The sequence below is a fragment of the Solenopsis invicta genome, chromosome 2, assembly GCF_016802725.1.
Source record: "Solenopsis invicta isolate M01_SB chromosome 2, UNIL_Sinv_3.0, whole genome shotgun sequence".
Taxonomy (NCBI): Eukaryota; Metazoa; Arthropoda; class Insecta; order Hymenoptera; family Formicidae; genus Solenopsis; species Solenopsis invicta.
Window position 1 is genome coordinate 19,507,948 of NC_052665.1, and position 288,358 is coordinate 19,796,305.

Here is a 288,358-nt window from a genome sequence, read left to right on the forward strand (position 1 = left end):
GGAGTGGGGAAGAGGCAAGGGGAGAAAATACCTCGATTTCTTCTTATGATTCTATATATAGATCTCACAGTTCGCCTTCTCCTCGTCGCCGTCTGACATTAATATCGCTTCTTTGCGTGATCCTTCATTATGATTACTCTCGGCGAGCTCGCCCGCGATTTTCTCCTTCACGGAAAACGCAGCTTCTACGAGTAACTCTGGCGATTTCTTGCTGCAACGATATGGTCCTGCTGAGTTGTGATCCCTTACCTATGTCTATGGACATGATCGAGACGAAAACTCGATTAAAGCTGTTTGCTGCACGGCGGCGCCTTCCGGATTTGCTCGCTCGTTGGGATTATCTGTAAGCTTGCGCATCCCACGCATCACGCAAACGTATCTTCTATTATGATTTAGATGAAATAAGACAGAAGCTTTAGGGAAAAATTATGTTTTGGTCATTTTAAAAGAATAATAAGGATATAAAATAAATAGAAAATAAAATAAAATTTTATCTCTCATGCTGTATATACGGAAAGAATGGTTTGCTGAAATATTTAAAAGTTTAGTTAAATATAGATTTAGGACGCTCAAGCATGCTGAGTGACCTAGTTCCGTAAAAAAGGTTATGATATTCCAGTAACCAGTATGAGCGTTGTAAATAATTATTTTGATGGTCCAATAAAATTTATTTTTATTTCAGACCTGTGATCTAATTAAATTGTTAGAATATGGGCTTTTAACTATGGCCGCCTCAATAAGGATATTTCACATCTATATTCATGCTACACACTTATATTTGAGAGTGCAGTATGAACATAGACGTGGAATATCCTTATTGAGGCGGTCATAGCTAAAATCCCATTATGTAAAAAATAATTAAGTAATAATAATAAAAATAATAAAATTTTATTTTTTAGACTTTATTATTACAAATATTGAAAAAATCATTACTAAAATTATAATAACAAATTACGTTAACACCGTAAATACATGTAACAAAACCATAAGTAAATCTACAGATGCACTAAACGAAGCGACAAATAGTTCGAGAGCCGATTGTTCTAATGCCGATTAATTTCTACCGTCTATGATTCTGTATCATTCGAAACGGCACTTTAACAACACTAATTAATCATTTGGCCGAACGACGGCTGTAGACATTGCTGAGGCAAATAGCTCGGTGCTACTTGGAATTAATTAGATTTTGCACGCTAGAGCTAACGTTGAAGGATATCTTAATCCGCCGTGTTTCCGGTCGAGCGTGTAGACGTATAGTGAAATCATCTATCTGCGTCGGCCAAGTTAGCTGATACGAGTATGATTGAACGATTGCACGGCATTGCGGAGTTTTAAGCGTCACCCGTTACGTTTGATTACGCTGTAATGAAGTTCCGCCGGAAGTCGCCGCTAAATTGAAACTTCCTTTCGCGAGATCTCTCTTAATTCTGCATTATGTTAAAATTTCAAATGCAAGCTATTTAAATATTATAATGTATTTTTATTTATAAATGTGTATTAAAATACAATTTTTATAAAAATTGAAAAGTTTCAAAAGATTCGCGATAATATTTAAAGCATCAAAAATGACAGAAAATTTGTCTCTTGTTCACAAATGAGAAAGCAAATACATCTTGGTTGCTTCATTTGACTCTTTTTCATTTCTATGTATGTAATATCTTTCGATTCACCGTGGATGCCGTAGGTTATCACTGGATGCATGCAATCGACACGATAATTCGACATGTAATCGACAGGTAGTAGTCGATTCATCATGGTGCATTGACAATATTTCAGGAAAATCCTTCCACCCACGGTCCCGCTAGAATTACGCCATGTTTCGTCCCGAGAGTGAAAAAAATGGCGGGACACTGGCAGAGGTAAAATAGGAAGCACTCAGAGGAATATATATTGTCGATTATTTTTCATGAATTTCTCGTTGTAAATGATTTATTTTATTTTTATTACTTATGATATAAATATAAAAATTCTAGTTCTAGTTCCACTATTATTTATCATTATGTGCATTAGTCATCTCATTGTTTTAGAGTGGTACTTCTAATTTGCATTAATTCAATACACTTTAGTTACTTGACCCAAATTGATGTTATTGATAATATTTGCAAATGATGTTTCAGTACGGCCAATATACGCATTATACAGTGTTTGCAACGTTGGTTTGTCATGCAATGTTGTTAACATGCAACATTATCAACACAAATATTTGTGCAAATATACATGATTAAATAGATTGTTGGTTATATGCTCAATAATAGTCGTAAATCGTACGACTGTATAATGTTCTTCAATGCGTCATGTAGAGCATCAAACTAGAAATGTACAAGATTGTAGCACAGATTATTTGAAGTTAGATAAAAATGTAATAATATCTTGGATCATCTATTTTATTTCCAAGATTTAGCTTCAGAAAATTTGTTAAATCTACTTTCGATTTTGCATATTAAATGGATCCATAATTAAGTTTTCAAACACTAGCAGAGAAGAATTATTAAGAATCATTTTTTCAAAATCTTATGAAGAGATTGCATCTTTCTACATTTTTCTCGTATCTTGTATATATTTAACATACGTTAATGCACACTAATAAAAATGAAAACTGATAGATAAAGAGAGAAAGAGAGAGATTTGAGCAGTAAACCTGATTTACCATATTATTTCTTGCTCGCAATTCAATCAACAATATTCAAGGAGATCATTTTTCTCATACAGAAACATAGTAGTTATCTCGAAGAACATTTATAGTCTTTTTGGAATAATTTTGTCATAATTAAATTAGAAGATTAATTATAGAAATGTTTAAAAATTAGTATCTACCAAGATAAAAGATTTCTTTCTTCAAGATAAAAGGTTTCTCCAAAGAAGAAAAAAGAAGAAAAATTATATCATAAAATTTTATTCTTAAAAGATTTCAGATCTGTAAGTACTTCATGAATGTATTATTAGAGAAGTTGCTAATATCGAGATCTCCTAAAGCAACATTTCTTTATTTATTGGAAACTAAACATTAAACTTTATTGGTACTAATAAAACCTAATAATGATCTGCTTAATTAAATGAACAAAAACCTATAATTCATATATATCCATAACTTAATTGTTTCTATATATGTATAATAAAATCATGTAAAAATAAATTCTTCAAATGCGAAAATAACATTTTCACGATTTTCTTTTGCGTAGTTTAAACAACAGTTTAAAGATTAAACAATAGTGAGTGTATACATTATAGGTAATACTACACCATTTTACACGTTTGTAGCGCACTAAAACTGTTTTATCTATTGTATATTTTTCTCTTTCTTATTTTTCTTATAATGCGGTCTTAAACATAAAATCGAGGTGCAACGTAAACTCGCAAACTGTCGATAAGACTATAAAATAGTAAAAATCATAGAATTTAAGATACAGCATTATGAGATTTATCTATTAAGTTAATAACCTAATCTAATCTTTATATATTGTCGCGCTATGTATTGCCTTTAGTGGAACAGTACAAGGTATTTATATAAATCGACAAAAAACTTTGAAGTGAAAAGCTTCTAAAAGAAACTGCTAGAATGTCAAAATTTCTGCAATATTACTCATCATACTTTAAAGTCCTTCATAATTATTTCAATTTAATGATCTAACAATATATTTTTATTTTTTATTTAGGAAATATAATACACAAATAAAGTGATATGTGTGTTTGTATAGGAAACCTATTAATCTAATTATTAGATTACATTGTTAATCCAATTTGCTTGACATAATAATTATATAGATGTATATATTCGCTTTGAAGATTAATGTAAGTTTATTATGAATCTTTGAAATGTTGCAATGAAAATTTACATTTAGAAACGTGAAAGAGATTGTTATTAGTTATATCTCCGTAAGAATCTGAGAATTCCAATTACATCGTTGTCTCGTTGCACATAGTACAATCTACTATCTTGAGGCTCTTTACAGTATGTTCGAGCTGCAATCTGCTTTCGGCCAATATACTCGTCTGACCTAGCAGAATTTCATCCCCATCCGTCGCGCTGAAGATGCGAGCTTGGAAACACGCTTATTGAAAATTTTATTCGGTTGAGTCGTGTCTATACCCAATCGACTTTTTTGCGAATTTTTGCCAAAGAATTTTGATGTATATACAATTTAATCACAATCACACGTTTGCGTGTACACGTCATGTAATACCGAAAATTGTGGAATTGAGAAAATTACTAAAAAAAAAAAAAAAAAAACGGTGCAATAAAATTTCTGCGGAATCAACCGCGGGAAAATCAACTCCAACTTTATCCATTTGCGCAATCTATTTGCCATATAATGAGAAAATCATTTTCACGCGCTGTTTCTCCTTTCCTTTCCTATTCATGGCTCTCTTAATGAAAAATTAATCGTTCAATTAATGTTTGAAATCATATATTTATACGCACATGTTTCTTTTACGATGTGGATATCGGTACCCGTCTAAATACCCTTCGTTCATATTCAATAAAGTTCACGAGTCGCTCGAAATTCGATTCGCTACGAAAGTTGCGGTAAGCGGGAATCGACCGCGCGTAAAGCGGAAGTATTAAAAAGAGGTACCGGAATCTGTGTCGACGGCGGATCTGCGGGAGACACGGACATTGATTAATCAATAGCGCAAGTGTTCGCTACGACGGAGATCAAAGAGAACGTCGGATGCTAATCGGGCAAACTTACCACTTTCATGTCTGCCGAAGAGTTGTCTGCCGAAGAGTTTGCCGAAGCTGCGCGCATCTTCGCGTTGAGAAAGCTTTCTACCTGACGCTTTCCGTCTTTCTGTCTGTCTCCCGGCTGAAGTGACATTCCTTCGCGTCGCTTTAATTTTGAAAGTGCGCGTCACGCGAGAATTTCTTTTTTGCATTTCAGAAATTAAGAATGAAGAGAGAAGTTTTAAAGACGCAAAGCAAATACGACAGTCAAATTAATAGAAAAGACTGCGCGTGTATAAGTGGCGTTTCTCGGGAATATAATTTAACGGAAAATTGAAACTCGCATCTACGCATCTCCGAGGGCCTCGGATTACGACATCGCCAGCTTTTATTTCGCTCTACATTTGCTCCCGCGTTGCAACAATTAAACGCATTCCGCGTATCGGCAGCTCTGCTCTTTTCATTTCGCTATATACGGTACATATTTCAGCTTTTAATGAAAAAACCCTCGCTTTCCCCTACCCTCTAGAACCTGGCAGCGGCTCGTAATTCTAATAATTTGTAATTCAATCGTAGCGTTTCCCAGATCGTAGTTTTCGTGGAGCATTCACGCCGATCGTTTTCGCCGATTTCGCTCATCACGGCCCATTACCTCTTCTCGTAAATATCGTCTTTCAAGTACTCACCGTGAAAGGGATCATCAGCGCTCGCGGCATTGCAGCCGATGCACTCAGCCGCGCGACTAATACCTGCCCGCTGCGCACGCGCCCGGCAAAAATTAATTTATTCTTCTCGATTCAGCACGTTCGATTCGCGTTTATCACTCACGGCAAAATTGTGAGCGTTCATGCGATGTCGCGGGACACACGTTTTTTTGTTCACGGAGCACACGCTTTGTTTACGGTGCGCGACGTTTTCACGCAAATCCGGCTAAACGAAACTATCCCTTGCCACCCACTCTATTCCCTTCGTAATTTTATTACTAAAATTAATTACGATTTACATGTTCCACGTTACGGTACAATTACACGCTGCAGCACATTTTTTCGTTCGACCGTTTTTTCGACACGGTGATTTGAAAAAAATATTTCGAAAAATTGTTGGGAATAAAACGGTTTGAAGTAAAAAAAAAAAAAGAAAACTGATGAGAGAAATAGAAAATCATTACTTATTTAGCGCACTGGGAATAATTTCCCTCAAGCGCAATTAAAGACAAGTACTGGTAGAGAGATAAAGAGAGAATTTCTTTTCAGGAATTTATATCTTTAAAATCTTATTCTTTTAATTTTTATATCGTTTGAATTTACAAATAAATTGCTTATATGCGATTAAAATGTAGACAATAGAAAATAATATTCTCAAACGGTTTGCATCATATGCATTCACCGCTTTAAAGTTCGTTACATTGTATCCAGAAAAATATGGAGCAGCTCGGAATGCAAAGATAACCGGGCAAAATCTGAACATTCTTCCCCGTCAAGAATTTATCATTGAAATTTATTGCATAGTCCATACATTGTTACGTGCAGTCGCATATTGCGCTGCAATTACGCTATTTATAAACAGATGAAACTTGGAAGATAAAGAGCGCCCATTTTCAAACAGATTGTAACGCACGGTCGTACTTAATTGTTAAATAACTACGAGATATTTATTTGTTTAATCTCTTGTTTTTTTTATTCACTTATTTATTGATTTTTATTTTGTATAAACTTTTACACCTTACTCAAGAATAGTCATTTGAGATGTTTTTTTACATTCATCGGAAAAACAAAGCACGTCACAACAAATTTTTTTTACTGATTCAAAAACCATATCTACTTTTCATTCAAAGAATCTAAGACCCAATTTGTGCAATAAAAACAAGTCGATGTTTTATATGTTTATAATATCAATGTGTTGAAACTAATTGAAGAGTAAAAGTCCACCCAAGTGATCATTTACGTTATGAAATCAATCAAGTAAGAGTTTATATTATAAATTTGAAATAATGAATTATTTGAATGAGGTTTAAGTTAAAAAATATTGAAAGCTATTAATATTTTTTGTTTTCCTTTGTTTCAAATATCTTTTGTTGTACTTAAAGTGGCAGTATAAAATAGAACAGTTGCCCTACTTTGGTTCTTTTCTGATAAATATTCTTTATGACCCTTTAAATATTAATCTTAATAAAAATTTTTAATTATATAAAAGCGCTTTGTTAATTTATTTCTTTATTTTTTAGAAAATAAACAAGTACGACAAAAGACGTACGGAGAAATCCCGGAACTGCCAGCATTTTTTTCATCGCGGAAAAGTCATACTAAACTGCTTAATGTGCTTTTTCCGTTTATTTTACGTTTGTAATATTTTCTTGAATTTTTCTTACTTAAAAAAAATTAACTTGTACACATAATATACTTAAATATTAATAAATTATAGAAAATATACAATAATATACAATAGTTAATAATGACTGGTTTTTAAATAGTGTAAATCATCTCAAGTGATTGTTACATAAGAAAAAAAACGGAGTGATTATTCTCAAGTTAATAAAGCGGATGTGACTACACACGTCTAAATAGTTTCGTAGTTTTAATTGCTACATGCCTATCTGAATAGAGTTCTGCTACTGTATCTCTGTAATCTAGCGCATCTCATCGTAAGGTTTCTCCGCTCAAGTTTGTTCGGCTATTGCGTCTTCTCGCTTGTCGATGCTAGACACCGAGTTCATTATCTGTAAGACAATGTTTGTCTAAAATTTGAAATCGATATCGCGAGTTCAGTTGGGTAGTGACTCGTAGCAACTTCCCGATACACCCGCGGATGTGTCCGGAAATTTGACTCGCTCTATACCAATGTTATCAATCGACGTTGAATAGTTTAGACGGGATACCAAAGCCAATGGGTAATTGGATTAGGTTGTACTCCCTCGGTTTGACGACTGGCCTTTAAATTAATAAACTGCAAGAGACGCATATCAGATTTTCGTTCGCAATCGTAAATTTTCGGTAAACGAATAATTTTATTACTCAATATTGGCGCGATGGTGCCTCTGCCTCTGTCGAATACGTCCTAGAGAGCATTGCAGATCCATCGGTACATTTTCACTTACAAGCTTGTTAATAACTTGAAATGAAGGATTAAGTTTGCGTGGTGGAGAATTGCGTGGCAAAAAGCCATAGCAAAAAGCGAACGTTCGATCGAAGCGTCATTCAGCGAAACTCGATTTCAGATTGCAGAGGCATCCGCGATGAAAGAAACGATGGTAGTTCCGGGACTTCCCCGTACATCTTCCGTCGTACTTTCCATCGGATACAAGTGCCGGTGACTTTCATCCATCGACGTACCTGTTCGCAAGTTTTGCGAAATGGATGGGCGAGAGGAGTTCCCAAGCGCTTTCATACAACTCGTATTTCACGTGACATACGGCTCAGTCTCTCTCCGCCACGGGTGTTCGCTCGAAAGGAATCTCCGCGAAAGGGTATTTGTCAATGAGTCTGAGCAAAAGGCACGCAGCAGGCAAATGGATTTTGCTGATGGAAATGCGATAAAAATATATCACATATTAATTCACGCCGATATGTTTAAGTCCCGTTAAAATGCATGAAGTGTAAATCTTGATCTTTTTGAAACGCAAATCCTTATTTATGTTGAATATTGAAGGAAAAATCTACATTTTCATGAATTATTTTTACACGCAATTCACAAACTTATAAAAAGTTTTTCATTAAAGATTGAAAGGCTAGGCCGGTTCAAAGCCATGGGGCAATGAGGGGGGCTGAGGGGCGAGGGGGGAATGTAGCCGCGGGGGGTACCTGCGGTACGTACCGCGGAGTGGGTGATGATCCGCGAGGTCTGACATGGGAGGTGGGTGGTGACCCGCGAGACCTAACTTGGGAGGTGGGGGTCAGCCCGCTGAACTGACCCGCGCGTGGGAGTCAGCCCGCGGTCCTACCCAGGTGGGAGGGAATGATACAGGGAGTGGGTGGTGATCCTCAAGATGCAGTGGGTGGTGTCACCCACTGATCTAGAGGTGGGATTGAAAGGTGGGGGTAAGTCGCGCGGCAGAGCGGTATGTACCACCGAGGATGATGTTGGGGAGAGAGAGGAATCCCATGGCTTTGAACCGGCGTGTATTTTTTAAAAAATACCATGGCGGTTCTCCGCGGCGATATCGGCGGCGATTTCCGCGGCGATTTCCGCGGCGGTTTTCCGCGGCGATTTCCGCGGGGCCCGCCGCAGCCCGCGCGCAATTTCCGCGGGTCCCGCCGCCACCCGCGGGCAATTTTCGCGGGGCCCGCCGCCGCCGCCGCCGCCGCCGCGCGCCGCCCGCGCCGCCGCCCGCGCCCGCTGCCGCTAGCGCGCGAATTCGGCGGACAGAGAAAAAATAAAAATTTCTTTAAAAAGAAACTTACCGCTGCAGCCGCCGTCGCCGCGGATATCGCCGCGGAGAACCGCCGCGGCCACCGCCACCGCCACCACCACCGCCACCACCACCACCACCACCACCACCACCACCACCACCACCGCCACACTGTTAGTGTATTTGTTCAATATTCGTTCGGTACTATGCGTACCGAACGATGCCCCGTTGTGGTGTCCACCACAACAATGTAGTTTCTGTAATAAACTACACGTTGTCCGCTTGTGGTGTCCACCACAACGATAAGCGGGACGAATTCCCGCTCTTCCTCCGCGCGACGATCCATTTTTTTTTTCGCGACACGATCGTACGCTTTTTAATTCCGCGACGGTATAATTGCGACTGACGAAGGGCTCGCTCAGCGAGAGCATCCTCCGTCGCATCGCGTATTTTGACGGCGGCTAATCACAAAGGTATACGATTACATCGAAGACAAACGATATATGATTACATTGTAGGTGAAGCAAACGCCGCTACTCTATGCTTGCAATTATATTATATTATATTATATTATATTAATTGTTTTATTTTTTTCTACCTAATTTTCGTTATTCTTCCTGCATCCACTTGGAAGACAGTATTCCACTACGTATAACTGTTCAAGTCTCGTAATTTTCTAGCCTTCCGTTCGAGAGATACAGAATATTCTTTATGCAAGTTATATTTGCCGATGCAGCTCTCAGGCCTTGCCGCGTATTTTGACGGCGGCTAATCGCAAAGGTATCAAATTACATCGAAGACGAATCGTACGATGTATCAGTAGCCTTGAACACGTATGAACAGGTTCGCACACGCCGCTGCAAATATGCGCGCAAGTCTCTCTCTGCTCGATCGAGATTTCTAATGTAGAGTGTCACACACTGATGCAAATGTATATGAATAATCTATGGGATCTTCTAGTGGTGGTGGGGGATAGATCTTTCATGCCCCCGCTAGATGATGCAATTTTTCGTCAGACAAAAGAACGTATAATAGATATGTAATTAGCGCTCGGACATCAGTAGATGTCTTTGAAGCGTATCGAATCTATCATCGGCGGCCAAAGAAATTTCGCTGGATCCAGTTGATCAGTGGCCGGAAATAATAATGCGCTTTTTGGAAGTTTACATCAAGAACGCGTTCTGCACATACTGTAATTCGTGTAAATAAAAAATTTGCGAGTGCTCCGAGACATCATATAGTACGTGCTAATAATTGAAAATGGAGAACATTGAACGCGAACTGCTCGAGCAATGCTCGCAGATCGCTACTCAAGAGGAGTGTCGTGCATGGGTGGAACGTTGCGAAGAGTGCCTCGCACATCTCGAAGAATGTTGTAGCAGTGCCAAACGTCCTCGACTCACCGTTGGCTCCAGACAATCTATAGTGGCGAGAATCGCGCGACTCGCGGGTGCAAAAGCGCAATTAGAAAGACGTTTCGTGCACGTTGGAGGTGGTGCGCACGCTAGCACCAGTGGTAAAAGATCGCTCATCTGGCGCGAGATCGAGACCGCGTTTGAGTCACGTATTCTTACGGGTGCTGTCATAAACGCCGATTATATTGAACCACGACATTTCCTGGAAGACGCTAGTGATTTGGTGATCGAACAAGTGCGAGACGCTATCGCGAAACATGGAAATGTGAAGGTGAATACCGTATTCAACGGTGAATTTGTAAACATTCGTGACGACCGCGATAATAAAAGTCTCGCGACGAAGAACTATGAACTATACAGAGCGTCAAATTTGCGCGAATGGTACGAGCAACGTGTAATCGAAGTGATATTAGCGATGCTCGACGAGTTTCAAGAACGCGATAGCGGCTGGGCGTTACACCGAATCCAAAACCTGATGGTGAATATAAACAAGCTTAATCCCATGCACGCAGGATGTTACTTCAAATTGCCGCTGTCGGTAAGTGACAAGCGTGCAATAATTAATGTACATTCGAAGGACAATGCTTGCTTCGCGTGGTCCATGGTTGCTGCCCTGTACCCCGCCGAAAATCATGCAAACCGAGTGTCATCGTACCCGCATTATTCGACTGTGTTAAAGTTTGAAGACATTCAATTTCCAATAAAAGTAAAAGACATTGGAAAATTTGAACGTTTAAACGACGTGTCTGTGAATGTGTACACAACCGAATTGGACAAAAAAGAAAAGATAGAATACGTTGTGCCGTTACGACTGACCGAAGATAAGAAGGAGAAACATGTCAATCTCTTCTATGTGGAAAATGAACACGACGTCACCCACGGCCACTTTGCGTGGATTAAGAACCTGTCGCGACTGGTCAGCTCACAGATAAACAAAAAGGAACACAAGAAATTTATTTGCGATCGGTAAGTGTAATAATATAAAAAAAAAAAAACTTTCACACTTTTAATTATTGTTTAGTAAAAAATAATTTGTTTATTACAGATGCCTGCATTACTTCCACTCAGAGGAAAAGTTGCAGTTGCACGAAACGGAGTGCAAGAAAATAAATGACTGCGCCATCATACTACCGAGAGAAGACCAGAAATGGCTAGAATTCGACTCATACAACAACAAGGAGCGCGTACCATTTGTAATTTACGCTGATTTGGAGTGCGTATTGAAGAAGATGGAGAAGAACGAAACAGAGAACACGTCGAGTTTCGCGTATCAACACCACGAGGTATACAGCATAGCTTACTATGTTAAATGCTCGTACGACGATGCGTTATCGATGTATCGTTTTCGCCGCGATAAGGACTGCGTCGCGTGGTTCGCGAAAGAGTTAGAAAATCTTGCGCACGATATGAAAGCCCGAATATCCGCCAATGTTCCAATGGAACAATTAACTGTACAGCAGAAAGAGGCATATTTAAACGCGACAAATTGTCATATATGTGAAAAACCGTTTATATCAGATACGGGCCTTACCCGTAACGAGTGGCTTGATAATCGGCGGGTGCGTGATCACTGTCATTTGACCGGCAAGTATCGCGGTCCCGCCCATAATAAATGTAATTTAAATTATAAGAATACGTACGTTATTCCAGTCGTTTTTCACAATTTGAGCGGTTACGACGCGCATTTTATAATAAAAGAAATTTCTACCGCGTTCGAAGGCAAGATCGACCTACTACCGATTAATAAAGAAAAATATATTTCGTTCACTAAACACATCGCAGCTACCGGTGTAGGAACAAAATCGGGCGAAGTACGAAATTGTATACGATTTCGATTCATCGACTCATATAAATTCCTAAGTGCGAGTCTCGAAAAATTGGCGTCGTTTCTAAGTATTGAACAATTAAACATTACTCGTTCCGAATTTTCCACGTTGTCAAACGAGGATTTCGAACTCCTCACGCGCAAAGGCGTTTTTCCGTACGAGTACGTTGATGATGCCGAAAAGCTTTTAGAAACGCGTTTACCACCGCGCGAATCTTTCTACAGTTCACTGAGCGGACAGACGGTATCAGAGCATGATTACGCTCATGCCGAGAACGTATGGCAACGGTTCGCAATTGAAACGCTGGGCGAATACAGCGATTTATATTTGAAAACAGATGTCTTATTATTAGCCGACATTTTCGAAAACTTTCGCGACAAAAGCATGCAGAGTTACGGTTTGGATCCCGCGCATTACTATACATTGCCAGGCTACACGTGGGATGCAATGTTGAAGAAAACGGGTATAAGATTCGAGTTGCTTACGGACATAGAAATGCTACTTTACGTGGAACGTGGAATTCGTGGCGGTTTAAGCCAGTGTTCGGGCAGATATGCGAAGGCTAATAATAAGTACATGAAATCGTACGATCCGTCAAAACCGTCGACTTATTTGATGTATAATGATGTGAATAATCTGTATGGGTGGGCAATGTGTCAACCGTTGCCATACGGTGAATTTAAATGGGTCGAAAACGTTGACAATTTCGATGTAAACGCGATCGCATTTGACTCGGACACCGGATATATACTGGAAGTCGACCTTGCATATGAGAATCAGCTGCACGATCGACACAGTGACTTACCGTTTTGTCCTTCAAGCGATAAGCCTCCAGGGTCAAGGCAGAAGAAATTACTAGCGACAGTGCATGATAAAAAGCGTTACGTCATCCACTACCGCAATCTTCAACAGTGCACGCGTCACGGACTTCGAATCGTAAAGATACATCGCGTACTTCAATTCGTTCAATCCACCTGGCTCCGTGATTATATAGAATTAAATACAGAGTTTCGAACGAACGCGAAAAATGATTTCGAGAAAAATTTATACAAATTAATGAATAATGCAGTTTTCGGTAAAACCATGGAAAATGTACGTAATCACGTTAATATAAAATTAGTAACGCAATGGGAAGGCCGTTACGGGGCAGAGGCCATGATTGCTGCTCCGAATTTTCATAGTCGCAGCGTTTTCGCAGAAAATCTGGTTGCCATAGAAATGCGTAAACTATCGGTAAAATTTAACAAACCAATATATGTCGGTATGTGTATTCTCGACATTTCGAAAATCTGCCTTTACGAATTTCACTATGATTATATGCTGCCATTGTATAAAGATAAATGTAAGATACTCTATACAGACACAGACAGCCTCATCTATGTCATTGAGTGTGACAATGTGTACATGGATATGAAACGTGATATCGCGAGATACGACACGAGCGATTATCCCGCCGACAATGAATATAATATGCCTCTTGCGAATAAGAAGGTTCCAGGGCTAATGAAAGACGAGAATTGCGGCAAGATTATGACCGAATTTGTAGGGCTAAGAGCAAAAATGTATGCGGTGAAAGTAGAAGGGAAAAAAGATACAAAAAAGGCGAAAGGTGTAAAGAATAGCGTTGTAGAACGAACTATAACGTTTGAAGATTATACGCGTTGCTTGCACGACGGGATAGAAATGACTCGTCAGCAAGCGTGTATACGTTCGAAGCTCCATGATGTACACACAATCAAAGAGAAAAAGATGCTCTCAGCCCGTTCGATGACAAGCGTTACATCTTGCCTGATTCTACTGAAACATTGCCTTGGGGACATTGGCGTATGACATCGTAACACAGTTTTTATACTCTTTAATACTTTATTTATAACATTGCGTATTACTATAAGACAATTAATGCGATGCTTATTACTAATTTTAAGTGATTCTGTACTCATTAAACCAATTATATAACAATGTCTAAGTGATAATACTTCGTGACTCAACTATTTTGTAACAATAAAGTATACTTTTGTGTGACTTATTGTAAAAAAAAAAAATAAAAAAAAAAAATGAAGGGTGACAATTTTGCGTGACTTATTATTGTAATAACATTTAATGTAGATTAATTTTTGCGTGACTTAGTACGAGTATATTCTTTCCGCTCTTTTGTATATGTTTGTGTATTTTTCTTACAAATATATGGGTGTATAAAATCAAACAACGTCTCTTTTATTTATCCACGAATTATGCAATCCATCGAATCCCAGCCATTTCACGTAGACTCTATCTCCTTTCTTCCTCCGAATTTTCTCGACAAGGAAAACGTCCGGTTACTTCGCTTGGATGTAATCATGTTCATAGAAAGCGCCCGCGATGCTTTTTTCCACGATAATCTCGAAGAGGTGAACAGTTAATGCGTTGCTTATGACTAATTTAATGTCGAATTTTGCAGGTACAATGTTATTACAAAATATGCGTGTGTATTACAAAATATATATGTATATAAATCAAATAACGTCTCTTTTATTTATCCACGAATTATGCGATCCATCAAATCCCAGCCATTTAACGTAGACTTTATTTCCTTTTTTCCTCAAAATTTTCTCGATAAGGAAAATGTCCGGATACTTCGCTTGCCATTGTACATAGTTCAAGAGCGATGCCAAAAACTGTTCAAACGAGCGACTGATGCAATACTGATCATTAAATGGTAATGTTTGCAGTTATTAATGTTGTATTGGAAACGTATAGATGGAGAGGGGAGGCTTCCCCCTCTTTTCAATAATTTCATCATCATCATCATCATCATCGTTATCGCTTGAACATGTGACTACACGTTTTTTGCGTTCCGAAAACATACAAGAACGTTAAACGAAATATGAACAACCTATATGAAACATGAAAAAAAAAACGTTGGAGAAACGTCTGACGTACGTGAAACATGTATAAGAACGTTAAACGAAATGTGAACAACCTATATGAAACATGAAAAAAACGTTGGAGAAACGTCTGACGTATGTGAAACATGTATAAGAACGTTAAACGAAATATGAACAACCTATATGAAACATGAAAAAAACGTTGGAGAAACGTCTGGACGTTACGTGAAAACATGTATAAGAACGTTTAACGAAATTGTGAACAACCTATATGAAACATGAAAAAAAACAGGTTGATTGTGTGTACATCGTGGAGCTTCGAACGTATACGCGTTCAAAATTTTCTCGATAAGGAAAACGTCCGGATACTTCGCTTGCCATTGTACATAGTTCAAGAGCGATGCCAAAAACTGTTCAAACGAGCGACAGATGCAATACTGATCGTTAAATGGTAATGTTTGCAGTTATTAATGTTGTATTGGAAACGTATAGATGGAGAGGGGAGGCTTCCCCTCTTTTCAATAATTGCATCATCATCATCATCGTTATCGCTTGAACATGTTACTACACGTTTTTGCGTTCCGAAAACATACAAGAACGTTAAACGAAATATGAACAACCTATATGAAACATGAAAAAAAAAACGTTGGAGAAACGTCTGACGTACGTGAAACATGTATAAGAACGTTAAACGAAATGTGAACAACCTATATGAAACATGAAAAAAAACAGGTTGATTGTGTGTACATCGTGGAGCTTCGAACGTATACTAGCCTACGAACGTTAAACGAAATATGAACAACCTATATGAAACATGAAAAAAAACGTTGGAGAAACGTCTGACGTACGTGAAACATGTATAAGAACGTTAAACGAAATGTGAACAACCTATATGAAACATTAAAAAAACATGTTGATTGTGTGTACATCGTGGAGCTTCGAACGTATACGCGTATCCTATCGTGCAAGCAACGCGTATACGTTCGAAGCTCCACGATGTACACACAATCAACATGTTTTTTTCATGTTTCATATAGGTTGTTCACATTTCGTTTAACGTTCTTATACATGTTTCATGTACGTCATGTACGTTAGACGTTTCTCCAACGTTTTTTTCATGTTTCATATAGGTTGTTCATATTTCGTTTAACGCGATAAATATATCCCGAGAAACATTAATACGTCTCTTTTATTTATCCACGAATTATGCATATAGGTTGTTCACATTTCGTTTAACGTTCTTATACATGTTTCACGTACGTCAGACGTTTCTCCAACGTTTTTTTTTTCATGTTTCATATAGGTTGTTCATATTTCGTTTAACGTTCTTGTATGTTTTCGGAACGCAAAAACGTGTAGTCACATGTTCAAGCGATAATGATGATGATGATGATGATGATGATGATGAAATTATTGAAAAGAGGGGGAAGCCTCCCCTCTCCATCTATACGTTTCCAATAATACAACATTAATAACTGCAAACATTACCATTTAATGATCAGTATTGCATCAGTCGCTCGTTTGAACAGTTTTTGGCATCGCTCTTGAACTATGTACAATTGCAAGCGAAGTATCCGGACATTTTCCTTATCGAGAAAATTTTGAGGAAAAAAGGAAATAAAGTCTACGTTAAATGGCTGGGATTTGATGGATCGCATAATTCGTGGATAAATAAAAGAGACGTTATTTGATTTATATACATATATATTTTGTAATACACGCATATATTTGTAATAAACATTGTAATGCAAAATCGACTTAAATTAGTAATAAGCATCGCATTAACTGTCACCTCTTCGAAGATTATCGTGGAAAAAGCATCGCGGGCGCTTTCTATGAACATGAATTACATCAAGCGAAGTAACCGGACGTTTTCCTTGTCGAGAAAATTCGGAGGAAGAAAGGAGATAGAGTCTACGTGAAATGGCTGGGATTCGATGGATTGCATAATTCGTGGATAAATAAAAGAGACGTTGTTTGATTTTATACACGCATATATTTGTAAGAAAAATACACAAACATATACAAAAGAGCAGAAAGAATATACTCGTACTAAGTCACGCAAAAATTAATCTACATTAAATGTTATTACAATAATAAGTCACGCAAAATTGTCACCCTTCATTTTTTTTTTTATTTTTGTTTTTACAATAAGTCACACAAAAGTATCACCTTTTATTGTTACAATAATATTGAGTCACGAAGTATTATCAACTTACATTGTTATATATTGTTTAATGAGTCACGCAGAATCAACTTAAATTAGTAATAAGCATCGCATTAATTGTCTTATAGTAATACGCAATGTTATAAATAAAGTATTAAAGAGTATAAAAACTGTGTTACGATGTTATACGCCAATGTCCCCAAGGCAATGTTTCAGTAGAATCAGGCAAGATGTAACGCTTGTCATCGTAACGCTTGTCATCGAACGGGCTGAGAGCAATCTTTTTCTCTTTGATTGTGTGTACATCATGGAGCTTCGAACGTATACACGCTTGCTGACGAATCATTTCTATCCCGTCGTGCAAGCAACGCGTATAATCTTCAAACGTTATAGTTCGTTCTACACGCTATTCTTTACACCTTTCGCCTTTTTTGTATCTTTTTTTCCTTCTACTTTTACCGCATACATTTTTGCTCTTAGCCTTACAAATTCGGTCATAATCTTGCCGCAATTCTCGTCTTTCATTAGCCCTGGAACCTTCTTATTCGCAAGAGGCATATTATATTCATTGTCGGCGGGATAATCGCTCGTGTCGTATCTCGCGATATCACGTTTCATATCCATGTACACATTTGTCACACTCAATGACATAGATGAGGCTGTCTGTGTCTGTATAGAGTATCTTACATTTATCTTTATACAATGGCAGCATATAATCATAGTGAAATTCGTAAAGGCAGATTTTCGAAATGTCGAGAATACACATACCGACATATATTGGTTTGTTAAATTTTACCGATAGTTTACGCATTTCTATGGCAACCAGATTTTCTGCGAAAACGCTGCGACTATGAAAATTCGGAGCAGCAATCATGGCCTCTGCCCCGTAACGGCCTTCCCATTGCGTTACTAATTTTATATTAACGTGATTACGTACATTTTCCATGGTTTTACCGAAAACTGCATTATTCATTAATTTGTATAAATTTTTCTCGAAATCATTTTTCGCGTTCGTTCGAAACTCTGTATTTAATTCTATATAATCACGGAGCCAGGTGGATTGAACGAATTGAAGTACGCGATGTATCTTTACGATTCGAAGTCCGTGACGCGTGCACTGTTGAAGATTGCGGTAGTGGATGACGTAACGCTTTTTATCATGCACTGTCGCTAGTAATTTCTTCTGCCTTGACCCTGGAGGCTTATCGCTTGAAGGACAAAACGGTAAGTCACTGTGTCGATCGTGCAGCTGATTCTCATATGCAAGGTCGACTTCCAGTATATATCCGGTGTCCGAGTCAAATGCGATCGCGTTTACATCGAAATTGTCAACGTTTTCGACCCATTTAAATTCACCGTATGGCAACGGTTGACACATTGCCCACCCATACAGATTATTCACATCATTATACATCAAATAAGTCGACGGTTTTGACGGATCGTACGATTTCATGTACTTATTATTAGCCTTCGCATATCTGCCCGAACACTGGCTTAAACCGCCACGAATTCCACGTTCCACGTAAAGTAGCATTTCTATGTCCGTAAGCAACTCGAATCTTATACCCGTTTTCTTCAACATTGCATCCCACGTGTAGCCTGGCAATGTATAGTAATGCGCGGGATCCAAACCGTAACTCTGCATGCTTTTGTCGCGAAAGTTTTCGAAAATGTCGGCTAATAATAAGACATCTGTTTTCAAATATAAATCGCTGTATTCGCCCAGCGTTTCAATTGCGAACCGTTGCCATACGTTCTCGGCATGAGCGTAATCATGCTCTGATACCGTCTGTCCGCTCAGTGAACTGTAGAAAGATTCGCGCGGTGGTAAACGCGTTTCTAAAAGCTTTTCGGCATCATCAACGTACTCGTACGGAAAAACGCCTTTGCGCGTGAGGAGTTCGAAATCCTCGTTTGACAACGTGGAAAATTCGGAACGAGTAATGTTTAATTGTTCAATACTTAGAAACGACGCCAATTTTTCGAGACTCGCACTTAGGAATTTATATGAGTCGATGAATCGAAATCGTATACAATTTCGTACTTCGCCCGATTTTGTTCCTACACCGGTAGCTGCGATGTGTTTAGTGAACGAAATATATTTTTCTTTATTAATCGGTAGTAGGTCGATCTTGCCTTCGAACGCGGTAGAAATTTCTTTTATTATAAAATGCGCGTCGTAACCGCTCAAATTGTGAAAAACGACTGGAATAACGTACGTATTCTTATAATTTAAATTACATTTATTATGGGCGGGACCGCGATACTTGCCGGTCAAATGACAGTGATCACGCACCCGCCGATTATCAAGCCACTCGTTACGGGTAAGGCCCGTATCTGATATAAACGGTTTTTCACATATATGACAATTTGTCGCGTTTAAATATGCCTCTTTCTGCTGTACAGTTAATTGTTCCATTGGAACATTGGCGGATATTCGGGCTTTCATATCGTGCGCAAGATTTTCTAACTCTTTCGCGAACCACGCGACGCAGTCCTTATCGCGGCGAAAACGATACATCGATAACGCATCGTCGTACGAGCATTTAACATAGTAAGCTATGCTGTATACCTCGTGGTGTTGATACGCGAAACTCGACGTGTTCTCTGTTTCGTTCTTCTCCATCTTCTTCAATACGCACTCCAAATCAGCGTAAATTACAAATGGTACGCGCTCCTTGTTGTTGTATGAGTCGAATTCTAGCCATTTCTGGTCTTCTCTCGGTAGTATGATGGCGCAGTCATTTAATTGCTGACAATCCACTTTGTGTGACTGCAACTTTTCCTCTGAGTGGAAGTAATGCAGGCATCTGTAATAAACAAATTATTTTTTACTAAACAATAATTAAAAGTGTGAAAGTTTTTTTTTTTTTATATTATTACACTTACCGATCGCAAATAAATTTCTTGTGTTCCTTTTTGTTTATCTGTGAGCTGACCAGTCGCGACAGGTTCTTAATCCACGCAAAGTGGCCGTGGGTGACGTCGTGTTCATTTTCCACATAGAAGAGATTGACATGTTTCTCCTTCTTATCTTCGGTCAGTCGTAACGGCACAACGTATTCTATCTTTTCTTTTTTGTCCAATTCGGTTGTGTACACATTCACAGACACGTCGTTTAAACGTTCAAATTTTCCAATGTCTTTTACTTTTATTGGAAATTGAATGTCTTCAAACTTTAACACAGTCGAATAATGCGGGTACGATGACACTCGGTTTGCATGATTTTCGGCGGGGTACAGGGCAGCAACCATGGACCACGCGAAGCAAGCATTGTCCTTCGAATGTACATTAATTATTGCACGCTTGTCACTTACCGACAGCGGCAATTTGAAGTAACATCCTGCGTGCATGGGATTAAGCTTGTTTATATTCACCATCAGGTTTTGGATTCGGTGTAACGCCCAGCCGCTATCGCGTTCTTGAAACTCGTCGAGCATCGCTAATATCACTTCGATTACACGTTGCTCGTACCATTCGCGCAAATTTGACGCTCTGTATAGTTCATAGTTCTTCGTCGCGAGACTTTTATTATCGCGGTCGTCACGAATGTTTACAAATTCACCGTTGAATACGGTATTCACCTTCACATTTCCATGTTTCGCGATAGCGTCTCGCACTTGTTCGATCACCAAATCACTAGCGTCTTCCAGGAAATGTCGTGGTTCAATATAATCGGCGTTTATGACAGCACCCGTAAGAATACGTGACTCAAACGCGGTCTCGATCTCGCGCCAGATGAGCGATCTTTTACCACTGGTGCTAGCGTGCGCACCACCTCCAACGTGCACGAAACGTCTTTCTAATTGCGCTTTTGCACCCGCGAGTCGCGCGATTCTCGCCACTATAGATTGTCTGGAGCCAACGGTGAGTCGAGGACGTTTGGCACTGCTACAACATTCTTCGAGATGTGCGAGGCACTCTTCGCAACGTTCCACCCATGCACGACACTCCTCTTGAGTAGCGATCTGCGAGCATTGCTCGAGCAGTTCGCGTTCAATGTTCTCCATTTTCAATTATTAGCACGTACTATATGATGTCTCGGAGCACTCGCAAATTTTTTATTTACACGAATTACAGTATGTGCAGAACGCGTTCTTGATGTAAACTTCCAAAAAGCGCATTATTATTTCCGGCCACTGATCAACTGGATCCAGCGAAATTTCTTTGGCCGCCGATGATAGATTCGATACGCTTCAAAGACATCTACTGATGTCCGAGCGCTAATTACATATCTATTATACGTTCTTTTGTCTGACGAAAAATTGCATCATCTAGCGGGGGCATGAAAGATCTATCCCCCACCACCACTAGAAGATCCCATAGATTATTCATATACATTTGCATCAGTGTGTGACACTCTACATTAGAAATCTCGATCGAGCAGAGAGAGACTTGCGCGCATATTTGCAGCGGCGTGTGCGAACCTGTTCATACGTGTTCAAGGCTACTGATACATCGTACGATTCGTCTTCGATGTAATTTGATACCTTTGCGATTAGCCGCCGTCAAAATACGCGGCAAGGCCTGAGAGCTGCATCGGCAAATATAACTTGCATAAAGAATATTCTGTATCTCTCGAACGGAAGGCTAGAAAATTACGAGACTTGAACAGTTATACGTAGTGGAATACTGTCTTCCAAGTGGATGCAGGAAGAATAACGAAAATTAGGTAGAAAAAAATAAAACAATTAATATAATATAATATAATATAATATAATTGCAAGCATAGAGTAGCGGCGTTTGCTTCACCTACAATGTAATCATATATCGTTTGTCTTCGATGTAATCGTATACCTTTGTGATTAGCCGCCGTCAAAATACGCGATGCGACGGAGGATGCTCTCGCTGAGCGAGCCCTTCGTCAGTCGCAATTATACCGTCGCGCAATTAAAAAGCGTACGATCGTGTCGCGAAAAAAAAAATGGATCGTCGCGCGGAGGAAGAGCGGGAATTCGTCCCGCTTATCGTTGTGGTGGACACCACAAGCGGACAACGTGTAGTTTATTACAGAAACTACATTGTTGTGGTGGACACCACAACGGGGCATCGTTCGGTACGCATAGTACCGAACGAATATTGAACAAATACACTAACAGTGTGGCGGTGGTGGTGGTGGTGGTGGTGGTGGTGGTGGTGGTGGTGGCGGTGGTGGTGGCGGTGGCGGTGGCGGCGGCGGTTCGCCGCGGCGATATCCGCGGCGACGGCGGCTGCAGCGGTAAGTTTCTTTTTAAAGAAATTTTTATTTTTTCTCTGTCCGCCGAATTTCGCGCGCTAGCGGCAGCGGGCGCGGGCGGCGGCGCGCGGCGGGCGCGGCGGCGGCGGCGGCGGCGGCGGCGGGCCCCGCGGAAATTGCCCGCGGGTGGCGGCGGGACCCGCGGAAATTGCGCGCGGGCTGCGGCGGGCCCCGCGGAAATCGCCGCGGAAAACCGCCGCGGAAATCGCCGCGGAAATCGCCGCCGATATCGCCGCGGAGAACCGCCATGGTATTTTTTAAAAAATACACGCCGGTTCAAAGCCATGGGATTCCTCTCTCTCCCCAACATCATCCTCGGTGGTACATACCGCTCTGCCGCGCGACTTACCCCCACCTTTCAATCCCACCTCTAGATCAGTGGGTGACACCACCCACTGCATCTTGAGGATCACCACCCACTCCCTGTATCATTCCCTCCCACCTGGGTAGGACCGCGGGCTGACTCCCACGCGCGGGTCAGTTCAGCGGGCTGACCCCCACCTCCCAAGTTAGGTCTCGCGGGTCACCACCCACCTCCCATGTCAGACCTCGCGGATCATCACCCACTCCGCGGTACGTACCGCAGGTACCCCCCGCGGCTACATTCCCCCCTCGCCCCTCAGCCCCCCTCATTGCCCCATGGCTTTGAACCGGCCTAGCCTTACTACTTTTTTCATTAAAGATTTTGAAAGTTTTGGTCGAAAAAAAAGTAAATAAATCTATGCTTATGCATATAAAGAATTTTTTAGCGCAAATATTAAAATTGTTAAATGTCATACCTACATTACATTAATTTTATATTACGTAATCATATTAATTTCATATTATATGTTCATATTAAATCTATATTAATTCTGTAGTTACATAATCGTATTAAATGTATACTAATTAAATATCAGATTTTACGCATATATTAGGTATTACATTAATGAATGTACACGGAAAGATTGATTTTGCTGAAACGTCTAAAAATATAGTCAGCTCTGAAAATAATTGTTGTTAGACTATCAAAATAATTATGTATGATGTTCACACTGATTGTTACAATGTCAAAACTTTTTACATTTCTTATCATGTTTGAACATCCTTCAAATTCTGATGATCCAAAAAAATTACATAAATTAAAAGAAATATGTCAAACGAACATAGATTGTAAAAAGCACCGAACATAGGTTGTAAAACATTTTTTTTTCTTAATTTAAGTAAATAATATTTTTCATTTTAGTAAACCATGTGTTGTATATGACTGTATATGAAACGCATTTTTTAATCAATTTTTTTCCCAGTGTGTGCTAAAAGGAATAAAGATTCTTTTTGGATCAGTTTTTGTTTAAAAGATAAAATTTTTGATTTGTCGATCGATAGTTCTTCGAACGGCACAGAATACGAGATCACAATGGTTCTTGCTTCTTGCGTGACGGCTGCAAATCGCATACTTTACAAGAACGTCGTAGTCTCCGCGCGTTGTTCTATATTTCCAATAAACTTATGCAAATACTGCTTCGCCCCACCGTCCGTTCGAGCCAAAGAAAGCTAAACAACCTGTCGTAAGCCAGTTCCAGTAGAAGAACGAAGAATCGAATTCCCTGGCGGAGCATTCGTGCCGCTTCACAATTTTCACGGCATTTATGTCCTTTGCCGTTTTCATCGGGAATTTCCATGACAGATGTCCGATTTCACCGAACGATGAATAAATCCCTTGCGTTCCGCGACGCAAACCGATTCTTCGACGTTCGCGATGATCGATGTTATTAGGCAGCCTGTTTAGCCTGGGCATGCAATACATGTCACCCAGCGGTAGGAACATGATTACGATCTTATCGGAGAACAGAATGACAAATTGTCCCTAACCCTTCAGGTCGGAGTTCGTCGTCTGAACTTGTATTGAAAAAAAAGGGCAAACACGATTGCTCCGTAACGTAACGTATTGCTCTCGCGAATCTGGTCGTGTTCGTGATTAATCTTGATTAATCTTTCTGCTAGCAAGGTACTTTACAGTCTGTTTTACAAGAACAGTTTCCAATGAAAAAAGGAAAAGAATGGATATAAAATCAATTCTAAGATCTATTTTGAAATTTTTACGAGAAAACATATAAGTGATTCAATAATATAATTTTCTGCGCGCGTTCAACATCTACTAAGGAGACTTAAAAGTTCAATAAAGAAATTATATCTGAAAGCAATTATTAATATGTTCATTGAATACATTCGTTGCTACAATGAAAATCGCTAACGTAACAAATTTTCTTCAGCTGCAAAGATATACGACATTTAACTATTTTGTTAAAAATTGTAATTCATATAATCGCAAAAAGTTGTCTTGATATATTAATTTGTTATGCTACTTTAACATATATGATTAGTATGTATTATAATCCTTATTAGATTATAGATTAGACTATAATCCCTATCTTTATTCAGCTATAAAACTTTGCTACTTTACAATACAAATAATCCTAATAATACGTTCAAAGTTCTTCTTAAAAATCTGTATTTTAAGTCCGGGCAAACAATTAGGTGTGCAATTTGAAGAATGTTTGTGAATGTTTGTAAATTCACCTAGAAAAATGTTGAGCACTGAGAACTGGTATGCCGTTTTCGACTGGTATGCCGTTTATCGCTAATTAAGTTATTTGCTATTTTAACATAAAGAACTGACTGTCCATACATTACAGCTGTAGAACTGCAGAATCAGTGAAGTTTTTCGTTGTTTCAACAAATCCTTTTTTGCGTGCACATATATGCGCCGGATAACACGGATGAAGCTTCTACGATATAATAAGTTACCGTAATATCGAAAATTCAGCTTTGGATTGGCTTTTACATCCGTGTGGTTAAAAAGGCGTTTGATAACGTTTTCGTTTAACAGAAGCGTATTTCGCTTGGCATGCATATAAATTATCTAAAAGCAAAATTGCTATGTAATTATCGAGTAAATGTTATGTTAATGGTTCCGCTAGTAAATATTCAGGATAAAGGATTGTATGCATGACCGCAAGCAACTTGGCACAAGGGCAAACGAAAAGCAGCAGCCGGAAATAATGCGAACCGATCGAAAGTTTCGCAAAGCGTAATACCGAACTCGACGACGCAAAAAGCTTCTAATGCGAAACTTCTACCAACGAGTTCCATCCGCTGTTTACCCCGTGACGTTTTATCAGACTCGGCGTGGCACGATAATTGCCAAAACGTTAACTACTTGTTGCATGATGACAAATTTCAATTTCAATTCATGCCGGATGGAATCTCGCTAGGTGAATATAATCGATATCGGCACGTTCAGATACGTCTCTCAAACGGAATTCATTTCACAAAAATTTATGATCTCCACTCACGAAGCGAAGTCAAGAAGAATTGATAGGCTACCATTTTAATGCGCCGGCTTAAATATAGATGCTCACCCAAAAGAGAACAGTTTTCGGAATAAAGTTCTGAACGATTGGGTGGAGAATTTCTTATCTTACAATTGAATTTTTTATCGCACCTAACGTGTGATTATATTCATATTCAATTTATATTCGATCATATTCATGTTCAAATTCAATCAATTCATAACTATTAATCCTTCAGGTACTACGTGCTATCATAACTTCTCATTATAGATTTTTTGGAACAAAAAGCTTTAGTCTTACAGTGGATTTTCTTCATAAACGATTTTCTAAGCAAAAATACCATTGTAGCTTTTCTGTACCTCTTTTCTGTACCTCGAAACCTGTTACTATCAGACAGGAATGCCTCAATTGTTTTGATCTGTTTGTTCGTTCAAAAGAACGTTTGTATTTTTTAGTCGCATTCCGCACCAGTAACAGCACAGCTTCACATTCAGCTCGGCCGTAGCCAAAGGATTAAACTTGAAAAATACATCACGCGTTAATCCTAAAATCGTACGTGTCCCTCCTATTCTACAAAAATCCGTAATTTTGCAATCCAGAACTGGTGCAAGAAACAAAACATAAGAAATAAAATCAGAATTGCGACATCAAGTAATATTTTATGCACGGTTACGTTCAACACAAGAAAAGATCGTATATTTGTATCCGGGGCGGTGGATGACTTCTTATCGATTTGTACTACCTCGGAATGCGTCAGACCCTCCTACCCTTACAGTACTTGCAGGAATGAGGCAGAGAATGGGGAAGTGAAAATACCGATCGCGCATAAAGTACGCGCGCCGGACAGCTCTCTTCCAGATTAAGCGCAATTTCAGAACGTAAGTTTCTGTTGATAATAATAAAATTCCTAAAGGGTGTCTCACATTTATAACATTTTTTTCTTAAAACAACTTTTTAATTGCTACTAAACAAAATTCAAGATGAAATGAGGCTGTAATACACAGAAGCTAGTTAAAAATTCGTTCAAATTATATTTTTGGATATGAAAACATCGGGTGTATTAACTTTCTCTTTGGAAGAAGACACTGGCTTCTTGTAATTTTTTTTTTCCTCGAAATTATTGTGTAGCGAAAGAAAGTGCTTTGAACATTTTATCTTTTATGATAACATGTTAACGCTAACATTCGCTTCGTAACGTTACTTATTACACCTTTGTGCTGCGCTAACAAACTTCTAACGAAGCAACGATGTTACACTTCCTGTTTATAATACATGAAACAACGCTCACTGTAAACGAGATGCAAGATCTAAAGTGCATTCTGTAAACTTAATCTACAATGTACACTAGAAGCCACAAATTCTTTATTAACACCCCATATGCCCATTTTTTATATACTCGGAATTTACGTGTTTCATTTATATACCTTGATTAGTTGGAAAAATGGTAGAATACAACGTAAAATGATTGATCTGTCAGTTTGGCAACTTTATCGTTTTACTAATCGATATAATATTATTTTTTATTAGTATCATAATTTATTTAAAAAGTAAGTAGTAAGTATATTATATAAATCGCGATATTAATAAAAAATAATAGTAGATTTAAAATAAATTTTAATACCTATTTAATGTTAATTTAATGCTAACTCTAAAAACTTAATCTATTTAAATATTTACGATCACTAATCATGATCAAATTATCCCACTGCCAAATGTGAACCATTCTTCACTTCAAATATCGTATGCGCATTTAAGTTTCTTCATGAATTATATCTAGAAAATATTTATTATAGGTAATAAAAATACATCAATGAATATTGAACGAATGATCATGTAGAAATAAATATTCTACATAGTATCTGGTGCATTTAATCGGAAATAAAAAGTGATAGCCGACAAATCGGGAACATTCGATTATTTTTTAAGCAGACCTCTTTTAGTCATCTTAAATAGATAATAGCTTTTCCAAATAACTAACGTTTCTCAAACATGCGCGAGGCAGTTTAATCGTCTAACAGCTTATAGCCTCGTAAAGTTCTGCCGCGGACATGTAACAGGATGCAATTCCTCCTCGTGAACTACGTGAGTTTCTAACGTGCCATTTCTAAAGTTTCTAAGCTAGTGCGCCACGATTTAATGTATCGCGGCGTTATTTGAAGATTGTTACATTAAGAAGATTGTTACACTAAAATGACATACTTTCATCGCCAATAGTCCTTCAAGAAGGTTGTTACTTCTATATTACGCTCTTCAGTAGTCGTAATGATTATCGTCTCTTATCAGACTCGACGCATTGCAGCTGTTGCTATTCACATTGAAATTGGAAGCGAGAAATCAGCAATTTCATTATATCACAGAGAAGATGAAACATCCATGGCAACAAAGCATTAATTTAAAAAAGAGAAGAATCAATCTTGATTTTGCGAACTGTGTCATGGACATGTCACAATCAATTTTGTAATTATATTGTCATTTAAATGTATTATTCAATTAATTAGCTTTTTCAATGTACAAATATTGATATTGTTAAGCACTCGCTTTTCCTTTAAACGTAATTAACAATGTTATTAGATATTTATCATTTGTAATTTAATTTATAATTGATTTATTTTAAAAAATTTTTTGTTATTTTTTATTAATATATGTTTGATAAATTTCCTACATTAAGCATTGTGAGAAATTTGTTTCAATCAATTAAAATAAATTTAATTAATTTTTTAAGTAATTTGTAAAAGCTAATTTTTTGGACCATATGATTTTATAACATAAATGAGCAACTTTTAATGTGCATCTCTTTATATTTCTGATGAACTTTAATATTTGTCCTACTGATATTTATTTTACAACTAACATTTGATATACATCATCCTTTTAATAAATACATTTTGTATCATATGTTACATTTAATGTCTTATAATGTTACAATTCATTTAATATACTTCATTCTGAAATTCTAAAGTAACGTTAAATAAATATCATAACAACTAATAAAATTACATTATTGTTATTTATGTTTAAATTTATGTTTATTAAAGCTACTGTATTGATTTATTGGAAATGTAAAATCTCTTTATAAGAATTAAAGTAAAATAATAAATTGAATCTCTCTAAAAATTCATATTTTGTCAGCACAGAAATGTTTTACTAGAAATGAAATTCCCTTTATTATCAAAATGTAATACGAAATCAATTGATTGCTTACATAATTATTGGATATATCATACGTATAACGATTATATAAACATTATGTTGTGACAAAATAAATTTAGAAAATCACTGATTTCCCGATCTTTTGACAGAAAAGTAATTCGAGTTGGAATTGAAAGAATTCACGGATAGATAGAAAAGTGAGAAACATGAGCCTACATAAAACGTGACCTCTACGTAAAGCTGAATCGATTGTCGCGCCCGTTTTATCTCCAGTTAACACCTGACATACCTGAGAAAGGAACTCTGACGTGAACTATCCATGGATGTTCCATCCGTTGTGCACTAGCAGATATCTGAAACTTCACAGATAGCTGTCTATAGGGCGCTTCTCCAACAACACCTAGGCCGTATTAGCGGAGGACCGCGAGAGATCTACGAGCGCTCGTGGTATGTTTGAGAGCAAATGAGTTATACACCACTTACGGAATAATGCCTGCACGTAATCATAATACGACGCTATGAGATTTATGATATCCCGCCATGGATTTATGTTGCGTTCACCGTCGGCCCTTCACACAATCGTATAGCGCGATAGAGAAAAGAATCAAGGTACTTTACCGTATAGCTATTGCGATCAAAATATATATGTGTTTGAGTATGTGTAAGATCTGAAACAGGTATAAAAAGATTATTTGTTTATTATTCCCTGAATTACGCGCACACTCGTATTTTATCGTGGCATCACGCAAACAGATTTATAGCTCTTTGCCTGTAAAGTTTGTCCTATAATGTCTAATTTCTTTCTTCGATCTGCTCGAAGTTCGAACAATCAAATAATAAAACACCTTGAAACGATAAGATATACGTAGTGATTAGGAATGTGCAAACTATTCAATTTGGATTTGAATCTCTATGATTCAAATCTGTACTATTCGAAAAAATTTTTTAGTCTAATAATTTAATTGATGACATCATTTTTCAAATTTGCGTTTTGCGTACACTACCATTTTCTTCACTATGATCGAAATGCGAAAAAAGAGGAAATATATAAAGTGAGAGGATAATTCGAGGACATTCACACATAGATGTTTTGTGGTTTCTTTTTTTTATGAAACAATAGTATACAGATATCTATAATAAATTACATTCGTAATAATTCGTGATGTTCTTTACAGAAATATATAGATCGGTGAAGTCGCGTATCGCGTTCTCTTGTCGTAATTTGGTCTCACGTGATCCATCGCACGATCGCTAGAATTCTATTTAAACATATGTCCCTCGAAATGTAAGCTCAGCTTGAATGCCTAACGATTTGAATGCCATGCGTCACATGTTCGCGATTAAACGTTTTAGATTATACGGTGCGTTGACACATTTTCATTTATTTGCCGATAAAATTAATCAAAAGTTGATGGTGGCAGACAATGTTACCAACTACGGAAAATTTATACGCTATAATTTATGTAATTTTATTTCGTAATAAATATATTAGCATCGTTATTCATCATGTATATTTAAACATTAACAAAACGCGAATTTCTGATATAAATATTAATGGAAATTGTTTTCCGCAAAAAAGGATTAACTTTGCGTCTAATATGTTGTTGTCGGACACCATCGAAATCTTATGCAACGTTATACGCAACTCGATATTAGAGTTTCTTTGCGGCATGACAACTTTTCGGTAAATACGATTCTACGTTGCTTTGATTTAAAGTTCGGATAAATAATTTGTAATTTTCAACTCACTTAAAACACACAGGCCAATTAAAACGTAGCACTTGTTAGTAATTTCCTGGATTAAACTTTATTCCAGTTTTAAACGACGCGAATGCGAGTTGGAGGAATGTAGAGTCGGATCGTGTACGGTGCGTTTAACAGGACGCAATGTAATTCACAAGTACCATCATCTCGTGTATCTTGTCTGCGAAACGTTCTATTTTTTCATTTTTATCACCGTTTTACTACTTGTATATTCAGTTTTACATGATGCGCCAGCGCAGTGGTTGGTAACATTTATCCATCAACGAGTCGTTGTTACTCGATATCTTGCATTCAAACTACAACAGTAAAGTATCTTAAGTTGCTAAAAATTAGGAAAGCTCAGCAATTACCATGTTCATTTTTTATTCATAACCAGTTAAAATGCTTGAGGTATGTGCGAAGGGAAAACCGTTTGTGTCGATAGCGAACGGTAAATAAATGATACAGCTTGTATACGTTTTAACAAATTTGCATAACAATGTATTTATACATTTAAATATTAAATAAAAATATAATATCTTTTTACATGTAAATAATCAATTTGTAGCGCGTTTAATACGAGAATTATTGATGTTTAACGTATACAAAATGTATGGCTATTTCTACTATTTCCACTATTATGACACAAATTAACAAATTTTGTTATTATATTTTATAATATTTTTTAATTATTAATATTTAAATTATCCAGATTATTAAAATTTTTAATTTTAAGTAGAGAAAGAATACACCGATATAAAAAGATTGATATAATAATTCACATTAAAATAATTAATAAAACAATTAATATATGTTTGTAAAAAACTCGATATTTGATGCGTAAAAATTGTTTTATATTACGCGCACAATAGCAATTTTACAAATTTAAATTAATCAATTTCATCATACACTTTTACATATTGCAATAATAATCATGAAAAATTTCAAAAGATGTTATAAATTTGATCAAAAAAATAAAAATCAGTCATTTTGACTGCTTTGTAATAATTCTAATGCTAATAATAAGAGTATTATATTAATGATCTTCCATCAAAAGTTGAAACAATTTCTCCTTTGCTAAAATATAGACATTAAATTTCCCGCAGCTGTTAGAAATTTAATATAAAACATCTTGACGACTGCGGTACAAATTAAGATTTTCATATTGCATAATTTGGCAAACTGAATAAAACTTTGAGAAAAATTATTTCTCCTTTGCCAAAATTATAGACACTATTCTGATAGTTGAAACTGGGATATGAAATATTTCCATGATTATGATAAAAAATCAAGACTTTTATATTATATAACGATCAACCGAGGAATAAGATTTCGTTATTTGTATTCTCGAGGTGTTCAGTTTATTAAAATTCTTTTCACCAGATGAGAGCTTAAGAAGTGCGTATTTTCATATTTCATAGATTAGCTCATTTTTCGACAAAGAATAATGTCGCGACATGCATCTTTTATAAAATAAATTGCAATAAAATATGTTAAAATATGTTAATAATGTAACATTTACATTCCTGATCCTGTCGAATAAGCAACTATGCAGTGTATATTCTCCAAATTAATTTCATCCGTTTTCTATTTCATCAAGATGTTCGTTTGGTTTGCCATAAAAAACTCGCGTTAAGCGTTAGGTAAGGAAACCGTGATTGCTGCGCGAATATCTCAATAATTAGCATTGGGATAATAATGACAATTAAGATAATAATCGGGATAATAATAAGTCGGCGGGATAATAATAAGTTCTGCTCTGGCCCTAACATATGCAGGGAAACACGCTCGGTCCCACTCGTTGTTCTTATAACTGTTTTACGGCGTCTATCTATAAACCGAGAGAATTTACGGTGCCCGTAGAACTTCGCACCACTTTTTACGTCGTGCGATCGTAAAGACGACGTCGTCCCGAGGATGAATTTACCCTACCAAAGCCTCCATCGTCGTTTAACTTCAGCCATCTCGAGGCTGTCATTTGTTAACATATACATATACGTGCGATATATTGCCTTACGTTCTGTACCTTTATTTTTCTCTACAAATTCGAGGTTGAATATTCCAGGAGGCAAGTTCTTACAAGTCAAAAACGAAATAAATATATTGCTCGACGTATGCACGTTTACGAGATATCTCCTGGTTTTCATACCCTGCATAAAATAAGGGCAATAGAAATAAGCCACTCTTAGCAAAAGAAATCGACCTTCATATCCTCGCCGCAAAATCCTTACTGAGTCAGCACGCCCAATGGATAAAAAAATAACGGTTCGTTGCATCTATCTTGCTAATGTCTCTGCCGACTGTGAGCACATTGAGAAGGCTGTAGATCTCCGAGACATTTCCCCGCGTGAGTAGAAATATCAAAAAAATATCATCACTATTCAAGAATACACACGTGATGCAGTGAAATTGGTAGCGAGATAAAAATATTGCTTGACGAATGTGCACACGTTTGCAAAGGTATTTCCCACTTCTCGAATTCAGCGTACGTATTATTCGTGAAAAGAAACAATTCTTTACCGACATTGTTTGTCTCTTCCTGCATGAAATTGCTAAATTCCATCGGCACAGATCTAATAGAAGGATTTAAGCTCGGCAAGTATTACACCAGAGATATTCGTAACAACAATCTGTTGCGATAATTTCACCAATATATTTGATGTTTAATAAAAAAAAAAAGACCGAGAGAGAGAAATGCTCAAAGCCAACAATTATTATTAAACGCAAAATTTTCAAGCTTTTCATAATCGCGAAAAATTAATAATAAATTTGAAGTAAAGTTCAAATATTTGTTTGTTTGCAAGATATCTTTTGCTTTTCACACTCGAGATAGATGATGCGTATTTTTATTATTCCACACGCAAATTTTATCTTCATTAAGTAGCGCTGCAAGTGAAAACAAAGCTAAAATAGCAATCTGTTGGCTCAATTATCAATCTGTTCGCCAATTTACCGAGGGGCTATAATTCAGAACTGCAATTCAACGCGTAAAAGGCAAATCAACTCTTAGAGAACGGCTTGCAAATACGCACGAAATGTTCTATAAAATTCACACGATCCCATCAAAACTAGAAATGGAAACACTCCTTCGTGAGAATGGATTCTGGAGAATTGAATGGCGAAGAAACTCTCGCAGCTGCAATTCCCTCGGTACTACACAAATACATGAGTGCGCCGCCGGTAAATCTCCAATTCCCATTCAGCGCGATATCGCGATACATTACGAATAAACTCGAAAAGACGGCGCGGGTGGATTATTCAGTAATAATCGCCCGATGCAGACGAATCTGGGAAATGGAGCGAGACGAACTGTCAGACTAATCGGCACAAAAGTGCACAACTAATCGCCGTCGTAACGAAGTCGCTTTCGAAGACTATCCTATGTTGCGAGAAGCATAGTCGAAATAAAAGTGACGTCATGATGTAAGCGATGTAGCGCGATATACGTAAAGTGCGGAGAATTTCACCTGTGAATTACTTTTCCTCTTAATCGCTCGGTGCAAAATAAATTCCGTGAGAAATTGTTGCACCCGCGTTATAAAATTAGTTCTGGTCCAATTTAAAATAATCCAAAAAAAGGTGCAAAGATTAAATGACGACCATAGGGATAGCGTGTCACCGTGCATTTAGAAGTCTGTCTCGATTCGGCAATTAAATCCTACCTGTAGTTTACATTCGATGTGTGATGACACGTGTCTCATATTTATACATTAAGTTTGCTTCATTTTTTAAATATATATTTACATTTTACTTACTTGAATTCTTACGACTCGAGCGCTGCTGTCCGTTGGACAGTTTGTTAGATCGGCGAGGCTGCGTTACATCGGTTCGTTGCAATATGCTACCATACGGCAAGAAATCGTAACATGCGTCCGAGAATTACGATAAGTCACACTCGAAAGACAGGCGAACGGATCTTCGGGGCATGCGGAATGTTTCAATAACATCGCCATTCTTGTTGCCCACGGATTCTTTGATTAATTAGAAAGCAAAGCTGATTTTCTTTCTTCCTTTTTATTACTCAACAGGAACTTTAAATAATATTTATAGACAATAAAAAGTGAAACTAGGTCAAATCCTTCGGGCTCCGGTTCAAATATTTATTGATTTTAAGCATTTGAAATCTATTTTAGATTCGATTTTGCTAAATATTTAATTCAAGTAAACTTCTTTAACAAAATTTTGACAAAATCTTCATCTTGATTGAAATAGTTTTCATTCTTAATTGATCAAGAGAAAGATAGCAATAGTGAAACATTTCGCAAAGTCGATCAATGTAATTAATCTTCTCATGCAAAAACTCAATTCCTTCAGAGAGACATGTGAGAGAGACATGTGAAAACATAATTATAAAGAAGTATTAAAGAAAAATTATAGGGAAATGCACTATACAAGATAACAATGGAAATATTAACAATACATTAGAGAGCGCTGTGAATTTTCATAACTTCTAAAATTTCTTGAAATAACGAGTAAGTATAAGAGAGATGCCTTCAATCTTCTCATTCAAGCTCTTTATTGAAAGAGCTTTAATCATTAGCGTAAAGTTTGTAGAGCCTTTGTGCGATCTCTCAACAAGAATGTATCAATTAAACTATTACATAAAGTAGAAATATTCGATTATATACCGAGACGTGATCAAAAACACACGAGAGAAGATCAACAGCGATACGCCGCGCGCGTCGTTTCATCTCATCGATATCGCGTGGCGTATCGTTTCACACGAGAAGATGCAGATACGCCTTTCTTTGAGGAGACCCTCGCGAGACGGATCCTTCCCATTAAGTCGCTCTCGAAACTCGTCCTTCCGAGAGCCCTCCGCGCTGTACCGTGACGTTGCTGGCAGCAACACTCAATGACCCTCGCAGCATATGGTTGCTGGGCAAACGATCCATTTAACGGTTCACCGAGAAACGCGCCGGGCGATCACTACTCGTTTGGAACGAGGCACTCTCGAAGGATCCCGCATCCTGTTAAATTTACACTGCGGTCGCTCCGTCGACCGTCATTACGCGTTCGCAACAGGATGCCGGTATTCCGATGGCTTCTCCGCGCTGTCGTGTATCTTCTCTCCGACGTCGCACAGAGGAGGCCGCTCTCCTCCTCGGACGCGGGAGAAATGAGCGCATTAACTCGTCCTTTCGAGGGGATACCGGGGAATGAGAAGAACGACGGGCATCAGAGGCATCAGCGGCGACAGCAATGGCAGCAATAGCATTAGCATCAACAGCAGCGAGGGGCTGCCGACCAACGAGCGGCAGGGACCGGCGATGGATTTCGGGGGTGGATTTCGCATACGGTCGTTCATCACGTCACTGGATATCGCCGCGCTGTTCGGCTCTGCCGAGGGACAGCTTATCGGCGCGGCGTTCATTGTGTCGCTGGCATTCGCGTTGTTTGTAGGATCCCGGGAGCAGCGGCTGGCGTGATGGGCCAGGCAGGCGGCGTAGGCGATCGCGTGCGGAATGTAGCTCTGGTCGACGCTACCGGAGAACAGGATGCTCGCGAGGGGCCCGACGGCGAACACCGGCACATCCTCTCCCCCATGCGTCGCCCACGCCCTCGGCACGCCCGACGTCTGTAATTATAGTCGTTACAGATGCAATTACTGCGCGCCTAAATCGGACGCGGAGAGATTGCACGGGGGCTTCCCAACGCATCTTGTTGGTAGAAAATTTAACGGGGTCGATAAGAACGCAAATGGATGAATTAACTCGGTAATAGATGACTAATGACAGTCGCAAATTCATACGCAACTAGGGTTAATTTGTGAAACAAAAACGGATTCAAATACTTGTGTAATTAATTACCGAGTTGTATTGAAATTAATCACTTGTAATTTAACGCTTGCAACGAGAAAGCTGAAGAAAAATTGAATTAGGTCTAGTTTAGATTTATAATCGTATTGTTTAGAATAGAATTCTATTTGTAATTTTGCGTACCATGTAGTAGAGAAAACATATGAAAATTCAAAAATACGATCTCGGCAAACATTATGACTTTTTGATCTGACAGACGTCATAAAATTTCGAAATCATTTTATGAAACATCTGTATGACGCTTTTAAGACATCTTGTGTCCCGATTTGTATGACATCTTTCAGATATTATTTAAAACGTCTTTCAAACGTCTGATTAGGAATCATTTTTAGACATTACATGGTGAAGTAAAAGTTACGCAGAGAAATGCACGTTAATAAGAAAACAAGAACGCAAAGAGGAAGTTCAGAAGAAAAAAAAAACGTAAAAAGGAAAATGCTTGATAAATCGATATATAAGTAATTATTTATATAATTTTGAGAACAATCTATCTTGCTATAAATAGAGATCAATTTTTGTCGTTAGCAAAGTTAAGTATTAAATCAATGATATATCGATTTATCAAGTAATTCCAGTTCTTGTCTTGTGTTTTTCTTTTAAGTAATTTAAGTAATGCGTTTCCGCAAAGTTTCATCTTAATTGTGTCAAAGTGATACCGAATAAGATTTCGGAGCGTCAGACTTTAATTAATAGTAAATATTTTTACAGTTATAAATTTATATAATATAATATTTAGATTGGTCATATCGTATCATATATATTTTAATCAACAAATAATGGCAGTAACATAAATAATTAAATAATCGAAAAAAATTCTGTCCAAAAAATGTTGAAGATTATTCATTGATCACGAGAATACTATTTCGCAGACTGTCGGGTAACGGAACATTATTTTTTAATAAATCGTCCGCTTTTATAACTGCGACTATGAATATAGTAATAAAACAACAGCAGTAGTAAAACAAACTTTTCATGGCGTTTAATATGTAAATTGAAAAATGTAATAGCGGGAAACATCGAATTGTTACAGATACGTATATATGTACGTACGCACGCATCTGTAAATCGCATATAAAAACAATTTATTTTCCAAGAGACTTACGTTTATGTCTCTTTACATGCAGAACTCTATATTACACAAATAAAATTTAACTTGTAAAATGCTCATTAAAAGAATATTTTTGAACTAATATATTATATAGCAAAAACAATAAAATTAATTTTAATAAAAATTTCATTCTATGCGATTTGCAAATCTAAAAGAGAAAACTTCTAGTTAATTAATTTTTATATTATGATCGCGTTCAAGTAAACTATGCATCACAGTTTTTTTATTATATTCATACTATTTTACTTTTTTTTTCATGATTTCTAATCAGTATAATCCAAGAATTGGCAAAAAATACTATTCTTTTTTATCTCATTGAAATTCGTATTGCTTTAAAATTGAACTTCTTCCGACAAAAACGGCGACGTACATTTTAGAATTAAAACGAGAATAAAATTAAAACAGCTGGTTCGAAAAGATATCGCAAGTTCTAACTACGACCCACTGTAGTTCACTCTGCATTTTATTTCGCCCGCGGCTACGCGGTGCGGTTTAAATGAGGCGCGCTGTTGCGGCGAAAAAGAGAATTCTCTGACAATATTTCTTTCTCGCCGAGACACCGTAGACTCTTTGCCGCGATCTCGCCGCGACGATCAGATGAAAGGCCACGGCACGTCCCGGAATAGCGCAATAGACTCGGGGAGAAATGGTTTTGTGAAATGAGAAGGTGGAACGAAGCTTTATGCTCGTAGTAGAGACAACAAGTGCCAGGCTGAGGTGGCAATGATGATGTGAAAATGCCTATTTTATCTTTCGCTTAGTTACCCTTTTTCCTACGAGTTACTTTTACGAGTCTCAACATCTCAACATGACCCTACATATATGAGCAAAGGTTGCAAAAGAAAAAATAATTTTGCATCGAATTATAATCAATTCAATAAAAATTTATTTGTGGCACATTAGTAAGCATCAAATGGTATAGGTTTTAGATTTATTTTTGTTTTCGCCAAGAAGATATGGACACGATTTCCTTCTTCTTCCTTCTCCCTTTGTGATAAATTGATAAATGTAGTTCTAAAAGCATTGGATATTGTTATCCTGACTGGACATACTCTGAATTTCATAATTCAAGTAGAGTCATTTAATATGTGTATATTCAATATCTCTTTGCAAACATCGAAGCGGATTTTGATTTAGTTGAGATTGAAAGCAAACTATTCATGCAAAAGATTCAGTAACGAAAATATCAATAATTCCAGTAAAGTATCTTGACATTGCAACGACACAAAAAGGATGCGCTGTATTCACTGAATGAGAATTATACAAAAAAACGAAGTTGTGCTTTTCCTAAGAATATGTGAAACTAAACAAAAATATTATTACGAATTTGTAAACAAAGAAACATAGATAGATAGATAGATAGATAGAAATTTTATTGCAAAGAATATAAAAAATAAAAACGCGATTTTCTTTAGTTTGGTTCATCTTTAAAAATATAAAATTGAATTAAAAGGTTCGGGATAACAAAAAAGTTGCTAAAGTGTCGGATATAATATAATATATAACTGTTATTTATCTAATTATTATATTATTAATATAATGAATTATTTTGTACTCTGAGGGCCGAAGAGAACGACGATTTGGCTAATTACAGTTAAACTTGTATAATAATTGTGACGTTTTCGAAAACTATTAAATACACATTCCAATATTAATAACTAGATATAATTGTCGTTTTTAAGAAGTTTAAATAAATTCTCTTTTTGAACAAATATCACACAGCCATGCAACTAGATGAATTTTCGGTTTCTTATAATTTACTTTTAATATATAACTTTTTAACATATAATATAAAAATCTACATTTACAATCTATATATAATTTACATATAAATATATACATATTTCCTATGCACTAACAAAAACAAGGTTTATTCTGCACAAAGTGTGTAATTTATTTCATTTTGCATTTGATTACATATACAAAGTAACAGCTATTTAATTTTAGCAATTTCCCGATTGCCACTCTGTGACAATGTACGTGAAAAATTTCGAGAGAACCTTTCCCACGGCAGACTACTTGCTCGGCAATAATCGCGTAACGAGAATAGTCGCGCTTGTTGAAAATACTCGAATAAAAATTCCGCCCGCGTTTTCGCGCATCCCCCGAATCCTGCCGGCGGCGTCCACGCGTCCCCTGAGAGAAATCCTGCCAGCAACGATGATCGCGTAAAACAACGTTGGGTTGCTAGGCGGGGAGCAGGGGCAGGAGGGTGTAAGTGGGAAAATGGTGTCTTAAGGAATTATGGTCCGTCGGGAGAGAGCGTTAAATATCGTAAGGGGTTAGCGTTATCCGCCATCAGTACATCTGGAGCTTGGTATGTTCTGGTATTGGGTAATGCGAAAGCTCGGAGATATCGCGGAACGAAACATACCTCGTGACTTTATTTCCGGCAACAAAATCTATGGAATGGACTGAGACACTGAGCGCTTACCGAGATAAACAAGAGAATTAGATACAAAAGCAATGTAATGGCTACAGCCATTAGATATATTAAAGGAACGTCTAACGCAACAGATTAGATTAAATTCTTAATTCGTCTATCTTGTACACATTTATCATAATATAGAATCCAGAGCTTCTATTTATATTTTTAGAGACAAATATATATTTGGAGAGAAATATTAAAGTTACGTTTAAAGTTCTTGAATTTTTATTCTTTCCGCGTTGCGTCTCTTTTTCTCTTTATTTTCTATAAAATAAACTTTGGTAAAAATAAAAAGAAGTATTTACCAGCGAGTTTTATACGAGACAAAAAATTCTGACTGCGCAAATAAAGAGCAAAGAGGGTTGCTTTAAGACTTCCACAAGAGGCGGATACTTCATGCAGGGTGAACACCTCTGCGAGCCAGCGGGATGAAGTCGACCGTGCGGGGCGGAACAGATTTGTACCAGTTTGCGCTTCGTGAATGCGGGAGAGTGCGCAGCATAATACGTGGACAAAAGAAACGGCGCGATGCAAAAGGCGAGTCATCAAAGCTGAAAAATTCTCGTTAATTTACGCGCTACATCGCGCGAACGAAGGGAGTCGACGTGTACTAAATATCTCGATATCAGCTCGGCACGATGTTTAATTCGTCCGGGATATCTAAAGCATTAACTCCCAACGTGTAATTGCAGGGATAAATCACCAAAGGTAATAACATATCTGCTTTTTATTGCGCCGTGTCGGTACATATGAATTGCGAGGGTAGATAAGTCGCGCGCAGTTCCAGCATAGAATATTTATATAAAGTAAACATATTTCGCGCCACTTGAATATCGATTATCATACGATAATTCCTATAATTGAGCAGTGGAAACACGGTACCATTTTTGTTAGTCAGAAATATGAAAATATTGAATATTATGATGTTGTCTCACCATAAACCACGAAAAAGAGTTCTTATATATGGGTTAAGCTGCGGAAACAGAAATAAATAATACGGGAAATATTGTTTACATCATAAATTATGTAAATATTTCTCGTTCATAAATTTTTAAACGTTTGATGTTACGTTATAGTATATATATATATATATATATATATATATATATATATATATATATATATATATATATATTTTTACAATTGAAATTTGTTTTTACAGTAAAACTTTTTGTTTTTTTTTAAATAATAAAATCAATTTCAAATTATAGTTTTATGGGTCACATTATTACACAAAAAGAACAATTTTGCTCGCGGTATCTAAAAATTTAGCTAGTTACAAGTCTGAAAATAACTTACAATTAGTTGAAGCCTCAAAATAAATTATGTAGAATATTTAAATTAGAATGTCGAAATTTTTTATGTAGCATTCATCATTATAGAACTTTCTTTATAATTATTTTATGATCTAATAAAATTATTTTCAGATGTATTATATATTTAACTAAATTTTTAGATACTTTAGCAAAACTGTTTTTTTCACATATAACAATACGATCCATAAAATTCTCAACATTAAATAATTTGAAATTAATTTTATTATTTCAAAAAAACGGAAAGATTAATTGTACTAAGAAAATTCAATAAATCCTCATAACATCACATAACTTTGCTATAGTTCAATAATTCGCTTTAAGATTAGGCGATAGACAGCAACTGCCGAATCATCATCTTTGCATTCTCGAGATAAACAATTTCAAGTGGAAATTAGGTTGCTGTTTATCTCGGCAGCACCATATGCACGTTTACTACATACTTCGTATTATGATTATGAGATTTGCTGCTAATACTGGCTGGGAGATCCAGATTTACGCGCTTAATGCATACCTGACATTTACCCTGTAAATCACATTCTCGTAAAACGACAGCAATCTACCCATGTAAAATACGGGCGCTTCTTGTTTCGCGTGATATCGATTTATGCGAATTTACGTTTACACGAGAGTAGACGACCGCGCGAACGGGGTTAAACGATACTATCGTAGCAATATTATGCGATACTATCCTAGCTTCTACTATATACTCATAGGCATTACCGTATGCATTGCAACAGGCATAACAGTAAAGCGTGCAATGTAACTAATTTCTCAAGTAGCTAAACGACATGTAGAATTGCCAAAAACACGATTTATATGAATAAAAATTTTCTAAACTCGTACAATGTATATATAGTATAATCTGCATCAATTTCTGTTTTATTTTCTAATTATACAAATCTTAAAACTAAACATTTTTAATAATTCCAAGCTTCATAATAATTCCAAAAAAATGTTGAAAATAAATCCTGTAATATTGTTATAATTCCCTTTTTGTTTAAATTTTGTTACAATTTATAATGGATTATGTCTTCTTATAGTTCTTCAAAGTATCTAAAAGGAATGAAAGGATGCAAAGTCGGATATGATTGATTCATGACTGAATTTAGACAGAAAGGTTTTATTAAAATATTTAAAAATTTAATTAAGCACAGATCTAAAAATAATTTTGCTAGACTACAAAAATAATCATGCTCAAAGCTGATGGTTAAAATGTAAAAAATTATTTGTGGCACTGTTCATCGTGCATGAGCGTCCTACATAATTAATTTGATGGTTGAGCAACATTATTTTTAGATTTATATTCAGCTAAATTTTTAAAGACATCAATACCCACAAAACTGTCCTTTTCGTGTAATAATATTGGAGCAAATTTAAGCAAGCATTAGATTTTATTTTAGATTGTTCTCAAAATAACGAAATTCTTCATCCGACACTTTTCTCTAATGTTTTCCATCAGACAGTCACTTGAATTCTGTTTAAAGGTAACGAAATGTCTCGTTCGGTTCCTTGCAACTTATAAGGATCACCGAGAAAGGACAAGCAGGTCAACGTAATTTATCGCTCCAATAGCCCAATCCAGATTTTAATCAGTTTCTTCCCACTTGCCGCTTATGACGATTCACTCTGAGCATTCCAAGGAATTGAATAATCATGCTCGAGAGTCACCGTCAAATGATACCTTTATAACTTTACGAACGAATTTTCTCAATGCATTCCGAGAGCGCCGCAAGCGAAAAGATTGTACGAATTATTACTTTGTGATGTCAACGAGCTGGATTTTTAATATCGCATATACGCAATATAAAGAACTTGACTGTGCAAAATTTATGAGAAAAATCAGCTTTTTAATTTTCAACATTAAATATCTTGACAATTAAAAAAAAAACTAAAATCGTTTTCAATTAAATCGAGATTTCGTAACTTCTTTGTCTCGACGTTTTATAATTTAGTGTAGTGGTACATACAACGAGGTGTTTCGTAAAAATGAAAATTCATACGGTTGGCAGAGACGTAAATTCGATATATAGGTAGGTATCATTATTTGTTAATCAAGATTAATTTATATTAATCTTGTAGAATGGCATAATAGTATGGCACATCATGTTTAAATAAGATAGTAAAATCGTAATTATATACGGCGTACCCAATTTCCGCGTAAAATTTGTTAATAGCCACGCCTGCCGTATCGGAGACTAAATTACTGTACGTACGTGTTTGGCATGATAATATAAAGCGAAGTACGAATAAAAGCGCGGGATGATCTACCACCCACGTTCCGCGATGTAGCTCGGCGACGTCAAATAATATCCGTAGCGTAAATATTCGGGGATGCAAATGTATCCGCTTGAAATGTTGTAAATATAAAATGATATAAAACGGTGAATACGTGAGAGATCGCGAATAGTTGTGAAGTATACGACAAAACATTTTTGTTTACAGATTAGTATAAATTCAAATCTCTATGTAAACGCATGATGTGTGAAAACCTGTAAAGCGGGAAATGCGCGTAACGTAACACGATCGGAAGATAAATACGAATTCTCGAAAAGCTATGTCAGCGAAGGAAATTAAATCAATACGCGACGAGTGCGAATAGAAGTGTCATAAATAAAATATATAAGGTATAAAGTATGACAAGATAAATAAAACAGTCAACGAATATATTGTATTATTTTGTTGCATTTTTCGTAAGCAATTGGACACGTATCGCATTCACAATTTCTCTTCATACATTATTGATTCGGTACACATTTGAATTTTGAAGAGTCATTTATCGGTGGAATTCGTATTAAAAAAAAAAAGAAAATTAATTTCACCGGAAAAAGATTAAACAAAATCAAACGCATTTTACTCCCAATATTTGTATATAAAAATATTTGTATATATAAATATTTGCGCGATACGTTCTAATCTATCAAGTGATTAAAATATAATTGTATAATAATATTATTTAAATTTTCTTTTCAGGACTATTTAATACGTAAAATCACGACATTACAAACAAATTTTCTAAGCAATTATTATTTTAGCAATGCAATTTTTAAGCATAAAAATCTCCACATTATCATAATGTGCATGCTCTGATTTCAAATTAAATTGGTGCCTCATGCTCGATCGCGTAGCTCTTTCATTAATTTTAACGGCAAAATTAAAAATTCCTAGCGCCCATCGAACGTGGTATTTCAGGAAATTTCACTCGAGGAAATGGTTGGAGCTAGGCAGTCGGAAGTGTTTGGTAGAATATTTCACGATGGAACAGCGATGGTACGTGATGGATTTTCGAGCGCGGTCTCGATTTCGCCACTCGATCATTCTCCGATCCAATAAACACTGGTGAACTACCACTCACGCGTACGGAAATGAGAATGGGCCTCTCTTACCTGAATGGAATCTTTCCCAGCCTCTCGCAGGATGTTTCGCGGATGCATGTAACCCGGGCCGTTGCTGTAGAGTAACGTCGAGTAGGGCTGTCCGTCAACGTCCGACACCTTGCTGTCGGAGCCTGAAGGGAAGAAAAATTAATGAAGCGATTTGTCGATGGAATTATTGATGAATAATCTTACGAACGGTCCGAGGCGAACGGAACTTGTTACATTATTGTATACATTCATCAACACGGTCTACCGAGAGTCAATGTCATCGTAAGATATCAGCCATCAAAACTGAATAATTAATTTCATGCTCGAGGCAATTCAAGTTTTCTTGCTTGTTAAGAAAGTTAAATGATCTTTCGCCTATACGCTAAGTACCAATGACTGCGGGATGACTCTCTTAGAGACTTGCCCCACTTTTGGACATTTCCTCGACCGCGACGACGGTAAACTTCATTCGAAGTTTCTCGGGTGCAACACGTTTACTTTATTACCATCAACGGGTCGCTATTACGCGACGGGTCGCCCGAATGACCTCGCCAAGGACGGGGGCGGGATGTTTAACGGTGGAGCGGATGAAAAAAGAGGAGGCGGAGAAGAAGATGTAGGGGGCGAAGGGATGAGTAGAGAAAGAGAAAGAGACTCCGGGACATGCCCGGTGGTAGATATGTTTTATTCAAGGCGCTTTCTTCTTTCTCTCCGCGCGCAGCCACCTTCAAAAATAGACCACCACCGCGCGCCGTTTCAGCCTGTCCGTCGTTTAACAATGTATAATTTAACCGTTTATTTGCCGGTGCGAACGCGCGGCGTTCACTCTAATCGAGGCGGTCGGTGCCGCTTCTCTTTAAACTTCCCCTCTCGCATTTTACGCCCGATAGACCGAAACACTTTCTTGTTTCTTCGAGTAATTGCACGCTTGTTGCCGCTGCACGTCATGACTCTTGACTGATGTGCATACACCTACCGTTTCGCGTGCTGCGGCACTCCGACTGGGAGTAACGAGAAATCCGGACGGAGGAAATCATTCATAGTGATCCGTCAATCTGTTTGTTAATTTTATGCAGGTCCTCGATGGAACAAGGTAATTGTATTTACCATTATATGCTTCCTCGCAGACAAACGCGAGGTTGTCACGAAATGAGAACAACTTGGAGGAAACTCGTTTTTCAAAAGCGTTGAAAGATCGATATCTTTTACGTTGAAAGCCACGGGAGCTACTTGAAAAATATCGCCACTGACGATGGGCGAAAGTCGACCAATTGTATAAGATCCTTAATCCTTAATCCTTAATTGGATTTCGATTGAATCGATCGAGTTAAATAACTCGTTGACGAGATAGTTGAATTATATGAGAAAAAGGACCATCGTTTCGGTAAACACAGCGCATCCCCGCCGATGCTAAGCACTTCGCGGGGAGTAGGTTGTAACACTTTAATTGCCCATCTGTAACGTCTGACCTGACGTGTAATACCGGCATCGGGATAGCGAAATGCGCCGCTACTTCAGGCTGCCCGACAGCGTCCGGAACGAAATGAGCCTTTGCGTTCCTTTCAAGCGCAGTTGGAACTCACGAATTACACGTTAAGAAGTGGGGTGAAGGGAGATCACCAAGTCAGCGAAGTAATATCCTGCAATCTGCCTCTAGAGACTCAGTGAGGTAAAGTCTCAGATAAATGGATATACGTGTGAGTGCGAAAACTATCGTTCGAAAAGCCAATAATCTTTTGTCGATACAAACGAGTCTTTCTGCAAAGTTACCGAGCCGAGGAACGATGTAAAGTGGCAATTACGTCAATAAAAACGTATATCCCTGTGAAAATCACTGCGTGATTCTCCGCAAAGTTAAATTATATTTATGCGGTTATTTAAATAAAATAAATATTTAAGTTCTGCATCTAAAATACTGTTGGGCACCAAGATCACAGTCTCAATCATAATTGGCGTTTCTTTATTTATTTGGGTGATTCACTGAAGCGATCTAGTCCAAATTTATTGTTGTTTTCCTATGTACTGATTAGTATAATAAATATTACCGTATGCCCAGATAATTAAATTGATGTAACGTTCGTTACGGAATGAAGGAGTTCCAGATTTGAACCATGGCTGGGGTAATATTTTTTGCAATAAGTTATTTATCATGCTTCAAAGTACTTGTAACATCATTATTAAAATTGATAATTTAATTTGTAATATTATTTTTAGTTTCTAATTGCGTTTAAAAACCGCCTGTGTTTGACGCGCCAGTTTATAAAAATAAAAATGTATTATATCTATATATTGTGTGATTCGATTAAGCGATCTTATTTAAAATTATTATTGAAAATTATTTAAATAAAACACTACTCAAAAAACTCACTGCGACACGAACAAAGAAGTTTTATAATAATAATTAAGCTTAAACAATAATTAACTTTGATAAAGTAATTTCCATTAAATGCTCATTTAATGATCAAATATTTAATAATTGTTAACCTTTAGTAACCGTTGATCATCGCCTAACCAATATTTTTACTATTGTTATGTTTATTTATTATTAATATTATTAATATAATTAATAAATATTACAAAATATTTAGTAATATTTTCCTATCCTAATTTTGTTCTTTTCTACGCTTATAAGATGGGATAATTGCGCATCAATGGACTTTTATTTTATTTTATTGATACATATTAATTTCACATGGTTTGCATAAAAGTATGACTGACTCTTAATCCATTGGAAACTTGTAATTGACAACATTACATCTTGACCATTGCACGCTCACTGTTTTGAAAAAAAAAAACTGTTTTGCTTACTTGAGTCACGACAGAAATAATTTGTACAAAACTTAATAATCACGTGTTATCGAAAATGACTTTTTAATAATTTGACTTGGATATAAATATCTCTTCGTTTTAAGCAGTTATTTCTAGCTAGAATCACAGTGCCCTTCTTGTCATTTTAGTTTATTGAAGCATTGTTCTTTTTTTTAATTTTAAATATTTTGTATTAATCAGACGTTTTTAATTAAAATTATTTCATCAAAGTTTGATTATTCCTATTAAACACTTTTTCAGTAGACAGCTTTCTTATATTTACGTTCATAAAAAGTATACCCTTTTCATGCGAGTAAAATAATATTAATGGAAACAATCACGTTTGAAAATCTTAGAACACAAACATAAGTTAGATTGAACTCTGAAAGTTATAATCCACAAGTTGAAACGTAATATACAAGCGTGGTCCATGGGCTAATCAATGCAATGCTAAGAACAAAGGTACAGGTAAGTTATTCGAACAATTTGAAGTCGTACATACAACCGTTAGTTTCCAGCTCCAAGTTAATCAAGCTCGAAAGAAAGCTTAGCGTCCATTATACTGTTTCGCTTGCGTTTAGCAAATAGCAAAGATATACAATATGATGATATATTCTCCTCGCGGTAAGATATAGCTCTTTACTCCGGTTGTTCACGTAGTACTTTGTACTCTAGCATGTCGTGCGTAATATTCGATGTGCTTCATTGCCTTGTGTTACATAAGGTACGTAATGTAAAATTAAGGACGACAGCTATGGAGCACGATTCAAACTCGTGAAGTGTAATATTGCGCGCGAGCAATTAAGGACGATCCTTTTGCTACCAAAGAAACGTTTCATGTCGAGTCCAACAGTTTCCCAACGATATTGAAACGTGACCATTAGGCCATGTTGCGACGGTTAATATCTCATACAATATTGCTGAGCCAATTATATGTCGATATTGTACTATTAGATATTAATTAATGCCACAAAGTATCTTCAGAGACTATTCTAAAACGTAAATTTTGGCTAGTTACACAATCTTGATTTCACTCTTATAATTAATAATTACAATGTGATATTTCAGAAAATATAAGGTAAGAAAATCATGTATACGTAATAATGCTTGGCAAAAGTAACTCTATGGTTTCAGAGACCCATAAATGTGTGTAAGACGATGTAACGTGCGTTAATATAAAACAATGTGTAAAAACAAATTAATAATTTCATATTTTAATTTTAACAAGAAACCCGCAAGGCAAATATGATTAATTTTAGAGTAATAAAAGTTTTAATTTTTAATGTATTTTTTTAAATATACTTATTATAAACATATATAAATGTTTAAATTATAATATATTATTATAAAATAATTACTGTTATATTTTAGATGCTCATACAATTATTCCTGTTATTTTAAATAAATAACAGTAAAAATAGTAATCTTTCAAGAATAAATGCTCGCACGATAATGAACGTTTAAAAAAGGCAATCAGTAAATAAACGGAATTTGTTACAAATATAACTGTACAACTCAGCTGAGAGAGCCATTACCTGTTATAAACTATGGTAAATAAAACACTTCAATGCAAACGCGTTCATGACGCATTTTGCGCATTGCGTCAAATGAACAAACGCAAAAGCATTCTCAACCGAATTTATAAAAAAACATCGGTAAAAATGCGCAATTTCGATAGGATTTTCACGAATGAATCTTTATACGGCTCGAATCTTCGTGATCGCAGTCCCAACTAGCAGTGATATCGCCGAGTCTTGTATTCGCACATAAAAGAATTCTCATTGAGGCTCGACATAAAAGTCAAGGATCCAGCGCGTAATTTAACTTCTCGACGGCGTATGCACCTTCGTGAGCGGCCACTATCGCATAACTTTCCGACTCCGTGATACGCTTCCGTGATCTTATATATTTCTAAGTTAATGGGTCGAGCCTCCCGTGGCGTGCTGCGATCTTCGTCGTCCTGGCACGATAGGTCCGACAGGACCGTACCCGAACTGATTTATGAACATTTCTCGAATTCCAGTTAAAGACTACCTAAAATATTCTTGCAGCAGCGGTACTGCAGTTCGATAAGTTTCGATAAGGGCAACATATTTAGTGTAAGCAATTTCTACTTAGGTGTACAAAATGTAAAAATTATTAGATTGGCAAGTTAATTGGAATTAATTTCTCTGATAGTTTCCCAGAGTAACATTAAAAAAAAATTTTAAACGTATGCTTAAATATTTCAATTTCTATAGTCGAAATAAAAAACAAAAAGTTTCCTTCCAAAGAATAATAATTTTTAATAATTTGCAAACTTCTATAGTTAACTTTAAATTTTATTCAAAATAAAAATATCTTTTCCTTCACATTTTAACTTTACTAGAATAATTCCGTTTTTCTTTGGTAGTGCTAAAATTCCTTCTGAGACTCGACACCCAATGCTAAATTCAATGTGATTCGTTTAGCAAATATTACATGATAATCATACGTTGCATGTACACACGGAAAGAACAATTTTATTGTGTCTAAAAAATTAGCTAAATACAGATCAGAAAATAATTTCATGTTAAACTATCAAAATTATTCTGTAAGACATTCAAGCACGATGATACTGCTGCAAACAATTTTGACATTCTGGCAACTAAAGTTAAATATCCGATACAATTTTTTCAACTGGTACAGATGTATATTTCAGCAAAATTGTTCTCTCCGTGCATTATATATGTAACAGGATGCAATCCATTTTCAATATCTCGCGCATCAATTTGTACCTGACGTGCCAGATGACTAATTCAAGGTATTCCAAGAAGTTCACGAAATTCGCTTAACTGAATTTTCCGCCATTCTAAAGTAAAGTGTACCACGGTGTCGCAAAAACGTCACGCTATCTCCTCGCACCCTCCTGAATTTATGGTGATAAATTATCACGATCGAGATAAACGCACTCTCCGGATTGCCGACCGTTGCTCTTCGGTCTGACCCATTTCTCCGGAATGCCAACAGTCAATGCCGATTGGCATAAGCAAGAAGCATTCTTCCGCTCGAGTGGCAAGCACAACCGTCGTAGCTCTTAGCGGATTAATCGCGCAACCTCCATCTTCTCTTGAGTGATCCCGCAAGCTCGTTCGCGCAAGACTTTTCTAGAATGTCTTTATGCAAATTTGTTGACTGCAGATGTAAATGTTACATAGTCGCATCAGTATTACGGATGTAGAGCTGATGTAGGCACATGGAAAAACATAAATAATAAGAAAATCGACCAATCATAATCAAGGAATAATGCAACAATGTAGCGAATACAAAAAAATATCCATATTACAACATAAATATTTTTTATATTGCACAAAAGCATGAAAAATGAAAAAGAAAATATATAAAATTGCCTTCAATATAAATATTGTTTACATTTTATGGCTTACGTAAATGTAAGAGCAGCTGTTTGGAATTAAAATCCGTCAATGTTTCTCTAACGAAATACGACGATATTTTTCATGCAAATTTTTACAAGTCTATACAAGTATAAATATACATTTTATGTCATTAAATACAGGTACCAATAGTCGCTTTCTGTTTACACACATTTAAACACACACATACGCACTTCTTGATATTTGGATTAATGACATTATTTTCAAAAAATCATATCGTGTAATTCTACCGCTTTTCTCAAATACGGGCACACCGACATCTCTTTGTAGTCAGTTAAATGTCATTCGTAAACCGAGTAAAGTTGTCTCATGCTGCCATGTTGCTGTCTGCACTGTGGCTACCTTTTGAACTTGTCCTCGTTTCGAGCTCTACATTTTGAATGACTGCATCTTACAACCGCAAATATATAAATTTGCCAGATTCAGCTTTATATACGTTATGTACTCATTAAGAACTTCACGTCGCGCTGCTCTTCATGAAAGCATTAAAACGTCAAGTGTTTCGTGAAAAGCTCAACGAGAAGCTTTGCGAAGAAAATGCTTTAACTATTCCTTGCGCACGTTTGCACGTACATTTTCAATATTTTTATTTTGCAATTTTCATATACACGAGATTAAAAGAAGGAAGACAGTTTTGTATTTTTTTTTTATTTTTTTTTTTCATGCTTTTGTTCAATATAAAATAATATTTAAGACGAAAAATTTTTCCAGTGTAAATACAAATAATTATCAATACCGTAACTCGCTTTTCATTAATTTCTATATTTATAAAAATATTATACATCGCTGACATCATCTTTTTACGCATAAAATCTTCTATTTGCCTTAACTAACTCCATGTTTATATTTATCATCGAGAAGATTATAACTTGGTTTATTTTGGAAAATGAAAGAAATAAATGGATCATATGAATAAATGGATAAATCTAAAGGTATATAAAGGATTCAATGGAATAATTGGTCTCAGTGCACATGGCCGCCCGCGTATTTTATGGTACTTATTAAGTTTTAATGAGACTACTTTTAACAGTACGCCAGCTGCAATGCATAGATCGCAGCTGCGAAGATCCTCAGATAAATGTGCATGACACGTGCTCAATATCCGGATTCCGAAAGGTTACAGATTTCATAAGAGATCAAATAGAAATTACATTACCCAAATCACAATTAATCGAATGCGAATACATCAGTTTTGTCAGTGAAAAAATTCGTATATAAAAACGCTCTAGTTAGTATGTATATTAAAGAAAGCTTTAGGCGTGAGCTGCTCCGAGCTGCTGTATTTGGTCTGCTCACTTTATTTCAAATCCAATTTATAGAGAATTCGATTGGATGCACTAGTGCGCACTGATGCATATTGAAGCCGTTGGATACAAATCGACATAAAGATATGTGTTTAATATAAATATATAAACGCGTTAAACCGTGAAATCTTCAATAAAACCTTATTGTACACTGAAAAAAAAGTTTAGTAATAATAACTAAACCTAGGTGATAAATATCAAGCTTTGGTAAAATAGTTTTAATTAAATTTTCAGTTGACCAAATATTTAGTAACATTTAGTAACCATTTGACATTCGATTAGTTACTATCAATATAAATACTAAATATTATTATACTAAATATTTGATTATACTAATCAAACATTTAATTGAAATTATTTCATCAACGCTTAATTATTATTATCAAACTCTTTTTTTCAGCTTTTATGCTATTAATAAAATATGTATTGTATCATATTCAAAGAATTTGTATGTTTCACTTTAAAGCTTAGATTAGATCACTGCACAAGAACTTTAATATGCACCAGTGTGTATTAATGTAATCTAATTATTTCGCTGTTAAATTTAATAATTTTCATTTATTTTTTTTTCGAATGTGGTCTAGCTTGACGTGATCAACGCAACGAACATAAATCTTATTCCTAGCTCTTTCTGTAGAAATCGTTTGGAAGAAGACATTCGTCATCCTTTGGTCATCTTCTATGGAACTCTAAAACTCGTGATACACATTCTTTGATATATATATATATATATATATATATATATATATATATATATATGCAAGTGGTGAGACGCTATTGTCGAACTTTGGATGACCGTGCTTCATTCAAGCCACGTTGAAGACATCTCGGAGCTCATATCTTCCCAGGATAATGGCTCTGACAACGACGTTTCAGTATGAAAGATTTTTGTCAAATTACAAAATTCCGAATAGATTATATAACGTGATGATAAATCGTTAATTTTTATTATAATAATAACGCTAAATTCCGAAAATTAAACGTTTTTTTAATACAATTTTTGTTTTATTGATTTTAAACAAAATGAGATAATTGTGACAATGAGGCAAATAAAATAGCATAATTACAACGAGAAAGAAGTTTATAGCCGCTATAAAATTATTTAAAAAAAAATAAATAAATGAGAATTAATTATACAATTTCGTAAGATATTTACATAATTTTTTTACATAATTCTCTTTCCTTTTTCTTAAATCGATTAATACCACAAAAACTACAAATAATTTCGTTGCATTTTCCGAGTATTTGAATGAAGACTGCTTCGCTTGCAGAAATGAGAAGCGAGAACTGGAGCTTTTCTTGCTCTAGTTGCTGTCCCACATAAACGAGCTTAGCCGTCTCGCTCGGGCACGAATACGCGTCCGGTGAGTTTTGCAAGTCCCGAAGAACTTACGTTTATTTCCTGCTTTGAAATACATTGGACACACCGGCCACTCTTCCGCCGAGCATTTCGTTTGTTCGATTACTCCGTCGAACCGCAATTCCGATTCAACTTGACCAGTGTCTCCCAAACGATATTCCGTAAAGTCAATAAGGAAGAATTATTGCAAGAAATGTTTTAAAAGTTGTAAATAAAATTGCGCTGAAGATAATCAAGATGGCAAATTATTAGCGATAAAAAACTGAAAGTACACAACTTGCAACGTGTAATGCAGCACGATACTTTCTTTGTTTCCTAATTATACCAATTTCGGTCTCTTACAATTGGATCTAACTAAAATGTCGCAATCTCTAACTTATTTGATTGTCATCGCAATCACTTGTTTCAGATGTAATTTGGCAACTTTACATAAAAGCGTAGAATTAGACCCTTCACAACTTTTCCTCGGATTCCAAAGAGGTTTGCAGCTAAATTAAATTGGGAGACACTGAGGTAGAAGGATTTCCTTTCCTCTCCCATCCCTAGTTGCACTCCGTTTCGTTACATTTCGGATACTCCACGGATACGCAAAAGTTGGATAAATCGACGGAAGCCAAGCTGCTTCACAGCGATGCGATCAAATTCGATTAGTGTTGGATAATTATAAACGCGTACTCGTTAGAAATGATATTTTTAATTTTATTTACAGTTTCCTTGATTAAAAGAAAAGTTAAATTTAATCGAGAGACTAAAAGAGAGGAATTAAAAATTCTCATTTGTTTTAATGATAACGATTAATAATGTTAACGATTAATTAGATGTGAATTTTCTGTGTAAATAGATTTAATTTATATTAAATGGAAAAGCGTTGGTATTGATTTCTCAGAGATATATTATAAATATTTTTTTAAATGTATTACATATGTATATATAAAGTTATAAATATGTCCACTTTTATTGTTCAACTCTGATGTCCTGTTTGAATTTCCTATACTATTAAATTGTATCATTTGGGTCAATATGATTAAAAAGCTTAAAAAAATAAAAAATTTTCACAGAAAAGAGATGTTACATTAACAGACAAGCTAAAAAATCAGAGAAAAAAGTTTTTAAATAAAATATTAATGAAGAAATAAAATATATTTTGAATTAAATAGACCGAAACGAAGCAGTAATGTTAAGCTATAAATAACAACTGTTAAACAATAATCTTAATCTTATTAAATCTGTAAATATTTTTAATTTTAATGGATCATTTTTAAATTATCCAAAAATCTAAAAAAACTATTACATTAATAACTGTTTAAAATACTTTCAAATATTACACACATGATACAATCAACACAATAAAAACGTTTATGTGCCATTTTTCTTTTGTTCTTTTTGTAACAATTTTCGCTGAGTTTCGTTTTTAGTTAAAAAAACGCGATATACTGGTTTTTGTTTCTAAATATGTTTTTTTCACGGTTGTGAAGTCGATGATAAAAATTGTCGAATACGCAAACGGAACGAGATCGTCATTTCGATAGCGCGAGTCACGCGTTTCAATTATTCGGCCAAATTGGTGACATTGTTGATCAGAATACGTTGCAACCGACTATGCATAGAAAACTGGTCGGTTAGAGTTTCAGCGTTTACGCAATATCGTTCAACCGTAATAGAGAACCGCTGGAATCGTCGAGGATACCTAACTGAAATCGTGTGGCGAACCTCTTTATAGCCTCGGTCACAATCGTCGTTGTAAAAAGGGGTTTTATATGAGCGCAGTTATGCGTACGCACTGATGTATGTTCAACAACAATCGTGCTTCACTTCGTGGAAACGCTCCGTTTTTACGGCAGCGAGAAACATTATTCTCGAAATGATGATGTGCGATTTACATGCGTCGATTTCGATCGCGGTTATTGCTTGTGATATGTATACAGAAGAGTACACAACCAGGACTCAGACTAAAGATATTAGTTCAACGGCATTACTCCAACATCTACGTATCGTATAAAAAGCGACGCTAAAATTTCTTTACCATAAAACGTTTTTTTTTTTCTACCATTTCAATGGGCACTTAAAAAAAATAGTTCCAAATTTTTGAAAACTGCTTTCACAAATAAGATAAAATTTTCATGCAGATAAAAATAGAGGACAGTAGCTGAATAAGTACTACTCGCCTAAATCGTACTTCATCAATACTTATATTTTTATTTAATATAAACATTAAATTTAGTGACAATAATAAGAAATAAATCAGAAATGAATAATAAGGACAAGAATTTTAAAAATTACTCGTTTTATGCATGCTAACAATGCTTTTAAAAAAGTCAGATATAATGTTCTATGGATACTCGGACGTTCATAGACATCCATAGAACGGTCTGTGCAATATGAGTTTATACGATATCGGTATATCCAATTCTAAAGTACCTATATCTCAGAAATGAGATAGCTCGCGCAAATTATTAAATTTTCCCGATTACAGCTATCCGAAGGATGCACCCCGAAGGAAAACACTAAGCAAGAGAGGTATCTCTTGCTTTATTAACGATCGCGATCATGGCCTTGTTGGAGAAAGCGGAAGAACTCGCTTTGCATACTCCAACAAAACGTGTACCGCCGCAGTATCCTCGGCCGTTGTCTCGCGCGTGGAAATCGAGGGTGAATGAGATAAAATCTCTAAGCGTAACATCATTTCTCTTTGCTCTACGAGCAAAACTAGTCGAAACTCTTTCGAACAAAAGCAAAAGCACTCTGTTGGCGTTGCACGTGCCTAAAAAGCGCGCTCAAAAGCACATTGCCGTGTAACGTGAACGAAATTCGGTTAGAACAGCACGATGCAAAAATAGGACTTGAGAGAAGTCTTTAATTAAACGTGAAATTCGAGCGTGTCTGTCGATGAAAGCGCGCGTTATCGTACATTAACAGGAAATAAAAAAACTTAAAAACAACGCTGCGTCAAAATAACGATATTTAAATTACCTCCCAGTACAACTTCTCAATTTGTTTAACTAAATCCCTTCAATCCGAAATGCTAAATAATTTGATAAATTAAAATCTTCTCCTTTATAAGTTTTTCTTTCTCATTATAAGTTTGCAAAAACAATAAAAATACAATTAAAATTAAGCTACATATGGAAAGAATGATTTTACTGAAGTATCTAAGTATATTTATCCGAGTACAGATCTGAAAAGAATTTTGTTAAATCACCATAATGTAAGACGTTCAAGAATGGTTGCCAGAATGTCAAAACATTTTATAACACTGCTCATCATGATTAAACATTCTAATTATTTTAACGGTCTAAAAATATTATTTTCAAATTTATATTTAATTAATTTTTTACTTCAACAAAACCGTTCATTCCGTGCAACTATTTCAATAATACTATTTCAATTTCAATAATCGAAATTCTTCCATACATCTTATCGAAAGGAATTTATAACGAGTATAGAATTCATGTAAAATGAGAATTTTTTTCAGGATTGCTCTGCATCACTCTTATTCGTCATAGAATGATTAAAGTGAAAATTTTCGCGATGTGATAGAAATACGTATCATATTATATCCGCTTGTTTAAAATTTTAAATAGCAAATAATAAAATAAATTAAGACTTACCTCCGTTTTATATAAATTTTCAAATAAAAAATTAAAACTAAACGGTAACATTTTCTATAATCAAATTCCATATCTCGAAAGAAAAGAGCACAGAACTCTCGTAAAAGGATGTGGATTTTTTTAGGTTTGCTCTTCATCGTTCTACATCACGTTCGTGGAACAATTAACTCGAGGATTCTCACGGATCGCGTTACATCGATTTGTAAGCGCTAACAACCGAACTGAAAATGTTGGCAAGAGCGATTCCAAATGGCTTGCAAACGATTCCTCGGCAATGTAATTTAGGAATGAACGAACTAATTGGAAAACTCTATTCCGATATTACCGTGAAGCAAACAAGTAACTGCGACAGGAAAAGCAATGTCAATTACGTCATTAACGGCGGCGAATTTGGTCTATTGAATTTATGTCAAAATAAATCTCCGCAATTCGCAATCTCTTAATTGCAAGTCGTACCCTAAGTCTGGAACTATTGTGTAGAGATAAATTTACACAAATCTCTTCATTTTTCAGCAAGAGACATAGCTCTTCGCGTTAATACAGCTCTCTCGTGAAAAATTGTGTTTCTTACCGAAGGAATGGACTGGCGTCACTTTACGCCGTGATACGCTCTATATCTCGAAGGCTCGAGAACGAAAGTACACACTTATAAGACGAAGTAAATAGTTCTCCGCGCGATACTTCATTCCATAACCGCGTAACTTAGGTTTGCAAGTTGATACTAAATTATTTTGCATCGATATCGACCTCAGTCAACGTGGCATAAACGCAATTAAGGTCTTAGCAGGCGCGATCGCGCGAGAGTACGCGTAACTTTATGTAACTCCGTGGCAAATAAATTATATCACGAATCGGCGCGTGCTTTAATTGCTTCATCCAATACGCTCACGTGAGCAAAGTAACTTGGCTTAATGAACAGCCAGCAATAAAAGCCGTTATAGGCACTATGTCGCGTGAATTGCTCGCACATTTTTCTCCGTTTTTTATTTGTGTCTTCTATTTTTTTTCTTTTTGCTGTTTTTTCTATCTCGTCTTTTTGTCGAAACCTTCATTCCTAAACGTCGATGGCATCTTCGCGACTGTTTCCTAGTTACAGTATTTTTATTTATTTCGAGGAAACGCTCCCAAGAATATCTTGATCATTGATAAATTATGCTATATTATGCGGGAAAGAGTTTACTTAAAATTTCGCGGAGCATTAAACTTCAGTAATTCTGACACTTTTTCTACGATTAAGTGTAATCTGGAGAGGAAACCATTTCGTGTATGCGATCCGGTTAAACATAAAATTTTAGGATTGTAATGGGGAAAAGTTAGGCGGAAAGTGCATTAGCGCATATTTAAAAATAGCACGTTGAAAAAAAACTTTTTCAACGAACATTACATACCTTTTCGCCTGAAACTACGGCATGATAAGTTGACTCACGACATTAAATGCACTGCTGCAAATGTAAAATGCTTGAAAGTCTAAGATATTCCAACCGGCTCGAACGGTTAAGTATCACATTAAGTATTCATACTCAATTTACTAATGAAAATATTTCCTCAACGTAACACACTGCAATAGCAAAATTAAAAGTAACGATATAAAACTAGATGAATTAATTTCATTGGCAAATCGTTCTCAACATTTGATTTTATTATTGAAGGAATGTATTCAATTTTTCAAATATTTTTTTTTTTGTGTTGTGTTATTCCGAGCAGTATGAAGGCAATTTATAGAGACCAAAAAAAGTCAATTACATCAAATTTCCTTTGGTGGCCGAGGATAATGAGGTGTACTTAGTATTTTAATTTACAATCCTAATTTTTACATGCCAGAAAGCTAGAAATCGATTACAAGTCTGTTTAATTTTACAAACTACAATTTGCTAATTAGAAAAGAAATACGTTACCGTACCACTATCATTATAGTAAAATTATTGACTTTTGTAGATCTTAAATTTATTTCTACACAGAGAGAATGCTTTTGCTATTAAAGCACCTAAACTTACAAAGTTGAATACAGATTTGAAAAGAATTTTGTAGTATGTAGATCAAAATAATTATATTAAAGCGCTCCAATTGTTTACTAGAATTTTTGTACAACATTGCTTATCATGCTTAAACGTCCTTCATAATTATTTTGATGGCTTATTAAAATTACTTTCAGATATGTGTCTGCTAAATTTTTAGCAAAACTCTTTTTTTCGTATATCGTTGCAGAGTAAAAAGAAATTATAAATTACATAAGATTTTAACGAAAAATGTAATACTGACTTCGGTGTAAAAGAAATTACGTTACCACAAGTGTAACACATTTACAAGTATGAATTATGTGACTCTTGCATTTATTGTGCTGATGTAATTTTTAATCAATTTTTTTTTACAATGAAGTCAATATCACAGTTATCGATAAAATACGTCGTTCATATCGTTCCATTGATTTAATCGGATTCTTTTTATCCAAACAGTCAAACGACGTTATCGCTGCGAGCGATGAGATAATCGTATTTATAAAATACAGTATATGTCTGACACTGTAGCGATAAATCTATTAAAATCTATAATTATTGTTGCTCGGTAACCAAATGTCTGAACAACGATGTTTATAGATCTGATTAGTGAAATAGCTATATTACTGGAGAAATGAAGATTAAAGGGCAAACGCAGCGTCACTTGACGCATGATAATTGACCGATTTGCCCAATAATGACATACATTATACCTGTTAATTTACATGTTTAATTATTTTCAAATTATATTAATTTGCGTTAATATTATTTCAAAAATAACAAGAGACAAGAAGATGACAGTATTCTTATACTGATTACATTTTGTTCTGTAGCTACAGAAAAAATTTAGTTATTAAGTTGTGTTAAAAATAAACTCATATATAAAAAATTTTTATAAATATGGAAAAAATTTTTCAATATTGTACTTTTAAGTAATGCAATTTATTTTATGCTTAAAATTTAATTTTTAAAAAATTTAATTTAAAAATTGAACCTCTTTATTTTCAGACAAAGACTATTAATGTTTCAACATCTCAATATAAGGTAAATTTCGCCAGGAATTTATTTCAAAAGCCTATCGATAATTGATAAAGTAGAAGTGTAGCGACTTGTTAAATAGACGTTACAACAGTCATTTAAATATTTTTAATTGAAAAAAAGGGAACATTATTTATGCACATTCGTGTCTGCGCAACTTAGCAACTTGTCGCGCCAACTAGTTTGGCAAAATTTACATTGCCCCAAATACGACATTGTCCGTCTCGTTAGTCTCACTTTAAATTCTCTCAGGTCTCGAGTCTCACCTGAAATACTTGTGATGCCGCAATTATAATGGTCAGAATATAAGAACGACTGCATATTCATTTTGGTTTACCTCAGTTGAACTCTGGCGACAATATAGACTGGCGGAACATTTTGCGGGGCAAAAACTCAATCCCTATGTATCAGATGTTTCCTCCAGGCCGTATTTCACGCGGCGCGTCAACCGCATGATTTAACGGTCCTGGTTGCGTTCATTACTTTTATTATGTGCGGAACTCTTGCGCGCGCGACCTCATTTCGGACTTTCGACGTAACAAATGCGTTCCGCCCAGATGATGCGAGACTACTGTTGCGACAAATCAAGAATTATATTACGACGGAGTTGAACCCTTTTTTCGAATCTTTTTTAGATCAGGTGAACAAATTTGAATTTTTTACGAAAATAAGAAATACGACCTTTTCTTCGTAATTCACGCGATGCAGATTTTTTTCGCCACCCGATAGCTTCCCCGTGGCGATATTGAGTGTGCAACTGTAAAGCACCGACGGAATTTCTGAGTGTTATATTTGATTCTCGAATTACTTGCGGTTTGAATCTGGAAACGGAATCGCACAATATCGAATCTAATTTGAGTCAAGTGCCAGTGCGCCCGGCATTGGCGTGCCGTACAGAATTGGGTGACACCGATACGTCCGTGTAGCGTCATCCGATTTTTTTTTCAATTACAAATGCAAACGAAATTTGACGTGTCAAAAATTTAAAGCGTCCAATACCGCGTTTTCGGTGCAGTGGGCAAATTGCGAAATTCGTCGGTTCGACAACCGCTATTTATTGATGGCAATCAACACGAACGCGAAAAGTGGAACTGGCGCGAACCTTTCTATGAGATGTATCGATTATATAACGACCAGCGCAGAGTATAAATTACTTCCCAAAATAATACAGATCGATATTGTTTCGTTTATCGGAACATATGATCTCCTGTTTAGTGGCGCAGGAGAACTGTTAAATGTTAAAATCACCATGCTCCTGTTTTCTTTACTAATACAAAAAATATTTTTTTTTTCACTGTATTATTAAAAACGCATACGGAAAGAATAAATTTGTTGAAATATAGATTTGAAAATAATTATGTTGAACTGTTTAAAAAATTGTATCAGATGTTTAGCTTGATTGCTAGAATATCAAAACTGTTTGCAGCAATATTATCGCGCTTAGACGTCCTATGTAATCATTTTGATGGATCAATATAAAATTATTTTTTGCTCTGTATCTAGTTACATTTTTAGATGCTGCAGTAAAATTGTTCTGTCCGTGCAGGCACAAATATACATACCGATCGTCAGTAATAAATTGAATATTGGATCGATAAGAGTATAACACACACGAAAAGAACAATTTTTCCACAGTATCTAAAAATTTAGCTAAATACAGATTAGAAAATAATTTTATGTTGAGTCATTAAAATAATTATATAAAACGTAATAATATTACAGTTTTGACATTCTAGTAACCAAGTTAAACATTCGATATAATTTTTTAAATAGTTCAAAATAATTATTTTCAGATTTGATTTTAACAAAATTGTTCTTTTTTTGTAAATATGAGAAGAAACATTTTGACATTTTTCGGTTGCAGTGGATCTTCATGCTTAATAATATTTCTGTTAGCAATTATTAAATACAATCAATTTAATTAGAGATGTTATTTCTAGCTTCAATTTCTGTGATTGCATTTCCAGTCCGACAACTTGTATCAACACGCAATTTATAGAATTAAAAAATATATTTAATAACTGATACAGAAATATTATTAAGCATTAAAATCCGCTTCGAAAAAAATGGCATTTATTCTCATAAAGTTTGATAAACTATCTTAAAAAATTGTTGAAAAAATTGATAAATATGAATTAATGCAATTTGATTAATATTAATCCTAATTTATTCTATAGAGTCATCTGTACTTTGCTTAATGTCAAATCTGAAGACAATGGAACTTCCTTTAATTCATTTTAAAAAGCTTTTTCCAATGAGTGGAGAAACAGTCTTGTCAGGTCACAATGTCAACTTGCATAGCAAGCGGACTGTTTAATTAACAAAGCTATCTGGTTCAGATTATGTCCGCTATCAAGCATATATATAAATTTCTATTAAATCATGTGGAATGTTGTTGAGTATAATCACGATGAGGGATTGCATTATTGGATATCTTCCACTCGAGTAATTTCAGTAAATTCATCGTGGATGGGTTGGAAAATTTATGAGATGCAAGCTTGCAATATCAATGGACTTAAAAATTATTGCACTGCTCGCATAAACGTGGCATCTCTTTGTTAAAATAGTCCCCCAATATCGAATATTACTATACGTAATAAATGATTTGCATGGTGACACGCTCTTCTCTTCAATTGGACATTCTTCTTCATCAAAATTTCGTCAAATATGTCTATTATATAAATATATTAGATTATATTATACATCAGATTACTGCAAAATAATTTGTGACTTTTTGTCAAACTATGAATTAAATAAATCCGAAATTGTTTGAAAAAAAGGATTGGAAAATTCATCTCCGAATATAAAAAAAAGAAAAAAAAAGAGTATATTGAAATTCGTGACGCGACAATTTTGCTTCGATTTTGCTGAAATTTAGTTTTCAACTTTATTCGCCAAATATGACAAACGTTTTCGCACTGATCTAAAAATAATTAAATTATTAGTGAAAATTAAAATGGAAATATAAATTCTAATTATTTCAGAAACCATTCGTGTTTTTCATATCATGCTAGTTTCCGTGATTTTAAGCGACGTTTATTTTATAAAAAAAAAAAAGAAAGACAAAATAAAAATCAACGCATGAAAGTATGTATATCAAATTTCAAACAGCACGCTCCGTAAAACAATGATCCTCCGTGATAAAACTTGCGAACTCATGCGAATCGACTGTAAACGGATTAATTTCTCAATGGGGCAACAGGATGTTCGACAAATTCCACAGGAATGAAATACAAAACGTACAATAAAATTCAGGATCGGCAATTTTCGGAAAACGGACGCGCGTCGGTCTGGAATTTTTTTTCGACTGGTTGCTATCAGACGGACGAGACGAGCGAGCCCTTTGCAACTCCACTTGTCGACCAAAAAAGCCATCCTTTACGTTTCCCGGCGATTCAATTTAACCGCGACTGAGTGAATCGTCGACGGACGGATGTCGTCATGAAGTTGTCCAAGTAGATTGGATCTTATTGAATCCAGAACTGTCCTGCCGGAAGGACAGAACTCCTCCACTTGACGAGAACGAACGCGCATTCTCATATAAAACAGTGTACTTCCGTCGCTTACTCGATATTGAATTGTGACATGGGCGTTAACGTCCGTTGCGAATCTTGGGTCAACACCTGGCACCACGAAAAATAGAAAGAGAGAGAGATAGACAATGGCTACACCAAAGTTAACTCGCAAAAAAGTTGTTACGGATGAGAAGAGTTCACTTTTGATTGCCGACAATCGAAACGAACGTTTCCACGTCGTTCGCCGCGGATCAGTGTACGCCGTCGTTACTTCATGGGTAGTAGTTCGACAAAACGAAGGAAACGAGTGATCGAAGGGAGCAAAAGGGATGGGCCGCCGTTCCGGGAGGACGATCTCCATAAAGCGCGGCTCACGCGGCGCACTTTCGTACGCCTCGGCACGTTTGCCCGAAAATATGTCGAAAGTCTAGCACAAATATTACATTAGAGGGGATATTGCCGGTTAAGAGCCTGATACAAAGTATTCGCTTTTATTGGGACGTCATGGAAAATTGGTTGTAGCCGGTTGTAACGGTAAATAATCCATCAAAGCGTAAGTTTTGATAGAATTTCAATAGACCGTTAGACGCTAAAACTAGATAACTGTGTGTGCTATGCATCATTTTTGGTGTCAGAACTTGTAGCACATATATAGTACGGCACTATCATTTTGCAAAGTGAAAATGTTTCTGCTTGACTGGCGGATCAGTTGGCAAAAATCTAAAAGTGCTCAATGTGTCTTTAATAGCCCGGTGTTTCCCGAAATTCTCCTGCCTTCCAATAAAGTTCTTCGACTTTTCTGCAACTTGCAACCGACGTGTTCTACATTCAAAAATCCCGACATTATACACGGCATTTCTGTTTAAAAAACGAATAGTTTTCGCTGCTCTTTTACTTACATAAAATTAATACGTAGCAGCTAATTTATTTAATTGTTATTTTTGTTAATTTCTGACCTACTTTTTTTCGTGGAAAAACGTGCAATTAACGACTTCAAAATTTTGCTGAGATTCCGCGGACAAATTAAATCATATAAATATACCGCGCTGTAGCTCGAGTTTCCTCTACTTGACTAATGGAAAAGCACGTCGTGTAAGCTGTGCTTAAGCTCTGCCGACCCGATATAGACCCATGGCGATTCATTCGATTAATTCGCGCGTGTGATCCAATAATGTTTCCTACGAGGCTGCTTTTCGGGGCAAAAGTCAGTTGCCGGCGCATCCCTTCCGGATATTGGAAGTCCAGACGCGGCAACAATGGAAGAACGCTTCCTTTTTCGACAGTTGGAAGTTACGGCAGTTGAAACTGCGCGTCTGAATCACATGGAGTTTGTTAACGCACACAGATACTATATTTGTGACAGTGTGTACGATTAAAAATCTGAGAGAAGCAGATTGAGCTAGACAGCATTATAAAACTTTGAAATATATTTCATGTTCGATTAAAGAATAAAAAACCCCAACTAGACCGTGCTGATGATTGTATACTTATTTGCATCTCTTTTATTTATTATCAATATTGTAATTTAATTCTGGAATAAAAATAAGATAGATGCAACAATGAGTCATTAATTATCATTGACACAGCTAATAAATCCACATTTGTTTTTGTAATCATAGAAAACGATATAATTATACACTTCAAAAGAAAAAATACATGACACTTTCAATACCTGATTGATATAAACTAAAACATTATTTAATAGACAAAACATTGTTTCACTCTAATTTTAAATAATGCATTTTTGAACAAATTCGATGTCATTTAAAAATATAAAATCTATTTGAAGCTGAAGACAAATTACAACTTTTTATTTAATTATTCTCTTTCTTTCTCTCATAATTTTAATCAGTTATTTATTAATTGATGCATCTATCTCGAGAAGAAGAAACTCTCCATTCATTTCGGACTCAAGGGCGGATATAGCGTGCTAAGAACAAAGTATATGTGGTGACTCACCGAATATGGGATTTCCACGATGCGTCGCCAGTCCGCCGAGGGTTAATACGTGCGAGTGATCCGCCGTTACCACGAGAAGCGTTTCCGTGAGATCGACCTCTTTCATAACTGCCTCGACGGCTTCCTCCAGTGCCAGCGTTTCATCCAGGGCGCGATAAGCGTTGTTGTAATGGTGAGCATGGTCGATTCTTCCACCTGGAACGCCAACAAATCTCACTCATGAGAGGCTCACGAGATGCTACCATTTATTAAAGTTATCTTCGACTATTTCATAAGACGACGCTACGCTTCGTCTTCTGGATATACTAACATTTAAAGATCTCTACCGCTCCTAGCTATTATATTCTTAGACATCTTTTTCATCTCTCTTACACACACCCATACACACATCAAATTCATTTAAATGCATCGACATTTTGTATTGTAACACTTTCTCTATCACGAGCATAAAAAATTCATTTTCCATAGACAATTTCGTTAAAATAATCTAAAATATAAATTCTATAGCACATATCAATTTCTATCATTATTGTGTTTATTTTAATAAAATTTTCGAGTTTTGTTGTAATATGATTGTTTTGTATCAAATAAAACAATTTAATTTTACAGATAAAAGAACAGGAGCCATATTCGATTAAAGTACCTATTAATATTTTTGCGTAAGTTTTTAGTTCATGAAAACTGTATACTGATTACTTGTCGGTCTTGAAACAGTCATAAATTGAAGTTGGAGGACATCACAAATTAAATTGACAAGCAAAAGCACAAATTAAATTGCTCGACAATTTAATTTGTGATATTACGTACTTCAGCTTTAGTTTAGAACTGTATTTCAAGACTGACAAACAATCGGAGCATAGTTTGCACACGCACAGCAAAATCTCATCGGTTAATTTCCGCTAATTATTAATTTAAAGCTATTATTATGTCTTTATCCATGCTATATATCCTATTTGTCTACGCAAGAAGAGGATTACATCCAAGTTCGCGTTTTGTTTACTTCTATGCGCATTTTCGCCTATACATATAATGTTTGTCATTTGATAGCTTCATTAATAGTTCTCAATTGGATTTTAATCAATGGTGTCAATCATGGGTGAGACGTTGTTCGTTGCCCATACAGTTACGGTCTGCATGAGAGCAGCGGTTCCCGTTATCGCATTAACAAAGTTACATGAATGGACTTAACTCGATCATCGTGATAATTCTATCATGGCAAAATGGCGCACGCGAGTGTTCGCATCGTAATAGCAATGATTAAAAAACAGCCGCACAATTTTCGCAGAGAGAGCTTCAGCGCCATATACAATTTTCAGTTGAATTGTTATAAATAACGAGAAAATTTTAAAAAAAGAACAGTGTAACACATCCAAATTTTAACTACATCTCGTTGAAAAGCCATACAAAATTTGATTATTAAACAATCAAGTGTTGAGAAAATGTATAAACATCTTTATTTAAATAAAGTATTAAAAATGTATACAAAAATTTATTTAAATTTAAAATATTCATTAATCACCGTTCGAGGAGAGTTTTAATCGGTTTCGGCGAAATTGCGGAATAATGTAATTTAAAGATATTAATTAAAAAGCAACGAAATGAAATAATATAGAACTAATGCAGAAATTACAGAATTATTTTACGTTATAGTCATCCTTTGGTTATTTGTACTCATTACGTACAAAATTACACATACAATGGAGATTTGGTCGATTCTGTTTCGATCTACATACGAGATACGGATCAATGCATAGAGTCCCCTTGTGATTCTGTCAACTGTTACATGGAATAATTCCTCTGGCTATTCCTCCAGTTATCCTTTCATTTATCAAACAGCATTATTATATAATATTTGGCCTGCCACTTCCACACATGTTCATTCAATAATCAGCTCATAATAATCAAAGATATTAATTTTATATCAACAGTTGCTTCTAAATGATTTTATCATTATTATAATAATGAAAAATTTGTATCATGCACGATAAGATATGTAAACTCGCTGGATAAATGACAGATTTTGTAATTTCAAGAATAAAGTTAATTTAACAAAAGTCGCATAAGAAATATATTATGCTCCCGTAAAACAAACTTGCTTTTGAAAGATGGATCAATCACGGGAAAAAGAATATCTTATAAATAATTATATTATCTACCAAAAATGTGCATCTCACAAGAAAATTTATGTAAAAATTTTAAAACATGTATGTTGAATGCAGCGACCTGTTCGTGACATAAAAAGCTGCACTACGTTTCTTCGCGATACCTCAACGCGCGCGCTTGATTCTCAGCGCTAGTGATGGTGAAATGCAAAAAAGGTGGGATCACCGACGGTACTATGTCGGTTTTATAATCATTAAGAGTCGCCGATAAAAGTGGATGTAAAAAAGCCACGAGAAAATAAACTATAATCGCGACTGGTGTGCTCTCTCTCTCTCTCTTTTTTTTACTCTCTCAATTGCCAGGCGATGCTTAAGAACTTACACCGCTTGCACGTCGCGAGCGAACGACATCGATCCACTCGTTACGCGCGTATCGTTTATGTGCAAGTGCAGATTCGCTCGATCGAGGCCCGACCAGCTCTTATCCAATTGCTGTGCACTGCTGGAACAAGAGCCGGCTTTATTATAGATATCATCCTAAAGGATTCATCCGGTACGATGCCACATTTTAGATAAACGTAGTTGTTGCACTTAATTCTCTGTTGCATTCGAGTCTCGTTTGAATTTACTTGATTCAAAAGCATACAAATATATATATTATTATGCGTACCTATATAGAACAATTTCATCTTGTGAATCGTTAGAAGTGCTTTAAGTCCCTATCAGACGTATTAAAGTCTGAAAATTACGAATTGAAGATTAAAATTCAATCAGTTAGGATAAAATGGATTAAAATTAATTCCATTTAATTTCAGAATAAAATCTAATTAATCAAATTCTAAACTTTAATTTGCAAATTTCAATCTCCAATGCACGATCTGATACGCAGTTGACGCTGTAACAGTCTATGAACATCACGACTTGATGAAATAAAAAAAAAATTGTAACGGAGAAAAGAACTGTTATGTCTGTAGAAATGTAAAATTTTTTGAAATTCTCAACTTTCCTTGTTGAGAAAGATAAATCGAAAGAAACGAGAACATTATGATTTCTTAATAATTCGTAAGTTCATTTTTTAATATAGTTTCTTTTAATTGAGATATAGATTACTTCTCTATCGAAACTTTGTTACCTGGATATAATGACCCAGAGTTTGAAGTTTCTCGTCTATTTGCCAGATAATTGGTAATAAAATAAAAGGTACATTTTTTTTTCATGGCGGACGCAATTACAATCATTAAATTCACACGATTCATTTCCCTAATTGCTTTCGTCGATATCTTGACAAATTGTATTCTATCGGATATATTATATTTTGAACATACGGCATCCTTTTGCGCACCGTAAATAACAAAGTAGCTTCGGCACGTACAAAGGAATCGAAAATAGCCTAGAATCGAGAACGCGGGCCTCTCAATACCCGGCTGTATGTCGCAAATTGTTCCCTTCGCAGGATTGCCTGTAGTACCGTCTGCAACGCGGAATCGTCATAAAATGAAAAACACCGAAATGTCACCGGGGAAATAAAACATCGCTAAAAACAAAGTGAACCCGACAAACTGCAAACTACAAGAACGACAACGAGATAGAACAGAGTCGCTGTTAGTCTTCGCCGAAGCGCGATTAAAGCGTAAACAATCGATAGCGCGTTCCAACATTGCCGTATAATAAACGGGAAACCGGTCTTGATTTCGATTCTATCTTTACGCCGTTCACTTGAAACAGACACCATTAAGACGTAAAACGACCGAGAAACGTTGAAAATAGGAAAGTATATTTCGGTTCGCTTCGTCCCCTTTGTCTCATTGTCAATGACATTACGTATTCTTTTGTAGTATCTCTCAGTAAATGAAATAACGCACGCAGCCGATCGTTTCGTGTACAAAACGTCTCCGAAATACGAGATTTTCCGGGATAAATTCATCAACGAGGCCGCGAATTTTTCTACGGTGAATACTTTCTGCAAAAAAAAAGGTTGCTCGCTTAGCGACTTTCGTCAGCATAATTTCTATTGCAGCGAACACATAAAAATCTGAGCGCAACGCTTACTTAGCTGCGTAAATGAAATTTATTATGGGTCATTTTTATTACAGCGATTGCGGCACACACACACGCGCGCGCGAAAGAGAGAGAGAGAGAGAGAGAGAGAGAGAGAGAGAGAGAGAGAGGAAGCTGTTATTTCTTCGTATTAGTATCGGACGATCTTGATCATCCCAGAACTGAACTCTCGATTGCCGCTATTCGATACAATGCCGCGCTATCTTAGTGATGACAGTTGGCGAACAGTCACTGCACTTCGATTATGACGACTGCTTATTACAAGTTATGATTATTACGAGCTCTCCACTATCTCTGATTGTCCCAGTTTCCCGTAATGGTCACTTAGCTGGCAACGGTAAAAGCGGAACTTATACCGAGAACAATACGAAACGCTAAGATAAAAAAACAATCTATATTCGCATGCTAAGTAATTATGTGAATCGCAGGTATAAATATCGATTTGTGCCGCAAAATATTATTCTATGCGTGAATTTCTGATTCTTCATGTGGCTTGTTTGTATAGAATCCTTCTTTTTGTGCCCTCCGGAAAAATCTTTTAATTAATTTATACTCCGGGGAAACGTTAATATTTGAATTTCTCTAATATAATTTCCTTATGATTTTAACGTTCGGTTCACTAAACTTTGTTGACGATTGCAAAATTTACAGCGTAAACGCATCCCGAATTTCATTTCTGTTTTCAAGTTTGTTTAAAGACTCTCAGTTATCGAAATGGCCGTTTGGAGATTTGTGGAAAGCCCAACAGCGAAGACCAGAATGTTGGTTACTTATTCCGTTTACGGACTTTAGATCTTAATCCGAACGGACAGCGAGTCGTCCGTTCGACAAATTACGTTCGTGCCGTTAATTTTAGGAAGCCGTTTTATAGGGACTATCGAGTCCCCGCTAGTTTAGTGGTCCGTATCTGCTTCTCTACATTGCGGCTGGCCTCCTAACTAAAACTCAAAGTAAATACCACGTAGCGCTTCAACGGCACTTACTACGAAATTAGTTCTGCTGTTTTCAAGTGAATGTGTAAAAGGATTAAATAATAAATTCAAGAATACGATTGAATAATTTGCGCTTGTAGTAATGTGATAGTTAGATTTAGTAATTAGTATTACATGAATTATGATTATTATTCACGTTACATGAATTACATTATTACTCGATAAACGTGTATGAAAAGATGATGCGCTAGTAAATTGCACGCCAAGCAATATACTATAATTTCCAACTAATTAATTTTGACATATAGCTTGCGGTACTGATGTAAATGGGAATTAATAAAATAGATACTAAAATGATTTTCGTGCTATGAATGACATTAGACGCGTCGCTTTATTGTTATTATTATTTTCGCATGAATATTAATTTATCAATATAATCAGGGTTGAGCAATAAAGGCGTCACTTGTAACATCGTTACTCTGTTACTTTTTTTTTTTAGTAATAATCGTTACTTTTTTCATTATTTTATAAATATATAATACATGCATGGACCATGTTGCGAATAATTAAAATCACTATAAATTTTATATTTGAACTGGTCAAATAGCGACATAAACAATTGAATGCTACTCTAAAAAAAAAGTCATCAAAATTTCATGTAAAAGTAAAAAAAAGTAACAAATTGTTTTCTAAGTAACGATGACGCAATATTTTTATAAAGTCTTCAACTCTGAATATAATTACTTGCATTTCTTTTCAATTATTTAAATTCTGCTAAGAGAATATAAAAGCTGTTCACAGTGTACATGATCACAAAAAAACAAATTCTTTATCGAATCTTTATCTTTATAATCATGGCCTTTCCGTCTGATTTTCCTGTTTTTAATATTATCATGACATTACCGCTGCTGCGGAAAGTGTTCTTCCGCCGGACTAAGAACAATGATAAGACATTAAGCTTAGCATTATCGCTCTTTTTACGAGCGACACGGACCAAACGTTAATTCGTAGAGATGACAATCTATCATGGAGTCATTTTTATTATTAAAAAAGGCATGAAATTATGCGAACAGATTTTTTCGCTTTGTTTTCATTTTATGTAAATAATTTTTATTATGGTCGTTTCATTATCCCGTATATTAAAATATTTTAATATACATAAACATATATATATATATATATTTTTTTTTTATTTATTTATTTATTTATTTATTTATTTTAATATATATAAACATATATTTATACAAAAATAATACCGGAGATAAAAATTGAAATTATTTCCTTGATATTAAAATTTTATAAAATACTTTAATAAATCTCATAATAAAAAAGACTTAAATGTAAGCATTTAACAAAACAAAATTTTGTTTCCTTTAAGTCGTAGAAACATATAAAGCGTAAATCATGGTCATCGATCGCCCATTATTTCATACGGAAGGTACATACAGAATTAACACTTGAGTCTTGCGAACGCTAACCTTACTGTTCCTTTCATAGGAAATTCATGGGCGATATTTGAGTCACTTAGACCGCGAAAATGGTTTCAAGGGGTAATAAAAATATTTTATCACGCGGTAATAATATATGTTCTTATTCGTTCAATGACGCAAAGCTTCGAGGATGAAAGAGATTATGAGCTGGTAACGCGTGAGCTTTAAGCATCGTAAGTGGGTTTCGCTTTTCTGTGATAAATTTTATGCAGAAACGTGAGTATACACGCCAGAGGAGTAAGATATCTGAGTCTCAAGCAATACCGTTCATTTTGTATTCTTAAAGAAATAATAAATAATAATAATTCCACGAGCATAACAAATTTTGTTCTTCTAATGAAAAACTTACAGACTCCATTATTAATTAGTTACAAAATTTTAATTGATATAAATAAATATATGAATTATTAATTCAGAGAGAGGGAAGCGAGAGAGTACGATTAAAGCAAGTAATGTTATGTATCATTAAAATAGAAAAATTGAATATTTCAAGGTATGAATATATACATAAGTACAATCATTTGAATTGTTTTATAATTAATTCAATTAATTTGCGTAATTATTCTAACGTTTCCTTTAATTCCGGTTAAGAATTATGACTATCACATTCATTTTCCGATGAAGATTTCTAATAACGATTGTACATTAGGCGCGTGTTAAAATAGCCGTCACTTCTGTAAGACATATCACTGGCAGCATCCACCGAGCCGCGACGTGTGCAACGTTCAGAATTAATATTCAGATGACCCATTTAGCTTCCGAGCTTGACATTCCCTGCCCTACCCAAAACCTGACCGCGTAACTATGCATCAGAGAATGTGACGTGTAAACACATCCATCGGCTACTGAAACTCAGCCGACAGCGACTCGACGTGCAAACGAGGCTCAGGTCGACTTGAGGTTTATCTCGGATAAAGGCTTAGCAGGAAGTCTGGATGTTATGTGTTTATCTTTGCGGACGACTGACGGGAAAATACGACTTCCGGCTTAGATTTGTTATTTCTTTTCGAATAATCAATGCAAAAGTCTGGAATTTAAGTAAAAAGTACAGTTATAAAGCTTTTAAGCGAAATCTCTGAATACTATTTATTCATTCAATCTCTCTCTGTCTCTCTCTCTCTCTCTCTCTCTCTCTCTTTCCTCCCTTTTTTTCTCTCCTTTCATTTCCCTTCTCTTTGTATGGAGAAAAAAAGAAAAACAGGTATTTTCTCTTAAAACTAGTATGTCATTTTTTAAATTCTTTGTTTTGCGCTTTATTGCGTCCGTCGCCAAAAAAGAAAAAAAAATTATCCTCTCATAGATTGATAGAAGAATATAGTTTTATCGTAAAGAGAAACACGGTTCAAACAGCGTTAATGAAAAGTTTGACGATTTATAACAGAAGCATTTTTATATTGTTAAGAAAGATTATGAAATTATCGCAAATACATTTTTCCTCTATTTGAATTTCATGTGAATAACTTTCATTATCGTCTCATATATTTAAAAGTTTATATATAGGAATAATACTAAAACAAAAATTGAAATTACTTTCTTGAGATTAAAATTTTCATATATTATACAAACTGCTTTAATAAATTTTTCAATAAAAAGAGACTTAACGTTCGCATTGACCGAGATAAAATTTTGTTTCCTCGTAATCGTAAAAACGTAAGGGTATTACATAATCATCGATAAAGTATTATTGTCACACGATAAAATATCTTTATTGCCCTTTAAAACCATATTTTTGCAGTCCACTGGATCGATATGCCTCAGATTAATGCGTTTGCCGCATTCGAATAGATGCTCCCATGATGCTTTCGATGATTCGTGAGCGGTAAATCGCGTCGAAATGTATTAAGGTGCTGCAAACTTTCCCAACTAGTAGCCGGGAGCAACAGTTGTCGCGCGCTGTGAAACTTTAGTCGCAAGCATCGCGATTTCGACGCTGATTGCAAGCAAAACGAGGAAAACGCGACCGCGGAACGAGGACAGGTCCTCTGATGAAGTTTCCCTGGAAGTGCTCGGATGATTTCAAACTCGGCAATCAGCGTTACCATGGCGTATTTTCACGCGCTTAGATGGCTCACGCCGATTCCTAGATAATATTGTGGTAATATTGATACATGAAATGCACATATCATGCGTGTGTCAATATTCTAAAAATCTCTCCCAATTTTTAATTTAGAATGAGCGATAATAACGCGATAAGAAACGCTATAAGTATATCGTAACATACATTTTTCACAATTAATTTTACGTAAATTGTAAATAAAAAAAAAATATAATTTGCAAAGTCTTAAAAGATATTTGTACCAAATCTGCAGATTCTTTCAAATTATGTGAAAAGTGTTTACTTGAAGTGTCTGCGTTAAATCAGAAATCAAATGCGCCGTGGTTATACGTACAGCACCTTCTCTTTGTTTGCAATCATATGGTACGAATATTTTATCCACAATATATTGCCGTATATTTCACGTACACAATAAAAAACCACAATACAGAACCGCAGACAAAGAATATTTATTACTTGAAAAGAAAGAGTTTTTTTTTTATTCACGACCATGTGACTCCCTTTTAACTTCAAAATGAGAAAAATATACGAATATGTGGAAATATGAAAACAATACGTTCTCATAGTTGAATCTATTTCAGAGGCCATTTGTGATCTTATTTGTGCGTATTATTAAATAACTGTAAATTGATTATTCTAAAAAATTATTCAGAGGAACGGCTAAAACAACACGTTATATTTGGGTATGTTTCTCTTTTGTGTTATTATTGTTATGGTTCCGTTCTAATTAACGAAATTCTCTATTTACGAACAAACTTGTTTTGCGTAAAAGTTTACCTAACGGATAATCAACCTACCACTTTTTGTTAATGAATGCAATGCGCAAAAAAATGTATTGCACAGTGCTGCACTTTAGATTGAAATGTAAACAAGATCTTAACGAAACGTTATTTTTATTCGTATTACAGACGCATTCAAGTGATCCCCTATTGTGTGTAAACATATGCAACATATTGTATATCAAAGAAAAGAGAAAACATCGTATATCAGGAAAATATGTAATGACGTAATTCAACTGTATTTTTTTTATCGTCCGCATAATTTTATCGTTTTGCGAACAAATAAAAAAGTAACTGATAAATTGAAAAGTTTCCGAAAAAATTTAACTAAAGTAAGAGAAATAAATATTTTAAGCAAATATTGATCTTGTCAAGTAATACTGCACGAAATTGATAAACATAAAATAAAGTATGCTGTAAAAATAAAATTTACTCTAAAATGACACAAATTTTATACAAAAAATATACCAATTTTATAACATAATTCCTTTCTCATTTTTAATTGAGCGACTCAAGCTTTCCAAGTGCATTAAAGAAAATTATTTACGATAAGAAGCTAATTATGTAAATTTACCTTATTTATCGTTTTACTCGCGCACGTACTACCTCTCATGCACGTAAACCTCTCATGCAAATCTTTTAAACGGGAAAGGATATAAAAAATGCTAGTGATAATGAAAATATTATACATTGACCTGTGATAAAAAAAATAGTTTGCTGCATTTTTTTATGCATTACGGTTTAATTCGCGAAAGAAAAAGTTGTAACATGTCATAAAAACTTTCTTACACAGTCAATAATACTAATCACTAATCACAATCAGAAATACTGAATCAATAATACTGACAGTATGTACTAATATTTTTATAATTTAAAGTTATTTTTGCGATTATATCTATGATTGAAAAAATATATTAATGGATATAATACGTTTCCTTTTCGCAATCATTATTACTGTCAATAAAAAGTAAAATAAAAAATCCAATAAAAACCAATAAAAACAACCAAACAAAAACAAAAGTAAGTGAATATAGCATAATAGTGATGAAATGATAAAAAAATAGTAATAAAAATATAACAAGTGATTTTATATATAACACAGATCTATAGGTATTTTGTAAGCGGAACGGAGGTCCGCAGTGTACCCCGCAAAGAGAATAAAGCACTACTACTACTACTACTATAACACAAATCTAAAATGTTATTTTTTCAGTTTTATATTGAACTGAAAAAAAATATATGTTGTAATAAATTCCTTGCTTTATTATTATTTTTCCATAAAATGTTTCAACTATGTTAGCTTAAACATATAAACAAACAACAATTTTTTATCATGTTAATCATGTTTTCATGTATGAAATCCTCTTTTGATAATTTTACTATGTTTAACGATTTAGCAGTTTGTTTGAATAGAATAATCATTTTATACTACAATCGTTCTTTGTGTTTTTAAAAACAAAACATACCAAAGGCATCTATGATGCCTACGATAAAATATTCAACATTTTACTTTGAAGCACAATATACGAACTTTAATTTAAGATCTTTTTGAAATCTCTAAAATATTTATCAACTATAAATTTTCAAAAAATCATCTAAAATGTATTTTTGGGGAGTTTTAATATGCTTTCTCTTTAAAAACTAAAGCGATACACTTCACTTATGGATTTGAATTCAGTGCATAAAAAATTTCAATAAAATTTTCTCTTTCCCATAAAAATTAAAATATACAAGTATAAACCTATGATATTTACATTTATATACATATATACATTACTCTTATATAAAATTCTTGGAAATAGATAAAATCCCTTAAAAATATATATATTCCCGCTTCAAAATTTTATAATTGCATTAGATTCAAAGTATAATATTAATAATATTATGAAAACTGAAATTAAATTGTTATTCGCCGTATATTAAATATTTTATATTGCATAAATAAAAGCTATTTAACAACTAAAGTAAACACAAAACTCCTTTTTCAAATTAATTTGTTTAGAGATAAAAAATATCACACTTGCAATACTTTCTCAAAATTCTTTTAATACTCAATTTTGAATATTTAGTTTCATTTAACGTATGGAACTTACGCAAGTAGTAACTTTAATTTACTTAAAATAGTTTATTTTAATAAATTTTTTTATTAGAAGTGAATTTTTTTCTAGATTTTTATGAATTTCGTACGCTTGTGTAATATGTCACTTTTAGTGATGGTAACATCTACCTACAAACCATCTACTCGGAAAGGGTTAATCAAATTATTGCAATCCCTAAGTATACGCAGATAGCTGCTTCACGTAAGCAGCTTCGGCGCAAAGTTCCCGAACTCATTTATATGTATGCACATGAGAGAAACTGCAGCGGAGTTTCAATCTAGCAACAAGGACACGTTGCTGATCAATGGTTTTCGATATAGCGCGCCATTTAAAAAGTGCTGGGGTATGTATCGATTCAGCAATTTTTATATAATGTCAAAATGTCATTTATATAGACAGAAAATAGAAAACAATAAATAAGTACACCATGCTAACTAAATTTTCATATAAAAAAAACTGTTTCTTATTCTTTTCTCTGTCCGTTAGAGCCATCATATATTTATAACATGTGACTGGAATATTACAAAAGTAAAATTGTAAAATTAAAATTAAATTTGTAAAAGATATTAATGAATTAAAATAAAAAGCATCTACAATATAAATATCGATTACGTTGGATTTGACCACAATTTAACTATTTATATATTAAGCCAATGCATTATATCAATAGCGGATCAAATTTTGTATTGTTAATTTTAAAAGTAAAAAAATAATTTTACATTTAATTAAAAACCCGATTTCAAGGTCTAAAAAAAATTTAAGCTTCAGAAAGAAAAATGTTTGTTTTAATTTTCAGTAAAAAAAAATCCGCTTTACGCAAAACATCCGTGAATAGTCATATAATTCCGGATGAAGTGGTCCACATTTTGACTTTGATATCCACTGTATGCTTGTTCATGATTCACTTCCATTATAAATCGTATGTTGTATGATTTTGAAAAACCATTGACGGGTCATCTTTGACCCGTCAATGGTTTTTCAAAATCGCTCAAATAACTCGTGCGTCCTCGATTTACAGAATCAAATAATCCGAACACGTAGAAAATGATTTATCATAATGCACGCACTCGACGCTCGTATATAACCGCGCTTTATTGTATTGCTGACTAAATCAAAATTTGGAATGTGCGAACGTGCATAAAAGCGCGTCGCTTTCACACGTTGGACAGCCGCATTGAATTGCAAATGCTTTTTTTTCCCAACACGTCATTTATTGCTTTTTTTTAATCTCTCCGCCATTTCGCACCTACGCGAACAATACTTGCGGCTCCTCGCGACGGTCGCGAGGTTAGATCGATGAAACAACCTGCGGTCGGATGTCATCATGAATTTTGATGTTACCGCACATTCATCGATCATCATCATTCATCTTCACACGCATAAATTATGTATTTTGTCACGCAGGTTGAAAACTAATTAATTCTCATGTTCTCCTTAGATTTTCTATGCCACATTAAGTATATATTAATCGCGTATTAGTATAACGGAAGATAGTCGTTTTTTTTGCAGATGAAGTAGAATTAAATGTATTAATAAAATAGAAAAACATTATTTTGAGAAAAATTTGAATAATACTCGAAGAGATTTGTCAGTACTCTTAGTAAAACTTCTGAAGTGTGTCACACGGCGTATTGTTTAAGAAATAATAATCTATGTGTCTCTTAAACGAACCATACTTCATTTTAGAGACACTGTATGTGCATGAAACACATGCGGAACGTAAATATGGAAATTAATCTTCTGAATTGCACACACATCGGAAACCGTAACCGCATTGAGGAAGAGGTCAACTCCTATAAAAGCCTGGAAGCCAATTTACGAACATAGTAGTTCAATAAACGTGAATCTGTTTGCTTCAAGGATTATATAATAAAACGTGATCATTAACAGCTCAGCATATTAAATTCTTGATTTTGTGATTAAATATCTTGCTATGATAACAGACGACTGTCTTATTTTGCTTTTGATCGCATTTCGAATGCAAAGTAATATACAATTGTGATGCAAAATAGTAAATTCTCTCAATTGTTATTAATTCTCAAGCAATCAAATAACTAAAAAGATCATACAAAAAAAAAAATACTTTGAGTTCAAGTTTTAAATGCAAAATCATTGTTGCTAGGTCTCTTTTCTCGAGAATTTTGTGTTTGGGAACAGTCACGCGAATGCGTTGTCGCATGTGCAGAGGCCGCAGCTCTCATTTTTCAATGTAATGTCTCAAACTGACTCTCTGTGTTGATATCTCGCTAGAGATGTATTTCGCGACTGTTACTCCTTTCGCCGCTGCAAACAAAGTTGTAAGTGGCTCTTTCGCTCTGATGTCGTAACTTCTGACTTACCTTCCACGAAGAGAAAGTATCCCTCGGGATTGTTCGCCAGTATCCGAAGCGCCTTAATCGCCATCTCGGCCAGAGAAGGATCGCCGGTGTCGTTCGTGTTCCGGTCGACATCGAAGTCCATGTGAGAATAGGCGAAAAGACCTGCGACAAAGAAAATAAGTCGCGGCAAGTAATCGGATCGTATTACGCGGAAACAAGTTTGGAACCTTATGGACAAATGTGAGGAAACATAGAGAACACAAAAACCAGAATATCGCACAAAATGTAAGTAAATAAATATATAAGGAACAAGAAATACAGAGAGGATCATTATAATCGTGGAACTTGTAAAAAATATGATAAATTATTTTAAGAAAAATAAAAAGGAAAAACCTGACTGATCATTCGTAGATGAATAGACCAAACACATATTTTATATTATATGCAGATTAGTATTTTATTATCTTTCGCAATTGCCATTATATTGGTCATTTGAAACAATCTTCTAAATAATTTACAATATTAAATTATTTTATTTTGCGTGTGTGCACGCTTGCTTTAACTACGTTAATGTGCTTTTCACAAATTACTTATTGCTGGTTGATATTAATTGATAGTACATGACGTAACAGTAACTCAAAATTCCACTCTATTGATCAATACATAACACTATCTTATTAACTAGATACACAGAGAGAAATAATCAATAGCAATCGATAGGCACGATGTAATCTCATATTCCGAATGCTGAATGTCTAATAATTAATACATTGATTACGGAACTGACAACAGCGTGCAATTAATACAACACAACGGCTAATCGCATCATACCCAAATCTAAAGCACGAATGCTCGATGAAATTAAATTCTTGTAAGTCATTGCGGCACTTGTGTATTTTGAGAATTTAAAATCTATAACTTGGATCTTTTTAATGCAAATTAAACTGTTAGCTAGAAAAATTTTACTGTGCTAGTAAAGATATTAAATATTAAAATTTGCTATGTTAAATTTAATGCGATAAATTTAATGCGAGTGTCATATTGTGTGGAAAAATATTTAAATTAAAAATACCTTAAATAAACAAAATAAGTAATAAAAAATTTGATAAAAAAGGATAAATAAACATTTAAAAATTTTTAGCTATAAAATTGTAATAAAGTTAAAGTTCTTAAATTTTTAAAATGAATAAAATATTACGCTAGAATATCCGTGAAAAATATTTTATAAAATCAAATTTTATAAAAATTCTCCCAGTTTTTTTTAGTATAGAATTCTGATAAATAGATATAAAATAACACTAGTTTATAACTAAAAGTTATTTTAAACCAGAGAAGAAATTTCTTACAAAATTTTGGATGCTGAAAACGCAAGTAAATCGCAAAAAAATTTTCACCAGCCCATTAAGTTTTCAAAATAATCGAGGGTTAAAACACAAAAAATTACTTTGTGTATTATTAGAAATATAAAAAAAATAATTTATAAAACTAATATAACTGTTCTATGAATTAAACTTATTATGCACTATTCAGTAAATAATTAATTTACGAAACACCGAATCTGAACTAAGCTAATACAGCTATACACCAACACGATTAAATTTCAACGTGATTAGCTAATCATGCATATATAAGTTTGTTAGGGTATTCTGAATTATATTGTTTGCCAGATCAAGTGGAGCAATCAATTAAGATCGATAAATGACAAGGTATAATTTTCCAATAGAATAATATTAATAATTATTATAAAATAATTAATAATATGCGACTATTTATTTAATAATAAATAAAATTGTTTAAAATATTTAAAAAATAATAATTGGTTACATCATTTAAAATCAATGATATTCTAAATTATACTGTTTGCCAGATCAAGTACAGCAATCAATTAAGATTGATAAACGACAAGGTATAATTTTACAATATAATAATAATTATGATAAAATAATTAATAATATGGGACTATTTATTTAATAATGAATGAAAATTGTTAAAAATATTTAAAAAATAACAATTGTTGGCTACATCATTTAAAATCATTGTGTGATTTATTCAATAAACTTAATCGTTTATTCTTGTAATGAATAATTGACAAATTTTTGTGTGTAATATAATGTGTCAATGACTAATAAAGCAATTATAGAAAGATACGAGTATAACTATATTATAATAAAACTTATTATTATTAGTTACCTAACAATCGGTTCACTCTTCGCGCGTCCACCTTTTCAAATTGCTCCTTATTGGCGACGTACTTTGCGGCTATGTTCCTTTTACGATGGTTCCTGGACCATTCTTCAATAAGATTTCGACCGTCTAATCGTCTGCCTTCCTTATCCGGCTCTTCGGGATCTAAAGTCACTTTCGGTACAAAGTGACGTCTGCCACCACCAAGTATCACCTATATTGATTAACATAAGATAAAAATAACGCAATTGCATAATGTATAATTTTTATATATAATTTTTATATGTAATTTTTAATTTGTGGCAAGATTTAACAAAACACATAGATCTTTAGTGCATAGATCTTTCTGGGCTCACATTCGCACCTTTGTGATAAGACACTTTCTATCGAATCGAGAGATTTAAATTTTTTACTAGAAACATTACACCTCTCAATTTCTAATTCCATCTTTTCTTGATGAGACACGCAGGACGGGCTTTAATGAGAAAGAAAGTTTTGCTTCAACTTTCTTAGGAAGCAGCGTACCAATGAAATCACCCGCGGAGTTCTTTGCTTCATTTAGACTTTGAAACAAAGACTATTTTTGAAACATATAGCACATTACAAGTTATTCCAAAAAGTAAGAATTGTTAATTAATTCTATTGCACTTACAATTAGTTTATACAACACAATATACTTTTTCTTCACACTTTTGATATGTAAACGTTTGGTCATTCAATACGGTCATTATTTTAAAACGTGGAACGTCCTTTCAGTCGTAATCGGTTTAGATTTCTAAATTTTTTCGGTAAAAAAAATTTCACGAAAAAATATCTTCAGATTATAAAAAAATGCAGATTTTTTTCTTACGTGAATGATACTTTTAGATTAGCAATTTCCGTTTGTTCCGTTAGTTTGACTGGGAGAAAAAGATGCAGAAAAGCGTCACATGATAAAAGACGTGAATAAACTGCGAGACGTATGTTTTATGTCTATCGATACAAGATAGAAAGTGCAATAAAGCGTGATAAAGGAGACGAACGAGCCTCCGATATGGGTTTTATGTCCACTCGTATGCAGAAACGAATCATAACTGTGAAAACCTCTATACGTCATCTGGCGAACGTAATCGTATCCGACAGGCTTTACATCTTCGATCGTTGCACCTTTCAACTTGTCGTGGAACGGGCAATAGATCTAAATACTCTATTTTTTAATTTTATCGAACGCGAGTTGTATTCGCTTCGTATGAAATGCGCTTGTTCACGAATTATCTTGTCATCCAATTTTACTGGAAAGATTCATAAACCGAAATTTTATTATTTGCGGTTTGCGTAGAAATAAAAATAATCGATCAAGTTTAATATTCGAACTATTGAAATATTCTTTAATAAAAAATCTCGTAAAATGTTATGAAATACAATAATAACCTAGCAATTTCATTCAGAAAGTACGCAAAACAATCAATTAATTAATTTGTTAACTAAAATAATAAACTAAAAATTATAAAAATATGTAATTGTAATTAATACATTGAGAGAAAAGTTTTTTAAATAAAAAAAAATACATTTTTTTGAAATTATATATTTTGATGCATTTATTTGTTCTGATTAAGTAAAAATATATACTTTTAAGTAAAAATCAACAATCAAAAATTAACGATTAATTATTATCCGTAATTAATTGTTTTCAATCAACCAAGAGAGATTTAATCACAATTACATACAACAATTAACTTTGATTCATTTTAATGAGTAAATATTTAATTGATTAATGCCTAAGATTTATTGAAATAAAAATAACTGAAAAATTTGATTGCGGTGTAAGAATGCATTTATTCTCTGTGCTAAAGATTCAAATTTATTCTGAACATATCACACTTTTAATTGATTATCACCTCTCAGAAGGCAATGGCAAACTATCTTTACCACGATAATCACTGTATGGAGCATGCATTAAATGGAAATCATGATCTTTAGTCATGAAGAATCGACTTGAGAGAGAGAAAGAGAGAAAGAGAAAAATTTAAATTACACTTTTCGAATATTGGAGCTTGCCAAGTATTAAAAAATATAGCTATTGAATTTATGTAAATACGTAAGGTGCAAAAAGTATCGAATATTCTAGCCATACACGAGCACCGGGATATTATTACGTACAGTGATGTTACAGCCGGGCTCGTCTTCGAGCAGCTGACGCGCGATGTCTTTGCAAGAGGTACGTGCAGCAGGTGGCACTTTGCCGTCGTCCTCCCAGTAACGGCTGGCCGCGTGTGCATAAAGAGCCGCCGGTGTCGCGTGTGTAACCCTGGTGGTTGTAACCAGCCCCGTCGATTTGCCTGCGATCAGAAAAATCGAATTATTGCTTTTTTGCGATGAAATTTTCTCCTTTTCTTCCCTGCTCTCTTTCTCACTCTATCTCTCTTTGTATTTCGATCTCCATCTCTTTTTCTTCTCCCTCCCTCTCTCTTTCCTTGTTCTCCACTGGTTTCCACGAAGTTTCCGGCGCGTACGTGCTTTCGTAAATCACCCCTTCGGATCCTCGCGGTCGTTCGTATCCGCGTCTGACTTTATCGCGTTTAAGCGGGCCAAGCGTGCACCGTCACTGACGCAGACCCGGAAGACAAATTCCCCGAGTAGCGACCTCCGAGGCGAATCAGCACGATTTATACTTCATTGGGGGCGAAGTGGATTTTAGAATGTCGAACCAAACCAGGTAGAGCCGTACAGGGATTATTACCGGCGAGGTCGGCCGATGTATTATTCAGAGGGCTCTCGAATTGACTGTAACTCTGTATCGTAAAGCCGCGATGCGGTTACATTAAACTCACTCTCAGGCTAAATTCTCGATGAGGACCTGAATCTTTCAAAATCCTGAAATTAATTTCTGCAACGACAAATACTTAATATTCTATTACGATTCTACACTATCGAGTGCATGACATTCCAATTCTTACAATTGCAATACACTCATTGTGTACACTTTCCGCGATTAAAGAGATATCTGTTCTCTTTTTAAAATCTAAATTCATGCGCTTGCACAATATTTCAAATGTAATTCCGTTTTTAGAGGAAAGAGAGAAAGGGAGAGAGGGAGAAAAAAAGAAAAAGACGACTGAATATAAAATATTTTTCATTAAGGCAGAAATTTGTGATCTTTTCCTGATATTCAAATCTAAATATACTTTATATCTAGGGGAGAATTACCGAATGCGTATTGTTTAAGTTATTTTTATTATATTTCCCATTTAGTATTAATTTGTACGCAAATAAACGTTGGAAATTGTAGCTTGATGCTTCAGGTACCCATTACTATAATATTTAACCTTTTATTGATAACAAATAAATTTTTTTATGAGCCTTGTTTGCAAGCTTGCTGCAAAAGACGATTTAAGCTATTGGTTGCCTATGCCTGTGTTTCCTAATAGTCTTTAAAACTATTGAATTTATGAATTAAAATAATTGAAAATATCAAGAATTATTTTAATTTCTTATTTTATAGTTTATCAAAAAAAAGAATAAAATATTCAATTATTAATAAATAAATTGGTTTAAATTAATTTTTGCATTTAACATATTTGTACTTATATCAATTATTAGTTTTAGCATTATCACTTATCGGTCTTACATTAATATTATTTATTGTAATGAAATTTGTAATAGTACAATCTAGAAAACTTGATAGATTTTATAAAAATATCGATTTAACCTTTATTTTACATTCTTTGCAAGTATACAATGAATGTTAGATATTCTATGATAAATATTTTTTTATAAAAATAATTCTGTATAAAATTGCATGTTTATATTATGAGCTACCTAAATAAAAAAATGACATTGATTGTATCAATAGTTAAAAGTGTTATTATAATGTACAAAACAAGATGTAACTTTGTTAAAAATTTTTGTATCTATATTACTAATTTATTTCATATTTTTGTTATTAAATATATAGTTTCTATTAAGTAAAAATGTAAAATATAGTAAAATACTATTTAAACAACCGATGTGCATTCAGCAAACCTCCTTTGCATCTCATTAAACTAATTAATGCATTTAACGGTTAAAGTGGCAATGTTACGTTTGAGAGCTTGGCCATGATTGCGAAAAGTCGGAGTTACAATGCACCGCCCGAGAGTCAAAGATTGCATTTTAATTACTCTAGTGTTTGCAATAAGCTTAGCAACCATCTCGTAGGTTTCGCTTAGCGCGAACGAGCTAAGGAATTAAGTTGGCACGCAGGCTCATGTAATGTGTGCAGCTCTCTGCTGGGGTCAGTAATTACGCGAGTGGCTTTAGCGTGGATGGTTCGATGCTAATTGACCCGAGTGTGTCGATGCGTAGTCCTTCATTAAAGATCCGAGAAAGCCTTTGATCTCGATATCTCTAGTCGAAATTATCGTTGTGTGATCCCATTTAATTCACATTACTTCTAAGCCAGAAAGCAAAATTGTCAATATTAATTCTCGAAAGGTTAGATTTTGAAACTTCGTGCAGTAGCATTACGAAACCCAGTTTGAAGAAGAACGAAGTCATTGCATTTCGCATAGAAATAGTTTAGGGCTACTTCGACCAATTTCGATTAACTTTAATCGAAGATTAACTCTCAACAATATTGTCTGTCAGCAGCTCGTTATTCTTTGATTCTTAAAAAAATTAATAATTCCATCTATGCTAAAACAATTATATCAGATACTTCGATCAAATGCAGATTATAAAAAGAAAAAAACAAAAATTTGGCGTCTTGTTCTAATAACAATTTCATTTTTTATGTTGGCAACTCTCTGCTGGGCGAATTAACCGTTGATTAAAATTAATTGGAGTTGATCGAAGTGGTTTTTAGTGTAATCTACAATGAATATTTAAAATGTCAATTTCCATTCAAAACAGCATACACTACAAATTCCAGACACAAATTAAATTGGAGAATAATATCAAAACTGCAATGTTACACAAAATTCTAATATCATAATAAAAAATTATTATTAGCATATTCTTATAAGTGCAATCATTATCATACACTTTATTATAAATATATAAAGATCATGACTTTTACAAAAGTTATCTTTCTTTTTTTTTAAGATTTTTTGAATAGTTGGAATCCAGTGGTGAAAGTTTAGAAAATTTTATTACCAAAACATTAAAGTCATTAAAGATATTTAATTATATATCTTGTTTCGAAAATTAAATTATTTTGGCAAGCAGCAAATGCTTCTAGTAACGGCGCGAGGGTACGACAGAACTTTGTTTCTTCGTTAACTTCGAGTGACTTTTTGCTTAAAGAGAAATTTAATTTGAGGCTTAGCTATCGAGTTATCTGAAGTTTCAAATTAAAAAGTTGTGTAAAAACAGCAGGTGTACTAGTTGAATTTTTGCAAGAAAAGTTCTAAAAATTGTTCCCCGAACATTCACATTGAAGGAATACGGAAACCGGGAATGGCCCATTCTTACCGCCAAAATGGCGAAAAAATTCAGCCAGCGTTATTGGTCTTTTTTTTTTATGCGTGCCACATAAATTTAGCCGCAAGGGAACGAGGTAGCCTACATCAAGATGTTCTCGGGTCGGCGGTTCGCGAACGTAAATATTCCTGCGGGATCGTCCGCCGGATCCTACGCGGTCGTACCAATTCGTTCCACGCTTTCCGATGGGCGAAACGATGGTGCGATTTCGTAGGTCGCGCACGACCCGCGATTCAAGATGATAATTCAAGGAGTTCCGGAGCGCCGGATGAGAACTAGTGGAATCCCGATTCGCCCCTCGAGATGCGCGAAATGGACTGTAGTAAGTCGCACTGCAGCTCGAGGACAGGGGCAACCTATTCTCGCAACTTATCCCTTCTGCAAGCGAAGTAGCTTTAATGCGCGAACTCCTTAGCGAATCGCGATATCGGGAAATGACATTTCGAATCTCAGGGTTTACATCTAACGGGATATAGACACTTCTACGAATCCGCTATGGAATCGGATATTGATCCGATGACATTTTATTTTAAAGTGTCGATACTTAATGGCATTGGTATCACCTGCAGTCCGCGATAAGTACAAGAAATATCCGTGCCGTAGTAAATTGATACAGAAAATATCGATATAAAGGAAAGTTGCTGAATGCGTGCTGCTCGCCTATATCGTACATCATCAATATTTTATACTTTTGCTTGATATAAACATCATTTAACAAAAATGTGAAATAAATGAAGAATCTATAATCGTCGTTAATAAAAATTTTTAATAAAATACATTCATATTTTGTGCGTTTTAACGTTTAAAAAATTAGATACAACCAGTATTAATTTTTGACAAATTTCTGCAGCTAGTAATAACGTAATTGTGCAATTTATATTAAATTTTTAATAAAAATATTTTAATAAAAAAAATTTATTGCAGAATATTTTACATTCATAGTACGTGCATGTTTACAGTTACTATAAAGATTAAATTAATATTTTTATAAAATTTATAAAGTTTTAGTAACCTCACTTTTATTACAATAAATAAATGATATAAATGTAAGATTGATAAATTGATAATATTCAAATTATTAATAGATATACACGGAAAAAAATGGTTTTGATATACGGCTTTTCTTTTCCAAAATTTTCATATCAAAATAATTATTCGATATATTGATTGTAATTCTATTGCTAATTTATTTTTAATCGATTTTTAGTACTGCAGTCTATATGCGTTATGTGAACCTACATATATTTGCATTTATTCTGCAATATTTTTTCTTTATTTCCAATAAATGTGAATTTTTTTTTTTAACAAAATCAATTAGTCTTTTAATGTTTTTTTGTGACGAGGCCACTCTTGTTTCTTTCGAGCCTTTGTGCAGTGTTGTCATATTTTTATTTATAAATATCATTTATTAGTAATAAATATTTCATAACATTAAATTTGGAATCGATTGAATAATAACATTGACCAATGTAATCGTTAATTTTTCAATTTAAAATATTGTTAAAATCGTTATACAAAATATGAATACGGGAATAGTAATATCACCTTTTCTCCTATTTAAAACATTAATCTATAATTTCCGTTTATTCGCGCATAAATTCGTGTCAAATGGGAAATATAATAAATAAAAATAATTTAAGTCCATTAAGGCATTTGGCAACTCTCCCGTATATTATAAGATAGAAAGCAGAACATTTAAAAAAGTAAAATATATAATAAAACGTCTAGATTATGAAATAATTCGCAGTCGTGATAAACACAAAAAATATCTCTAAAGCGATAGAAAAAATTGATACGCACCCCAATAAATATATGAATGTATAATAAATATACATATATCACAAAATGAATAAAATAAAAGAAGAAAAACCAAAGTTATGCTTTAATTTTATATTTTTTATACTCATCTATCCTAATTTGCTATTTCTTTTCGTTCTTTCAACGTTTGCTTTTTTACTCCGCATTTCTCGCCGTGTTGCGGAAGAACGACGATTATTCTTTGAATGATAGATAACCGTACCGCTCGCTCTCAATTATCGCCTTTATTATCCCCATTATTTCGCCATCGTTTTTCCCGCTCTCACCTCTGTTTTCAATTTCCCATTTTCTTTCCGTTCATTCGCTGTCAAATTTCCATCACTGCCGTGCATCACCTGACTTTACAGCGTCGCGCTGAAGAACGTGACAAACCGCCGTCGACGACGACGAGAGGGCCAAAAAGCCGCGACGCGGCCGCGCGGAAAGCCAGGGGTGTCAACGGCAAACGGCACGCGATTAATCAGCTGGGCCATTCATCTTAATGATCGCGCCAAAGCAAGCTCGTCCTTTCATACCCGCGTGTACATACAACGCCGGTGGCGCGCGTGTCAGCCACCCGTACATTCGCATACATATTGTCGGGGTCGGCCACCGCCGCACCGGCCGGTTCTGGCAACGTGTCAACTGCTCAAAAACACAATGCCGCTGTTTGTTACCGTAGATGCCGGCGCGGAAACGATACGGCGGCCGTCGGATCCTGTCGTGATACATCGTAATATCACGCGCCTCAATAAGGAAGAAAACTCGTTAATTGGCTTCCGGTACTGTAAAATTCCCGACTTCGCTGAAATGAGGCAACATAATACCCTTGTAATTCGAGAGGTAGCCCCATATCCTCAATTAACCATTTCTCGCCCGTCAATAACGGGCTCGAGTTTGCGGAGAGAAAGGTATCTGTTTGCGAGAGGTGAGGGTGAAATAAGCTGAGATGGCGATCGCTCGTTGAATACCTAGCGCGTCTCTGGAGAACTTGTGACGCTTCGCTCACAATCAGATATATCGCGTAGCGGTACACATTTCGGTGATGTTTATTACTTATTCAACGCGCGCGAGAGATTCGCCAAACATCTGTGCTCTACCTTACGCGCGAGCAAGAAATTACAAGCGGATTACAACAAGCCGCGACGCGCTCGCTCGTACTTCGCAACGCGGCCATCGACAAACAAACCGTAAGCGATTACTAATGATCGCGCAGAAGCGCCGCAGAGTATAACGTTAATTCGCCGCCATCGCCTGCACGCCCACTCGTAAACTTACAATTTGGCGGTAAAAGCAATTACAACGGTATCGCCGATAATTACTTCTGCAACAGACGACCCAGCAAACGATGTTTATTGTACATATATACTCTATACGTACTTGCATATATACATGAAGTGTGTACACGTTGACAGCTTTGATTTAGCTTTACGGTGCCGGTTTAGCTACGGCGTAATAAAACGCTATTATGGCTCGTGCGATTTATCCAGCGGGTAGACAATGTCGTGTAACAACGATGCCTTTGGAGGCGCTGCGCTTGGCTAACATCGTCACGAGACACCGTGCCTTTCTCTAATTGCATTTTCTACCGCCGCCGCTGACAAGACGGCCCTTTTGAATACCGTACTCGCCTTTGACGTGCAACGCGTCCGCGTGCATTTCCTTATGCTACGATGCGCGTTTCGAATACCTTGACATCATAGACGGACTGATTACGCGGCTTCGAAATTGTCTTCTGTTAATGGGCGTAAATTACAGCTTGTGTACAATAGCTGAAATTCCTGTCGATTATCTCAAGAGAGGTAGAAAGGTTTGTAACAACGGAGAAACTCGGTAAACTTTGACTTGCTACTACAATGAGCATTGTAGGATTCCATTTAATATGAAATCCTTTTGTGGGCTATTTACGCTACAGGATGGTTCCTCGTGGTAACTCGAACATCTAGAGATCATCACGGTTTTGATAAAAAAAGAGAATGGTCTACATAAACCACATTAATTTTATAAACCATTAACTAATTTAAAATTAAAATTAAAATTTTAACTAATTTAAAATTAGTTAAAATTTAGTTGACACAAAACTTTTTTTTTATTAACTTACCCAACTTTGCATTATACACTTGGTCCTCTAATAACTTGGAAATTATTTCACAGCATTTTCGATTATTATATAATAAACTGGAATAAAACAAATTTAAATAATGAAAGTGAAAATAACGGTGAAAAGTGTACAAAATGAAACAGAGTACTTTTTATTATTATAAAATGTGAATAAATAACAAAATAAAAATTGGTTGCAGTTAGTTTTATAGAATATTTAATGCTCTTTAATTAAAAATAATTTCAATATTTTCGTTCATTTCCGAGTATTTACAGAACAAAATTGCAAATTTACTAAACACGATAAGTCAAGTTAAAGCATATTTAAAACTTTGTAAACTTGAAAATAGTCTTTTATTATTAATATATAATATAAATAGTTCACAAAAACTAATTCTCTTGAGTCCATAATTCTTTTTTAATAATATTCTTGCTTTGAGTCTCTTTTATCGATATTTTTTGATAGTTAAAAAATCACAAAAATAATAATTAATTAATTTTCAATAAGTAATGCTATTACACAAATCCTATTATTACATTACATGTTTAGTATCTTTTGATTTAAATAAATCATAATCAATAAAATCTTACAATTTATGTAAGATACATTTCGACGAGTCAATATGCTACTGCGAAATTACACTTTAATTAACAATTTAGTTTTAAGAATTTTCGAATTGTCTAATCTATTTCCTGCAAATATATTAATTAACGTAAGACGCGCGAAGTCACAAACATCCGAGCTTCGAACTGCGAAGCATGAAACTGCGAAAGTTCGGGAACAACGTACAGAATATTCTCATATGTACGGGCGCGATTTAATAAACAGCACGTGAAATCTTCCATTAGGTAGAATCGTTCTAGCTTGTGCAATTAGCGCTAGCCGTAAATTAGATATCGGCTTCCGGTCAAGCGCTGCGTTGCGCTGCGCTGCGCTGCGCCGCGCCAAGAATACGATGTGCCCCGCGTGTGCGGTGAGCGCACAAGCGTGAATTCAATTTATACGTGGGCATTTAATCGTGTGCCGTGTTTGGGCAGTTTAATCGTTTTAACGCCCGTCCCCGGTAAATTGGATGTATGCGCAGATTAATTACGTTTGCTCATAATGACGAGATCGCGGGATCGTAAACGCCGCGCCGTGAAATTCAGCACAAAGTAACGATCCGATTAGAAAGATTAATCTGCCGAGATATATGTTATAGATGTATAGATCGTGTTAGATCGTGTTAGATCGTTTATTACCTTTCCTCTCGTTTAAGACATTTTGATATCGGTTGACTTGCGAACGTTTGAATTTTGTTTTCTGATGTATCGATGCTACTGATTCTAAGATCATCAAGAAATTTGCATTGCACATCAGCACGGAAAGAAGTTTTGTTAAAGTCTAAACATTTAAACACAAATCTGGGAATAATTCTGTTAGGCTATCAAAATAATTCTGTTGGATACTTAAATTGCTTGCTAAAATGACAAATATTTAGAACCTTGCTCATCACGCTTAAACTTTCTACAAAATTATTTTTAAACTTGTCTTTTTTTAATTTAAATTTTTAGATAACTCGGCAAAATCGTCCTTTTCGTGTGTATAAAAAAAATGGATTAAAATTTAAAAAAATATTGAAAAGTTTTTAAATATTCCGTTTCGCTTTCTTCTTTTGGCAGCTACTTAAATAATCCCACGCTATATCACGCTGTATCGAAAAAGACTCACCTTGATCCTGGGCCCAATTAATAAGTGAAGGAACGTGCGCCTCTAAACTAGAGTAACAGTTCTCGAAACGTGCCGATGAATCCAGACCAACAGTCTCGTAATTGGCTTTAACTCCACAGAGTAATGCCGTCGCGCATGCCGACGATTCGCCAACTTGAGCGTCCATGTTGTACGTCTGGAAACAAGATAACAAAGATTAATTGCGTATTTTCGCGTAATCGAATTGCGATTAATGTGAATTTGTGATTCGAGACATTTTTACTACAGTGAAAAAAAAAATACATTTCTCAATTAATTGTATCTATGTAAAACTAGGCCAAAGCGGTCTGCACTTTGTTTCATTACAAATTTTTCAATCAGTGGCCCTTCCGCAAAATTCTGCCAGCATACGGTCCGTAAAAAGATTAATAAAACGTACAGAGAGTTTTATTTTTCTGTTCATATTTCCCTAAAACTTAAATTATGAATACTCGTGAATTTCAATCGCGTACAATCGCAATTGAAATGTATTGTAATTAAGAGAAAGAGATATTTTGTTATTAAAGTACATTAAATTCAAATGAATAATAATAATAATCCAGATCCGCCACGCACTGACCATTTCATTAACAAAATATCTTTTTTGATATTAAATTTGCATGTTGCAACTATTAATGGGACTCATTCCGTCGGAAACAGTCCATCTAAATTGGAGCAATTTTCAGTGCTAGTATTTACTCAGAACGCCGGAATTTTGCTGTTTATCCGTATGGTGGTTAATAATGGCCTCGGTCACGTAAACAAGGCGTTACCACACATCAATTTTCGCGAAGGAACGCGTTAAGAATATCGAGGGAGAAACAATAAGTTTCGAGACAAAGAGAAATTCCGATGTAAGTGGACGTCACCTCCTCTATGTGTCATGACTGGCGATTTTCGTTGGGTAATGGGATATGGGTCGAAGTGTGTCACCGATGTCTAGGAACCGCACGTCGCTTTCAGCGTTCTAGGGTAAGCACTGCAACGAGCAAATGGACATTTCCGTTCATCGGCTCACTCGACTCAGTCCGGCCCGAGCTTTGATGAAAACGACAGCTGTGCTCTATTACCGCTGGCGATTCGCGAATAAAAATTGCAAGCGCCGCTCTTCACTCGCCGCGGAAATTAATCAAAACGTCCACTCGACGATGCCAATAATATTTTAATAAGAATTTTAATCGATATAGGAGAATTATCCACGAAAAAAATATCGGAAATTACAGGTTTTACAAGATAACGTTTTCTATACAATCAATTATACCCACAAAAATTATAGTGACATCTCATTAGTTTTAAAGACTCTTACCGAATAGTATTATAATTTCAAAGTTATTACATTTCCGTTGTTACGAATACCGATATAAACAATCCTTCAACTCTTTCAGGTCTAATGGTACATACAATGATATATATGTATCAATAAAATTAAAAAAAAAATAATATCTTTGATAAATACTAAACTGTTTAGTCCAATCGAAGCACGTTTTAAAAAAAATTGTCTAAACTTTAATTAAAAAATGTGATAAATGCAATCATAAGATGAAAAAAGTGATTTACGGAGTTAGTTCTGAAAGTTTTCGGATCATGAAAGATTCAACATGATGCGCCGTATTACTTTCGCACGGCAGTTACTCATATATAATCGATATTATAAATTTCTGGTGATATTTAGATTATGCATAATGTACAAACGCGCGTAATTTTCAAGCTTTTCGATTCAATGATTGGAAAAGTAGCTAGTAATAAAGAAATGTTATTAACCAATACAAATGTGAGAAAGAAACACCCATAATGAACAATTATTTTACATATACGCCACATAAACGACAAAATACGCTTAATTTGCATTACAACCGTAACAAATAATTTCATTTCAATTCAATATTTTATTTTTTTGGATTAGCTATATTAGATTATTATTTTGAAGTTTTATTGAATTTTGACTTTATTTTTATATTCAGCAATATTTCAAGTCTGTAAAAATAATTAGACAATCTATATAGTACCTTATTTCTTAAAAAAAAATTCCTGATCTGAAAAGATTGAATCGAGTTTAAGAGATTTATCAATATAAAGTAGTGTCTGAAACAAAGTCGTGCCTACGGCAACGTTCGAAGGAGGCGTTTTGGCATAAAATACCGCTGATATCCAACATTTTTTTTATTATACGACTGACCGTTTGGGTATTCCTTCATCCCAAAGGGAATCGATTGATTGGTTCGAGTGCGTCTGTATTTCAGAATTCGGTGACCTAGCATCACAATACTGCCGGAAGCGTCTCCTTTCGCACAACATCCATAATTAATATACTCGTCATTATCATATTAAGCCATGAATTATCAATTCAAACATCGTTATAGATTAATTAAAGGGCCATGCAGCATGATCTATTGCTAAGGGGCGTTAAAATAGAACGCCCAGAGTCTCGAAATGAAGTTCATAACAGCGAGAAGCCGTATGCCGACTAAACACATCACAAACTTCAATATCGTTAATATAAGTTTACAAGAGAAGAGATATGACTTGATTGTTGATATTGGACAACAAGAATGAACATTCAAAGTTTTACTTTCAATTAGATGAGCAATATTAAAGTGGGAAAAAAATGATCAACCAAGACACTTTCTTCCTTGAGACATTTAATTTTTTAACACAAAAACTGCTTATTTATGGTACATTATTAACGATTATTATTGGTAGAAAAGAAAATATAATGTAAAGAAATATCGCATAATGAAACAAAATTTAGAATTAAGATGACACGAAATGATCATACGAAATATTCTTCCATATGAATGCGCAACCATCAAAAAGAAATTTAAGATAAAGTTAAAGGGAAATTCTGTTTTTTTTGTCCGCCCGCGGCACATCAATGAACATTAATAACATCTCATATCAGATTGGTTTGCCTAAACAATCAATTTCAATTTTCATCTCAGTAATATGCCATTCGCTGTAAGAGAGAGCTATTATGCAGATGCGTAATTCGATTGCCTAATTCGTATCTCATTAAGACTTTTTTTATTTAAAATTATTCATTTGCTACTGGAAGTAGTCAAATGCAACAAAAATGACCAATGTCAAGGAAATCGGTAAAGTACGCGATATGCAGCGATAGGAAACCGTTCAACTGCCTGTGACAGGTACAGAGGTGCCGTAGATTATCGTTGGATATTATCAGAGAGTGCTGCTTTTATCGGGCTTTTCTCGGTCCGACACGTCGATAAGATAAATTTAGTCGCTCAAGATGTGTCTTTTGACGTGCAGGTGAGAGCAAAAGGCAGTTAAACGCGTAAACTAAAATAGGGAGATCGTTACAAGGTAACCGGCAACGGGCAACATGCAGGCGGACGACAAGTGCACTCCACAGCCGGAACAGCGGAGCATTTCAACGCCAAACAGATCGCAACAGAGCGTGCCGGACGGATGGCCGTTCAGGAAGGCAAAGTAAGCACCACTTCGTCACGTCGTGACCGATATAAAGCGCCGAGATATGGAGGCACTGAAAGTAATCGACGTGTGAGTGACGCGATAGGTGCGCTTTTCAGCCTTTTCTCTTGCTTCTCCTATTTCCACTCACTGAAGCAAATATAAAGATGTATCTACCAACTTTACGGCCATTTATAATCTTTATTGAAAACTGATAAACATCCATTGCATTTAAATGATGAACAAAAAAAATAAAATTGCAAAGATACTAAAATTTTATGATGTTCTTTTTTATAGTTCTTGTTCCCAACAGAAGTCATAAAAAGTGTCCAGTGTCACACTAAAGATAACATAATTCACTTTGCATTCGCTTTATTTTCAACGGTCAATTTCTTTATCTTTAATAAAAAGCTCAAAAGATAATTATTTCTTTATCTGTTTGTTTATATGTACATGCGATACTGATTGTAATGCAAAAACAGAATTGTAATTAATTCTTTATATTTTTAACTAAAATAAAATATTGACGTTTATAAATGCATTAAAAAATGTATTTTTTTTTATCATTTGAATATTCTATTTCGTTTTCAATTGCAAATGCCCTTGATTTTATTTTACTTTACCGTTCATTTAAATTCATATGTAACACGTGATAACATATGATCGGTAATATTAATTTTTTCAATTTCTGCTTGTTTTTCAAGCAAAAATTATTCTTAAAAAAAATTATTTTTATGAGAATTTGTTGTTTTCTACATCTTGAACCAATTTCAAGACAAGAGACTAAAGTAACAGATCCTTTTTTTTTCAATTGCGATTAAATGTAATTATTAAATAAAATGTGATTGAAAATTACGTCATTATTTATCCAATATTGCTTTATTTATTTATTAATTTTTTTTTTTTTCATCAAGATCTTTATGCACAGGTAGAAGCGAGTAGTGCTGCAACCCGCGTTATGCGCTTATTCTCGTAGCCGCGCATAACGCATGGTTGGTGTAATTGTCGGATACCGAAGAGGACGGGGGAGTATACGTGGGTGGAAAGCCGCGGCGGAGTAGATTTATATTCATAATAGCGGGGAGTTGGAGGCCGTTAGGCGCAAAATGTTTTAGAGCCCAAAGTAAACGCCGCAGTGTTCGCGGTAATGCCGGTAACTCACTTCTCCCACGACGAACATTTGTCTCGTAATGGCCACTGGCTCACCACGTTTATGACTAGTTTGTAAGCGCCCCGCAGTGGTTTTGTCACATTCGTTCTATGTTCTATCCTTACCTGCAGTCTCTCTCTCTCTCTCTCTCTCTCTCTCTCTCTCTCTCTCTCTCTCGCATCCTTTATATATTTCGAGTGTTCTTGATGAGTACGTTGGTGATTGTGCGTGTGTGCTACATTTATATATTCATGACTATATATCAGCATATCCACCCATAAGAACCCCCTCAGGCGATGCGATTTAATTTTTCTACTTTAAAGCTTCCATCGCCACGTGCTGTCGTGCTCTTTTTAAAAAACACAACTTTTAATGCGCGCAAAAGTAAACCGATACCAAGTGAAGTTTATAACGTACAATGTAATAATCTCCAATGCTTGTAATATGTAATGTAGAAGTATATTAAATTACGTAGTATAATCTAGAGTATTTAAGATTATATAGCGCAATGTCTAGGTGCAATATTTGACCGTGGCTCAACAGAACTTTTACGAGCACGCACCTAACCGCGCGAGGATTAAACGCCTCGAGTTTACGGTCCATTCAGTTCAACGGGGCTCAAACAGTTCTACCTCCGCATCCTCGCGCTATTCTGTACAATAATACCGCCGATTTACTTTCGACCGACGTAGCCGGGGCTCCGATCCGGAGCAGTCGTAATCGCGGTAACTCGTGAAAGTTGGATCGCGCGTACGTGCGAGAGCCACGGAAAGTCGAGGGCAGGCACCCGCACGATAAAACGCCGAATCGCGAGCGGAAGTTCTCGATTGCGATCTAAGTTGAAATTAAATTGACCGCGGTATGATCCCGCCGCGGCGCTGCCCGAGTCCCTCGGCTAAACAGGATATCCGTCTGCGTAAGCGCACGTGAGCGGAAAGTACGAGGTAGACCGGGTGCACTTTTCCGAGTGAGGCTCTCCTTTGCCGTTCGTCTCGTCTTGAGAAGAGAAATGCTCCGATATTTCCCTTCCCGAAACCAACCGCAAAGAGGCAAAACGTTCCGGAAACGCCCGTTTCTTTCCCTCTTTTTACCTCGTTGTTCTCATCTTTTTCCATTGCTGCGCATCGTCCGGGCCATCTATTTGCGACTGTCCTCAAGTCGGAATTCTACAACTAGCTACCGCCTAATTACACCAACTGCACAAAGAGATGTTGCACTAAATGCTACTGGCATTTATTCCGTCCGTAATGTCCCGTACTTCTACCTCCAGCGCTCCCCCCCCCCTCTCTCTCTCTTTGTGCAATATATTCTGGTTAATGTTTTGCTCATACTAATTTTTCCGCTTTTTTCAATGCACAAAAGTATCGAAAAATTACAAAGAATAACGAAAGATTCGTATTTTCGCAAATGAATGCACACCAGGCAAAATTTCTGGTAATTAGTCTATTGAAAATAAAACTCTAGCCACCTTCAACAGGAAGGATATACTTTTTCTTCGTTTTATATAAAATATTCCGTAATTATCGCGCCAAGTCTTCTCATCCGCAAGTTCTTTCATTAATGCCGTGTTGATTTTTACTTCCCGCTATCGAACGCTTTAATTTGCCATAAAATGTCAAGAAAAGAAAAGCCCGTTAATATTAATATAATATTTCCGTTATAAAACATGTTTTTCTGCGGAGAAAATAAAATTTAATTAAGATCCAACCCAGATATAAATAACTATACCGAGTTCCGCTTCGTTTCATTCTGCAGCTCCGTTTTGTTATTAATGGCGGAACTACGAAATCATTTGTTTCTCGCATCTCTCGTGCAATGTATAATAGTAAATTTCTTTATCTACATCGTTTCGTCGAAGCCATATCAAAGTTCGTGAAAAGTTTGGATCCCTCTGCACGTTTCAAGATAATACCATAGAACGTCATTTCTCCAACATTAATTAACGAAACACGATCGATCGCGAAGCAGAGCGTTCGCTTTAGTTTATCTTTGAAATAACATCACCAACTTTCTATAAGATAACGAGGGTGTAATGTTGTAGTCATCACGAACTTAATTATAATTTAGTGTCGACTATTATTATTGAAGCAAAATGAATTCTTGTATATGTTTCGCGTTTAAACGATAAGATTACTAATGTACATGCATACTGGTACATCGATTTTAAATAATATCTTTAATATATGTTCTATCAACTCTAATATTAATTTTATTATTAAAGGAGAATTGCGGAATGCGTATCAGAATACATAGAACATTTTTTATTATAATTCTCGTTTTGTACTAGTTTATGTACACATAAACGGAAACGTAAGTTAATTTAGGTACCCATTATTACGATATTTAATCTTTCATTAAGAACAAATTAATTTATTGCAACACTAGCCGTCTAAATGTACTTGTAGATTTTCCATATATCGTATCGCTTTTGACGGTATCAAATTTATACATTAAAAAATTGAAATATAAAGAATTAACGATTAATACTTATTTTAATAATTTATTGAAAAAAGGATCAAATATAATATTTAATGATAAATTAGTGTGATACTTCAGGTACTCATTAGTACAATATTTAATCTTTCATCGATAAATGAACTTATTATAGCCTTTTTTACATACATACTTGCTGCAATTTTTGCATTTTTTCATTTATATCAGTTGTATTATTATTATTTATCAGTCTTACATTAATATTATTTATTATAATGAAATTTGTAATAATACTATATATGGAATTTAATAGATTTTATAAAAATGGGTTCAGATTTTAAAATTACAAGTATGAATATATTATAAAATATTCTACAACATAATAAATCTTTTTTATAAAAACACAAAAATTTCGTATAAAATTACATAATTATTATTAGTTACATAATGTAATTAAATTAACATCAGTAAAACTTGGTTTTTTTAAGTTTTGTTAACACGCACAAAATCAGGTAAAACCTGTAAAATTTTTGTCTACATTACGCATTTCTCATTTTATTTATTTCATATTTTTGTTATTAACGTCGTTTATACTAAAGTAAAAATATAAAATACTAAGATGTAATTTAGGCAACTGGTACGCATTCATCAATTTTCCACTAAACGTATATCTAAATTAATTTAAATAACTTTTCAACATATTGTAATGATATTTTAAGCAGGGACCTGTTCGATATCCAAAAAGCAATAAAACTCGATGTGGATTCGTTCGCCGAAGAATACAATATGAAGCGTAAGAGAAGAGGAGTAGCGCTTATACTAAACCATGTTCGTTTTGAGAGCATGCCCACAAGAAATGGTTCTGTAAAGGACGCTACGGACCTCCAGGCGTCATTAAGCAGGCTCGGGTTCAACGTTCGAATTTACACCGACCCGACGGTCAAAACCATAACCACGGTCTTACAGTCGAGTAAGTATCGTATTTCCATCATCAAACTCCTGTGTAATCATCTTATGTAATCATTGCACTTTGTTACGCATTACCTGCTTCAATGACAGATCAAACAGATAGATGACAATGAGCTGAGTCTTTCCTGGGATAATGAACGCGGACGGCTCTCGTTTGAAAAAATAGTTGAAACGAAGAAACGATATCATTATTTCTATCCATTCGCAATATTGCAGACTGACACAACCACATCGTTAGCTCTGTGTACTGTCGTTTCTTATCTCTCAACAATGAGCGCACTTTCGTTTCGTCTCTCATCGTGACAAAGCGATAGAGTTTTCTCAAGATAGAGAGAAAATACGAAGTGTCTGAGAGACCCCTTACTTTTAATCGCAAACTTTTTAAAGAATTCGAACTTAATTATCGTTTAAAAGAGAAGAAGTTCATGAGAAAACAATTTCCACTTTTATAACGTTGATCTCTTCGTGATTAAATAATGAAATGGAATTTTTCCTAAAAATCCTTTTAACATAGTATAGTAAATCGCGATCTATTTTAAATTACACTAATTTACAAAGAAAATGTTTTTTTTTTATTATTTTGAATCGGACAAAATTCCTTATAAAGTTTTGGTTTCTAAAAACAATGCTGTAAATCAATTTTCACCAACAGTCAGGTTTCCGAAATAATTGAGATTTAATGTGTAAAAAATGACTTTTTTGCGTTATTCAAGATTATTTCGTACAAAAGATTAACGTTATCTTGAAATTCTAATTCGATATCTTAAATGTATTATTCTCTTATAAAATGCAATTTGTTTTATTTCGATATCTTGTTTTTTAGCTATCCTATAAAAGATTAAAGCAGAAAACTACTTCTGAGGTAGCGTCACACGCATAATTAGATCAACCCATCGAATAATGGAAAGTAGTGAGAAGGGAATAATTTTATCATTATTTGTCCTCTTTTGGATCATACAACTTTTGTTTAAAATATTTTCTCTTTTTCGAAAAATTCAAAGTTAAATTAAAACAAGACACTCTATATATAAATATACATTTAGTGGAATCTGTTAAAATAAATTACATTGTATATACGTATTAATAATCTTAAATTACATATATTATATATTATAAGCGGAATATTTGTTATCTCAGTTTCTATACTTAAACTCTTTATAACACGATTAAAAAAAATATTTCAAAAACCTGAAACGTGATGGTAAAATTTGGTTTGCGGCATTGATTTCAGCATCCAAAAATCTATAAGAAACATCTTGTCTGATTCAAAATAATTTTTTACTGTAAACTAATGTAATTCAATCTCTGTTGTATAATTGTACAAATAAGCAAATGATAGAAAATTCCGATACAGGCATGTAAAAAAATCATACACTGGTAGTTGGATCGATTATTGGAAAGTCAAAATCGTTTGCCGAGCGACTGTATTTGTAGTTAAGCTATCCAGGTAATCCCACACATTGATAATCTTCCGTTCGCCTAATGATATTGCGGCTATACAAAAGCGAGTAAGCTTTTCAAGAGCATTGATAATTGTCGATGGATTCTTTGTAGAGCCCGTCCCGCAGACGAGCGCAGACTAGATTCCGTCGGTTAACGCGAAGCGGATAATGATGCGCGCCGATGAGGACAACCCGACGACAAGTTATACAAACATTTTACAACGGAACGAGCTCATTAAACGTCTATTCGTCGCAGTGAACCGAGTTCCTCAACAAATAACTAACAAAGCAATCTCGTGAATACGGCTGTGGCAGGTGCCGCGGAAAGTGAAGCGGAAAGTCCGATGATTACAGAACTTCGCGTTGGATAAGAAAAGTTTTCGCGCCTTCGTCTCGGCGCGACACGATGCGCTTTATCAAGCCATATTCATTTACCACTCGCTTATAAATTCTAAGCCATCGCGCGCGATCCTACTTTATGGCAGCACGTACGCATTCGAGGAGTTCGCTTCCACAAATGACTGAAATGACAAATAATCCAACAAAAAGCGTAATTAAACATTCGGTAAAATAAACGAGAAATGTTACTATAGGTACTCGAGTCTCACGAGACTTGAATTTCACGTAGATAACAACGCTGCTGAATATACGAGACAAATCTGTCAACTAAAAGTTGATACGAAAGAAAAATAAGGAGAGAAAACGCCAAAACTTGGCTGTACAAAAATGCAGCGAATTTTTGTTCACCACTTCCCTCGGGAGCAACTAAAGCGGACTTTCCTCAAACTCCGCTTTCCGCCGATATGAGGGAAACAACGGCAGTAAATTGGAGGCAGGAGAATCCCGTCGGATTCTCTCTCGCCGATAGACTTTACACGTATTCGATTACCGAGTCGAAAGTGTACAGCGAGTATTGGAAGAGCGTTCGTTTACTTTGAAAAGTTCGCGGTCAGCGCGTGTTATAACTATGCTGTCATATAAATAAACTACCCCGCTTCGTATTTTACCACCGCGCCCGGACTCAACGCTTTAATTTTGTCTGGCAGCGTTCCACGTAAGCCGAAGCGAGAACGGGTTTCCTCTCTCTGGAAGTTTCACAAACGCGAATCGACTACTGAATGAGGGGCGAACTTTTCAATTGAAACGGCCCGCGTGTCGTTGCAGCTTCGCTTGTTCTTCTTTTCTTTCCATTGATCAAGCAACAATACGAGAGCTCTACACGATGCACTGCCGCCGATTTCCTCCACTTATGTCAATGATTCTTACTCATCATCTAGATTGCAACGATGAGACAAAACGATGAGATGCCATAGTTCAAAAAAATGTAGAGAAAATTGTCTATCGAATCTAAAATTCTTTCTTTTAAAGTCATGGAAGAGAGTTGCCGAGTGTGTACTCACACACATACACACATGTGCACGCACACATATAAGTTATTATATTTCTCATTTAGTAATGATTTGTACGTAAGTAAATGTTAGAAATTTTAGTTTGATATTTCGAGTATCTATTATTATATTTCTTCGTAATCTCTCATTAATTAATTTATTATAAGCTTTTTTTGCAACGTGCTATAAAAAACACGATTTAAACAATAAATTGCCTAAATGATACTGAATTGTGCGTTTCCTAAATCGTATCGCATTTTTTAAGTATTGAATTTATTAAAAAAATATATAAGAAATCATAAACATCACCCCAACTTGTTTTTTAATAATTAATCAAAAATGGATCGAATATATACGATGTAATAATAAATAATAATAATGATAAAATATTATTTATTTCATGTTTTTGTTTCACACTAAATGTTACTGATATTACATTATATTAAGGGAGTATTCTATTGTGTCAGAGCAAAAAAAATAAAAAAAAAATGTTGCGTATTTTTATTCTGTAGAATATCCCTGTAATGTATTTTATAAAAATTTCGAATATTTATGGAGCTACAGATCTATATAGAAACTTCAATGCAAACGCGATTTTCTCAAAACGTTTTTTTGGAACTGATATGTTCACGATTGAGAAAATCACTGAATCGATCTTCTACCAATTTTACAGGCTTATAAAGTAAACATCCCCTTATCGTCTGTACTAAAATTATGTTGATAACTTCATTTTTAATTTTGGGGCTCAAAGGCGTAAACAAAAATAGCGTAAAATTAAATTTATTTTTTAAACAAGTGCTATTTATTCACTTGTTTACGAAATTAATAATTCTAGCACCAACAATAGCCGCAAGTGTATTGATAAAAATTAACGATTAATTTTTCAACTTCAATCTACTGTGAGATCCAGAATAATGGACACCGACGAACTGTATACAATGCGGAAGTGAATTAAACATATCATTACTCCATTATTATTAGCATCTTTTTATTAAAGAAAATAATCAATTTTATCTACCATGTAATAAATAAAAGGCAAAAAAAAATTTTTTTGTAATACTTACTCGCCTCCTACACTTAAAAAAAATTTCTAAAAATTAATTAGAAAAGAGTACGACAGTAGAATACCTCCTTAAGTAAAAGTATAAAAGTACCTTGGATTTAAGCGATCAATATGCATTGAGCAACTCTCTTCTACTAACTTGATACTAAAGGCATCAAAAGCTAGTAACAGTAGAGAATGTTACTTGATAAAACTCATAAAATTAAAAGTACAGTCCTAAAAGTCCACGAATATTTACGACGTTACGGTTAGATAAGAATAGAAATTGAAGCTTTCTATCGCGAAAACGTTTCAAGCTCCTTTACAAAGAAAATGCATATCTTTTAAACTCCATTTAAGAGAGGCTATAAAGGCAATTAATAGTCATAAAGCAAGAACTAAACTTGTTCGCTGATAATCGATTGCTTCATAGTGCATTGATTTCGCTGTGTGAAACTTTAAAAAGTGTACTCAGTATATAAAGTATCATAAGAAGATAGATATTAGCTTTTAGATATTAACTTCAGATTAACTTGTGAGAAAGAGAGAGGTAAGAAAGAGGAAATAAATCGACGAACTATTACTTCAATATAAGTTGCTTTCACAAATTGTTTTTGAAGTTCCTAAATCATAGTTCCTAGCAGCACAAACCAGATAGAAAATAAAACTGTTACATGTACATACACTTCGGGATCAACACAGGTATATTCATTAAAATCGATGTTCGATAAACAAAATTGCCGTTGATAGACGCGTTTTAGCCTTATCGGGATAAAATTACCGATGTATTCAGACCATTTCGCGGTTGTTGGATTTTGTTCAACAACAAAACAATACCTTTTGTTTAGCGTTTGATCGAGGAAAATAAAACCGGATTCTCCATACGCGCTACATATCAACGTTGATGATCAACGAGAAAATCGTCGAGCGGGATGAATGCGACGCGTGCTGTTCGCTCCGTACGCTTTTTTGTCTCTCCGCGCGAATTTTTTGACCGCGTGCCAAAAACAAACTTTTTCCGCGTTGTAGTCGAGTGTGTCGGGCGCGGCAGATGTCACGCCGCGGAGTAACGCGACAGATACGACGGTACAACGCGCGACGGCACGTTCCGTCGCAGTCTTCCCGATTTCGCGCAATATCTTGCCGCGCGACCACAATCGCACGATATTGCGGCAACGAGACGGGCAAACATTTGCGCGCGCTGTTCCGCGTGAACAGCAAGATGCGACGCGGCGCGGCGCGGCGTGGCGCGAGCGCGCGCGACGATGCACCGGCACGTAAAGCACTCCCGATGTTTGCCGACACTTCCCCGCCGAAAAGCTCGATACCTGTCGCGATACCGTCCCATGACAGGCTCGTCAACGTGGCAACAGCATTTATCCACTTATCCAAGAGTTGCAGCCGGCAGCCTTGCGCGTCCTCGAAGAGTAGATAGGTTTTCAGAGTTAGCGTGTCAAGTGCAAGGCATCGTGAACATTCTACTTCGGAGAAGTGGAAGTTATCATGGGAAGAGAGCCGAGTGTCGTTCCCTCTGCTAATGTCATCTACGCGTAACACCGATACACGAATAGAATAGACGGAATTTACTTCTTTCCGGTTGGCGATCCGTAAATTCCTTGACATACTCGTTAGGACAGCTATTTTTCGACGTGGCAGTCGATAACGTTCATATTGACGTATACGGGTTTATATATATGCTCGAAACGTACGTTTCTCATGCCGACACGTCAAACGCAGATATTTTGAAATGAGAATATTTCACTTCGAGTAAGAACATATTATGCTCCAAGTTTCCACGTTACACGGTTCCTCATATTACATACGCCACCGTAATACGGCGGCTTAATCCCGTTCTAACGTTGCACAAAACGCACCGCTGTATTTACTTGTTCAGCATTATACAATATTAGACCATTTCAATGCTAAGTCACTTCTAGCTTTAGAGCGTAATGCTTGAATTAGTTCCGTTGTTCTGCTAACCTTGTAGGATCACAAACTACTTCCATTACTTCAGTAAGTATTACACAATTCTAAATTACTTTGAACTTCAATCGGAACTGCAAGATCTTAAACTTCTATGCACAGCAAATATATCACATTTTTACTTTTGAATGTACGTATTGCGAAATTACAGTTGCCATAATTTCGATGTTTGAAACGGAAGATGACATTAACCCTTTGACTACTGCTGACGCGCGACAAAGTTGTACCACTGAACGCACTGCGAAATTCAGCTGAAATTGTCAACGTTTCTTTCACGAAATAAATGCAGATCCAAACAATTCTGCTTGATAGACACAATATAACGAGACAGAAAAAAAAGGGTAAAATTCCTAACAGACAAAATCTGGCCACAATATAATCAATAGGAGCACTGCGTGTCAGCAGTGCTTTGATCTCTGCGTGAAGATTCAACCATCCGTCATGTTAAATTTAGGACTGAATAAAGGTTCTATTGTAAGCAATAATGCAGTTACCTTTTTCTCTTAAACATTTTTTTTCTTTTAAAATTTGTTTAAAAATACAAAATAATAGATAAATGTAGATTGAAACTAATAAACATTAGTGTAATAAATAAATAATGGGAGTAAATGTTTGCTTGTACTTTTTGCAATTTTCGCACTTATAATGAAGATGTATATTAGAAACTCTAATGTATATTTTGATTTATATCGCCATTATGTGGGCATGCTAACTTGAGTTATTTAAAAAGGGGTATAAACGAGACTCTGTCTTTTGGAAACTCTAAGCCAATATAGTTAAAGGATTAAGAAAAGTATACAATAATATTACTCACAATCAGTGTAATTTAAAAGAAGAATTATAATTATTGTAATTTAAGAAGACAATTACAAGTTGCAAATTTGATTCTCATGATGAACAAACATTTCACAAACGGGAGAAAGGATGAAGGAACCGTGTCATTCTATTCCACATGGATCGACGAAAAAAGTTGGTTTACATACTGCGCGTACTGATATGCAGACTCCGCTTGTAAAAATTCAACGTTGCTTCGAGTTGACCAGCAACATTTTCTGGTTTCACCGATGCGCGGCCACAGCGGCGTCATAAACGTCGAGACCACAAAAAGCAAAAAACAAAAAAAAGGGGGAGAGAAAAAGAGAGACAAAGACCGAGGGAGAGAAGAAGAAAAAAACAAATTCATGCGAATTGTTGTTCGACGTATTTCAAAATTCCATGCAGCGCATGCGGCTAGGGACTGATTACAATCGTGATATTCAGTGGCGTCGACAATGCGGCCGCGATGCAATGATCCCGAACGTTGCGACCACGAACGCGGAATCCGCATCCGCGAACGCGATGATACCGGTGTATATCGACGGACACGATGGAGCCAATCACCCGCAACGCGCATAACAATACACGATTTAATAATTCCATGTGTGCGCGCGCGCGTATAGATCGCCTTCTGTTAAGGATTCATTGCTGCGGCTCGCAACATCGTTGTGGATCACTCCACTTTACTATCGTGACCGCCGGTGGGATTTTTACACGCTTTGAAAGAATGATCGCCTGCAATTTGCATGGACCGTTCGATATTGCGAAGAGTCTCTTGCCGACAATAAAACCAGAATTCTTCCGTTTCCCAGATCTTTGCAGAAAGAGCACTCAAGGACATTGAAAAAATTACTGAAAACTTTTGTTTGTTAATTCCGCTAACAGATCATTTTAATCCATTATTATATTCGTTATTCATTGTACATTATGAGGTAGCAGAAAACTTCTAAGAGCAAAGAGCACTATAAAAGTAGAATTAAAAAAAAAAAAATATTGCTCTAAATAATGAAACAGTTTATTTTACTTTGTAATATAATAACTGTAATATATAATTTCATAGTTTATTATGAATTCTATTTCTTTAAAATTGTGGTTTGACTCAAAAAATTTCCAAAATAAAATTTAATTAAATTGTGCGGATACGTATCTAATCATTGTCAACAAAAATAATAAAAATTGCATTTTAAATTTGAAAATTATATTTAGACGGAGGGAATTACAATTTAAATATTGTTTTATTTAAAAAAATATTCTAAACAACCTTTGTTTAATTAAGAATAAAGTTCAAGTTTGCTTACTGTATTAAATACTGTCTATCAAAATTCTATAATCAAACGCTTTCACACAAATATCAAAGTACTAATGTATCGCAGCGACAGGCAATTTTATTTAAAAAATAATAATTTTCCTTAAAAATATGGCTGGCTTAACTCTGAAACAACTTTGATCTCATCGTGAAAAATATTTTTTGAATAAATAAATAAAAATAACTGTCGATAATGACATTTAAATAAAGTTATAAAATAAAAAAAAATGTTGACAGCATTCGCTATTTATGGCAATGCTTAATCGATACGCATAATTGACACTTAAATAACACCAAATTTATTCATGAAAATATCAGCAACACTGTCGAATGCGTCAGTCACTCCTACTTCAGCAATATTATCACGAAAAACATCTCGTATTCATAACAAATAATTTATTAAAAGCGCTTACGTGGAATATAATCTATTGATGACACAATTAATTGCGCGTATAATTCATTATAAAAATGTAAAATTCCGTAAAAGAAATACAAAATATAAAAACATTACTGTGATTAATAAACAATTCAAGTGTTTGTGGCAACCTTGTGTATTATAAATGCGATATTAATCTTTGAATGTGATCAAACATATAACTGGGAGCGCGCACTCTCTGCTCCTCTGTATTTTATGTGCATACAAAAGCATAAAATCGCGCGTGCGTTGCTACACGAGGCAAGATTGGCCTCGGGGTAATAATGTTACCACATCGCGCACAGCTCGGGATTGTAATGCTTTAACGCGCAACGGATTAAAAAATAGGATGATCTTCCAGAGAACAAGAGGAGCATCAGAGCAGCGCGCAGCGTGCTGAATTTCCATCTAACGTATTATTCCTTCCTCCCCCCATCCCACCCGCTACCGGAATGTAAAGCGAACGAGAAGGATAAGAGATACGTAAGCTACCTTTTCGAGTTACGCGAAGCACGATACAAAACTCAATTACACAACAGTTGGACCCTTATCTGGTTATACCGGTAGCTTATGCGCTTTAAAGGTCGTCAATACTCGCATAAGCCAGATCGTGACGTCAGAAATGGAGAAAATACTCGCAAACGATTCTTGCAACTTATGTCCACGCGAGTTACTCTTTGTCAACAAAACCGTTCTGGCTCGATAAAGCGGGATCATAAAGTGCGCCACAAATTCTATCGTCAGTCTAGCACGTCGAGCGGAAACGCAGATTTTCTTTCTAGAAGTGTTTCGACAACTGTCATCAATTTCGTCATATGCATAAAAAGTTTCCCTCTTCAATAAATAAATTTTAAAAAATAATTTATTGAAATTTTTATTTCAATAAATTATTTTTATAGTTTAGCATTTGATTGTTGACATTTGTGTCGCAAAATATATTTCCGATAACGAACAATTGTAAAAAGAATAATTAGTTCCACTTCAAAAAATTCAAATGTCGAATATTAAAATGTTGCTTTTGTTATGTATATTAATTAAAATGTTGACCGATATGTTTTTTCTCCAACAAATTATACGTACGTTTAAATAATTTCATACGTACATGCTTTATAGAAATGTAACTGTATATTTAGAACAAAATGAGATTTTTCAATGATATTACGACTCAATCGGAATCAACAATTAATATTAAACGGAAGCAAACTGAAGAATTATGCCGTTGTTAAATGCGGATAAATATTTTTACGGATTTAATATTGCTTATATTATCTGGTCCAACTATTTTTGTTCTTCCTGAGAGTAATTCGCTCAAAATTCGCATGCATTAGCCCGTTAGGTCGAGAGCGTCAGAATACTGATCTATTATCATTATAGCGTCTATATTTTTTTTATAAAATGATATATATGTTCGTGCCATTTCTATTTGATCATCCACGCGCCAAGATAAACGATAATCTCGGCGATGCTCGCGATGTTCGAGGATTTATTTATAATAAATGGCAAGATAGAGAGGGATTTAACTCGTTCAGCGTGCTTACGTATTTCTATAAAAGTTTCAACGCAAAAAAAGAATGTAAGCTCAAAATAATTACAGACTTTTTATTTAATTACTTTCTATTTAATCTTTTTTTATTATGGTTATATTAAATAAAATTAAAAAATATATTATCGATTTTTTTAAATGCTGATTTCAGTTTCTGATAATTAATAACCTTTAATTTCGTTCAAAAGGGCGTTTATTTGATTTTCAATGCATAATTTAAGTAGACTGAACGTAAAGAATTTCCGCGCTATTCAGAAACGCTTTCGATGGTAAGATGAATAATTAGATGAATAATTAGACGAAGGGTGGAATAGCGCCGTAAAGTGAAGTAATCCTGAACCTTGCCGAGCCCGTTTAAGTGTAACGAGTTTAAAACTCGGTGTGTAACTATTTGCATTCCCTTAGTATAATCCACCTGATGCATATTACTCGTTTATACGCAGATTTCATTCATTTAACATTGATATTTCATTGATAACCTCTGGCGATATACCTTTCACAATTTTAATTACAATCTGTTCATTAAAGGATACGTTAGATAAAGAAAAATTGCATGTGTTTAACCTTTACTTTGTACGTCTAATTTATCAGATATGCTTGAACTTGTTTATTAAATAATAACGCAACATTATATATGTATATGTAACATTTAACATTATAAAAATTTTGTCTTTATTTTTTTAAATGTTATGTACACAGTTTTATCTCTGTACTTTTTATCATAAACATATGCATAAAAAAACATGATTTATTTTTCATATTTCAAAATTTATTATTCATAAAAAATTTATACCGAGAAATGTACATTATAACTTATTATAAATGAAAATTTGAATAAAATAGATAAATAATTTAATTCCTAAATATATTTTAAAACAAAATGCCTGATATTTGCAAAATAAATATTTTAATGCAGTAATATAAGAAATTAATCATTTCTGCATAAATGTCTGAATAAAGTAGAAATTGTATGTTCGTGTAATCCTTTTGATAAAAGATATATAATAAAATTCATACAATGGAATATAAATTACTATTTCAAAAAATCTAATTAAATATGCATTACAAAATATTCAAAAAAAATGTTTTTCACATTTTTAAGAAATAAAAATTTATCATTAATTACTCGTTAATTAATACTGTCATAAAAGTTTAAAACTGGATTTAATAATTTCAGTGTTTCTCAGAAAAAATAATACTAACCTCAACTCTCATAAATTAATTTTTAATTAGACATAAAATTTAAAAATAAAAAGTAATGCGACAGTATTGCAAACAATAATCCAACGCATATCATTATATAAAAGACATGTTTCGACTCGCGTCGTCAAAATTTCAGTTGTAAAGCTCGTGAGACAGGCGTCGGCAAATTCTATCCCCTTTCAAATCAAAATAGAATCGAGAAATGCAGATATCGCCGCGAAACACGTCAAACACGCGTTTCTCGAATAACTCACGCGGCCGCGACTATCCGCAGACGCGCCGGAATTATCCACATCTCTTAATTCACGTAATTCACGCCTCCAGTTCTGTAACATAAAGAGATGACTCTGTTCGCATATTCCGAGCGAGTATTTCGCAACTATCTCAACGACCATGCTCGCCAATCTTCTCGGGGTGCAAAGCTGAGTATCGCGAACCTTCCCTTGAATACAGATTACTCGAACACTGAATTTTCCTCATCAAAACTCTAAATGGATGGCGCGTCTCTACGCGTCTCTCTGCTCGTCGTCGCTAAATATCTCAACGAGTAAACTTCTGTCAATACTTGTTAATGTAACATCAGTGCAGGCACCGCATCCAACATGCGATGTCGACGCACTACTAACTGTAAAAATTACAAAACTTTGTGCAAATGACTTTATAGAGTATCTCTTGATTCTCGAGATCATTCGCTCCATTGATATCTTGACGTTGAAACAAACGGTGCTTTTCCCCGATTTCACCTTTGGTAGACTGACCCTTCACGGGGGAAGGAAGATACGCGATATCCAGCTCATCCCGCACATTCGCTGCGCGGAGTCGGTTTCACTCGCCAGAGAACTATCAGCCAGCAGCGCCGGTATTAAACTTTTGAATTTACAGCAAGCACGTCGCGGCTATATCGATCGAACGCAAGGAGCAACGCATCGCTCGCGCCTCCATCGGAAGAGAATATTTCGTTAGAATATTATTAGCAAGAGCCTCATCGAGTTGTTAACTGCCCGTGTACCGGTGCAGCGTGTATGTACGCCAAGGCTGAATTTACAACGCACCGACTGCTCTTCGGGCGATTTATACTTCGCTCGAACGACGGCGATATCTACACGTCGGGAACCACCTTGAATTATGACGGAGTCAAAACAGGAGGGAGCGTTCGTGTAGTTCGTGTTTGTTCGTGGATACGGTTTTTGATAGATGATGCTGGCGAATGAAGTTCAATGGAGCAGCAAAATTGTTACTTTTTTACCCGTGCATTGTTTTATGGGACATTTATGTAGTTTTTCGTCATTTCATATCATCGTATCATAAATCTAGCTAATCGAATTTCAATTTTTTTTTCTTAAAAAATACGATATACTTTTAATGCGTATTTTTTTTCGTAATTCTGATATTATAATATTACAATTCTGATATTACAATTTTTCTTATTTCTTATACATTATGTTGGGAAAGGATTGAAACTATTGAGAATAATTTGATAGAGAGAAAAATACGAGAAATATTAATTCACAGATATACATTGCACAATGAAGTTCATCGACCGATTTATAATCAACTTTTCCTCCAAGCGAAAATGAATAACAAAAGCTAGAGGGTAGTTAACGAACACAATGGGAACAACGCTACGGTCGTGAGATAATATCAGATAATTACCTACTGTAAAGGATATTTTACTTGATTATTTTTTTATATCTAGCGACATTAAGCCAATGTTAATTACATAATCATTACAGGTGCAATACGGTGATGATTTCTTCACGTGATAAGAGAGATTCTCTTTTTTTTCCTGAAACAAAATCGCGAGGTGTCAGAGCAAATTTCCATTATGGTCCAGGACAAACTCATAGCTAGGGAAACGTGTCCCTTCGAGGAAACAGAGCGCGAACGGCAACGTCGTTTCACGTAATCACGCAAAGTTTTTTGCAAAACATTTTCCTAGCCGCACATCATGTATAACTTACGAGACTGAATATGCCGCGCGTCGATTTTGCAGCTGCCCTTTATGCGATTTATATCCGACTCCTTAATTACGCCAGTGCCGTAGGATTGCCGGACCGAGGCAGTGTGGATTAATTGGATTATCGACCGCCGTTGGTCATAATGTTTTCATACAAAAACAAAGATCGATGTTTCTCATAAAGGGATAAGAAGGGCTCTTTTGGGATTCACCGCGGTGCGCATCGGCAATTTTTTCTCTCATTTAAAAAATAAAGGCAATTTTTGCATTAAAGTCAGAAAAAGTGTCTCGATCAAAATGTCTAATGATTCAGTCGTCTACAAATTTAATTCGCTAGTCTCCAGCGACGGGAAAGAAGAAAATAATACTCACGAGCTTCGTGAGAAAAGAAAAAGGGAAGAAGAGAAAAAGAAGAGCTCGAGCGAGGTAAAAATAGAAGAAAGTACACTCGCAAATCCTTGGATTTTCAGAAAAATGAGAAAAGAATTAAATTCCTGTGAATAAACCTTTATAAAACAATACCGTAATAAATATATTTTACATTTCTTTAATTTAAAGCATTTGCTCGTTACGGTAAAGGATAAAAATTGATAACGGAAAGAAGTATAAGCACTGACATAATTCAACATATTATTGCTAATTACTGGTAAAAAATACATTTTCTTTCGTTCTACAATTCTTCAAATTATAAAATTTTATAGACGATATTTCCATATGTATTATACTCATGATTCTGATATAAGATTTAGAAATACGATACGTAAAATCATGCAAAAGAGAGAGTTGGTTGTGACAAGAAAAAAAAGTGAGCCGCTAAAAAGAATCTTACCGTGATAAAAATCGAACAAACAACTACAAAAATAGGAATTATTGTAATATACAGCAAACAAAAAATAAAATAAATTGAAAAAAAAAATAAAGAAGATATAGAAATATAGTAAAAAACGGCAATATCTGAAAATATTACATATTCGAGTAATGCAGTAACGGTATACATACGAGCGTACATACGGCGGCATAGAAAGAATTTTTTACACGTATCTACCAAGTTCTCTATTGTTTGCGTGAAGTTTTGCATTTTTCCCTCGACAACGCGGGAAAAAATATTGACGAAATATTCTTTTACACAGTTTACGCTTTAGTAAAATAATAATTACAGCGTTGTAATTATCGACGCTGTTCACCATCACCTGCTGTCCGTCAATATTATAATGTCTTGCGATAAACAATTTAACATTATATTAAACGTGGAATTAATAAATCACGTTACAAAAATCATACATGCATCTATTGATAAACGGCTAAATAACTTTATTTCGTAAGCATTGTCCATCATAATTTTTCTCTTACTTTGCAATCTTAGTTTTAGGACGTATGTTAGATTCTACAGGATTCTTTAGGATTCTGCAGAATATAAAAGGTTATAATTATGAGAATTGAGCTTCTACTTTGCCTCAAATGATTATCGGAAAATGGCCCACTTTGAGGTCAAAAAGAAATTTTCGGCAAAACTTTTTAAATCTTTTCGGATCCTATTTTCAGTCAATAGTTACAACTTGTATTAAAAGGGGTCTATTGGAGCGTTTAAAGTATCAAAATAAGCATAAAAGATCTAATTGAGGTCAAAAGTGGGAAAATTTCGACTTGTGCAATGTCTTATCACTCTATTAAAACTTCATGATGATTATGAAGCTGCGATGAATAATACATCGCTAATCTCGCATAATAAAACTTTTTACTTCGTACAGAAAGTACGAGCGTTTACAAAGTGTACATTTATGTTCATTTCAGTTAATCTCTTGCACAAAGTCGAAAAAATATATCAGATGAATTTGAAAGCATAGAATCAATTTAACTGAAACCGGATAGAACACCTATTATTTTCACGTTTTCTGAAAATGAAACGGACCGTACGACCTATATTCTATTTCATGAAAGCAATTCGTTTTATGATTGGTGAGACGATTTTGTATTATACATATATTGTTCCTTTTCACCTACTTTTCAGAAACAGAAACATTTTATTTTTAATGGCACATTATCTAAATAAAATGCTTTGTTTTAACATTTTCTTCATTTAATTTCTCATGTAACTATTCAGAGAAAAATTTGTTTACTTTTCAATGTACTTTGTAAAAAGAACTATAGCAGAGATAAATGTAATTCTTAACCGTGATCCATGATTCAGGGTTACAATTTGTTTAGAGTACCTTAATAATAAATTACTTCGTGCAGTTTTACTTCGAGGAAAACTTCGTTTAATTCCTTAATGCCGCGTCGCGTAAACCCGGAAGCTGCACGTACAGCCGTTTGTAGCATTTCGACCCGCCGCCGCTGCCGCCGCCACCGCTGTCGCCGCGCCGGAGGAAATTCGCGATGCAACGAACAATATCTGCACAATCTCACCTCGGCGCAGTTTGTTTGTGCACAGGCTATTAGGCCAGACCGCGTCCGACGGCTATTAGCAGCCACCGCGAGGAATTAATTAATCCTTTCATTAAAGCCTCTGCGGAAGACCACACGGATGCCGACTGCCTGATCGTGGTCGCAATGTCACACGGCGAATCGGGTCTATTGCATTCGACCGACAGCCTGTATCCAGTCGATATGCTGTGGAGTCCCTTCACGGGCGATCGATGCTCCAGCCTGGCCGGGAAACCAAAGCTGTTCTTCATTCAGGTACGCCTGTCTAACGTAAATTTACCGTGTAAAAATCAGACGGTGAATCGTACGCTACCCGCGTGTTCGACGAACAATGAGTGGTTCCGCGCTTAAAGAAGCGAAGCCACTTTCCACTTTCGTTCACTCCAGACGATCGCTCAAGTGATGGATCATCCCAAGTGAACCGTCTAAGCGGTGTTACATGCTGAGTAATTCGCGAGAGATTTATACGGATCATGTGAAGTGATTTATGGGTTAATATAAGCTATTGTACGGTCTGGTGTTGAAGTTAATTGTGCTTTCCAGATAGGTGTAGTTCTCGTACATATCTTGTGGATACCTTCTCTATTCCTTCTCTACGCTTTGCTTTTGACGAAATGACTCGCAACGATATCTCCTCCTTTTTATCTTCTTTTAAACGTTTTCGATACAATCGTATTTATATCTACTTTCATTCATTTTATAAGCATACTGCGTTTTAAGTGTTTTGACACGAATCAAAGTTTAATGTATATTCAAATTATTTTTGGATAATTTAATTAAAACAAAGAATGCGAGCCACGTAAAAAAAATTTCTCTAATTTTTGTATTACCCACATTTGCGTTTTGCAAAAGTCCGGTTGTATTTTAATAACGTTAGAGAACAACAAGCAAAACGAGAGAGTGAAAAAAAAAATTATTACGTTTTTTCAGTTTGATATACAATATTCTTGCGCAAATTTAGTTAAATGCGATTGTACATCCCGCGCGCGTAACATAACAGCAAGAGCAATATCCATGTCGGTTAGCCTGATCGCAAAAGCGAAAAAAATCATTACATTATTTTACAAAAATTGATATAGAGAGTGTATGAGAACTATCACTATTTGTTTTATCCTATATCGTTTAAATCTCAAATAAAATTTATATATACATATACACACATAAATGTTACATGTCTAATACGTAAAGTGTATAAATACATGCTTTAATCAATAATGTTTGAAATTGATAATAAATTGATAACTTTTGATTGACTCGCTATTCAAAGGCGGGAGAGATATTTTGATAATTTCGATTTGCATTTCTCTATCTCTAATTCCTTCGAGAGGCGAATTTTACAATATCCGTTATCGGTATCCATTATCTGCGTATTTTTCATTAAAACTGCAGAGACAAAGTTTTCTTTTGAATTTCCATAATTAAGTTTTAACGGAATAGATGATGTCAAAACTCGATGATACCGAAATGAATGGCCATTTCACGGGAGCTTTTACAGAAAGAAGGGAGTCAACTGTAAATAAACCGCCTTTTCGCTCCCGCCGTGAGACTGCTGTATAATTTCGATCGTCCGCGTTTCAAAAACGATCAGGTTGATGCAGTCGCGTTGTAATTCCGACAACAATGCCGCGCTAGATCTAATTCTTTTCCCCGGCATAATCCTACCGAGATCGTTTTCCATTTAGAGACACTCCCCATTTATCTGTCTCACGACGATCTCCGAGGGATTTGCGGGCACGCGCACATTAGTGCACCGTTGGGTTTTTAGCGGGCGTAGCCAATGAAATATGTACATTCTGCGATGTAATGGAAACTGTTCGCGCGCTAGAAACGCTGCAGTAATTAAGATTACTCCCCGTCCATCCTCGCCGGGGAAAGAGAACGGTGGCAAAAACTGTTATTTGCATAATTCCCAAAGTAATGCGAGCGCGTGCATCGTTTCGGGGATTTCGCCACCGGCCGAATTAAAAAGTGCCGAGCGGGGCTATTCGTGTCGCGCAATATTCTATACATTCATTTTTTTCCTCACTTTTTATTTTTTTTTCTCTTGTCTTTTTTTTTCATTTGCAAGAATTTCTGTCATACTCGCTTTCCGCGCCGCTCGATGTGCAAATGTTTAATCGGCCGAATGCTCGAATATTTTAAACGGTGCGGAAACATAAAAACACACGCGTTCTTATAGGCACTACATTATCGTTCTTATATTCGCGCGTGACATGACATTTGTTATTCAAGTGACACGGAGAAAAAGCAGAAAATATTAGAGATATAATTTTATTCTGAAAATTTCGAGCTACATTATAAATTTATATGGTCACATTCATCCGAATACTGAGAAAAAATTTGCTGAAAAATTAAAATAATTAGATTGAAATAAAGAAAATCGAAAGCAGACCTAAGTGCTCAATAATAAGTTTCTAAGTAAGACAAACATTTACAAATTCCCTTAATCTGCGTCACATATTTGCCGATCTTTAAAATGCAACTTTTAAGTGAAATCAGAAATATAACATCACGAAATTATATTCAATAAATCAATTTAATAATTTTGATGTCTAGCAGCAACTTTACAACTCCTCCTGATCTCAAAAATTGTAAAGAATTTATTGCAAAAAATATTTAATTTGATACGTTCAACTAAATAATGAATTGGTTTAATTAGTTTTAATTTACAAATGTTAATGTGGTTGACATAAATAAACTGTACTTTTTTGGTATAATTAAATAATAATTAAATTAATTCAATGTTTAATTAAACTTATTAAATTAACTTTTTTAATTTTTCAACAAGTTCTTTTTTGAGTAAAATTGTATATTGCTGATTATTACGTTTACAATTATTATGCATAAGATTATTTAATTTTTAACTATTTAATTTATAATCATTAAAAATACCACAGAATGACACAAGAATATTTTATGAAACATCAGAGAGAAACAGAAAATCAATCTTGACTTTTTAAATTGATGTAAAGTAAAATTAACGATTTAACAAAAAAAGCTATTTATATAACTACTATAGCTAATTGACTTAAATGGCTTTCAATCGTTAAAAATAATTGACAACTCGCAAGGCAATTGCAAAGATAGCATGATCCATCAAGAATAACTATTCCGACAATGATTGCAATTTACTTTGTCACGAATGAAAAAGGACAGGAATGCCAACTTGCCGGATATCTTTCGAAATTACCGCTTTCGTTCCAAATAGAGTTAGAGGATCGATGATCCCAAAGATAAAGCACGACGGGGATAAATGAGCGCGATAAAGTTAGCGCTCGTAACGATCGAAATGATTAATAATTTGGTCTCGTGTCTCGAATGCGCGTGTGCATTCGAAGGTCCAAGCGGATAATAATGCGCAAGACTCAATTATCTTAGAACTTCATGCTGAAATATCGAACCGATTATCTCAAAAGCAAATCCAGACGCGCGCGTTTTCCCTCAACATGTAAACATGTAAATTTCGTTTTCATGTAAACGCGGCTATAATTAATTGCAAATTAATGATTTGCCTGATATCCATTTGAAATTTTAACGACTCGATAGAGAGTTATAATATAGGAATTATACAGATGAGATTATTGTAATTTGCGAGCGATGTGAATTGCACAGACGCGCAAATTCTGGCTGCACTATCTATCGAAGCTAACGGCATTTTCTGTACACTTGAAAGCTGTGTGTAGCCACGGTAGCCTCAAGTAAGTAGCCGCTATATTTCTTGCTGCGCTTCCGTTCAAGCCGCGCTACTCTTTCGTCTAACGATGCTGTAAACATCGATAGATCTGCGTGTAATTGTCTCGTACGTTTTATTACAGTACAGTTTATTGTTCTAAAGAAAAGCAATTGCTTGGCTGTTGGCCATTAAACATTTAACTCTTTAACGTATTAAACGACCGTTACACCGGTTTTACTGTAAAATAAAGTATAATTTTTAAAACGAAATAAAATCAGCTAAATTCAGAACTGCTACTGCTTATCGAACTTTCTGACATCGTTTGCAATAATGTAATATTAACTATTCAATTAATTTAATTACTTTATTAATCAACATACTACGTGAAATACGTAAATCGGTAATTTAAGTCTAAAATAATCGAATAAGTATCATTGAAAATTCAATAATTTAAATGTTATATATGTCATGTAAAAATATGGGAAAAGCCGCAGCGCTCCATAAACAATGCTTGCTCGCGTTACAAGAACAAATTGCCGAGATAAGAGTTAATTAATTGCTTTATTACATTGAGAATAATGTGCGTTCGATTTAAAAGTCGAAACGGAACGCACTGAAATTGATAATTCAACAGTTCGTTATGTTTTGATATTTTTGTTGATAATGTTACAACCATAGATTGAATATCACTATAGAAAAGCTGAATGTTTTATAATACATGTCTGTATGCAACTCTTTTTCGTGTTTATATAGTTTCATGTTTATGTAATTGAATAACCGATAACAGCTCGCTGCACATCGATTTTTCTACGTGTAAAACACAACGAAAATCTAGAACACACGAGAAATAAGTATAATATTTATTTGATTTCATATATATAGAGAAAGGTCGCTAATATCACGAAGCCGTCATCGTTACCATTTGTCTTTTTGTAACAATCGTTACTTTTTTCTCTAATGATAATGTCGTTACGTTTTTTACGGTAATGGTAACAAAGAACAATGTTAAAAAATGCCGTTTTTTGACCATTAATGGAAATGCAAAAAACATGGCGAATTTTTTACAGATTTCGACCTGCTAAACACGATGGTGCTATTAGTTTTCATTAAAAACGTGGGGGACATCGTCAGATTAAAATCCTATTTATCACCCACTCCGTGAGTATATGATGTATGATTTTCAATACGAGTGAGTTATTTCATATGAAACTTAGTATGCGAAGCTTTCTAATATTGTTGAACATAAAGCTAATTAATAAGATAAATTTGAAGTAAAATACAAAATGGCGGAAAAAAAATATCTCGCCATTTTTTTGCTGTCATCAATTGTAATTTAGTAATTATTGTAAAAATTCACATTGGTAGACAAATGAGATCATTTCGTATTTCAGCAAATTGAAATCTGTATGATTCACTATATTTTTCAAAATTTTAATGAAAAAAAAAACGGCCCTTTTTTAACATTGTTCTTTTATCGCTATTGTTTAAATATATAAGGTATAATGCTTATGAATCATGGACAATTGTGTGCCACACGAAAAAAAAGATTATTAAACATTCCTTGAAAAAGTAATGAAAAAAGTAACGAAGCATTACTTTTTAAAACACAGTAGCGTGACGGTAACGCGTTATTTTTATAAAATTCCCAACCCTGCACATAGTTAATACAATTCTTTAAGTCACTTTTACACACACACACATATACGCGCGCGCATATACATACATGTACAATATATACAGATGACATTTTGAAAAATTGTATTAACGCAACTAGAATTCAGGTTCGTATTATTGCTCGCCGATTGCGGCTATACATAGGTATTGCACGTCTCTCGTTTCGTGAGTGTTTTAATAATTTCGCGAATCGGATTACGACGCCACGTTGAAGCATTTTAAACAATTCGCGGAACGTTTTTGCGCGGAGAAAATCTCACACCGTCGCGGATCTTCTATGCATCTTTTATATGCCGGGAAAATCTAGTATCGTCGCTCACGTGCGCATTTTTCTTTTCTGCAGGCATGCCGCGGGGTGCAACTGGACAAAGGGGTGAAAATTATGCATGAGACAGATAGTAAGAGGAATACTACATATAGTATACCCGCCTACGCGGATATCATGGTCGCGTACTCTACTTTTGACGGTATGTATAAGAGTCCTGTACGAAAGTGCTACAGACTACAGAATTTTTATCCATCTTTTTAATTTATAAATACCTGCAAGAAATTACTGAATCTAAAATTTCCACAGCATAAACGCAGGTATTAATTTAATGAACGATATAAGTATTCAAAGATTAGAAGTATGCGTTTAAAGAGTAAAATGGAATCGCCATATAGCGTGTTAAGAGTTTATAAAAGTTCAGAGTTTAAAACATAAATTGCATTTAATAAATTGAATGTGTAATCGAGGTATAATCATTAAATTAACAAAATTTGATCTATTCGATTTAATTACGATGATACTCATTTACTTCTGAGATAACTGTCTCACTTATTGCCGCTTTAAGCATGTAGCGGCAGTTAAACTGTTTATTTTATTATAAATAAAACAGACCAATATAGAACAATTTATTTTATTATAAATAAAATAAACCGATCAATAAACTGCCGCTACGTGCCTAAAACGGTAGTAAGTGGGACAGTCATTTTAGAAGTAAATAAGAATCACTGTAATTAGATTAAATAAATAAAATTTTATTAACGGTTTTTAAATAGCAGCTGTAGTATAGTAATGGGAGCAGATGAGACTATATATCTATATTCCTCCTAGTCCCTAGACATTACCTAGATCTATAAAGTTCCTCTGTGACTCCTGCTAGATTGTCCTAGCCCAGTGTTATGTACTGAGCCTTACATATGGCTCTATTGTTCAACCTCTTTTTCCTTAAGCTAGAACAGCTCCCAGACTCATCACAATCCTCAGATTTCTGTGTTTGACACAAGCCCAAGTTCCTAGTTTTCAGTCCTAGTTTGCCTAGTTTCCCTTTAACCCAGTTCTCTGGGTTATAATCAACCTCTATCCCCCCCCCAAGACCTGATGCAGGTTCCTTAAGATCTCATACAACTCTTGAAAAAAATATGTATACGTTAATCGGTCAAGAAAAAAACAATAAGAACCTCATTGATTACAAGATGACTGTTTTCACATAGAATTACATGTCACCTCCTTAGCTATTCAAATATATAATATACATTCTTTTTCAACATTATTTAAATAAAAACTTCAAATAAAAAGCAAAATAAAAGCAAAATAAAAGCAAGAAGCTTGAAAACTAATTGATTATTTAAATAAAATAAAAATATAAAATATTGAATCTATTATTATCAGTTTTCTCTGTTAGTCAATGTCCTAAATATTGCCTCTCCGACTACCTCCGCAAGGCGGTATAATATTGTCTCCCTATTTACATACTGCTACGCATTTACTTAAGTTTATATAACAGTCTAAATTAATTTAAAACATTTTTAATACATGACGCTCTCACACTTTTTATTCCAATACTACTAAAATTAAAAATAGTGGCAGTAATTGGGATTACACATTGCATGTAATAAGTGAGTAAAAAATAATATTATTCAATTTTTTATCATGTCTACGAAAGATATTCTGCTATTCTTTCTGTACACGTTTTATATTTTTATCTCATAAATTCCTTTGAACAACATTAGTTATGTTTCACTTATGAATATAAATCTAGAAATTAGTTGGAGGGAGTAGACGATAACTCTGAATCACTTTATACTATGTACAAGCTATATACACTATACATAAACAGGTATATCAAGTAGTTGCTATTGCGCATAAATGCACGCGTAAGCCCCATTTCGAAACGATCTGTCCCAAGATAATACAGGGAATCTGAACGAAAGCGGTGCTTCAGGACGGTGTGACGAAGAGTTATAGGAATGTCGCGCGCGGGTAATCCAGTCGTGGACTATATATTTTCCGACATGCTTTTACATTGAATTTACTGAAATAAGCGTTACCTGATCCGTTTGAAACTTTGACGACAAGAAATTATATTTACATAAATAAGATTATCGTGATTTGTAAGTGATGCACATTACAGGGATTGTTATATTTATCTGAACAACATATATGTAGATATATCAAAGTAACGGAGATGTACTGGAGCTTTCCTCAAATTATAATAAAAAATGTACATAAACAAAAAGTCATAAATTATTGACATAAGATAATATATATTAACATAATTGGTGTATTCGAAAAAAATTCTGTTCTGTTCGCAATTTGAAATTATAAATAGAAAAACAATTTATATAAATTTTATACAAATTTCTTTTAATAAAAAATAAACTGTTTGATTATTATTGTTATTATTACAAGTCAGTTCTGGTGAGATCATTATTTTAATCAAATAGTTAATTATTTTTTGTTATCATATGCACTGAGAGAAATATGTCTGGTATCTGTAATTATAATTTTAAGACGGGGGATGCGGGAATTTTCCAAAATCACAATAATCAGTCGTATTCCGATTTCAAAACTATTTCGTTTATTTCCGATATGGTAATGCTTGGGCGATCTGTACTTGCCGGTGTCCCTACGACGACTTATCTGTCCTAACGCCTATGTACGACCTCGTATCCTGCTTTTCTTTCCGCGGCAGCGCTATCTTCCTAATAACGCGTCAACTAATATTAGACGTTTGAATTATAACGCTTACATAATTATATATGGTAAAAGAATTATGACTGAGAATTTTACTACAAATCAGGATAATTTAAAATATTAATGTAGTAAAAAATATCAAGATATATATGGATGATAAAAATGAACATTTTTATATAATAAATGCAATTACAATTACAGTAAATATAACTTTTCAAACATTTGCTTACTATTTATCTAATAACTATAATACGCATGCTTAAAACAATTATACGTACATAGTTAGCATAAAAAATGACTATGAATTATAGATAAATTTTGATAACTCTGCAATCATTTTTTTTTCGCAGTGCTATGTATTGGAACAAAAAGTATGGAAATGTATATAGATTATATATAGTACTATTGATAATTTGGATTGAAAAAATAATGAGGTTTGACTAAAGATCAAATAATGCAAATAATGAATGGTTTTGTATGGTACTCGCTAATGAGAATGTTTACTCAAATTTCGAGCCTTTAGATAGCCATCATTAGTACGGATAACGCAGATATATTGAAAGTATTTGCAAAAGTACACAATAAATGCACCGTTCGAACTCACATATGTAAGACAGACAGGGCCAGATTAGCTCCCAAGCCTAATTTAGGCTATTGTCTAAAGGCGGCAAATTTAGAAGGACGGCATTTTGTAAAACAGTTTTTTTTTTAACTTATCTTGTAGTGGCTGACGCAATCAACTAAAATCTTTTATATAAAATAATATAAGAAGAAAGCAGAATTTGCCGAATATAAAATTGGATTAATTTAAGTTACACTTGAGACTTGAATAAGGACAGCAAAGATTTAATAGAGACTTCTAGGGGCAGTATAAGTCTTAGTCTGCTCCTGAAAACAGAATTGTTGTCAGTCTGTCAAGTGGAAGACTATGCGAAAGAATAACAAAAAGAATATGCAGTATTCCAACAGATTTGAACGAAAACATAAGAGAATTCCGATGGAATCTCTTTTATTTCGAAATTCAATGAACTTCTTTAGAAAGCTTCTGGTAAAAATGATATAGTAAGTATTCAATTTAGAATTAAATTGTAACGTCACCATTTACGTGATTGCTAAACGTTGTTAGGTGAAATATGGAAAGTTATAAAATGTCTTTCCAGCAAATTTTTATTATAGAAAAATCGATTCCGCTCACAAAAAGAATGCGTCTTTAAATTTGATGCGTTATACCGAGATATTGTACGTTTGTACGTTTGTCACGTATCGTTCTCTCACATCCTCATTTATATTTCTTACTGCGCTTTGTGCTGCAACGCCTTCCTGAAGCGTCTGACGGCGCTCAAATTCCTGACGATAATTGCATTGAAATGCATTTCAGTGCCAGTTTTCATACTCCGCCGAGCGGAAGATATCAAGTATTAACGAGATATATACTCGATTGCTAAACAATAAACGGATATGGTGAATGCGAATTAAGCTTCTTCTTCTGGCACACGTCCGAGATTCTATGGCGTCATAAGCTGCTTATTTCGAATAATACAGGCTTCGCGAACGGTACGCTCGCGTGATGTATAGGTAATCTACGCCAATTCCTCGATTACACCTCGCCGCCTAACGCTTCTCTGCTTCCATGCCGACTGAAACTCGTTAATGAATGTAAACCAATATTATTTGCAACTCAATACCTCCGATACGAACCAACTGCTCTTTGAAATTCTCAATTATTATACCAATCATTGTGCGTTTGATTGCCTCGTACTATTTATAATTTCTCGTGTCGTCTAATATAATGGATAACATTCAAAATTTCCATGTATAAATTCTCGAGAATATTCTTCGTCATGAAGAGCTTTGGCTTTCACCAAACCTCAGTAAACCGTAGTACATATCTTCATGTTTAATTCGGTTGAAAATCCCTGGTTAAAAAGGTTTCTAACAACAAATTCGTTGCGCGAGCATGATAGTGTACCTGTATAATACCACGCGTACATTTTCGCGCGGTTTCTGTCTGTGTTCAAACATTTGATTTGCTATTGCTAATGGAGTGCGAGAATTTGTGTTGACAGTGGTGCACACCGACGGGGTACAACAACGCGATGTCTAGCGAGAACGTCAATCAGTCAACTGATAAATCGATACAAGCGCGCACGTAATACTGTCTCGAAGCGAACTGTATCTAGGATTCAACCTAAATACGATTACAATAGCTCGATATATCATACGATAACAATATACAATGCACTCGAGCATCTAACACTCCTACGCTTCTCCCGGAAGTTTCCTTCGTGAAAGTTTTATTGAACATCGCCTTGATCGCACAAGCCTCTCCGAAGCTTTCAGGATTCAACGATTTCTAACTAATTGTATTTTCATTGTTTAAATTAAAGAGTTTATACAATTATAAATAATCTTTAAATAGTTTTAAATTATAAATATTAGCCGCGTAATAAAATATAATCAAACAAATAATAATTCTTTTCTTAGTTTATTCTTGAAAATTTTTTATCGAAAAATGCAAAATGTTCTTCTATAAATTAGAAGCAAGATATAAGCGAATCCACATTTGTAAAACAAATTCTTGGTATATTTGAAACGATAAAATTTCCCAGCAATCGCTTCCGCGAAACCAGCTGTGCTATATAAAAGATGTAAAGAGTATTGCACTCACAATGAATCCAAATAAACCATGCATTGTGCCGCAAGCGTATTTATCGCGTATGTATTTCTTGACGTAAAAAAAAACAAAGCAAAAAATTATTGAAAAATATCGCGTGCATGTTAAATGATGTATCAATTTATTGTTGTTACAGAAAAATGCATTGAGATGGAAATAATCGTATAATTTCTAAGATATCGATACGGAATAAATATTAGTATTTTTGTAGAGACAAGGATGTCTCGTAAATCAAGTTGGATATCATCCAAGCACACCCAAACGACTATTTTGAAGCCATTCGGGCCGTTCGCGGCCAAGTTTCACATCGTGATACATTTTTTCGTTTCTCTTTCATACCCGTTCAGATCAATGTAAAAGCATTGTTCTTTCTTTCAATTTTATATTTTTCTCATGTATCCATTAGCTGACAGATAAAAGTCAGATTGTCTGGGTTTTAAGTCTCTTAGCCAATTCTCATATCAAATAAGATACGTAATTCATATTATGCAACGCATTACGTTGATCATCTAATTGTAAGTGAAAATCATTCTTTCAAAATTCTACAGATTGAAAAAAAATTATATAACTGATTATAAATTTGACACATCAGTATCAAGAAATATAATAGTTTCATGATTACTATTACTACTAATAACATTTGTGAGGCGCATATTTTTAAATCTTAAACATTTACGGATAATTTTTATAAATAAATATATTTCAAATAAAAAGAACGTAATCTGAAATATCTTTTCGGATAAAAAAACAATTAAAAATTTATTTTACTTTCTTTTTTTATAAATTCACAATGTTACAAAAAGAGAAAAAATTACATAAAAATAATAATGGGTAGAGTAGCAATTATAACAAATATGGATAATTATGACAACGAATTAATATAATACCACGATATTTCTCCAGATAATAAATTTTATAATTATTATTCCAAAAAGATTTTAAAATAATTTAATAAATCCACAATTATTATACGGTTTAATAATTTTATAATTTCAAATTTTATTGTTCGAATGTACACACACACACACACACACACACACATACACAATTTATACAACATTATATATGACTGATGTAATTATTCGAATATGCAAGTGTAATTATTTACACGATATTAACGGTTGGTATCACATGAATATACAAAATTTCATTTAGGCATGTATATAAATTACAGAAAGTGTCACGACCCAATAAAACAAAAGTTATAAAAAGTAGTAATTTTGCTGGTAATCAAATATTTTGCGTATTTTGTGACAAATAATATTTAATAAAAATATTTTAATAGAAAGTTCTACGTTATCATTTTTAGACATTTTCATTCCTAGTTTGCCATAGTGTGGTACAACGTACTCAGAGTATTTTTCACATCGCCATAACTTTATTTGTCTCTTGTTTTTCTGTCTTTGACTCGCAGATATAGATTTCATACGTGCTAAACTAAAAAATATACTTTAGTTCAGAGAGATAGCTAGTGTAATAAACTTTCAGAGTTTTACAGACTCCGGTGTGGCGGAAAAGATAACTAAAAATAAGTGTGACGATGTAATGAATGTAATTTTGGGATGTAATGAATGTAATTTTATGCTGATAGACTAGTTTTCAATATTTTGTTGTTTTATGATTCAAAGAATTTCTGTATGTACTGCGGAAAGCTTTCTTTTATGCATTCGCTTTTAATATTGGCGGAGTTGAAGATAACCCTCTAAATGCAATTCCGGAAAGAAACTATGCAATAACTCTAACTTTGCAAACTGACGTAAACGCACTGACAATATGCGTAGGAATATCGCAGAAGGTTTCAAAAGAAATATTGCAAACTCTTGACTGAGATTCGCCTAAATTCGGAATCGAATAGTGCGAACTTTGTTGCGATCGCAATTCCGGTGATTTATTGCGAGTGCAGCGCGACAATTCGCGAAAAACGGGGAAACTAGAAAAAAAAGAGAACATGCCGAAACTCGGCAAACCAACAAATGCGTTGGTAGGTTGCTGGACGAGAATTTCACATAGCAGCAAAGCATACCGCGCGATGTCAATCCTGCGGGATAGGATTAATGAAAAATACCTGCCGATTGTCAGTGAGATAACTCAGATAATCACAAATTGCGTCCGCCAAAATTAGCATGTTTGTATCAAAGCGTTAGCATCTCATTCATGTAAATGACATTTGTACGTGGTGTGAATTGATTACATTTAAATTCTTTGCGTGAAACATTTGAGTGAAAGCTTCCAGGGAATGCGGTCAAGGTTTTTTTGTTATAAATCAAATCACATTAGTACTTTGTTTAATTTCAAATCGAATCGAATAGAATTAAATTAAATCAAATTATTAAAACATAATGTATTATTATTTATTATTAGTAATTATTTAACATAATTATTGTTGTGGATAGCATTTTAATATAAATAAAAAGTAGATAAGATTTCTGTAAAAGAAAAATAATATTAATTATATAATATAAAGTCACTTTAAACATGATTTTATAAAAGTATCAATATATGTATGTAATTTGTATTTGAATCTCTTACAATTAGATTCGAAAATTTCGAATATTTCGGATTCAAATATTCATAGAGATTCAGATTTAAATCGATTCGATTTGTATTCGAACAGTTCGCACATCTCTAACAACTTTTATTTCAATATACTTGTGCCGTGTGCGTAAACATGAAGTATTCGTTCAAATGAAATTTAGAGAAAATACGCTTATTTTCTGTATTTAATAAAAATATTCTAAAATGTTGCTGCTTATACGTTGACGTCATCTGCATTAAAATCGGATTTTTTATAAGCAATGGCTATACAAATTATATTTATATTATGTTTACATGTGAAAATATGCCGTAAAATTTATTCGGCTGCAAATTTTGCTTACATCTACTTTGCACGTCTATCGATTAAGGAGCGTAAACAGAATTTATATAATGCGAGTATATTCTCTCTACGAAATGATGTTTGCGGATATACCGGGCTCGTAGTATTAAGCAAGCCCGATAAACAGGATTTGTTTATAATAGAAACAGAAGATACGTATATTTAGCAGATGATAGTTCGTGTTGCTTTTCATAACCGCAACATTTTCTTGCGCTAGCCACGATTTGTGTGTGTGTGTGTGTGTGTGTGTGTATGTGTGGGTGTACATGTGTGCAGTATCGATGAATTAATATCCGCAAATTGAATGTGAGTTCATTAAAATGAGACGCAAGTGAAAGCCCAATATCCCGACGTATTTATGCATTTCATAACGAATAGTAATACATTTTACGAGCATGCATACACTGATTGCATATTGGGTTTATTTTATATTTGGAGTAATTCCGATGGTAGTCGCACCAAACGAGTAAGCGAATTTTTCAAACCTGCCACGAAGAATGTCTATGTGTTCCATAAAATATGTATAATAACGGTTAGATAATAGTTACGTGGTATGATAAACGTGGCATGCGGGTGGTCACGCTATTAATATTCCAAGGAAGAAGATTACTTGTTAACGCGCGTACGTGTATGTGTGCCATCTACATATGCAGCAGGAAGTGGACGTATGGTTAATAATATGGGTGCTGAATTCGCGGATAACACCTGGCTCGATACTGAAGGCGGCATTAATATGCCATGTAGGAGATAAGCGCGTAGTTAACATACCGATGGTGATAGCGAGCGTGCATTTAACACTTCGCTATGGAAGTGAACGTATGGTTAATACATCATCAAGCACGTGTCCGTCCGGTAAGTACTAAGATGTTTCGCGTCACGTGTTCTATTGTTAGCGTTTAACGCATATTGCGCCCAATCCTCTCAAATTGCCAAAACAGTGAGTAACTACAGGTCCGTCCCCTTATTTGCGACGGGATTAGGTTCCAAGACCTCGATCGTAAGTCGAATTGATCGAATATAGCATTTATATGAATAAAACATTAATTATGCCAAATAATTATTTTATTATGAAAAGCAATTATAGACTTCTATTTAGGAAATAATTAAACATATTTTTTTAAGATTATAATTAATATAATATTTGCTATTATAAAATTAATATTTAGCTTAAATTTGACAAGTGATTACAAAGCTACTATCTTTTTAAATATAACAGTATAATATTTAGCGTTATAAAATTAATATTTAATTTGGATCACTGGTTAACGATGTTTAATTAGTTTTATTATAATCCACTAGTTTATTTTCAATCAATATGCCAATAAATTCAGAAATTCGTAAGTCGAGATAATCCCAGATAGAAGGGTACTTTGTATGTATAAGTTGTTAGTTACGACGATAATAAATTATAGTGTTAAACAATACTGTTACTTGACATTGAGAAGAAAATTTAATTATAAAGTTGATACAAAAGGTTTAATAAGGATTTAACAATTTTTTTCAATAACTTTTCGACATTAAATATAAAATTATTTAGTATTAAACTTTTAATTATAGTTTTTTAAACGGAAAATCTATTTCAGGTTAAATAAAAAATGATATTTCGTTATAAAGATCACTTGTCAAAAGATTTTTACATTTTCGACTATTTATAATATATTTGAAAAACCAGCGCTGTTTGGATTTTTGTAGAAAAGTTGTTTCTGTTGATATATAGTTGTAGGATTCTTAGATAAAAGTAGCTACAGTGCAAATCTGGCGCACGTTGTATACGCCATTTAAGGCGAACACGTTGTCAGAATATATCAAGAAATCGATTTCTCTTACATATTCTTGAATGGTAAGCAGATGCAAATGTAGTTTTTTGCTCATTCTAACAACGTGTTTCCTGTAATACACTTCGATCGTACAACGCAACCTTACAAATGCAACACATTCAACGTCGCGGCAATACTTTATGTGGCTCGTAACTATCCAATTATTAGATTTATCAACAAGCGGATAGATAATTTCTTTATAACTTAAAAGTAATTTTGATCAAATAATAAGGGACAAAATGTGGCTAAATTAAAATGGTATTCAGTGCCCTTGCAAGAAGGAGACACCGGGTAAATTAATCATGTTTAGGCCAAAGTCGACGATAAATTCTGACCGGTGTAAGATCAATGGAACAGTGGAATAAGAGACGAAATAATTTAACGATTTACGTGCAGCAAGATTTTGGCGTGTGTATCTACAACATATGCAAAGTAATCCCAGATTAAGGAATCCCGCGGGTGCGGCGTTGCAATCCTATTTGTCATATAGACAGGAAAGGAGTATAGTATGATCTAATTTTAAACTAACAAGCAACTTAACGCTATGCTCAGCGTCCGTGCAAACGACACTGTCTAAGAACAAATTAAGGAAGTAAAAACTCAAAAACTATTTACAATGATTAACTTCAACGTCTCAAGTTTATTCCACTTGAACTACGATTTGTGCTGGAACTTTGGAGTTTGTAATTGTGTTTGCATCGTTCCCAATTCTATTCGTTGTGATCACGACTTAGGCATTAAGAAATGCGAGTTCATTAAAACTTCTGACCTTTCAATAATCAAAGTTAAATACTCGAGCATAGATAAAATTGAATTAATAAAATGCAACTTGTAACATTTTTCTATTAATCATCTCAATAGTCTATTTAACAATTTTCTTACAAATGTTGTATGTACATTTTTTATAAAGATCATGTTCCGCATCTTGTCGTCGCTGTGTTCCTAATCCCGTTACTTCACTTAATCCCAAGCCCATTAGGCGGGGTCTAAGACTCGATGCCATCTAAATGTAGAATGTACGCGGCTTTCCTAAGAAGTTTAAGTGCTATACCAAGGTAACACCGAACTTTGTAATTTCAGGTTAAAATATATCTGTTCCGCGCAACACAATTAGTAAGGAGTATGCGGTTGCTCGTATATGCGCGGAAAGTTAAGATTAATTTAAACTTATTGCCCTGGAAAGCTGCAAGTTTTTATTAGACTGGATTATCTCAAAGTCGTAACAAATCTGTCAACTCAGCGACGTGAACTATCTTTAACAACTCCATCAGCTTCACACAAGCTTCAATAAATTTATTTTAATTTCGTTACATTTTTATTCCGAAAACTTTTTTTAAAACAAGGCGTTGTTGAGATACATGAACTACTCTATTTATGCATAGGTTGTTATACCTTCTAAGATTTTACATTTTTCAGGTGGAGACTAGAAAAAAATCGCGTTACATATTTTAACGCGTTAGAAAAGGCAGGTGCACGTTAACCGTCGCGTGCACTCGACGTATACTCGATACATACATTATCTCTAGAGTTTTAAATTTCTACCCTGTCCCGTATCGCTGCCTCGCCACTATCACGAGTCATGGGTCATTCGTTGGTGCATCTACCCTACCGAGAGACCCGCCATCGATAACGTCGCATGCATCTCGGTTGCGCAAAGCGTATCTCATTACATATAGGAAAGGGAAAATCAATCCACTACAGTCCGAGAGTAAACCGCGCGTTACGACTTTCAGGTTTTTACTCGTGGCGCAATCCAGACTCGGGCTCCTGGTTTATACAGGCACTCTGCGAGGAGCTGGATCTTCACGGGCGCAGCCGCGATCTACTCACTCTAATGACCTTCGTTAACCGCCGTGTCGCCATCGAGTATCAATCCTATGTGCCGGAGAACGAGAAATTCCACGCGAAAAAGCAGATCCCGTCGATTGTCTCGATGTTGACCCGCCTCGTGTACTTCCCCGACAAGCACACATCGGCACTGGACGACATCAACGACGGATCGAAGGAAAAGGAATCCAAAGTCCGCGAAAAAGTAACGTAAGAGTGGCAAAACACTCGTTCTTGAACGAACTTACGATGATAGATTCTCCAACAAAAACCGACAGATTGATTCGTTGGTTGAGTCGAGTTGTTTTGATGCATCGACCTTTTGAGCAGTGATTATTGATCGGCGAGCGGTTCATCGAACACGCTTAGATTGTTACGATTGAGTTTCGCTGTCGCATATAGAATTTAAAAATGTAGTATGCAAAAGAAAGAAACAAAAAATGCATTATTTATATTTAGAATATAAAAATTATCTGACCGTTTGTTACTTTATTGAAAAAAGGAAATTATAAATATTCTTAAATATTTTAGATATCTATATCGTAATTAAAAATTTCATTTTCTGTACATACGATGGAATAATTGAGATTTTGCTTTATTTTTTCTGAAAAACTAAAAAGATTGTATTATTAAATTAATGTGTAATTAGCGTGTTATTATAATATTTATATACAAATTTTGTGATTAAACAACTATACAAATACCTTCTAGATATTAAAATATATTTAAGAATTATTTAAAAAATTTTTTATACTTGTAATAAAAATTAACTAAGTAAGTATCTCCTAAGGGATGCAGACAAAGTGCCGAAAAATAACGTGTGTACAGAGGCTAAATGAAATATTTTCATTGAGATTATTTTATATACATATATTGTAATATATCGAGATCAATTTTGCTCATATGTAATTACTAATCATTTTTAAATTGAATTTTAAGTTTATGTTTAGTTTCTTTCTTATTTACAATTTATTTTTGATTTGGGCTTTTTAATATTTATAAACATATAATAAGATCAAATGTCGGACTATTTTATATATTTACAAATATAATAGATATATTTTATTTTTTGTGAATAATCGAAATAAAGATTTTTTCTCACTTAATTTATTTCAATATTCTCATAAATAGTTCTTACAAAATAAAATTTATGAAGTAAATCTTATTTGGTACTTTATATTATAATTGTCATTTTTTATCAAACTATAACGTAAAAATGAAAAAACTATTAAAAAAAAATAAATTATAATGCAGCATTTAAAATTTATTATAATAGAATTTATATTCCGTTGTTTATTTGCGTGTTTAATAAATAAATTTGTAAATAAATTATGAAATATTGTGAAATGTATATTTGATGAAAATAAAATAAATTATATTAAAGCATATTAAGTAATACGCAACAAATTATTATAATTAAGTTTCGCTATATTATTCTTAATTAATCTGCCAATTAAATTATCGTGATGTAATGACATATAAAACAAAGTAAAAAAAAGTTTAATTTACGAATAGTTAGCCAATATCTTTTCTTACACAAAATTCAATATTTTATGATGGAGGTCAATTTAATTTATTATAAGATTGTATCCACTAATAAAATTTTCTCAGCTATACGAGAGAATACACGATAGGAAAATTTCTTAAGTCCTACCATCTAATTGAACGGGAATTGCTTGGGTGTTTGCTCGCGAGAAATCGTTGGGAACTAATTCTGTCCCCCTAATACATCCCTCTCTGGTGAACCGACAGGGAAGATCCTGGGGTCTATTAACCGCAATGCGTACGACTGCGATGGCATGTTCAACGTCAGATTAGATACCTGCGGTCAAAGGAGTTAGATGCTATTAACCTTTGTCTTGGAAGACGCGAAGTGGAATCCACGAATTATGCCGTTAACCAGATGCTATCGCGAAATGTAATCTCCTCCATGTCGGAGTAGATCGATCTGCGGCGATAATACAGACAGCTTATATCCCTAGCAGAAATCTCTCGGCGTCGCTTAATCGCGTTGTTAAATGTTATTACATGATGTGGCATGGCTATGCGTTATAGATAGACGTCTTTACTACAATAAACGCTAAATATAAGTAATAATAATAATAATGAGTACATATCAGTAGATATACATTGTTGCGGTGAACGAATGTACATTTCGAATTTATTTGTAAAATTAAAATATTTTTCACTCTTTTATTTTATTTTTAACCAAATTTGTATTTTGTATTGCTTGTATTCTAGATGTGATAAACAAATTTTTAGAATATTACTAAAAATTGATGCTGACGATGTTGGTTTTATTTTTACTTCAATAAAATTCATAACTTTTCGTCATATTGGCCATGAAAAATCATCAAATAAATACCGTTTTATATTCAATATAACTTTTTTCAATACATTTGTTGTTAATTGACAGTCTTATTGATTAGCGTATGCAAAGGAAAAAATAATAATAATAAAGAAAATTGTATTCTTTTCTTCAATAAAATCCCGTTGTAGTTAAAAAGTGTAAAATAATTGTGTAAAATATTAGAAATTATTACACCGTCCTAAATGTAACGTTAGCTCGCAGTTTTTAATTTTTAAAATAAAGACTGTAATGTATTGTATAACCATTTGTTCACTGATTTAGGTTTTTTACTATTATTTGTCCGATTTTTTAATATTCAATTTTCAATATTCACACACACATTTTTCTTTAGCATATTTAGAATCAATTATTTGATTGAAACAAGATTTTAAAAAATTATAAGACTAATTATATGATTAAACGATATATTTAATAAAAAGTCAAAATCCATTAAAAAAGTAAAATAATTTAATAGAGCACGAAATATTTCCCTTTTATGGTGTTACGATGATAGGAGTCGGAATCAAATTTCAAAATAATACTACAATTATCAAACTTGTGTATGAAAATGATTCATTTTATTGTCGACATTAAAGTTATTATCAATAGAAATAGAAAATAAACGTATTGATAACTTCAGACTTCAGTGCGTATAAGAAATACAGATTTATAAAATGATATTTAAAAAAGAATTAAAAAATAAAAGAAATAAAATGGTATAAATAATTAACTTACGCCTCTTCCCCCCCCCCCTGCATTTTTACATCTTTTAAAATTGGATGGATCATGGATGTTTGTTAATTTAAATAATGGCTCGTGGTACACATAATATATTTTTGAATATTTTGTCTTTCTTAAAATGTAAAATATTTTGACCTATCTTTCTCTCAGTGTCCAGAATATAATTTATCACGGATCTCGAATTATCGTTCCCAATCTAAAACCTTTTTTCGGAAAACGAACGAATCACGGTAAGAACAGTAAAGTGAAGCGAGGACGACAAGAAGCCGATTGAATCACTGACGCCACGAAAGGATCCAGCTGTCAAGGAAATTCTTCAAACCGTTTTGACTTTCTGGCTGGCAATTGGAACGATTGCGAATCGATCCTATCTCACCGCGCTGCTAAGTGGAGCTCTCGAAGAGCGAACCCTCGAATCTGTGCGGATGGCTTGTCTGAAACGCGATCGAAAGGGATTTCGGTTTGCCCCTCTTGTCTCTTTATCACGGCTCGTGGAGTACACTGCATCAAGTAGAAACCACTTCGTTCGACGATCGTATCGTTGATCCGATCAATATGGATGCATACAGAGTTGCGCGCGATGTACAACTCTGCATGTAAAAGGTGTTACACCGCTTTTTTGTTTACAATCCAAGGCGTTCGATATTTTATAGCTTACTCACCGTCGGGCAACACTAAGCTTCCGTTCGCGTATATCGCGTTCCAATCGCGTTTCTTTCCTACTTCCTCGTGATGGTGGAATGTTGACTTTCCCTCGTCGTAAATATGCAAACAACACCGATATATATCTTTTTTATGAACCACCAGCCGCTGTTTTGCGATATTATAAAAAGATTCGTGCAGAAAACCGTGGAACCATATTTCACAGAAAAGGCACGCGAATATATTTACATGCACTGCTCATGACGAATCTCATAACTTTCAAACCTTTAAAGAAGAGAGCATTTCCCACTTCGATTCGAAATATCGTGTACGTATTAAAGAAACGTAATTAGATGAATCTACGATGAATTACCGGATTGCAAACCAGAAAATAGTTTTCTTCCTCTAGTCAAATAAAAGAGAATCGAAACGTGAGCTATAGCGTGCGGTTGCAAGTGGTAGTATTTCATCTTCGAAGCAGTTTCGACTCGACTCGTAATAAATCAGTCTTTTACAGGCGGTTGTATCATCGATATATTTTATATACTGCACGGGAAGATAAGTTACAAGATGTTGCGCTGTGTGCTACACGTGCCCGCCGACATCATAATTTTAGACTCTCGCAACGATAGTTAATCCGCACCATCCGTGCCGCGGAAAATCGAAGCTGCGATCGCGATATCGTGCCGCACCGCGCCGTGTTCTTATAGCTAATCGCCTCTTTCCCGCGGCGCAATCTGCACTACATCCGGCGTAATTCCGGCAAAATGAAAGCGGCGTAGCGAGCATTCCGAGACGACGTCACGGCGGTAAACTAAGGCGCTATTCGTCTTAATCTCATTTACAAGCTACGTGCTGGTGCGACTGGTTGTTCGCGACTGGGTGTACGCAAAATTCTATCCCATTCGCGCTTGCGGGTATTACTATTTCGGTTTTGTTTCGATAGAACAGTGCTGGGTGAAATACGATGCAATGGGTAAGAGCAACCGCTCTTAGGAATCGCATTCGCAATTTTATCACAACTCGCGTATACATTATATATACATGTACAACGTATACATATGCAGCCAGCACTCCTCGTCATTTAGTATTCAGAAGAAATTACTACCAATTTCTTTAAACGCGAGAGATAGTAAAATATGTCCAAATAAAAATACGTGCTTAAAAAGATAGTTATTTTTACAATCTGTTCTTGCATTAAATTGCTGGGTGATAGGGAACGAATCAATAAACTCAAAGCCTCGGTCTTTCAATGCAAAAGAAAAGGAAATTAATTCTTAAAGGTTTCAAAATGAAAAGATACCTTATTGATCCACTCAAAGATATTTCACTTCTGATAACTTTTTCAATTAATTAACGTGCTTCAAAAAATCTTTAAAAATTCATTAATATTCTTTCATGTTTCTAGAATAAATTTTTTTTATAAAATGTTTAATTTAACTACCTTTGAAATTTTGAAAAACTTTTATCGATAAAAATCTCGGACACGAAATATCTGTGACTATGCCTCGAGGATTAAAAGTCAAATAACGAAAATATAATGTTAAATTTAAAATATATTTTTTTATAAAAGAGAATCGTAAATTGTACGTTTCAACCATATTGAGTCTTATCAACCAAATGCAAAAACTACTGCATCGCGTATAAATTAAAAAATTAAATTAAAGTGTTTGAGTCAATAAATTGAAATAATGAAAATTAAATTAAAAATTAAAAAATGAATAAGATCAAAATGGCTACATCCAAAGTCAGACACATTAAACGAATACATAACAAATTAAACAAAGCCGGAATAAAAACAAAAAATAAAACAATGTAAACAGTTGCCTACAAGATAACAGTTTACATTATTTTATTTATTTATTGGTTCAATATGCGTTTAATTCGCCTTCTAATTTGTACACAATGCAGTAGCTTTTAATTTCGGCTGATAAAACCTTGGTAAAGCCAAAACATATTTATTGTTCTGTTTTAAGAGTGAGGGAACAAAGTTTGAAAAATTAATAATAATAATTTTTACAATTTTAAACATTGCGAAATAACGATAAATTTGGCGAGTGCGATACATTTACGATTTTCAGAAGTTCTATTTCAACTCATTCGTTCATGGTTACCGAAAAGCAATTTATTCGGTATTACCGCGCGCGGAGCAGATTATGCCAATTTCTCACCAACGTCCATTGACATTGCGGCTAAAGCAACTATATGGAATTCCGCCATACAAGATTGACCGTCATGATGTTATTGACCGCCATTAATTCGCCAACTGTTAACACGCTAATAAAACACATCGCGGAAACGGTCGCGAGAGTGTTGGTTAGATCGGCGTAAAGGGTGGCCGGCGGGGTGGTGCAAATTACTGCGAACGGGTAGGACATGTCTCCACTACTCGACACCGAGAATATAATCCCATTTTGATCCGCGAATTCGCCTTTCGGTACATCGCGATGGTACGGATCGCTGGATGAGCCGGTTCGGCTGGAAAGTTTTGACGGGATTCGCGACGCGGTATCGATCCGCCACCGACCGACAACTCGGTCAGCACTTTCGCCACGTCGCGTCGACAACCACGTAATCTTTTTGTCGACCCTCTTTCGGCATGCAAGCCATAATTCCGGACCGACAGGATATCCTTCGGGCGTCGCGTCGTTGTCACCGCGTAAACGTGGTCACTCTTTTTTTTTCTTTTTTTTGTCACGCGGTGCAAACCCAAGCGTCGAGATCGCCGATGCAATGCCGCAACATTTTCACGAATACCGAATACTGAGAATCATCCCCCCTCTCCTATCGCGTACATCCTATCCCTTTTGATATCTATGCAAAATAAAACTTCGGTTTTCCGATATGTTTCATCCGCTTTCATTTTTGCCATGTTTTACAGCGTATCGTTGATTACATCGCTCTTCGGCTGTAGCTCAACGTCAAACGGCGAGTCAGGAGATGTAGCACGCTTCGGTGATATCTCTACAAAAATGCTGAGAATGAGCTCTCTTCTCGTACACTCCTGTCATAAACATGCATTTTATGTATTTTCACGCTGTATTTTACAACAAGCATTTACGATTATACACGCGTTCGTTTATCAGCATTAGATTCAGCAAAATTTATCTCGAGTATTTGTATGACAAGTTTAAAAACGATCCTTTGCGGAATACTTTTATGGCAGCTACATGAAATAGAACTCCGGCCTTCCAAATTTATATTTCATCCATTTACATTCCATGTTTCATAATGTCGAATCGTTCATTATATTTTCCTTTAGTAACAATACATTGTCAGTCACCGATATAAAAGTTTTATTTCAGAAACATTATTCCAAAAAATATTAAAAATAATTTTTGTTATATACAGTGTAGTAATAATAACGAAATGTATTTTATTGCTGATATTAATGTTCTGGATTGTTGATGTTATGTGTTAATATTTTTTTGTATTCCTTTATCATATATTTTGCGATTTTTGCTTATACATATATCCGTCATTCGTTTTTTTTAGTTTAATAATAAATAAATAACAAGTGACTCAAATTAAAAAATATATTTGCGACAGTATTTTCCCCGCTTTGTAAAATCCAAGAAAAACGTCTCATTCTAATTATAAATTAATTTACAAATCATGTTACGTTACGTTTGTGTATTTGTTCTTGTGTTTAATATTTTATTACTATTTAATGTAAAATTGTCATTTTGAAAAAGTTCACAGTTAAAAAAGATGGATATTTATTTCGTAATTAGTATTTCTCAAGAAAAGGAAAAACAAGATGTACAACCGTGGTTTAACCGAGCCTGAAAAGGTAGGGAAATTCATCTGTAGATAACGATTTTACGGAAACGCAAGAGAAACTTCAAAAATTCAAAAGCAACGATTCAAAATTATAATAAACGTTCCGTCGAAATGTCCGAATTCATCGTGAGCGTTTGGAATTAGCGTTTGGAATTAGCGATATTGGGACGGAAATTCGTATTTCGAGAAAGGTGAGATAGCTGGCCACGCGGTAAGCGGGTTTTATTTATGGAGGTGGAAGATGTATCTTTCGTTGTCGCTCGACGTTTTCGAAATACAGCCGAGCCAATTACTGAGATTTCGCTTAACGTCGGCGGTGGTGCGCGGCCGCAAAAAGAGAAGGCGATACCCGCATTTACTCAGCCGGTGCCATTTGTAAAATATCCGCGTTTGAGGCTGCTATACGGTTCGCCACCCGATGGAACATAAAGTGAATTGCGCTGGCACTTAATTCGCGGTAAAAAGTAAAAGCACGTACAAATGGGAATCAAAATCGCGATCTATAGTTAATTCAATTGAAAAAGGAAACAAACTTCCTTATTGATTTTTGTTTCGCGAATAAAGACCATACTTTCGAATGCTTTGTCGCCCGCGGTGTTTGAGAAACATTAACCTTGCTATTATAGGTGAATTTTCACCCAGGTGTTCAATTCAAGTTAGTACAATTTTTTTTTAAATTTGATAGTTTAAAGTAATATTTTATAAGATTTTTTTGTATTAAAGAAGTGTTCGTTATTTTAACCGTGCAACCCAAGTAAAAAAAAATATGAAAAAAATTTTAATTATGTGTAAATTTTCACGCAGAGTGGTAATAACGTTAGAAAAATATAAGAGGCATTCTAGAGCTCTAAGATTAAATATCTCTGAAATCTCGCAAAAAATAAGAAATAGAAATATAATTTATCGATACATCTTTCTTTCTTTCGCTCCAAAATAGAATGTTAACAAAACGCTAGGGGTGCTATTAAATTTAAAGCTTTCGCGTCATGCGTAAGCCGCCTCCGCGGCAATTTTCAAGGATTTTGCGCTATATTCTCCTCACGTAATCTTCTTTCGCCGCAAGTACGACGCAACCTTCGCCGGCGCGATTCTAAAAACGTCACCCCTGTAACCTGGCAGTTAAAAATCTTTTCGTGCATTTTTCGCATCTAGCCCAGTGATATATCTAGTTTCTCTCCGTCGACACAATTTTCTTTGTTTTGCGTCGGATTGCATAAGACAAATGCTCCCAAGTTTTTATCGCCACGTCAGTTTCTCATACTTTTTATACGTTAGACAATAAAACTAACAAATATCTGTCGTTCTGTAAGTAATGATTTACTTACAGATAAATTTACCTCGCGCTTTCGAGAGTAGCTGAGAAATACCGCAAAAATGGTATATTTGCCTAATTAAATCTAGCGGCGAGAATCTTTGTGCGCGACGTGGAAATGGAAATATTTATGCTCTTTGCTGAAAGCAGCTTTTTCCGAAAGGATCAATATTAAACCGCGTTACGACGTCCATTGGACAAGTTTGTGCTAGCCTAATGGAATGTATACTTGATCAATGTACAATCCGTGGTATATCGGCGCGTATCGACGTTATCTCATCGCATTGTTACGCGAACCATAATTCTAACATTTCGTTAGTGACGTACGAGTCCGGGACATTGTTCCATTCCGTACGCTGGCTCGATGTACCGATCTGTAGACGGCGTGAATTTTATGCGAGCATGTCCGACATTTTATAGATGGCTCGTACATTCGGATCGCCGAGGATAAATCTTTTGTCTTGCCTGTATGTATGTGTGTGGAATGCGTAATAAATAAAAGTTTCTCGGCTTCCCCGTTAGTCCAAGGATTTATCTATCGCAAGGCTTTATTGCCTTGCGAATCAATTCGTATCTTCCTTATCGGAAGTTATTATAAAGTGACATCAACGCTGCAAGGATTAATCGTCTTAGAAAATACTTATTAAACGGATTCTACTAAGAAATTATTCTTGATGAAATTCCATGCAAATTTATGTTACGTTAAGTAAATTACGTAGCAGCGCAAGATTTTACAACAATGACCTGCATGTCATCATCGTCTTTGACAATTATCTTTCAAGTAATTTATTTTATTATTACGCTTTCCTTTTTTGAAAATGTACTAAGGGATGAAAGAATTAGAAACTAGAATTATAATTATAATTATTTATGTATGATTTATGTACAATAATATAAAATTGTTTAATTATGCGAGTTTAATTTTTTAATTCCGCAACAATTTCCGCGAACAATAACAAGATGTTTTAATTATAACGTAAAAATAAATAATCAATGTTACTTTTTGCGTATGTTAACTCAAAATAAGTATTATCAAAGTTTGATTGTGAGAAGCTTAGATATTTTATACATAACTGTTTCAAAGATGTGCTTACTGTAACAGAAAATATGAAAAGTTATGAAAGTTTGAAGAGCGCAAGTGCCCACGAAATGACAGTTTATCGAATACTTGGAAGACCGTTGCGAGGATGTCGAGAAAAGAGGACATTGATGCAAATCCGCCCCACGCGGGCACGAAAAGCAAATCTTTCCCGAACGTAAGTACGTGACATGCAAGCGTACTTATTACTCTTCCCGAAAGTCTAATTTGTTGGGCGGTGCCGGTCGAGCGAGAGACACGGATCGATTCGGAGGGACGGCGCATGCAAGAAATGGTCCGTTTGCATTTTACGTAAGCAGCACAAAGTTTTACGGCGACCATGACCATGTCACAATCATGATAATTATCTTTCAAGTAATTTATTTCAATATTACGCTTTCCTTTCTTGGAAACATATTAAGAGATGAATAAATTAGAAACTAGAACGCAATTATTTATTTATTACGATTTACGTACAATAATGTAAAGTTGTTTAATTGTACGAGGTTAATTCTTTAATTCCACAACAATTTCTGCGAGCAACAATAAGATATTCAGACAATCTTAAATTTACAGATAGAGTACTTGAGAATAAGACTCAGCACAAAAGACCCACTTAATTTACTTCAAAAAGGGCTTTAAGGAATTAGAACCGGCAACACATAACACATTTGTTTGTACAATGAAAATTTAGTAGGTGTAAAATCGAGGTGAGTGCTTGTGTCGTTCTTATGTAAAAATTCGCTGTAGTAATATATAATACTTTTAATAATAATAAATTTAGTAACATTTATTAAATATATATTATTTTATTATAACATATTATTCAATTTCCTCACTAAAAAACAACAATTTATGTATCAATTATTTAGAAGAAGCATGTTTTTTAGAAACGACACACTTATCAAATAAGCCCCAAATAATAAAATAATTATATGATCATTACGCTATTAAATATCCAATCAGTCAGGTATATTGAAAACAAACTTGCTACAAAACAAATTTTGCTTGTTACAAAAAGTTTCGTCGACCAAAAAATATTAAACTCGATGTAAAATCTATTGCGTTGAATAATTTTAGCAAATTGCAAATAAGCAACAAAATTTACTGATATAACACATTGTCACATAATTTGTGCAAAACTCAAAATTTTTACTAACCCCAACACGTAAAGCTATCTCAGTTTTTAGCATGCAAAGAAAAAAAGCTTTACATCAACATCTAAAAAACCACTATTCACTTCACTCCAGCAGCTACTTGGTATTGCACCGCATGATGTGAAGATCGTACGAAGGATACGTTCTAAATGATACTATGAATTATATGTAGAGCTTACACTAGAGAATACTAATTTTCAATACTAATTTTTGAGAAGCTAAAAGAAGCCTAAAAAAAATGAAGAAATAATTTAGATGTTTAAGAAGATAACTTTCGCATTTCGCGATATTAATAAAACTGTTCTTAATATCGTAACATTTCTTTGTCACCATTAAACGTTGCAGGAAGCATCTCTGCTAAGACAATCGAGAAACATTGCGAAAAAGGCGAAAGCACTTATTGGGTCAAAGGAGAAATTATAAACGAAATGTAGCTGTGTTTTTGCGAGAGTTGGAGAGTATATTTTTAAAAATTGTATCCTTTAATCCTAAAGCGCTCCTCATATTTTTCTGACATTAATGCCACTCTAGGTGAAAATTTATCTGCATAATTAAGAATCTCTTTACACTTTTGAGAATTTTTTTTAAATTAACACTATTTTAATGTAAAAAGCTCTCATTTAATACTGTTTTAAATTATCAAAATCTTATTAATAAAAATTGTACCAAACACTGGAATTAACACCTGTGGGTAAAACTTCACCCACATTAAGTTGCATCCTTAGAACAAAACTCTAAACTCTTCGATTCCTCGTAACAACCATAACGGCGGATAAATAACGTTTATTAGCTTAGTTTACGCGGGTTGTGCTAACATTCACGTTCTCATTTTACAGTCGTAACAGAATTGCAGTCACGTGCGTTACATTTATCATCTGGCATATACGATTTGCCGCGTGCTTCGACATAACAACAAGAAGCAATTAAAGAGATTAGAGTTAAGCAGAGAGTAGGTATTAGTACCCTAGTTCACTGGCGTTACTGGAGAGGATGGAGTTAATTGCGTGTCCTCTAAAACCTAAGCGATCCGAGGACAAAGCAGCGAATCGTGCGCGGATGGTCGGATATTCAAACGAGGCCGATTGAGCCAGATATGCGTTTCCAACGGATTGATTCTTAAAGCGAGAGATCGCGCTGCGAGATTGCTTCGCCGACTGATCGACGATATCGCAAATAAATCTCGCGGCGCGAAACGCGGGCGGGGCCGTGGTGTCGAAATCAGTCTTCCGAGCGAGCAAACGTCAACGGAATTGTGATCAAAATGCCAGAGCACGATGAAATAGGCGTCGCGATACGTGGCCGATAAAGTGCCGGAAGACAGATGCGTAATTAGCGCTACGAACTGGGAACGAATGCGGCTATATCCGCCCACGCGATATTCTCACCCTCCTTTTGACCCGTAGATAACATCCACGCGCACTCGCGCGGTCGCTGGATACACGCTTGATAACAGCTCTCTCGCACGGGATATGCACGATTTACAGTTCAGTTTCGGTGCACTGTCGGCCTCCAGCAGCGCGACAGTGGCGGATTAGCAGCTTTGAAATAGTCAAGCTCGTAGCGGCGTATGCAGCTTTAACGCGTGACGTTTCCACATGTGTGTAATTTAGAGCACGAGATGCGCCCGCTAAACACATCAAATGTTAGAGTTGCTAGCAAAGGCGTTTAATTGAAATAATGTGACGCGTGTTTTTCAGCCAAAAAATTAAATCAGTGTAATTTTGTTTATCTCGGTTATCTCTCTTTACAATTTTATACAAACACGAAATTTATTCCTGGCATTTACGTGTGACAATTAAATCTCTATAGACTGACGTAAAGTCAGTCTTACTGCGTTTACCATGTTTTCCATGTCTGTTCTATAGCATTTAGTAAAATGTCAGTTTTAATTTTTGCTTTAAATAAAAACCGGTAAGAAAAGTGCCAAACAAAATTTTCTTTTAGTAAACAAAAACATTTTTAATTAGATTTAACGAATGATAATAGTAAACATTTATAGATGAAAATGTAACTTCAATTTTGTAATTAAGAAAAAATGTCACGTTTTACTCTTGCATAAAATTACTTATTTGCTTTATTTAATACACTTTTATGAGCCACAGAACGGAGAAAAGACGATAATTGCAATCTCCAATGAAAACGCATCATGGAAATCAGAGTCTATTATCGAAAAGGAAGGATTCACAGCTTTCTACAGCTTTTATTATCGTAGCTTTCATTTAGCAAAGGAACAGTGGAATGTAATATCTTGCTTCGTTCTGTTCAATAGACGCAATATATGTATAGCACTTCAATGTAATCTACATGCTCGGCAGGGAACGGACATGTAATGCGAATCTTGCATGAACCATCAATAACTCACGAATAATGTCGCTAAATGTAACGTCCTAAGTGACATAGAATGTTACATGGCTCTGCTACATGAGAATTGAATTCAGTGCTCGCAAATTTTTTTCTTTGTACATGCCGTATGTAGAATGATGTTACATTATAATATAAAGACTGGAATAAAATGTATGTCACAAAAAAATTATTGCAATTAAATTGATAAAAAGATAAACGTTTTGTTAAAGTGTCTAAAAATTTAACCAGATACGGATCTGAAAATAATTTTGTTGGACCGTTAAATTAATTACGTAGGACATTCAGGACTGGTTGCGCTATTTGCGCTATGTCAAAATTTTTTGCAGCATTGTTCGTCATGCTTCAGCGTCATGCATAATTCATTTAATGGTCCAACAAAATTATTTTTAGATTTGTATCTATCCAAATTTTTAGATACTTCCGCAAAATCATTTTTTCTGTGCACAGTTTTAACGAGAAATTGAATTTTAAAACATTAGTACAGCAAGTGATTAATCTAATCAATTTTAAATTTCAGTTTTATATTTATATCTGATTTGTATTTCGCTTATTTCGCGAGCGTCTCTCATTCGAAAATGAGGAGAACTATACTTACTACCATATTTAAGAAAAATACCTGCTAAAAATACGTGCTACGACCAGCATGTGTATTTTTACAAAGGTATATTTTTACGAAGATGAAACAATTTTACAATCAGAACGTCATTCTGTTATATATTTGTACTTTTCCTTTCCTCAATCGAGCTTTTCCCCCCGTTTCCGTGACCTCTTTTATTTATCTCATGTCCACATTCTTATCCAAGAAACGATTTTCTCCGCCCTGTTCAAATGGCACTGCAGTTTCCATAAGAACCTCAATGGTGCTACTCTCGGGGTGATCCTATCCTCATTTAACCTCCTTTTGTTCTTCGGTATTACAGACTTCTTCTTGAACGCTGAACTGCGTTCGCTCCGCCCCGCAAGAACTTTATAAGTAAGCTAACGGCTTGATTGCTGCCGACAGTGCTAAATCTTCTTACAGAAGCAAAATCGTGATACTAAGAGATATCGTGAATCATTGTCAACTTATTAGGTCTGCGATTGTTTTACAATTCCTAATTTGCGTCATCTTACGTATATTAAACTTTAATTCAACTGTAATCAATTAAAGAATTAAAAATATAAATCAGAATGTACTACGAATTGTTGCTTTTCTCATTCCTCTTTTTCATTACTTCTTACTTATATGTAATAGAATTTTTTATATTATATTTCAACGGTAAACCTGCCATTGTGTAAGCCGATTGTACGTGTTCAACGCGTCATATGTCGCATTAAGAGCCGACAGTCCCAATCCCAACTACTTTTGGATTATGACGAGAAAATTCGTGCGTACTATATTTTTGAAATTTACGATCCCATAAATAATTTTTCGTGAACAAAATCATCCTGATCTACTAAAGCAAACATAATTTAGAAACGTGTCCGAAGTTTTGCCGTTAATCATGATACGCACATATGTACCTACATGAAAACAGCTGTTAAAACGTTTTGCAATTTGAAAAAAAAAAAAACGTTAAATGCATTTTTTGCTGCTAAATATTGAATCGTAAATAAAGCTCTTTTTACAGCGATAAACCAATTTTATATAAAAAAAACTTCTAGAAAATGTAAATTAAAAAATCGTTTGCCTGAGTTTTTTCATTTCTAACAAAATTTATGATTAATTTTTGCAACTTTTTAAGAGATAAAAACATTTCTTTATAAACAGAATATAAACATAATTAAAACAAAATAAAGTTCAATTTTTAGTATTTGCGATATTGAAATTCAATACAAAATAAAAATTTATAATTTTGCGAAATAATCTTTATCTGTGCTTCTTTTCAATTCCAACTTTCTTATTTCCAGTTTTCGATTCGCTTATCGAAGAAACAGGAATTTAGGAAACAATTTGAATTATTAAAGATAAAAACGTTCGTTTGTGAAAAAAGGATATACGACGTTCCGTCAGACATCATCGACGTTATCGCGCCGGCATTTATCAAAATATTCTAAAACGTTAGGGGTTTGTACTCGGAGTTTCATACATGACATACTTTTACAAATGTGAAAACATATCGCGTAAAATCCCGGTATACTAAAGCCCCATATCCGAAGTTTCCCGGATTCGAATTTCAACTTGTTCCCGCATGTCTGCTGATGCCTAACAGGATGGAAGAAGTCACGAATGCGAAACACGCCGCCGCGGATGAAATCTTGGATCGAATCCCGCATCCGCATCCACGTGCGCGAAGCGGGACCGAGATACCACGCGGATCTACAACGGGCTCGATATACCGTCGAGATTGATGAAGTGTAAACCGTACGAATGGATGCCGGCATCGGTAAAAACATCAATTGCGCGAAGTGTGCAAAATAAAAAAGAAATTCGCGATGCGGGCGGGCTTCTCCAATCGGAAGATTTGATTTTTCGAAGCCAATGTAAACCGTATTCAAATAACTGTAACAATGTATGTATGCGGAAGTTACTCGTGTGCGAAAAAGGGAACCCATGTACTACGATAAACAAATATTGCAAATAGAATTTTTAAAGTCCGTTCAAGATTGAATAAGCTTTCGATATATACAATATACATACACATACAACAATATTACTAGGTTGAAACAAAAGTTCGTAGCATTTTTTAAGTGAAATTCAAATATATTTGTTTAGACATTTGTACATAGATTTATTCGATCATATATATGTATATATATATGCCACTACAAATTTTTGTTCCAACTCAATATATTTTTGACGCTAAAAATAATACGTTTAATTCAAAGAGGAAACCAATTATTCAATTTTTTTCACACACACAGATAATACAACAAACTACGGAATACTGTTGACTATAACCATTAATATAAAAATAAAGCTTAATAAATACAAAACAAAAGATTAGTTGCAATTAGTTGCAGTAGCAAAATCTGTGTGCGGTAGCTAAATTTTAGCTATTTACAACTGAAATTTAGCTATCATAGAGATTTTTGCTGTTGCAACTAATCTTTCCTTTCGTGAATTACAGCTGTCTTACGTCAGCGTAAAAGCAATCGTCGCAGTGATGCGTTGCACGTGTTAAAATAAAAAAAAATTAAAATTCGTGCATATTTGAAAAGCAGCTCCGTCTCGAGACGATTGCACGAATTTGATCGTGCGAATTCGTACCGCAAATTTTTCCATAAAACGAACGTTCCGTATTTCAGCGAGATCCTAGCGAGATAATCCAGCCGACCCAGGGAAAATCGTCGTCGGCGGTACCTCTTTTCCACATAAATCCGTTCGAATGCAGGGAAGCGGAGACGCAAAGGATGAAAGTCGAGACCACTGCCGGGCGGCGCGGCGGCGTGCGGACGAAAAGTTGGTCAATATCGATGTGTGTAGATTCTCTCCGGTCTCGCGGTTGTCGACATCAACGTGGTCAACGAGTTTTCTTTGTCCTCCGCCGTCTCGTTGAAAATCGAAGTGTTTGCGTTTCGTTTGAAACTCTCTCGATACCAAACCGCGGAACGGAGACAGAGCAAAGGAAAATGGAGAGAAAACATAAAAGAGTGAAGGGGACAAACAGAGAAAGTGCAAAGCGGCATGGTGGCCACAGGTAAAACGGAAATGCTAGAGGCGTTGGAGAGCGAAAGAAGAAGAGAGACTGGGAGAGGGAGCAAGAAAAGGAGACCGCCGCATCGACGAGAACATTTCCGTTATTTTATCGAAGCGAGACTTTCCTCGAGTTCGGCTGTTTGGTCTGCCGACTAACTTCTAGAGCTTTCGCATTTTACTAGCATTATTGCCTACTTCTTTCTCACTTTTCGAGCATATTGACGGCATAGATGAAGAGCGTTCATAATGCCGACGACGCAAGTCTGATTTTGTCCACGTGAGTCAATAAGTGCCTTCCTATATTTATTTGCTTGTTTTCGAGCATTATTTATCCTTGAATATCGCAATGCAAGTATTGCTCTACGATATTCACATAAACGATGAACTTAGCTCAGTGAACGATGGGAATATGGGAATATTTTATAAAGATGTTCAAAAGTTTCATGTCTAATTTGATTGATCGATATTTGAAAGATGTGCATGATATTTTGATATAGAGATATCAGTTTTTCTATTTTACTCCATTTTTTATGAAAACAATATACAAAATATGCAGAATATTAATTTACTCTTCTCTTATGAATACTCTTATATTCACGTTGAAACAACAATCATGACAAAGAGAGAAGCTGAATGACAATAATGCTTTCAAAATAATACATAGAATAGATTATTGTCAAATCCATAAATACCTTTCTAAAGCTTTGTGCTCGAAATTTAATCACAAGACAATTTAGATGAAATAATTGAAAATTAATAAAATTCAGAAATGTTTGGAATTTGAAATTTGAAATCCAAAAATTTCAAAGTTAAACATAAAAATTTTTAAACTAAAAGATTTCTCTTTCTCTCTCTCTCTCTCTCTCTCTCTCTCTCTCTTTATTTCTACTTAATATTTCTCTTTTAATAGCAAAAAATAATTTAACTTCTTGTGCTAAATAAATATCTTGCGGATTATTTCCTTTTCTATCTATGGCAGAAGCATCTTCTGCTTCAAGCAAGAAACTAGGAACTTATTACAGAGATTATCTGGCTTAAGGATGGTTATTATCCGTCTACGACCAGCGAAGTTAGCATCAGTGAATTTAAGAAATATTGCTGTGCCCGCCTGAAATAATTCGCACGTTGAGGAACTTTGTTGCGGATAAGCTTGCAATTTATCCATAACAGTAGAGATATAACATCACGAGAAAACATGTCCACGTTCGCCACTTTTCGCTTCTGTGACTGAAAATGGAATTCCCGTTTCGGGACAGCCGACGAAAGTACCAAACTCTGTTTATGTCACATAACTTTTGTAACGACAGATCATAAACTTATGTTCACAATCGCTTTTATAATTTAAAGATCCTTAAAAATGAGTGCACATCAGGAAGACACGGTTGAAAAGTTCAATGATATCACGATATCAGTGGCATACTTGAATGCCACACACCTTTCAAATACATTTAAATAGATTTAATTATTTTGGATAAAAATAATTTTACTAGTGCATAACTTTTTTTTATATAATTAACGGTTGCTCCAAACTGCATTTAAAATCAATAATTTATTAAATAATAGTTCTACAGTAGATATTTATCGGGTGTTTCGAAAAACATTCTCTAGAACTCTCTCTGACGTTTCCTTCTTAAAAAACAAAAAATAAATAATAAATAAATCGTATTTTAGCGTAATGTTACTAAACAAATAAATTAGAAAAACAAAAAGTTTTTTTTTATCTCAAATTACATGTGTAGAATGTATAGTGAATATACGATAAGCATTCTTATCGGTAATTTATAAAGGGACGAGTCTTAATTAACTTTGACTAGTTTTTAAAAAAAATGCTCTTACTTAAGACATAAATCGTACAAACAAATGCAATTGTATCATGTAATTACTGTCCTTCTTGCTAATCGTGAGACAAAGAAACGGCATTTGCCTGACCAACTGGCACTAATTATCAAAGAGCTCAACGAATCCACCTGGAGAATTCCTTTGAGACAAATCCCATTTTATCCAGATCATTTTGGCCTCGTTCCACGCACAAGCATCGATCGATATGACCGTCACCATAGATGTAATTTCCATTCGAGCGCCTTCGCGGCGAACTTTTGTTACAAACTCGCATGGGTCGCTTTCCCGTCACGCGCTGGATAAAGTTTTTGATGTCTCGTGCCTGTGATACGAGTCCTAACTCATCCCAGAACCCATTGTTCCATCGAATTAACTCTTTTGCTTCCCTGATCATGGACATACTTCTCTCCTCGCGCGTAAACATAGAATGTTAAAGTTATCTGGCATGTAGAAAATTTTAAGTTGTTGTTTCCAGTGTTTAGCATCATCTCTCGTATCCATGCGAAATAATAAATATATAAAACAATTAAATATCATATCTCAAATAACACGTTTAACAAATATGTTTGATAGAAACTATCGCGATAATTTCGCAAAATTTGAGTGTAAATAAGAAACTAAGTTTCAAGTAATCGCATCTTGCCATACAAAATGTATTTTGCAAATTATTAACAGATGCAATTTCTTAAAGAAAGTTTTACGAGAAAACAACATACTTAATGTATTAGTAATTAACGAGTATTCGATTATATGTAAACTATTTCAGAAATATATATATGTATACATTGTACATATAGTCTGCCTTTCCCTTCGCCGGAAGAAATGATCCTCCAGAGAAATTTTGTGCTCCGACGAGCGTAGAGGAGTTTCTAAGCGTATTTACGTCGGGAATACAAATTTCTGCTGTAACACTGTTGTAAAAGCTGCAGGCTGAACATAACCCGGAAATAACACAAAAACATTTCAAAAGGCAGCAATATTGTTATGCCAGTAAACGATAATATATCAACATAAATTTTAAAAGATATCATATTTTGGTTAATTATATACGGTTGTTGCATTAATTATACTTTATTTGATAACAATTTCAATTCAACTCACGATAGATTAAACGTAAATAATGAATAACGATTAAGGGGAATTAAATAATAAATAATTAATAATGAGAGCAATTATGAAAGTGAATAATCAAATGACGATTACAACTGTATCAATATTCAATTTACAAGAGTATTAACGTGCCACAAATCGTTTTCCGTTAGAAATAGCTGTATTTACGTTTGCGTACAAAGTAACATGAATACGATCTAATTTTATTGCAAAATTTAACAATACGCGATCACAAATGTATTCTAATATTACGTTAATTTTGTGTATATTTATGTCACGCTCTTTGCAAATATCGAAAAGTTAATGATTAACCGATCTTTGCGTGTGTGTGATACCAACGTGGTGTAAGAAACTGCACTGTATTGCTACTAATGTCAAAATGCATTAGGCAGAGAGGGGAGTATTGTTCGTATAAGTGAGTAATCACGTCATGTCGTCCAACAAAAAAAGCCCGAGAAAGTCGTCAAACAGAAGAAAGGAAAAACTCATCTAAAGCTCGTGAAGAGAAAGAGTACCTTAATATCGCTGGTATGTAAAGATACTCGGACTAAAGTGATACGTCGTTTAGGCGCGCCAAATAAATATAATACTCGACGTATAGTACACGTAGAATCAATTTCTTTTTGTATTATTTCAGTACTTATTTATGGTGGAAATTTGTTAATTTAAAGACAAAATAAATTATATTTTGCGTACTATTTATGTAAAAATAAACTCTTCAATAATTTCAGCTTAATAAAAATAAAGTGAAGTGTATCTGCAACTGAAATACGAGGATTGTTTAAAAAGTTTTGCGAACGTAAATATATAGATAACTGGAAAGAAAAATTATTTGCACGATTTTATAATACAATATTTTATAATAATACATAAGAAATTTTATCTATGCAAGTAAACTTCGTATTTATTATTTTGCATATTGATTAGCGATCGTTTTATTTTTGGAACGCTCAGGCCAAAAAAAGTGTCACGCCTCGGGTCCTATTCTATTCTTTCCCTACCCTTACAAAAATATTTCACTGTTTTTAGCCCGTGAGAACAGTTAGTTTGGGTATTGAAAACGTGCATTTAATTCAATCAGTATGATCCTGTTTTTAGGTCGCAAACAGAAATTGTTCCGAAAAAATGAATGGTTAAAGCGGATTGCATACAAGTATATTCGCGTTGTAATAACATATACTTATGAGTATTTTTGAATGGTAACAACGTGCTGTGTAAATTTGAAATATAAAAACGTATGTTTAGCTACAAAATACTCATTTAACACTCACAACACTGACATGGTACATACCGCACATTTTAGTAAAAATCATAATTATTTTTACAGAATAAAAAGACAAAGAATATCAAAAAGATACCAAAGCTATCAAATCCCTAAACTCTTAAGCACTTGAACATTACGTCATGCCATTTGCTCATGAATTAGTGGAGGATAAGTATTATAAAATATATTTAAAGTTAGGCGAAATCCGCGGGTATCCTACTTGTTGTTAGTTTTCCTCTAATAAATAAAAGAGAAACGTATTAACATATTGTCATTCATCAGCTGAAAAACGAGTATTGAAAATGGACAGTCTACTCAAAAGTATTCATATGCATATTCGTGTATACCCATGTTCCTTCGCGATAGACTGCATATGCTTGAAAGTGCAAGAAACGGGCATAAAAATGACAGAATGAGATAAAAATGGTCCATATGAGTTGTAAAAGTGGTGAATTCTTTTTGCAAAGATCCTTCCCTCTTTCCCTCGTTTTGTTCTTACGCGATCTCAAGCGACTGCAACCTCCTTTTTCTTTATGCAGATATACCAAAATTTTCAGACAATGATGTATCTATTTTTACAAGATATTTGATAACAGTACGATTTTTTAATTCTCCAGTTTTTTAAAAGTATCAAACGAGCAATAATTTTCACTTTAGTCAAAACGATACACCTTGTCAGAATTAAATAATAATTCTCCGGCAATATTATAAAAGATAAATATTTTACAAAATTATACAAATAATTTTTCTTTCCAGCTTTATTTATATATTCATTCGCGAAACTTTTTAAACACCTCTCGTAAAAATGATAAAATCAACGTTACAGTTGAAAAATTACAAGTGCATACGCATTAATACAAATATACGCGTATTTCCAATAAACGCGCGTTGATTTTACAACGAAAATATATCTCACGTGAAAGAGAGCGAAATGTACCAAAATCGCTGTAGATAGTTTATGAATAAATATCCACTTTACAAGAAATACAAAATAGATAGACAATGCAAAAATAACTTTTTACAACTTGTTTATGGCGATTACGTAAAATATTGCTTTACCGTTGGTACGATTTTCGCAGGGGCTTATTAAAACTTTTGTCCTTCTTGCTTACTTTAAAGAAACACATTACGCGATTAAACCACCACTCGCTGTTATGAAAAAACCTCTTATGCTAATAAGCGTTAGTGTCGGACGAATTTACAGTTACATAAAAGGTTCTCTCTCAAGACTCTGTCATTTTACCTTCCTAGTAATAAGGGAAAAGCAGATAAAATGATAATCTTTTTTGTGCATTATACTATACATTGTACTATACATACTACAATTTACATAGATTATATAATAAATAATTTAGCATCTTGTACCAAAGAGATTTCTTTAAAAAAATATCGAAGCTTTTATTTTATTCGCTTATTGTGAAAACACAAACAGCCCCCAATTCACTATTCACCGTTATATGAAAATTTTACTATATATTGCCAAATATTCTCTTACGGCCAAGTCACAAGATATATAACGTAAAATTTTGAAAGCAAACAAGTTACAACTTTCTTCACATTTATCTCTCTAAAGAAATCTTATCTTCAAATTTGTTAAAAAATATGTTTTTTTTTTTAATTACATCTGAAGGTAATTTACTACTAAGAGATTTTGTAAAAATAAAATATTTATCTTGGAATTTTAAAAAAACTTCAATTTTGTTAAATATAAGGAAAGATGTAATACATTCATATTACATTATTCTGACATTTATTCCGCCATTTATTCTGTTGCTTATACCATGCAAAAAATTAATCCTCAGATATTGTAAATAAAAGAAAATCGAAAGAATTTCATTTATCCTAATGTCTCAACAAAATTATATATACGTAGCTTCTTGTTAAGTTTCATTGAAGCTTGTCACCATTAACTGTGATTCGTTGCCGCAAAATTAATACTCTACGTAAAGAATATGTACGCGGTAAATCCGCGCCGACATCTTATGCTGTTAAACGAGATTTGTGCCAAAGCCGCGTTTATAACGATATCAAACCAGCATCTTTCTTCGTATTTTGCCGTAGCCTGAATGGACGTAAACCAGTTTCTCTGGAAAACGCGATTAATACTCCATTAAAAATATTCATGCAATTACGTGCACAGCATATACATCAGACCTCGTTACCGCGCTTCACCTTCTCTCGTTGATATAATCATTATTTTCCGTGAAAATAATGCACGCGCGAATCTATCGTGAATATAATGTATGTGCGCGAGAGACATGTACTTAGATTAAGACAATAATGTTATTAACAGCGTGTTTAATAACATCAGTTCATGTTTGCTTCTGTTAGTGCTATAAAATTTCTAAATTTTCCAACATCGCAATAGATATATGTATTCATATTCGTAAAATATATGTACAATATATCACGTAGAAGTTTTCAACAGAATTTATTTCCGTATGGCGCTATGGATTCTGTATGAAATACGATTCAATATAAAAATATGCGTATTTTGACATATGGATTTTTTAAAGGAGATTCTCGTAATGTGCTAAACGTCTAAAAATTAATTTGTTTTAATTGCATTTTTATATTTATTTTAATTTATAATTCTATATATATATATATATATATATGATTTATTGTAATGTATGATGTAATTGTAATTTATAAACGCTTTAATATGTTCTACAAAAATATAAATAAGAGCACTTTGCTTCAATATTTTAATAATTTAATAATATTGAAAAAAAAATGTGAAATTTTCTATTTTATTAACAGAGGAAGAGATGTATGAGTATACAAATATAAAACGTAATTCACGAAGACAGAAGATAGCAAATATCAATATTATGATTAACTACATTATGCCGTTTTCTCTATAATGATATTCATCAAGTAAATCAATCCTGTTAAACAATCAGTTAATTAATACGTCAATAAAGTTAATTTGTTTAAATAACGGCTAAGTAACGATTCGATTTAAGTGCTGTTATTCGAAAGTAGTTTTACGCAGAACGTACCTCACATAAAACTTTACGACACGAGTACGTGGGTAACAGCTAGATCGTCTTTTTTGGCCGTTACGTACAAAGAATGCTCTGCGACGAAAGTTTAGCGTGGCAACTCGCGTGTTGTCGCAGGAAGTCCGCTGCTTACACCTCGGTTGCGCCAAAAACAATTAACTTTGCGCCGCTTCCTTGAAGCCTTTGTAACTACTTAACTACGTGTAGGCGGTTCCGTGCGGCATGAAATTATTTACGTTTTAATGTAATTCGCGCGTGCAGTATAGCATACTTATAAATAGATACTTTTTTTTAATCGCATTAAATCGTCAAATCACAGTCCTCAAATATTATTCAGAAAAAAATTTCAATTTTCAAAGAGTTAAATCCACGTAATTAAATCGGACGGAAGCTACGTTTTAATGCGAAATAACGAGTAACTTCGGACATTGCCGGGCATAATGGAATTCGCGCAATTACTAGTAATGCACGCACGCGTGTGCGCAAGAAATTATTTTTTAAATAAACGTTAACGTCTATATCAATTAATTGCATGCATGTAAACAGTCAGATACGTGATATCAGAACAGGAATTCCCATCATCGCAAACACGCAAACTGTGCGTCGAGATTAATTAAATTTAATTCAACGCCGGAAGGAACGAAGATCCAAATTCGAGTCTCGGAACATTTCTCCGCTTGAGTAATTAATGAAATTAAATACGCTACGATACACTAGCAACTATCACCCAAAATCCAACTCTCTCCCACAGACAATCCGACGAGCGCGCGAAGTTACGGTCAGCGATCGTGCGCGTCCGTCGTATTTCCCGAAATCGAATCAGCAAAACCGGTTAATGCGAACGCTCGCGAGACTGCGTTGAGAAAATCCCATTGAAAAGGATTCCCCCGATAAGTCTGCCTCGGTAACATCGCGCGCGCGGCATTGGATATTCCGGGAAATATTCGAGAAAATCGTGATTCATCGCGCAGCTGCTCGAAAAAGCAGCACGAATTGGGTTAGGCAGACAAAAGCAGCCTCCTCGTTGATTCTCCTTGTCTCGACCGTGAGAGAAGAGAAGAGCGAGTGAACGGGAGTCGCAGCTATCTCGATAAAAGGAAGGAAAGCGCTGAATGATGAACGACGTCCCGTACCTTTCTTGAAATTCGCTTTGGCGGATACGAACGAGTTGCACCGCGCGCCGCGACCGCGTTTGCCTTCGTGATCGCGAAACGCTATTCCCGTTTATTCCTTTAAGAGCGCGCGCGATTATGGTAATGCATACTGGTTTTATGCCATTGGAACACGTATTCACCTCAGGAAATTGCGAGTGGTAGACGATTCTAATTGAAAAGTCTACCAGACGCCAGAGGACCATCAAATCATGAAAAACTCTGTCGATTTACAATTAAAAAGAAGGTAAATAACGTGGACCGAGAAACGAGCGAATTAAACGGTGAATTAAATCAATACATATTTATTAGAAAAAACTAAACATAAAAACAAAATTAATGGAAAATCAATATAAGAACAAAAATTTGTGAAACAAACATGTAAAACTCTGAACACGTTTACTACATATTGAGCCTTCATTGGCAATAGTTATAAGAAGTCAATGATAACCAAAATTAAAATAAAATAATAAAAAAACTAGAGAGACGTGTCTAGTTTTAGAGGGACATCTCAAATACACCGCGAATTAACAGAATCCACAAAAGTTTAAGTCGAAGATGACTAGCAAATACAAGAACAAATAATTAGATAAATAAATACAATAATGGAATCCATGTTGTCAATCCAATAAAAATAACAAGATTGGTAAAAGATAAAAATTTTGTTAAGTGTAGTCATATAATAGATAAAATATGGTTTGGCTAAAATTCCATTAATTTATTAGATTGTTGTGAATTGAATTTACCCATATGTCATAACTCACAAAACAAAACATGGTTTTGGGATTCTAAATGGACGAGAACTTCACATCTTTTGTAGTACATCACCTATTACAAAGTAAAATTTGAAAAAAAAGAAAAATAAAAAATTTTAATTAAAATCTATGAGAAAAAAATCGTCACTCTCGTACAACAAAGTTGATTTTTAATTGGATAAAAGTAAAAAAAAAAAAAAAAATATATATATATATATATATATATAGACTACGCAACACAACATACGACGCTTGTTAGTATTTTCGACTAGATCAAAGAAACTGAAAATGGTTAGTCAATATTTTTAGAGGGCAAAAAATATACCAAAATATTGTTTGAGAGAAAAATTATTGCGCAGATTGGAGCAATATATAGAATTGGCAAACGACTGCGTACGGAAACTCCCGTATTTCGTAGGACTTAAGTAACGTTTCTAGCTCTACCGAGCACTCCCGTGAATTCTCAAACTTTGTTACTTGGTAAGTAGAGCTAATCGCGCGCTCACCGCTGATACCCGCGAATCCCCTGGGTTTTACATGCGGCACTGAATCATTAACACTTCCGTGAAAGCAGTTACATACACCTTGGAGCGAGGCGACGAAAGCCGTGTGTTCACAACAGTACCCTTCTCGTAGGCTGCGATCCCCAAGTCATGTACGAGGGCGATGCGAGAACGCGACTCCATTTGCGGTCCAACTCTCACCGACTCCAAGAGCGAGCTACTCGATCGCGCAAACTTGGTTACGCGGGCAACCGTGGCCGTACGCGACAATAGTCGTCTCGCGCGAACATCTGCGAACGGATCGGTCCACTTCCGTCGTTTCGCGATCGAACATGCTTGCTTGCATCCGTGCATCTCCGTCGTACACTAAATCGCTCCCGCGAGTTTATTGCGCTCGAATCCATTGCGTTGATTTCGTGCCGCACACGTCACCGTCGAAAAAAACTCTCGCGGACTGAAGAGACAAAAGCAATCGCGAGAACGATAAGGGCTGGCGAAAATTACATATGGTTAGTCACTCGCTCGTGCACCATATCGTTTATATACGAGACACGATAAATGAAATACGATGCGATAAATAAAGTGAAATACAATAAATGTAAAATTGCACGACCCCCGAGCAAGCTTATGCACTATTAATAATATGTGTTATTAATGAGTAATTTAATACAATTTATTTTGTTTAACGTTTCTTGAGTACCTGAGTGGCGTTTATTGTGATTTATCATTAATACTAAAACGATTTCAGTATTAATGGACGTCAATCTATCTGCTGCCATTAAAACAATTTCACTTCTTCCACCCTTTATTAGCTTTATTAAATAATTTTAAATAATTATCACTCGTATACATTTATATATTTTGCAATTCCATGTGTACATAAATTTTATTTATTTGAATACGTGAAGAGATTACGATAGAAGTAAATAAGTATTAATCGTGTTAATAACATTATGCCGAATTACATGTATTAACGCGCGCCACGTGTTACATTAGCACATAATCTGCTTTATCCGCATTCCATTAGTAGGCAAAATCCAGAATTAATATTAGTGGTCACAATTTAATTAATTCTATATTGGCTCAATAAAGCGCAGAATCGTTAATGGTTTAGGCCGATACAGATAAGAACATTGAATTACTTTCTGGCTTTATCAATATCAGGTAATCTCATCTACTTCGTTAAATGCGCCAGACCATACGATACTAAATTCAACGTACACCGTCTATTAAAAGCGTGACGCCGGGCGCATGCGTATTGCAAAACGTGCTACGCTTAAACGATTCGATCTTTTAGACAATTTGTCGCGAGTATTACATATCGATATACAATATTGGATTTGTATCGGCATGCTACAATTGCACGCCGTATCTCACGCGTACCGATTTCATTTCCACACTGCTGGAATACTGCCCTGCGCGTTTCAAAATAAGCATATTATATGCCCGGCACCTTTATTATTCCATAGTTTGCACAGAGAGAGAGAGAGAGAGAGAGAGAGAGAGAGAGAGAGAGAGAGAGAGAGAGAAAGAGAGAGAGAGAGAGAACATCGCGTTCCGTGTACCTACTCAGCTAACCGAAAAATTACAAGTGACGTTCAATGAAATCTTGCTCGCCGGTACTTCTCTAATTAGCAAAATGCGACCGGAAACTTATGTTACTCCACTTTACGGCACCCACATGCGCACGAAACCTCTTGCAGGCAAACTCAAAGAGAAATTGTACACTGACGTTAAGCGGTACATCTTCCTCGGTTTCCGTTTCATCTGGATCTTTCCCATCCCTCCTATTTTTTTCTCTCTCTCTCTTTTTCTCTCCCTTTTCTTGTATGATCTTTGCGCGTGCGCGTGTCGTGGAAAAGAGAAGAGAATAAAATCCGTGAATTGTGAAACTAGAATAATTAATTGGAGGAAAAGAAAAGGCAATATCGTGAACATAAATAAACGTAAATAAATTTATACGCGCGCATAATCTGTGTAATGTATGTATGTGCGATTCATATGTTTCAAATAGTATGCAAGAAGCAGCCTCTTCATTTGACATTTCGATATAATTCTCATGCCATTATTGAATACAATAATGTAGTGTAATTCGTATTATGTTATATTAATATGAATATATTTATTATAATACGTATTACATAATGAATTAATAAATCAGTTATATTGTGAATATTCTCATCTATGAATGTGATAAATATATGCATAATTATATACAACTTTTCATGCATGTATGTATAATTTAGTTGCTACAATTTTTATTAGCATTCAATGCAATTGCAAGGACAACATCGTGCTCGTTGAACGTCATCGTGAAACATTCTAGTCACGTAAAAAAATTTTGTGTAGAGATTCCATTATTTTATTTTAAAAAAAAGGGGGGGGGCACTTTTCCAATATTACTGTACTTATGATACAGCTGTTTACTTTGTGCCAAAAATATGGTAAACAATAAAAAATAAAGCAACAACCAAACGCGTTTATAGTACAGTTGAACTTAACGCAAACAAAAAGAAATTATAATATATCATTATGTAAAATCAATTTATGCAAATTCTTTGTATTGAATAATTACATAAAATATTCATTAATTTAATCAATTATTCAACCCATCAAGTTTATGTATTATTAAATTATCGATAATTGATGATATAATCGGTGATATAAACTAATCGAAAAATTGACCAGGTGATCAGTTGATTTTAGACGTGTAACAAGAAAAAAAATACAAAAAAGCTAAATTTCGCTATTAATCATCTATAATATCCGTACAGCTTAATTAAATAATGAACAAGAGATACCTCACTGATAAAACAGCAAAGGGGACTGAATAGTAACGAGAAGTGTTAAAGCGACACACCATCTTCCGACTATTATTATTATAGGATTCGGCTCCAAGCATATGTAATGACGCTCGTGTTAAATACAATTCACTGTTTGCATCACTGAAAGGCTAATCCTCTGACGGTGATCTACATTGGATTAACTTTCATTCGTTTGTCATTACCATATACATAAGCGTGACTATTAGTATGATCATAATTGAAGATCATATTACGCGGTAAACATAATCGATATTGGTATAATATTATCGATATTCTGGTTAGTGAACATTTTGTTCTAATATCTAACTCACATACATAGAAGTTTAATATATTTAATACTTCATAAATTTATTTATAATGGAAAAAATTACGCAAATATATTTTTTCATGATTTAGAAAAAATTATACTTTAAAATCTTTAAATACCAAAAGTGTTATAATTAAAATGATACACAGAAAGCTACGATTGTTTAAGTATAAATAAACGTTTTCAAAAATGGAGACAACTATTATTAAAAATTAATTTTGTTAATTAAATCTTTATATTTAAAAGGATTTTAATTTGGAAAGAAAAGAGATGTTTAATATCTACCAAAATTTCATATTAAAATGTTTTATAATTGTATATAAACAAACATTCGCATGAATAAAATGCAAAGTCAGTTGAATTCTACATAGTTATATTAATAAGATTTGTTAATATGTATAGCATATTAAGTTAATTTTTTAAATCCTCAAAACATAAGCTTTCTTTTCTACTTCACCGACCTAGTATTTCAAATACGGTCAACTAAGATAAAATTACATCTCCCTAGTATATGAAAGTACGGTGTAACTTAACTAAATTTTTAGTTTCTCATATTTTATTATTCTAGAAAAAAGGAGAGTAGTTCATCATCAAAGTAAAGTAAAATTGTAAATCGTTATGCGGAGAACGATCCCAACTTATTTAGTTTCCTATCATTATGCATTTTTTTACAACGCATATAATCCCTATTATGCAAGCGGAATGCGTTAGCAATTTCAAAAAATTTCGTTGAACAAAACTCAATTAGCGCCGAGCTGCTCCTCCATTTTCATTCTCCATTTTTCTAGAACTGAGAACAGCATTGGAAAGTCTCGTCCGTTTTCCTTATTCAATTATTATACGATTCCACGAGAATAGTTTCGCGGAGCGTATTCCCGTGGACGCGTCGAGAGAAGAATACTCTTTTCCACGTCTATATTTCTTGTCAAGACGCTCAACTTTTCCAAGAGTATTTTTATATCCGCTAATATTATTGTCGTTCGCTTTTGCGTACTGGCCGCGAAGAGAGGGCCGCCGAGTTATAATGTGCTAAATATTCCACGAGATCGTTAAAAAGTCATAAAACATCATTAAGCGGATTTCCGCCGTTCCTTTAACTTTATCCACCGTGATGACCCCCGAGAGAAAGGAGTCGCCCGAGACTGCCCTCGAAATCTTCTTTATGGCGGCGCAATTTAGTCAAAGTTTCTTCCCCACCATAGATTTTAAGATCTAGAGCATGTGTATATCTTGAGATTTAGAGTTTATCGGACTACATCAGACTGCATTAGACGAAATACTTCTAAATGTCTGTGGATACTGGGATACGTTTCCTACTGAACTGCGTGAATAATTTGATCCTAGTGCCGTAATGTCATGACTGATCACGAATAAAGTCTCACTGCGCTCGAATGAAATTCCTCTTCAAAGAGACGCGATGAAACGAACCGATATCGACGAGCGCCGTCAGAAAAACTTAACGACGCAAACGAGCATCGAGCTGTTATACCTTAAGTCCTTCCTTCATTCTATGACATTTTTTTCATTTGCAATATGAGACGCAAATTGATCCAATCAAAAGAATTTGCGAGAGATTTCCGTTTAAATACAGAGACTAAAAATATATTTATAGTAAATATTAGTAGTTAAAAATGTTATTACAGAAGAGTTAAACGTCAATATGGATATTTGTCAATATAGACATTTTCTCAATAAATTTACTTTTTTTATCAAAAAAATGCAATGTTAAAAATACAAATGCAATTTTATTTTATTTAAAGCTACATACACGAAAAATAAATTATTGATCAAATTAGTAAGCGTAATGAGATGTTGCAACTTATAAATATAAAGCGCTAATTCGTTAGTACAACCTTAATTAACAAAAAATTTTTAACGGACTTGTAGTTTAACAATATCTGCTCAACCGTTTTTTTGCCACGTTTATTTGGTCGTCGGATTAAAATTTCACATTTGATGAGCTCGTTCATACTGCCAATTAGACGTGCAAAACGTTCTATTAATTAACACTTCATCTAAGCAAAAAACATTACTCTTTTAATCTGAAACAGCAAAATCTCACTGATTTGCAGTGGTACACTTATAACTGTGATCATCAGTGATTAATCACTGTCTTTCAGGGATTCCGATTAAAAGAGAGATATTCTCACCGATAGAAATCAGAGTATTATCATATCACAAGATAATATCACCGATTGATACAGTAGTTACAAGCGTACCATTGAAATCAGGCTATTCACTGTCTTTTCAATGAATTATATACACTGATTTTGATTTAGAGAGTATTGATTTCTGAAATCTCTTAAGCTTTGTGCTGGGATGCCGTTCCGCGTGAGAGCGATTAACTTACAAGTGATAGGTCGTGAGTTTGAACCTACATGTCCTGTATATACGGATTTTTAAATTCATAATCCTTAGCGGAAATCACAGAAGAATTATTTAGATTTCTAGATGTGTGTGTGTGTGTGTGTGTGTGTGTGTGTGTGTGTGTGTGTGTGTGTGTGTGTGTGTCTGTGTGTGACATATAAAAGCTAATAATCCCACCCGCTCTCAAATAAAATGGTAGTACACTACAGCAGAGTAATATACAAGTAGAGTACCAAGAAAATCCATAGCCCCACAGTTTCTCTTAGAACATTGTCTAAAGATCACAAAAACAAGACCGCAAAAAGCTAATTTTGTTTCTATCTGATTTTCATTTACTCCAATGCCCTAAAGTGCATTGGATAATTCTGGGTAATACTTAATTGTACGCGAATAATTTTAGATCCAGTTTTAGATAATAATAATAATCTCTTTAACATAATAATAATACATACTATTATATATTTTTCTACATACATTGATAATCACTTTTAAATATATTTTTTTAAATTATAAACAACAATTTGTGCCCATTTATGTTATTAATTATAAGATTTATATATATAATTTATTATTAAAACTATTATATTAAATTCATTTTGAGTGACCTTCCCTTCATTCTCTTTCCAAAAGAAAAGATCGATATTTGGTTCAGTTTTAGAATTATAACGATTTAGTTCGAAATTTGGACTGACGAGCGCACGACTTCAAAAAATAAAAATTTTTGGAAGAACCATTTACATGAATTTAGCATTAGCTGCATTCATCAGAAAAACCAGCTCGCGGTTGTTATAAGATTCTTTAATACGATTTATTTTTACCCTTAGTTTCTGCCGGATCTAAATATATAAACCAATTATATTAAAAAATCTTACAACAGTTACAAAATTACTTTCTCTACTGAATACAATTTACGTCCTAGAATGATTGCTGTCTGACTCGCGCCAAGATTGCATCGTGCGGATGCCGCGAGACAATCGCAATCTGCGATTGGTCGCGGAATGATTCTCCTTCCTATACCCTTCGGTATAAGACCAATGCTCTATGATTCCCTCGCATATGCCAACGCTCGCTTGTCAACATACAATACAATAGAAATTATCGTAAGATATTTAAGCCTATCTTAAATCTAATTACTAAATTCAAATAGATTTAAATATCTTAAATACGATAATTTCCACTGCTATCATTATGTTATTGTCATCAATTTTAAAAATATTTGTTCCAAACAATTTAGTATGAAACGTCCATTTTTCCATAGGTTGATACTTAATATCACCTGCATGCAAAAAGCAGATATACGATCTCCGGTACATGAAACTTTTTGTGACCGTGAAAGTAAATTTCGTTTGTCACAAATAAGTTTTTCACGAATCGTACATCAATTTCACTTTAATATTGCCGTTCAATATTTGCCATGATAGCTATCAAAGTGTTCTACCTTTTCATGTTGTGTATCTCGTAGAAATGCAGTCATACGATATTCTTTTATGTAACAATAGTGCGTGGAATGGTCAATACATACGCACTGTATGTATGGATACAAAAGCTCTTTTATATCAGAATTCATAGAATGCAATCTAAAGAAGAAATCAATAAATGTATAGCGATATATGTAGTATTCGCACAAAAAATAAACAACAAAAATGAACAATTAACACAGATCCGCAAATTGACATGCTAACTCGTATCTTTTAGAAACATAATACCGAAATATTCGATGCATACCTCATTTACTCGTGAGTAAATACGTATCGTTTCGCTTTTCCAATAAACAACTAATTCGAGACAACTCAATATAAATATAAAAATAAAAAGATTTTTATAAAATTTATATCTTATTTTATTAAAGTTTTGGAATTTTATTGACTTATATTTTCATACTAAAAAGTAGTTAAAAAAACATTTAATTTAAAGCGTTTAATAAAGCTTGTAATAAAATATCATCAGCGAAGAGATTATAAGCCTCAGGAGACTCGGTACTATGCGTTGAATTTAATTTAATCATCGATTGGCTAGCCATACAACGGAGAAGTACCTAATAGCATTGGCATAATAATGCAAATAATTTTAAAATAGTAGCAAATCTTTAAATGAAAATGAACTTTATTATATCATCGGTCGTAAAACTATAAGAAGTGATACGATTCATGAAGCCATCCCGAGACCGCTGTGTATCAATTTATAAATTGAAAGAGATTGCCAAGCGCCTTCAAATTGGCTCGCAAGCTAGTACTCGCATCATTACCCAATGCCTCGTTCAACGGAAAATGTAAATGAAATATTCCATTATTCTATTTTTATCCAACCTAAGTATCTAAATTACGATCAATAAATGTCTACAAGATGACCGATTGCAATTTTTTTTTTAATCGACGCTATCTGTGCAAAGTTTGATAACAACTTCGGAATTAATTGCATAACATGTTATAAGATCTTAAAAAATCAAAAAGATAATTATTCAGTCAAACAAAATAAATTTCAATAAAGATTAATTATGGCAAGTTTTTTAAGCTGACGATTAATAGTTATTGCCTTATAATTTAGATTTGAAATGATAATTAAAGAATTCAGAGATTAAGAATGATCATATGAGTTTACATTCACGTGAAGCCGTATAAATCAATTTGAGAGAATCAAATTTATTTTTTTAAAACAAACCCCTCTTGCAAGAATTATAAATTTATCTCATTCTCTACTAAATTCTCCAATTTACCGGGAGGAACGTGGTTCACGGGAAATGCATTCCGTTCGAAATTGACCGCGAGTCTTTCAAATATCTTTGAATTTCCCATTAAATCATATTCCTCTCGCAATCATAGAAAGACTCGTTATACAACTTTTACTCTAATGTAACGTACAAAGTGACACACACACACATACACACACACACACACACACACACACACATTGTAGATATTAGATTGCACTATAAGAATCGAAACGAAAAAGAGTGCGGACGCATTTGCTTGAGATATACGTGAATACTTCCGCGTTTCATACAGAGCCGCATACTGACGCAAATAGCGCGCACACGTTTCAAAGGGTAACTTTTGATACATATGCTCGCACCAAAGCTGTGCATTTAGTGCACCGTAATACGACCAGAGGGGCAATGTCCCCGAAGGTCATAGTTAATCGAACTTCCTGTACCGTCTAATACCGTGTAACCGGTCTCCGACACACCTCAAAACGGACGCTGTCATATCCCAGCTATGAACTCGAACATCAGGCTGTCGAGCGATCTGTTATTAGAGCCCCGAGGACTCATATTCAGTTTACTGGATCTAGTGATATCAAGCCTGGCTTGCCATACTGTTTTTGATCAACCTCGGTCTTCTCCTCACGAAAGTTTCATCAAGCATGCTACCGCAGTGTCTCAAATCGATACTCAATTTACAAATCTGATAGAACTAAATTATTTAAAATTGTACAAAGGACGATCCTTTGACTGAGAACCCTCTCTCATTTTTCCTGTACTGCATCATCTGGCTTTATTTATAAATTAATTCTTATGCCAGTTTTATTCATACTTTGAGAATCGATTAACATCAAATTATTGAAAAAAAGTGTTTGATATTTGTGACTATAATTTCATGATAAGATGATTATTGTTAAAAACTCTATTTTTATAATTATTACTGCTATATTCTATTAGCATTAATAATCTTGTGTTTATAGTTCTATTAGTTTTGACTAAATTTTAATATAAATTATAATCATTGCAAATATTACTAGTAAAAAATCAAGATATGGATAGTAAAAATAAAATAAACATTTCTATATAATTGCAATTTTTTTCACACTTACTTACTATTTAAGTAGTAATAATAATTAATAGTTATAATTTGCACAGTTAAAACAACCATTAATACATGTACATAAATGGCACCAAAAATAACTATAAATTATAGTTCAATTAAGGTAACCATTTGCAATCATTTTTTTCACAATGATACAGAAATTAATAAATTAATATAAATCTATGAATTATGTCTATTGATACATTTAATGTCATATTACGACTTAAATGGCCGTGAACTTAACACAGTTCTAATATCAAATTAATTTTAAATTTTATATAAGGGAAAACAAGTTTTTCTTTTTGCAATCTAAAATACGCGATCACAGATGGCTGTACAACTCTCATGTCCGTTTTGATCTTGAGTCGAAAGCCTTTTTCAAAGTGCTCGCGTAAAAAGTAGGATGGCACTCGACAGAACTGCAATAGCAAGCGAGTTGTTTGGACTGAGAAGGTTTATACATAAATAGAGAAAAACTTGGAAACAATTTTTTAGAATTAAGAGATATATGAATAAAAGTAAAAATAACAGCTTTAGTTTTTCTCTGTCTTGCTCCAGCTACAGCAAATATAATCTTGTTTTATTTTAATTCTTATCATTATTCTTAAGTTGAATTATTTCGCTTTTCCTCAAATATTTATTGCACTATCGCTTGTAAAAATAGGTGTACAAATGGCAATGTTTGCGAGCGTTCACAATATATTGAACTGAAATCTGTAAGCATGTTGAGCCTAAATAATTGTGCAGATTAATCAAAACTGACTTGTTTTAATTAAATCAGGACGATTTATATTTCTGCAATTTCTTAATAAAATATCTTCGTTTTCCAAAAAACGTGCTTTGGCACCGCTTATCTCGTCGCATATCAACGCTTTTGTAGCTGCTAAAGTCCGATTTTCTGAATAATCTTCGCGGTACGTGCAGCTGCGCAGAAAAAAAGTACACAGCGGATATCCAGATCTCCCTCCCTCCTCCCCCACCCCCCAGGGTGCCACTGCCTTTTCTCTCGCTCACTCGAGTGGTACACGAATGATACACGAGCACGGGACAACGCACAATTTTCCGGCAGAGTGAAAGGGAGAGGCGCAATTTGTAGCCGTTGACAGCGCCTGGCAATTTATGATCTAACTGCGCCGGATGTCACGGCGGCCGGGCGGTTTAGCGCGCCGGCGGGGTTTCCGCCCGTTTTACCTGCAACGTGCCCCGGGCCGCGTCGCCGCGGAAAAATCAGCCGTTTGCCTTATTGCGTGCTTAAGGATTTATGCGCGTTAGCACGACGCCGCGCACCGTCCCACTCCGCTGAGCCCTGTGCGCGTGCATTTGCAACGGATGTCGTATTTTCCGTGCCGCGAGGTTTAACCGTCCGCTAGTTGCTCGCGATTACGCCACAGCTGCTCGCAAAGCATTAGCGCGAATCTGCTCGAGCGGGACGACCAAGACCTGTCTGCAAATGTCATCTTGCTAATATACGGAAGCACCTTCTCACGCGCGCGATGCATCATGCGCCATTTTACATGCAGCTCAAGCAAAGTTTGCGCAATATTATTTGCTTAATAACATTATTACTTGGAAAATAATGCGTCTTCTTGACACGTGCAATAAGCGTTCCTAAGACGATAAAGATGCTCCGTCCGAATCAGATGTTTTCATGATTTTACATCGTAAAGCCTTATTATGTCACATAAAATGACAAAATACCCAAATCATGATTGCATCGAATCGGCTTTTAACCGTGATAACGGACATTAAAAATCTAATCGCTAGATAAGCCGTTAAACATGCGCGATGAAATCATATTAAATCAAAGAACATTACGTAAACACTTCGCGAGTCAATGTAATATGCATGCATCAGCATTCGTATGCATCACGTACGGCTCTTTAAAGAGGGACTTATCGATCGCGAGTCGCGTGACTCCGACCGCTTTCCTTTAAGCCGATGGCGAAGTACGAATCATGTTCGATTTACGACGCCGAATCGCACGAATACATGCGTGTCACGCGATAACTAAAAGCCTTTTACATCGATTAGAGAGAGGGGACAATCAAAAGTTTCTAATACGGCCACACCGCGCTGCTTTTCACCAAGCTTGATTTACAAGTGCGGAAGCGCAGCTTGCCGCAGCCGTGCTCACGCTCTACCGAAATAGTTCGTTGAAATTTTGTCCGATGACGCGCGGTATGCGCGGTTTGCGTAGTACGTACGTGCATACTACGGAATGCGGTAAAGCTCAAATATTGATGTGGTTCACTGATATGGCATTGTTCTCATTGAGCCGATTGATTTAATCGTTCGTAATTAGTGTCGTTAAATAATTAGCTGAATTTACATCGATTTTGCGCGTATCTCGAAACCATTGTGCATTTTTCCAATTACAGATCCCGCAAAATTATAGGAAAACAAAGATTACTTCCAGAATTTACGAGTAATTATTTAACGTTAAAAATCAGACAGTTTTGATGAATTCAGATTTAATAGTGGTTTGATTATAACTCTGATATTCTATTAGTTAAGGATATATGGGACATATCCAGTAAATAAAATTTGGAAATGTGTTTAATATTAACACTTCAAATAAACTATATACAGATGCAAGTTGTGTGAATAAGATTTAAATCATCTTGAATATTTAAAGTATTTAAATTAAAAAGTTCAGATTTTTCTTATTATTTCTTATTTCATTATTTCATTATTAATTATATTTTTATTAAAACGCATATCTATTTCTTATTGAAATAACTTTTTATCCAGATAGAAAATTGTCGCTAAATTTTTTGACTACTTTTAAATGCAATATGAAACTATCTGTAATTTTTTGATAATTTTTGTTAATGTTTTGAAAAACGTCCTATTACATTCTTCAACTCTATTGAATCACCGCGCTTTAAAACCGGATCACTATAAATTTATCGAGATAGCAAATGTCGAGGATTGAAGACATTGCTAGTATATCATACTATCAATAAAATTTCATAGTTTTAATTATATATTTAGTAATAGATGCAATTAAACATTTAGACGTACCGATGCAGTGAATTACTCATCATTCGATAAACACATCAGTAATAATTAACAGCTTTTATATATTAATTCATAAATTTCTCACGTGAGAGGCAATGAAGTATATTGGATGCGGATAACCATGAGCATCCCTATCGAATAACATGCATGTTTTATTTGGATTATATTTCAAAAATGGCGCAATTTCATTATACAAATTGCATATGTTATACAAGATAACTTATACAAGAATTATCGTTGAGTTTTATAGAACTAACGTTTCTTTTACAACACAAAGTGTCAATATAATTTTTGAATTACTAATAACGAAGAGTACGTGAATTGAACCTTAGTAGTACAAAACAAATCTATGTTTTTTTTAACATGATTTTAATTTGCAGCTTACTTCTAAGCTGCAAATAGCTTACTACTAAGAACATTTAATATCGACCATTAAAAACTTAACGTAAAAGAAGTGTCTGCGCAATTAAACCTCGTTAGGCAAAAATAAACGCGGAGAGAGAAAGAGAAAGGGACAGACAGTTCTTCTTTAGATGAGACACGCATAATTAAATATTTAAACTCAATCCTCCATGATTCAAATTACATGAACTTTGTTTTGTCCTGTCAAAAGTTCAACCGTAGTGTAAAAGAAGGAACGTAAACGGATAGCAGTTTTCAGGGTTGAGTGAATTCTAATATGCGCTTTTAACGTACTGGCCTGAGCTGCTGCTTCCAGGAATAAAGCTCTCGATGCCCGTATTCGAGCGACGAGTTTAAAGACGATAATAAAAATATCAGCCTCGTTGGCTCAACAATGATGCGTGTTACGCGGGACGCAAAGCTAAGTTTACTTTCGTATCGAACTTCAAACGAGGGATCTCTGCGACAGGAAACCGCACAGGAGTATATCGGAAAGAGAGATCCCGAAGAAGGATTGAAAGCATTCTAGGACGCGGAGCGAAAACTTGTTCGACCATAAGGAACAGTCCGCTGTAGTGCCGGCACGTAGTCACTTGCTAACGCGTTTCTTCGAGTTTCGCTATAGCGCGCATGACGCCGCAAGTATATCAGAAAGCAAACGAACAGGGGTGTAAGCGCCGCACGTTTTGAGAAAAGATCGATATCGCTGTGAAATTCGAAATTGAATTTTCCGCGTGGTCCTCGCTTTCTTCTGTTTTGCTCTGGACTCGAAATTCAAAAAAGAATTTTTTCGGTATGCGAGAGCATTGTTGTAAAAAAAAAACTTCTTTTCTCTTAAATCTTTTTCGATTCTGTTTTCAATGTAAAAGATTTTAATTTTTGTATAAGAAATTATCAATTTTAATTATATTTTATTAACCGATATTAAGTTTTCTGTTACGTTTTGATATTCATCATTTATTAAAACTGTAGATCCTTAAAAGTTAAATTCGAAAACTAGAAAAGCGAAGAAATTATTTTATCTTACTTTGTTCTTAAATATTTCAATCTATAAGCCACTGAGATATTCAGACGTAATTTAAAAATTAAAAGATATGAAAAAGAACAAATTCTATGAAGTTTTCTACAAGGAGTCACCTTATCAAATTTATCAACGAATCTGTTATGAGAGATTACGGGATACCTGAAATGCTCTGTGTAATTGGCGCCAGTACGAGTATCAGGGAGGCAAGGCAAAGATTTATATCGGCATTATTACCACGTTTAATCTCAATTAGTCAGTCATGTGCAAGTTCTAGACCAAATTTACGTACGAGATTGGTTACCCGACACCATTCATGCTCCACTCTAATTCGCAGCTGATAACATAAATCAACGAACAAATACCGAATAGTAGTGCATTACAATATTTTCAAGCGTTGACAAATAAAATTACTAATAACTAATAACTAATTTTCACTAAGCTAATATTACGCGCATAACGCATTGCATTTAATTAACTAAATAGTTAAAATTATTTAGTAATTATTAATTCGAGGTTCGAGCAATGTTATTACAAAATTGATTAAAATAAAATTTTGACATTTTATCTGAATATAATTTTTAATTTTTTACTGGAAATGCTATCAAATAAACATTTTTGAAATTTAATTATATATATATTTTTTACTGTACTTATTCAATTACTTTAATAATGATGGTAAAAGTGATCCAAGGCTTCCTTTCCCTTTCTTCTCCGTCTTTCTCTTTCTCTCTCTCTCTCTCTCTCTCTCTCTCTCTCTCTCTCTCTCTCTCTCTCGCTTTCTCAAATCTTACGTTCCGGAAATCTCTTCGCAGTACTGAAGGGTGAATAATATCAATCGGAATTGGACGGCTACTACACGAATTAGAGGCGTTGTATGCTGCGTTTGCACATGCAGTTGCTAAGTAGACGAAAGCACCGTTGCATCGGAAAGGGACCAATGGAATTGAGCCCTTGTTCGTGTTTCCCAGAGCCGGTCGGAAACTATTCCGGTTATTCCGCGCGCTCCAACTACGCTGAAATGCCGAACCTCGGCCACACACACACACAGAGACAGAGATAGAAAGGGAGAAACCGAGGGTTTCCACCGCGCGTTAACGCTTTTCAAGAAAGCGCCTCTCTTGAAACGGTTGCGTGCTGCACCGATCCCAGAAATGTGAGCGACGGAAGACGGCCAGCTACATTTTTGATGCGGCACATTCCGTTTTTAAAATCCAACCGTTCGTTCTCTCCGTAAAAACGGGTAAACTTTTTTGCGATTCTTCAATTTCTACGTTGCAGAGAAATTTTTTTAGAAAAAAATTTTATTTTGCAATACGTTTACTTTCATTGTCACATAATTTTTAAAACGTTAAATCTTTTATTCAATATAATGTGTTACTTTAATGCAAACATTACCAACAATTGTGATTAACAATAACAAATGTGTTTCTTATTTTTAATTAGTATATCTTCTAGCAAAAAAAATGTGTTAAAATTCAACATTTAACATTTCAAAATTCAATTTTGCTAATTTAAATTTGCTATATACTAATAATTTAATCTTAAAATCTGAGTGTGTATAATTTAATATTATATTTAATATCGTTCATATTTATTTTATGTCTATATTGTTATAAATTTCAAACATTCTTTTAAAATAACAATGGATTTTTAATATTGCGTTAAAAAATAACATATACATATTTAAAAATTGTCATGTCCATGTCATTTCTAAAAAAATATAACATTTAAAAGTAATAAAGAGTCATACTTTTATATTTTTATTTATTTCATATAATTTCAAAAGTAATAAAAAATTTTTAATTCTAGTGTAAACAAATCGTATTTTTTTTATTTTTTTTATTACAATTAATTTCATCAAATTTAGATGCAGCTTTTTAAAAATTTCAGAAATTTTAGACGTAAAAATAATATATTTAAAAAAAATTTATGCCAGATTATAATCAGTGAACAGTTAGATAATTTATTTTAAAAAATTTACGCAGCAAAAAAGGTGATTTGCATGAGAGATTCTCATAAAAATATTGCCTTCGTTTCAGATAATTACGGAAAAAAGTTAGTCAAAACGCAATTCAGTAATTTATGAAATCCAGGCCAATATCGTCCAGTTTTTAGGTAGAAAAAATCGGATAACCCACGATATCGGAAAAATTTACTTTCATGGCCAAACGAATGTTATTTACGAGTTTTACAGCCAATAACTGGGGAATTTGCTTCATGGTAAATCACCAGTTTAAAATCACGGAACTCTAATATTAACTCAAATATAGAAAATATCAAATATAAATTCATAAATATTATATATTATCATATTAACAATAAAATAAATCTTTTTATTAATTAAAGTTTAATTTAATATATTATCACTCAAATATTTTTAGAATTTAAATAAAAAAAATAAAACTATGATATATTATACATATATGAGACGTTTTTGAGCAAAGCTAAGAGACTAGACTGAATAATCACATGAAGTTTTCAAAAAATTGTGATTACAAACAAAGAAATATATTTTACTACTTTTACAATTAATTCCTCACAAATAAATTTTTTGTATCTTATATTAAGAAAAAAAAAAAGATCTTCCGCTACAGTGCTCGCGAAATTTTTATCGTCATAGACCCCGTATCTTATCCGAATGTCGATCTCACGATGCCCGAATGATGGACCGACATCCAGGAATTGTACCAAACATTATCCTGGATCTCTGCCAGGTGTTCTCTCACGTGTATCCTCCCGAGACTCGCCGCTTTGTACATATCGTCGCGGTTATTTACGCACGACGCCTCGTCTATTAATTACAATTTCAACGACCGTATTTTACCAGAAGAACGGCATGCGTTATTTGGAAAACAAACAGCAGAATGTTTCCGCATAATTATATTCTGTTCGCAAATAATGGCACGTCGTTGGAGTAGTCCTATTTTGGCACTGTGCACTTGATGATGCAGCCGTTAACTCCGGGTGAGTAATATCGGGTGCGAAGCACCAGTAGCAACAATGCATCTATCTATTACAACGCTGAAATTCGCATCCTAAATAATCTCGATAACAAGAGAAAGAGAAAGATACATATACATGTATATAGAGAGAGAGAGAGAGACAGAGAAAAAAAGAGAGAATCATTATCTTCTACTGCTATTAATTTGTTTTATTAGCTTATTAAATTTATTGTCGGAGCAATATAATTACCTTTTACAACATGGTATTTTCAGAAATATATTATTTTTGCATAAAAACGGTTTTTGTATATAATTCAAATTAATTTATGTATATTCATTGAGACTAAAGAGATTAGTGATATTTGTTACAAATAAATTATATCAAAGATTTTATTTTTTAATTCAAAATGTTTTTCAATTGCCACGAGCGTTCCTCTGACTTTCTTAAACATTAATTAGAATTACTGATAATAGATTTTTTAAGGGCATTTAGTTTGCTAAAAAACATTCGATTGTATACTTAAGTATTTACATGTACATACAAGAATATACAGTACAATCTTACTAAAAAGTTATAACAAAATTGCAAATTTAATTTCTGATTATTCTACATTTCAAAGATCTTCTTGTCTAAAAAAATATGCACTCAAAGTTTTAAAAAATAATTCTATAAAATGCAGACAAAAAATTCATCAGTGAGATTATCAAAAAGCGTAACAGAGAAAATGACACATTCCATATTTAGAAGAGAAGTAGAAATAGAGACGGTTGCCACATTTTTGGTCCAAATGCAAAACTAGTAGAGAAATAAAAGCGAATTTAATCAGATCTTAACTAACAGTCTGCTTGTTGAAAAAGAATTTTCATTTTTGCACAGCTTTTTTAAAGTAAAATGAATATAAAAGTCTCTGCGATGGTTGTCATTCGAGCCTTCTATCTATCATATCAAAGATTAAGGATTAATTTACCATGCTAGCAAAAGCCAATTACAATACAGTTGACAGAATTGCTCTCAATTCCGGAAATTTCTCCACTCCCAGTTGGGAAATGCTCGCAATTCCTTCGTGTAACATCTCATCAGGCATGGAATAATATGGACCGAGTACGACACAATTCATTATGCTAAATCAAATCGTTCCTTGCATTAACATTGATTAATAGCAATTAATAATCCTCTATTGGTGCCTGTAATATCCTGTATGGCTAGTTAGTATGTGTACCTACACGTTTAATGTGTTGCTATTTAACTCAAATTTAACATCTTTATTCGTCTTTTGTCTTCAAATTGTTCTCACAATAGCACTTTAATAACAGTTTTTTTAAGTGCACAAACGTGTTAAATATTATATTGAAATAAAAAACTAATCTTCTTATTATAAAATCTGTTTCTCAGCAAAGAAAAGTAAAATAAAATAAGAAGGACGTTTTTTCAATCAGATTTTATTTGAGATCGCGAAAAACTAGTGACATATAAATCACATCTCGTAAGGACCAAAACTAATATCTGCCGAATGTCGAATGAGAAACGCACGGGTTCCGGGAACGTTTACCGGAGTGCTCCTGATTCCTATGCTGATTTAAATGCAGAAATGGTTTTCGAACGAGCGAGCTATTAGTTTGTGCTTAGGTACAAGAGGAGAAATTCGGTCAGAGAGCGATTAGTCATTAGTAGAAACTCTCTTTGTCTTCCTCCACTCTCTCCATCTTCGACGTACGGTTCATTCGTGCCACTTGGGAGCTATTCACATCAATCTCCTCGTCCCGAAGCGCGGATTATACGGCCGTTGAATTCGTAAGTGAAACTACCTGCACTTTTCATCATCTAACTTATCTACAATACTCTTTGATAGTCTTATGCAGCTCGCACGTTAATTATCCCAAAGCGTAGACTGACTTCTGTCATTTTCGTCGTTCAGTATCCACGAAGTTCAAGCTACATTAAGTAACGCAAGTAGTGCGCAAATTACGCCAAGTAATAACTGGACTATAATATCACGTCCTTTCTGCGATCTCTCTACGATAGCACAGAACATTTGCTGATAGGATTGTATCAAACGTTAAGACAATATCGATTAAAGTCCAGCTTCTATCATGTATGAAAATACAAATTTTATATATTTGATTTAACAGCTTTATTCCAATTTAGTTACGAACCTTTCTTGAGCAGTATTTTGTGTGTTCTCATCGATGTAATACGGTTTTCTTGCAGATCTCCGAAATATACAAATGCAAGAAATTCTTTCAATAGTAATACTATCAGAAATGCCAGATTTTATTTTTCCCGAAGAAATGATGTGAATTACATGTCGTATTTTTATCTCTAAACACGAGATATAGAAATTCTTCTATCTACTTTGCATACAAAACTTAACTTTCGAAAGGAGCAAGAGACAAAGTAAAAGTTTAATATTATTAAATTATTTAAAATATTATTTCAATGCTATAACGGAATAAAAAAATAAAAATTTTAATAGCGCTATATATAAATTGCGACTCCAATATGTATTTTGTAAACAGTATCTTTGTTCTTATGCACAATTTTAAATGATTTTCCACGAACTGATTTATAGTCATTTCACACACAAATCCAGTAAGCTCAATCTTAACATGGTACATTGTCTTATCAATCGATCGATCGAGGTTTAAAAGGGCTCTAGAAAGAAAGATTGATCTCGTCGGTGAGCCATGATAGGTCGCTATGGGATTTCCAGGACAATCTATTGTCCCGGCTAGGTGACTTTAGTTATCCACAGAGAGTTAACAAAGAATTTACGTCTCGAAAAAGGTAATATTTATCGTATCTTGATTACGTACGTATGCTAACGAACAAACTATCAGATTGAAACGAAACATCGTATTTTCAAATAATTTTAAAAAGATCAAAAAAATTGAATTAATATTTATATTCTTCCCATAATGAGAAGCTATTTTAATCATTATGATTATTATAAAATTCAAAAAAATTTTAGAGATAAAAGTAATTGAAACAGAAAAAGAAAATGGTTTAGTATTTAAAAATTTAATTAAAATCTAAAAATAATTTTATGAGTCATCAAAATAATTATGTAAAACGTTTAAAATAGTTGTTGGAATGTTAAAATTTCTTATTATTATATTTCTTATTATCTACTAAAATCCGTCACAGATTACTGCAAGATTGATATTAGTTTTTCTCATATATTTATGTGTTCCATATCTTTCCAAAAGCTAATCATGATTGAACGATCTTTATAATAATGGTCCAATAAAATAATCAAAGATATTCCATTAAATTTTGAGAGCTTTAGCAAAACCTTGTTTGCTGTGTAATAAATTTTTATCATGTCTCTAATGTTAAATTTATTATACAAGCCATTGCGATGGCTTACGTAGTAATCTGATATTTTACGTTTCAGCAAAAGTTCTCAATGAATAATCCTGATCCCTTTAGTAAGATACCATTGCAACAGCCTCTAAAAACCATGTATGTGTTACCGCGATTTGTAAGCATTGGCAGGCTTATCGAAGCTTAACATAACAAATGAAGCTAATTACCGCCGTTAACGTTTCATTTAATGAACGCGCATTAGCGTGCGAATTACTGGTGTTGAGCACGCGAAAACCCGCACAATAATTTGGAAAGTATTTGGAATGAGATACAACTTTTATATGTGCAATTTAAGCCGTTAAAAGCAGTTAAAATTCAAAAAATTGTAATGTAAATTTAACGATATCAGTTAACAGTTTTCTGTAATATCTGATGAAACCGCGATCCATATTACGCTCTGTAAAAGACGGTAAAACAAATTTGCTAATCTGTCATTCTCACTAAATGGACATTTTATATGCTAAAATTATTAATATAAATTTTACGTCAAATCAAGATGTTATAAATCAAATCAAGATAGCATGGAATAAAGAATGCATAAATTTAAATGCACTGCTGGCAATTAGCGCATAATCAATCATTTAATAGCACAAACAGTAACTACATATCAAATATTTAACGTAAAACTCAAAATAATTTCTGACACATTTATAAAATATAAGATATAACACGCGTTTATGTATTGTTAAATATACGCAGAATAATTTGCAAAAGAAAAATAATATCTAAAATTTTAATGTCATAAAAGTATCAAATTGCTTATAAAATTATAGGTATGTATTACTTTTATTTATTTAATTATATAAAATATATAAATATAAAATTATATAATATATAAATATAAATTTTATATAATATTATATGAATAATTTTTTAAAACTTTTTTCTGCTAATTTAACTAGGCACTGTTTTTTTAAATAATTTGCTTTTTCAATATAAAAAATTCATAATCTCCAATTTCTACAATTTGTGAGTAAAAGTTGAACCAATTTTTCCACCTGTGCAGATTTAAACATTTAAATTACTTTTGACTTTTATTTTTAAATTTAATTTAAAAACTGACAAAATATTAATTTTGTTGTATACACTTAACTGAAAATGTATAGTAAGAAAAAACTCGCTGTTTCATATCAATATCGAAAAAGAATTTTACTTTTTGTTTAATTCTTTTTATCCTTTATGATTTATTATCGCAAAATTCCATTATTTCTCTCAAAATCGAATCGCGTTACTGATCGCCGGCAGCGACACGCGACGCTGACCAAGTCGCGGGTTCGTTAGCAGAATCAAGTTGGTTAACTCGTCGAATGGAATGGTTAACCATAAATTTCCCTATTCTCGTATTAGCCGGACCGTTATCACTTTAATATCCGTCGCGGGGAGACCGATAGAAACTTCGGCAATAGAAATCAGTCCAGCTGATGAATTCATGAATATAAAGCAGATGCACAACGTTCAATTTTATGAGTGTCAATGGCTACTAAAGTCGGCATGAATTCTACATTGACTTTTGCTGCGAAATATACACAAGTTCAAGATCGACACTAGAGTATAGAGTATATTTTAAACAAACTTCTCTTGAGCATGTTAAATTTTAGAATAGTAAAACAAAGGAAATTTCGCAGCTTGTGAGCTAATATAGATATTAAATATTATAATTAATTCTTAATCACAAACATTGCGAGTTAAAATAAAATTTTCTTCATTTTACTATTCTAAAATTGATCGTACTTGTAAAAAGTTTATTTAACACTTTGGTTACTATCTCACTCATGTCTGGATGTCTGGCGTAAATCTTAAGAATTTCATCATACATTTGTGATTTTTATTTAACTGGTTAACAATCATTGTATTAAATATTTAAAACATAAAAAGCAATATAAATTATATTAAGATATTTAAAAAATAATAACGCTTTAAAACACTAGATTTATTAAAAACCCAATTATATTCCTAATTAAATCAAAATTATAAATCTTTTATAAACACAAATATAAATAAGAAATAAAAGAAATCAATAATTAGATTTTTAATAAATCTGGTGTATTATTTGAATACTTTATTATCTTTTAAATGTCTTATTATGATTTTCAAAATTATTTTTTATTGACTAAGCAAACACCTTCTCTTAATAAAACTATCATAGATCAATAAAAGAGAATCACGAAATATATACATACATATATACATATACATGTATAGATGCATATATATATATATATATATATAATCAGAAGCTTTATGATCAATTCATATCCTATGTTAGTTACAATATTTTTCAAACGTACGATGTATCTTTTCACAATTTGGAATTGTTTTGACAACCACTACAACTTCAGTGATGAAACTTTAGTTACTGAGTTCGCAGGTTTCCATCTCTTTACTCTTACAAAATAGTTTCTGACACGTTCTATAAGTCTGTTACAAACTATGATCTACTTTTATTGACAAAAAGTCATCAGTTCGAATGTAAGTTAAAAAAAAAAAAATTTTTTTCCGCTTACTTTCGTTGTCGTTCATACCATAATTCAAAATAATTGCAAAATCTTATTATTTTCCCTTATTATTTTTCTTACCTCCATATTTTTACTTCTATTCATTTTAATGCTATCCTTTCTATTAATATCTCACGTACAAAATTTTTAATCTATTTTTTTTGTTGAATTTTTGCATAATGTTGATGATAAAAGAGCTGTAAATTTTGCGATATTGCGCTGTTCATAAATTCGTATGCGGTAATGGATCAATCCCTTGACAGGAGTCGTCCGTATTAGGAAATGCTTACTGATGCGAAACTTTTCACTGAAAACATGGAACATTCGGCAGTCTACCGAAGTTTACAACCACTAACGTTACGATAACATGTGCGTATGCAAATTGCGTCCACTGCTTCGATTGGCACCAACGTAAAACGCTGGTGAGTATTACAGTTCACAGGATTGAATTTGTGTAACAGGGAAGAGAAGACTTAACGAAGTAATTGCAATCCGAACAAAGCTTAAACCCTGTTAAACAAAAATAACTTTTTACAATGTACATACAAATTTCACTGTTTTCCTAGATTTTAAAAATTTTAATGAAAGTAAGTTAATGAAAATTTTGAGAATATGAATTTGATAGTAGAAATAAATGATAATATAAAACGTATCAATTAAGAAGCAATAGAAGACCCATTCACTCGCATAATAACGATTAAAGATCGTTCGCTCGCATAATAACGTCTCTCTTAATAATACTGATACTTGTGCGATGCTGCCGTCTGACAAAAACGGCACTTATACTACTAGTCTGCTTCGTCTAATAAAAGAGTACTCGCTTCACTTCGTCTGCTTAATAAGCGGACTATATTAAGATATCAGGTCATACTATTAGCAACAAATTGCTTTATAAATTTGCCTTTTCACGTCATGTTGAAGACTTTAATTTTATTAATCTTTTTCAATTTCTCTGTTTTAATTTTCACTCGTTTAAAATGATAATAAGAAGTTCTTAATTTCAGATTGCTGATTCATTTAGTATCTCTGTTAATTATTTTATGTAAGTGTTACGTTATAAGAAAATCATATTTGAGATATCTCTCTTTCATTATAACTGTTACATTTGCAAGTAGTCGATCTTAATTACAATCATGAACTAATATCATACATCATTAGTGTAGAATATCTCGGTAATATCATGTTGGCGAATTGCCACAAGACAATGAACTTATGCAGAGAAAGATGAGATTCTACAATCATATAATTTATGTAGTGGAGCTTTAGAGTGTTGTAATGAATACTTTACAATGTCGGCAGTAAATACTATTAAATCGGGCTAATGCACTTTAATTACTTCTACTATTTTGTACTCTTTCTACTACTTTGTACTATTTCTACTATTAACAAAAGATTGATTGCAATAAAGATTATAATTACATTTAAGGGAACAATACAGATGTTAAAATAAGTTAATCATCTATGGAAATGTAATATATCTCAATTTAATTATTATTAATTAATAATCGGCTACAATTTCATTAATTTTACGTAACTGTTTTAATTAATAATGTAATCCAATAATTCACGATTGTAAAAGTCAAACTAGTAATAAGAGAGAAATTAATATTGATCATATAAATATTTAACATAAATATCATTTTTAAAATTCCCCCTAACAAAATTGTATATAAGAATTAATTTCAACGTGTTCATGTAGCAAGACACAATTTTAATCCTCAAATAAAGTTTTTTCTCATCTAAATTTGCTCAAAGATTAGAATAACTAATTTTTTTTAATTTTTTCTACAATTATTACGCGCGTGTACACATAATGTATTATAATATATATATTTTAGAATGTATTTTTATCAAAGTTAAAGAAGTTATACTGAATTACAAAATATAAATATATTTCAACTACAACAATAATCTCAAACTAATTAATAATTTAAGAAATAATCGTTACACATGGAAAACAATTACCAACGATTAATTCTACAAAGTATGAAATATAGACAATTAATTACTTTATAGTTGCTCCCTCGTCTGATACCTCTCAAGCTGCCTGCTCTTCTCAAGTTCCATTGCCGGCGCAAAACACAACACTCTCGAAAATACGCTTAATTAAATTACGAACTAATTATCAGAACAGGACGATTACATGGCACTTTATGGTTCGTTCTCGAAGTTAATCGGACACGACACGCGGTTTATTACGCGATGGTAGAGTAAAACGGAAAGAATACAAACAATACGAAAATCTTATCTCTTTCGCTCGACACAAAAATAACCATCATTTTAAATATTGCAACAAAACAATAATTTATTATTCTTGTTCTCTAATAATTGCAACTTTTATTTTGATAAAGTTATATTATTGGCATATTTTAACTTTATTATTCGACCAAATAATTACGAGTTTATTAGAAAATAAAAAAATAATAGAAATATATTTCATATTCGTATAATCAAATCCGACTAACTTCTGAAATATAGACATCATCACTAAAATTGTATTTATTATTAAGAATTTTCATGATTTTCTTTCTATAAGTTTTATGAACTATAGGTTTTTCCATAAGTTTTTTTCTATTCAGTGTTTTCACTCATATAACCTAATTTTACCTTAGTTAAAATAAAATAATTTAATAACCGTTTCGTTATGGAACAGAAGAGTTTTTATATAGAATATTTAAAAAACATATTTTGCATACAATGGATTTAGTCACATATCGGTTAGAGTAAAATAATTAACATTGCAAAATAATTCTTGCATCGCAGATAACAGATAATTTAGACAGCATATTACATTATATCTGTAAAAATTAATCAGAGATAATAAGAAATAAATATGTACGTAGAATTAAATCTGAATGTGAATGAAATTTACGCTAATGCAGTAGCATCTTTAATTACTTGAGAATTATTTGCAATTTCATTATATTCGTATAAGAATTTTCGACTTTAATTAATTTCCAGAATATTAAAGTACGGTTGTAGAACATCACGTGATAATTATGTCTTTTCCCATGGTTTTCGTGATTTAACGAGAAGTTTACAATTTCTGTTATCTGGCTTTACGCTTATTCTAAAATCGCTCGTGCAAAAACATGAGCTGTTTAGCACAAGCACTGCTGAAATCTTAACAAGTATGCAAATTGAAAGCAAATCCGTGAAAGTAGCAAATACGAAAATACAAACAGGAGAACTTCAATAAAGGGCACTTTCAAGCAACTTTCCGGAGATGCGATTTTCTGAGCGCAACCGAGCACAGTCAGAAAGAGATTATGAAGTGCGTGTCTCTTAAATCTAATTTCTTTGTAAATAGAGGTTCTCGGTATATACGCAAAGAAGCAAGCACCAGTGTAATAAAAAAGAAACGCAATATTAATTTAAAATGTGTCTTGTCCTCAGGAAAAAATAAAATACGGCTACCGTTTTTAGAAAATTATATTTTCGCCACAATTTTATGGCAACCAACGTTATGTGTACGTAAAGAGAAGCTTCGAGAGAAGCTTTAATATTTATTTGTTACTTTCATTAACGTCATTTATTCCTATATATCGTTTATGAATATATTCAACGAATAAATATTTTTATAGTATATTATAAAAATTTAATTTAACCGAAAATTGTCATACAAATTATCGACATCACAATAATGTTCAAATTTTTCTGTAACGTACAAAGTGTTTATGTATAAAATATCGAAAGGCAAAATTATATAAATAAAGAGCAATAACAGATGATAAATCAATACAAGCATGCGCATATGTCAGAATTATGAACGCGCAAACTTTATGCTGCATTCTTAACCAATTTTGATCGTTTATAATTCAGGAACTATCGCATGCAATCTCATGTTTCTGTACGAGAATTTTTGATTACATTAATCTTTAGAATACGCCGTTAAAATATTGTGTGATAGTTGTGGGACGCCTCATATAAATCTATCTTAAGCATTACGGGACAGCTAGGAATATGCGCGAAACATTCCAGTATGATTCATGAGAGTGATATTGCAACGTTACAGCTATCTGTTATTCTATCTGTTTCAATAGACGTGTACTACGCTTGATGTAACGTTCAACTGACACTGACATAGAAATAATAGACAATTTGAACAATTGTAAAATTGAATAGGCATTGGTAATATTGCAATATATAACTTTGCAAAACATAATTTGATCGTAGAACGTTGTATTTTAACAAAAATTTACTCAAAAATATAGCAATAAAATATATAAATTAAGTGTAATATATAATACATGCTAAAGACTTATTCCTTTTGATATATTTGCATTTATGAGACAAATTTTAATTTTGTAATTTCAACTTTACTTTGCGCTTCATTAAATTTCAACTGAAAGATAAACAAAAAATAAATAAATTTCAGAGAGTGAGAGAGATTGGGCAATAAATATATTATTTAAACTAAAACAATTAAAAATTACATACTGTTACATGTCAACAAAATATAGTACTTCGAGATAATGTTTTATTTATTCAGTATATGGTCATACGCAAATAAATATTCATTGAAACAAATAATAAAAACGCTGCCTTCACGTCCAGAAAAAAAAATATTCTATAATAAATCATTTTGTATGAAATATAACGACTTTATGTATTTTATGAGCTATACTTAAAATGTGACTTAACGTTGCATAAAAATACCGTTAACTCGAAGATTTGCATATCCATTAAAAAAAATTGTATCCAGTTCTTCAGGACAACAAGAAGAAAAATATTATCCGTATAATGAATGTATGATCAACAATTTACAATTAAAAGTTATAAACTACTTTGTAAAAATTCATTAAAAAATATTACAAAATATAAAATTGTTTTAATAATATTTTTTTTTATATGGAACAAAAATACAGAATCATTGAATTCTTTATTGTTATCAACGGAATTATATATCAATATGACATTGTTCATATATCCGAGCTTTCGATGAGCGGATATTCTCGTTGTCAGTGAATTTGTTACAAGCGTAAGTTTACATTAGACATCTGTAAATTGCGTTCTACCACAATATGATTGCATAACGCGTTAAAATATGATATTGTCGATACGGATGTAATACGCGTCGATGCATTTCATCTGTTTGAGACGTAAATTCAGAATTGCCGCATTTAATCGCATTTTCTTCGCGTGAAATATTAATTTATTTCGAAGAGTCGACGGCAGATTATTATTTCATAACGTGCATTGTAGCCGTGATGCCATTAAACTGCGAATTTCTCGTTGGTTCTTGCTACGTGATCGATTTGTAAGTTTCATTAGTTCGTCCCCGACCCTTCATTTGTTTACGATACGTGCCCGCTTCGGTCGTCGGAAACGAGTCGTTTGTTACAATGTATTTTCGCTTTTCGACCGTCCAGAGAGATCGCGGACCGTTGGATGGAAACATCTCGCGGAATCGCAATATGCACGGAACGTGTTATGCATACGCGCAGACAGGAAGAAAAGATCACGGTGGTCCGCTCCATCGCATCGGAAGCGTCAACTTGCCGAATTTATCATGTTTCTACTTATACCGAGATTAACTCTACATGAATAACATTCTAAAACAAAGGTGTATAAATCAAAAAACATCTGTGCATTAATTTTAAAGTTATCAATTATTATAGAGTTAAAAGAATATATTCGTACATTATACCTTACACTTTTTTTATGAAAGAAACTTTACACGTCTATAAAATATAAGAAAATAAAATATAAGAAAGTCCTAACGTTAAGCAGAAAAAAAATCTTATAATACTTAATACGTCACTTTTTCACGATTATTCTTCTTCAATTTACACATTTTTATACGTTACTCTCTTTTTAACTTAACGTTAATTTAAATAGTTTTAATTTTTTATTTAAGAATAACCACACAAGTAAACTTGTTAAATATACTTGTTAAGTCAGTCGGAACATATGTATGTACCGTATTTGTGATAACTGCACTGCAATTTAAACGGTTCAATAAACTTGATGAATATGTATGTATACAATTTAAAAGTAATTATGTATAACATACACCAAATTGTTCTTTAGCTAAAATTAAAAATCCAGCAATAGTAATAAAAAAACGATTGAAAAGCAATCAATTCATATAAATAGATTTTTAAAAAAATTAGTGCAAATAAAGTTATTTGCTAAGTAAAAATCTGTGACTGTTTATGTAATAGCATTATTAATATTAATTATGTTGAGCAATTATGGATATAAAAACACAATTAAAAAACAGTGTATGTTTTTTGTGTATGTTTCAACATAATTATTTTTATTTACAACGTCAATTTCTAATGATTGAATTGCGCTTGCCATGCCACTACATATTGATTTACTTGAAGAGACCAGTTTGGCTTAAACATATCAAACGCATTTTCATATTTTTTTCAAGCCAAAATCAAGCTGCGTTTTATTCATCCTACATATTCCGACAGATTTGACATGCATATTGAATAATGCATACAAGTTTATTTGAACGTATGTGGCCATCTTAACACTCTATACTCACAATTGAACAAAAGTATCTAATAAATTTCTTTAAAATGCTACGAATCTCTAGCCAAATAGCGGTCTCTATCCTCTCTCTTAAAAAAAGTTTGGCATCTAGGGAATAAACCTGATACATTATCGGCCTCAGTTCATGCACGTCCTTTATACAGACGTTTTGGAAAATTGCCTTGGGTTACAAATAACCCTATTGTGTATAAATTGATTGCTTATTTTATATTGATAAATATTAATTTTTTCTTTATTTTTAGTTAATTTTTCCTTTACATTAAAAGAATTTATAAATTATAAAAAAAATTAAAATTTAACGATAACTTTTAGTTGAAATGTGAAAAACATTACTATCACATTTGCATTAAATAACTTATAAATTATAATATAAATAACATTAAATAACTTATAAATAACATATATTCACAAATGTTTTTTGTAATTAATATAAAATTTTTGTAAAACTATATTTCAAAAAGTCCAGTATTTAAAATATAAATGTAACATACTTTCAATTTATTACTATTTATATTAAAATACGTATATTAAAATACGTATATTACGCCATTTTAGGTTACTGAATAATTCACTTTTTAAACAGTCGACAATTAAACTCTTTTTTTCTTTTGTAGTTCGGAATGTCAATTTCAAGATATAAAAATTTTTTTTTCTTAAGCTATTTTTGTTTTAAAATTATAAATTTTTATATGATATCGTGCATTTCTCTGATTTTATCGGCTATAAATTATTATAACATTTATATATAATTTTTTAATTAACTATCATGCAAACATTTTTTAAAAATATTGAAGCATGTGTAAGAGATTCTGAAATAATTTTTTATGCTTGTAGAAATAATGAAAATCAACTCAAACACAAATGATCAAGTTGTGTGTAGAAAAGATGCTTAAAATCAATGTGTGTATAGAGTATTGAGATACATAAAAAAAAGAAATTAAAAATGTTTATAATATTCATTATATTTATATAAATTTTAAAGACATTATTTCCAAACCATTAAATTATTTTCTGCTATAAAAAAAAAAATAGTTACAAATCCAAAAAATAATGAAATTTTGCTTTTTTTTCAAGAATATAGACAATGCGTTCTTTTGCATTTTCATATCATAAAATTAAATTTAATACGTTTTATTTGTTTTAAATAAATTACCTACACTTCTAAATATATCTTTGCATTAAACTTTTGAATGAGCTCACTAAATACGTTATTCAGAAATGTGTTAGAAGAAAACTTTATGGTAAAACAATGCAAAATGAAGCGATTGTAAATTTTGCGCAATTTGTCCGATATTTAGCGAACCGTGCCTCGATTAAATTGACGCAATTTACGATAAAAAACGTGTTAGCGGGCAGGCGTTTCGAGTGCAAAATTATTTTTATATTTGTAGACTGGGAGGAGGGAGAAAAGAGAACAGAAGCTTGCAACTCCGGCTTCCGCTTTGACTCAGCGCCCGACTCTTTGTATCTTTCCTCGCGGTCACACTCGATGTGTGTTGAAAAAAGTAGATTCAAAAATTTAATGCAAAATATTTCAAAGCAACGCGAAAAGGACTTAATCAACGTGTGTCTGCAAAATTCTGTGCAAACAGATTATTTAATCGCGGTGATTTAAGTAAATTACTTATCTTTACTAATGTCATGCTTTCTTAACTTCTCTTTCCATAAAAAAGCATCGTTATTTGTTGTAACCCAGTTTCATCGTGCCACTTTCTATGTTCATTAGCCACTGAGGCATGTATGCGCATGTACAGCATAAGAAGGATTCATTGTCAGAACGCGTAATTATTCACTAGTCATTCGGCATGTATCGTTGTTCTACATCCGCATAACTTGCTAATTATGTATACAAAACAATAATCTACAACCTAACGTTATCTTGCATATTTAATTTATTGTGCTTTAATAAAGGTATTATTAGTTATAAAATTTTCATAATTACATTTGATTATCTTGATTTTGTCTTGTCTTAAGCATACTTGAGCATAACTAAACGGCAGACTTTTAATATTTCAAAATTATTTTTTTCAATTAGCAGCTCATATCGATCTACTAAAAGCCCTTGCAATTATAAATAGAACTTTATTTAGATATGTATTATATTTTTTTTTACTAAGGTATTAGAAAATAATAAAAAAAAAATCGTTTAATAAAAGCGAGAGAATCCAAAAACAGTTTCGATCCTTCTCCTTTGATTATTTTACAATAACGTAAAATAGAATAAAGACTAAAAAACTATTTTAAAATTTAATTAGAACTTACAGATATATGCATTTTAAAATTATCGGTTATTAAAAGAGAATAATATAGAATTAATTTTACCCAATTTATGGTACAAAAGGCTTTAATATGAATCGTTGATTATGAAGCATTCATGCATATAATGCACATGCGACGCAATCGAGAAGAATCTTAATTTCGAGTATATGGAGTAACTAATCGATTACGGCAAACTAGTTACAAATATACTTTGAAAACGGCAAAATCACGATTTCTATTTTGCAAGAGTTTCAAAGATAATAAGTACACGAGTGATCGATGTCGGTTCAATACGCCAGGGTAGCTTAGTCATTAGTCATCCGCGCCTCCCTTGCGTAACCCACAATTAATTATTATCCTGATAAATGTCACATGCTACGTGTTTCGACAATAAATCGTTAGACCGATGATGCGCGGCGCACTATCGCCGAGGTGTATACCCAATTGTGCAGGTGTCATGTAATTTGATGATCGGTTAATGCTTAAGGTTAACAGTCGACTGCACACGGCGATCGTACGCGGTAGACATTTAAAAATGAAGCGTTAGTTTCATGAATAATACGATGTATTTCAATATCCATTAAGCTTTCGTTTGAATTTAATCTACATAAGACATGTCAAGGGTCGACAATAGCATCTTAGAAGTTTTTTTTGCAAAAAAGATAATAAAGTTATATACCTCGTATAACAGAGAAAAATAAAAAAAATGTTAAAAGCTCGATGTCATTACAAGATGAACATATAAATGTCTACTTTAAAAATTGAAAAATTTAGCAAAGTAGAGAATGCAAACACTTCTAATATCATAAATTAAAATTATATTTAGCATTTCACATGTTTTGATAAATTATAAATTTTATATATATAAAAAAATACATATATAGAATACGCATTAACTTTCTCTGATAACTGGATTTATCCTTAGAAAAAATTATTATTAAATAAAATGTTGCCTTGTAATTCTACAGCATGTGCGTGTTTCTTATAACAAAATAAATTTTTTATTATGATATTACAAATTTAAGCACGGTAGTTAATTATTAAACTAGCTGAAACTAGATATAGTTAACTAGAACCCATATATTTACATACGCAACCTACTTTGTTATCGTTGAGCGGTGATTGTATATGCTATCCTGCTTACATCTGCACGAAAATAAACAAGTCTCCTATCAACACCGGGGTAGTCTTCAAGGAAGTTCCTACGGGACTATTCGAGAAACTTTGTTCTCTACCAACAACGCTTCCCAGGTGCGTCACCGAGGGACAAGAGTGCTTGAGACAGCAGGGGAGAGAGAAACGAGAAACAATAATATTACTTGACAAAGAACAAGAAAAATTACGAGCTAAAGAAAAGGTTCCACACGCCGTGGGACTGCAAACGCGCTTCAATTCGTAAAGATAATATTTACTCCTCACCATCGAGAGTTAATGCAACGACAAAATCGATATTTGTGCAAATTAGCTTATTGTTAAAACGACATAAATTTTCAAGGGAGCATAAAAGTTAAAAGTTTACGCAATGTCTCATGGCACTTTTCATCGCAAAAAAGTGGAGAGATGACCCAGTTAAATTATAAAAGAAAAATTTCGGCAAAGTTTGAACATCATATGTGCGTATCTTATGTTCTCCCGAAATCCTATAAATTTAAAAGCTTTACTTCGACTTCAACTCGCTTGCTCTCAACTTCGGGTTCAAGAGAACAGAAAGAGAGATCGTATCAACTGATTGTTAGTAATAAGCAAGTTTGTAATCAATGCACAGTTGGAATGTTAAAATCCTTTGGGAGTTTACTAAAAAGTTTCGTGCTTCTCAATAACTTTGGAATGCGCTACTCTCGGAGCAAAAGAACCACGCCCGATAGATGGGAAAACAGAACGATACGCGGCCGTAAGGGCGTGTGAGGTATAGGGCCGCACATTTGTGCGCAAACACCGATATCAGCCGTGATGGATGTTTGAATCCCCTTACGGAAAACAAGTTTCGACAACGGATCACTAGTAGCACGTCATGTATAATTTCAAGTTTAAAAAGTGTACCTTGATCTTGAACATACATTTTTGCGATACTATAATATAGAATCTTATGATGCTACGTATAATCGTACAATTTTTAACTGGTAGCTCTTACTAATATGTACTAATCACGTTAGAATAGTTATATGTATGTATAATTTTTTTTTTTTATAAAAATCTTCATAACTTTAAACTTCTACTTAAAATAAAAAAAATGTAGTCGTAAAAGTCATGAGATAGCCAACGATACCAAAAAATATATATTTCTGAGATTGATAGCGTTACTTCTCAGATAACATATAATACATTATTTTAAAAATATTCTTGCTCGATCTTTCGTAAAATTTTATTTGTTAAGATGTTTTGTAACATTTGTACAATATTTATATCACATTAATATGTATTGAATCATTCAATCATTCGTACAATCTATATATACTTTTTTAGCAGAATAATTTGTAAATATTATTTTAAAATAGATCTCTTTAGTGAAAAATTTCTTAAGACATGCGGTTTATATTTTTTCAAGTATAGCATTTTAATGAATAAATTCTGAATTAAATTTGTGTTAAGATAAAATTTAGTTGAAATTAGATTATAATAAAAAAGGTTATTTTTGTCTTATCTTATAAAAAAATTTCATTACCAATTTAAATTCTTAAAACGGAATTAGCTTAAATAACGTTCTATTTCATTATCAAAAATGTTAAGTAGCATAAGATAAATTTTATTTAATTTACATTTAAATACGATAAATTTAAAATAAAATTTTTAAAATTTCAAAGAAGATTATACATTCATTTATGAATTTTTCTTTATGGAAATAAAATAATAAAATTCTATTGTGAAATAGCGTACTACGTTTCTGTTGCGTAAAATTTTCAAGGATAAACCGATTTTCTTTTAATCATTTAATTACCGTCTGTTAGTATGACAAATGTATTTCGAATAATAAGTACGTTCGACAAATTCGATACGCGGCAAAATACTTCTTTACTTCTATTTATTCTTCACTTGGGAGATCAAAGGAAGCATCCGAGTGTTTATTCTGAGGCAATTTTTGCTTTGTGAAATAAATTAATATTATGAAAAAAGACAGACGGAAAATCTGTTGTAAATCTTCAATTCTGTTATAATGAGAGACTACTAGAGCTAAGCAAACCTTCGAGCAATACGGAGCGATTTTTTCAATTCCGAGTCCTCAGCAATTGTTTTTTCTTTTCATCTATTTTTACTTATTAGAAAAAATCAAGAAAAATGTCTATTATTTAATAGAAATTAATTATCTTTGACGATGATCAAATTGTATTAATAAAATTCTTATTGCACTGTTATTACATTTATATTACGTTTTATATTGTCTTATTTAATATTTTGTGTTTATGTTTCTCTAAACTCACTTTTGAAAGGGTTAAGGAAAAAATCTTTACATATATGAAGAGTATGAAGACACAGAAAAATAAAATAGAGGGATACGAATTTAAATAAACTTGTTGGTTAAACAAAAATATTAAATTTTACACTAATCATACTGAGTATGACGCGGATATTAATACGCTAATATTTCTATTTGCAGTGAACAGTGCAGATGTCTGCAACAAATAAAAGAAAAACAAACATACCAGCATTTAACCATGAGCTTAATTAAAATACGAATAAGCGATCTGTGATCCATGTAAAAGTGTGTGTACACACGTTTCGATTAAATTTGCATGCAAATATCCTGCTGCCTTAACGAAGTGAATTCAGCACATTGGATTTTTTTCCTTCGCGCATATTATAAACGAGCATCAGCAATTTCTCCAAGTTATCTACGTTATGATTAAAAAAAATACATATGCACGATAATTCTCCGCGGTATAATCTGCACAAATCGGCATTGTGTGTAGTAATCACTTTCGATCGCGATAAAGATCGCGAATTAAAAAAATTGTCGAGAATAAGCGGCAGTTTTTTAATTAGAGATCATTAGAAATCAAAGTTGGATTTATCAAATGTAAATAAACAACAAAATCTTATTTCGCGTTTTACTATCCATGTACTTTATCTCAATATAATAGTATTTTTATTTCATGTATATTTATCGTTCTACTTCATGCAAAAAATTGAATTCTGGGAAATAATATCCAATTCAATTTTTGCCAAAGAAAAATTTAACTTTACGAAGAAATTCGCTAAGTCAACAGGAGAGGTTGTACAATAAGACGTCAAATATCCGGGCGAACTGGAGTAATATACTTGTTATCGATTATTTACACACAAAATTCACAAGAAAAAACGAACACGAGTGCAAAATATTAGAAATATTAGAAGAAATACAAAAAGAGAATATAAACAGAAATTGGACTAATAATACGTAACTTAATGTAAATTGAAAATTTCTATTTGTGTGGGTGTGTATTTGTACGTGTGTATGTACGTGTATTGACCATCGCGTTTATCAAAAATAAGCAAGGTTTAAACAATTAGTCTCGACTAATTAATAGTTTATTATATTTAAAATACTAAATAAAAATTAATAAAAAATAATTAATGGGCAAAGATTCAAATTGGATTTTAGCGCTATCATCTTGAAGATTACGTTAACTAACGTTACCTAAATAAACCGTTAAAATAAATTTTTGATAGTACTAAAATCAAGCTTGGCTCTTTGCCCAATAATAATTTTTTATTAATTTTTAATTTCGTAGTCAGAAATATATTGTATTAATTATATTAAAATAAAATTTGCCCTACAAGCGAAATATTAGACTGCTGCGTGTACCGGAAATTTAAGTTTTAGCGAGTCTAACTCGTCTTATAAAACGTTGTTTTTGCTGTTCTAAGACATTTTTCAATTTACCATAAACTTGACGCAACACGTAAATCGTCGGTCTTACGTGCGCCAATCTAACGATTTGCGTGCTCCAACCCCGGACAGTTTACCATAGCAAATTTGATGCACGTAAAGCAACGGTTTTACGTGTCAGGTCTCCAAGAAAAAAAGAATAAGAAAGACGAAAAACGATCTGTGTTTTCTCGTACTCACCCGCGCCAACGCCACCGCCGGGAAGCTCTCCCATGCAAGCTGCGTCTCCTCGCCCGGATTTCCGTGACGCTGACCCGCGAGGATCCTCGCCGCCGTTAAGGTACTCATCCCCATGCCGTCGCCGACGAAGAGGACGACGCCGCGCGCCATCCCTGACGGCGGCGTCGTGCCGCTAACGCTGGTACTCGCTGCCTCCCTGATACGCGTCTCAATCGCCCGCGTCGCTGCTTCATACCAGACCTCCCTCTCTGCGAACAAACAATTTCGGTATATATCATGATGTTCGAGCAATGTAATCGGATCGGTGACATCGTCACAATTGTGAAGTAAAACATCGCCACGGGTCACATGTAACGGGATTCTAGTCTCAAAAAACTCAGATCAACAGTTCGTAGTCATTCTGTTTCCCCGATACATAAACTGAAATTATATTCGAGATGACGTCGACCTGGTGTTTTTTTCGTCTAGAACAATAAATTGTTTTTACCCCGTAAAAACGTGAAAAATTTATCATCGGTTTTATTTTTAAAATATTTGCTCATTTTCGCAAAATTATAATTGCTTATTAAAAATACATAAATATTTAAAATTATATTGAAATGATGCATAATATACTCCGACTGTACAATTAAAATAATTTTTGTGATTTATTAATTTTATAAATTAAAAATATAAAAGTAATTTACAATGTATAGATTTTTATTGTCTTTTAATGCAGAAGTTTGTACAAAAATTATTTATAAATCTTAAAAATATCAAATAGAAAATAATTAGTATATTGAAGATCCACTTAATATAAATATGCTAATATTTGATGTGCATTTATTTAAAAGTATTCCAATTATTACAGATAATAGAACAAAAAAATTCTAGACACTACTTATTTTCTCTTCCTCTTATCGAAATGAACAATAAGAATGTATAAGCATGGAAAGCTTACATCTTCTTCAGATAAACTCCTTTTCTTATTATTTTTTTTCTGTCCAATCAGCAGAAGCGAACGAGAACCACGAGCAAACGCTTGATCTTAATATCGGGCAATGATTTTAACTGTCCATTTCTCGTTGAGAAAAAAGCTCTACAAAACGAATAACATTTTTCAATTTTGCTAATTACGTATCAATGTATTGTACATATATTATGAGAAGAAAGGAAAATATACATTATAGGAATTAATTATTAAACAAAGAAAGTAATAATAAAAAAGTAATTGCGTTTTTCTAGGCCACTTGACGTAGCAAACATTACACAGTTATTTAAAATCTTTAATATCTTTCAGTTAAATATTTTTTGATTAATTAAGATCCACTTAATATAAATATTAACAGAGAAAAAGGGGATATTCGGCTACTGTAGACATTATGATTATCCCCTATTACCTCCGTGATTAGGTGATGCATTCTAACAATTGCTTATAGAATTATTCGTTTAGTATCTCAGCGTTTTTGTGGGACTAATTTGCCATACAATAGCTGACAATTGTTATAAAGCATCTTTATTTTTAAACACTTCAAAACTTTTTCAAGATACACTTTAGCATCTATTTATCTATTACACATATTTCATTATTGTTTGTAAACTTGAGCATATATTAATGTATGTATACTTGAGTGTTTTTTCGTTATTTAACTTTTTATTCGAATGTATACATTTTAAATTAGCAACGTTAAACAATAACATAAAATTTTGTTACAATAATATGACTTTTCAGGCAAAATTTTCATATCAAAACATTTTCTTGATACATCGATTGTCACTCTAAAAGACTACAGAAACATTAAAGAACCATTTTATGCTTGTTGTTTGATGTTAAACAAAGATATATTTGAAATCTTTAATAATATCTCTATAATGTTTCTAAACGCAAAAAAATTCTAAACAATGAAAAATTAAAAATATACAATTTTATAACAAAATACTGTGTTTTTTAAACTAATTAATTTTTTAAATTTATTTTTGAACTAACCATGTTACCACTACTTTTTCCCTTTCACCGATTATGCAGTGCGTCACATTTTTATAAATCATAAATAATAAATATTTGACACAGAGAAAGTAACAACACACAAAAAAATGAATTCTTAATTCACGTATATTTTTATTCTTCAATGCTATTTGTTTTCATTTAAGTAAAAATGCTCTATTCAATTACAACTTTTCACTTGCATCAATAATAAATATATCTGGGCGAAGTACATTTTATTCTTAAGAATTCTTGTTTCTAATATCATAACTATTTTTCTTAATTACCCAATCCTGCAAATGAGTTACAAGAGTTTATACAATACATATAACAGCGATACAAGATTTGTAACAGTCTCTCTAAAGAGACTTTGCTTACAATTAGCCAAAGCGCGCGTGCACGCCGATTAATGCCTCCCTACTAAGGTTGTTGACCGCAGACAGTCCCGGCAGCAAGCGCACGTGTGCGTCGTCTGGGCCGCCTCCCCACTCTTCCGGCTGACGGAGAGTGGGGAGGCGGCCCAGTCCGCGCGCACGTGCTCTTGTCTGGCGCGACCGCGTGCGGTCAACGACCCGAGTGAGGGGGATTTAAACGGCGTGCACGCGCGCTTTGGGCGAGCGGAATCTTTCTCGGTGCGTGAGTTACCGCAGCGACTTTTAGGGAGATTTTCTCGTACCCCATTATAAACTCTCGTAACGCATTTGCAGAATTGGGTAATTAAAAAATTAAAAATTAAATAATAAAGTCAATAATTTTTAACTTAACTTAGTTAATCTTAATTTATTTATTTTTTAACTTTAACTAGTTATTGCTGAAACATATAAACTTTAATTTATTAACTTTTTGCTAAAGTTAAAAATTTATTTGTATAAAAAAAAAGATTATAAAAAAAAATTTTTTAAGGAGGAAAAAACAGAGAAAAGAAAGTTTTGGACTATTTGGGATCATCTACTGGTTTTACTGATGAATGAAACGCAACGTAACGCCAGTAATTTTTACTTCTGCCAACTACATTATTTTGACTAGTAATAACCAAATCCATTTTCAAACAGACTATCAATGATTATATAATAAGTGAGGATAGTTTCGTAAGTGAAATATCATATTCACAAAGCATATTTCCAAAATGTGATTTAAACTTTTAAAAATAAGTAAAATGTTTCTGTTTGTCCTACCTAACTTATGTCCATAATTAACAGATGACCGACTTCATCACAACGATAGAGAAACGCCGCGTCGGTTGTCTATACACATAGGCGGATCTGCCGCAGCGGATCGGCTACCCACAAACAACATGAGTGAAATGTGCAATAAATCCGCCGTAGCAGACCCGCTCGCATTAAGAAAACAATAATCCTAATACAATATTTAATGTTAAACGGGCGCAATTCTGTTATTTAAATAAAGTAAAATTTGTTTAAATTAAGAATATCTTTTCACTTTGTTTTAAGAATGATTTATTCTTAATCGAAAAGATTATTTATTCTTGGCGCTATTCTAAGCATAACATATTCTTAGATTAAAGCATTTATGCATTTCTTCAAGAATTTATTTTTTTGTGTGAAAAGATTAAAGTAATCAACGAGAATTTCCAGAAAAAAGTCTAGAAAAATTTATATCCATTTTTTATCGAAAAAGCAAAATATGTGTTGCGTCTTAAGTAGAGTTGCGTGTCGAGCAAATTTTAAGGCTAAACGATTTCGTTTCAAGCTCGACGACGATAGTAGTGCCGGAAGCAATAGGTTTACCGAAAATGGCAGTTTCTCCCGAACTGCGGCAAACGAAACCCTCCGTGCGGTTGCGGTTTCTCCGGTTCCCATAGCTATTCTCTGTTACGACTCGATAATGGATAAGTTGAGCCGTTCCAACATGATCCATAAAATGTCATAAACCAATGCGATAACGGATTTTCGGAAACAGTAATCGTGTTGAAATGGGATGTGATCGCAGGATACGGAATGAAACTATCGTCTTGTGATTCCAATAATACAATGAGGCTTACGAACAAAGTCATTCGAGAATATTTTTCAACTTCGCACGAGCAGTTACAGCGCTCATTCGTACTTTTTCCCCCATTCTTCGTGTAATCTTGAGAACGATCGAAGATTCTGAATAAAACTCCTATCTATTTGCCCGTTTATCCGACACCCTTATACCGAAGAAGCATGAGGAATCAGCGCGAGCTGGCTTTGCTCGTTGAACTAACCCACCGGAACTTAAACTGGTACACGAAGAAGCAGAAATTTTCCTGCAGCTACTCTATTCCGGCTAATTCATGGAAAATTCAAACCATATGACGCTGCCAGCCTGCAGCGCGAAAATACGCGAAGCGTAATATTCGAGAATATTTTATTCGTCGACTCGCACTTCCATTGAATCTTGCCGCGTGTCGTTAATTCACGTATCACGAAAGTCTGATGGGTTTTCTATGAAAAACTGTCTCGAGACTCGTATCCGAGAGAAGAGCATGGTTGAGATATTCTTAGCGAGATATAGGAATTGTGCGGCGTAAATGTAACATTTCTATGCATTTTGAAGGTGATGAGCTCCTTTGCATATTTTAGCCAAATGGTATGAAAATAATTTTTGAATTTTTAACTCTATTACAAAATTTGATTAGTAACATTTCATGTGGCACAAACATCATTTTAACAAGTATCGACTGCGATCGAGTCAATTAGAGAATAATTGGTAAATTAGCGCAAGGTAAAAGAATATTCGTTTGCCCACGCTAATGAAACCATTTCATATATATTATTTCAATTACAAATTTTACATTTTATTAAATAAAATTTATATCTATTACAATTAACCGCAATCACTGAATATTCTCGAATAGCACTTGCAATTGTCTTTTGCAAATTTTTGAATTAAAATATTGAGAAACATATTTTTAATTAATGAATACGGCAGTTAGCAAATATTTAATAACGACATTCCCGAGTCTTTTAGTTTTAAAATAATACAAAAAGAAACATATATAATTAAATCAAATCATAAGTAAAATTGTATTATATGTTGTTTTCAAATGTTCATCCAAGATTTGTATTTATATATGTCAGACTTTTTTTATTTCAATATCAATGTTAATCAGAAGATAAATCTTGTTATGCAAATTTCAAAATAACAGAAACATTTAGCGTTACTAAATGTTTTATCGCTTAAGCTTACGATTACGTAAAATGCATCATGTAATCATATTATCGCATAATCCCATAATCCGATACGTAAATGTATTTTACCGATACTTGAATGTCTACGCAATAACAATATATAAAATTCTATTTAAATAGCTTTATCAAGCTTATGTGAGTATTACACACGCAGCAAACCAAGTTACGACTATAAACCAAATTATTATCAACACGATACCATCGGGCACAAAGAAAGACCGACAAAGTCTCAGCGACGTTCAAGTTTTATATCGCACAGTGGAATCCTTGTTAAGATGTTAAATGGCGACGACCCCTTGTACGACCGCAAAAACGCGACAGTAAAATTTCCAGCTTAAGAATTCGCAGCACACAAATGGATCACTTACACTAGTGCCCTTACGCGAAATATGATTGTTAAGCGTGAGATAGAAAAAGGCATTAGAGACACCAGCGAGAAAAATCATTAAAAAATGGAAAGGAGACGCAAGGAAATGAAAGAAGGGGAATCGTCAAAAGACTCCGTCGGGAGTGCTGAACAACTTTGAGAAAAGTGGGCTGCTTATCCCAAGAGCACTTCTTACATGAATCAAATAAAAGATTTTAATAAAGATTTCAATAACCACCTTGAACCAATTCATTCAAACAAAAATTAAGAAACGTATGCACTTTGATACGCATATACAACAAGATAAAATCTTTTGTTTTTTTATTTTAATTGCAACATTACGAAAGAAAACAAGAATTTGATTGATCAATAAACCTTTTAATACTCTTCGATACAGCAAGAATCTATTTTTCAATTTAATTAAAGATAACTCTTCGTAATATTTCTAAGAAAAATTCGAGAAACTGGAGTTTTTGCGACCATCCATAATGCATAATCAATTTTACGAAGAATGATTTTTCTCTTGGTCTGTGCGGCCAACTTGGGAAAACATAAAATAGAACGTTCCTTTTAAAGCACAAACTTCACCAGATACTCTTAAAAGCGTTTTTCCAGATCCACCGTATAGTCTAAATTCTTGTCGTCAGGAAAAATGGAAGGCAACTACAATAAAAATTACGAAAACTTCGACATAGAATAAAGAGTAGGTCGCGTTAGAAGAACGAGTTTCATTGGCAGTCACAACGCAAGCTCTATGATCAAACGAAAGTTGTCGCGAGTGCATAAGAACGCCTGCTGCTTGCTGCTGCTTCGGATTCCTTTGAAAATTCTGCAAAGACCTAATAATTTACACATGGCTAATTTTAATTGCATTGACATCCATAATTAAAGCCTCTTCTTTCTTTTTCTTGAAACACGTGTTCGTGTAAGCACTTAAAAAATCCTGTAACGTAAAAATTGTTTGTTACGGAATATATACAAGGATGAGTCAAAAATTATGCGCACTCTGGCTGTAAAATTTATTTTAATCAAGAAAAAACACTATTTATTTTAATCGAGAAAAGACATCATTTTTCAATATAATCTGCCTGCTTTTCAATAGACTCTGTCCATTTTTCATCAAGTTTTCGTATTTCCTTATTAAAAAACATTTTCGGTTGTAAGCCGCGAACGCTTCACTGTCTTTATCTCTTCAGACGTGAATTTCCTTGTAGGGTTTTTTTTAGCGGACCAAAGAGATAATAGTCCGATGAAATAAGATCAGGACTTAGGTAAGATGATCTAACACATCAAGATGAGTTTTTGGAGAATTTCAATAGTGTGGGCAGTAGTGTGCGGGTGTGCATTGTCATGCAACAATAAAACGCCCTTGGATATCATTGTCAAAAAAAAGATTTAACAATCAACAGTGCTCGTTACAATAAAATGTTCACTGAAGAGCTGAAATCTGCAATTCGGAGAAAACGCAGAGGACTGTACGGCCAAAAACATTTTTTTAATGAGGGAATGCAAAAGCTTGTTGAAAGATGGACAAAGTATATTGAAAAATAGAAATTATGTCAAAAAATAATGTATTCGTCTTTCCTGAAAATTGTTTTAAATAAATTCTACAGCTAGACAGTTTATAATTTTTTACTTATCCTTGTAGTAATATTAAGAATAAATGAAAAAAGTTGAATTACAATTTATGCTGCACAAACATAATTTTTTTTTAAGAAATTATCAATGTAGAAAAGCTAAAGCTGAATTTTCTGCCGCAATCTGCCGCTAAAATTGCCATATGTAAATCGTAGTTACATAAAATTTCACATTCTAAATTTTGTATGTATAAATTACGTTATACACGTAATTTTTACAATTTTTACAGAAAATAAAATCCGAGTTCATGTTACTAAAAAAAAATTTGTAAGAGATATTTTATTTTAAGCATGTGTATTGTATAGAAATACAAGTCACATTTATATTAAATTACAATTTTTAAATATTTTATTTGAAGAAAAACAATATCATATTTATATCGTATAACTGATAAATGAAAAACTGATTGTTTCTGATTCGCAATATTATTTCGAATATTGTTTCTAAAATATTGGGTACAATTCGCAAATTTTCTGTAATAAGTATACGTTTTGTAAAACAATCTTTCAATTTATAGGCAATTTGCACGCATTCCTGGCTTCAAGATATACATGTATAAATTATGAAAGTGTATATATGTACAGCTGATTGGCCTCGTGAAATTAATATAACCCGAGATCTGAAATTCTCAAGAGACTTCAAGTTCCACAAGTTTCACTTCAAATAGCTCCTAGCATCCTAATCATCCTGTTAAAGCAATTTACATGTTACGTACGAAAATAGCATATTGTATAGAAATGTAGCCTTCTGAAATGAATAATTGTGTAAAGCATATAAAGATTCTAATATCTAAAGTAAAAGTAAAAAGAAATATTTTTTCAATACATTGTAGCGTTTCAAAATAGTTTGTTATATTTCTAATAATTTTGGTAATGTATCCAGAATCAAATGACTCGAGTGAACTTGATGTACCTTTTCTGATTCTGTAAATAGTCGCCAAAAAAATACCTCTTGTATGTGTAACAATATACCCGTCAAAATTGGCAAAGCGCACTATCGAACGATTTTTCCTTTTTGGCTTTTTCATTTTGTTAGACGACTGAAAAATGGAATTGACTATACGCGATCGTTAAATGGTCGCACAACCGTTCGTGATATTTTCGTAGATGCACTCGTGAAATCGTAAACGATGATGTCGAGTACAATGCGAGATGCGGTTCGCAATGTTCGCATAGGTTTTTCACCGAATGGATTCTGTGAACCGGCTGCAATCCCAAATTGCGATTTTAATTTTCTATCGTTGCTGCGCTCGAAACTGTATACAGTGGAGCGTAAACGACATTATCACCGGCATACTTAACGTTTTATTTATGTAGTCAGGAAATCACGGAAATCACGTTTACGGAAGTAGCGCGAGATACATCGTGCGCGTGCAAGAAAATGATTCTATAACAGGAGTTCGCGATAGCGTTAAAGAACCGTGCGTTTCAATCCAGCGAATTCGTAATTAAGAGAAAACTATCGCGGAAGAATTATCGCGATAATAGAGGGCTTTCGTATAATATCCTCCGTGCGGTCGAGTTACTGTAATTACCGCTTACTCAGGTCACCGCTCATGATACGAACACAAGGAGAGCTTAACACGCCGGCGGTTAACCAAACGTTGCTGTCGTAGCTCGTATCTATTAATTATTCAGCCATAACTTCTCGTTTGCAGCAGAAATTAACTACACAATTTATGCACACAGAGATAAATATGCCTATTGTATGGCGATTATTACTCGCGAAAAGATGCGAACGCAGTGCCGAAATGTGAAATTTCTCCGAGATGATTAAATTCGAGAGAATGTGTGGACAGAAATATTTAAGGGATAAATACCCCGAGGGTGTCTCCAGGGGAATTATGCCACATTCACGATTCTGAATTATGCGGATGTCCTGTGTGGCGACGATAGTGCAGGATTTAAGCTTTTCACATCGAAAATTCGATATAAAAAGTTTGCATCTCAGCCAGTGGCTACAAATCGCTTGGTGAATAGGATATATACAAGTTCATATTTTCGTTTCATAAATACATATATCCATTATATTTTATAAATAAATTTTTAAGTATCTCTTTCTCAATGTATTAATATTATTAAACAAATAAAATTTTATATAAAAGACATATGTGCATGATAAACTTTCACATATCAGAGATTCTAAAAAAAATACTTATTTCTATTCATTTTTTAACTCATATGTACACACACACACACGCACACATGTATATATATAAATAATCTATTTGTAAGCTATAATTAAGAGTTTATTTCACTAAAATACATTTAATTAAATATGGAGAAATTAAATTAAATTTCTATCAAATAAACTATTTACGAGTATAAGATAAAATGAGATATTTCGCAGAAATATATATCCTGTTATCGTAGTCAAATGAACTATTTATAAGATAAAATGGGATATTTCACAGAAATATATATCCTGTTAGCGTAGTCAAATTTTGTTATAATCAAATCTTGTTATAATCATATCCAAAAAGAAGTCACAAATAAGATTTGCTTCTAAAAATTTCAACGTGTTTTTCTCAGTGTAATTTTATTTACTCTAGCTTTGCACACACACATACTTTCTATTTCCATTTCCAAATGAAAAGTAAGATGAAAACAGTATTCTTTAGTGTGGCAAAACCAAAGTAGCTGCGTGCAAAGAAAAGAAATCGGAACAGGAAAATTAAATATTTACAAAAACGATCGACTAGATTCATAATCAACTTTTCTGTGGCGGCAGCAAAAAGCCACGGGAACCTTTTAACCTGCCGCATCTGTGATGCAGATGTCTGCCACGACTGAGGGAAAAGTTGCGGGTAACCACGCAAATTTTCACACGCCGTATACCTTTTAACGGGAAGGACGGACGTCTCGCTTCCTATTAGATGCGGCGTCGTGGCAATGCCATTTACAATGCAGAGCGTGCCAATGGCTGCGCCTTTAAAGGGCACGCGTACATTTGGCTTCACTTTTTAACGAGCCATTACCATTTTTTCGCTTGGACGAATTCACCGAATAAAGTCCGTGCCGTGATCGGATTGCAGCGAGAACTCGCGCGATATAAACTCGAGCCGGCTCGAGTTCGGCCTCGGCATATTCCCTCCGCAATGTGGCACGATCAATTTGAGAAAGTATCACGCGTCAAAGGCTTGCAATGAAAATATCGAAGGATCTCGTGCGCTGCGTGAGAGATTTACTTTGCACGTTGATTGCTTTGCTGCCAGTGGCAGGTTAATTGCCCTAGTCCTGGTCGAAAGGTAAAATTTTTTTCGCAAAGTTGCACGCTCCAGATATTTCGAGTGCAATTATACGGCAAATCATAAAGGCAGAGTGTGACTTCGCAAAAAGAGTTTGCGAAAAAACTTGATTTTCATAGCAAAGAGAATAAATTATCTTTTGTTTTATAAAACTTTTGTTTTACAAATAAATAAATTTATAATTGGATACATATACTTGTAAAACTATATTTTATATTAAACCTATATTAAACTTATATTTTATATTATTTAGCGTATCTCGAAAGAATCACTAGTCTGCATAAAATATCTCCAGTTTTCTGCACTTTTTTTACATCAATGAATTCTTTGTGCAATTTAGAGTCAATTTTTCTTTAAGGAAAGTTTGATCGCATCTCATTTCTCTTCATAACTTTTTAATATTCGGGATTAAATATCTTTCTAATTTTTAGATGAAATTCTGGTAAGGTTCACACTTCAAGTTAAATGAAGAATAAGATATTATGTGAAACTCAATTTAAGCACTTAAATGATCGAATAAAGATATTAACTTCATTGTATAACACATTGTAAAAATCGATTTGTAATTCTAAAGCTCACTTTGTAAACCGTATAAAAAATAATTAGCACCAAATTTTCAAAGATGACATTCTACTTATAATTTATATTCGTTGTATATTCTAACATATATATGTACCTTAAAATTTTGACGGCTGTCACGTATACGTGACTTTGTTGGTTACCGGTTGTCGACCAGCGTCACGTAAACGTAATTTCACTCGTGAAATCTTTGTTTACCTTATAAATGCAACAGCACGGAGTTCAACTGTTTCAATTGTTTTTTTCAATTATAGTTTCATTTTTTTTTAATTAATAAAAAAATCAAAATTATATTATACAGCTTAAGTAATAATTGTAATAAGTTTCATTTTAAACTTTGCGAGAGATGCCGGCGGTAAGTGATGATACTCATACACAACGTGCAGTCAAAGTGTTAACGTGTATTTTATTTATTTGTATAATTTAATTTTTGTTTCTTTATATGTACATATACGACCAGAAATGATTTTTATATTACACTGCACATCAAATTATAAATATATTTCATCTTGGTGCGACAAAATTATAGAACGTTTCAAACTTTAACCATCAAATAAAGAGAAAAACTGCAAATAACCATTTCAGAAATACGTCCTTTCTGTTGAAAAGTCTTTGTACTTTTGAAACATTTAACGAAAAATACAAACTGTCTACTGCATGTAACTGCATATATGTAGGTCATCCATTTTTCAAAAAGTGTTTCAAACCATATTAATCTACAAAGCAATTTCAAATCACAAATTTATACAAGCTTTTCACAATATTCTCTGCTGATAAACTTATCACAATGTTGCAAAGTATAAAAGTATAATTAAGAAAAAAATGATTTTCCTATAATTTTCCTACACCTAAATATTTATATAAATTTTCTGATTGCTTCTTCGAATAAACTAATAATTTTAATAAAATTTTATCAACTTTTAATTAAACTATTTAAAAAAAATAAAATTTAATTAAATAAAAAAATGATGTATCATACTTTAAAAACTTCATATAATTACATATAGACGCTATTGTTGAATTAAACATGTTTAAATTAATACTTTATGTAGGTACATTTAATTAAAATCTTTAAACGTTTTCTAAATAGATTTTTGAAATTTTCATATTTCTTTTTTCAATTTTGATACCCTGTATTTTAAAAACAAAATACTTCAGGATATTTATAAGGCTTTTTCTTCATAAAAGCCAAGAAATATTCCCTTAAATTTTAAACATTTATTTAGAAATGACCCTCTATATTTTCTTTGTGAATTGTGTTAGAAAGCAGATCTAAATATCGGTTTAACTATGGCCCAAGCTACGCAAGAGCAAACATTCGATATATCCATTGATTTAGTGATCATAGTTCAGCAACAGATGCAGTTACCATTTAAATCCGTACATTTCGTACTGTGAAATATTCGCGCCCTTTTCCCACTTTTGTAACGTACATGAAAGGATATTTATGATCGCGGGACACCATCGCGAAACAGAATAAAAGTGCAACGATAAAGTTTTTCGGTTTACTCGAGAGATTGTATTTCTTATGCATCGTGTCGTTGAGCGTGCAAGCATTTTTCATACGCATGAATAATCATCGGTATGAATAAAAATGAAGGTAAGCCCATTCAGAAAATATAAAGTTTTAACTCGATTTATTTATTAACAGAATGAATAGATTTACACCTGAGTACATTTTGTGATAAAATTTTCCACTTTTCACTATCAAACATCGTAAAAGTTGAACATGAAATTAAAGTTCTGCTGTTTCGAAGCAAATTTTCGAAGCAAATTTATTCATAGAACTAAAAAGCAAGAAATTTAACGTTCTTAATATATGAGAATCATATTTTTCAAAACTTTAATATACAGGGAAAGACAGTTAAAATGTTACAAATTTATATCTCAGAAATACTAAAACGTTTTAGAGAAAAATATTTTATAAAAAAGTTTTGTGAAATGAAGGTTATCTTGAATTTCTTAAACGGAAATTCCTATTTTTCATTGCATATTCTTTTAGCTTATGTCAAAAGCTTTTCAAAACATTATAATATTTTTTCATTAAGTATTTTTTGAGATATATAAGGCTTTAAAATTACAATACCGCGGCAGCTTGTATTAGCATTACTCAAGGTATACCACGTGAAAGCGGTGGAAGTCTGCTTGGATTTACACCTCTTTTATGTGTGGGTGACACTCTCAGATGCGATAACATTTCTGATATCATTTCAGTGTAGGCTCTGTATTGTAATTTTCAAGCTTTATAACTTAAAAAATGCTCGTATTTAATGAAAAAAATATTTTATTATAACATTTTGAAAGGTTCTCGAAGTAAGCTAAAAAAATGTACAATGAAAATAAGAATTTTTACTTAAGAAATTAAAGTAATGTAATTTTTTTTTTGTAAATAATGTAATTTTCAAATGATTATACAAGATCAAACTAATAATATCACTTTATGCCTCGAAATCACAAAACTTTTATATAAAATATTTTTCTCTAAAATAGTTTGTTTCCGAGATATAAATTTGAAACATCTTAACTGACTCATCCTTATAACACACATACACACACACGCGCGCGCGCGCGCACACACACACGCACGCACGCACACAAAATTAACAAGAAGAATTAATCTATAAAACTATGAAAATTAAATTTATATTTCTTGAGCATAAAAAGTTTAGCTATTCACATGTCACTACTCTCGCAAGTATTCCTGAAAATTAAATTTTAGGACATTGGTAACAGATTATTCATCTACAACCTGCCTTTTGCCTTATCAATATCTACTTTCCGATGTTTAAATCACGCCGTTGATATTAAAATCGTATCAATCGAATTCAAGCTTGACGCTGATGGGCTTGAAAGATTTTCACTTTTCCTCGCAATGTCGAAGAATCAAATGGCGGCTGCTATGCGATAACGTTTACGATTGCCGATCCTTTCGCGTGGTGCCGATAAACTCGGTGCGAATAAATTTCAAAGTTCGCAGAAACTTCGCACGGCCACAAAGTTTTATGAAGGTTGTAACGACGTTGCGGCTGCTCAGATGTAGAACGAGAAATAGAAGACTATAGTCTAACGTCTAACAGCTAAAGAAGAAAGAGAGAAAGGGAGAGACATACATAGATATAACAAGAAAGTAAGAGAAAGACAAAAAGAAGAAGAACGCAAAAATGAAATAGGAAAAGGCGGAAACAAGAGAGGAATAATAGAAAGATAGAGAGATACAGATATAAACACATATACATACGAGAGGAAGATAATTAAGCAGATTTAAAATTGTACTCTAGTAATTGAACGATTTATACGTATGAAAGAAATCACCTACTTGGCTACTTTGGTCCAGTGCAAAAACGAAAAACAAGAATTCAATCAAAATTCATCAAGTCCATTTAATCTATTAAATTTGTGTAAATAAAATCTATGCAAATAAATTGGAAATAACTAAAACAAATAATTCTATTTCACATATTCCACAAGATGTTCGCGTTTCATAGAGTTATTCCAATCGTTTTGTATACGTCATCTTCAATTTTAATTTTCTAAAGTTGAAAGATTTAGTTCATTAAATCGTTGAGTTACTAAGAAAGAATTTAATATATATCAATTACCTTCAAAAATTAATAAATTAGAGTTAAAAAATTTTTTTTTTATTTTTGGAGTCACAATCACTTTCTGAATTAAAGTTTCTTATAAATATAGAAATACCAACGTAATATTGCTCTGCCATATTATTCGATAAAATTCAATATCTTCACTAACTATTGTAGTAAAAGTTTATTGGGACAAGTCTAAACGATTAACTTATTGGATATCTATTTTCAATAGAAGCAATGACACAAAAGAAAAAGCTTTTAACTTTAGAGTTAATAAGAAATGTATAGAATGTCAGAAACTAGTTTCTTTAATTTTTATATATTTTTTATATTTCTGTACGATATCTAGATATCCATTATTAATAAATATTCTTAAATAATTGAGTTTCGTATTAATTACGTATTGATTAAAAATTAAAAAAATTATTGACAGATTAAACTTTGAAAAATTTAGAAACTCTTATTTGTTGCTCATCTTAAAATATCTTCATATTTACTTGTTGATTTATTACTTTATTATCAAAGTGCAAAATCTTAAAAATTAAAAAAATATTTAAAATCTATATTAAACTCACATATAAAAGTTTTTAAATTTTAAGATTTGTAATTTGTAAGATTTATTAATATTTTAATATAGTAAAATAGTATTTTAAAAGTATTAAAAAAAACTATATGTAAGATAAGCGACAAATAAAAGTTTTTAAATTTTCTACAATCTTAAACTATTTATTGTAATTTCATTTACACATTCAATCTAAAGGTACAATTTCCCAATGACTGTGTATTAAACAGCTAATTGACAAAACTATTCTACGAACATAAAACAAAGTTAGACGAGCAAAATTATTCAATATTTGCGGCTAGTAGAGTTATACCGATGGGTGATATAATTCGTTGTGTGGTAGCAATAGAATTACATCGCATATAAATGGAGTTATTTCCTGTATAACGAGCCACATGAGAGATGAGCGATTCGAAACACGATTTAAATACGTAAGATACGGAAATCACTATAATGAGTTCCGCGGCTTCGGTGTGATTGGCGAGTAACGAAATTTAGATAATCTCCATAATTTCACAATCACTCAAATTTAATTGTTTAACTATGTTAAAAGGACCAAAATCATAGCTCGCAGTAATTCTAATTGAGTAAAATTCTGATAGAGTTTTTAATATTTTCTAACAATTATGTATACAACAACAATTTAGCCAAGTTTATTAGATTCAAAATCAATTCAGATATTTACAGGAGATGTGAGTATTGAATATCGTTAAAAATACGGTATAGAAGGTAAAAGCTCGGAAAAACCAAAAAATGACTGCACAAGAAATAGATGGGAATCCAATCTATTTAAACAAGATCAGGTTTCTATTTGCTTGTTTGCTTGTATTGCTACGTGAGTGCGTGTAAAGTTGGAATTTCTATTGTATTTCAAAAGCATGTTTAAAATAGTTTCATTTAAAATATGTTGTACGGGGAAAAATGACTCACTCTTTTTATCAACTCTAGATATATTTTCAAATAAGCGTGTCACGCGCGGAATGTTGTCAACTTCACCAGCAATGTAACAGCATGATATTTGTAAAGCAAAACTAGTCCACGCACGCACACCAATTATTATATAATATAATGCATTTTCCTTTACAAATACGACCATTAGCATCTTTATTACTCTTTGCCTGGCTCTTTTTATTTAGAACACTTTGCGCCACATGATAAGCTGTGCCGGAAAATACCACGTACAATTACAAACTCGTAAATTACAATTCCTACAAACCCGTAAGTTACAATTCCTACAAACCCGTAAAGTAGGAACGTGGAACCTATAGTCGGTGTCATGAGAATAATCTCACGTTTACTGATTTGCTGCTTTATCCCTCGACCAGATAAAGGAAGACTGTAGCAGAGAAATCATAAGATATAGTCTCTGATATAATAACCGATTTAACTGTACGTGGGTGTATTCATTACAGATTAGAAACAGAAACAGGATGTAAAAGAATTTATATAATAAATTATAAAAAGAAATGATGAGTTAAAATTAAAATCTTTATGTGTTTCAATTTTGCTATATTTTGATACATAAATATATATTAAAACGAAATATGCTGCACCTATTTTGTCATGTTAATATGAAAAAATTTCTCTGCAAATTTCACTATTTTAGCAGGTTTTCGAGCTTAAACTGTAATATGTTGTTTCTAAAATTTAAACTTTCTCAAATATTTTTCAACCGTTATTTTTTTTTTTATTTTTATAAAAATATATTTTGCTAAAGATTTCTTATTTTTCTAATATCACTGCTATGTATAAATAATTAAATCGATTGGCATTCACAATCTTACTAACAGTAAAATTTTAAGAAACATTAAAACAATAGGCTTCATTTATTATTCGCGATTCGAGCAGCTAAAATGCATAATTTTTACGCCAAAATTTTTTATTTTACAAGAGATTATTGTGCGAAAACGTTATACGTTTTATGATAAGAAAGAGACACTTGGTCAAAGAATTCTGTATTGGAGTCGTGGACTTCGAATTTTAATGTGCGGTACGACGGCGTTCTTCGAAGAAAAGTTTAAGCGACGCGAGATAAGTGGGACTTAAGTTACCCCCAACTGTGCGATTTACGTAACGTTACTTCCGTCTCGTGCCATGGCACCTCTTTTCATCCTGCTAGTGGCTCCAATAGGGGCGCATAAACCGCAAAGTCTGATAAGCAGTAGCGGAAAAGGTCCGCTAAACTCGAAACGTGACCGAATATACTGCATGAGATTGCTGCGTGTTGGAGAGTTGCTGTGTGGATTTATATAACTCTTTTCATGATTTAGCCTGTAGTATGCTAAATCGAAGTTTGTGCTATGAATAGCATGAGGTAAATAACGTTCTCTCTCTCTCTCTCTCTCTATATATATATATATATATATATATAAAAGAAAAGAAAGGGTGATTATTAGATGTGAGATAGTGAGATACCATATTATAATCTACGTTCTAAGGCCAATAAAATTTCTTCATTGTAGTCTATTTAGACATTATAGAATGACTACTGAACATTCACTGCGTTTTTATAAAAACTGAATTTAATTAAAAAAATATATATTATTTTTGCAAGTAACAATCTATTTTATGAAGTGTTTAATATGATTTAAATGTTTAATGAATTTTATAAAATCTGTTTTGTAGCACTTATTAATATGTAAGATTTACGAAGAAACATTAATTTGTTATAAATAATAGTGTTTTTATGACATTAGTAGAGCCTACACAATCCACCTAGCCTACACAATCTCACAAATGCATTCTTTTTCCCTCCTCAGTAAATTGTAAATTACGTTCGTTTCATATACTTGATAAATTTCTACTTATATGATGATTGACAGAACTCTATGGCTAACAAATTTGTGTTCATAAGAATTGTGTCGCGTTAATATTTACAGAATTATTTTAAAAAACAAACTATTCCATCTCTTTCTATGCTCTCTTTCTCACACAGTCTGTCTAATGAGAACAAAACCGGCATAATTTCGAAACCATTTATTATAATAAAAAAATATAAAAAATATTTTAAAAAAAGTATATACTGGGGGTTTTTTTAGTATTAAATTAAAACTGTAATTGTTAAGATATAAGTTATTTTATTACAAACTTTTGTGTCGTAAATTTTTCATCATCGAACGGAACATTTTTATTTTTTTTTAACTAGAAAATACATGGAAAATGTAAAATAAAATTTAGTATGTATGCTTTCAACGTAAAATAATTTTCAGAATATGTCCATCAGTATATCCTAAAAAAAAAAAAAATTAAATGTGAATGTCTTAATAAAATCACCAGATAAAAATATCGAGTGCAATACAAAAAGATTCAATTGTACTATATTCGAAAGACATGCAATAAACCATCTTCCCAAGTTTGATCCAATTATTTTCGCAATACGAGAAAGCACGCTGTATCGTGAACAAGCCGAAAACTCGTACGTTATTTTCCGGATGACGTTACAAAATTTCACTCGCTCGTGCGCCACTGTAAATTATTGTTTTAATATTTAACTCGGTCGTTTGTGATTTTCATGGCGATGTGCGCCATTCTCAAAATCACGTAGCCAAGAAATAATTCATATTCGTTACTCGTGCGTGCGATATAAAATTCCAATTGTAATTTTCCTTTGATTTACCGACCGTACGGCTATACTCCATTTGTCGGATGCATAAAAGCGCGGATATCGCTAAGCCGCGGACATGATGGGTAATGTGTCGGGGACACTAGCTCGTAAATTGCATACGTGACAATAGTTCCTTCATTTTAGTGACACCTTTCGTATTGTGCTATTTTTTTCATCTCAAAAATACGTGTACGTGTATATCTCAAAAACAGGCAGAAGATAAAGCAAAAATGTGAAAAAATTCATTTAACGCGTGCTTAATGTCTGTTAGAAAAAAAATTGTACAGCTTTTTTTAGAATTTATTCAAGACAGAATCGCTGGACAAGAAAACAAGATTGTTTCATTGATCAATTTATGTGTAATCTGTGAGGTCTTTATGTTCAAGTATCTAGTCTATGATTTTAATCTAGTTACTTGTACTCTGTTGCGAGGCGTAATTGTTCCATAAGTATCGCGTTTATACAATATATGGTCTAATTGATGACCATTGCGTCTAGCGAATACCTTTACGAGCATTCTCTCGTACATGAAAGCGGAAATTAAACGTTAGATGCTGTAATTAATAATAACTAAGTATTGTTGACTATCCATAAAGGTGATAAAATGAAGTAATTAAAGTCTGACTTGTTATACGCGTATTATAAACAGTATTCATGGCAAAATCTAATTTCCTGATATTTCATTTTCTGTACTAAAGATTTTTCGAATCGACATTTTCCCTCTGATATACCTATTAAATATTAATATTTTTTTAATCAAAATATCGATATTCTCATCTTTATATTTTTTCGTATAGCAATAAATTTTCATTAAATTCAGTTTACTTACATAATTAATTTTAATTTGTCATAAATGTTTAAAAAAAAAATATGGAAAAATTAAGTAACGGGAACTATTTTTCAGTGAATCCCTTTTTTAAAATTTTTTTCAAATAATTATTTTTCCCGAAATTAAGAAAACACAATTCAAGCTCTACAATCGAGTTTTGAGACGTGCCGCGTACCTATTTTGATGTGCAAGAATCATTTAGACATCCAATGTTACAAACGCAAAAGACTTTGAGCGCCAGTATATTGTCCGCGCGTTACAGCTGATCGCGTTAACGGAAGCCAATGCGAAACGGTGCTTTCCACTTGCGCCGTATATCACCAGCGTGAGAACGTCTGGCATACAACGTGAACTAATATAAGCTCAAACGGTTGAACTCTTCGAGCGAGCTGTTACGTAACTCAAGACCAGTTTGTATGCAACTTACTCGAAGCGCCCGCCGATTCTGATACGTACCAATTAAGTACGCTAACCGCATAGATGTAACGTTAAGCTTGTTAGTGCATACAAATGGGGTGTGGCATAACTTTGTGCAAATAGAACGGTATCGAATCTTATGCCATGAGCGATGGCTAAACAAATCTAAACAAAGAAATAGATTAATTCCGGATTATTTTTCTTTCATTAAAAAAAAAATTTTGTATAATAATTTTACAGAACGTTAGGATCTACGCAACGATATGTCAAGTGTAATACATAGTGCGTTGAATAGTTTAAAGTCAATTCATCAGTGATTCCCCGGACATTTCCGCCTGTAACACGGACGTCAGCATCAGCAGCGAAGCCACACGTGATGCACGATTACGCGAACGACTGACATACCCGTGTAATTATCCCTAGTGTGGTACGCGGTAGGTAGCTCGTATCCTGCAACTGTACTCAGTACTCGAACTCGGTATTCCACCAGCAGGAAGCGTTCAGATAAAGCGACTAAAGCTCTGCCCTATTACTAGTAACGATCTTTTTGCTCCGAATAAAGGTTACGTATGTCTCGAACGCGCGAGGAAGAAGGGCGGAAAATTGAGAAAAACAAGATTTCTGCTAACGCGACAGATTGGAAAAGAAATATAAAGATAAGAGTTCGCGACTGACAACTGGAAACGTATTAAGATCTCCGTATGTCTAAAATAATGGAATACAAACAATACAGTATACGTTCAAATCAGCCTGTTTCTTTAAAAAAAAAAATAAAAAATATACTTTACACATATAAATTAAAATAAATGTCCCACTAATCGGACATATAATGATTCAGAGCCAAGAGTGTAAGAATTTATGATATAAAATGATCTAATCGTACAATTAACTGAAAAATGAAATATAAAACATTATTATTAAATTGTGCAAAAATATAAAAAAATGTTACATTATTCCGAAAATAATAAAAATTTGTAAAGTATCTAAATGAATTAATATCTGAGCAAACTAAAACGCTAATGTCTTTAATGTTCTATAAATGATTGTTTTAAATATTTGTTTTTAATGCAATAACTTTTTTATTATTTATAAAATAACTACAAATAAAATATCTTGACAAATATGTAACATTTAAAAAAAAATTTTTATAGTTAAAATATAAACTCTAACCTAATAGTGTGACAAATTTATTACTTTAATGTTAATTTTTATATTTAATATTTAAAATAACCTGACTTATAAATATCTTAAAGTATATAAAAATTACAATTACATTTTAACATTATAAAAAAGCCATTTAAGATTAATAATAATAAATTTCCGCATAAGTGTTGTAGGAACATGTTCGGTCATTGGGACATTTACCTTACTTTAGGTACGTTACACATTACGCACATTATTAATTTTAATTTTCAATCCATTTTGTTTCAATTATAACCCCAATATTATAAATGGAGTTCCCTTTGGGAAAATTTCGCAGGCGGTCTCGTTACTATGTCAAAGATTAAGCGATTTTGGAACCGCGAGTACATAAAACCTCATATTCCACTTAATCGCGAGTTAAGTTCATTTTGACAGAATTATAATATAATTTACTTGACATCGATGATATAATCTAGAAAGTTTAATTGGATAAGTTACGCTACAAAAAGTTTTGATATAAATGTGTATTTAATATTTCATAGAAATTTTACATCTGAATTTAAAAAATAACGTGAAAATGGTAAATGCTCTCGAATTAAAATTGACATCATGGATAGGCTAATGCAAATTTGAACAAAGCCATATAAAGCCGCGACATCATACGAGAATTTCCTGAGCATGCCCGCATAGTAATCAACCGCGGGTTTCTAAGATTTTGTAACTTGGCATATTCGTGCAACGTGCGCGTGCAACAAACGCACAAATCGTATGTGCGCCCTGCAGTCGACATCGTGCAACATTTTACTTTTAGGACACTACCCAATTGTGTTCACCAACTGCCGCAATTCGCTCCAATTACAGACGTTATTGTTATGAAGGTGTAGATGCATAGATTTCAAATGCAATCTCAACAGTGCGCATACCGACGAGATCAAAGGGTCAAAAGTACTTTAGTGATAAAGGTCTTTGATGAGATCAACGGAAGAACGAAACACACATATTACCTATAGTGACACAAACATGTAATTAACGCAGAAAACGCAAAATTGCCAAATTATTAGCGAAAATTGCGAGACGCTTTAATTTAAAAAGATAGTGGTATTAACGTTGATATCCTTTTAATAAATGTCTACTTGAAAAAATAATTTGCTGAAAAACTAAAATATTTAATCTAATACGTTCAACTAAATGCTGAATTGGTTTAGTTAATTTTTTATTGAAAAATCTGAATAATATGATTAAATTATATCTTATTATATAACTAAAAAATTCGACCGTATTTACCGCTCTTTAGGTATTTGTGTGAATATTTTAGTTTTCCAATAATTTTTTTTTTTTTTTTTAGTGTATCGATGTACGCATATCCATTTTTCTTATTCAGTATCTCGAATTCATTGATTGCTCTTTCAAGCGTAGATATGATCGACTGTCAAAAAAATTATGATTGCTGTGATAACGTTATATTTGAATCAAAAATTTGTTGAAAATGTAAATTAAAAACAAACTAGATAAAAAAACAAAAATATAATAAATAACGGAATACCACTTGTTACTAACTTAAAGCTCAATGTTTTAAACATGAAATTTCAAGTAGATAATAAACAAACCACTTCAAACATCAAAATTCATAAATTATTTATAAATCCAGTTCGTAATATTACAAGATCATTTCGAAAAGCTAACCGATATTTACGGAATCCGTATATTAATGCTTGAAATATCCGCAATGCAAATATCACCGTAATTCGCTCTTGAAATCTTGAGTACGCAACACATTCATGTAGCGTCGTTTTAATAAAGAGCGTTATTTAACGAGCCCTCTTGTACGTGTCACTTGTAATAAAAAGTAACCAAATTAGCTCACTACGTGACACACGTGTATGCGCTCTGTATGAAAGATAAAGAGTCGCCTGAATATATCGTATAAAATTTTGTGTTACTTTTAAAAACTTAATTATATTTTATTTAATGATAAACTAGCGCAACACCTGGTAGGATGAAAGATACGTTTTGATGCAAAAGTTACAGCAATAATTGTGATAATTTGAAAACAAATATTACAATAGTAATATAGAAACATTACTAGTCTTTTTGTTTAATTCGTTTCGTATATCTATTTCGTTTGATGATACATGCTAATTATTTATAAATTTGGTTGTAATAGGAATATAAAAAATATTAATATAAATTTCATACTTTTCTAACTTTTATAAAAAAATATTATATTTTTATAATAGTTTTGTAATTTTATGAAGGAATATGATATGCTGCGTACAAAAAAACAAAACTACAAAATAGTACGTTATTATGAATATTTAGTAATATCAAGTTATAACACATTTTTAAAGTCTTTGTATTACAAATAATAATAGAAAACTTCATGTATTTGATAGAAAAAGTGTTTTCCTGAATTGAACTGAAATCAATAAAAATGTTATTTCTTATAATTTTTAAAGAGAATTTATGTTTCTAAAATATTTTTGTGTATAATCTATATTTGTTATAATTATACTTTGGTTTTTACAATTATACTTTAATATATAATATGATACATATTGCTTTCTTTACAGTTAACTGTTGCAGTTGCATGCTTAACGTTTGCCATAGCACTCAGTCTAAGTGGAAATGTTTGCTTTTATTCACTGCGGCTGTGAATGGGGAAATAGAAGCCCACACAATACACTCTGTTCAGACAAAGGATTGTTCACGCGTTAGTGTGGTGTTAGTCTAAATCGTTCACTATCGAATCCAATAAACGCCTCTACAATAAACTGATTCTAATCTAACGTTAACTGAAATAGAGATTTCTGCTAGAAGAGAGGAAAAGAAAGAGATGATATGTGTAATATATACTAAAATATATAATAAAAAATCAATGAGCGTTAATAACATATATGTTCTGGTTTACCATATAAAAAGTTGAACAACTTGAATACAAAAACTATACTTCACTTATTTATAAATTAAGAATTATTAATGTTTCAACAGTGAACAAATAATAATCTCCTAAATTTAATTTTTTGCACAGCTTATTAATTTTATTGTACATTTAAATGAAATCAATAGCCAATATTTCAGTTAAGTTTACCCAATAAATTCCAATTTACAATGAAATCATTAATTAAAATTCCAACCGCCGTAAAAATAATATCATTTTAAAGTTTTTCGTTTGATATTTTTAAACAAATTTCCGATCGGTATAGTGTGGTTATATTTTAGCCGCATATTAAATTGCAAATCGGGTTACTTAGGCATTATCGTCCAACTTATTAAGTATCCTCGATACGTGAAAACTTTTGGCTCCACTAAGAACTTGGGAGTCCTCGAAGAAAACTGTTATTAGATATCAAACTTGTATACCGCGTTGCACAAGCTGCTGGACTTAAGAATACTTGCAAAGTCTAAATATCTTCTTGCGTGTAAGGAGTCTCCGTGTACATATGTGTAAAATAAACGTCAAAAAAATTTTTAACGTTTTGCTATTAGTAAGCTGCACGTGTGTTTCACTTTATATTCACGAGCAATTTTATTCAAATAAACAAGCAAATTTTTCACCTAATCCGAACAACTTTTTCATTTCACATAACAATTCCCGTTTGTCATAACAAAGATTATATTAGATTGTTAACAATATAACCGTGTTGTAAACATCGAATTACTAATTGACACTACTTTTGCACACTGACATTTTATATTTATGGACAAAAAATGATCAATGCAACGGAGAAACATAAATTATTCGGTTAAAGCATATTAAGCAACACACTATGCATACTTTAGATGTAGTATTAAACGGTAACAGCATGTAAGCTTGATCAAGTTGCAAACGCGCATTATGTAGTACAGAATGCATAAATTATACGCTAAACTAAACTAGATCGTTTGAACACGGCCTAGGATATGGGGATGACGAAGTGACGTTCATTAAACCTGCAGTTAGAACAATTAATTGACAGAGAGTTCCGTAAACCCAGTGGGACGTTCTCGTTATAAGTGAGCGAAACAATATTTGATATTGAAAATGAAGAATATTCTTAAAAACTACTGTTGAAACTATAGAAGTAAAGGATAAAACAATATTTTATCTCAGTATAAATTTAAATATTATTTAAATCGTTATATCTTAATTTTAATGCATAACACAAAATTATTCCTTGCAAAGCAAATAAATTCTATTGTAATAATTATATATTTATAAATATACAATCTTCTTTAATAATTATATGCAGGAAAATCACTATTCAAAATAATTAATTAAAATTGAAATGTATTTAAAGCTTTTAATTTTAATTCAATTTTTATTAAAGTTTAATTAATAATATTAGCCAGTGTATTTATTATTCTATTAATATTTATATTAAAAATGCAAATATTTCTTAATTAAATAAATAATATCTAGCTTTATCACATAATTTATTATAAATATTTCTTTTCTAATTATATTGTAATTTCAAAAGCCATAAGTTATTAGATTAATACTAATAGATGACATATTAGTACGCTAATTATCAAAGAGCAAAATAACAGTAATTTCAACAATAATATTATTTTAATTATTTATGTCATTTACGTTATTTGGGATTTATTGTATTATTATCAGAACATATCTAATCCTACGGTATTTCTGATTGTGCAAACATTATTGCATTTCACAATTCGCTATAATACCATCCATGTTAACATTTTTGCGAGTTACATTTCCATAGAGAGAAATGTATCATCACAAACATATTCTAATTGTAAGAGCAACAATGGTTGATCAAGAGAGATGATCAAGAGATACTAGTTACCGTAACATACTGCACATTAATAATAAGATAAACCAAACCGACGTAAATAACGTGAATAAGCAAAAAGTCTTTTTCGGTAAAAACATATTTTAGTGCCTAAAATTTTTTGTATAAATTTATATAGATTTTTTTCAGTTCTGCAAACTACTCGTCGATATAATTTTTATCGGTCTTGAAAAGCAGTTCTAAACCTCAAATAGTAATATCAACGAATCATTGAATTGGCAAACAATATCAAGTTAAATTAATGAACAATTGAATAACAACGTTATGTTCTTAAAAATCTTAAAATACTGCAAAAAATTTATTGCGAAAAATATCACCTTAGGCAGAGTGACATTTTTACGCAGGGTAATATTTTTTCCTTGGTCGAGATAATAGGTACTGTTTTCCCAATAAATTTTTCGCAATGTTTTAAGATTTTTATTAACATCACATTAATAAATTGTTTATCGATTTAATTCGTAATATTACTATTTCAAGTTTAGTTTAGAGCTGAAAACTGTATATAAATTTACACAAAAAATGTTACTAATTCACTAACACCGAAAACGGTTTATTACTTTCTTGTTTGTGTTATATTATGTATTAAGTTGTTGTAAATGTAACATTTAATTAAATAGCAATTACATATATTCAGAAATAAATATATCGCTTTCTTTTCTCTATTTGAATTATTCGGCGCTTTGTAGGGTTAAAAATATCTAGCTCGAGTTTCAGAAGAGCAAAACTCACAAAATACGATATTTGTGGCAGTTTAGCTATCCTCCACTTCACGCAAACTGAGTCGTTATGGAGATGATGCCACGGTAAGGGGAAAAATTCAGCTCTGGCAAGCATACCGAAAACCATCTCAATCGGAAATGTAAGGATAACGAATCGACGATACAATACGCGCGTCCATTGTGTCTGCCAAGAATCGCGGAACTGTATTCACCTGCAGACCGTGAAAAGCCGTTCTCTGGCTATAAGATACCCTTCCACTGGCAAAATTGTTTTCCTGATCGATATTCTATACAAAGTTCCTTCGGAATAATAATAATGAGATTCTCACGAGATGTGACACATCTGAACAGATACAATTCACATGCCAAGATTTATTTAAATCCTACTTTGATTTGCGGAAATCTCTTGAATCCTGTCTAGAAGTAGCATACATTTTGATTCAAAATAACACGTTTTGTAATCAACTTTGATAAAAGCATGTAGTAACGCAAAAATTTAATTAATATTTTTAATAGTATAAAGATCATAAAATTTTGAAAAACACATGTTTTGTTATCTAACTTTCAAAGTGTATCAAAGAATGAAAGTAAAAACGTAAAACTTATGAAAACATAAACATGATAGTTTATTATTTATTACCTAAAAAGAATAAAATTGTTCTTATAATCACTATAAATTACGTTTTTCTAAAATAATTGAAACGAACGTAAAGAACTCGTGCTTTCTGTAGAGAGAGAATTCTTGTAATCACTTTCGTTCTCTCCTCTTTTATCTCGTGTTTCTCTCATTTCCGAACTCTCCCCTTTGATGTGCACTACGTGCTCTTTAATGCCTTCATGATGTTACCGTGCCAATTACGAAAACACGATAAGTCTTACAAAATAAGGAGGCATATTCGATTATCATTACCTCGTTTGCCGGCTTTCACGATGTTTGCACAGATCGCCAATAGCACGACGGTGAGGGCGACGTCGATATGTAGTGGATAGCACCGCATCTCCGAAACGAGAAGGGGCCAGTCGCTACGTGCTATCCGTATGCTTATTCCTCATGCCCCTCTTCTCTCTTCACGAAAACGAGCCGGGATTCGACGTGAAAATTACCGGCTCAAGCAACTGCGGCGCACTCACGAGATCAGAGTATACTTATCTCACTGTATTACACTTCGAATTACGTCCAATATTTCACCGTTTCGCGAACACGCCTCTTATTCTATCGTCCCGTCACTTCGCTCGCCTATCTCCACGGAACTCGTCATCCATCGTTTTCATCTAGCCATCTGTTTTCGTATTCCGACTGTAATGCGCCCGGCCGGCGCGTTCGATCGCGCGACAAAATCGGCAATAGTGTAACGCGCTTGAATACCGTCTACCTGGGATACAGCAAACGGCGCGCATTGAATGAAGGGAAGAGCGTCAAAGAAGCGAATGCTTCCGGCACGTCTCGCGTGGCGGGAACTCTCGGCGAGCCGATTCGCGGCAGCTCGCACCTCGTTGTTGCAGGAGTGCACCGTTCGGCATGGTGGCCGAGCATGGTGCGGACAGACGATCCGCCAACCGGTTGTTCACGCTCGCTCGTCGACCGAGTCCCATCGACTGCGAAATCCGACAAGAGATCGATCCGACGTACAATTATCTTGGCGCCAAATGTATGTCGCGATGCTACGGATTTTTCAAAATCGTTCATGGATAATACAAGTTCGTCTTGAGACCGTTTACTTAGGTTCTCGAAGATGAAAACTTTTGGTTGTCCTTGGTTGCACCATGCACAACGTGATTGTCCAACTGATCGAATCTTCTTTTCCCCTTTCCGTCTGTATCGTCGTAAATAGAAATATAATGCAGAAGGAAGCAACGGGAATCACTGCCGATCCAAAGTTAGATAAAACCGTCGAGTGAAATTTAGCCTCTAATTATGAAAGTTTTGTGCTTCTTATGGAGAATGGCCGTTAGAGGCAAATAAAACTCCATATCTCGTTACACATTAGCCAGCGATGGGAAAACTAAATTGATACTCGCCAGTAAAGTTCAAGTCGATTAACGTGCATTAGGTTCGATGGTTTACTTTTACTGCATGACCATACATGAGCGCATGTCTAAACTCTCGTTTTTCTCGCGTCTTCGAGGAGCCTGTCGCAGTCCTTCTTTTCCGCCATAAATCACCGACTTTGCCCTCCGTACCCTCGTATAATCAGAGCTTTCTCTCAAAGCGAGGGGGAGGGCAAGCGTTCACCGAAAATTCGTTATCCGTTAGACGGAATACCACGGCTCGCAAACTTCAAAGCTGCCGTTTCGCACTGTACCTAATGAACGTGAATATTTACACGCGCGTTGGAACAAATGAGCAACGACGGTAATCACGGTCCTTCGACGAGACGAGCTAGCGTGCTCCATAACTCGTCGTTAATCGAAGTGTATCGTGGAAACTTTGCCGTAGCACACTTTTCTCCCCTACCCCAAGCTCGGATAAATCGGTCTCGAGGCGGAGCACGAGTGGCTTTTGCTCTCGTTACATTCTCTATCCAATCCTCTCTTTGATAGTACACATTTTTCGAATTTTGGCAAATTTTCCCTTTGATCCTTTGATCCCTGCCAATTTTCTAATTTAAAGTTCACCGAACGTATATTGTTGTATTATTGGTCGCTGACACCTAGGTTCGATCGCACGATCGCATCGTTCATCCACGCGGGATCACCAAGTCGCCTGTCGATTTTTCGTCGCGATAGTACTCGTCATCACCGCGACGGACGTGCCGCGGAAATTCTATCTGTCGTTGATCGGCTGTTGTCACACATAGATCGTCGGTCCACGTATACGATACAAATTTCACGAGAAACGGTGTGAGGGTGAGCCTCGGCGTGACACGCACAGGACCGGTAGGAATACTTGCACGCGTAAGGACGGACGCGGGCGCAGTGGCGCGAGCGTACGGTCGAGCCCGCCGTTCTCTCTCGCTTTTCGATGCGCCGGCGACGCCGAGCTGCGACGACGCCAGCCGTGCCAGCCCGAATGATCGTATCCGCGCTGCTAAATGCCACGGCGATCTGGGCGCAACCACCGTCGCACTGTGCGAAATTCACCCAATCTAGCTATCTCGATAAATAAAGGCACGACATTTAATTCTGTACACACGGTACAGACAAGGCTACTGTGTAAATGAAACCTTCAGTCTCTTATATTAAACAGACAATAAAGTAAATGGTATATTAAGCCATAAGAACCCATGGCTAGACCAGCAAGGGTAGCCAAAAAATAACAATTGAAAATAGAACCGCATAAAAAGACATACTGACATATAAAGCATGTTTCAATCAATTTTGCAACTACTTGATATATAATAATTGCAATTAATCGATATGTATAACAAATTATTAAAAATTAATTGTAGAAGAAAACTGCAGCAATCGATTCCATGAGAAAAATTACTTAAAAAACATGAATAACTTTCGAAATCATTCTCGTTTTGATGTTCACAGAAGCATTATGCTAATAATTTTATTTATTATAATTAGATGCAAAATTAATTTTTTCACGCTTTTTATCAGAAACCAAAAATATTTTTTTACGTTTCTGAAGTATTTCTAATTGTAATTATGTAAGTAAACTTGCTAGTCTGATAGATGGACAGAAACGAGTTTTAATTAAAATGTTCTTTTTTTTACATAAAATAAAAATTATTTAAGAAAGAGTTATATGTGTTTCTTTAGTCAATTTTTCCTCGTAGAATCAATTAGTGTTAGTATTTTACAGTCAATTTTTAATAATTTGTTGTTAACAACTGCAAAATTTATTTTTGCTGTGGTTGTTTTCAAGAATATTTTTTTACGCACCGATCCTATTTCCAATTATTATTTTTTAACTAACTTGATCTGGCTATAAACTTTAATGGGTTAAAAGAATTTATAAATGGTTTAAAACCGACGATTTGTAGCGGAATTTTTCTGCTTCTAGAATTATGCTAATACATATACTGTCTGATATACTGCCTGCTTATTTATATCGTATTTATTCATGATAATTTCATCTTTTACACATCAACGCACTTTATTTGATCACTAATTTCCTGAAATTAAAAGCTGATCTTAGCTTATAAAAGCATCAATTTCTATTTTTTTTTTTTTTTTTTAACGTATTCTGTTCTTCCAATATGTATTTTGTCATTGTATATGCAAACTTTAGAATAGCAATGTTTTTTATTCAAACTACATGTATATAAATATTAGAGAAATGTTTGTTTTTTTCCTGTCTCATTTTATGTTTCTAGATTCAAAATATATACGAAAACTAAATGGAATACAACATATTTCTTCACACGTAACTTTTAATTAATCTTAACAATCGTAATTACCTTTAATAAATTATAATTAAAATACACAAATAAAGAATCTACTAAAACAATTAAAACTAAATTATTTTATGTATAGGTTTCTTAAAAATATCATTTATTAAAAAATATAGTTTCCTGTGATAGAGAGAGAAAAGAAAATCTTGTAAGCCTATTAACTCGTTACTAATAGTTTTAAATTGATTAACAATGTGGTGATATTATTTTTCTAACTTAATTTAAGAACTACGTTTCAAGATCGATAAATATGTGGCGCGCAATTCGGAGAACTAGAAACATGTAAATAAAATCACTTAGGAAATTATTATTTGATTACTAAGGCCGATATTCATAGTCGTAAATAATTTTTAATTTCTTTGATTGAAAGAAAAAAGTGAATGAATAAATGAATGAATCTGTAATTAATTACGCTTTCAATCAAAGATTTAAAATTATTTACGGATATCTAAGATCTACTTTAATCGTGTTGGTCATTTCTTGATTTTAATTGCGTTATACACTTCACGGTCTTGTAAGCATATTAAATATCATTTAATAAAACTTTTACAAATCTCAAATGTTTATAATTTTATAACTATTCGGATGTTGAGAGAAATATTCTTTTTCTTTTTTTGATTTCTAGCAATTTACTGGTTAGTGTGATAGCAGGACATCTCATATATCCATCAAGCATTCTAAGATAGCAACTTTGGAAATTGTTTTTCGAAGAAATTGGAAAAGCTCCAAAGTGTGTAAACTACCTATCGTGGTGATATCATGGTTTGGAAAGAGAATGAAAATTCCATAATCAATATGTCCATAACTAAATAATTATAATAATATTATGAATAAAACAACGTATAATATTTTATTTTCAATATAATATAAATAAATGAATTGAACATGAAATTTTCTCTGAATAAAAAAAGGTTTCTCTCGCAATCGAATGTTTTTATTTGCATTTATAACATAAATTTGCAATTTTTGTAACTTGATTTGTTTCATTTAACTGCAATTATAACTTCAGAAATTATTATTTATTTGTAATTTTTAATTAATCGTGCGAGCAAGTCGTACCGATTATATCAATTTTAAATGCAGAGAAGAACATACTGAATAAAACAAAATAATAATTGTACACAATATTAATTTTTTTATATTTTTAATAAATATATTAAATGCAGTGAATCCTATGGTTTACTGCGTGGAATTAAATCCAAAACTAAATGATATTATTGTCTAATTTGATCTGACGATTGTAATAATACAGCAAAATAATTTTGATGAAACGTGCTAATCTCTTGCGAATAAATATGCTTAACTGAATGCTATTAATTTAAGCTCAATTCCAATTAAATTTTATTTGTTTCATTTATATTTTAAAACAAAAAAAAAATAGAAACCAAATTGAATCAAAAGCCAGAATTGTTAACGTCTAAAATTCAGGGAATCTGGACGGATGAGGAAAAATCCACGACACTCGGCATATTCTGTGTGAACGATGAGAATCTGAACAAGAATGCGCATCCCGACTATGTAGTCTCCTACTTGTGGTACATCGCTTACTAGCACTAAAGGCGACATATATAGAGCTTTTCGCGAATCTTTCTTTGAGGCCGTTGGTCTTAGATCCTTCGAAAGATTGAAAGAAACTTACTATCCCTTAGGCTGTCACGGCTTTTCCTTGACGACTATTCACCATTATTCAATCTTATCGACATAGAGAAATTCTGAGTACATGAATGCCTAAGAATAAATGATCTGCTGACTGACATATTAAATCTATTATGCAACAATAAGTAAATTCAATCACGTAAAGTGCACTTTCGGATTTTGATGTTTCTGGCGAAATTAACACCTTGAAATTAACTCTATTGTAGAATTGTCAAGGTACATCTAATATATTCGTTTCACAATTACAAAATAAATTCTGTTTAGTTTTGATAAGTTGGATAAATAAAGTAATAAAGTAATAATTTTCCGAAGACGTTATTTAGAAACATCAAGATTAACATTTTTTTTGTCGACTTTTATCAGTTTAGAGAGCAAATTAAGAAGGCATTTTATACAAATTTTTGTAAATATAAACAATTTTTATACTCGATACTATTGCGATTGAATTTCCAGCTTTGTGCACTTATATGGCACGCACACATACTTGTCTTAATTTACACTTGTGTGCCGGGGAAAGATACGAATGGATGTTAAACCCGGAGTTTAATTATAAAAACCATCATCTCCTATCCGAAGAAGTCCAGAAGTCGATCAAAAGGTGCGGTCGAGTGCGCACCGTCGATGACAAATGCAAGTCAGGAACAGATTTGCATTTCGCGCGTTTAGAAAAAGCACGGCAAAGCCGCGGGCGGGACTTAGCGGCGAGTATCAGTGACGCCGCGTGATTAATTAAGTACACGACGATGAGCCTCGGAACACTCGAGGAAGCACTTTGGCCATGCGATGATAGAATGGAGCTGCCGTTTCCAGACACCTGTGACTCTGGATGGCGAACAAGAGAAGAAGAAAGGGAGAAAAAGAGCGAAGGAGGGAGGGAACAAGTCGAGTAGTTCAATCACCTCTCGACGGTCAGACCGTTGGCCGTACCGACGAATTTCCGATAGACATTTAATTATCCCCGCTCAAACGAGGGACTACCTTTAAATTCCAAAGCTCGGCCGCCAGCATACCGACTCGCCTGGTCGTCGACGCTCGTTACATGTGGTTACCGCGTAAGTATCGCGGCGAGAAAAAAGTATAAAACGCGGCAGCTGCGCTTGCAACTCGATATCCGTTGTAAATTGAGACGCTCTAGTGGGTTATTTTTCTAGTATTTAAATAATTGATTCTTTTTTCTTTTTTTTTTTTGTACGTTGAAAATCGTTATTGTACTCGATAACGACTTTAAAAAAAGTAGAAAAATAATCTGGCGAAGTTAATAAGATAATTAAACAAGATATTCTCATGTTTCTCTGAGATATATAGCTCGTCGAAAGAAAAGATTATAGAACCAAACGTCGCTTTGTTTGAACAATTACAGTAGCAAAATTTATTAATCATTCAAAATAGATAAAATTCTGCTTATAAATTTTCATCATATTATCGTAGGTGCCTCAGAAATCATGAATCTTTTGTATAATAAGGTTTACATGGTCTAGATCACCTTCATCAGCGTATCATATTTCAAATCCGTAATACTTACGCGATCCCGCATATAATGAGATGATATCACATCCTTCAGTTAAGTTGATATTGTCAATTTATAGCTTCTCAAGTTAGAATAAGTGAAAAATGAGAAGGATATAAAATAATTTTAATGCAACGCATAAAATGGAGCGGCCATAAACATTGTGCGATTGAAAGAGAATGTGAAAATAATTATATAAATAAACAAAAGTAATGATATAAATAATGATAAATATAAAGAATTATAACTTATAAATAACTTGTATTAATAATAATGTACGTGTGTGTGTATATATATATATATATAAATATGAAAGAATCGATTCTTCATTACCTTTCGCAAATAGAATTAAGAGACGTTGAGAAATTGAATGTTTAATGTCTACGAAATTCTAATATTTATGCTGTATTATAAAGTGTTCAAATAGAGATAAAGTAATTAATGTATTTGAATACGTTTGTTATCATCATGGACAAAAAAGGGAAAAGGCGATAACGATCGTTGAAATATCAATATGTACGCTAGAGCGATGCTATTACAGAGATGCTAATACAGAGATGCTTTTTCGGGTATTAATAAAATTCGATTAATAAGAAAACAATGATGAAAGATAATTGAGTGCTTACCGATACAACGAGCAGTGACGGAGCCATAGTTCACAGCATCTGTAAAATACAAAAACGTGTAAGATATAAAAACAGTGTTTTAAATAATTAATATTTCGAAAGATAATTATTGCACACATTTAATTTTTTATTTGCCCTTTTTAAACGTCATAAAATATTCTTTTATGTATAAATGTTAGATATTATTAGAAAATATATGTTATTAATGTTTCTCCATTTTTAGGTGCCTTCTGGAGTTTTCATTCAATACTTACATATGAAACCAAGTCAGTTACTAAGTGTTTATACAGCAAGGGACATAAATAATTTTAGGTATAAGCCGAATTTGAGATATAAGCCGCGGTTTAGAAGCAGGGCGTAAACGTAGCCAGCGTTAAATAACTTGAGCCTCTCGAAATAACCTCAAATGTTTCGCGGACTACATTGCATAACATTGCAAAAGGAAACGCGACCATAGGATCATCACGGGGAAATTCATAGATAAGAAAGTATGTAAACATGCACAATGAATTACTCACATTCCACGGTCGTTTTGCTGTCGCCCGAGACGCCTTCCCTTAATTCTCTTCTCTCGTTCTTTCTTTGATTGCTTTTGGTGTCACTCGCGGAAACGCGATACGCGGCACTCGCGGAAACACGGCACGTACTGGCACGTACTACGCACGACACTGTGTACGACACATCCGATACGCGACGCGTGCTTTATTTACATCGAGACGGAGTCAAAAGCGAGAGACGTATACAATCGCGTAAGGCTACGAAACTTTCCGCGTCCATGACCTCACGCAGGGTTAGGGCTGCCACACACAGTGACGGTAAACACGGTCGTGTCTGTGAACGACGAGGGTGGAGGGGGGGGGGGGGGCTTCGACAATCGCGCGACGCTTGGCTAAATTCGCGTTGTACTCGCCGCGACGATATCTATACCTGTTGCTCTAACCTGTATTTCTGAGCGATTTTTGCATTTTGAAGACCGAGCGGAATACGGTCGGTATCTTTCCGGCCGATTATCATACATCTCGCGTTATGTGACGCGGAAACGAGCGGACGTCCGCGAGCGTGTGAGTTAGCAATGGAAAGCGTAGATTCGCGGGAGGCTAGATATGTCGAGTCAGACTTGTACGAAAGCCGCTCCGCCGACTACTGCCGACCCGCTCGCGCATCGCGGGCGAATCTCATGAACTGTACGTTCTAAACGAATCGCCGATACGTATACGATGAATCTAAACGCAATTAAGTGCCAACGTGCGATGCTATTACGCGCTTACTAATTAAACGCGTCACGACTTACAATGCTATTTGTCGTCGACGCCGACTCGTCCTGTGGCCGTTCCGCAAGTAATGAAGACGAAGCGTTCGACAGCGGCAACTTCATTCCGATGCCGTGACACGACGCGAGTCAATTCGATAACTAAAAGATATTTTTCGTATAACACGTATATTTAAAATCGGGACGTAAGACATATTAAATATGTTATTAAGATATATATTTTTTTTAGATTTCATATCTTAATATCTTTAAAAAATTTTACTCCCTACTTTTGGACATTATTGTCTGTGTTTCTTTGATTTCTATGCTCACTCAAATGACTCACTGAGTGATTCACATGAAAAAATGATTGCAATTTAGCATAATTTAATTCACAATTATTTTCGATGCTAACATATATTTATAGTTTAACTGTGAAAATTATAGCTATCATTACTACATAAATAGTAAGCAAATGTATAATAATGTTTAATGTAATTCTGATTGTATTTACTGCATAAAAAGATTTATTATCTTTTTCACATTCAGATATCTTAATATTTTCTACATTAATATTTGAAATTATTACATTTTATATTAAAATTTTTTTATAGAATTATAAACACAATTTGATTTGTATCTTCAAATAATATAAAATTTGTTGCGTAAAATAATCTTAATATATTCTGTATCAGCACAATTAAGAGCAACGTGTTGTCCAAGATTTTCGTAACTCTGGACATTGATATTTGACCTATCAGCTTGACCGGTGTTTACTGTATTCTTTTTTCTTGGAGAGATAGAAAAAGACAGGCGATAAGCGTAAGACTCCAACAAAATTTAAGCCAATGCTTGGAATTACAAAAATCTTGGAGCACTGATATAGATTTATTAAATCAAATACTTCTCGCATTCCTCATTTTACATTCAAATTCCAGATTATGATCTTATTCGAAGTCAAACTGAGCGAATCTCAAGTTGTTCGCGAAATGCTAATTGCGGTAACCGTTGACCCCTTATCAGGCAACGCCGAGCTATCTTTCGAGGCGAATTTCATTCCGATTTCGAGAAGGAGGAGCGATAGAAAAATTTCATGTAATATCGCGGGCGACGGCGACCATTATCGTATCCCATCACGCGCGGAATTTTTTAATACTACGATTCGATCTGAAAGTCAGATGAAATCCATTCCGAAAGATAATTTGCGATCGCGAACCGAAGCCGGGTTAAAATCGCGTAATACGAACTTCTCGCGTATGATAAACTGCGACGTCGCAAGTAAGTTTTGAATCGATCTGACTTTGCAATTTGCGATTGTGATCCGCCATCGCGTCGAGATGAGAAACGTAGGGTTTTTGGATCCACATAATCCTGAAGAGCAGATTCAAAATCGTTAAAATTTCGCGTAAAATCCGTCTCTCTATGACGACTCAATTAGGTAAAATTGATAACCAGTAATTAAATAGCTATAATTAGACTCAGACAGTAACGAATGTCTGAAAGACGTCTTTAATATATTTTTAGATGTGCTTAAGAACATGTGTGTTGTTTAAAGAAGAAATCGGTTAAATCGGTCATCGAATTATCATGTGAATTATCAAAGGCAATAATTAAGATGTAATTGATGAAAATGATATCGATCATTAAATAACCAAAATTATATTTAACATTAAAGCACACATTTTCTTTCAAGTGTTAAAACGTTTTCCAAATGTAAAAATTATTTTTTCATTAAAATAAACGGTTTTTTTAATAAAATAAATTAAAGTAAAAGGAATTTATTTTTAATGTTTCAAAAATAATTTTTAAATGTTTTAAAAATATTTTTAAAACTATAGATGCTTGGGAACAGGTGTGTCCAGCTAGCGGTAGACACCAGCATTTGTAAGGGCCACTTTCAATTTCTCCCAGAAAAAAATGTTATTTATGGATCAAATAATTAAAAGTGCTGAGTAATTTCGCGCAAATCCTATAAATCGCTGCGTCAGTAGATTAATTTCATAATTCGACTTCGAACTCTTTCATAAAAAGTAAACTTTTTTTCAGAATTCAATGGCTCTCAAATCGCAGGAACGAGTCTTTAACTTGCATAACTCATATAGAATACTAGAATTAGTTCTTAATTTTCAACAACTGGAATGACAACTACACGTAATTTATTCCAGAATAAATAGAATAAGAAAAACATCCAATTAAAATAACAGAATTATGTAGATACTGGAAAGAAATTCACATGAAAAAACATTGAATAATAAATAAATAAGTAAATAAAAATAAATAAATAAGCTAGAATAAAAACAAATATATTTTTTTTGCGGGGGCGTTGACGTTACCGACCGTTACTGTTCCTTGACTGCGCAGTGTGCTTTATCTACCGACAGGGGACGCCTCGCAGCAGTTAGCTGTAGCGACTTAATGTATAAATCACTAGTTTTATTCGAGATTGAAAGATATTTATTATAAACGTGTTCATTCCTTGACAGACAATATATTAATAAAGAAGTAAATGTTTTTAACAAAAGATGTTTAGTGTGTTGCTAAGTAACAAGTGTAGAAAGTGTAAGTGTAAGAATAAATAGTGTAAGTGAAAGAGTGTAAGAACGCCACAGTACTCCCCCCTAAGCGACGACTACGTTGCGAAATGAACTTTCTTCTTAGCCGGGTAAGTTCTTAAAGGTCTTGAAACAGGAACAGAAATAGAAGCGGGAACATCCAAACTGGTTACAGGTTCCGTAGAAGAAGAGCAAGGTAAGGAAGTAGAAACTGCAGAAAAATCTTCTCTAGGAAGAAAAGCTGGTTTAAGCCGTTCCGTAGAAACATTAACAATATTACCTGAAACGTTTATAGAGAACAAATAATCAGAAATACGTTTGACAACAAGAAAAGGCCCAGAATAAGGAGGTTGAAGAGATTTCTTGACAGCATCATCACGAATCCAAACGTGAGTACAATCACAAAGATTTTTATGTACAAAAGGAGATTTCTTGATGTGATGACTGGTTGGTGAAGATCTAACATTCCTCATATGAATTCTGTGTTTTTCTAAAAAGATTTCAGGATCCGCAGGAAAATCCTCTTCAATAAAAAATTCTCCAGGAATCCGAAGAGTGGTTCCATAGAGTAGTTCCGCAGGTGAAGCTTTTAAATCTTCTTTAAAACATGAACGAAGACCCAGAAGAACTGAAGGAAGAGACTCTAGCCAATTCTTCGTCTGATGACACATAATGGCAGTCTTGACAGTCCTATGCCACCTTTCCAAAATGCCATTTGAAGCAGGATGATAAGCCGAAGTTCTTTTCCTGTCACAACCAATCAAATTGGTTAAAGCCTTGAAAAGAGATGCTTCAAACTGCGATCCTTGATCCGTGGTGATGGTTAAGGGAGAACCGTATCTAGCTACCCAATGAGTATAAAAAGCTGTAGAAACAGTGTCAGCAGAGATTTCCTTAAGAGGGATAGCTTCAGGCCAACGTGAAAAACGATCAATAATCGTGAGGCAATAACGAAAATCTTGACAAGATGGAAGAGGACCAATCAAGTCTAAGTGGACATGTTGAAAACGTTGATCCGGAATCGCGATTCTAACAGGAACATTCTTCGTGTGTCTTGAAATCTTGGAACGTTGGCAAGGCAGACACGTACGAGTCCATTCTTTAACATCCATTTTTAAAGATGGCCAAATAAATTTATGCAAAAGTTGTTTAGCTGTTGATCTACCACTGGGATGAGCAAGACCATGAACAACATCGAAAATCCTCTTGCGAAGAGATTTAGGCACATAAGGACGAATTAGTTTAGAGGAACAATCACAATAAATAGGAGAAGTTGAACCAGAAAGAATAAGTTTCCTTAACTGAAGAGAAGAGTTCGAAGAAAGTAAGTCTTGAAGTTCTTCATCTTCTTTTTGATAATCAGCTAACTCATCAAGAGAAACTATAATTGGCATTGAAACTGATTCAATTCTTGAAAGAGCATCGGCTACAGAATTTAACTTGCCTGAAATATAAACAATATCAGTAGAAAATTGGGCTATAAAATCCAATTGTCTGATCTGTCTAGGAGATGCTTTATCAAGTTTCTGCCGAAAAGCATAAATCAAAGGCTTGTGATCTGTTCTAATAATCAGTTGACGTCCTTCAAGTAAGTATTTAAAGTGCTTGATAGCTAAATAAATACTAAGTAGTTCTCGATCATAGGTGCTATAATTCTTCTGAGTTTGATCAAGTTTTTTAGAAAAGAATGCAATAGGTTTACTAACATTATCAATGGTTTGTTCTAGAGACGCTCCAACAGCAAAATTAGAAGCATCACAAGTTAAAATCAAAGGAACATGTGGAGCAGGATGAGAAAGAGTAGTAACTCAGAGAAGTTCTTCTTTACAATTTTGAAAGGCTGTTTCAGTTTCATTATTCCAAGGGATAACTCTTCTATCTCTCTTGCGACTATCCTTTAAAAATTCAGTAAGTAAAGCTTGATGTTCGGCTGCATTTTTAAGACAGCGACGATAATAATTGATAATGCCAATAAATCTGCGCATATCATGAATTGTCTTAGGTTTAGGAAAATCAATAATAGATTTTACTTTTTCTGTTGTAGGTTTAATACCTTGATCTGAAACTAGGTATCCAAGGAAAGAAAGTTCTTTTTGTCCAAAAAGACATTTGGATACATTAATTGACATTCCGGCTTGTAATAAACGATCAAAAATAATGCGCAAATGGGCAATATGTTCTTGTTCATTTTTGGAAGCTATAAGAATGTCGTCAAGATAGCAAAAAACAAAATCTAAATCACTGAGCAGTGAGTTCATTAATCTTTGAAAAGTTTGAGCTGCGTTACGAAGACCAAAAGGCATGACTAAAAATTCAAAAAGTCCAAAAGGTGTGGTAACGGCGGTCTTGTGAATATCCTCTTTGGCGACGGGTACTTGATAGTACGCTTTTACTAAGTCAATCTTGGAGAAGATATTCTTACCATAAAGTCCAGAAGTAAAATCTTGAATATGAGGCAGTGGGTAACGATCAGGAATAGTAGCCGAATTTAATGCACGATAATCACCACAAAGTCTCCAAACATTTTCCGATTTGGGAACCATATGTAAAGGGGCTGCCCAAGTACTACTCGAAGGTCTACAAATTCCTTGTTCCATCATAAACTTGAATTCCTCCTTGGCAAACTTGAGTTTTTCCGGAGAAAGTCTTCTGGGAACTGAAAATTTAGGAGATCCTTCCGTGATGATACGATGTTCAATTCCATAAGACTTCACCGAAGAAAGAGGAGCAAATCGAGTAAGTCCAGGAAATTCCGCTAAAATCCTGTGATAAGGAGAGTCAGGAGACATGGTACATATGGATAATTGTGAAACTTCTTGGATCTTTCCAAAATGTTTAAGGCCAGTAACAGAGTCGACCAAGCGTTTGTTTTTAATGTCAACTAGGAGATTAAAATATCCAAGGAAATCTGCACCTAAAATGGGACGTTGAATATCCGCGATGCAAAATTTCCAACGGAAATTTCTCCTGAGGCCAAGATCCAAAGAAAGAGTTTTAGAACCATAAGTATGAATTTGAGTACCATTGGCAGCAAAAAGTTTAAAATTAGCTGGTAATGGTTTAAACAAAACTCTCTTAGGTATTAAGGAAATATCAGCACCAGTATCAACAAGAAAATGTAAATTAGTTGATTTGTCAAAAATAACGAGGCGATGGCAAGGTAAACCGTTGTAAGCAGCCTCAATCTTCAACGGCGCTTCTAGTTTTCCTGAGAGTCGGTAAGAGTTTTTGACATCAAGCAAGGAATGGTACATCTCTTTGCCTTATTACCAAATTTTTTGTGATAAAAACAAATTGACTGATCTTTAGAATTAGATCTTTTATTTCGTGAATTTGATCTGAATTTTGATCTGCTTCTAGATCGGCTAAAAGATCTGCCACGACGATGAGATACTTCAAGCGCAGCGATTCTTTGTTCCAAATCAGCAAAATCAGATTGTTTAGAGGTTGATTGCGTATTAACTTCCGCGACTTGAAAACCAGTATCACGTTCAACTATTTTATCCGCGAGTTCCGAGAGCTTGACTAAAGGTACGTTTTCAACCACTGCAAGAGTCGCTTGAACTTTATATGGTAAACGTTGTAGCCAAATCGAATGTAAAATGTTATCTGCTAAAGAACCACCGGATAATTGACGGATTTCACGTAAAAGTTCTGAAGGCTTCTTGTCATTTAACTCAATACCAGCTAATAATTGTCTCAAACGTTTTTCTTCAGAATCCGTGAAACGATGAATGAGTGCTTTCTTTAACTGATTATATTTATCAATTTCAGGCGGATTTTCAACAATCTCCGAAATCGCGACTAACGCTTGTTCATCAAGATGACGAATAACTGAACTATATTTAATATCCTCAGAACGGATACGGTATACAGTAAATTCACTCTCAATCTGAGCAAACCACAGCTTAGGTTGTTTATGCCAAAAGGTTGGAAGTTTCAAAAGGCGAAATTCATTTGAATGGATCTGAGTGGACTCACCCGATGACTGATGTTCAAAACCAGAAGATAAATTTAAAATCTCTGTTCCGACCTGTTCTTGTAGGCTTACGGTTGACGCTGAAGTAGTAGAAGTTGACGGAGTTGACTCAGATTTAACAGGAGTTCTGTCCACAGGCATTTTATTAAACTGATGCTTCCAGAGAAGAACCAAGACGATCCAGAAATCAAAATTCGAAGATTCTTGTAGACACCAAATGGCACTTCGGAAATCAAACTTCCCGCGTCAAGAGATATTTCAGCTCACACCGTGATCACGTCGGGGTCACTAAAAATGTAGCGACTTAATGTATAAATCACTAGTTTTATTCGAGATTGAAAGATATTTATTATAAACGTGTTCATTCCTTGACAGACAATATATTAATAAAGAAGTAAATGTTTTTAACAAAAGATGTTTAGTGTGTTGCTAAGTAACAAGTGTAGAAAGTGTAAGTGTAAGAATAAATAGTGTAAGTGAAAGAGTGTAAGAACGCCACAGCTATGTGGCGTTCTTACACTCTTTCACTTACACTATTTATTCTTACACTTACACTTTCTACACTTGTTACTTAGCAACACACTAAACAGCTATGTGGCGTTCTTAAGCCCGTATCAGACTACGCATTGAAGATTGAGATTGAAGATTAAAGATTGAAATTTGACCAATCAAAACAAGGAAATTTTAACTCTTTTTATTTTGATTGGCCAAAGCTCAATCTTTAATCTTCAATCTTCAATTTTCAATGCGTAGTCTGATACGCTTATTACACTCTTTCACTTACACTATTTATTCTTACACTTACACTTTCTACACTTGTTACTTAGCAACACACTAAACATCTTTTGTTAAAAACATTTACTTCTTTATTAATATATTGTCTGTCAAGGAATGAACACGTTTATAATAAATATCTTTCAATCTCGAATAAAACTAGTGATTTATACATTAAGTCGCTACAGTCGCAAATAAAGTCACTAGATTAATAAAGTACCGCAATTCATAAGACTCAATGTATAAGGATTTGGAGCCAAAATGGCGTCGGAAAGTGTAAAGAGTGCACACTTTCATAATGTATGTATCTACACATTAAGTGCAATTATTTACCGTGAGACACCGTGAGATGCGTTAGATCTGTTGTGTTATTGTTGTACTCTGAGAAATTAAACGTTTAAAAACATGCCTAATTTCGAATAAATTAAAACCTTTAGACTCTATTAAAGTGTTTTTAAATAATTGTCGTACAGACTTTGTGCCATCATGCCACAATATTGTTGTTAAACTTATCAAAACATTTATTATAGGACGCATCCATTTTACCTTCAAAAAAATATATTAATATTAACACATATAGAATACGCATATATAATATTAACGCATATTGAACACATATAGTAGTAAAAGAGTTGCAATAAAGTCATATGTGAATAAGAAGCATTGTAAACAAAATTAATTTATATAGTTTATGATTTTCTTTCTTATTTAAATACATTTATACACATATGCACGTTTTAAATGTGCCGCATGTTGGAGCCAAAATGGCGGAATGATTGCGGTACTTTATAAATCTAGTGACTTTAGTCGCAAACAGTCGCAAAGACATCTGGCGGCAAGCGTCAGACTGCGTCAGACGACTAATCGTAAAAAATGGTGGGAACTATGGGAAGAAGAAAGGGAGGGAGAGAGAGAAATAAAGAAGAGTGTGAAGTAATCACCGGCGATGGTAACGAGATACGGTTAAACAAAAAAAAAGAAAAAAAAATGCTCGAACAAAGGATCCAACCTAATGCCTTGGATCTTCAGAGCGACGAATCTCGACGAATTCGAAATGCAACACATGTCAGGGGAGAAACGAGATACTTGGGAATAAGTGCGAAGGGAAAGAAATAAAACGAGACGCACAACGGAATGACGACTCGTAATGTAGTATTAATTTTATTGCGTTATTATACATATGCACACATACATGCACATCGTGAACATCGAGGGAAGGTAGGTGTGTTGTGTGTGTAGGTATGCCGCGCGCACGTGTGCCCGTTTCTCGCATATCGATCTCTCGCAACGCACGTGTTTGTACGTAAACACGTCGCTCGTTCGCGCGCGCGTGTTTCAACCGTCCGCTACGTGCGTGTGCGTACACGTATCTCGCACACGTATGTACGTATATGTATAATAATAGTTGACATACGTCGCTCGTAATGCGTATGTATCAACACTGTACAGCGTGTAATCCCGTCTTTCATATCAATAAATCGTCCGAAAACCACTCCTTTTGTTGTGCTCGTGTACGTCCGACCATAGAAAAATAAACGTTTCAGATAGAACGCCATACGCTTGCCTCTCGCGAGAGGTGCGAAAAATAAATTTCGTTTTTTTTCCTTCCTTTTCTTTCCTTTTTTTTTCTTCTTTCGTTTCCGCCTCTTTATTGCACCACGCTCCGACCTTCGTTACAACGCAACTACGTCCAACCCTGCTCAGCTCTCCCCCATCGCCTCGCCGTAAGTCTAACGCTACTGTGTCGTTTTTCCTGTTTTTTTTTTGTATTTATTTTTATCTTGTTTAACGCCGATGTTCTAGAGGGATCGGCGAGTTTACGATTAACTACGATTGCACGAAAAAAAAAGTAATCGCAGAAGAAATCAGTAATCAAGTTTGGCATCATTATCGTCTATCGCTACTTCCCCTCGACATCATCGCTCTGCGAAACTTCCGCTCGAATTTCATCTTCTTTTCTCTGTGCTTTTTTTTATATTTGTCCCGTTTTATTATCCAAAACAGTTTCTTTCAGCATTAAAAACGACAAGACTATCATAAAGGATCAAATTAGATAAATCATCCCGTTGCGACGACGCAACGATCATCCTTGCTTTTGAAGGGCGGCGAGAGAGTGCTTGGAATAATGAAAAATTCGCAAGATCCTCGACGAAAGATATCTTTCCCTCCACCCTTCCACCTCGCTAGATTTGCGAGATACGCGCGTGTTACGGCTTCTAGACCACGGATGCCCAAAAAATAATGAAATGGATGAAATTTAGAACCTTGTAATAATACACAAAATTCTTATTGTTGCTAGGCGCGATCTGAAGCTTTTCTATTTCTTCGTCGCCTCAATAGAGACAGAGAATAAGCATAAACGATAAACTTTATATTTTAGCAAATTTAACTGGACTACCTAGTGCGCATTACCTAATACACATTAAAGCTGTTTGCATTTCATTTTTACACTGATCTAAGTGTGAATGATGAAATATATATTTTACTAAATAGCGCAATAAAGTATATTGAGAATTTCGCATTTGTATATTTAAATTTAACACATACATCTTTATGTCGATTTATATATGACGGCTTTAATCTGCACTAGTACGTTCAATCGAATTTGCTGTTAAAGATTTTACAGAACAGCTTTTACAAAACAAAGTTGCATTTGCGCATAATGCGATTGATTAATCGATGAATTAAAAAACTTCGCCCATATTAGCCTGAATAATGATGAAAATTTTAAAATATGGAAAAACTAGTTGGGCATCCGTGCTATAGACGCTTAATATTATTGTACATATTTAAATATTGCACAATATTCATCATTTGAAGACTATATTGAGTCTGTTTTGAATCATGTAGAAGATTGTTGTGCAATACTGTTTTTAATCTTCTAAGAACATTAACATTTTGATTGATCAGTCAGAACAAGGAATTTTACGAAGTAATCAATCAAAAAATGCTTGGAATCATTTGGATTGTACCTTAGAACACGGATGCTCAACTAGTTTCTCCAAGGAGTCAGATTTCAAATTTTGGCCTTTTTGTTTACCCCCAGTGTCACTCTATCGAGATGACGGAACGGTGGAAGCGTTTTATCGAGTTGGCTTTTGGATAGATCTGAGCAGTGAGGAAAGGATTTTGTGTTTGGATTCTACTGTAGTTTAAATTTCATATTTTAGAATACGATCATGGGCTGGACTGACATGGTTCGCCAATCGGACGTTGTTGGGCATCTGTGTTCTAGAAAAATATACAATATAATTGTACAATATTTTTTTTATTGAGCGTGTAAGAATCGCGACTCCTTAACTTCGCGACCCTTAAACACTTAATATTATTGCAAAATATTTGAATATTGCACAATATTATTGATCGTCTGGAGATTATATTAAATTTGTTTTGCATTGTCTTGAGAATATTGTACAATATTGTTGTACAATATTATTGCGTCTAGAGCTTTATCGCTTTACATTTATAGAATATGTTCCCACATAGCCGTACATAGCCGTTCGATCAGCTCGAATTAGGTTCTACTATACCATAAAACCGTATCCTTATAATAATTATATAATGTAAAACATTATAAGGCTCTATTTTGTTTCCTCTGGCTCTGGTAACGATCTCTAGCCATATCGTCAACGCTATAAAAGCTTGATTTGTCCGCTCGTTCTTTATCGGTCTTTTCTCATCGTCGCACCGATAGTATTCCGTACCTTATCTCGCCTTCAGATAGAATGTTCGATTAAGCGTCTTGCGCGCTAATTGTAATAATATAATCTATTTTCCTCGCTCTTCTTATCACTTTGCCTATCGTTAATCTCCATTAGTCGCGATGATGACGCCAAGCCAGTGCAAGCGATAATTATGAAAACAGAAATGACGCGAGTGAAATGGATGTCGCGGTCAGCGGATTCAGCTGTGGATAAATCGCATTTTTTCGCTCACTCGATTTGGATTACACTGGATAACACCCTTGTTTCTTCTTTTCCTCTTTGTCTATTTAATATATCGGCTAAACGCTGAATGGCACACGTTACCGCATCACATTATTGCAATTTGATGTGTCAGCGTAACAGTTGCTGTTACTATTTTGGATGACCTTCGATCAAATAAGCTCCGTATACATATATACTATATCTTCTGCCGAAGTTAACAAGTCATAAAGAGAAAGCATTTAATAAAGTATATATATCTTATGTACATTGACTGTTGTTGAGAAAATCATGTTGAGAACATGAAGCCTAGAAGGACAGGAAAAGTGTCTTCCGCTCGTCGTTCTTTCACTCAGTGAATTGATTTTCTTTTGTAGATTCGTACACACAACAGTTTCTCGTCAGATTCTCGCGAGAACATAGAACTGACGCTCGATCTCGATTATGTGCAATCTAAAGCGGGTTATGCGGTTAAAATAAAATGAAGTTTGCAGTGTATGTGTGTGTTTGACGACAGGCAAATAATGTAAATGTAATGTTCTAACGTAACAGGATGCTAGGTATATCAGTTCAATGATCATCCATTTCATGAATACGTTGACGTTTGGATTGCGATGGCTGATGTTCAGGAGGTTCGGGGCTCTCGACGATCGCGAGCGGGGCCGGTGAACCTGGCGAGCTATCCGATTCTTCATGGGCGCGTTTGCTAACCCCCCCAATGCCAGCATCGGGGCTGATAAAATTTCCACTATTGCAAACAAAAAATTCGAACTGTATATGATGATATACACGAAATTGTATGTGATGAACGTCGCGATAAAACTGTGAATATTATAGCAAAGAACGTAATGTAATGTAACATCTACAAGGGTAAATCGTACCTGTAATTATATGTTGTTTGTACAATAACAGGAGCTGGACTGTACTGGCCAGCTGGAGATAAAGAATGGTCCTCTACAGCATTCCCAGGCACCAAATATTTTTCTAGTTCAAAAAGAAACCGTGAAGTATTCTTAGCGATAAAAAAAAAGAGAAATCTTTTATATTAAAAGATGAAAAAGAATTTACCTTCTCTTCCAGTGGCATCACCACTGACACCATTTGTTACGACCGTTTGCATCAGGCGTCCCTTATGAGTTGTCTGAGACGATGTATAGGGATGTCCAGGAGAGCCGGGTGCCGACTGACTTGTCGCGAGTTGCCCAGCTGGAGAGGGCACTGAACTGTCTGGATAAGACTCGGGTCCAGGGGAAGCCTCTCTGCTTAGACACTCCGGTGTGATCAATCCACTGATTCCTACATGGGACGGAGAAGCTGGGGCACTTCTGCAGATCACAGACAATAATATTAAATGACTTATCGATCTATACAGACGATACAGACGATACGAAGACTTCTCTCAACATTACCTTGATGATAGAGTCCCGAAGGGCGCACGGAAACACGGTACACCACGTTGCCGTCTTCGTCTGAATGCCTGCTCAATAAGTTTTGTTTCAGACTGGGGATCTATCTTCCAGAAGGAGCCTTTCCCTGGCTCTTCCTGACTCCTGGGCACCTTGATGAAATAGCGATTCAACGACAGGTTGTGCCGTATAGAATTTTGCCAACCCTTATCCGCAGTTCTATAGTATGGATAATGTTTGGTGATATATGAATAGATGCCTGACAAGGTAAGCTGCTTGTCATGCGCTGAGGCGATCGCCTGCACGATCAATTGCGCGTAAGAATACGGCGGTTTCGAATCATCCTTCGGTGGACTATAGTGTGGTGTGGTGCCATTCGGGCCCGAACTGTTGCCACCTCGATAACGAGCATCGGCACCAGGCTCCGGACTTATCTGTCTGCTGGAACTTTGTCCGCTGTCATGCCTCTCTAAGCTGTGCCTATCTAAAGCGGAATTCTGCGAATCATTTGCCACAGCGGCAGCGTACGCCGCGACCATCTGTAGATCCGCCGAGATGTTTCTCCTGCCCTGGCCAGCACGCGGACTCGCCGGACACGAATTAGCAGCGCTTATCGTTCCCGTGGGTGATGGAAATGGGCTGCTGTACCCGGCGTCCGGGATGTTTATTCGCAGAGGGGGTAGCGGTGCCCGTTGCTTCGGCGGAGAGGGGACGCGAATATTACTCTGTTCCTGTTCGTCGACGAGTGACTGGAATAGCAGCTTTATCGTTGTACTTGGAAATCTGAATGTGCATCTGAAACACCGACAAAATCGATTCTCATTACAAAATATTCCAAATAAGCATTATTATTAATTATGTCAATCATAAAACATCTTTGATAACAATAACAAATTGTAAAAGAAATTTATCACCAGAAGTTCATGCAATTTGTGTTTCACTAGAGCTACAAAATTGTTACACATATGGTATGCTCATTAGTATTGGTAAGAATCTAGAATCTTTGGGTACAGTCCACATTTGTGTATCAAACGCATAGAGCATTATTTATCTTTGTCCAACATTAGATGAACAAGGAGAATTCTCTATACTCTATGCATTTGCTGGGCAATCAGAATAAACCCTTTGTTTAGTCATGGTTTTACAAAGATTAAAAACTTGTTCCTTTTCCATATCCCATGACTGAGCTTCATCATGCCTTTTTTCATACTGGAGAGAAAAAGAGAAAAGATAAGCCGTGTAAAAAGCTCAGTCCTAGAATGTGAAAAAAGAACAAATATCAATTAATACAATTGTTATGTTCGTCGCTCGTCCATTTTTATGTAATCACTGCATAATCGTCATTGACTATGGTGGACTATCCCTTTCAATTCATAAGCAAACTGAATTGCAAGGTAACAGATATTTCGGGATCATTAAGGTGCTCCTCGATCCCATGGACGAGTCGCGAACTAAAAAAAAAAAAAAAAACCGACACCCGGCGAGGTCGGCGATCGAGCGAGCGGCCGGCGATCGCGCGCACAAAACACTAATAAATAAATAACGTTCGCGCGAGGGGACTCACGTCTTTGGCAGTTGAAAGACTGGGGCGCCTTTGCGCTGAAATACCCCGTCGACGAATACGCCGTTCTTGCCGTTGCAAACCATGAAGAAGAACGGATGCTCGTAGAAGATCTCGAGGTGCCGGCGCGAGATGAAGCTGGAGTGGCCCATGTTAACGTCGACCTCACCCTTGCTGCTGTTGCGGCCGATCGTGATGCGCCGTTGCCTAACCATGTACTCGAACTCGCGGGCCTCGAGCCGCGCTATCGGCGCCCCGTTCGACTCCGGATTCCACTGCATCTTCGACGTACCGCTCGGCACCGACTTCAGTGCCAGTAGGGCCCACGCGTCGCTCTCCTGAGTACGAGAGTACGTAGACATATCACCGAGAGAACGAACGAGCCGTGGTGTAACCAAGAGCAGGCACGGGAAAGAGAGGAAGACAGCCGAGTTGGAGAGGAGAGAGAGAGGGAGGGAGGTGCGCGAGAGATGGAATGAGAGAGAGCAATGGGGACAGAGACGGCGCGAGACGAGAGAGCGAAACGGATAGCCGCTGCCGCGAGAGGGAGAGAGATCAATTCACGGACGTTCGCGAAACGCTCAAGATACGCTAGATAAATAGATAACGCGCTCCGAGTGCTCCAACGGCGGAGCGAACGGACGCGAGATAAACCGGCAAAGGTGGAGGAGTACTTGGTATACAAGTATAGATGACAAAAATTAGACGCAAGACGGTGACGAGAAAGAGGAGCTGGGTATGCGTGTGCGCGCCGTGACGGCGAAGAGAGGGACGACATGCGAGAGACGGGAAGGGGGCTAGAGGAAGAAAAACGAGAGGGCAAGAAAATCCGGAGCGCCCGGACGAAGGGAGAGACTTGACCGGGCGAGAGAGACGAGTCGGACGCGCGCGTACAATGAATGCGGGAGACAGAGAGAGAGACAGAGAGAGAGAGAAGCAGCCACGAGCTGCGTATGCACACGCATCCGCGAGCGTGTACCCGTTTGAAATATGGCCGGCTCTCCTTTCTCCGCGACGAGTGCGTTCGTTCGTTCGTTATTTGCGTGCGTGTACGAGTACGCATAAGTACAGGACACGATGCCGTATTCTCTCTCTCCTTCTATCTTCGTCTCTTCCTTTCTCCTCATGTGCGCGCGCGCGCTGCTCGCAAGTGCGAGCGGTACAGTTAAGCGCCTTCTAAGTTCGCTCCTGTTTCCGCGGTCGTAAAGCACAAAGTCTCGTTACCGCGTTCACCTCGCTTTCTCGAGTGGTGAATTCTCCTCCCCCCCCCGCCCACTCGGTCCGGCGAGAACTGATGGCAACGGCGACGACGAAGATGATGATGATGACGATAACGACGAATGACGACGACGGTGACGGGTGCGTGCTCCTGGCAACACGATGACGATGCACGCGCGCACAAATATTTTCTTCTTCCTCTTGTTTATTCACAATCCGAAACGTGGAGCGTGGAGGGTGCCGCCACGTGATGCGGTGACCGCGAATCGGCGCCCGGTTCGAACGCAACCGGGTCGCGATGTTGACTGTATGCGTCGCGCGCAATTACCTCTTTCCCTTCTTCAAGACCCCGCGGGAGAGTTCCTAAAAGCGCGAGTCGCGACGATCAAACATTGCATGCAGCTAACGAGATTAATTTGATCGAGCGAAGAAATGATGTTTTTTTTCAACTCGAACGAGAACGAGAAGCACCCGGTCGATTTCTCCCTTTTCGCGCCGACATAAGTCGCTTTCAATCACGTTGTACGTTTAGGAATGACATATACCGTCTTCTCCATTTTTCTAACAATAGAAAATTTACCTCGGAATCGAAAAAGTTCAACGTTCTCCAGTTTGATTATTTTCAACACCGACGAGATACTGTTTAAAGATCATTAACCCGGCAAATTTTCGTGAGCACCAAAAGGGTTCTGGGGCTCCAACGGTAACTGAAGAGGGATGACATTATCGATTAATTGTGAATAGAAATTTCAAAATTAATAGCGATTTCGGCTGGGGCACACCGGTTGCACATTTCAGGTGTCGGTGCAACTTTTGTGTTTGGCTAGTTAAATAATTCATAGCGTTTTTCATTGGGAAAACTAGTGCGCACTGAGTGCGCACTCGCCGCTGGCGATTGAATGTTTCAATGCGCGCGAAGACGGTGCGCCAATCGCCAGCGATGAGTGCGCACTCCGTGCGCACTAGTTTTTCCAATGAAAAACGTTATCAGTCTCTCAATGGTGCCGCGTGTTCGTCTGGGCTCAATACACCTCATAAGTGCATATTGGGTGTACACAAAGTGGACCCGAGAAAATAGTCGGAGCCAGTTTGTGTGCGACTGGTAAGGTGGCACACCGATGCGCCCCAGCCGAAAAGTTTATAGCGATTTCAGCTGGGGTCCACCGGTTGCACATGTCAGGTATCGGTGCAACTTTTGTGTTTGGCTAGTCAAATAATGCAGTCTCTCAATGGTGCCATATGTGTTGTTCTTCTTATGGTTATTGGCACACCCGTTCCCGCGCAAACGAACCGGAAACGATACGGCCATCCTTCAAAATCAGTTTAGGAATGCAAAGCATAAGGACGACGTTGTCCCAGCGGATTTTGATGTAATCGACGGGTACAAAAATATGAGTAACGGGCGAACACGTCCGAACTTGTAAGCGGCCCCAAACGGACTTTGCCGCATGTTCGTCTGTAGGCGTATTCTGTAATTCTTAACTACAGCTAGGGATATCGTTACGTGTCATTGCGCAGCTTTTTTACTATGTATAATATGTGCGCAACGACGCTGTAAAGCCCGTATCAGACTACGCATTGAAGATTGAGATTGAAGATTAAAGATTGAAATTTGACCAATCAAAACAAGGAAATTTTAACTCCTTTTATTTTGATTGGCCAAAGCTCAATCTTTAATCTTCAATCTTCAATTTTCAATGCGTAGTCTGATACGGACTTAACGATACCGAATTGTCGTTATGAAGTTATAGCGTTTTCCATTGGAATGCACGGAGTACGCACTAGAAACTCGCCGAGTTCAAGCGACACTGTCCGAGTGCATTGAAAGTGCGAGTTTCTTGTACGTTCAATGAAACACTCGCGACTTGTATAGTAGTATGCAATTTTGAAATTTCTGGAAACGTAGTTTGCAGTGAGTTGCTTATAAAAGTAAATCGTTTTCAAGATACACTAGCTGCCATACACTGCTTTATTAGAATATGTACATTTTGTTTCTTTTTGCACTTGCATTCATAACAAAATTATATCACTTATAAGATTGCCAGGAGTTGCAATTAGTGGTGTGCAATTTTAAAAATATAAGACATTGTAATTTAAAAAATGGATTATTTAACTGTGATAATTATTTAATTATTTAATGCGAAACAGGTTAAAATGTAAAAAAAGTTGCGAATTTTCAGTTCTTACGTGCTCAAAGAATGAATGTGTAAGCCAAAGAAAGTTGAAATAAAATATTTTATTGTATATACGTTTCATTAAAATAATTATTCCATTAAATTTCTTTTTTCTTCTAATTTTTTCAGGCTCAACAGAGCCTCTTGTTCTCCTCTATCTCCATTATAAGCCTCATTTACATTTTGTTTCTCCATATCTAACCATCCGGCGCAGCCATATTGCACTCTCGGAGCTCGTGCCGAAATCTCGCACTATAGTGCAAAAACTCGACACAGGCTTGTTTTCTATTTCTGCACTGGACTGCACTGGAACATTCCTTCTTGTTTTCACTAATAGCTCTGGCAGACCAGCGCGATTTGCGACACGCGACGCGCGATTATCCAATAGGCGTACGTCTTTTCAAAAAATTGTAAACGCCTATTGGATAATCGCGCGTCGCGTGTCGCAAATCGCGCTGGTCTGCCAGAGCCATAACTTTCAAATATATATCTATTTCACTTTAAGTGCACACTAATTCAGGGAGTTCAGGAACAGAAAACAAACGGTAGACTTCCAATGAAACAGCACGTACCGTCTTAGCGCGTACTGAAACGCCCAATGAAACACGTTATCCGCGGCGAGTGCGCACTCAGTGCGCACTAGTTTTCCCAATGAAAAATGCTATAATACTGAATTTTGAAATAGTTATACTTATAGCGTATTTCACTGGTTAAATTGGTGCGCAACCATGCGCACTGATGCACACTCGTTGCCAGTGAAGTAGCAGAGTAAAGCCTGCCGCAGACGATACGTTTTTTCTTACGGGATTGCTTACGTGCTCCTATACTGGCAGTCTTACGTGCTCCCGTACTGGAAATGGGTAGCTTACGGGCTACGCTACTGGCTCGCGTACTGAATTTTCGTAATAGATCATGTCCTATTTTTCTTACGTGATTCTATACTGGTTTATTGTGAAAGCCAATCAGGACGCAGTATGTATAGGTTATACTGGGTTATACCAGGGCTGTGTTCCGATATTAACTGCCAGTACTGAAAATGTATAGTATATGTGACGTGAACTATAAATTTTCAGTACTGCCAGTAAAAACGGAACACAGCCCAGGTTATACTGTCGAAGTGTTGTCAAAGTTCAAACGTGAATTCACTTCGCAAACATGACGTCGTGCAAAAATGAAAAGACTTCAAAATAGACCAAAAAAAGTATTTCATGTTTAATAGAGGCCTACTAATAGGAATCATGTTTATATGCGATAAACACACCAAATTACCATAATAAGCACAGTAAAAGTAAGACATTAAAGAATGTATTGATTGTCGACTCCATAAACGTCGGCGATATTTATTTTGTTGTCGCAATTTTTCAATAATTAAAAATAATGCAATAGCAATTTTACGACAATGTACACCCAAGGACTTTGATTCTGTCCATGGGGAAATTTTCCAAACTGAGAAGTCACCACTTTCTACATACTCGCAGTTCATGATTAATGAAACGACTAGAGCTTATTGGTCTTTACGTTAATCATGAACTGTAAGTATGTAGAAAGATAGCGACTTTTCAGTTTGGAAAATTTCCCCATGGACAGAATCAAAGTCCTTGGGTGTACACCCAAGGACTTTGATTCTGTCCATGGGGAAATTTTCCAAACTGAGAAGTCACCACTTTCTACATACTTGCAGTTCATGATTAATAAAATGACTAGAGCTTATTGGTCGTTACGTTAATCAAGAACTGTAAGTATGTAGAAAGATAGCGACTTCTCAGTTTGGAAAATTTCCCCATGGACAGAATCAAAGTCCTTGGATGTACAACTGTTGCAATAATTTCATCCATCTCATCTATCTCATCCATATTTAAGCGTGCCTCTTCTATGAAACAAATTTCAGTTGCTCAGCCCGTACGAAAACTCACACCGTGTGAAGCCACGGCCAGTAGCACTGCCAGTACCATTGCCCGTACGGTAGCAAGTAAAAAAATCCAGTTAGAAATCCAGTAAGAAAAAACGTATCGTCTGCGACAGGCTTAAGAAAATCCAGTTAGAAATCCAGTAAGAAAAAACGTATCGTCTGCGGCAGGCTTAACACAAGCCTTCACTTGGCGCAAGAAAGGCGGCAACGCCAATCCGATCGTTCCCTTGCCTTTCATCACGTGACCGAGCCAGACGAATGAAAACACGCTCGGGTCCTTGGAGGCGCGCTGACGGCGGTGGTGCGCTCGCGAACACTCACGAACGCACTCTTCGACCTTCGCGGATTTCGCGATAACGCGCAACCTAGATGTGCGGCTGCGTGGTAATGTCACGTGAGGAGACTAGCGCGGTGCAGTGTTGTTAGACGGGCCCGGTTTTTTGCGCATGCGTGGCTACAATCAGCGCTGTAACTGGTGTACCGAGAAAGGGGCGCATTGCGGGCTCGTCATATGATTAGGATAGGGTAAGGTAAATATACATCGGTTTGTCCACGTTGCTTTCACTCAATATTTTTTTTCGCATTGAATATCTTTGTTGTCTCCCTCTTCTATATATCTCTCCTATATATCTTTTTTATTTGCTTAAATGTATATTCATTTTATTTTAAGTACAAGAATTTTTAAAGATTTCAAGCAACGTGAACTAATCTATTTATTTTAATATAGATTTATAAAATTCAGAGACAAAAGAAGCAATCAAAAAACGTCAGTTTGCAGAATTCCAAAATTGGTATGGGTTACCAAAGATCTCCTTTCTGTCACTAAGATCTACTTTACTGAAGTCTCATTTGACGCGCATGCGTGAAAAACCGGGCCCGTCTAACAACACTGGCGCGGTGCGCTGCAGGCAGGGATAAGAGCGCGACAATAGCGGAGAAAGCTCAGCGCGTCGAGCGATAGAGTGTGTATGTGTGTACTTGCGATTGCTTGCGATCGCGATCGTTCGCTTTGTTATGATACGCGTCGGCGTTGTCGAGGCCCGTGTCCCGGTCGCGTAGAGAAGATCGGCCGCGATCGACGCGACCGTGATCCATGAGAGTGTCGACGCGACGTTCCTGTGCATCGCGGTACGATGCGATAGCTTTCACCGGCGGGGTACCCACCGACGTAGTTGCCGTCAAGGTGGCGGTGCTAGTGCTGGGGGAGCAGAAGAATCCGTCCGCGTACCGCGAACACAAGAGCAAGCGTGACAGCGGCAGGGCGAGCGTGGTCGCCTCATCGGTCGCCTGCAGTATGCTCAGGGTCTGCGACAAGCGGTTATTATGGCTGCGGGTGAGGCCAGCGCGACGAAGCCTCGTCAGGAGAAGCAGTACGACTATCTGCTCAAGTTTCTGTTGGTGGGCGACAGCGACGTCGGCAAGCAAGAGATCTTGAGCGGTCTCGAGGACGGCGCCGCGGAGTCGCCGTTTTGCAGCGGCAGCGGTAGGGCTTTTCAGAATCTGTCGATGTCACCGAGTTCTCCTTCGTGTCATGTACACGTGACGAAACATTATTGGATCGGAACTACTGTAATCGTTGAACGGTTGCGTTCCAAGATTGCTGCTCCAATAACTCTTGTTTCCTTCAGACTTGTTCACTTAAAGCTTACAGTTGATTGTTTATTATCTTTTCAGCTTACAAGACTACCACTATTCTGTTAGATGGGAAACGAGTAAAGCTACAATTATGGGATACATCAGGCCAAGGTAGATTCTGCACCATTATTCGGTCTTATTCCAGAGGTGCTCAAGGTATACTCTTGGTATACGATATCACCAATAAGTGGTCCTTTGATGGCATTGATAGGTGGCTGAAGGAAGTCGAAGAGGTCAGTGACGATCTGAGATTTTATCCAGTTATTTTTCTAACAGTTTGTAAAAAATGTATCTTAATGTATCTTAATGTGCAACTTACAGCATGCACCTGGAGTACCAAAAGTACTGGTTGGTAATCGTCTGCATTTGGCCTTTAAAAGGCAAGTGGGTGAACGAGATGCTGAGGCTTACGCAGCTAAAAACCATATGGCGTTCTTCGAAGTCTCACCTCTTTGCGACTTCAATATCCGTGAGAGCTTCTCAGAGCTCTCTCGGATGGCGCTACACAGGAACGGCATGGAAAGATTATGGCGATCTAATAAAGGTACTAGTAATATAATTTCTATTGCAAATTCTTTAAAGCTTTTGAAGAAGCGACGGGATAATGAGGTAGAATTTGGTTTTACAGTGCTCAGCCTGCAGGAATTAGCATGTCGCGCGATAGTTGCCCGAACGACGGTTTACGGTATCGATCAGCTGCCGTTGCCCAAGTCAATCAAGTCACACCTGAAATCGTACGCGATGACGACTACGTCACAACTGCGCTACAACGGCAACCGCTCGTTGAGTTCCAGCAAGAGTCTAGGATTGCATCATCGTAAGCTACGCTTCGTTGGGGTGGGTCATAATAATGGGCTATCGACGCCTGGTAGCTCGCCCGGCAGCATTACCGACTCTCGTACGAGTTGCGTCGGTCGCAATTCTTGCACAGTGTCTTGAGAGTGACGGGGAGCAGAAATCAGGATAGCGGTTACTTACAGAAGCGTCGCGCAGCAATCAACGTTCTTCCTCCTCTCCTCCCTCCTCTCTGTTCTGTTGATGCAAAACACGTTTACGATGTTGTTTCACGATTCATAGTAATTACTGTTAGACCACTACGAGATAACATAAATATATAAAATTCCGATTTATCACTTGCCAACGTTGACAGATAGATACTTGTTGCGTTTATATATATATCACGAGATACATTTCAGATATATTTTCACATCCACGAACCGCGCGCATAGTTTCACGATCCGAACGATTACTAACGAGCTTAAGGGAGACAAGCTGTCGTGTATTTGTGCCATCCGTTGTATGAGATTAAAAAAAAAAAGAGGTGCAAGCAGAAATTGCTTGAACGTTACCGTTATTATTGATCGCAAAGCTCACATGGATTTTTTTTCGCGAAAAAAGAATGTGTCAGGATTACGGAAGTACATAAGACACATGATATATTGATGGACATTACATTACGCGACTCGAGTGTGCCCATACTTCCTTATAAGCCGCTTCGTTTTTTTTTTTGGCCGTTGTTGGAAAAAGTATCTCTTCCCACAAACGTATCTCTGTGCGGAATGTTCTTTCTTCGATCATTAAGCTTACGAAAGCTTATGATCTGAATGAATTGAAAAGTACAAGTTCGCTAAGTCTGCGGTGGTTGTGGTGTAGACTAATGATGATAGCGTAAGTGTAGAAAGTTTAGAGCAGCTAATTCGAGATATATTAGTGACATACCTACATACATACATATATATACACATATATATATATATATATATATATATATATATATATATATATATATATATATATATATATATATTTATATTTTCAATTGCTTGCGAAAACCATTTTATCGGAAACTACCGGTTACCGAGCGCGGAAGAGCTATATATTTTTTAAGGAGACGGTTTTATAAAGAGCAATAAAAGCATTGACTCTTTCTATGGCACGAGTTTTTACATTGCATTACGTTGATCGATCAAGATTAGATAATTTTTTTTCTCGATGTTTTATCTCTCGCTCTTTTTCTCCCCCGCATGAATTATAAATCGTGCGAATCAATACGATCTTCATTCCTCCCTTTTCTCTCTGTTTAATGAAAAATTTGAAAAAAAAACTCCCTCAAATACATTATTTAAAAGTATTGCCTTGTTTCACGTTACCTAAATGTAAGTTCACACATTTGTACAGTGTAAGATTGCAGATGGAGATGCGTTTGTGTGTAATATAGATAGATAGAAACACACTCGATCTCTAACGATGTGTCTGTAACAAATCACTCGATGCCAGGAAAGCACATGAGATGTATATTTATATTACGTTAGATTTAACTAAATTATATTCTGTGTATATATATATATAAAAAGAAAGAACTATATTATATTATAATTATATTGTTTTATATGAATATAATACAATGTGCTTACTTGTCTGTGAGATGTATTAAATAAAATTCATATATTAACGCATTAATGCAGTGCATGTAATCAGTATGTAAAGACTTGAAAACGGACTTCCTATTTCGAATACCAAATTTTCTTTAATAAATAGTTCACACATTAATTATATATACATATTTTGTTACAAGAGAATAACATCTTTCATATATGAAGGAATATCCACATCCTTTTAAAAGGGGGCCATTAAGAAAGAGAAGAATGGAAAATACCGTCCCGTTTGCCAAAATGCTTCTAATTTACTAGTGAAACAATTCATTGAATTAATAGAGGATAGAGAGCTTGTTTCATACATTTGCTGTATATAATAAATATGGTTTAATTTTTTTAACTATAATTTTAGTTACAATTATAATTATGTCCATTTCTATCAATGTAGACTACTTTCATCTCAATTCAATTTGCTTTTTATCTTTTTCTATTTTTAAGAATTAGAAAAAGGTAGAGTAAGTTAAATCGAGATCAAAGTTAAGTACATTGACGTTAATCGAATTTAATCGAGTCTCTTACTGAATTCATTCGCTGAAATTGGCAAAAAAAGTTCTTCCTGGAACTTGTAATATTACTTTCTTGTGTTACTTTGAGCACTGTAACTTTAATCGATGCATATCCATCTCTACACAATGGTTCTATTTGTATAGTAGCGAAACCCGACTCCAGTTAATATTCAATTATAATTGTATGTTCCAGTTTTTAAAGCACATGCGGTTGTATAATGAAAATAAATCGAATATTTATGAACCTATGGATGTTTTATAAAGCAAACATAATTCAAATGATTTTTTGTAAATGATTGTGCGAAGAACGCGATTATCACAAAAAAATGTTATATTTTTCGTTGCACATTGTTTAAGCATGAATTAGATTTCGTAAGTGCTCGAGTTAATAAATTTTGTAGTCTGCAAAGAGAAACAACATCGAACTAAAAGAAACGCAACTTCACGGATTGATATGTGACATTTTGCACAGTATGTTCATATATATATAATTGATATTGATAACTCATAATATAAAGATATTCTTAAAAGAAACACAACAACATATAACTTATAAATAAGGATGTGACAACAGTAGATTTTTTGTTTAATAAAGGTCGGCTTAATATAATTAACAATATCAGTGTACTTTCAAGGTATCTGATATATTAAATATGTATCTCTTATACGTATATATCTACGTTTTTCAATATCCAAAGTGACTATTTGTTACACTTATTGATTCGGTATGCGTTTTTATTGTAAACAGCACATGTACCGTTCTATGAGATGAGTATTTAAGTAAATTATTAGCACAAATATAAAAGAAAAAAAAAAAAGAAACAAAATTATTAGTATTTAACAACGCTAAATAAAAGTAATATCGAAAATAATGTAGCATGTAGTATGCCATTTGAAATATCAATATCACTGGTGATCGAGAACGGTTCCGTAAACGTCACACGCAAATGAAAGCTGTAGTATGCCAATCTCGGATAAGCTACACGATTACTTATTACAGCTTGTTAACTTATATACATTTGCATATATATATATATATATATATATGCATATGTATGGTAATGCATATCACAATAGTGTTACTATTTTCCTAAGAGAATCTCGATATATTTATTTAACGTTCAATTAAAAACATGAAGACAAGTTTTACGAACAGCCAACATGTGTCTAATGCCTATTCTTAAAATCAGGTATACATATATTTTATATATGTATGTATAAAATATTAGAATCGGATAAAGATTGATTGCATAAAATAAATAAATGTTTTCAACGTAAAATCAAACCCTCGATATATAACTCTTTCGCGATTGCCATTTCCAGTTTTTCCTTCTTTTGCGACATACGTACAGCTTCATTCAAACAACAATTACACTCTTCCTCTCTTCTAATGTAGTAAACAGATCTCATAAATATTCTAAAAGCAATGCGAAAAAAGAATCTTGCTTATAAATAATACAAATATTTTTTATCGTCGTTACTAAATTCTTAAAAGAAAATATAATTTACAGTTGTAACATTCGATCTTTTCTCATTATATACATATTTACTATGCTTCAGCCAGTGATCAAAATCAAATATCAAAATATTGAATGCACGTGGATCATGCACACAATGACAATAAATACAAATAAATATCCCGAAACATTTATTAGATTACCGAAAAATAAACGCCAATGATTTAAAATGATATACATCAGATAATTTATTTCGACCAAAATTTATTTTACAATTAATCATGTTAAAGTAATCACTTCTAATTGATCACTTATTAAATAGGCACTCCAATTCTCAATGATTTCAATGATTACTAACATAGTCGCGACTAAGAGAAGGGCATCATGAAATCTGTTGAATATTTTGCACTGTAGATCTCCCCCAGAATTATGGAGTGTGTCACGAATAATAAACGAAACTCATTATGATATTATCTAATTTAATTTATAGGACGAATTTTTATGAGATCTGTATGCTAGAAAAGAAAAGACGCGAATATATTGTGAGATTTCTTAGCAAACGTATCGACTTCACCTGAACTCGTAAATCTGTATACTGTGCTCTGGGACATGTCTCAGATTCAAGGATTGATACCTGAAACAACGTTTATAAAATTGTTTTAATTATTCCACACACATATTGTATACCATATATTCACAGATGTTTTTTTGTTAAATATATTTAGTATGTCCAGAAATCAACTATCATCAATTAGGCATTTAATTGTTATTTCTACTTTCTAACTTATAGTATACAAGGTAGTGTTTTACCATTCGGAACTACGATGATAATAATAGCCCTCTATCGTGGCAGCGGATTTCTGGAAGCAAATATAATAAAATCCTGCGAAGGAGGCACCGTTGATATCTTTAATCGTATGATCGGGTACTAGGAAGTGTTCTTTCCACCTCATAAATACAAAGTCCGTTCCTTTCAACGCCTCATAATCGAACGTGTCAGAGTTGAATGTTTTGGCATACTGGCAGAACGATTCGAATTTACTCTATAATAAGAATAAGAAAAACATACAAACACACAATACCGGCGATAACCTATGAACGGCGATAGTTGGGGCGATAAGATACGAACCCAGTGTTTCTTGTCGACATCCTCGTCGGCATCCCACTTACGAGTTAAAAAGGGATACTTTTTGGAAATGATTTCGCCGTCAAAGAACGTCGTTAGTGTTGGAAACTCCTCCGTAAGACCCTTGATCTTCAGGTATCCACACAAGTAACTGTTTTCCTCATCCACGTGCTGCAACGGGATAAATGCAACGTGAAAAATCGTAACCAGGAATCAATCGCACGTTTTCATGTACCATTAACAATCCCATATCAGCTTACATCAATATAGGCTCCACGCGAATACGCGTGGAACGGTCCGCTGCAAAGAGGCGGAAGAGAGAGAAAGAAGAAGCAAAGGAAGGGCGAGAAGAAATCATCGTCTCGCACATTATCCTCACCGTCACCGAGGATATCCCCCTATCCGTCGGTCTCAGCGGCGATACGCGTTCGCCAATTTGTGGCGCAATTTCCGAAAAGTGACGACATAACGGAGCAGTGCGCGGACAGCGATCGGAGCAGCGAGGAGAGGGGGCACACGGCGGTTGAAGCAGCGAGGAGGACACAGGACTAACCTGCAAAACCACCTCCACGTCGTAGCTGTTGCCCTTGGACTTCTGCGAGCCCTGGAAGCGCGAGCCGTTGTACAGCAGGGACTTGGTGACACCCGGCTGTTTCGAGTTAGCGGGTGGCGGCGGCACCACGTCGACCTTCACCGGCATCCTCGCACGGCGTTGCTCCGAGCTTGCGTGCAGCGCGACCGTTCAATCGTTGTCCGCGACGGTGACGACGGTGATGACGGTGACGACAACGACAGCGGCGATGGTAGTGGCGACGACGGCGATGACAGCGGTAGCGGCGACGGCGGCGGCGGTGACGACGCGCGACGCGGCACCCCGCATATCACGATGGGGAGACCGTGTCGCAATGACTGCCGGTAATCCGCGGGGGTACGGACGTTTTTATGCTCCGAGCCTCGAACCCAGACCTCGCGTGCGAGTCCAGGGCGCGTTTCGCGCCACACACCCCACACACCGAGGAGGTGGTGATGACACGATCCCCACTGCAGCGAGCGGCCAATTTTTTTGCGGTCTCGAGGATGTTGCGTCTCACAACGTCGTCCACGGCGATGTCGTTCCTCTCTCGTCCTTTCTCTCGCACGGAACGATAACGAAAATAAGTGGATTTCGAACGCAAAGACCGAGTACTCTGAAGTTGCCCGCTCTTGAGCTTTCTTGAGGCGAGGAGCGTCGGAAACTTCATGCCGGAAGTGAAAACCATCTTTCCGTTCGAAAGCATGGCGGTCATTCAAATTTGAACAAACACACAAATGAACAGGTTAGATAGTAGCTAGTTCAAAAATTAATTAAAAAATAACTTTTAAATTAACTCAGTTAATTTTTAACTGCACCTAATTATTTTTAAACATATTAACATATTAATTTTTTTCCTAAATTAAAAATGTACTTGTAAAAGAAAAAAATTGTAAAAGAAAACATTCCTATATGAACAATAATAATTTTTTGGTATTTTATATAAACTTATATAAAATTACAAAAAATTTTAATTAATCTTTAAAACATTACGATATTATAATTTAATTATAAATATAATGTTTCTCAAAATAAACTTTCAATTTAACTTAATTTCAGTTCGGTAAGCTAATATATTCTTTTAACTAAATTAAGTTAAAATTAATTAAATTATAAAATTAATTTAGTTACATTAAAAGTTACATGAATAAAGAAACAATTAGTTAAAAGTTTTATGTTAAGATTAAATTAACTTAAGTTAAAAGTTAAATTACTCGAAACAATTATAATATAGACATGAAACTCGTAATATTTTATTTGTAAGTCAAGTTTGTATGAAATAAACAAATATATATTAATTGTTTTTTACGTAGGAATGTATTTTTCTTTCGTATAAATAAATTTTTAGCTTAGGAAAAAATAAAGCTTAAATAAATTAAAATTTGTGTTTCGAAAATAACTAAATTAAAATAAAAAGTTAAATCATTTAAAATTAATTGAGTTAAAAGTTATTAACTTTTTAACTTTGTTATTATTTAACTTCTTAAATAGTTACGACGTAACTCTGAGTTTAATCTTAACATAACTAAATTAATTTTGTAAGTCATTAAGTTTAACTTTATTTAATTTTAAAAAATATTCATTTACCTGACAGTGCTAATAATTAACACAAAACAGAAAAAAGATAAATAATTAGCTATTTATTTCATTTAAGGTTTACGCGTATGAATTGCGTGCATGATAATTAAACAATTATCCTAAACAATTACAAGGTGAGATTGCAAAACGACGTGAGTCAGGCATCATTTTGTAGCTGTTATCAACTCGTCTTTTCATGCAACCTCTCAGTGGCGGATTTAAGACGCTGCACTGACCAGTCGCTCCGCAGTGGCCGCGATCCAACCTGACCCGGTTTCCCTTGCTTTCCCCTTATGTCAATTGATGCCAATGCAAGTATGGCGGAATTCGGCGACACGAACTCGCACAAGATGACAGAGAATCATGTCGGTAAGCGATGTAATAATCAGTGGGTGCGACTGAACGTGGGCGGAACGTACTTCCTGACAGCGAAGACCACTTTGGCGAGGGATCCGAACTCGTTTCTGTACCGGCTGTGCCAGGAGGACTCGGACCTCATTTCGGACAGGGTTAGTTGACACGGTCCCTTACCGGGAATTTCAAACGAACCCCCGCCCATTTCCTCCCCGTCTGAGTGACCGTCGCATTTTCTTGTTGTCCGCGTCGACGTCGAGGACAAGGGCGAGCTCCTTCGTGGCGGGATTCCTCGCGCCTCCTTCATCGTGCGCGGTAGATAACTCCCCTCGTTTTTGTTGTTCTCCTAAGGACGAGACGGGAGCGTACCTGATAGATCGTGACCCCACGTACTTCAGTCCCGTCTTGAACTACTTGCGCCATGGCAAGTTGGTCATCAATAAGGATCTAACGGAGGAGGGTGTGCTGGAGGAAGCGGAGTTTTACAATATCACCGAGCTCATTCGGTTAGTCAAAGAGAGGATCATCTTGAGGGACACTCGGCCACAGAGGGACTCCAAGAAGCATGTCTACAGAGTTCTCCAATGCCACGAGGACGAGCTCACGCAGATGGTGTCCACCATGTCGGACGGATGGAGATTTGAACAGGTATTTACAAGTATTTGTATACTCAATTTAATTGTAACGTTTATGTGATTTCTTCTCTTGTATTGTCTATGACTTGCAATGCCCCCCCCCACACTCTCTCTTTCTCTCTCTCTCTCTCACACTGTCTTTAAATACAGATGCTCTTTTTCTTTTGTTTTTACAGCTAATCAACATAGGTTCTCAATATAACTATGGTAACGACGATCATGCGGAATTTCTGTGTGTGGTAAGCCGAGAATACGGACCTAGTCAGCTCAGCAGTAAAGAAGAAGAATCTACGGATCGCGTTAAGGTACCGCTATCCTATTTGACTGTTTCCCACCCTTTGAACCAAAGTAGCCATGGCTAATGCGATCATTTTTATGTTTTTGTTGTATACTGATAGATGCAAGTTTATTATTCGAAATTCCATCATGTTTTTACTAAGTACCTCCACCATTTTTTAGTAAAATCATGTACTAAATAATCTGTGTCAGTATTATTGTTTTCCATGTTGGATTGCATGAGATAGTTGTGGAGGTAAATGCTTCTTTAGCTGGAAAACAAAAGCACTTTCCTGCTTAAAGGAAAGGATTACAATTACAAAATTTCCAAATGGCCTGTTGACAGGCAGAAGAAAATTTATCCATAGATCTGCTCTTGCAATCCAACATTGATTTTTCTTGATGTCTAATGCTATTGTGAAATTAAATAACATTTTTATAAATTTTAATGAGGTGAAAAAAAAAAAAAGCAGCATTATATTTGATATTAACAATTTGCCTATACTGACGGTTGGATTGGGTTGGGTAGAAAACCAAAGATGAGCTTTATCACTGTACATGTGATAAATATGATTTATATATATACACATTTATGAGATTAAATTTTATCTCACGTCTTATCACTTATGCTTAATTCAGCAAAACATATTCCTCTTTACATTTTTCTGCAATATTCCTGACGATTGCTTAGAATTATTTTGCTTAATCGTTTCATATAAGGGAACAAAATACGACAAAGGAAAAGAAGTTTTATTGTAGGTGTGAAATGTTCAGCAACAGATTTTATTAGGTGGCTTAATTTTTTCTTCCAATCAAATATCTGTGGATAAAAATTTCACAAATGGATTTTTGATTTTTGTCTTAGATATATTTTTGTATAGTTACTTTTATAGGCTTTAAATGTATACATTGTTTTAAAGCCATGCATTAATTGAGACAAATCACCTAATAATCTGTGAAACTCAGAGGCCTGTTCGCATGAGCATGTTCTGCCTCTGATATTTGTTGTATGTACAATATTATTATTATTATTATTATTATTATTATTATTATTATTATTATTACTACTATTATTATTATTATTATTATTGTACCGCATGCCGTTCGTTGAATAAAGAATTTTTCTTTCATTGGTTTGTGGTTATATATACTTTATGCCCCGTGACCTGCATGAATCATTATTGCATGCCAAATTATATTCATCATACATTATATCCTTTATACGACGTAAGAGTGAATTGTCCACAGTGTATATTTTATCACCAAGTAGCTTACGTTACGATTTATTTATATAATATAGGAAATATGTAGTCTTAAATTAATATGTACTAATATCACATATGGGTTTGCTTTTCGATAAGGGTAGCTTTTTGGGAAGCAAAGTAGCTATAATTAGATTAGCATATTGACATTTCTTATTTTATTTGGTTTATATATGTATAGCAACAATGTAACAGAGGCGGAACAACTTTTTTTCTATAGTAAAACTGTATAATTTATTATAAAATTTGTAATTAGCATTAAGTATTATATAATCATAAGTGAAATTAATACGTTTTTATTAAGTTTAGATTATTGGATTACATTCTAGGTTTTGCAGCAGAAGGGTTCACGCATGTAATGTCTAGATCCGTCCTTGTTTTCCCTTGCCTCCCCTTAGTTTGATCAGCTGTGCTGCAACAAGATGAAGACTGTTTTCGTTTTTACATTTAAAGTATTAAATTGTAAAACCCGCATATACTCTTTTCCATTATATTCTCTCTGTCTCTATTCCTAGATAATGTTAGTCTACAGGGACATTACAGTGCAAAAAGAGGGGATAAAGAACATTTTATAGATATGTATTTATTACATAGCAAGATACATGAAGCTTTAAAAACCGAAAGTAACATACGTTATTATTAATTTATTCCTTTTTATTAACAGTGCCCGAAAGACGAAAAGAAAAAAAAATGTCGATCTCACACGAACGGAATAGTTTAATAATTTCATACGGTTTATACAGATAATCGCTATATGACAAACACACAAAGTAAAAACCTTCCTTTTTCTATAAGCACATCTATCTGCTTTTAAGGCAGATATGTTATACATATAAATATATATAAATATATAAATATATATATATATATATATATACATACATACACATACATACATACATAGGTAATATAATTATATTAATAAATGACGTTGTTCCATAATGGCTACAGTTATATTTTAGCTTTATTGAATACTTTAATGAATGAATGGCATTTGTGGAGGCAATCGGTTTCATACAAATTTTTATGATATGATGGTAGTTTTTATCTGTGGTAGTGATACAGTTAGAGATTGCCTTTTTGTACTAAATTGTACAAAAGTTCTTTTTCCCCCATCCGTATTCTTATCGTAAGATGTCTAAATTACTTACCTTCGCACTGCCGCTATAAAACATAAAGATATTTGTATATCTAACGTGATAATTTTCGAAATCCAAGAGACGGCGCATTACTAATAACTATGAATATGTAAAACTGACTTTATACATGTATTGTTAATACGGAAAGGAATTTTTTCTAAACGAAGCAATTGCATTACCACTACTTGTTAAGGAATACAGATCTGAGATACGTGAGAGAGATAGGGGCTTTATTCTCAAAAATACTATTGCGAAAGAAATTTTAGGAGAGCGAGCACAAACGTATACAATTTAAGAACGTTTATTGCGTATTTTGTACGCAAAAACACGGAATAATACGATTACATTATCGCGAATCAATGAGATGTGTATTATCGGGAGAAAAATTGTTTTCTTTTGTAAATTATTCGCAGTTGCAATATGATCCCCTACATCCGTAGTAATAAAATAAGTATATTTGCAACAGATGTAGGTTGTCAATTGTCGAAGGCCTATTAAAAGAAACAAAAAGAGAAAGAGAAAAGTGTCCTAGACAATATATGTAAAATGTTAAATGGAAGAGCATATATAATATTGGCTTGTTATAGATGCCATTAGTACTATTGTACACGTGCGTAACCATTATCTCACACACGTGCATTTACATATTTTTTTTTCAAGAGAATATACAGAGAATATACATTCAACAATACAAATAATCAGTTACATTTTGCGCGCCATTGGTGTTTGCTATTTCGATATGGGCAAGAGATACCTGCGTCATCGAAAGAAATATACATATATATTTACAGAATTAGATATTTACACAAGCAGCGAAAGATATATATGCAGTTGTGCGATGTTTTGGCTAGCAACAATTCATTTGGTACTGCAAAATTTCAGAAACTTTAGGACCAATATTGTTAATCCCGCGTGCTATGTACAGCGTTATTTAGACTAATATAAGGCTAATATATATACTTTCTAGCTCAAATCCATGTATTCTAATCATTAATTTAGTTGGCATTAATGTTCATTACTGTCATAATTACACGTATGCGGAAACATCATCCTCTTTACTCGTGTAAAATTTGTACTTTCATAGGTAAAGATTTCTAACGATAGATGAAAAAAATTTACTTATTCGGTGTTTGGCGTTAGAAAACAATCGTACCGTTTATATTGATTGAAAACTAAAATTATAATGATAGAAAATATTGTTACGTGAGAGATAGGCGGCGTAAAGAAGCAGTTATCGTATATGGAAGTATTTACACGTACAGTTATCACTTTACACATAGGTTTTATTTTTTACTTTATTTTTTATTAACTCGGAAATTCATTGCACTGTAGGATACGTCGAATAATTACGCTAGAGTTATGCGAGTGTTTCTAATTATTTTGAATTTGCTTTCACCACGTCGCGATTAGAATTGCCTTTGTGAAAATTTTTCTCAGAATTTTTCATATAATTTGTCACAAATTTTTATTATATATAAATTTCTGAATTTCTATATAAGTTTGTGACTTTTACAAAATTTCTCAGATTTTTTATTAGAATAATTTTCAGAAATGTTGAAAAAAGTTACATCTTTTTTAGAATCTTTCATATGGATCCTGAAATATCCAAAAAATTTTCATTTTATAATTTCTGATGAAATCTGAAAATATAAGATATGAAAAAGTATTTTAAAGTATTTTTTAGAAATTATAGAATGTGAAATCTTTCTCTTAGGGTAAATTTCATTATATAGATACAGGTACAATTTTAAGTAGATGTAGATTTTTTTTTAGTACTTTTGAAGCGTTTTAATTCATATAAAAATTTTGGGAACAATTTTTACCAGGGCGAGCTCTTACAAGCAAGCTGCGCTGAGTTGTTTGCAGAAAGCTTGTATATTAATCGCAAGAAGATACATTTTCTGAATGTTGAAGATATTTTAAAGAAACAGGTGTCACATGCGTGTACATACAACCATCCGTTGCGTTTTCGTATTGTACATGGATGTGTAAAGATCGTTCTGCGATAGCGTAAACGTAGTCGCAAGTGATTGTAAAATATTGTAAAGTGCAGTTGTATTCTATTTCCATCAATGTAAATTAACTTTAATCTTGGTTTTTCTTGAAACTAAAGAAAAAAAAATAAAGAAGTTAAACTGAAATTAAAGTCAATTCGCTCAGATAGAAATAAACATACAACTGCGCCTTGCAATCATTTACAATGTTATGTTTACACTATTGCAGAACGGTCCTAACGTGAAACGTAATCAAAATTTATTTAACGGTACATTAATAAGTATAAGTATTCTGATATGATAAAAGTATAGAATCTTTAGAACTTTTTATGCAATAACTTTTATCTCTAGTAGTGCAATTTGCAATAAGTGATGAGCAGGAAGAGCAGTAGATATTTAACGCTGTTAATTTTTTTTTCGCCAGTCATGCAGTCGTAGTCTCGTCCCTGACAAATTATAAATTGATAGCAACTTTTATGTATTAAATAGTAGTAATTCATACGTGCGGATACATGACATTGATATTATCAAATGTTAGGTGAGCTTATATTAAGTAGTCCTTACGATTATAGCGTGTGATTTGTCAAGTGAGATAAAAAATTAAATGCAAATTGTTTGTATTAGTTGTAACTTGTATGAAATAAAAGATTTATTATATACCTTGAAGATCTATTTTTCATTTATCTTTTTTTTATGTACTCTATAAGCAGTGTTGCGCTTAGATAACTTAAAATTATCTAGATAAAGATAAAATAAATTACATTTAAAATTATCTTAGATAAGATAAAGATGATTTAAATTTAATTTATCTAGATAAAAGATAAATTTATACATTGTTTTATCTAGATAATTTAACTGTTAAGGAAGGACATAGGATACAGAAAATTTTTTATAAAACTTCTATTTATTGGTTAAACATTGAACATATATTGGTTAAAATAATTAATAAATGAAAAGGAAATTATAAATCATTATTTTTTAAAAAATAATAGTTTTTCAAATAATTTGTCCGATAATTGATTTCTACGAGGTACAAATATCTGCTGTCCGCAACTGAAGAGGCGCTCTACTGCTGCTGATGATGGCAATGATGTATTATATTTTTAAAAAATTTGACAAGTGGGTACATTGAAAGAGATTCTAATTCTTTGGATTTAGATTCTAAATATGAAAGTACTTCAATGCTGCTACTAATCACTGGATTTGCCGAGTTACAAATGGCAATTTTTTTGTCCATTTCACGAAAAAAATCATCGTCTCCACTACTACTAGACAATGATTTATCTTGAGAGTTACAGTTTTAGAATATTAATCCCACTACACGTCATCTTAGATAATTTGATAAAGATAACACTTTTTTAAATCTAAGATAAGATTAAGATAATTTATATTCTGATCATCTAGATAAAGATAAGATAAAACCATTTCTTTAACCAGATAATTATCTAGATAGTTTTATATAGATAACAGCAAACACTGTCTATAAGTTTATTTTATAGCATTTAGATATGCGTATAATACACATATTAAAAATAGAAACACATGTACGTTGATATATTTTAGATTAATAAAAAATATATTTATACACATATAACTTATAAATTCTTATAAACAATAAATAATATTGTAAGGTAAATTCATAATCTTTCAAGTAGAACAGACTTTCCTGAAAGCAAATTGATTGTGAGTCCATTCAAGGCATGTTTGCTATCGTTTTTAATGGTTGATCAAGATATTGGGCCAACGCCTGCGCTTTTTCGCGCAGTAATCCAAATCCCACACTTTCCTTTGCGTATAAACACAGGAGCAAATTCGCTACCTCCGTGATAACAACCTTTCCTTCCTGGAGACATGAAAAAAGCATAAGATTCTCAATGTGTGAGATAAGTGAAGAAATTTTAGTTAATCTTTTACTACCATACAATCCATGAGAACAAATTGCAGTTCGTCTTCCTTAAAGGCGTTTCGTCCATTCTTCTCATAAGCTGTCCAAATGTTACTTGTGATGGCAGCTGTGACTCTAGCATCTTTATCTCCGTAACCACTATACGCTAATAATCCACCATCTCTGTTGAGCAATCTGAAATATGTATATAAACGTGTAATGCGAGATATAATCAATATTTATTTAACAATATCTTAAAACAAATTTTCATTTTAATTTTAATAAAAAATAAAGACGTGACATTTTAGAACGTTCTATGTGCAGCAACTTGTATCTCTAGTAGAGCATTCACAATTATTTATAATGTTTGAGAGTATCGATCTTCATGACTTTTAAACACTGTATATAAAAATATCAACAAAAAAAAGACATTTATAATATATTGCCACTTGGTGCAAAGTTACTCTTGCACAAAGGATGAAATGTTTTAGAATGAAATCTGAAATACTGCATAAGCGAATTTATATTGAAAAAATATCACTCGACTTATGTGACTTTATCGATGCTGATATCTCTGCAAAATTCTTACTTACAAGGTATTTTCCACGCCTCCGGTATTCGCCTGACTAAGAACTTGTGTGAGCGCTTTTGGCTTCAGCATATTTTTGCATTTGATATAAACGCGAATTTTATTGACAAAAATTCTATTCAGTTATTACATATACATATGCATACACGTAAATGTATATTATAGTGACATATGTGTGTGTGTGTGTGTGTACGTGTGTGAAATAATCTTGACGATCTCGACTTCTGCGAGTCCTGCCCTCCACGATCAGCTGTTATCGCCTACGGACGTTATATGGCAGTGCCCATTCCAGTTAGAGTATAGTTCAATGCATGGTGGAAGTAGACATGAGGCTTGTTTTCTATTCCTGCACTAGACTGCACTGGAACGTTCCATCTTGCTTTCACTAACTTTTAAATATATATCTATTTCATTTTAAGTGCACACTAATTCAGGGAGTTCAGGAACAAAAAACAAACGGATGGTGTGCGCAGTTTGCAAGCGTCTCTCTCTAATTCTTTGCCCTCTCACTTATTTTTTGACCGTAAGTCCCCATGTGTACCAACCTTGTTTAACTCCGTAAAGTTGTTACAACTGAATGTGTTTGTTTTCGTTGCACGCACGTCATATGGGGTGCTTTCCAACAAGAGTGCCACAGTGGCTGTGTTCCGTTTTTACTGGCAGTACTGAAAATTTATAGTTCACGTCACATATACTATACATTTTCAGTACTGGCAGTTAATATCGGAACACAGCCAGTGTGACACAGTGTCACACAGAGAGACCTAGGCTGTGTTCCGATATAACTGCCAGTTCTGGCAGTGATGAAAAATCCGTTCCGGTACGCAGCGCACTGCGACAGCATCTAGTAACATCAATGACGTCATGAATGGTAGCCATATTGCCACTGTGACTACTGCTTCTAAGGTGAGGTAGCTACAGTGCAATATGGCTACTATGCTGTTCCGAAATATGATGCTATAGCAGTGCTGGCAGTAATGCAGTAATATTGGAACAGTTGTGACAGTGTACTGTCATGACGTCACATTTACTGCACTGCCAGTAAAAACGGAACACAGCCACAGTGTAACACAGTTGTGTAGTCTAATTGGAACAAATAAGTTACCAAACACGGTCACTAGAGTGCGTAAAAGATTGACTTAGTAAAAAACACAGATTCAAATTGAATCAGAAATCTATCCGTAGAAAATCCAGACCCGTTAAAGAAGGAATTTTACATTATCCAACGTAGGAATAACTTCTTTACAATGCCGACAAAAGAATAAACATGCAAATTAATCCGATGAAATACGCATGAATAATGAATAATCAACGAATGCATTGTTTCTTAGGCTTACAATTCTTTAAATAAAAATAATGAATATTGATTACCATCTAAGAATTCTGGGTCTGGTACGTTATTTTCGAACACGAAACATTTTTAGTAAAAATATAAGTCCATTGTGCTAATTTAAAAATGTAGTATGTAAAGAAACGAAAAGTTCAAACTATAATTTTAATTTTGTATGTTAAGGTGACAAAACATAACTGAACATGACTAAAATGTACCAGTACCACACTTGAAAAAATAATTTATTTGCCCGATGTGTTGGCACTATTGATGGCTGACACGGCCAAACTTAGGCCCAGTTTCACAACTTTGGGTTTAACCCGAGCTTAGTTGAACTACCGTCAAGTTTAACGCCACGGTTAAACTTCTATCGCGTTTCACAACCAGATTTTAACTCTAGGTTACGTAAACCTATAATCTATGCGAAGAAACTTCAACAGACTTATTTTTCTTCTAGAACAAGTAGTGTGATTGGTTGTTACCGAAGAGTAGGGAATGAGATATTACAGGTTCTACACCAAGGCAAAAAATAATGAACAAATTTAAAAGTTTTAAAGTTTTCTTCTTACATGTTTCCAAATCAGTTTGAACTAAACAATTAAATTCAATTGTTACTGTAAAAATTTACACTTTATTAAGTACATTAAACATTGGAACACTAATTAGAAAAAAATTTCTCATAAAATAAAGAACAACAGATTAAAATGAGAGACAAAATTGAGTTTTGAAAAAAATAAATAAATCTAAAAGACAGCCACTCGAAATAAAAAAAAACTGTTCTTTGGAAAAACACATATATGGTCATCGTAATTATAGTATGTAATCTATAAGTACTAATTTAATAATATTACAAAACTATTTTTACTGTTCTGTTTTATGAGAAATTTCTTCTTTGATTTCTCTTAAGACTGCAGTAACAGATTCCTTGGTTAAGCGAAATCGAGCATAAAAATCAATGTCATCAAATTCTTCAAAATATGACGGTAGTCTTCTAATTATTCTCTGGCGTCGATTTATTATTTGCACAAAATCTTCATCGTCAGATGACGATAACATATATTCTAGAGCCATATCTCGCAACATAACCTTTTTACAATTCCGTGGAGATATCAGCCATAAAGTACAATACTCGAAAGATTACTGAAAGCAGTGGCGCTGCAGTATTAAACCTCGGTTATCTACCTTAAACGCCCAAATTTCGCCGTTCAACTTTAATCGCAGTTTAACAACGTTAACCGAGGTTTAAGACAGTTGTGAGACACGATATTTACCGTAAACCAAGTTTAAAGGTTTAAACTCCGGTTAAACTAAGTTGTGAAACTGGCCCTTAAGGGGTGTTTACGATAACTAATCGGATCTCGGATTGGATTGAACAATGGTACTCAACGTAGGTATAGAAAATTTCCCTAGGCTAATCGGATTGACGATTGCTGTCTCAAATGTAATCCGATTGATGACGAAAGCGTGGAGACCGAGAAGCATGCTTGAAAAGTAAGTCTCTTTATTTTTTTAAATAATAACACAAAAAATCAAAGATAAAGTTAAAAAGGATGATTTGAATTAAGATTTATCGTAATTTTGTTTGTCTAAACACTGGATTTCGTTTAAATTTCTGTTTGTAAAAATTAATTAATCTTTTCTAAAGTTTGTGGTTATATCGGAAACAAATAAAAATTAATAAAACAATTATTAATTATTAGATACATATTAAAGCATATAATATTTCAAGCATATCATATAGAATTCCTGTTTATTATAAACTTAGTAAAAATAACTTTGAAATTATTTAACTACATTATACATTAATCAATATTAATTTATATGTTAAAAATCAATAATGTCTCTGAAAATGTTTTTTTTATTCTTTTCCAGATCGTAAATAAACTTCAACTCCAAGAATAAATAAAAATTACTGAAAAATGGACATGAAAAGGGCATTATTGAACAATATCAATTTGTGCTAACTTAAAATTTATAAAATGTGCTATTCTTTGTTAGTTGTTCATTAGAGAGTAATAATATAAGAACGGAATGTACATAAATAAAATTAAAATAATTGTATGCATATATAATGCGTATATTCCATTTTTATATTATTACTCTCTAATAAACAACTAATAAAGAAAAGCAGATTTTACAAATTTTAAGTTAGCACAAATTGATATTGTTCAATAATGCCCTCTTCATATAAATCCATTTTCCAGTAATTTTTATTTATTCATGGAATTGAAGTTTATTTACAATCTGGAAAAGAATAAAAAGAACATTTTTAGAAACATTATTGATTTTTAACATATAAATTAATATTGATTAATGTGTAATGTAGTTGAATGATTTTAAAGTTATTTTTACTAAGTTTATAATAAACAGAAATTCTATATGATATACTTAAAATATTATATGCTTTAATTTGTACCTAACAATTAATAATTGTTTTATTAATTTTGATTTGTTTCCGATATAACCACAAACTTTAGAATAGATTAATTAATTTTTACAAATAGAAATTTAAACGAAATTTAGTGTTTAGACAAAAAATATTACAATAAATTTAAATTCAAATCATTCTTTTTAACTTTATCTTTGATTTTTTGTGTGATTATTAAAAAAAATAAAGAGACTTACTTTTCAAACATGCTTCTGCGTCTCCACGCTTTCGTCATTAATCGGATCACATTTGAGACAGAGATCATCAATCCGATTAGCCTAGGGAAATTTTCTATACTTACATTGAGTACCATTGTTCAATCCAATTCGAGATCCGATTAGTTATCGTAAACACCCAAGATTAAAGCCTGCCGCAGACGATACGTTTTTTCTTACGGGATTGCTTACGTGCTCCTATACTGGCAGTCTTACGTGCTCCCGTACTGGAAATGGGTATAGTAGCTTACGGGCTGCGCTACTGGCTCGCGTACTGGATTTTCGTAATAGATCATGTCCTATTTTTCTTACGTGATTCTGTACTGGTTTATTGTGAAAGCCAATTAGGACGCAGTCTATATAGGTTATACTGGGTTATACCAGATTATACTGTCGAAGTGTTGTCAAAGTTCAAACGTGAATTCACTTCGCAAACATGACGTCGTGCAAAAATGAAAAGACTTCAAAATAGTCCAAAAAAAGTATTTTATGTTTAATAGAGGCCTACTAATAGGAACCATGTTTATATGCGAAAAACACACCAAATTACCATAATAAGCACAGTAAAAGTGAAGCATTAAAGAATGTATTGACTGTCGATTCCATAAACGTCGGCGATATTTATTTTGTTGTCGCAATTTTTCAATAATTAAAAATAATGCAATAGCAATATTACGACAATGTACAACTGTTGCAATAATTTCATCCATCTCATCTATCTCATCCATATTTAAGCGTGCCGCTTCTATGAAACAAATTTCAGTTGCTCAGCCCGTACGAAAACTCACACCGTGTGAAGCCACGGCCAGTAGCATTGCCCAAGGTCCGTGGATTGGCGTTGGAGGGGAAGGAAGGTCGTTGCATAGCCGCCATTTTCGAGACAGCGAGTCAGTGTTAGTGTATGTACGTAGATAGTAAGGTACTACAGCTATTAGTTGTGTGAGTGAGCGAGTGTGCAGTAAAAGTATGGCCGCCGCCATTTTCGTTCCACATCGTTGAAGTGGATGCAACGACCTTCCTTCCCCTCCAACGCCAATCCACGGACCTTGGCACTGCCAGTACCATTGCCCGTAAGGTAGCAAGAAAATCCAGTTAGAAATCCAGTAAGAAAAAACGTATCGTCTGCGGCAGGCTTAACATAATGTAACCCTCTCTCTCTGACCGCTTTTTTCCGGCCATGAGACTCTTTCCAGTATGTATTGAGTTCAGTGGCAACGGCATATGCGGGACCATTGAACTATACTCTAACTGGAATGGGCACTAGCCGCCAGAAAACGTGACGAGAGAGAGCCATTTCAAAGGGCCACCTCTCTTTGTCAGTATAGTCACGTTAGAAAGTTTTGCAGTACCGGCACATGAGAATAGATAAACGAGCGACTTGAATGACATACATAAATAAAACAAAAGCAAAGTTGTATTATATTTTTTTTAAGTATTTAAGTAACTTTTTAAGTAAAAGTTAATTTCTTCCTCGTTTCCACGAATTCCGTTACATGCTGTATCAACATGAAAACAAAAAAGAAATTTAACTTTTGAGTAGGAATGTAAGGTGAATGCTAACGCATGCGCAGAGAACGCTTAGAAAAAGAAAGGTGGCCTCTCGCATCATGCTATTTCTATCACGTTTTCCGTTTACGGACGTTATATGGCAGTGCCCATTCCAGTTAGAGTATAGTTCAATGTGCGGGACAGAGGAGAAATATAGTCATACAATTGATATTTCTCGAGATGCGCTAGAGTTTCTAAAATAAAGCCGGTATTCATAGTCGAGTTTTATTTCAAGATTGTTTTAAGTAACGTCTTAAGATGTTAATACGGCTCTCTGATTGGTTGATGGCATCTTAAGATGATACTCAAGACGATCTTAAATATAAGAATCGACTATGAATACCGGCCTAAAGGCGCAAGTTCACGCAGCGAATAAAAGCTGGCGTTTTACCCCCTCTCCATCAATTTGGCGAATCCAGCGAATAAACGCTCAAAGTTCGACACAGTTCAACTTTTAGCGACTAAACGCTGGCGTTTACCCCTTCTCCACCAATTTTCATCAATTTGGCAAATTCAGAGAATAAACGCTCAAAGTTCGACACAGTCCAACTTTTAGCAAAACGACGCTGAAATTTAAATATTACAATATAATAATTACCTTCCAAAAGTGAATATATAAGAAAAAAATTATGACTGAAAGGTTAAATCAATCGACATCATCTGAAAATACAAACGAAGTTAATATATATTATATACATATAGTAAACATACTTTTAGGCTAGGTTGCTTTTTGTTTTTTATTTATGTTAGATAGCTTTATTTGTTATATTGTGTTAATATCTGTGTTTTTTATATTGTAGGAAATTCTGTTATACTTCTGTTATACCCTCATATACTTGTGGTGTGTGCAAAACAATTGTTTGTACCATACAAGAAAGTAAAGAAATATATCGGCACTCTTGTATGGGGGGATGAATGTTACATAGATAAAATTTCATATTATTTTTATCCTAAAAGCGGTAAATACATTAGTAACAATTTCGGCCCGATGCAAAAAAGAAACTGTGCTAATTACGATTTACAAAAATCGGAGCTACCCAAAACTTTTTTTTATATCTATTTTTTTTTCTTTTTTTAACAAATACATTGCAGCAATTATACGTCGTCTTCTAATTTCAACAATAACCGTCACTGTGCGTTTATAATATTTTACATACTCGATATATTGATTATAATATTCCAACTCCATTTTTGCGGTTATGTCAGATTATGTACTTAGCAATTGCCGCTTTTAACGCTGCTTTGCGTTGCGGTGGAGTTGGGTGCAATGGAGTAAGGGTAAAACGCCAGCTTTTATTCGCTACATGAAAAGGATAGAGGCGATAGCGTTTAGCTTTTTAACGCTGCTTAGCGTTGCGATTGAGTGGGGGTAAAACTTTGACTATATAAATATGGACTGCTAGTACCCCTCCACTTTCCTATGTTTTCGTGTAAGAAAGATCTGCAACGCTTCTATCTCCTAAGTGGCAGAAATGTGAAACAAAAAAGCGAGACAGCAATAATAGAAAATCAGAAAAGAAAGAGACGGAATACAATATATCGTTTTGAATTTATACGTTCACTCCAAAATATGCGATTATATTTCTGTAAAATAAGAATTAATTTTACTAAATTAAAAGAAAATAAATATAAAATATACACATTTTATTATTAAAGATATATTTTAAAAAATTATATAATTAATATATATATATATTGTGACGTGGCAGTTTTATCTGCCTCGCCACTTCGTCCTCCGCCTGAGCATAGCGCAAGGAGGCGCGTAAGGCCGGGTCGGGCACTCAGCGAGAGAGCGAAATCTCCGGCGGGACTGCGGCGCGTATTGATTTCATTTATTTATTCGCGGCTTATTTCATGTATCCGCGGGCACCTCGACAAACGTCGCCTAAGGACCAGCAGCAGCGAGGAGGATGGGCAGCAGCAGGACAAGGAGAAGGCGATCGTCCAGGGCCGGCGCACGGAAAATCGACGGCGGAGAGAAGGACGAGACTCGACGTGGTGACAGATATGCGCCACGCAAAAGAGGCAATTTGCGCAGCCGAGGGACAGGCCAGGGCGGACGAACGGCCAGGACAAGGGCCGTCGAATGCCGGCTGTCCGTCGAGAAGGGTAGCGGCGAAGAATCGTCGCGGGAAATTTCTGCTGCTGTTGTCGTCCGCGAGGACGACGAGAACGACAAGGATGTTGGATGCCAACGGGGACCGCACGATGCCTGCGGAGACCCGACACTGCGCTGCCGTGACGTCACGGCTAGATAAGGGTGGCCGCTGATAGGCCGCGCCGCTAGGCGCAAGGATATCGCGCACCCTGTGGGAGGGGTGGCGCTCATCGATCGCGCATCGAACGCGATCCTCTTGGCTTTTGCGTGCGACCCGGCGAACTGAGCGCGTGCGGGACGAATCCGAGCGAGTGTTATCGGCGAGCGAGCTACCGGATTGTGGCTATCGGAACTGTGCCCGGCCTGGCGATCCCTGCGGAGACGTCCACGGGACCAACGGAGGACAGGATCGTCGTCGAGGTGACCCTCTAGAGATGGTGTAAAGCCACGAGCTGCCGGCTGACTCGCGCTCTGAGGTGGAGCCATTGGGTTAGTGTGCAGGTGCATCCGCCGCGTGGCGATAGAACGCACCTTTTTAGTGTTTGGTCGGCTCTCCACCTCAAGCGTGAGACCTTGTCGAGGCACCCAGCTGTCGGCTGCCGCGTGTACGTTGGCTGTCCCGCCGTAGAAGCTCGCGGACGACCGGCTTCCCGGGAAGCCGCAAAGCCCTCGCGCACGTGCGCGAGTCGTATTACGGCCGTGATCACACGACCGCCCGCGTTATCGGTGCGTTGTCGTGTCGCGCGTCTTCGAGAGAATCGTGCATCGTGACCGCGACGACGGCATTGCCATCACCGGGTATCTTTGGTTGTATTGCTTTTGAGTTAATTACTGTCCGTTAGCGAAAGTTCGACGAGTGTGTTCTCGCCGCGCTGTTCCGAGCGCGCGTGATTGGCTGTCTCGTTCCGCACGGGACCAACCGCCGTTGTTCGCGCCGCTAGCGTAAGCATTGTAGTATTTAAGAAAATTTTCGCGTTCCGCTTATTCGTTTTCGTCAACTCTCTTCATCTTTTCCGTTCTTTGCTTGCTTCGACTGATAATTCCTTCGCGTTTGGTTCTACTCTGTCTCTGTCATATGCTACAATACATGTTATTTCTGTCTGTTATATCGGCCTGATCTTGCTTGATTTCTCGCCTACCCGTCTCCTCCAGTAAGAGAGCCGCTTCGTCCCTGTCTCCGCTACCCCGCCCCTCTACCGGTTAGAGGAGCTAGCTGGCCGCGTGCGAGCGACGATTTCGTGTTTCGTTCTGAGAAGCTATCGCGTTGTGTGCATCCGCGTCTAGCGTTCAATAGTGTACCCGGCGACGCGACCGGTATAATCGCGTCTGGCGCCCAAATTCGCGATTGGTGGTATCTATTTGTTATATCGTCGCTCACGCGTGTCTCGCGCGTAATTCCGGTGTTTGATCGCGTATTCCGCCGCTGCTCTCCGGCGTGGGATAAAAATACGTGACAATATATATATATATATATATATATATATATATATATATATATATATATAAAATAATAAAATATATAAAGCAAAAAATAAAAAGTAATTAAAAATAAAAACAAATAAGTGATGTCATATAAATAAAAGGAAGCCTCATTAGAGAACCGTCATTTTCGGGTAATAAAGTGTACAGTATAAATTATTGCCCGTTGAAAATAACAGTTTTAATTAAATTACGTCTTATGAAGTCTTTGTGTTCATTCAACGTAATTATTTTACCTTCATAAGCTAATTTAACGTTCAAATAATACGTAATAATTAATTTTATTATTACATATTTGTGATTCTCTAATATTTCTAGATCTTTAATATGTGTGTCAAAGTTAATAAATAATGTATCTAATCTTAGATTTTTTAATGTTTCTTGAATCATTGTAGGAATTATATTTCTCATTTTTCATTTATTTTCTAATTTAAAAAAATTAAAAAGTTTAGGTTACAATGCAATTAACTAATAACTTACCCAAAAAATGGTACAGGAATGTGTTTCTCCTTTACACTTTTATATTTGGTTGATTTACAACCATTTATAAAACAATATACTACCATTGTATTATATCACTCAATCGCACAAATGTTTATTAGGGTGCCGTCACATGGGGCGTAACTTGCATAGCGTAATTTGCCTATTCTAGTAACTTCTAAAGTACGTTACGCCATTTTAAAAGCCTTCTTTCACATGAAGCGTATTTCGCGGAATTTCAAGAAATGCGTATCTAATGCAACCAATTGCTGATTAGGGTTTCTCTTGTACTCTCTAACAGAAATGCTAAACAAATTTACGATTGGTTTTTGTAATTTACGCGTCTCGAAAAGTACGCTTCATGTGGAATTGATACTCTGCACACTAGTATGTGTGAATCATCTATGTGCGAATCTAACCTGTGCGGGCATACATTCCTGTTACTTGTAATTTTCAAAAATTTATGTATTTAAAACAAAATAAATATATGTTAGGCATTTAAGAAAAAGAAAACATTTTACATGCAAGAAATTCAAGCAACACGGACATATCTATTAATGTACAACTTATAATCTTAAAATTTTGTTTCAACATATCGCAAGAAGGTTGGATATGACCGATATGACAGAATGTTATTACAGAATAGCTATTATAAATAATAAATTTGATATAAAACTGTTTCTTAATTTACCCTGATTTTATTATCCATATTTCAATTTTGTTCTGCTTATTTAAGTAATACATGTGTTACCAATACATGTATTATTACATGTACACAGCGTTTCTTACGCAGAAAATTGGATTCGACGTAACGATAATAACGTAAAAAGCGTAAAGTAACTAGGCGGAAGCTGATGTTCCAGTAAAACGATATCATTGGTCGGCGCAAGTTACGCTTACGCAAATTACGTCCCATGTGACGGCACCCTAAAACGATATCATTGGTCGGCGCAAGTTACGCTTACGCAAGTTACGCCCCATGTGACGGCACCCTGAGACGTATTTTCCGAGACGCGTAAATTACAACCAATTGTAAATTTGTTTAGCATTTCTGTTAGAGAGTACACCCAAGGACTTTGATTCTGTCCATGGCGAAATTTTCCAAAGTGAGAAATCGCTATCTTTCTACATACTTACAGTTCATGATTAACGTAACGACCAATAAGCTCTAGTCGTTTTATTAATCATGAACTGCGAGTATGTAGAAAGTGATGACTTCTCAGTTTGGAAAATTTCCCCATGGACAGAATCAAAGTCCTTGGGTGTACAAGAGAAACCCTAATCAGCAATTGGTTGCATTAGATACGCATTTCTTAAAAATCCGCGAAATACGCTTCATGTGAAAGAAGACTTTTAAATGGCGTAACATATTTTAGTAAGTTACTAGAATACGCAAATTACGCTACGCAAGTTACGCTCCATGTGACGGCACCCTTACTGTCGCGTATAAAAGCCACACATCACACCATATGTTATTTTATACTGGAAATCGTCGCTTAGGAGATGATGGCGCTGTAGATGTTTCTTACAGCCTAAAAGAGCCAACTAGCAGTCCATATTTATATAGTCAAAGGGGTAAAACGCCAGCTTTTAAGGGCCTCGCACATGAAATGCATAACGTAACATAAGCACAACATAAGACCGACGGACCAATGAAAATGCTATGTAAATCAATATGGCGACTTTATGTTAGATGCTCATTGGCCCATCGGTCTTATGTTGTGCATATGTTATGTTATGCATTTCATGTGCGAGGCCCTTTACTCGCTGCGTGAAATTGCACCTTAAGAGTTTGGCAAATGTAGTGATGATTTTTGATTGGTCTCAATTTGCCATATGTAACAGTCAAACAACCGGGAATTTTAAATATGACATTTGTAAAAAGAAACAATAATTAAGACAAAAATATTATATAGCTAATATATTATTCAATATTGTATTTTGTAAATATTTCACAATGTTATGTTATTTTAGGAACTCTAAGATACGTCAGCGCAACGTTGGGAGTAAAAATGGGATGCCAGATTGCGGCGCGTAGTACGAGGTCTGTTCTTTTAATTGAACTGGTTGCACTAGTTGAGAAGTTTATTTTCCTTCTTTCTAGAAGAAGAAAATTAGCTAAACTTTAAACACTGACTGAATGAAATTTAAAAAACTGGCTAAACTTTAAACATTGTTGAAGAGAAAAAATGGTAAGAGGCACAAAGTGCAAATTGGAAGAAAAATTGGAAAGAACGGAGCAGGTAATTAACATGATGAACAATGAATCGTGATCCTTTAAGCAACTTTTATGACATGAGGCTTATGACATGGGCCCGGCGTTTTTTTTTTTTTTAGCTTAACTGGCTAAACTAATTCACAGTTTGCTTTTTTCTTCGCGGTGGAAGAAGAAAGATAAACTTCCGAAAACTAGTGCAGCTAATACATCTAAAAAGAACAGATTTATGATCACGTGAATTTGACGCTGACCATGAAAATACAGAAAGTCTCGTGGATCTATTTATTTATAGCGTAATATATTTTTAGAAAGAAAGTCACGGGTCATTCTCGTCAGTGGAAATTTCAAGAAACAATTATCTCGCCGCCTTCCGACAGTTCGTGGTTCGATTGCGCAATCTAACTCATGAATCGCGACAGATTGTGCAGTGTCTATCCTAGTCTGTCCTAGTCAGTGTACCGTGGTCGAACGATCAGGTGCAGTTGTGCGCAGTTAGCAGTCGACTTCAGACAACTTCAGATCGGTTTCGTGAGTTCTTATATTTTTGTAACGTGATTAAAAAAGAAAACAGCAATTTAGGAAGATGCCTCGACGTGGACGTGCCGCCCCTCCTCCTCCAAGAACGTAAGTAACAATTGATGTAATTCCAGTGACGAACAATAAGTTCGTCACGACACGAACGTCATTAGCGCTTCGCGATTACATCACAATTGCAAAGTTCACCGTCTTCGTGAAACCTCGCGGAACTTCAAAATTCACCTTTCATACCGATTCGTTAAACGAATTCTCTGAAATGCGACTTGATTTTCAGCGTCAGACCTGCGCCAGTGACCACGTCCCGGGTGCCAGCCCATGCCCCGCCGGCGTCGCCTATGGTGGCTCCCCAGGCCCCTCAGCAGCCGTCTCTCATGGGACAGATGGCTGCTACTGCTGGCGGAGTTGCCATCGGATCCGCCGTGGGACACACCATCGGCCATGCTATGACCGGACTCTTTAGCGGGAGCGGCGAGGCTGCTCCCGATACTGCGGTGGCTCCACAAGTTAGCGCCCAAGGCACCTCTGCAGCACCAGCTGCCGGCGCCTGTTCTTGGGAGCTTAAGCAGTTCCTGGAATGCGCCAACAACCAGTCTGACCTGAGCCTTTGCCAGGGCTTCAACGAGGCACTCCGTCAATGCAAGATGGCCAACAGTCAGTAAATTTTGCTACCTTTGTTATAATTGCTTATCTTATCTCTGAGTATTGTTTTTACAGTAGTAAACCATGTATACCCTGTATACCCTGGTGAAAATTTGTTCTAGAATTTTTATATGAATTGTAAAATTTTTCAAAAATATATATTAGAATTTTTCATATGTGTATGAATTCTGAACTGGCCTAAGATTGTTAAAGATTTTTCATCCTAAAATTTTTGGAAAATACTTTAAACTTTTTTTAGATTTTATAAGATTTTATCAGAAGATATAAAATGAAAAATTTCAGAATTAAATATTTGAAGAATTCCAGAGGAAAAATTTTCTCAATGTTCCTGAAGTATAACAATTTGTATAAAAAAAGCCTAACAAATTTTCCAAAAAGTTAAAAAGATTACATAGAAGTTCTGAAAAATTTATATAAAATATTCTAAAAAAATTTTTATTAGGGACGAGACTACTTTTTAATTGTTTGATATATTTCCTGTTTTCAGATATTATGTAAATTGAGATATGGGGTGCAATCTAGAAATGTCTAGGAGAAATTGAAGTACTCTATGATTCTGTAGACCTCTTAATAAAAATTTCTGATTATTTTTACTGTTGTTACACTATTCATATTGTAAGATAAAATAATACTGGATCAATCCATGTTTTAGGATACAGTTTTAGGGGACAGCAATAAATTATGTTTGTTTAAATCCTGTAGTTGGCAACTGCCTTTTAATTTTTCTTGAATTATATGTGAAGATGTATGTGTTACAATACAATGTTGCAATAAATTAAAACGTGCACGGAATTACACTTTAGTTTCATGTTGACATGAGAAAATTATTTAATCACATTGGGTTTGAGAATTTAGAATATACATATTTACGAACATTAAGGTTCGTTAAGAATGCAAATTAAAATCGAAATGATCAAAAAATAGGCAGCGCCTCACGTTTTCCCACTTTATATTACAATACATTAAACAAATAATTTATTACAGAAGATGAAAATAGCTTTTACAAGATGGTACATTGCGAGGGGGATTCAGCAAATAAAAACTTGGGTATATCTGACCAGAACCGAGTAAGCGTACCTCTATAAGAAAGTATTTGCACTTTATCATAAGTTTTCTCTAATACTTCACTATTGTATATTTCGAAAATTAGTGTGATTTATGAATATATATATTCATCCTATATAACGCGATAATACGGCTTTTCTTTTCTTTTATTCGACATGGAGAGGCAGTTAAACACGCACAAGTAGAACGAATATGGTAGACTATCTTTTCTCCGTATTCAACACACGCATCATCACGTAGCCAGCGATTGTGGCGATTGCAATTCCCAGTCCTGCTTTCCACCAGACCAGGGAGTCCCCTTGCATTAGGCCGAATTGATTTATGTGCCTGAAACGTCGAAGCGTAAGATACACTGTTATTTTGCTATCAGTGCGAAAAACTCGAAATTATTCTAGTAGCATGATAAAACCACAATGTCGTACTTTTGAAACGCCTTGAATATATGTACAACGAGCAATACAGACAAAAATACCAATAAGATTTTGATCCAAAATTAACAATGAAGTTTTATCATGCAAGTAACATTAAATCAGAAGGGAAATTTTTCCTGTTAGAGCATCTATGCATAGAAAAGCGGTTTGAGTCGATAGAAAATTTGTGAAGAATTTGTTGCATGCTCAGAAGAAACGTTCCATGCTAAAATGGAAAAAAAAAAATCAAAAGTGTGCACTACTAAGGTATGATTTGAATGACTGGATAGCGCGGAAAAGAAAGCAAGCAGTAATATGAAATAAAACCTTGTGAAAGAACTCCACCACTGAGAAGGTAAGGATTCGATAAGCAACATGTGGATTGTATGTTTCATATGGCTGGAAAAGAGCCAATTACATCGTAACGTATATCCGTTTTATCTGTGCGATGTGACATTGTTTTAATATAAGCAAATTGCCTGGTACATTTAACGTAAGAAGATGGAGTTAACTCTGTGAGCACATGCATCGAGAGGAATGTATACAATAACGATGATTGAATGCAGTTTTCAATTTTTGTTCAAGCGTCTAGATTTTTACAGTGTGAAATTGAAATTCAGACCAACCTGTCTCGGTAAAATAATACCCACGCTCCTTGAAAGCGGCTAAACACGAAATATCTTATTGTTAATACCGAATTATCTTCTTTCCTGTCTTTTTTTTCTTTTTATATATGCATTACACTATTTTTTTCTTCAAATTAAGTTATAAAAAAAGAACGAGGAGAGAAGGTGCGAGACGCAAATCTCTTGTCTAAAAGTAACTTCACGGTAAAAAATTTTGTATGAAAGAAGAAATTAGCGAAATATAAAAAGCTCTAGAAGTCTCAATGTATAATTTTTACTTTCAGATATGGCAGCTACATGTCTAAAAGAAAATATCTAATATCTGTAAATCGAGTAAGCCCGAGCAGTCCGGCAATTTTGCTAATGTTCTTAAACTGTGATAACTGAACTTACGGAAAGGCTGCCATCGTAGCTAATTTGACGAAAATCTCACGTCGGATCGTCCGTGAGATACTGTACGGCTGCGGAGGCATCAGTTTGTACTTGCTGCAGAAGGCGGCTGGTTGCAATAGATAGCTCTGCTTCACCTCGGAAAGGTCACTTTTATTCGCTATTATCAGAACGGGAATCTTACTGTCGGCAAAGTATTTCTGTAAAGATATACATATATCGTTTATCGCTGTGTAAATATATTTGATGATTGCAGCGGACATGAGAGGCGATGGCTTACGATGTAAATACGCGCTATATACTCGAACGATTTCGAATTACTGGCGTCGTAAACAAGAGCAGCTGCGTCGCACTGTATTTCCGCCGGCGTTAAGGCGTCCTGAACGTTCAGCACGTTTATATCCTTTAGTACTATAGTTTTCTCCTGCCCGTACACGTGCAGCGTGTTCACGGTGATGTGAGCGTTCGACGGTACTATCTTATCGTTCAGTTTCTGTAATTTCATGTGAAAAGATATAATCGTGACAGTTCCTTGATCGCAATTCCTGAACTGCAATCAGCAATTTACCTCCAGTTTAGGATCGATAAGGGTCCTGCATAATGTCGTCTTTCCGCTACTCTTCGGTCCTATGACGTGACAAGTATAAACATTTCTGCTGGACTGCTTTTTTGCCAGATCCACTTTCTTCTCGCGAGTCACGACAATGGCGCTTGTTTGACATTCGTTGTGATACATGTTATATCCTAGATACGCCATATATTCCAAGGTTTTACGTACGTTCGTCAGCGCCAGCAGTGCCCATTGACACATGTATCCTTGGAACGTAATCCATCCCTACAAAAATATTGCATATTATACATTTTATTACAAAATTAATTTATTTTCAAATATACATTTTTATCCAATATTTTGCCTATGTGTGCGTGTATGTGTGTTTCTTAAATATACATATCTTCTTATCAATTAATATTTTAACGTCAATTTATTTTATATGAAGATAAATTTCTAAAAATAATGATTACATGAGCGCCAACCTTTTCGTTCGTGGGTACGGTGTACTTGTATTCATCGCCCCACGGCGGGAAGAGACATCGCGAGAACAACGACTCCATTTCCAAGGGCGAGAGAGCACCGTCTCGATCGCGATCATGTTGCATAAACAGTAACGTTAGAAATTCTTGTCCCTTGTGTGATAATTCTGTACTGCAGCCAAGTGGGACTTTCAATCTAAAAACCGAGATTATTCAGTGACATATTGGAAGAACTCTGAGCGGCGATCTATGACCTTTATACGTACGAAGGATGAATATATTCCTTTGACATTTGTAGCTCGTTATCGTATCCGAATTTTCTTAACACAGCCCAGGTCGTTTCGTTTCTTCCGCGTTGTATAAATAAACATTGTAAGTACATAAAACCTGTAAACGTAATTGCTTAAAATTCGTGTACATTTGTTTAATATAACTGAAATACTCACCTTTCATTGTGACACACCCATTACATATACCATCGCAAATGTTTTTTGACAGTACAGCTTTTACATCCTCTAGCACCTGTGGTTGTAGCGGCGTGTTGAAACACCACTGCTGAAACGCGTTCAACTCCGTATCATTTAAAAGTCCGTCGTTATCTACATCGCATATCTGCATTGAAAAAGAAGCAACATGATTTATATTGTAAAATCAATTTTTTGTATATTTATATGTACATACTTTAAAAATTCTCTGTAGAGCAGTTTTGCATTCCTCTGTGAGCTGGAATAGGAATAATTTAAATTAAAAAAATTTGGACATTAAATTACAAGAAAAATACATGATAAATACTTTACCTCCTGTGTGTCATAATTGTATAAAGGAGTAGTTGGATGTAGAACTGCTTTTTGTGCGTAATAAAACGTTTCTGAGACATTCTGAAGTGTTTTTGCTGAGCACTGAAAAGAAATAATCATATTATTTTACATCACACTTCTTCTATTTTTATGTCTAGCTACCAGCCAAATGGTCAATCTTACCTCTATGCAACTTTCAATCTCTGTGAACTCTTTCATAATAGGATATACAGCCTGAAATTGCGAAAAGGGAGTCATTAACACAAATACTGAACAAAGACGTTACTTGAATCTGCTTAAAAGATATGCAAACCTCTATGGTGGAATAATCCACAAGATCAATTTTGTTGCCCACAAGCACTACCGGACACCGATTGTCGGGTGAGCATCTTCTGATTAACGGTAGCCAATAGCTGGCAGCTCTGTCCAGAGTGTCCTCGTCGTCCACAGAATAAACGACGCATATCACATGCGCCTTCTGGATCTCCTCTGCCAGTTGATCCTCTGTTTGTTCCACCGCTGTAAATAGAACACCAAGTTATTGTAGTTATCACTTTGTTATTCTAATATAAGAGTCAGGAGAAAATATAACTGATATAATAAATTCTCCAACAAATTATTTATATATAATTACATTAAAAATATTAATTATCTTAAGGATTATGGTAAAACTATTCAACTATTCAAATGGTAAAACTATTCAAATGGTAAAACTATTCAACAAAAAGAAAGATACAATTCACAAGTATGTGCACATCAGGAAAAAGATTTATAAGAATTAAAAAAAAAAAACAGATATTTTAAAGTACATTCACATTGGCCCGTTTTGTCATTACTTAATATGTAATCTAAATCTGTATCATTGTTCATTATAACGTGACAATTATTTCATAATCTGGACACACTTTTGACTAGTTTTCCAAGTTGAAGACACTTCTATATTTGCTGGATTGAAAGCATAACTGTTCCAGGTTACATGTGCACTTTCTTTTCTTCGTAAATGCCCAAAATTTTGTACATTAGGAAACTGTTGACCAATCGTGATGTTGTTTTCAAACTTTTGAGTGATAAAACTATTTGAAAACATACTCAGACATTGCTAGCCTATAATAAATAACACGGCAATGACAAAATAAACCACTGAATATACTTAAAAATATTTGTTTAAATTTGTATAAATCCTCTTGCAGAAATATACACTCTTGTGGGACAGA

At 34.4% G+C, this 288,358-nt stretch overlaps 10 protein-coding genes across 16 annotated transcripts in view; 4 read left to right on the top strand and 6 right to left on the bottom strand.

Moving 5' to 3' along the window:
• Positions 1–28,997: 28,997 nt before the first annotated feature.
• On the bottom strand, positions 28,998–233,361 carry LOC105193959 (alkaline phosphatase). Of its 3 annotated transcripts, none has more exons than XR_005574230.1 (10): positions 224,423–226,759; positions 196,892–197,139; positions 92,839–93,013; positions 83,931–84,109; positions 81,798–82,005; positions 79,629–79,769; positions 65,774–65,968; positions 44,796–44,917; positions 34,497–36,319; positions 28,998–29,666 (listed from the first exon to the last, which is right to left on the bottom strand). XR_005574230.1 is itself a non-coding variant. In XM_039446365.1 (10 exons), the coding sequence occupies exons 3-10, from the start codon at positions 197,039–197,041 to the stop codon at positions 35,870–35,872; spliced, it is 1,620 nt and encodes a 539-aa protein (XP_039302299.1). In that variant the 5' UTR covers positions 197,042–197,139; positions 231,645–231,683; positions 232,163–233,361; the 3' UTR covers positions 30,085–35,869. The 3 variants fall into 3 exon arrangements, 2 of the variants coding, with proteins under 2 accessions (XP_039302299.1, XP_039302298.1); XM_039446365.1 differs by lacking the exons at positions 28,998–29,666; positions 224,423–226,759 and adding exons at positions 231,645–231,683; positions 232,163–233,361 and having other exon boundaries at positions 30,085–36,319; XM_039446364.1 differs by lacking the exon at positions 28,998–29,666 and having other exon boundaries at positions 30,085–36,319.
• Positions 94,869–135,072, top strand: LOC105193867 (caspase-1). 3 transcript variants are annotated; one of them, XM_039446367.1, is made up of 6 exons: positions 96,220–96,303; positions 97,214–97,438; positions 100,588–100,838; positions 116,436–116,611; positions 122,047–122,170; positions 133,762–135,072. In XM_039446367.1, the coding sequence occupies exons 3-6, from the start codon at positions 100,655–100,657 to the stop codon at positions 134,067–134,069; spliced, it is 792 nt and encodes a 263-aa protein (XP_039302301.1). In that variant the 5' UTR covers positions 96,220–96,303; positions 97,214–97,438; positions 100,588–100,654; the 3' UTR covers positions 134,070–135,072. The 3 variants fall into 3 exon arrangements, with proteins under 3 accessions (XP_011156835.1, XP_011156827.1, XP_039302301.1); XM_011158533.3 differs by lacking the exon at positions 97,214–97,438 and having other exon boundaries at positions 94,869–96,303; positions 100,591–100,838; positions 133,762–134,069; XM_011158525.3 differs by lacking the exon at positions 97,214–97,438 and having other exon boundaries at positions 95,853–96,303.
• A 5,283-nt stretch (positions 233,362–238,644) lies between the features above and the next one.
• LOC120356922 lies at positions 238,645–239,565 on the bottom strand. The gene has a single exon (XM_039445828.1). It carries the CDS (start codon positions 239,563–239,565, stop codon positions 238,645–238,647), a length of 921 nt encoding a protein of 306 aa, XP_039301762.1.
• A 1,768-nt stretch (positions 239,566–241,333) lies between these two features.
• Positions 241,334–248,299, bottom strand: LOC105193879 (forkhead box protein K1). Its single transcript, XM_011158552.3, has 5 exons — positions 247,092–248,299; positions 245,531–246,322; positions 245,190–245,446; positions 245,003–245,105; positions 241,334–244,869 (listed from the first exon to the last, which is right to left on the bottom strand). Exons 1-5 carry the CDS (start codon positions 247,448–247,450, stop codon positions 244,692–244,694), a joined length of 1,689 nt encoding a protein of 562 aa, XP_011156854.1. The 5' UTR covers positions 247,451–248,299; the 3' UTR covers positions 241,334–244,691.
• A 5,005-nt stretch (positions 248,300–253,304) lies between these two features.
• On the top strand, positions 253,305–256,574 carry LOC105193900 (ras-related protein Rab-40B). Its single transcript, XM_011158592.3, has 4 exons — positions 253,305–253,872; positions 254,064–254,257; positions 254,346–254,568; positions 254,653–256,574. Exons 1-4 carry the CDS (start codon positions 253,713–253,715, stop codon positions 254,961–254,963), a joined length of 888 nt encoding a protein of 295 aa, XP_011156894.1. The 5' UTR covers positions 253,305–253,712; the 3' UTR covers positions 254,964–256,574.
• LOC105193906 (glucose-induced degradation protein 4 homolog) lies at positions 256,530–260,467 on the bottom strand. The gene is made up of 4 exons (XM_011158595.3): positions 260,102–260,467; positions 259,552–259,719; positions 259,233–259,465; positions 256,530–259,056 (listed from the first exon to the last, which is right to left on the bottom strand). Exons 1-4 carry the CDS (start codon positions 260,246–260,248, stop codon positions 258,993–258,995), a joined length of 612 nt encoding a protein of 203 aa, XP_011156897.1. The 5' UTR covers positions 260,249–260,467; the 3' UTR covers positions 256,530–258,992.
• Positions 260,468–261,840: 1,373 nt separating this feature from the next.
• LOC105193912 (BTB/POZ domain-containing protein KCTD5) lies at positions 261,841–268,023 on the top strand. Of its 2 annotated transcripts, XM_011158612.3 has the most exons (4): positions 261,851–262,206; positions 262,403–262,699; positions 262,863–262,991; positions 264,554–268,023. In XM_011158612.3, exons 1-4 carry the CDS (start codon positions 261,991–261,993, stop codon positions 264,581–264,583), a joined length of 672 nt encoding a protein of 223 aa, XP_011156914.1. In that variant the 5' UTR covers positions 261,851–261,990; the 3' UTR covers positions 264,584–268,023. The 2 variants fall into 2 exon arrangements, with proteins under 2 accessions (XP_011156907.1, XP_011156914.1); XM_011158605.3 differs by lacking the exon at positions 264,554–268,023 and having other exon boundaries at positions 261,841–262,206; positions 262,863–264,092.
• A 787-nt stretch (positions 268,024–268,810) lies between these two features.
• Positions 268,811–270,219, bottom strand: LOC105193928 (ragulator complex protein LAMTOR2). The gene is made up of 3 exons (XM_011158621.3): positions 269,836–270,219; positions 269,275–269,437; positions 268,811–269,200 (listed from the first exon to the last, which is right to left on the bottom strand). Exons 1-3 carry the CDS (start codon positions 269,901–269,903, stop codon positions 269,051–269,053), a joined length of 381 nt encoding a protein of 126 aa, XP_011156923.1. The 5' UTR covers positions 269,904–270,219; the 3' UTR covers positions 268,811–269,050.
• Positions 270,220–281,992: 11,773 nt separating this feature from the next.
• On the top strand, positions 281,993–283,518 carry LOC105208260 (coiled-coil-helix-coiled-coil-helix domain-containing protein 2). The gene is made up of 3 exons (XM_011178075.3): positions 281,993–282,251; positions 282,439–282,815; positions 283,312–283,518. The coding sequence occupies exons 1-3, from the start codon at positions 282,211–282,213 to the stop codon at positions 283,320–283,322; spliced, it is 429 nt and encodes a 142-aa protein (XP_011176377.1). The 5' UTR covers positions 281,993–282,210; the 3' UTR covers positions 283,323–283,518.
• A 126-nt stretch (positions 283,519–283,644) lies between these two features.
• LOC105208259 (mitochondrial Rho GTPase) overlaps positions 283,645–288,358 on the bottom strand; it is a 6,252-nt gene continuing 1,538 nt past the window's right edge. Inside the window, exons 3-14 of one of the 2 annotated variants that reach the window (XM_011178073.3) lie at positions 287,458–287,663; positions 287,328–287,378; positions 287,145–287,246; positions 287,029–287,070; positions 286,794–286,959; positions 286,614–286,734; positions 286,351–286,543; positions 285,884–286,150; positions 285,596–285,808; positions 285,319–285,515; positions 284,926–284,964; positions 283,645–284,216 (exon numbers count right to left, since the gene is read on the bottom strand). In XM_011178073.3, coding sequence (XP_011176375.1) covers positions 284,090–284,216; positions 284,926–284,964; positions 285,319–285,515; positions 285,596–285,808; positions 285,884–286,150; positions 286,351–286,543; positions 286,614–286,734; positions 286,794–286,959; positions 287,029–287,070; positions 287,145–287,246; positions 287,328–287,378; positions 287,458–287,663 — 1,724 coding nt within the window. In that variant the 3' untranslated portion in view covers positions 283,645–284,089. The remainder of the gene's footprint in view (positions 284,217–284,925; positions 284,965–285,318; positions 285,516–285,595; positions 285,809–285,883; positions 286,151–286,350; positions 286,544–286,613; positions 286,735–286,793; positions 286,960–287,028; positions 287,071–287,144; positions 287,247–287,327; positions 287,379–287,457; positions 287,664–288,358) is intronic. The other variant, XM_011178074.3, reaches the window with a different exon arrangement.

Excerpts from the sequence above, each read along its gene's own strand:
- LOC105193928 (XM_011158621.3), bottom strand. The coding sequence starts at position 269,903 with ATGCTGAAGCCAAAAGCGCTCACACAAGTTCTTAGTCAGGCGAATACC. Across the intron at positions 269,438-269,835 it reads GGAGGCGTGGAAAATACCTT|ATTGCTCAACAGAGATGGTG; the intron begins GTAAGTAAGAAT and ends TACATATTTCAG. Across the intron at positions 269,201-269,274 it reads TTGTTCTCATGGATTGTATG|GAAGGAAAGGTTGTTATCAC; the intron begins GTAGTAAAAGAT and ends TCATGTCTCCAG.
- LOC105193906 (XM_011158595.3), bottom strand. The coding sequence starts at position 260,248 with ATGCCGGTGAAGGTCGACGTGGTGCCGCCGCCACCCGCTAACTCGAAA. Across the intron at positions 259,466-259,551 it reads ATGTCGACAAGAAACACTGG|AGTAAATTCGAATCGTTCTG; the intron begins GTTCGTATCTTA and ends TTCTTATTATAG. Across the intron at positions 259,057-259,232 it reads TATCATCGTAGTTCCGAATG|GTATCAATCCTTGAATCTGA; the intron begins GTAAAACACTAC and ends ACGTTGTTTCAG.
- LOC105193879 (XM_011158552.3), bottom strand. The coding sequence starts at position 247,450 with ATGTCTACGTACTCTCGTACTCAGGAGAGCGACGCGTGGGCCCTACTG. Across the intron at positions 245,447-245,530 it reads TTCGGGACTCTATCATCAAG|AAGTGCCCCAGCTTCTCCGT; the intron begins GTAATGTTGAGA and ends TGTGATCTGCAG. Across the intron at positions 244,870-245,002 it reads CAAACAACATATAATTACAG|TGGAAATTTTATCAGCCCCG; the intron begins GTACGATTTACC and ends TGTTTGCAATAG.
- LOC105193912 (XM_011158605.3), top strand. The coding sequence starts at position 261,991 with ATGTCAATTGATGCCAATGCAAGTATGGCGGAATTCGGCGACACGAAC. Across the intron at positions 262,207-262,402 it reads CGGACCTCATTTCGGACAGG|GACGAGACGGGAGCGTACCT; the intron begins GTTAGTTGACAC and ends TGTTCTCCTAAG. Across the intron at positions 262,700-262,862 it reads ACGGATGGAGATTTGAACAG|CTAATCAACATAGGTTCTCA; the intron begins GTATTTACAAGT and ends TTGTTTTTACAG.
- LOC120356922 (XM_039445828.1), bottom strand. The coding sequence starts at position 239,565 with ATGCCTGTGGACAGAACTCCTGTTAAATCTGAGTCAACTCCGTCAACT.
- LOC105193867 (XM_011158525.3), top strand. The coding sequence starts at position 96,197 with ATGCAGGCGGACGACAAGTGCACTCCACAGCCGGAACAGCGGAGCATT. Across the intron at positions 100,839-116,435 it reads AACCACGGTCTTACAGTCGA|CCTCTGCGGAAGACCACACG; the intron begins GTAAGTATCGTA and ends CTTTCATTAAAG. Across the intron at positions 122,171-133,761 it reads CGCGTACTCTACTTTTGACG|GTTTTTACTCGTGGCGCAAT; the intron begins GTATGTATAAGA and ends TACGACTTTCAG.
- LOC105193900 (XM_011158592.3), top strand. The coding sequence starts at position 253,713 with ATGGCTGCGGGTGAGGCCAGCGCGACGAAGCCTCGTCAGGAGAAGCAG. Across the intron at positions 254,258-254,345 it reads GGCTGAAGGAAGTCGAAGAG|CATGCACCTGGAGTACCAAA; the intron begins GTCAGTGACGAT and ends TGCAACTTACAG. Across the intron at positions 254,569-254,652 it reads ATTATGGCGATCTAATAAAG|TGCTCAGCCTGCAGGAATTA; the intron begins GTACTAGTAATA and ends TTGGTTTTACAG.
- LOC105193959 (XM_039446364.1), bottom strand. The coding sequence starts at position 224,510 with ATGCGGTGCTATCCACTACATATCGACGTCGCCCTCACCGTCGTGCTA. Across the intron at positions 93,014-196,891 it reads CGGCGGTGGCGTTGGCGCGG|ACGTACAACATGGACGCTCA; the intron begins GTGAGTACGAGA and ends TCTTGTTTCCAG. Across the intron at positions 44,918-65,773 it reads TCGTGGAAATCCCATATTCG|GCTCCGACAGCAAGGTGTCG; the intron begins GTGAGTCACCAC and ends TCTTCCCTTCAG.
- LOC105208260 (XM_011178075.3), top strand. The coding sequence starts at position 282,211 with ATGCCTCGACGTGGACGTGCCGCCCCTCCTCCTCCAAGAAC. Across the intron at positions 282,252-282,438 it reads GCCCCTCCTCCTCCAAGAAC|CGTCAGACCTGCGCCAGTGA; the intron begins GTAAGTAACAAT and ends CTTGATTTTCAG.